At 38.6% G+C, this 288,358-nt stretch overlaps 1 protein-coding gene across 3 annotated transcripts; it reads right to left on the bottom strand.

Annotated features, from left to right (window-relative positions):
* Window positions 1-75,734: 75,734 nt before the first annotated feature.
* Window positions 75,735-270,863, bottom strand: CCDC192 (coiled-coil domain containing 192). 3 transcript variants are annotated; one of them, XM_032851965.1, is made up of 7 exons: window positions 270,383-270,863; window positions 264,967-265,018; window positions 238,593-238,700; window positions 215,959-216,090; window positions 215,058-215,114; window positions 136,471-136,603; window positions 75,735-76,600 (listed from the first exon to the last, which is right to left on the bottom strand). In XM_032851965.1, exons 1-7 carry the CDS (start codon window positions 270,442-270,444, stop codon window positions 76,314-76,316), a joined length of 831 nt encoding a protein of 276 aa, XP_032707856.1. In that variant the 5' UTR covers window positions 270,445-270,863; the 3' UTR covers window positions 75,735-76,313. The 3 variants fall into 3 exon arrangements, with proteins under 3 accessions (XP_032707856.1, XP_032707857.1, XP_032707858.1); XM_032851966.1 differs by having other exon boundaries at window positions 75,735-76,597; XM_032851967.1 differs by lacking the exon at window positions 270,383-270,863 and adding an exon at window positions 244,648-244,738.
* Window positions 270,864-288,358: the final 17,495 nt, after the last annotated feature.

The following is a 288,358-nucleotide window of genomic DNA, read 5'->3' as shown; positions in this document are numbered from 1 at the left end:
TATTTATTTATTTGACAGACAGAGATCACAAGTAGGCAGAGAAGCAGGCAGAGAGAGAGAGAGGAGGAAGCAGGCTCCCTGTTGAGCAGAGAGCCCAATGCAGGGCTCGATCCCAGGACCCTGGGATCATGAACTGAGCCAAAGGCAGAGGCTTTAACCCACTGAGCCACCCAGGAGCCCCTTGTACGACTCTATTAATCAGACCAATGAGACTGCAGCCTTGATCAGCTTCGTGTTTCCTTGTTATTAGCATATTCTCCACAGAACTGCTAGTTCAGTCATGACAGCAAGGGCCAAGATTCTGAGGTTGTGTCCAGGAGCAGTGGAAAAGCATGTCAACATTGATTAATAATGTCTGCCCAGGGATGGGGAGAGGGCAATGGTACCTTTTATTTGCTATCTCCATACTAGGTCATTGCTTCATTAGTGGTAAACTTACCGCTTTATGACTATAGACCACTATTCATGCATGTTAGAAGCAACAGCTCCTCCAACATTTTAGGGACTGAAAATGTTTCCTACTGGTAGAATGCATACTAAATCCTAAGTACCCTGAGCATATTATTTTGTTATTTTAACTATTAAAAAAACCCCAAAACTCTAGGCTTATCTAGTAAGACCCACCCTGCTTCCTCTATGACTCCTTTGCTGATTTTGCCTTATCTTTTTCTCTAATTGCTGCTTGGAAGGGTCAGGTTCCTCTGTGTGTACCGGTGGGAGGGGGAAGAAATCGGGTGGTGTGGGTAATGCTAGGAATGGCCTACAAATAGCAACTTCCAGTTCTCAAGAAGGGAAGTAATGCTGGGCTGAGGGAATGAACTCTTCTGCTTCTATGGGAAGGGTTTTGCTCACTTACCAGGGATCTGGTAGAGTCAATCGTCGGTCTTCCGAATTTCTCTTTCTGCCCCTTGCTACTCATACTTGAAGGTCCCCTGCTCTCTGATGCTTCACTGATGACTTCTCCCCATCCCCACTCCAGACAGAATTAGCCACTCCTTTCTCTGTTTTCTCATATTACTTGGTACACACACCCTCTGTCGTAGCAAATATCAAATGATTTTTTTTTAAAGTAGGCTCCACGCCAAAGTGGGGCTGGCACTCGTGACTCTAAGATCAAGACCTGAACTGAGATCAAGAGTTGGGTGCTTAACTGACTGAGCTACCCAGGTGCCCCTCAAATTACGTTTCAATTGTTTATGTGTGTGTCATGTTTTCAAGTTGAGCTTTTGAAAAACTACTACCCAATGAACATTTTACATACGTTATTTCATTTGGTTCTTAAAATAAGCCTAAGAGGAAATAGGCAAAGAGCAGCTAAATATCATGCTGCATTGTAAGGTAAATGCTTGACAGAAACAGGGATGAAAGTAGGTCATGTTTTATGTGTATAAGTAGCCCAGTGCTTGGCATCGGCCATGGGAGTGGAGGGTATGCCAATAAATGGTCATCAAATGCATAAGTAATTAAGTGAATAAGCTATATCCTACAAGCTACAAGGAAACCTTTTGATTTCTAGCTGTAAACATGTCCTTTCAGTTACTCTCACAGCTCTGAGCATGCTGCAGACTTTAATTCAAACCAGACCTAAATACCTAGGAAGAGGAGGATATATCACAGAACAAAATTATTGGAAACAATGCAGCTAACCACCTCACTTTAGGTCATCTAGTGAGCCTGGCATTCCCAATAATGTTCTTCTCATCATAATGATTATTTAAAGATTTGATTTAAAATGTTAATACTGCAGTGTCAGAAAGGTACAAACATGAAGAGAAGATGGAATAAAAGAAGGCTTTGTTTCATCACATGAATTAAGCTTTGTCACGCACTGTGCTCAGACGAGAGGTTTTCTTTTGCTAAAATAGACTGACCTAAGGAACTTTGATGGAAAACTGATTTCCCTATGTTTGTACAGTCTTCATCGATGACTAGCTTTTGGTACCATTATCTTCCACTGCCCCAAAGGAGTATGTTGCTCTGATTTTAACGAACAAATGTATTTTACAACTAGGGTAGCTTTGATTTAACGATCCATTGTCCGCTGTGTCATTAATAAATGGAAGTCAGGTGTCTGAGTTAGTTTTTGGCTTGGCTTTGCTGCCATGTGGGTTTTTCCATCACTAGGTCTTCTTTCACAGTTATCATTTGGGGGTTAAGCGGGGTGGGGGGTAGAGTTTGGGAGTGGTCCTGTGCTTCCAGGGTGCTGCACCAGGAATGCTGGACTCCCCAGGGTCCATGAGCTCACCCTGTTTCCATGTGTCACCACACATGTGTTGGATCCTGGTGGAAAAAATAGTTGGGTTTGAGTGGAAATAGCAGGGAGTGGGACAGCTGCATTTCAAAGCTTTTCATTTCCTTTTCCTCTGCATCTAGCATATGGCTCAAACAGCATTGCTGACTATATGGTTCTTTGTAGCTTCCCCCTTCACTTCATTTTCTCTTTCACCCCTGTGCTGACACAGTCCCTAATCTTAAAAGCCAAATAACATTTCCATTGTCTCTTAGGAATATGAGTTTTATTTGGATTCACACAATTTAAGAAATTCAGGCTTTTAGGAATTCTGATGTAACCTAGGAGTATTTTTCAAATGATCATCCACTATAAAATTTTTTGTCTTTACCTTTTTTTGGGGGTAGAGTGGACAGAGGTTTGGGAAGAGGCATTTTGACATGTGATGGTCCTGTGGTAGTAGAAATGGAGATTTGTTTTCTGGTCCTAACTCTGCCTCTGATGAAATGACTATTTCAGACACGTCATTTAAACTTCTGTGTCTGTAGAACAAGTTGAAGGCTAATTAGATGACTTCTAAAATCCTTTACAGATTTAAAAGAAAAAAGATTCTGGGATTTTATTTATTTAGTTTGAGATTTTTGTTTGTTTCCTAGGATTTGAGTGAAAAAGAATTTGGAGGAGATACAAAGTGTGAATAGGACGGTATTTATACAATATGGATTATCTACCATAACCATACTCTCAATTGATTTGTTGTTCTATACATTTTCTGTGAATCAGATTCTTTAAAATTATCTGTAGTTCATAATGTGTTTAGATCTGTTGGAATATAATTAGATCCACTTGAATGACTTTCAGATTGACCATTAAATCATCTCTGAAACTATATTAGTTTAAAGAAAATAGAACCTTAGTGTCTTCTTAAGAAGAAACAGAATCATTTGTGTTAGGAAGAAACTTGCTAGAATAGATCAGTCCGGGAATTTGTGCTCAGGATTCTAGCCTTTATTATATCTTCCCTTCCTTAATTTTATACTTGATTTGCTACTTTAGCCTTCAACAATCACTTTGTCTCTCTAGGCCACACACAGATTGCCCAGCTAATAAATAGTGGCATTAATTCAAAATTGTGTAGAACTTAAGGGTTACAGAATAAATTTCTGTAACATGTTTTGAGATATTCCAAGAAAAAATGATAAGGACAATGTCTTTAGTTTCATTTTCCTCTTCATGCTATTAAAAACGTTCAACATGAGAAATGCGATTTCTGCCTTCCAAGCCGAACTTTTGAGGATGTTTATGATATTAGCAACACTTTTTAAAAGAAAAATCCATCAGGTATTTATTAAGTATAAGCATTCACATTATTTATTAAGCTTCATATCATTAGTATTAAGTTCCCCCCTGTTTTCCTGGGAACTGTCCAATTTCTTTGTATATCTTGGTGATTAAAGGTATCCTATACCCACTAACAAGAGAGTGACTTCACTTTGTGCCAAATAGAAACTCTAATTCTCCTTAGAGAGTTTAAATTATTATATTTTGTGTAGACTGGATCAGAAGGATGTCTTTCTTAGTTCTATGAAGGCCACTTTTATCCAAGGACTTTTATTCCCTGGCTGAATTTAGCCATAAGTGTCCTTTAAAGATGAATAGTACTGATGATTGATAAATAAAATCAGCATAGCAATCCAGAGACTCTGTTCTTTATCTTTGCCAGGGGATTTTCAAATCCACATATCTTTGCAGATTATATACTTATCTCCAGGGATGAATAATTTAAAACATCAAAAACTCACTTTGCTTTGAAGTGGCTGCATGTGAACTAACTACATGATTGCCATCCAGATCCTTTATTATTTTATTTTTTCATGGTTTTCAAATGTTACAACAATTGAAGGCCTGCTGGGTCAGGAAGATGGGCATTTTATCTGCTGATATGTATCCAGGTTTGAGCAGGGACTATCTCAGTCTGTTGAGACCTCTATAACAGAATACCATCGACTGAGTGGCTTATTAGCAACAGAAATTTATATCTCACAGTTTCAGAGGCTGGGAAGTTCAAGATTGAGGCACCTGCCATAGGCCTTCTTTCCGGTTCATAGATGGCTATGTTGTCATTACGTCCTCACATGATGGACAGGGCAAGGGAGCTCTCTGGGGTCTCTTTTATAAGGGCACTAATCCCATTCATGACGGCTCCACACTCAAGACCTAATCACCTCCCAAAGGCCCTTTCTCCCAACTGGAAATTAGGATCTCAACATACTAATTTGGTGGGAGACATGTTCAGTCTATAACAGGGACATAATTGCAGGACTCTTTAAGAAAAAACAGGAAGTACATATGAAAATGAATATATATTTAGAAAAAAGAAATCATATACATGTAAAATGTAAGAGCTGACAAGTGCCTCAAATTAAATCAAGTACTGGAAATTAAATTGCCCTTTCCCCAGTATTTTTGGGTGTATGCTCTTCGATTACCTCTTCTCATATCAACAAATTTAAAATTTTTGTATCATTTTTTGTAGAGAAAATAGGATAAAATAATCTTTGTTAATCACTAGAATGGTCGATTGAAATTTGTTTTTTTTTTTTTATCATTGTGTGTTTACAGATGTTTATTTCCACAAACCAGTTTTAGTCGCGAAAGTTACAGGTTGTTGTCAAATTTAGGAAAACTCTAAAAGTTTCATTATCATAGGCACTCTCTGCAGCATTCCTCCAAACGCAGAAATTTCAATAAACTTTATTTCATGAAGTTGCCTTTGAAAGGAAAAAAATATATAGTGTGTTTATAATTGTATATGCTGCCTTACTGAGTATATGCTTGACAGAAAGAAAACTTCTACTTTCATTAGTCACTTATGGGAACTTCAACTTCCACCCCCAATTTTACAAGTCTGATGACTGGGATGTTTTTCCACAGAGATTTCCTTCTTCACCCACGTCCTTCTGTTGAGGGGTGCTAGAGGACACATTATGTCATTATATAACCTCTAGCTCTGTACATATGTGTTGTGATGCCAGTGAGCACAGGAAACATTAGCAATATTCCCGAAAGCGATTTCTTACCTGGGGATGGCTTGCAGTCATATTTATACACAGAAGTGATTGTGAACCCATGAACATATCTCACTGAAGCCAGAGTAATTGTATTTATACTCTATTCAATTTCTCCTTAATTGGAGAGTAAACATGCCTACAGGAAAGTTACCACCACCAAAATGAAATGTTTAAGTGACTGGTGGGACAAAGAAGTGGAAACAGACAATGGTCTTAATTAACCACTGTTAGAAGATGTCATGTTTTTATATTTTACAGAAATATAAAATCCTCTGAGCAAATTGCTGGCATCCCTCCCAGAGCCTTGGAAGGTACCTATGGAAGTGAGGGTTATGAACTGTATATGCTATTAACTTCAAAAGAAAACCTGAGTCTGGCCAAGTGCCTGGGCTTTTTGCTTTTGGAAATACTCTTCTTTATATCTCTGGTCCAGGTGTAAATAACCCCTAGAGGCACCAGAGCATAGTGTGGATGGCAGGATCTGCAATCATGGTAGCAGGAGTAAACATCTCTTTCCCCCTCCTTTTGTTTCTGGTATTCCCAGAGCCTAGCATTATACTTCCTACACATCATGTGGAGAAGCAGGGAGATGGGCCCATTTTCAGGGTTCAAATCCCACTTTCGTGATCTGGCTTTTGGAAAATTCATTTACGTTTCTGAGTTGCACTTGTAAATTAGAATTAATAATCCATACCTTTAAAGGTTTCTGTAAGGGATGCCTGGGTGGCTCAGTTGATTAATCATCTGCCTTCAGCTCCGGTCATGATCCCAGGCTCCTGGGATTGAGTCCCGCGTGGGGCTCTTTGCTCAGCCAGGAGCCTGCTTCTCCCTGCCTGCTCTGTGTACAGCTCTCCCTGCTTGTGCTCTCTCTCATCCTCTCTCTGAAAAATAAATAAATAGATAAAATCTTAAAAAAAATAAAGGTTTCTGTGAGAATCCAAGGTAATGCAAGTCATTAATTTTTGTGAGCCTTGGTTTACTCTTTTATAAAATGAAATTAATAACAGAGATCTTGAAAGGTCATTTTGAGGATCTGACAAAATAACATATAAATTAACCTGCACAGGGCTTGGACTATAGATAGGATTGGTCAGTAAATCATCTCTTCTTGTGGGACATGCTCATGAAATATTTTTCAGTTCTTTTATACTTCCTAGCCTACCTTGCGGGATGGTTGGCATCATGTGACGATATCTGACTAATGAAATGTGAGGGTAGAAGTGACATTTATGGGCCAAGACAGTTAAAAGCCAATACATTTTCTGTATTCTGCCCTTGATGATGGTGTAGCTAAATACTCAAGGAGCCTGAATCCCTGCATCACTATCAAAGCAGAACTTCACAGAACTTCTGGACTGTATTGGATTTTGTGTGAACATGAAATAAAATTGTGTTAAGGCATTGTGACTTGGTTTTTTTTTTTTTATTTCTGTAGCTTAGCCTAGCATTATATGTCATTATTACTGTTGTTCTTTTTTTCATTAGTGTTACTTTTGAATTGAGCAGAACAATTCACAAACATTGGCACTTTTAGTGGTACACAGAGCCGGAGTATTGGCTCCTATACTCGGCAATGGGGACATAAAAATGTTATTGTTGCACATAAAACACCTGGTTCTTCACAAACATAGATTCCAAGGAGGTCAAACTAAAATAAAATAAGAAGGAGGAAAAAGTGCATTAAATTTTCCATTTGGCTCACCAGCTAATCCTCTTTATCCAGGCTACCTTATTTCCTTGAATCCCTGACTCCAAGAGTCAATGCATATTTTCATGACTTATTAAAAAATGACGTCCCTTTCTACCAAAGTTTTGGAAGTGGTGTTTCCTCCCTTCTAAATTTCATTGGCTCAGCAATGCTCCATGCCTTAATAAAAGGTCTAATTAGAGTGTTGTGTGTACCACCTTTGCCATTAAGAATAAACCCCATAGTCAAAAATCCTTAGATGGGCAGCTGGGCATTCAGAGTTTAGCCAGCAGCAGGCACTAGCATAGAGTCAATATCTGTGTTTTTATTTTTGGAGGGGCCATCACTTAAACTGCATTGAAAACCTCCATTTAACTACTTTTTTAAATGGTGTGACTAAAACCTGATGCCAGATGCCTGTTCTGTTGGGAAGACTGGTAGAAATGCTAGCTTTTCTTGAGACTGGTAGAAATGCTGGGCTGTTTCTTAGATCCTTTGCAGTTGTTACCAAGAGCTCCCAGAAATAGGCATAATGCAAGGGACCCGTGCAAATTATGGCAGGATGTTAGGAGTACCTGAAGGAGTTTAGGACATGCTACCCCCAAATATGCCATTTTGGAATCTGGATTGTTTTGAGCTGGAGGCACCTGAAAGCAGCAGATGCAGGAAGAGCTCTCTGACTTAGCCTTTTCTTATTTCTTTTATTTTTAAGATTAAAAAAAAAATCTATTGAGAGGGAATAAGAGAGTGCATGAGCTATGGGGGAGAGGCAGAGGGAGAGGGAGAAGCAAACTCCTGGCTGAGCTGAAAGCCCAACATAGGACTCGATCCCAGAATGTTGGGATCATAATCCGAGACAAGGGCAGACTCTTAACTGACCAAGCCACCTAAAAACAGGCCATGAGAAAGATACCTTCCCTGTAGCAGGAAGAGACAAACCATCTCTTAGGGACAGAGGCTGGAAATTAACACTGAAATGGAGCTGTGCAAACAAACGGACTCAGATAAGCTCATCTTATCTGAGATGATAAGAGATGATAAGAGAGAGACCTCTCCCTGTCTCTCCCTGTACTTCCACAACCTACTGCCTCTAGCTCAGACCACATTGTCTTATTATTTTCCACAACTTACCATTTCTTTGTCCAAAAGGTATAAATGCTTTCTGCTCCAGTCACTTCTTCAGCTTCTTATTGTCTCGTGAAGTCCACTCTCCCACCCTGCATGCATTTGTCAGTTTCTAATAAAATTTACATGCTTTTCTCTGGTCAATCTGCCTTGTATCTATTTAATTCTTAAGCCCAGCCAGAGATCCTAAAGGGGTAGAGGAGAATTTTTCCTCCCTTACATTACCACGGTAATGTCAGTTTGGAAATTCATGTCAGGATCCAGAGAAGAGGCAGTCGCACAGGTCAGGACGTTAGGAAGTGAGGCGGGACATAAATGCTTTGGGAAATAGGCCCTGAACCAAGGAAGAGAGGGGAATCTTGTTCTTTCTGAAAGCTGCCTGCCGGTGGCAGGCTGGCAGCAGGGGTGAGGGGCAGGCTGCCGGCATAACGATATAGAATTAAGTTAGACTCTCAGTCCAGTTTGAGAAAAGGGAGAATGCTTTTGACACATAGGAAAAGTTTTTTGTTTTTTGTTTTTTTAAAGATTTTATTTATTTATTTGACAGAGAGAGATCACAAGTAGGTAGAGAGGCAGGCGGAGAGAGAGGGGGAAGCAGGCTCCCTGCTGAGCAGAGAAACCGATATGGGGCTCGATCCCAGGATCCTGGGATCATGACCAGAGCCGAAGGCAGAGGCTTTAACCAACTGAGCCACCCAGGCACCCCGACACATAGGAAAAGTTTTAATGTTCACTCAAGATGTTATAAAAGAAATACAGCTGCATGGACTTAAAAAATATTATCACTTGACAGCATTTGAGGTTAAGGGTTTTTTTGTAAGCCTAAATATAGACAGAGGGCTTTATTATCAGCTTAATATGGTCTTTGGTTCCAGACATTCCATGATGGAAAAAAAGAGCAAAGACAGAAACAAACAAACAAAAGCACACAAACCAAGCAAAAAGTTCCCATACATCTAATGAGACTCCTTAAATCTCCAAATGAGCCGCTGTGATGTAGAAATTCTTGGATCGTCGTAACAAGTGGGTCTAACTCAAAAAGTCTTTTGGACAGTCATGAGCTATGAATGTACATTCAGAAGGATTTGAAGAAATCTACACAATAAATTGCAGATACATTTCTAATAGGGAGAAATGCAGAGGGACAGAAGAGGCAGGTATTCTGAAATTAGGAAGAGTCTCTGTGCCTGTGTTATGGGCAAAATCACCATCCAGAACTCTGACAGCTTTGCTTTACTCATAGATGCAGAAGACACCTAGTTCCCCTGAAGCAAGTAAGAACTCCTCCAGGAAAAGGAGAAGAAAATACATGCCCACAGGCTGTAGTGTGTTTCCCTCTTTCTTGAGCAGCTGCCTCCTGCAAGAGACCTGCCCACGGTCCTCCCTCCGGTCAGTTCAGTTTGGTTAATCACCTGCAGGCAACTACCTGGGCTCCAATTCTTTCCTAAAGTGGGGGTTTGCAAAATGTAGCATTGGAATCACCTGTCCACTTTATCACAGCACAGATTGCTAGCCCCACTCCCAGAGTTTCTGAGGTAGTTGTTCTGGTTGGAACTCCGGAATTGGCCTCTCCAGCTGGTCTCCTGGACATGCCCTTGCTGCTGGTCAGGCAGTCACCCTTGAAGAAATGCTGCGGTGATATATACAGTAGAGGTATTTTTATAGCAAATTATATTTATTAACAAAGTGAATCCTTTTCTGTGATCTCAGAGCATGCCTGCCAATCACTTTCTCTTGCTAGATGCTGAGCCCTTAAAATGTGTCTGAAGATGTGTGAATTATGAAATGACTGAATCTTTCAAGTGTTGGACAAACCATACAGGGCCAGATTTTCTAATTTTGTCCTTTATTGCCTTTCTATTGGACTTTAAACAGTTTCACCATTTGTGTTCCAATGCCATATCCCTGGACTTGGTGGAAAAGACTCTCATCCCCTCCAGTCAAGTAGCTGTTTATCAGGGACAGGCTCTTTCTTCCTTGTTTTTCCTCTTCACAAGTAAGGATGATAGCCTAAGGAATACAGTAACTTTAGTAAACCCATCATACATAGACAGGATATTATAACCTGTTCTATTTATCTTCTCTCCATATCAGAAACAGCACTACTCAGTCCTGGGTGTTCTTCTCTTCTGTTATTTGATCGTCTATTATTTTTTCCTCAATGGAAAACATGATATCATCCTCACAAATGAGAATCTAGTTGAATTCCTTTTATTCTGAAAATTCTTTTTTCGTTTCTCTAGGTTCATGACAAGGTAGCATCAGTCATTTTGTGTCACATGGTGTCTCGTGCTTGCTTTTTGCATTTGCTTGTTTTCATTGTATATATATATATATATTTTACTGTGGAAATATGTGCATAGCAAAGTTTACCCTTGTAACCAATTTCAAGGGTATAATTAGGTGGCATTAAGTACATTTAAGTGTTGTGCTACCTTCATCAATACCCATTTCCCAAACTTTTTCATCATTCCAAAGAAACCCTGTGCCCATTAAACACTTCATTCTCCTCTCCCACCAGTCCCCAATGACACCTCTTTTACTTTCTGTCTCAATGAATGACCATTTCTAGGTGCCTGTAGATATTCAGTGGAATCCTACAATATTCCCCCTATTGTGTCTGGCTCGTTTCACTTATAAGAACCTTGTCTTGTTTTCAAGGTTAGTCTCTGCTCTTGTCCTCTGTTTTTCTTCTTAGATCTCTCTGATGGTGTTTGTATTTTCTGTCGTGTTCTTTCTCATAAGAAAGCTGTTGTTATTTTATGACCTACCTTCCTTCCTACTCTCATGCCACCCCTCTTTTTTTTTTTTTTTTTAAGAAAACTGGGTGTCCCTATACTGAAGGTGAGGATATTCTGGAATCGTTAATTTTGTTTGTCTTTTACTAGCAGGTGAAGAGAGTTTTGTGTGCTGATTATTCATTCTGTGACTCAGGAGCAGGCCTTCTCTGAAATCTCTGCTCTCATCTTGATGCATAACCAGCCACCATAAGCAGAGTTGTCCGAGAACATTTTAGGTGTCTCTGGGAATTTTCCAAGAGCTTTCTAGACCCTTTTAGAATAATCTCTAAAGCTGAGGACTTCAGAAATAGGATAAAAAAGAAAAAAGTAGGGGGTGCCTGGGTGACTCCGTTGGTTGAGTGTCCAAATCTTGGTTTCAGCTCAGGTCATGATCTCATGGATCATGGGGTGGAGGCTCACATATGGGCGCCAGGCTCAGCAGGAAGTCTGCGTGGAGATTCTCTCCCTCTGCCCCTCCCCCCACTCACAGTCTCTCTGTTTCTCTGTAAAATAAATAACTCTTAAAAAAAAAAAAAAGAAAAAGTACCTGTTAAAAGTCATATTGCATGGGCTCATCTGTAACTCAGCACCTCTTTACACTTTAAAGTGGCTATTTTTTTTTTTCCCTCAAATGATGAGTGAAGGAAGTTAGGTACTAAGGAGGTGAAGAAGTTTGAAAGATGGGAGAGACCTGCATTTTGCCTCAGATAGTCTGTCCCTCCCATGTGACAGGGCAGCAGCACGTGAACCTCTGTCAAAGGGGAGAAAACCAACAATCTCCTAGATGCAGTTAGAACTGGAGGTTACCACTGCTTTTGATTACATAAGAGTTCAGGCTGTGTATCCATTTGTTAAAGCTGCCTCCAAGGAAAGTAACTAGCACAGCTAAAAGCACTAGATCCAAAGAAATCAAGTTTTCACCAATATGTTTTCACCAATAGCAGTGGGTTCATTTTACATTCTTTAAAAGTCACACTAACTTAAAAATTGCTTGAAAATTAGGCTGTGCTCAATGATTGCCCCACTATCAGAGGATATCTAGTATCCAGTCAAAGACTATTCTGTTCATAATTATTTCATATATATATATACATATGTATATATATATATATATATATAGAACTCTGCACACATAATTTGAAAAAGTCTAGGTAGCTACTAGTTTTTTCTTTTTCAAAATTGCATTTTGGTACTAATGAGTGAGTGAAATTATAGCAAATAGGACTCTCCCTTTTTTTTTTGTATATGACAAACTCCATGCACCCAGAAACTATAGAGACTATGCATGTTTTAACTGGATTTGTAATTCAGTAGGCAAGCTTGGCTTCTTTCCTAAATTCAAAGTTACTTCAGCAAAGTGGGAAACACAAATAAAACTATATATGCTTTTTTTATAAGCAGATAAAACAGAAAGCACTTACCTGGAAATATCAGCTTGCACATTCATTTTGCCTCAAACCTTGATATTACATTAACCCAGTCATCATCATGCATCTAGAAAATTATGTTTGAAAAATGGCTCACACTACAGAACAAGGAATGAGGAGGAGATTGCAAAGTTAGAAGTTTTATTCCTCTGCCTATCTTGAAACTCCGCTTCCAGTAAGAACTTGAAGCATTTAATCTGCGTTGCTGCTCTATTTTCCAGCAGGGAGCTTCTTAACAGTTATTATAAAGAAAGTTTTCTATTTTGAGTTCTTCATTCAGTCTCTAATACCTTGAGCACTAAGATAATTTAACTCAATTCAGCCAAACAAATATTTGAAAGAAACTTTGTTAAGCCCTGCTTCCTATTTGAAGATTAGTGAGCAAAATTCTTCCTGGTAAAATGTTCACAACTTGGCAAGGTTAAGGGGGAAAACAAGGTGAGCACACGCATTTAGTTAATACAATGCAAGAAGGTAAATGCCAAGGGAGAGTGCAAAGTGCTCTCAGGGTTTGAATGGCAGGAGAGGTCAGGCTCCCTGGGAGGGATAAGAAAAAACTTAGTGATAGCATTTGATATACATCTGGATTCTCTAAATTGACTGTGCTTCAGGATTATCTGAGGATGTGTTAAAATACAAATTGCTAGGCACCATACTCAACATTTTCCATTCAGGATGTCTGAGGTGGAGCCTGAAAATTTTTATTTCTAATAAGTTTCCAGGTGATTCTCATAGTGCTTTTTCAGAGACAGTGCTTGGAGAACGATTACCCTACAAAGTCTGAAGAAGAATGGAGAAGCTTTCTCCCAGAGAAAGAGATGAGCATATTGGAGAGGCAAGAACTGAAGGGCACTTTAAATAGTAATAAAGATGCCTAATGTTTTGAGCTTGCCTTTTTTTTTTTTTTTTTTTAAGATTTTACTTATTTATTTGGCAGAGAGAGACCACAGTAGGCAGAGATGTAGGCAAAGGAGAGGGAGGAAGCAGGTTCCCTGCTGAGTAGAGTCTGAGGTAGGGCTCAATCCCAGGATCCTGAGATCATGACCTGAGTCAAAGGCAGAGGCTTAACCCACTGAGCCACCCAGGTGCCCTATTTTGAGCTTTCTTAATTTTGCCAAGGAGGAGATGAGGTTCAAAGAGGTTAAAGGGCTTGCTTGCCATCATAGCCAATAAACAGCTGAGTCAGGATTTGAACTCATGGAGTCCACAACCCAGAAGATGATGTCTAACCGCTATGATGAATAGTAGCAATCAGTACAGCTTCACTGACACATTTTGTGGGAGTCCCACAGTAATGGGAGTTCAGGCTTAGCATACAGGTTGCAGATAGGTTTCAGAGGGCTTAAATGCCAGGGCAAGGAATTTCATACTCAGGATGTTTAATAGAGATGTGTTGAAAATTTTTTATCAAGATTGACTAGAAGAGGCAAAAGGATGGAAGCCTAGTAAGAAGTCTTCCATGACAGTCAAGTAAAAGGAAAGGAAGTCAACTAGGGTAATTGCAATTGAACTTGTGATAGACACGAGCTATTTTGTGGGTCAGCAATAGTGGTGATTCCCAGTCTCTACTGTGATTCCATAATTCCAAAGATTTTGTTAATGAAGCAAACTGGATTTAACCAAGCAAAGAAAAATGAAAAAGGTTCCATCAGAGGTTATTATTTTTCCCATTATAATGCATTCAGATTATAACAAACAGTTGATAATCATCTAGGGCTCAAAGTCACATTATTGTCCCGGTTGTGATAAGAAGCAGCAAATGAGCAGATCTATAAAATTTTACTGCTTTCAGTTGGAGATCTTTGTTACTACACCCACATGCAAGGTCAGTTATGTGATGGACATTTTAAATTTAAGTCTGATCTACAATTCATGTTCAGGAATTTTTTCTGATGCCATCAAGAGCCAGTGGAATGTTTTAATAATCCTGGGATAATAAGTTACTTTGCTGATGTAAAATAATTCCAGCTCAGAAAAATCCCTGTCGTTTTGTGGGTAAATATGTAATTTACACTAGGTATTTAACTGAATATATCTTTACTGTCTTACAGTTAAAAAAATACAGCATTTTGCTACCTGATAAGGTGTGGGTGTGTGTGTGGGGAGTGTGGGCCTGTGAATAGGAGCGGCGGAAGACTCTCTAAATTCAGGCCAGGGGAGTATTAAAACAAGACAGGAAGTTGGGAGAAGAGTCCCATTGGGAAGAATTTGGTGCTGAAGGAGAAGTAGATTAGGACACGTTTGTTGGGATGTCTCTTGAACTCAGGACTCCAAGGCAGGGTATTGTTACCTATCAGCCTTTATGAAAACAAGAAATATTGAGACTTTTTAGAGTCAAGAAAACCACATTGTTATTTCTCTGCCATGTGAAATATTTTAACTTTTATAATGCAGCTTTTAAATAAAATAAAACTTTTCTAATGTGGATCAGAACGTTCCACTTGTACTCTCTGTCACTGCCCATACCCCTAAGCCCATGGAAAGAAAGGGAGAAAAAAAAAAGATGGAGGTTTCTTTTCCACCTAACTATGGTGGCCTACATGTATGTGGTCATGAAATAGTTAAGCAACAGGCCGCTGGTAGTTGTAGCTACAGAAAGCTCCCAGTGAGGTGAGCCATTTTTGCACAACAGGATCCAGTTTCTCTCCATAGTACAGTCCATAGTACTACTCCCCATAGTACTGCCCCAAAGGCAGTCATTCTCCCATTGTCAAAAGCCAGGGCACCTGAAGGCAGTCATTCACAGAGGGCTTGGAGAGTCTTTCTCTATAAGTCTCAGTATGTCTTCCCTAGCAAATTAGGAAGAACAATGGCAAGAACTATAAATACAATTTGTTATGTGTATTTGGAAATTGACTTCTGAGTAGTTACCATCAAAGATACTGACTATGCACTGGGAATGAGCACGTCAACCTTGCTAAAGGAACTAATAGCCTTGACACATACTAGGGTAGAAAATGGAACAGCCCCAGTGTAGAGGACTCCAGCAGATAACATGTGACTAAGATGATGAGAAAAAAAGAGGGCACAAGTAGACCTTAGCGGGTGTACGATTCTCAGTAGCTAAATGCAGCAGATGCATTATTCTTAGCCACACATGGCTACACGAGTCACCATTCTCTAAAGAGGAAGAATCCGAAAGAATGCTAGAGGGGAGAGTAACCCCAAACTCGATATTACTGACAATGAATATATGTAGGTATGCATGTATTTGCTTAAATGAGCTGTTAGGGAAGCTCTGTTTATTATTCCTCAGTGGGGGCTGAGTCATCAACAATTAAATTTCTACTGGCTTCCTGGAGTCCACAAGTAACCGAATGTGGTGTGTTGATAAGCAGAACCCAGTGGATCCAAGCAGCATTTGCAGCCCAGGCTGTGGTACCCAGCAGAGGGATGAGGGAGCATCCTCATGTGTCTGAAGCTCCGGGAGCCTACAGCCAGAGTCCCTGTAGCCCTGGCATCTTGACGGAGCACACCTGGGGACAAATGAAAGTTTTAAGGATGAACCTTTAGTTCAAGGTTAACTAGAGAGCCTGAAGCAGGGTGATGAAAGCTGTTACATCTTGTAATTAAAAGGGTTTGCTGTGTGGTTGGCTGACATAGTTACTAAACGGCCTGCGTGAAATGACATGCAGCACTCTGCAGTTACTGTGAATTATCTTATATCATCATCATGCCTTGGAAAGACAAAGGAAATGCAGGGAGAAGCTTTTAGCAGCAATTTGTAGCAAAGATGTTTGGAATAAGAACACATTGCTTGTTACCACTGGCTCTTATGTTGATCACCTAATTGCAAATTGGCTTTCATTAATGTCTGGATACCCCTGAGATAATCTTCTATATTTTCTAGTCTGATATCCTATTTATATGTATATTGAACATACCTGTACATACAGAGTTGTTTTTTTTTTCTTTCTTTTCATAGGCATTAAATGGCACCATTTTTTCCTTTTTACTTGGAGGCAGGAAAATAAGACTCATGAGCCATGGGGCTGTATTTTGAACTCTAGCTCATAGATAGAATATAATATAAAAATGAAAGTGTTCTAAAAGGCAATACATAGATCTTTATGCACAGAAAAGCCTACCATCAAGTCCAAAATTCTGGGGAAGATATTTGCTGCTTTTAAATATTGCTCTTCTCTTATCATGGTCCATCCTGGCATTGTGACCTTCTGTCCTTAAAGGTAGTCAGGCTTGAAGCCACACTTCGCTTGCTGCGTTCTAAAGGGGACTGTCATCTTCTGTTCATGAAAAAGGACAATACTCAGCTGTTGCTCGTCAGTGTACAAAAACTAGAGAACAGTCTGCCTGGTTAACCTGGCTCCTAGGTGTGTACCATTCTCCCTAATCCCATGGAGCATGCAGGATTGACACCTGAGTACATCGAGCTTAAGCGGACCAGTTTCCAGTTGGCTAGTTAGCGCAGTGTTCTACCAAAGTAAAGTCACAAATGTACACGTGGGCTTGGGCAGATGTTTTCCTAGTCCTTCTCCTCCTTCTCTTTAAGCTTTTCTCTAATGTAAAATAGGTTTTCTATAGAAAATCACATAGTAAGAAAAAAAAGTATAAAGAAAACAATTACCCTTCCTCTAGTCTGAAATAACCGATGTTTTACAACCTTTTAATCCATTTTTTTCCCAGATTTATTTCTATTTTCTGATACTTCCAGATATATTTATTAATTCATTATCTAAAATGAACATGTATGTTTACCAGTCGGGAAATGTTCTGAGCCTATAAGGACTGATTAAAAAAAAAATCTTTTAGGTCAAGATAGCATATAAATTACAAATTCCTTTTATGAATTCACTTGTTAGGGCAAATTGAGTGGGCAAAGTGGGCAAAGAAAATGCACAATTGTCAATCTATTATTCTATTTGTTGCTTAATACAGTGTCAATGTGTATCTCTGGTTTTATGGGTTTTGTTTTTGTGTTTTTTTTGTTTTTTTCCTTGTTTTTGTTTCTATTTTGTTTTGTTTTGTCTACTTAAAATACCACAATCACCTTGATTTTGAATCTACTATTCCCATAATTTTCTCTCTCATAGCTTTGGGTTATATATTTTAACTGTCTTAATCAATTTATCTTATCTTGAAGTATATTTAATTCAACATGTATCTTTTATGAAAAACAAATATGTCTTATAAAATGTAATCTTAGGGAAATAAAAAGAATACACTCAAGTAATAAGGAAGCAGGGTAAAAGAAAAGCCATGAATATAGCTTGAATTTTCAGTCTTACCTGTTTCATTAAAACCCTCTTTAATCTCAGGGGTGCCTGGGTGGCTCAGTTGGTTAAGCATCTGCCTTTGGCTTGGGTCATGATCTTAGGGTCCTGGGATGGAGACCCATGTTGGGCTTTCTGCTCAGTGGCGAGTCTGCTTCTCTTTCTCTCTCTCTTTCTCAAATAAATAAATAAATAAATAAAATCTTTTAAAAAAATCCTCTTTAATCTCTGAATCACAGAAAAGAAACATATGTTGTTGTTTTAAAATCACGGCTAAACATTAACTTAGTAGTTTCATTCCTGGCAGCTAAAAAACCCTGTTTCTCTAAAACAAAGGTTCTCCTCTTTATAATGGGCCAAACTTGTCATTATATTTTTCAGAGGCTTTCTAAAAATTAGTCTGCTGAATAAGGTGATAAAACCCTTTATTTCTGATTCAAAAACTTAATGACAGAAATGAAAATGTAGAAGGAAGGAAATAGGTTTTTGTCAATAAGTTTAAGTGGGATTAATGAATGAATCCAGTTTTTGGTCCATAAGCTTTTGCCAGTTGGGGTTTTCCAGTGACTTTCTGGAGGTTTTCTGGTGACTTCTGAGGTTTTCTGGTGACTTTCTCAAATAACTGTTATTATGGAAGCACATGGGTTAACCTGGGCTGCAAACTAGTTTTCTTAGGATACCCTTAAATCAGGAGTTTTAGCTGAAGCCTAAACTAAGCTCACCCAGGATTCAGGCCTACGTGAATAGGTATGAAAAATTTGCAAAAAGGGGGTAGGGGATACGCTGTGTTTATGAGTATCCTGAGCAAAATTTCATTTGCAGAAAGAATAGGTAAGCAGTCCTAGAGAAGAGGGGTGATGCTGTGGCTCCCCCTGAAATTAGTCCCTAACACTCAGACTCATCCCTGGTTCCTGTGTAATAGCTGCAGCAGCTTTGCCAGACAGGGGCCTAGCAGCTTCAGGAGATAGCATTCTCGGCTCAGGGTTGTACAGCCTCAGTATGGGACCTTGGGTCTTCAGCGGTCATCAGCGTTGGCCAACAATTTGAATCTAGGACAGGAGAAGAGAAGGACCAGCAGAAGAGAGGTTTCTTGTGGAACACAGAAAAAACAGTTTTTGAGAATTTTCATACTTCTTGGGAGTAACAGACGCTGATTGGGGCAGAGTCAAGAAGTGCTATTTTGTGATCATTTTTTTCACAACATACTTATTTTTCTGGGTGCAGTGACATAGGAAGCATGAGTTTTCCTCTCACTTAGACTTTGTGCAAGAATAAAGATGAGCCAAGGAGGGTAGACAAATCACCTTAGGAATGTAATGCATTTGAGATGCTCTTAGACAATTTTTATGTAAGTGAATTGCTTGTATTTTACCGATCTGCATGGCCCAAGTCCAGTTGGATATTGGGTAGGATAAGTCATATCTCACATCAGAATGTCTATCAACTAGTAAAATATGATTTATTAAGACTTCATGTGAAGTGTGAGGAATATATACATTAACAGTATGCAAGCAAAGTACGTGTGTCAAATGTCTACCTCCAGTGAATGTGCCCATAACTGTGTGTTAGGCAGTTGTCAATTATGGGCAAAATGGCTACCAGTAACTGTTAAGAGTTGTTACAGATGCTACTTCCTACAGAAGAAATGTGTCTTTCAGGTTCCCATTGAAAGGCTGTCAAGTCCTGGGCTCCCATAAGCAAGAGCTTTGATGGGGATACAGGGCCCAGGTAGCTGGTAGAAAAGATCAGAGGGATAGCTCTGTAGTCAGGGAGATAGAGCTTATCAGGAGAGTATGCTAGGTGTAAGCTCCTGAGGCTGGGGGCCTTATTAGTTTTGTTCACTGCTAGAGCCCCAGCGCCTAGAGTAGTGACACTCACTAAGTTATTGTTGAATGAATAAATGGACATGGAATGGAAACAGTGCAGGCAGCACAGGAACTGGCTTAAAGCAACCTAGATGAGTACAGCTCAGTTTCAACTGAAATTAGAAGTAGTCAAACTAGGAAAGGACCATACAGTCTTCCCCAGGAGGCAAGGAAGATGGTTTTGATTCTGGGGTAGCTGGACAGAAATATTTAAATCGAGTGCCACTGAAAATCCATTTGGACTCTTCATTAGCTACCTATGTCCCCAGTTGCCTCTTTCATGCCTATAGTCAGGAGAGTTTCGTAGAATATCTATTGTGAGAAGGAGTATAGGCTCTGTAGTTATATTAGTTATCTGTTGCTGAGTAACAAAGTTACCCTGAAATGTGGCAACTTATTGTGGAATCCAGGTGTAATTTAACTGGGTGGTTTTGGCTTAAAGTCTTTCATGATAATGCTGCCAAGCAGTTGGCTGGGACTGCCGTCATGTCACGGCTCGACTGGGGTTAATGAGTCTGCTTCCAAGCTCATGCACACAGTGGTTAGTGGATCTCAATTCCTCACTGGCTGCTGGTAGGTCAGCAAGTTCTGATCATGTTAACCTCTTCCTAAGGCTGCTTAGACACAGCACACGGCTTTCTCTGAGCGAGTGATAAGGCAGAGGCTGGAAGGTGGGGAAAAGCCCAAGGGAAGTCACAGTCTCTTATAAACTGATTTCAGAAATGGCATCCCATGATTTGTGCCATATTTTGTTGTTGGAACTTTGGAATAAAGTGTCAGAGAACTGTTCTAGTGTGTGTGAATCCTGGGAGGCAGAGATCATCAGAAGCCATCTTCGAGCCTGGCTACAGTATCAGCTATGAACATTGTTTCAAGAGAGCGTGTGACCCCCCAGGACCCCCCTCTCATCTCACCCCTCAAAATAAAATCCAAAGATCCCTCCCACACATTTCTGCTACAGTATCTGAAATGGAATGCTTCTGAAGCCATGTAATTTTGGCCCCAAGGTCAGAAATTTATTTCTAGTCAGCATCTCTGGATCCCTCTTGTCTGTTCAGACTGTCAGAAGGAGCAGAAAGGAGTGACCTTTTCAATTCAGTTTTTATTAGTTCATTTTCTGGGCAGGAGAGTATGGGTAAATAATTTTGATCATGCCAAACTCTCATTTTCTGGCGTGCACCACCTCTCTCTGACGTTGGGATTATCGTCACTGTAGGGGCTCCCTCGAACCTCTAGCACAGCCTTGAGGAAAAGCTCTATCTCTACCTGGAGAGTTTTAGGGCCACGACAGTTGCACAGATCCTGCAAATAATTCAGAAGCCATCTGACAAGTAAAGACTTGCGCCTATATCCTGGTGCAGCTGGAGAGACTTCTGAGATCCACTAGGCGGGCTTTTTCCACGGGCTGAACTTAGTAGGCTGTCCCCTGTTTGGAGTGTTTGTGTCTTCTCAGGACTTGGTGAGGTGTTGATCCTGCGACTGTGTTTCCACAGGTGGGAAAGTTTTGCAGAGTAAGTCCCAGCGTATCCTGTTCAAGATTCACGTTTGAGCACAGATGCAGCCTGAGTCCAGCATTCTGCCTGGGTCGTGTTTTCTCCCTCCCACCGCCAACCCGTCCCTGCTATCCAGATGGGCAGCACCCCAACGCTCCCCACTGCAGACCTGGCTACACCACAAGGAGTTAAAGCTGTCCCTCTGTGCTCTGCTAAGCCACACCAGAGCAAGGGAGGCTCTAATTGCTTCTCTAGAACCGGCAGGGGGATCAGTAGATGGAGTGATCTAATAGTTTTTTTCCACAGCTATTGTTCTGATCACATGAGAGCTATTGGTTGTCCTGATAATCCAAATTTTCCAAACCCTGGTAATTGTCATGGTTTGAGTTTGAATTAACCTTTAAGCCATTTTGTTCCTTAGATCCTTAAAGCTGTTTTACAGTAAAAGTACAAATTGCTAAACTTCAGCTGTTTCGTAAAACCACATCTAGATAATTACAATGGTCTTTTCCATTGCTTAGATAAGCTCTGCTCATATGGACTAATAAACTTTATCTCAGCCTTCTGATGAGGAAGTGTTTTTATTAAACCACTGAGTTTGAGTCTAGCAGTAGAATTCTTTACAGTAACATTAATGTAGGAAAATCTGATTCTAGTTTAAAGGGATGGTCAGGTCACTTATCAAAGTTTACTCTGGTCTAAATTCCAATTAACTTAATACTTTTTTCTTCAGTAAATCTTATTATAAGGACATTGCCCAAATTGTAGACTAGTTATAGAAGTCATTTCTGCCAAGAGCTAAGAAAGTCACAATTTAAAGGATTTTTTTTATGTAGGTCTCTGATGAGAGAAAATAGTGCCTTCATTTAACAAAAGGGAAAGAAAACGAATGAATATATATATATATATATATATATATATTTTAAAGATTTTATTTATTTATTTGACAGAGAGAGATCACAATTAGACGGAGAGGCAGGCAGAGAGAGAGAGAGAGAGAGGGAAGCAGGCTCCCTGCCGAGCAGAGAGCCCGACGTGGGACTCGATCCCAGGACCCTGAGATCATGACCTGAGCTGAAGGCAGCGGCTTAACCCACTGAGCCACCCAGGCGGCCCACGAATGAATATTTTTGATGACCATATTCTCTTTCTCTGCTCTTCTTTGTCTCTAAGAGCTTATTTCTTGATTTTACCTATTGACATGAGGTAGGACTGCTTGTCAAAAGACTGTGTTTAGTACTTTCCAGTTTCCACTGAAATACACACAGAGATTGTTCTACTTTTAACAAAAATTAATTAGCTTTTGCACATAATGCTGTAAGAACTCTGGTGGGAACATGACAAAAAGTAGGGTTCACATGGGACTATGGCTGCAAAATACGCCCAAGGTTATCTTATTTCCTGGACAGGTACCTCCAGGACACCCACAATGACTTCAAAAAAATGACCTTTACAAAGATCACTTGATTCATGTCTGCTAAGAGTTAATGAACACTTGCTGAATTTTACTTCATGTCCGGCAGGGATGTGGGCGCCCTTAACAATAGATATATAGCATAGTTATTAAGAGCTTGAATTTTGGATGCTAATTGCATGAGTTAGGTTTTTATTTTTGACATGCTAATTGCGTAGCCTCAGGCAAGTTATTCAACTTCTCTCTGCCTTGGTTTCTTCAGCTGTAAACTGGGGATAATAACAGTATCTATTTCATAGAGTTGACATGAGGATTTAATGGGTTAACATTTAGAACAGTGCCTGTCATCTTGTACCACTGTAGGTTTTAGTTATTACTGATACTATAAATATTGCTTAAATGTAATCTTAATTGGCTATTTTCATCTAAATCTCTCCCCATCCACACTTCTCATAGCATTTCTTATAGTTTTTTTTTTTTTTTAAGTATGTTCAAAACAAATTTTCACGAGGGCTTCAAGAATTACAGTACTTTGCAATGTGAGATCCTTATTCTGTAGATGCAAACCAGCCCTGGAGAGGCTATATGAATGGCTCAAAGTAAAAAACTTACTGGTTGCATTGCCAGGATTAACATCCTATTTATGCCTCTAATACCTTAATTGTGGCTTAAAGGTCAAGATGGCATAGTTCTGGGGGCCTGAGCTCAGACCTAAGCCAGAGATCTTCAGGCCCACTGCCCTGTCCACAAATCAACATGCATCCCTTCTCCACCAAAGCCAGACACTGTGGCTTTGAATGTCCCTTAGAAAAGATTCCTGACCACTTTTCACAGCCCTATGCATTCCTATAGCTAGCGTTTAATCCAAGCACAAAGAAAACGTGAGTTTCTTTGCCTTTTTCTATGGGTCAGCCATTGCCCTGATGACAGAAACCAGAGCAAATTAGCTTACACAAAAAAGATGTATAAGAACTGAAAGATGTACCTTGAGAGATCTCCAGAAGACTAGAAGTAGTTCCCATTCCATCACGAGTCTCCTTGTCTCTCAGGTCTGCTAGACAAGCAGTGAATTGGTTTAATTGTGTAACCCGCCATTCTCTGCATGTTAGGGACATGGCTACCACAGCTCCAGATGGAGGTTCCTACAGCTTTCTGATTATGTGACCTAATAGGGCTGCTTCCACTGTGTGCCCCTCACTGTCAAGGAGAGGAGGGAGGTATTACAAGCACCCAGTGTGGGGTAGTAGAGCAAAGGGGAAGATGGAATTACCAACCATCATCCTTTTCTATAACAAAACTTTCTCTGACATTTAAAAGCCCAATACACTCTTCTGGATGGAAAACCTAGCAACTTGCCTACTGTTTATCATCCCTTAAAATTTTGTAAGAGCGTATACTTGGCAGTACATGGCTTGTTTACAAGTCAATTTTACAAATTAGAAAACCAAGGCTCTAGCTTGCTGATGGTTACATATTTAACAACTAATCCAATGTAAAGTACAACTGGGTCATTTTGTCATGCCTAAGATTGTTTCCACCTATTTTACTGACAAGCAAGGGTATTTATTGTTCAGTTTATAGGGGAAAAAAGAAAGCATTAAATATAGTGTGCTAGGAACCTGGTTCAGCGTACGAATCAACACATATTGGTTGAATGAATGAATGTCTTGCCTATGTCAGAGAGCAAAGCCTTAACAAGGTGAGAAATACAAATGAGGGTCTATGCAATAATGAAGCCCACCAGCTTCTTTTGAAATGCGTCCGCCAGCACTGGTGCTCTTGTTGAACGAGTACTGGCTGAGGGAAGTTTTTCTTTGTTTTCTTTCCTGATTCAGATTGACAGATCCTTGAGTTTGACTTTAAATTGATTATGACAGCATATCCTGTTTACTTGGATTAGTTCACAATTATTCTTTTTGTCTTCTGTTCTATAACACAGGGTTACTTTTTTATACCTGCCGGATGCTTAACATGTCCTTTATGTGTTTGACTTTGTTTAGTTCTCGCAAATATGTTTCGTAACTGTGTTTAATACCCAATCAGTGCATAGGATTGGGGGGTGGTGGTAAGGAGAATGAAATGCTACAAGCTCTTTTGCTTGGCTATTAATGAAATGATTCATTTCGTATTAAGTGTTACTCAAAACAGTTCTTAAAGGGATCCAATTTACTAATTAGATCCATCGTGAGGTCCTCACTGAGAGTTTTGATTTCCAAAATCAGAACTTGATGTAGTGAATAGGGACTGGAGAATATAGTTTTGCAAAGAACCTACTTTTGTTTCAAACCTGGGAAACCACTGACCAAATCTCGGAGAAGTTAGAACGTAAACCCTATGCTTCATAATTATCAGTGAAACCAGTTTTTTAAAATGACACCTCACCACCAAATAGCCAACAATGGAAGTATTTCATAATTGGCAGCAGCCAACCCTTTTCAACTTTCATCAAGATGAGAGCTGAGATTCAATCTGTAGTTTTCCCTTTGAAGCTCTAAGCTCTTTGTAAAGAAATGAATTTACCTTTCATGGAAGTGAGGACTTGGCCTAGACTGTACGCTGTGGAAAATTTCCATGTGCCATCTTGTGGAGCTGTTCAGTTAGTGATCAGAGAAGTCAGTATACATTCGGACCAGATCCATGACTTGGTGTGCCACCTCCCATTTTACATAATTATGAATGCAAACACTGGGGTATATAAATACTGGCTTTGGGGGAACCTGGATGGCTCAGTCAGTTGAGCGTCTGACTCTTGATTTCAGTTCTGGTCATGGTCCCAGGGTCATGGGATGGAGCCCCATATCAGTCTCTGCACTCAGCATGGAGTCTGCTTAAGATTCTCTCCTTCTTCCCCTCCTCCACTCTCCCTCTAAAATAAATAAATAAGTAGATATTTACTTTATTTTTATTTTTATTTTTTTATGTTCAGTTAGCCACTGTATAGTACATTACTAGTATTTGATGTAGTGTTCAATGATTCATTAGTTAAGTATAACATCCAGTGCTCATCACAACATGTGCCTTCCTTAATACCCATCACCCTGTTATACCCTCCCCCCATCCGCCTCCCCTTTGAAACCCCCAGATTGTTTCTCAAGGTCCATGGTCTCTCATGGTTCTTCTCCCTCTCTGATTTCTCCCCCTTTGGATTTCCATCCCTTCCCCTGTGGTCCTTGATGCTATTGCTTATCTTCCACATATGAGTGAAACCATAAGATAATTGTCTTTCTCTGCTTGACTTAACATAATCCCCTCCAGTTTCATCCATGTTGATGTGAATGGTAGGTATTCATAATTTCTGATGGCTGAATAATATTCCATTGTATATATGTAGCACATCTTCTTTATCCATTTATCTGTTGAAGGACATCTTGGCTCCTTCCACCATTTGGCTGTTGTGGACATTGCTGTCATGAACATAGGGGTGCATATGCCCCTTCTTTACACTACGTCTATGTCTTTGGGGTAAATACCTAGTAGTGCAATTGCTGGGTTGTAGGGTAGCTCTATTTTTAACTTTTTGAGGAACCTCCATATTATTTTCCTGAGTGGCTGTACCAGCTTGCATCCCCACCAACAGTGTAAGAGAGTTCCCTTTTCTCCACATCCTCACCAACATTTGTTGTTCATTTGTATTTTAAAAAAATAAATAAATACTGGCCTTGTACCTAAAAGGAAACAATTTGCTCTATATTTAGGATCATATTTCTAGATTCTCACTCATTGTTTTTTTTCCAGACTAAATACATTCACTAATCTAGATTAGCTTTATCTATTGAGGAATTTCCCCTTAAACCAGCATAATATTAGTAGTTTTCTTAAGGCATGTACCATGTTTCGGGTACCTTGTTTGTTCTATCTTCCTTGTTCTCCTTTATAAATTTTACCTTGCATGTCTTTCTTCATTCTCTTTTTTCTTTCTTTGTTGTTATCAATCTTTTTTGAATGTATTTTTTCTTTTTTTTTTAAGATTTTAGTTTTATGTAATCTCTATACCCAATGTGGGACTTGAACTCACAACCCTAAGGTCAAGAATAGCAGGCTCTACAGACTGAGCCAGCCAGATACCCCACACATATCTTTTCTATAAATTTTCTAGTATGCTCTTGGTTTCTATCCATTCTTTATCCTTTTTTTCATTGGATTTCCTGGTGTTTCTTAAGAGATCTCCTTGGAATGATAAGTATTTAAAAAAAGAAGCACTGAGGTCCAGTAGCACTGTTAAGTTTGACTTTTGGTCTTCAAAGTATTAAGTTTTCTGCCAGTCATTCTAATAATACCTCCGAGTGAGAAAACTTCTCAGTTTCAGATGGTTCTACCAACAATTCTAAGTTCTATAAATCATGTCATTGTCCTCATACTTCTAAGAATTAATATTTTTCCATCATCCTAGATTTCTTTCTAGAAAAGACAAAACTGCCCTCTGGTCTTTATTATCAAGCCTAGAACTAACTTATAGTGAATTATTTAGAAGTAGAAGATCCTAGTCATTGCCTGGCCTTGGGGCCTTGATAGATCATGTGTCTATTTCACTGCAAGCCATTATGGGACTTGAACAACTCCAGGCATAGACATTCTGTTTTTGCTCAGGACCTCTTCTCAAAATACTACTTAAAATTATTGGCTATCATTTAGGCCCTATTCTTTTTGTCCATCCTGGGTGAATTCCTCTGCATACTGGGTATTAAATGAAAGCTATCTTTCTTTTATTCTTTTCAAATAATCTCTTGATACCTTTGTGCTTTGTTCACCTCTTCTGTGTCTCCAAGAACACTAGGAGCCAGGGAGAAGTAAGAACCTGGCTTTCCTATCCCAGTAAGGAAAGAAAATGAGTCTGATCAGCTCCCATTGCCTCTTACCTTCACATGTCATTGTTGAATACTGCTCTCAGGAGACATGGTGCTTGTTTTACCTAGGTTGGCTGTATGGTTCTAGACTGATCTAGACCTTGCCTAGGACTCTGAATCCTTAGAGGGAGTCCAGCATCTCTCTGAACACTAAGTTTGCGCCCACACAGGTACCTCTCAGGGTGTTAGTAGGCATCAGGTTGCTGGGTTGATGTCTTGCCATTTATAGGCCCACAACTATAGGCCCACAAGATTGGGAGAGGCTCCCTACTCTCCTTTGGAATCATTGAAAGAGTTTGATTTCCTCATACTGAGGACAATTGTTCAACCTCTCTTCTGAGGATACCTTAATAACTCAAAGATGTTTTATCCTTCAAGAAGTTTTCAGAATGATCCCAGGAAAGCACACAGAGGATCATTTTCCCCAGGGCATAATCTCCAGTGATATAAAGTTGATTTTATGGCAGTTTTCTAGATGACTATATAGTTTGTTTAATTTGCTTCCTGAACTGTGACATTTCTGAAGGGGTACTATTAATAGTTGGGTCAGGACTCTAGGACTAGGCAAACTGGGATGTTTGTCCACTATAAACTTCTTTCACTAGAGAGAAAGGAAAGAAAATTAATCTATGGTGGGCATTCTACTACTATGGACAAGAGTGTACTAACTTTTAAACATTGACAGAAAAATGAAAGTTTGTCTTCAAACAGAAGTGGATATTATATTACCCAAACAAAATCCTGCAACTAAGTCTTCTTTATATACGTAATCAACATTTATTGAGCAACAACTACATGCCAGGTGATACTAGCCTGGGGGGATACATGTATGAATAGATATAGTTCCTGCCTGCTTTTTTGAATAAAAAAATCATGTTAGCTTCCACATCTGGTGTTTGTCCTGTGAAATTGCTGGTGTTCCTTAAGTTATATGAAAACTAGAATTATGTTTGATGACTTAGTGAATTTTTTCTTACTATTTTATTTATTTTTTAAAAGATTTTATTTATTTATCAGAGCGTGTGCACCCAGGCATGTGCGCATGCACAAGCAGGAGGAGGGGCAGAGGGAGAGAGAGAAACAGGCTCCCTGCTGAGGAAGGAGCCAGATGCGGAACTTGATCCCAGGACCCAGGGATCATGACTGGAGCTGAAGGCAGATGGCTTACTGAATGAGCCACCCAGGTGCCCCTTTTCTTACTATTTTAAATTTTCTCTCATATAAATAGCTTTGAAGGAATGGTTTGATTTGGGGATATGCCAATATTTTATTTACCTTCAAATTGAAGAATGTGATGATTCAGAAAACATGCATCCTAGCTAGCTAGCATCAGTCATTCGTTTTCCTGGCTGCATTCAGTGTAAATCTTGCCTAACCTTCCAACTTAGAAGACAAAGGGCTTCCAGTTTTATGTGATAGGACCTGGAGTCTTCAGTTGTACCTCAGGCTGCTTCCAAGTAACTTGTGAGCAGATATCCTGTCCACGTGGCATAATTAGATTCAACTGAATATAAAAATGTTGGGATTTATAATAACTCTTGCAAACATTGATCAACAGTGGAGGCCATTTTGTTTGCATTCCACAAAGGATGATCTTTTGTAAAGCTTGCTATGCAGGAGAGATTTGGGGCTGTATTCCAAGATGACTCAGCTCTTGTCTGAGTAGTTCTATGAATCAGTTACCTGGAAAATAATGTAAATTACATTTACAATGGTAAGTTACAAGTAGGGACAACTAGCAAACAGGTCATTAGCATGCAGAAAAAGCCCTACCTATTAGGGTAGGCATTTAGGTCAATTTGTCCTGCTGTAGAGGCAGATTTATGGAATTGTGTTAACAGGCATGTGTGTGAGAGTGTCATGTTGGATACACATTGCGATGTTTTGAGCATAGGCACTGACCACAACCCTTGCTCTGCCCCCTCTGGAGAGGGTGCAACAAGAGCAGTATAAATTGATTATCACTCCTAAAAAATAACTCAAAGCTCTCCAAATTCTAAAATAACCCTTGTGGTTGAAGAGCTAATATATTACATGCTGCCTCCTGTGTTTTCCTTAATATTGTTTTACCTGTGACAATCTTAGGTTTCTAGAGAGGTAGTTAGAAGATATCATCATCCCAAGCAAAACTTGGAAGTGTAGGGATCTGATATTGCAGTCCTTTCACCTCCTCTCTCTGGGAATCCTCTGCTACCTCCTGAAGCCCTCAGACTTGCTATTACTGGTTGTGTCCTCTTTCCTCTAGTAGGATGCAATGCTCTAGGCCTAGCCAGTATGACCTTTACAATTAGGCAAATCTGGTTAAAATGTTAGATCAGTACCCACTGTGTGACCTCTGGCAAGTTCCTTATCTCCTGGTTTCCTCATCTATATAAGACTAAAATTATAGGGTGGTTGTGAGGATTAAGCCAAGTGAGGTATTGAATGCCTTACGCAAAGCCTAGCATGAGTTACAGCATAATAGATGCTACCCTTTTTTGCTTCTCTGTCCTCATGTCTTTCAGTCCTGTTGTACCAACACAATACACTATCCTCACTGGCATTTTCATTTGGCCAGCTCTCATAAATTACATCTAATAAACAAAAAAATGATGTCTTCCTGGAGATGAAAAGGCTTTAGACTACAGTTTTCAAGGTGTGTTCTACAGGGCCTCAGGTACCCTGGGAGCAGCCCACAGGGGCACCCAGGAAGTAGAGGGGATGGGGCTCTGCCCCTTGCCTTTCTTTGACTACAGAAATACTGCATTTATCAGTTTTAAATAGGGAGATTTTCATAAGATGGCATTTTGAAGATTTACAAGTGTTCGAGAAAGAGAAAAAGGAGTTTGTAAGGCTGCTTTGACCAGTACTTGATTTGCTAGGTAAAGAAAAGGAGACCTAGAGAGGCTAGAGATCCCTGCTGTGCTCCATCCACCTTGCCAAGTCATTGTACTCTTCCTCTGGAGCTCCTCCTTTGGGCTACTTTCATGCCGCTTGACCAGACTCTGTGTGGAGCTGTAGTCATGTGATCCTTGTTCAGTCAAGATTTGTTAAATTCAAATTCCCTCAAAAGTTTCCTAACTGTCTAGCATTAAAGTCCCTAGAAAATTATTTACATAATTCTTATTAAGGCATTAATGATTACTGAGACTCTTAAGTTTCATTCAAAAACTGAACAAATCTTTAACAATATATTTGTGTTTTTTCTATGTCCTGTTTTTATTTTTTATTATGTTCAGTTAGCCAACATATAGTACATCATTAGTTTTTGATGTAGTGTTCAATTATTCATTATTTGCATATAATACTCAGTGCTCATCACAACACATGCCCTCCTTAATAAAAATATTTTAAGAGAATTACTCAAGTAATACATAGGTATAGGCTATGAAACATTCAAACAATGTATGGAGTTAGGGAAAGTGTTTCTGTACCCATCATATTGCCCATGACCAAGCCCAACAAACTCCCTATTTCACTGTTGACCCATTGTTACGTGTTTAACATAGAGCTTACCAGATAGTATTGTAGTATCTGTATATGTTCATATACAGTTTTAGTCTATTCCCTATAAATAAAACCAGCTTCCTCAGATTATTTTATGATTTGATTTTCCCCCTCCTAACAATGTCTTAGAGATATGTCCAAGAAAGTACATATATCAAAGTTACTCTTTATTTATATGCTCCCAGTATTTCCATTATATTGTATGATATGTCACTAAAAATGGGCAAGTAGATGGTTTCCTTCTTTTCCCCATTATAAATATTCTCGCAAAGTATGCTTTATATACCTCTATGTATACACTTGAAGGGGTAGTTTTAGGAATTTTCCAGATACTTATTCAATTTTGTTAATTAAAAATTTTATAGATGTGGATATGTTGCCCTTAAAATTTCCCTATTTATTTATATTCCCATTAGGAGAGTATGAGAGTATGTATTCCCTAATAACCTCAATTATTAAAGAATATTTAAATTTGTATTTTTTAAATTTTCAATTTCACAACTTTGTTTTTTTTCTAATCAGAAAAACTGAAGTGATATTTTAAGTCTTTATTGAGGAGGTTGAATGATTTTGCTTGTTATTTCCCCTTGTAATTTTTCTATAAATTATCTATAATGTAGCATACTTTTCTTTTGAATACTTTGTCTTTTATTGATTTGTAGTTTCTTTATGTATTTTGGATATTAATCTTTTTATACATCCAAAATACATCTTATCTTAGTCCTTTGTTATATATGTTACACATATTTTCTCTTAATTTGTCATTTAACTTTTGACTTTGTTGATGGCCCTTTTGATAAACTAGATTTACTTTCTCATACAGCCATATCCATTGATCTTTTCCAGGTCCTGTTGACTCTTCCTCTCAAATCCAAACCCTTCTCTTCCTTTCTTTCGCCTGTTCTTGCTTAAGACACTATCGCCTCTTGCCAAGACCAATGCAATCGTCCTGAGTAGCCATCTTTCACTCTTGCTTCTGCACAGCTGACTCTCCACACCTATTCCATTTAAAAATGTGTATTAGATATTACTCCTCTTCTTAAAATTATTTAATTCACATCACATTTAGAATGAAATTCATACTTCTTAATCTTGCTTGCAAAGCCCTGAGTGGTCTGGCATACCTCCTAGACTTCATTTATATGGGTATGGCCCTTTATCTACATAGGCATTAAGTTACTGAAGCAAGCTAAGTTTAGTTTTAGCTTATGGCCTTTGCACTAACTCTTGTGCCTGAACTGAAAGCATCCCTTCCAACTCTTTGAATGACCTGCTTCTTCACATTCAAATCACAGCTTCAATTTAATCTCTTGCAGATAGATTTTTCTCCTCAAAGATCCAAGGTAACTTGATCCTCACACCCATCTTTAATTCTCACCACAACCTACACATCACTATTTGATCTCTTGTTATTTGTTGGTTGTTGAATTTACTTATTATCTATATAACTACTCAACTCCCTGCCCATCCATCCATTTACTTATCTGTCCACCTACCAATGTACTTATCCACTGATCCATCCCTTCCATCTATCCATCCATCCCTCCATTTATCCTTCCATCCATCCACTTATCCATCCTTCTCTTCTCTTAGACGATGTGACTAAACTATTTAAAAAATGTATTTACTGCCATTTAAGTGGGGTTTGGGGAGGGAGTAAAGCTAAGTGTTAATTTTAGATTGCCATATAGTTCATCATTCAAACTAGGACACTGAAAATAAAAGGAATTATAATTATACTGGGACAAGAAAGGTAACCTGGGATTGTCTTGGTCATATGCTTATCCAATTAACTATCAGAAGTCATTTTATTTAAATTATTGAGACTTCATTTTTCTATGTGGTATGCTTTTATTTCCTTTATTCTTTATTTAATAAGGCTATTGTCTAATCTAAGGCTTTCATTCTTCCTGATGAACTTCTCATTAATATTACTGAATTCACATAACTCTATGTTGAGCTTTTTCTTAGAATTAAATTATATTTACAGCAGAAAAAATATTGTTGAGGAAGATATATTGAGCTTGGTCATAAATGACACTATGAAGAAATATGATGTATCTCTCTTCATTTATTTTAGTTTTTAAGTATATTTCAGAATATTTAACATTTTCTTCATATGAGCACCATATAATTTTTTGTTAACATTTTTCTAAATTCTTTTATATTTTGTTGTGCTGATACAAATTCAACATTTTTCTACTTTATTCCCTTATCTATTGTTGATATGTAGGAAAGCTTTTAATATTTGCTTATTTATTTTGTAATCATTTAAAGCCCAATTTCAGATATACTTCTCTTTCATCCCATGTTATATGTGTAAGAAGTATATTTGTGCTATTAGGGAAGACTGTATTTTTCAAAGATGGCTACAGTAGCACCCTGATCCCATGTGCTCCTCTGAATGTGACCCTGCCACTCCACTGAGAGTCCCCTTCTACTGAATCTGGGCTTGGTGACTCATGTCACTAAAGAAAACATTGTGTAGTATTGAACCATTTAGCTTTTGCTTAACTCTCTTGACATACTCTTCCTCTGGATGTCCCTTGTTGGGTTGCTCCTCCATAGATAGACACTGTACTGTGAGGAATCTAAGCCACATGGAGAGGCCATGGTATGTAGCTATTGTGATTTACAGCCTCAGATGAGTGTTGTCGTTATGCTTGCCTGGGCATTAGCCATGTGAGTAAAGAAGTTTCCAAATGATTCCAACCCCAGTTATTTTAGTTACTCCCAGCCATTCTGCCTAGTTGGGGTCCCAGACATTGAGGAACAGGCACAGGTCATTCCCCCTGTACCCTATCCAAATTCCTGATCCTCTGAATCTGTGAGCATCAAGTTTGAGGTTCTTTGTTTTGTAGCAATAGGCGAACAAAACACTCCTGAATCAGTGCATAGAATAAGAAGTAATAATGCCTCTACCGTTTGTTAGCATTAAGACCTTCATCATGTCAGTTAAGCTTTCTTGGACTCAAATGTCCTTATCTGTAAAGTGGGGACAGTGTTATCTGCCTTTCCAAAAACATTGAGGACTGGTGAGAGTCAAGTGAAAAAAGACATAAAAGCACTTTATAAAAATGGATGTGATATTGTAAAGCACGCTCCATAAATATGAAGACATGCATAAACATAAATAGAGAAACTAACTTTTGAATCAGATATATATATCTTTTCTCAAAGCTCAAGTAGGCTTAATGATTTCCCTGAACAGAGCTGGCCTAACACTACGGGATGGGAGAACTTGATCCCATGCGGCTGCATTCTCTAGCTCCAAAACATGAAGAGGGCTCTGGAGTTGATTGATAAATGACTGAAATTGCTTCCAATAAAGTTAAGATGTTGTGGGTCTCTTCAGGATTTAAGAAATCCGGACATCTCAGACATGACCTGAGCTAAAGCTAAAACTGCCAGAGAGAATCCCACCTTTGTTGAGGTTTTTCTTTATACCTAATGTCATTAAAAGCAGTGACAACTGCTTATGTGAGAACTTCTTCCCATTGCTTCTCTGATGCCCCCCCAAGGCTGGTCACAGTGGCTTATGTCTTCAGCTCTAAGTGCCAGAGCCAGAATGACTGATCCACGGTCCCAAGGAAACAGAGTTAGCTAAAGAAAGTATTTGACTTTTAGAAGAGCAGTGAGAGAGGTCTCTCACTCTAGTGTCCACTCTGTTTTCTTGTGAACCTCAGAAAGGAAAGTATACAAAGTATGAAGACTTGAGCTTCCTGATTTTTTTTTAAAGATTTTATTTATTTATTTGATAGATCACAAGCAGGCAGAGAGAGAGGAGGAAGCAGGCTCCCCGCCGAGCAGAGAGCCCGATGTGGGGCTCGATCCCAGGACTCCGAGACCATGACCTGAGCCGAAGGCAGCGGCCTAACCCACTGAGCCACCCAGGTGCCCCGAGCTTCCTGATTTTTATGCCCGAGTTGTTTTCAGGTCCAAATGCTACTAACCCTTTCTTTGATGCTATTCATTGTGCTGTATCTAAAACCAAAGGAGCATCCTTGCTGGTTGCTGGTTTGTTTTAGGAATTTTAAAGCCATGAATAGGAAAATGAATAGGATTTGAGGCTTAAAGGTGATGTGATATACTGCAAAGGACGTTCACTTTTTAGCAAGACCTTAGTTCAAATCATATAACACACATAATTGCGTTAACTTCAGTATCTACCTAAACTCTCTGAAGCTCAGAAATGGGATAAAGGGGATAACATTTACCTCCTTGTCCTACTGTGACAATTAAATGACCTCTTACGTTTGGGGGAAACAAAGCCATGTTAATAATTTTACCCTAACTTCCCTGGATCAGATCCTCTACAAACATTGGTGCTCAGTATATCAGTCATCTCCTTCCTTTTTCTCACTTTGCTCCAGGTATTTCTGGAACTTCCTAGGTGTTTCTACAAATGTTCATGGGTAGGTCTCAGACCTCATGAAGTTGAAAATATAACAGCCCCTCAGCTTCAGCCTCTCCCCCAGTAGGCTTCAGGCTGGAGATTAGACATACTATCCTCTCCATAATCCTATTTTCCTTCTCCTTCCCCATCTACCTTCTTGTTCAAGTTCATAACTACCTCTTGTAGGCACAAGTAAGACTTCCCAGTTCCTAAGCACAACCAGACCCTGAATCCTGATTTGGGCTTCCTGGGAAACCTGGCACATAGATTCTGCCACAAACCTTGTCTGATTCCACCCCAAGAAAGGCTAAATGACCCATTTGAGATCACAGTATGAACTTAGTCTTGGGTCTTAGTTCACCACAGAGCCTCTTCTATATGTAAGGCTGGAGTTAGGCTCTGGAGCTAGATTGGCCACCTCAAATCTGGTGTTAGCCCATTTTTCATCTGTGACTTTGGAAGAGTTTACTCTAGGACATAGACTTACAATCTATTTTGAGGCTTAGCCTGGTAGCTGCCCTCCATGATATTGATCTCTAAAGGTCACCCTGAAAAACCTGTGACGCCTTTCTTACTCAGTAGGAAAAAAAATCACATCTTTATTTTTCTTCCTCGGCAAATATGTGAGTGTACTTTTCCTGGGTAAATAATCATTCTTTGTGTTTGATTTCTATTGTGTGTTCACAGTTTCCGTTTATGGGCAGAGTCATGGCTTAAATTAAGCCGACCTCCTAGGATTTCATGTCCAATACTTTCCCTTTCCTGTTACATGTTATTAAAGTGCTGGGATTTTTTGGGGGGGGAGGTGGGACACTGGCAGAGAAGCTGGGAAGTGCTGTCACACACATCCATATAGAACAATCCAGTGATTTTTGATCGCCCCTCAAAGGAGCAGACCACCTGGCTTCCAGATTCAGGTGCACAGGACATGGAGTTAATGCTCCTGGGAGTTAGCTAAGAAGCCAGCTGACTCCCATGAACAGCCCCCTGTAACTCAGAAAACCAATAGGTAGAAAATCAATACAGCCTTGATTTCCAGTCAAGAAACTAATAACTGTCAAATTATCAAAAGAGATGCATAGTCAACTAAAATAATCCTTCCAAGTCTCTTTTATGAGGAAAGTATGCAGGCTTCCCCGAGTCTGAGACAAATATTTTCTGCCTCTGGAGGATCTGGGCTATAGACATCAGAAAAGTACTTGAAGCTCTTGGCTCAATCCTGGGGACTCCTGAGAAGGTAGGAAAATCATAGTTGCATTACTTTGTGTAAGAAGAGAGAAGATTCCTGTGAGTGGAAATACCATATCACTATTAAGTTCTAACCAGGATGTTTATTTATTATTAGGTATATTCGGTAGAAAATGCCTTCTGAAGAATTTATGTCCTTCCCTCATCATTTGTATTCAGATTTTACTTCATCTCTGAGTTTCTTTAGAAATTTTGGGCAGGCATTTAAACCAAACTGCAACTTCTATCAAAAACCATAACCAACAACAAACTTACTAACCCTGAACCAAAGATAGATTGGTCAATCAATATTGGCTTAAGATAGAGGCTAGTTCTATTTTCAACATTTTGAGGAACCTCCATGCTGTTTTCCAGAGTGGTTGCACCGGCTTGCATTCCCACCAACAGTGTAGGAGGGTTCCCCTTTCTCCGCATCCTCGCCAGCATCTGTCATTTCCTGACTTGTTAATTTTAGCCATTCTGACTGGTGTGAGGTGTAATCTCATTGTGGTTTTGATTTTTATTTCCCTGATGCCAAGTGATATGGAGCACTTTTTCATGTGTCTGTTGGCCATCTGGATGTCTTCTTTGCAGAAATGTCTGTTCATGTCTTCTGCCCATTTCTTGATTGGATTATTTGTTCTTTGGGTGTTGAGTTTGCTAAGTTCTTTATAGATTTTGGACACTAGCCCTTTATCTGATATGTCATTTGCAAATATCTTCTCCCATTCTGTCAGTTGTCTTTTGGTTTTGTTAACTGTTTCCTTTGCTGTGCAAAAGCTTTTGATCTTGATAAAATCCCAATAGTTCATTTTTGCCCTTGCTTCCCTTGCCTTTGGCGATGTTCCTAGGAAGATGTTGCTGCAGCTGAGGTCGAAGAGGTTGCTGCCTGTGTTCTCCTCAAGGATGTTGATGGATTCCTTTCTCACATTGAGGTCCTTCATCCATTTTGAGTCTATTTTCGTGTGTGGTGTAAGGAAATGATCCAATTTCATTTTTCTGCATGTGGCTGTCCAATTTTCCCAACACCATTTATTGAAGAGGCTATCTTTTTTCCATTGGACATTCTTTCCTGCTTTGTTGAAGATTAGTTGACCATAGAGTTGAGGGTCTATTTCTGGTCTCTCTATTCTGTTCCATTGATCTATGTGTCTGTTTTTGTGCCAGTACCATGCTGTCTTGATGATGACAGCTTTGTAATAGAGCTTGAAGTCCGGAATTGTGATGCCACCAACTTTGGCTTTCTTTTTCAATATTCCTTTGGCTATTCAAGGTATTTTCTAGTTCCATATAAATTTTAGGATTATTTGTTCCATTTCTTTGAAAAAAATGAATGGTACTTTGATAGGAATTGCATTAAATGTGTAGATTGCTTTAGGTAGCATAGACATTTTCACAATATTTATTCTTCCAATCCAGGAGCATGGAACATTTTTCCATTTCTTTGTGTCTTCCTCAATTTCTTTCATGAGTACTTTATAGTTTTCTGTGTATAGATTCTTAGCCTCTTTGGTTAGGTTTATTCCTAGGTATCTTATGACCCAGCAATTGCACTGCTGGGTATTTACCCTAAAGATACAAACCTAGTGATCCGAAGGGGCACGTACACCCGAATGTTTATAGCAGCAATGTCTACAATAGCCAAACTATGGAAAGAACCTAGATGTCCATCAACAGACGAATGGATAAAGAAGATGTGGTATATATACACAATGGAATACTATGCAGCCATCAAAAGAAATGAAATCTTGCCATTTGCGACGACGTGGATGGAACTAGAGGGTATCATGCTTAGCAAAATAAGTCAATCGGAGAAAGACAACTATCATATGATCTCCCTGATATGAGGGAGAGGAGATGCAACATGGGGGTTAAGGAGGTAGGAGAAGAGTAAATGAAACAAGAGGGGATTGGGAGGGAGACAAACCATAAGTGACTCTTAATCTCACAAAACAAACTGAGGGTTGATGGGGGGAGGGGGTTTGGGGGGGTGGGGTTATGGACATTGGGGAGGGTATGTGCTATGGTGAGTGCTGTGAAGTGTGTAAACCTGGCGATTCACAGACCTGTACCCCTGGGGATAAAAATATATGTTTATAAAAAATAAAATTAAAAAAAAAAGATAGAGGCTAAATGAAATGGTTTGTTTTTATTTTTTCTTTTTTGAAATTCCAACAAATAGGTCTGAAATGAAACAAACACATTTTTGGTGGGATCAAGAACATCAAAATAGTCTCAGAAATAAACTGAACAAAAGATAGGGATTTTTTTTTTTTTAAAGATTTTATTTATTTATTTGACAGAGAGAGATCACAAGTAGACAGAGAGGCAGGCAGAGAGAGAGGAGGAAGCAGGCTCCCTGCTGAGCAGAGAGCCCGATGCGGGACTCGATCCCAGGACCCTGAGATCATGACCTGAGCCGAAGGCAGCAGCTTAACCCACTGAGCCACCCAGGCGCCCAAAGATAGGGATTTTTAATTCCAAGGTCTGCAATCAGAGGGAGAGATTGGGATCACTGCTTAGGCTTTCAGAAAGAAACATCATATTACTTGAGATGTAGGGAAGATTAATAAGCTTTTTGTTGCCATGGCTCATTTCTTGCCAGTTCCTCTACTTGACTTCAGGAAGTTGATTATCTGAAACTTGGATGGCCTCCTACACTTTCCTAGTACTGTCTTGACTAGAGAGTCCTTGGAATGGCTAGGAAACTGTTAACCAATGAAATCACTGTTCAGTGGACTCCTCTTAGCTCCTGAAGTTTATAAAGGAGATTAGGTGCAGCTCTAGCTTTCTGAAAAATAGAGGGGGGAAAAAGTCTAATTTCAAAAGGTATTATAGAAAAGCTCTCCCTCTTATGCTTGCATTATTTAAAATAATTGCTATAACACCTGCACTTAGCTTTCTCTAAGGAGACCTCAATTTTTTGTACTAGACAAAAATAAACCCCAGGTCCACTTTGTATGCTGAAATTTGCAGGGAAACAAGACTCTCAATTCAGCCTGCCATTTCCATTAGTGTTCAAATGAGTGATAGTCAAGCAGCTCACATTAGAAGCCCTCCAGTCTCAACTAAACGTGATAGGAAATTACTCCCGGTACTTCTGGGGACAATTGTTCTCTACCCTCTACCCCATCTCTATATACTGCAAGTCCCATTGTTGTCACCTATGTTGATTTTGGTTCAGTTTGTGCCAGAGATAAGAATTTCCACTTTAAAATAACAAGAATGACTGACATCAATTGAGTGCTTTCTCTATGACTGGTACCATCACAGGCACTGTATACATTGACTTACGTAATCTTTAACCGAACCTTGTCAGGGAGATGAAGTTGCTCCCATTTCATACAGGGAGAAAGTAGAGGGCTATTTTACATTTCTTGAGTGTGTAGGCTCTGTGAGAGCCTGACTGGTTTCGTTCCCTGCTGTTTTGGTTTTCTTTCCCCCCAACATCTAGAAAAATGCCTGGATCATAGTAGATGTTTAATAAATATTATAGAATAAATAGATGAACAAATGAATGCACAAACACCCCCAAGGTCACATGGCCAGCAGTTCCCACACTTACCCCAAGGTCATGAGGCTAACTAGGACCCTGATGCAGCTTTCTGACCCAACACCAGTGCCCCTTGCAGTCTCAGCATACGGTTTCAGGCAGGGTGGCTGTCCTGTGACCTTGCTCAGTTCAGAAGAAAATGTGGCTACTTCCTCATTGACATAGGAGTTTGGTCCAGCCAAAGCAGGATGAGATTTAGGTCCTTAGGGCTGTCATTGCTACTTCCTTGAGTTTAATATAAATAGTCTGGTAATCTGAAGAGGTAACACAACGCAATGTGGTGGGATGAGGTAGAACTCAACATCTCAATGTTGTGGTTCCATCATCTGTAAAGGAAATAAGTATAGTTTCCTCATATACATATTGCTAGGATTACTTGGGGAAAATGTAGACAAAATATCTAGTACCAGTGTCATGCACATAGCAGGCATTCAGGAATAGCTGACTTTTTTCTACTCCCGTCGAATATGAGACTGTGTCATCCATTTTTTTTGAGTGGGGAACATTCTCATTCTCCCTCTCTCTCTCTCTTTTTTTTTTTTTTTTTTTCTCTCAAGGAAAATGTGGAAGGGAAAGCCCGAACAAGGACAATCACCTTAGGGTATAGAGGAGCAAATGTACTCAGTTTGTACTGACTGTTCTCCTGCAGGTATAAATGTTCCCTTCCAGATATTTCAGCACGTGTGTAAAATACTCTGAGATAATTCTGGCATTCGTCTGTGTAGAAAAAAGAGAAAGGCCAAGCTGACTGAGGGGTTGTGGAGGCTGGATTAGGGCCTAATTAAATAGGTTATGAAACTCTGTAGGTTATGTGCTAAGGCCCTCACTGGTTTGGAGATTAAAGGAGGCAGCCTTTTCAGAAGTTTTATGAAGAGAAGGAGGGGTTCTAATTAAACACACAAATTTAAATTCAAATGTGATTCCAATCACAAAGGATTTGAATTTTAAGAACCTGCATTTTAGAAAATGTATTGATGGAGCTAACACTACTAATGTGAAAATATACCCACCAAAAAACAAAAACAAAAACCCACAACCAACCAAAACAAACAAAAACCAACCAACCAACCAACCAACCAACCAAAGGAGTGGCTTCCTAAATTTAATGGCAATGAGTCTGAACTTTTTCCTTGACTACAACATGGCATCCTGTGTGGAAAAGAGCAAAGTGGGGAGTTCCTGGAAGTGTAGGGTCCCTTGTGTTGCCTCACCCTGGGCCTGTTACCTGAGCTGAGCCCTGCTGCAGGAGCTAGTTTGGGAAATGATTTTGAAGGCACTACTTGAGAAGAAGAGAGGAAAAAGGATGCCAGTTGAATTGCGCAGGGGTCCTGAAAGCCCTGCTCAAGAACTGCTCCTGTGGCTCACAGTGTGTTGCTCTGAGCTTGAATTTCAGAAGAGAATGTTACTACCCAGAACAGGACCTTCAGCTAGAACCAAAGCACAGCTCCCCAGACTGGGAAACAGTCTCTCCCCTCTTTTCCTGTTTCCTCAGTCGTGATCACCCAAAGGCTGAGCTCCATTGCTGGGTCTCAGGAACTAGGCTTGGAGATTGCAACGGCTGCAGGAAGGCCTGTAGTGGAATATTCTCCCCTCAAGATGAGGGGTAATAAAGCCAGATTTAGGAACGGGATTTAGGAATAGGAAAGATCAAGTAAACACGAAGTCCCATTTGTCTCTTGTCTCCTGTCTCCTGCGGGGCTACGTCCTGTAGCCCTGTGAGGAGGGTTGTGTTTGTATCTCATTGCCATGGCTACTTCATGTGTCTTCCTTTGGCCTGCCATCTTCTTTTATTCATGTCTTTATTTATTTCCACCCCTCCCCAAGCGGGTTTAAATTTCCAGCAGTTTAAATTTCCAGTCTTCTGTTTTCTTTCTAACACATTCATGCAAGCCTTTGCAAGCTTGATAGGTTTAGTGATTGAGATCCTCTTTTCACCTCTCTAAAAGGGTTAAATGCAAGGGATTTGCTGGAGCTAATTGAAAAGAATACTTCTCTAAAAACGTGTTTTGTTGTTTGTTTTTTAAATGGAATCCCTTTTGAGATAATTTGATACAGATTGGGGTGTAGCAAAAGGAGGACCTCTGCATACCAACACTGGAGATCTTTGTAGATCCCAAGCAACGTTAAGTGGGTTTGTCTTCAGTCAGTACCCTGATAGCCCTAGATAATATTGAAGTATAATTTATATGTGTCTGAACATGTTTTCTGTGAGGACAATAGTTCAGTAAATTAGCAACTCTGTACCTTCATAATAGGATTATCAAGTTTATTTTTTCTGATTATCAAGTTTAATAAGAATTTAAAAGATCTTATTCATGTCTCAGCCCTGAGTGCCTAAATCAAACTTTAAATTATTCATGCATAGTTAAAACAAAGCATCTGGCATTCTCTTATTACAGAACCCTCTTCTTCTAAAACATTTTTAGGCAGGTGACAGTGTTGCAAAATCCTTAATATGATTGACATAATACAACTGCATGTCTAATATTAATTATTTTATTGACAGATATCTGAGTATCTGTCTTTGGGGATTATGCCTTTTTCTCTTTCTCAATAACCCTGTTCACTTCTTTTTTCTACCCATCTGGCTTGTTCATTTATTACACAGATGCTGAATGCTTGCAAGCACATAGAGCTCTGGCCTGAGAATCAGTAATGCAGTGGTGAGCAAGCAGACGTGGCTAACATTGATGTTTTTGCCTTACGTGCTTTGCTTCTTACCAGCCTCTCCCTGACTTCAAAGAAAAAAAAAGCTCTCACTCTTTGAGGTAGATAGATATATATATATATATACACACACACACACACACACACACATAGATACATACTGCATCTTTTTTAGTTCTATATATATATATATATATATATATATATAATCTCAATGGAATACCACTCAATCATCAAAAAATGAAATCTTGTTATTTGCAATGATGTGGATGGAACTAAAGAGTATTAGGTTAAGTGAAATAATTCAATCAGATTCAATCAGAGAAAGACAATTATGATCTCACTCATATATGGAATTTAATAAACAAAACAGAGGATCATAGGGGAAGGGAGAGAAAAATAAAACAAGACAAAATGAGAGAGGGAGACAAATATAAGAGACAAACCATAGGAAACAGAGGGTTGCTGGAGGGGAGAGGGGTGAGGGGATGGGGTAACTGGGTGATGGACACTAGGGAGGGCATGTGATGTAATGAGCACTAGGTGTTATATAAGACTAATGAATCACTGAATTCTGTCTCTGAAACTATTAATATACTATATATTAATTAATTGAATTTAAATAAAATATACAAAAAAAAAACCCCTTTCAAACAAAGGCATGGTAGTCTTCCAAATTTCATGAATTTTATTTGGAGTTTGGCTTATAAGAATGTTATTTGAAATCAATAATTTACAAGCTTTGTAAAGCACCAACAAAAAGGGTGTGAATCACTGATTATGATAAGATATATTGCAAATAAAACCCAGATGCAATATTTGAGGAATGTATGGCATATACATGTATATATTTTTACCTTTTTCTACTTTTGAGTTTGTTTTTAAAGTTTTTTGTTAAATAGATGTAATTTACATACAATAAAATGGACAGATTTTAGGTTTTCAGTGGAATAAATTCTTATGGTTATACAATACCTACCTCTATTAAGATATGAAATACTCTTGTCATTCTAGAAAGTTACTTTCCCTTGCCTAGTCAATCCCCTGCCTTTCTCCAATCCCAGAAACCACTTCTCTTCCAAATTCTCTCATCAAAGATTAAGTTTGTCTGTTCCTCAACTTGATATAAATAGAATCAAATAATATGTACTTTTTGGTTTCTGAGTTTTTTCCCTTACATCCTAAGTGTTTGAGATTTAACCATATTATTGAGTATATCAATACTTAGTTTCTTTTTAATTCTGAGTAGCATTCCATTGTTTGGATATACCACAATTTGTTTATCAATTCAGTTATTGATGGACATTTTTATTGTTTTTAGGTATTATAGTAATGCTTCTTACTACACAAGTCTCTGGGGACTTTTTTTCCCCCCCATTTCTCTTGGGTAAAGATGTAGAATGGGACATCTAGGTTATGGAATAGGGTTGTTGGGTTTTTTTTTTTTTTAAAGATTTCATTTATTTATTTTACAGAGGGAGAGAGATCACAAGCAGACAGAGAGGCAGGCAGAGAGAGAGTGGGAAGCAGGCTCCCTTGCCGAGCAGGAGCCTGATGCGGGGCTTGATCCCAGGACCCCGAGATCATGACCTGAGCCAAAGGCAGAGAGGCTTAACACACTGAGCCACCCAGGTGCCCCTAGGTTACAGTATAGGTTTATGTTTAACTTCATAAGAAACTGCCAAACAGTTTTTTCAAAATACTTACAGTATTTCATATTACTATTAACAATGTATGAGAATTCTCGTTGCTCTACATCTTCACCAATAATTTGTATGTCATTCTTTTTGTGGTTGATTTTTATGAATACTTATATATTATGACATAGGTCCTAAGTTAGAAATATTTATGTGAATATTTTGTCCTAGTCTGTGGCTTTTTCTCATCCGTGTTCTCCAAAATCTGTTGCTATGTGCTATCTATTTCTATGTTTCATCCTCAATTAGTTTAGACTTTTGAAATAGAAAACTTAAGAATTCGCATTCCTGGATGGCTCGGTTGGTTGAGGATCTGCCTTCAGCTGAGGTCATGATCCCAGGGTCCTAGAACTGAGCCCCGCATCGGGCTCCTTGCTCAGCAGGGAGCCCTTCTTCTCCCTCTGCCTCTGCCTGCTGTTACCCCCTGCTTGTGTTCTCTCTCTCTCACTATCTCTCTCTCTGTGTCAAATGAATAAATCAAATATTTTTTTTAAAAAGTTAAGAATTCAAAAAACTTTTTAAAAGATTCTTATAACATCTGTCCTCTGAAGAAATAAACGTAAGATGCCTTTGCCAATTAAATGGAAGATAGGCCAGTGAGTATAAAGCAATTAGGAGTTCAAATTTCAAATATTCTCTTATAACACAGGATTGGAAAGTATTTTTTTATAAGAGAATGGAAAGATCTCTACTGAGTTGTAGGCAGAGAACAAGAAAAGAGTGATGAGAAAGACATGAGAGAGGTGTAAGAGGGGAATAACTGATGGAGCCAGGTGGATAAAGAAGTGGGAGGAGATAATCTAGGAGGCAGAGATGGGGTTCACTTAGGAAAGATACCTGGCACTTTACCAGAGAGAGAGGTGGGGAAGAGAAAGGTGAACATATGAAAATATATTGAGAGAGAAAAGGGAATTTGTAGTCTGTCCTGTCAAATGGCTTTGATCTGAATAAAGTGTAGGATAAGTCTTTCTAGAGACTGAGAAAAGCATAGTTTTCTGGGAGCTTGAAGATGAGGTGTTGCTTTGGGAAGTCTGAAAGAGATGAAGGAGAGGACTGTCAATCAGAAATTAAGGGCTGTGATATAAAAGGTGACCCTTGGGAGACCTGAGTGGCTTAGTTGGTTGAGCATCTGCCTTTGGCACAGGTCATGATCTCTGGTACCTAGGATGATGCAGCCCCCAGCTCCTTGCTTAGCAGGGAGCCTGCTTCTTCCTCTGCCTGATGCTCCCCCTGCCTATGTTCTCTCTCTGATGAATAAATAAATAAAATCTTAAAAAAAAAAATGAAGTTGACCCCTTGGTTCACTGGCCAGAATATCTGCAATAGCTATTTTCAGATAAGGAAGGGAAAATGGGTTAGTGTAGACATGGGCATTTAAAAAGGTAGACAAATTAGTAGGACAGGATGGTGAGGAATATCAGATTTAGAAAAAACCATCAATGAAATGGCAGACAGAAAGTCTGCCTCTATCCTGAGGAAGGAAATTTTAAGACCAGAGGAAGGCACCAAAGAATACAGAGCTCCTAACAGCAAATGTATTAAATGATGTTCGAATTAGTTGGATTGTGGGTAGCCATATGTCTTGAAGCCCTATTTCTTCTTTTATGGGAATTTTCATGAAGATATGACTGACTCAGCCTTTATTATGGCATTGTAGAATTCTATTCTTCATGAAAGGTATTGAAAACCTATCCAGAAAAGGATAAAAAGAATTGTACACCATGACCAAATGGTACTTATTTCAGGTATGCAGGTCTGGTTCAACTTTCAAAAATAAATTAGTGTGATCTATCACATTAACACACTAAAAAAGAAAAATCACATAATCATATTAATTGATGCAGAAAAAACATTTGACAAATCCAACACTCATCATGATAAAAAGCTCTCAGTAAACTAGGAATAGAGGACAATTTTCTCAACCTGATGAACACTATCTACAAAAAACCTATAGCTAACATCACAGTTAGCGGCAAGAAACTCACAGTTTGCCAGTAAGATCAGGTACAAGGCAAGTATGCTTCCTATCATCCCTCCTTTTCAACTTGTGCTAGAAGTTATAGCTAATGCAGTAAGGCAAGAAAAAGAAATGAAAAGTATACAGATTGGGAAGGAAGACAAAAAACTATCTTTGTAGCTGACATGATTGTCTATGTAGGAAATCAAAAAGAAATGACCAAAAAATTTTCCTAGAACTCATAAATGATTATAGTGAGGTTTTAGGATATAAGGTTACTATAAGAAGTCAATTGCAAATCCTATATACCAGCAACAGAAGAGTGGAATATGAAATTAAAAACACAATACTGTTTATATTAGCAAACCAAAATACGAAATACTTGGATATAAATCTAATAAAACATGTACAAAATATATATTAGGAGGACTATAAAACTCTCTTGTATGAAATCAAAGAAGAACTAAGTAAATGGAGAGATATTCCATGTTTATAGATAGGAAGATTTAATATTGTCAAGATATCAGTTCTTTTCAACTTGATCTATAGATTCAAAGCAATCTTAATCCAAATTGTAGCAATTATTTTTACAGATAATGGCAAACTGATTCTAAAGTTTATGCAGAGAGATGAGCTGGGTGGCTCAATTGGTTAAGAATCCAACTCTTGATTTCAGCTCAGGTCATGATCTCAGGGTGGTAGGATCGAGTCCACATTGGGCTCTACACTCCGTATGGAGTCTGCTTATCCCTCTCCCTCTGTTCCTCCCCCCATTCTCTCTCTTTCTCCTCCCCTCCCTCTCTAAAATAAATAAATAAATAAAATCTTTTGGGGAAAAAATAACAGACTTAATATAAAGCTATAGTAACCAAGCCAGTGTGGCATTGGTAAAAGAATAGACAGTGGAATATAATGAAGAAGCCAGAAATAGACTCCTATAATATAATCAGCTGATCTTTGACAACAGAGCAAAGGCAGTAAAATGGAGCAAAGATAATTTCTTCAAATGGTGGTGGAACAACTGGACATGCACATGAAAAGAAATGAATCTAGACACAGACCTTACACATTTCAAAAAAATTAACTCAAAATGGATCATAGACCTAAATGTAAGACATAAAACTATAAAACTCTTGGAAGATAATATAGGCAAAAACCTAGATGATCTGGGGTCTGGTAATGTCTTTTTAGATGCAATGCCAAAAGCACTACCCATGAAAGAAATAACTTATAATCTAGACTTCATTAAATTAATTTTTTTTGCTCTGCAAAAAACAGTATCAAGAGACCTAGAAGACAAGCCATACATTGGTAGCACATATTTGTAAAAGATACATCTGGTAAGTGACTGTTGTCCAGAGTATAAAAAGAACTCTTAAAACACAACAATCAGAGAACAAACAACCTGATTAAGCGCCAAAGACCTTAATAGATACCTCACCAAAAAAGATATACAATGGCAAACAAACACGAAAAAATGCTCCATATGACATATCATCAGGGAAATACAAATCAAAACAGCAATGAGATGCAACTACATACCTACTAAATAGCCAAAATCTAGAATACTGACAAAACCAAATGCTGGTGAGAATGTGGGGCACAGGAACTCTTACACATTGCTGGTGGGAATGCAAAATGGTACAACCACTTTGAAAGACAGTTTGATGGTTTCTTTGAAACCAAACTTACTATTAACCATACTACCCAGCAATCATGCTCTTTGGAATTTACTTAAAGAAGTTGAAAACATATGTTCACATATAACCTGCATGTGGCTGTTTATAGCAGTTTTATTTATAATTGCCAAAACTTGGAAGCAACCAAGATGTCATTTAGTTGGCAAGTATGTAAGTAAACTGTGGTATATCCAGAGAACAGTATTTTTGGCTTTACAAGGAGATGATCTATCAAGCCATGAAAAGACATGAAGGAAAGTTAAATGTATATTACTAAGTGAAAGAAGCTAATCTGAAGAGGCTACATACTATGATTCCAAGTATATGATATGCTGGTAAAGAAGAAGCTACCCAGACAGTAAAAGGTCAATGACTGCTGCTGTGGAGAGGGGGCAGAGAGGGATGAATAAGTGAAACACAGAGGGTTTTTAGGGCAGCAAAAGATGGTAGACACATGTCATTATACATATGTCCAAGCCCAGAGAATGTACAACACCTAGAGTGGACCTTAAAGTAAACGATGGACCTCCGGTGATTGTAATGTGTCAGTGTAGGTTTATCCTTGGTTAAAAATTAAGTATCATTCTGGTGAATGATAATGTTGATAATGGGAAAGGCTATGGGGGCAGAAGGTATAGGAAATTTCTCAACATTTTACCAATTTCATTGTGAATCTATAACTGCTATAGAAAAATCAAGTCTTTAAAAAAGTTCTGTCAAGCATGGCTTCTCGAAAGTGATTCTTTCTTGCTGGTCATTTAGTTCCTTTCCTTTTCAACAATTCTTTCTCAACTGGTAATTCTGTTTTACATTTGGTGCTACTGAGCTTGCATATTAAGTTTATTTTTGCTTTGCAGCACAGCTCCATATGTCTTGTAGAAAATGAGATACTAAAAATAAAGGGAGAATAAGAGAGAAAGAAGGCAAGACATATGGGATCTTTATGGTGTTCTAGGTGAAGCAATGTACCTCATAATGAACTCCTCTCAGAGGTTTGAGAAGGTTCATTTATAAAATTTCTCTTTATAAAATGTTCTTCGTGTCTTAAGTAAAAATTTCTAACAGTCATTGAACAAATTCCATTATCTGCTTGCAGCTTCTAATTTTCTCTCAGTCTTGCAATAAATACACTCAATTATTCTGCCAAAACACAGTCAGTCTCTTGTGAAGATAAATTTAAGAGTAAAAATGAAGGCAGGAAATTGAACTTACTTTAGCTCTGGCTTGGTTTGCAAGAGAGCTCTCAATCTGACTTTCCTCTAGTACTAGTTGACTATTCTTATTCACTACAAAAAATTAATAATACCTCCGAATCAGTTTTTGACATAATAACAACCTAATAGATGCCTTGACTAAATATTTCCATTCCTCAGTCGATGGTTATTGTCATATAAACCCAGATTTTCCATCCTATTTTCTGTTTGGCCTAGGAGAAGTGGCTTGTCAGTTGTATCTAATTTTAGAATTTTGGTATTTGGTCTGGTATTATTATTTATCTTCTATCTATTATTACCCTCCTGGAGTCTATTATTATCCCTCCAGCTTTCATTATTCTTCCTTTAAATTGTTTCAGGCCAGTGGGCAAGTCTCCTCATCTCAAGGGAAGGACGTGGTCTTGTGACATAATCCAGGAACTCAATAAATTGCACTGTTTCAATTTAACAGTAGTGAGGAGAAATGCAAGGTATAAAGGTCCCAGTCCTCAAAGATACAAGCATCTAGCTAAAGAGGCAAGATCCATGTGTGAAAAAACAGCTAACATATAAGTTTATTAAGTACCTAATGCTGGCTTAATAAATATGTACTGTAGATGGGGTGCATGGGTGGCTCAGTGGGTTAAGCCTCTGCCTTCGGCTCAGGTCTTGATCTCAGGGTCCTGGGATCGAGCCCCACATTGGGCTCTCTGCTCAGCAAGGCACCTATTTCCCCCTCCCTCTCTGCCTGCTGCTCCACCTACTTGTTCTCTCTTATCTCTCTGTCAGATAAATTTAAAAAAATTAAATATGTGCTGTAGAAATTTAGAAGCAAGAGAAATCACTAAGGGGCTGGAGAACTCAGGAAAGATGTTGTGAAAAGATGGACACTGGAGGATAAATGGGACTCTGAGTAAAAGATGGAGGTGGGTAGGCAGTCCAGGTGAAAGGCTTTGTACAAGTGAGGGACAGAAAAGGAAAGATTTATGAGTACATGGGAAATGATTAGGACAAATTAGCCAGAAGGGATGCCTGAGTGGCTCAGTTGGTTAAGCATCTGCATTCGGCTCAAGTCATGATCTGAGGTTCCTGGATTGAGCCCTGCATTGAGCTCCCTGCTTAGTGGGCAGTTTGCTTCTCCCTCTGCCCTTGCTTGTGTTGCTCTCTCTCAAATAAATAACTAAAATCTTAACAGACTAGCTAGAGAGCAATATTTGAGCTCAGAAATTGAAGATGAGATGAGAAATCTAAAGTGGAATGAGCATTGGTAGATCTTGAATACTACCAGTCCAGGGACTTTGGAGTATGTTGTGTGGGATGTAGGAGGCTATTTTTAAAAGCAGGAGAGAAATGAAAAACTTAAACCCACTTTCTTGATCATTCTCAGTGGACAAAAAATTACTGTTAGCTTTTGTCTTCTATGTACTAAAATTTTAATTTCCTGTAACCTAATTATTAAATTATGTTTATCTCTTCCTGGAATTAGATGCATCTCTGAATCCATCCCCCATTCTTTTAAGGGTACATTTCACCACAATTGAGAGCCTTAACAAGACATTATAGTTTTTGTTTTGCTGCTGGAGATGTTCGTGTAAGAACATCTGACTCAACTGTCCATTATTAGGCTGACTCAGTAAGTCAATGGCTGTGCAGCATGAACTGTAGGGTCCTGATGCCTGGTATTTAGTTTTACTTTAATATTATTTTTTTTCTATAGAAAGGTGTTTTTTGTTTGTTTGTTTGTTTGTTTAAGATTTGTTGAACAGAAAGGAAGAGGTCAGTTTTCTTTTGGTGCTGTGAAATCCTCCCAGATGGATGATGCTAGTGAAACTCAGAGGGCCCAAGTGGGAACTGCTTGTGTCTCAGAAGAGAATTGTCTGACAGTGGCTGTTCATGGGTGGAGTGGAGGGGGGGCAGGGAAACAACCGCATACACTCTTCTGGACCTGCCATCTTTCTGAGTGACTCAGTACTGGCAGTTGCAGAGATTTCGCTAGAGGAAACTTCCCTTTTATTTGACCCTCCCTGTACTAACCAGGTCATAGCATCCAAAGCCCTGCTTTCATTTTCATTGGAGGCTGATCCTATTCGGACCTTTGCTGTTGATGGCCACTGAATCAAAGGACAGAAATCTGATGTTGGTGGGGCCAGGACTGTGAAGTAAGAGTCTCTTCATTTCAAAATGCAGTTTCCTGGCCCAAGCATTGCCCCTTGCTTCTGCATCTCTTAGTATCTCCTAAGCATTAGATTCTGGAAAAGTGTTAACCCTGCTCTGTTAGATAGTGAAGTTGTAACTTATCTATATAACCTTGTTGAATTGCATCTTCGTGATGTAAAATGTGTTTTATAACAGAGGCAGTATATGAATAGATTGTCCTTTTGGTTCAGGGAAGACTGTCATCATGCAAGCAGCTACCATTTTGTATATATAATTTACCTGTCTTTAGAATTTTAGACCTAACGGATTTTATAGATCAATCATTCTAGCCATCACATTTTATAAAGGAAGAAATTAAGGTTCAGAGATGGCAGCTAATATGGTGACCAACCCAACCATCATGATTTGCCCTGAGTTGCAATGCTTTCAGTGCTGAGACACATGGGTTGGGTTGGTTATCCCAACAACCAATTAACTAACTCAAAATCTTGTAGCAGTTATTGATATACTGCAGAGTAAAATCCATTATTTCTGACCTCTGGTATAGGGTTTACCCCATGACAGGATAATGTGATAAAAATACTTCCCCATTCATGAGAAACATATTAAGATTCTAGAATACTGTAATGATCAGTTTGACTTTGTGTTCTAGGATAGGTATGAAAGTTTTCTCTCACTTCTGATTCGGACTATCTCATCCCTAAGAACTCAATATTAGCACATCAATTTTTAATCTAATCTAAATTTAATAAGGATAGTAGGCTATTTCTGTCTTTAGTGGATGGTCAAAAAAAAAAAGAAGAAGAAAGAAGAAAGAAAAAAATCAATGAAGTATTTTGAAGATAGCAAAGAAAGTATTCATTCTGGAAATTCATTTAGAGCTATAATTATGGGACCTAAAATATACAAGGCTTGGATAAAAAGCATAAGGCTGTGGGTAGGAATTCTTTATTAATAAAAATGAGGACAGTTAACCCTAGCATGGTTACCGGTTACTAACAACTCTTCCAGCTCAAGCTCTTGTGGATGTAGCCATAAAGCAGTGAAGTCAATTGATAAATGCAGCTTTCAAGTCACCTCATTAATTTATAGGCCCAAATTCCTACAACTCCTTTGGCCCCTTGTAATAAGGGTGAAATACTTAAAAACCCATTGATAACATGGTTGATAAAAGTTGCTAACCTATGCGAAGGCCTTCTTCTATCACTCCTTAACTATTGATGATCTGTTAGGTTGCTCTTAACCTTCTCATGAGACATGTTGTCTGGAGGCCAGCTCATCTTCACCCGTGATTTCAACTACTACTTACAATAGGGTAAGTGGATGTACTATGTTCCTGCCACCACACATTTTTCCTGTGCCCGTGGCACACATGGCTGATTTCTCCTGGTGCTCATTCCTGCTTAACCTTGACTTGGCCTTACAGTCCTTTCAAACATATGTCTTCAGTCTAACCCTACAGATAGATTGCTCAGATTTGTCACCAGATCTATTCTTGGACCTATAATTAGTTAACTTTGGACCCAGTTAAATCAAACTTGTTTATCTAATTGAGACCTCCTTCAAGCTGTGGATCTGAATGTTTGACAGCCCATCTCTGCCTGGATGACCTCAATTTCAACATGTCCAAACATGAAATCCTCATTTTTTTACCTGCAAACTGGTTTCTCCTGTCTCCCTTTTACTTACCATCTACTTAGTCATCAAAACCTGTATTTTATTCATTCTTGAATCTTTTTTGACTCCTTCTGCTACTTTCTATCCCTACTGTCACTGTTTTACTCAGGTTCCTGCAAAACCCCCTTGCTAGTATCTCTGACTTCATTTTTCCTGTCTTCTTTCTACATTACTGTAAGAGGAATTTCTTTCAAAACTGCAAATCTGACCATGTCATTCCTCTCCTTAGGAATCCCTATAATTACTCTCTCCTGGCCTTCAAAATACATTTCAAGCCTCTTATCTCAGTTTATAAGATCTTTGTCATTCATCTGTGACTCTTTCCAGAGGTGTTGACATCTTACCCATTTTTATATTTGCTGAAGTTTTCACTAATTTGCTTTTCAAAAAGACAATAGTTTGTTTCACTAATCAAGTCTTTATTTCCTAACTTTTAGCATTCTGTTTATTTGTATTCCTAATTTATTTGTATTTTTCCTCTAATAAGTTTCTTAATATGATGCTTAGATTATTTTCAATTTTTATGTTGTCATAAATCATTTTATGGCTCTGGATTTCTCATGTATATTGCTTTGGCCACATCTTGTAGGTCATGTTCTCCTTGTCACTCAGCTCTCACTTGTTTATACTTTTGATTTTTACCTGGGATTTACTAAAGATTTATTATAGAAAGATACTTAATTTTTTTGTCTTCTTTCATTATTCATTTACTGTGCATCAGGGTTAGAAAAATGTAGCTGAAATAACTCCTCCATTTTGAAATGTACAGAGTGTTTGTATATACGTGTGTATCTAAACTCAATACATGACCAATTTTGGGAAAATATTCATGGAACTTAAAAATAATGTATATTCTCTTATTGCTAATGATATACTGTTCTCTCTACATGTATTAAATGAAACTTATTCATTGTGATATTCATATATTCCTTCAGAACAGGTTTTTTCAATAGTACCTTTTCTGAGTAAGGATAGTACATGCTTTCCAAATATTTACCTTGTTCTTATCTTTTTGTGAGAGCTGAGCTAGGTATGGAATTCTAGGTTCAGTTGGCTTTCAAAATTGTGATGATATAGTTCCTTTGTTTTCCAGGAACCCTATTTTCAGATAAATTCAGTGTTAATCTGATTCTGTTTTCTTATTGGTATACTCTTTGTCTCTCTGAGGTGTTCACAGATAGTCTCTTTATTGTCTGGGTTCTGAAATTTGACCAGGTTTAGCCGTGTATGTTTTATTGTTGGTGTTTTAATTTGCGGCTTTTCTTCTAAAGATCTGATAAGTGTGTTTTATTATTTTCATTGTTTCTTCCCCTCCATTGTCGCACTTCTGGGTTGGTTGGTTTTAGGATTCCTACTAACTGGATGGTTCTTTTTCCAGATCTCTTCTTCCTAATGTTTCTTAGGTTTCCCCACACACTGTCCACCTCTAGATCTTTCCACACTACATGGCCTGAGGAATTGTCTCTATCTTCCGCTGATTTTTGACTCTCCAACTATGCTATTTGGGCCATCATATTTTGATCATATTTTCAGAGATCTCCCTTGTTGTTTTTGCATTGGAATCTATTCTTTCCTTTTGAACACAATATCCCTTCCAACCAACTTGAAGGAATTAACTATGTTTATTTGGCAGTTTAATTTCCTATGTTTATCTAATTTTATAGTTGAATTTGCTGTGATTCCATCATTTCCCCAGGGCCTCTTTCTTCTACTTGCTGAGTTTAGAACTTTGTGATTATTATTATTAAAAAAAATTGTATATGATGTCTTTTCTGTTGGTCTTCCTCAAATATGTAGACATTCAGGTTGTCTGTCCCCAGCCATGGATGTGAGTCCTTGCCAGAATTAAAATCACTGCTCATGTAAGATTGAAACAGGTTCTGATTACAGGAGCCTGGCTCCAGCAGTTTATGTGGGGAGGCGGGGAGTATGTGTGGGACCGTAGTGCCAGGAGTCTTGGTCCCTCTGGTAACCACAGGCTGCCTGTAGTATTGCTCTGTTTCTCTAGCCTCTGCTACTTTGGAATTTCCTATCCTTCAACTTGAGTCTGCAGACCAATCAAGAGTAGCTCTTGAAGTAACCACTCCCTTCATGACTGCAGGGACGTGGGTGGATACTGATGTAAATGTTTTGTCATTCTTAATTAGTCACTTCACCAACTGCCTTCATCCTGCTCTTTCCCCTAGTTCCCACTGTTGCTGCTCTTTGGATTATTCTGGGCACAGTTGGGAAAACACACAGTGTTTGACCTTCTCTTCTACATGAGATTGTGACTTCCGTAGTTTTCAGGTTTTACTTTCAATCTGGTCTGAATTGCTAAGTATCTTATGGAGATACAGTTGATGGTATGTATCTCTTTCAAATTTGCCACTCTAGTATGTAGATATAAAACATATAAACTCCCTTATTTTATATGTATATATAAAAGTCTGTCATTTTAATGGGATTTTCTTTAAAAAAATGGGAGTAAATCTAGTATTTAGTTAGCCAACTTAAACTGGAAAGCCAACTCTTTGTTTAGGCCTTCAATATGTAAGCATTTTCCATTTTATTGTTCCCCCTGTTGAAGAATTTAGAACAATATCTCAAGGTCAAGTCAGAATTATTTTGGGCTTTGCTTCTTAGGCTCTTACCTGGTTATGATCAATCAGAGTCGCTTGCTGAGCCACATCTTAGATGTCTCTTTCTCAGACTGAGAATCTGGAGACCCACCATATACCACTATTTAGGGAAAATGTCTTTCAAAATTGACTTCACATTTATCTCAGGAAGTTTCAAGACCTTTATACCACAAGGACTCCTGGTTGTTTATACTTTCATTCCAGAGTTTCTGGGGAGGTTATACAGATTAAGTCCCCTTGAATTAACTTCTGTTTGTGGAACATTTTGCACTTTGCCTAGACTTTCACACTGATATTTCATTTGAGTGTCTTGACATATTTTCTCCATAGATATGAAATATTGTCCTCATTTAGCACATAGGAAAATGGATTCAGACAGGTTATTTGCTGAATTAGACAAAAAATGGGGGAGCCAGTCCTCCAATGCTGTAATTCTTTGTCTGTGTAGACTTCATGTGGACTTCTTTAATGACCAAGATGAAACCCATGTCCTTAGACAAAAGCTGGTTTCAAGTCTAGATGAATATCCTTCAGGCTAGACAGGACTCAAACAAGACTGTAGGGCTGAATTCTATGTTTATTGAGAAAAATGTGCCTGATTATGACAGATTAGGATTTTTTTTATTCTAAAAAGTCACAGAATCAATTATTTCTTTAAAAAGCTCCCCTGAGGAGTGCCTGGGTAGCTCAGGCAGTTAAGCACCCATCTCCTGATTTTGGCACAGGTCATGACCTTGGGGTTGTGTAATTGAGCCCCATGTCCAACTCCACAATCAGTGGGCACTCTGCTTGAGATTCTCCCTCCCCCCCAATATAAATAAATAAATCTCTTTATATATATATTTTTAAAAGCTTCCCTGAGAAAAACAGTTCTGAGCATGATTATAGGAATTACTGTTTAGAATGCTTGATCATTTGCATTAAGTCCATATTTCTGTTCAGGTTCCCTCTGTTGAGTGTATCAGTTACTTATTGTTTTTAAAACTCCCTGCCCTGAAGCTTTTGGCTTAAAACCATCACCATTTATTTTTGCTCCAAAGCTTTCTGGTCAGCTGGGAAGTTCTGCTGACCTGTCTAAGCTTGGCTGATCTCAGCTGGGCTCACTCATGTGTCTGTTTTCAGCCTGAGTGTTGGTAGTGAGCTGGTTGCTCCGCTCACATGTCTTGTGATTGGCTGGCAGGCCTTTGGTTGGAGCAATGTCTTTTATCATTTAGCAGACCATCAGGGGCTTGTTCATGGGGTAGCATCAGAATTCTAAGAGAGTTTGTGAAGGCTTACCAGGCTTCTTCAGCCCTAGGATTAGAACCAGCACAGTGTCACTTCCAATATATATTGTTGGTCAAAATAAATCATAAAGCCAGTTCAGATAAAAAGGGTAGGAAGCTGAAAAGTCATATTGAAAGGAACATGAACACAAAGGAAGATGATTTTTTGCAAGCAAAAAACTAATTTTTGCAAACAACCTACCATACCTGGCTATTATACTCATGCCTCAGTTGCTAAAGGCTCACAGATGCCTTCCCTTTCCTGCGAAGTGCCCTCAGCTGAAGGGGGCTGCCTTCTACAGATTATGCCCCATTTTCCTGTGAGGAGAAGGCGATGTGGTGCTCTGCAAATGACTGATGGATATTGGAACACGAAAGGCCAGCCCCTTTGCCCAAAGGGGCAACTATTCTGTGGTGTGATTTCAAGACTAGACTGGACCTGAGACCATATCCTTGCTTTGCTTTTACCCCTTCCCCATCTTACTTTCCTTGTCCCTTTACATGTTTCTCCCTGGTCATTCACAGACTCCCAATTCCCTGACTCGAGCCCTATATCTAGGCATGCCTTCCAAGACAGATGTTTTACGATGATATGATGATAAAAGAGCGCAGACCCTTGTCATCAATACATATTTATAAGCAAAGTTGCATATTTTAGTTTAGTGGCAGTCTCTTTGAGATTTCAAAGTGACTTTTTGCACTTTGGTAAAATGACAGTGGGTAATATTTGCTGAGTACTTACTATATACTGGGCTTTATGCTCAGTATGTAATATGTATGATGTCATTTAAAACCTCACTATGAAAGAGCTACTGTTATCAGTTTTTATACTTGTAGTGTTTTCTAAGTCATTTTGTATCTGGGTTTTGTTGTATTGTTCTTTAGGAACAAAAGCCTTCTGAGTCTGCATAAAAATACCCTTTGACACATGACATAAGGCAATACCTGGTTAAGTGTCACAAACCAGAAAGACAACTTGACCTTCCTTCAACTTGGAGTATCAAACCTCTCTGGGTTCATATTGAATAGTACTGATAGGGAAATGCAATGGGCAAGGGAACATCTCAGCTCAAAACACTAAATCTTTTCATTAAAGTCGTTCGGTCATTTTGATGAGCAATTTCGGCATTGCAAACTATTTTGCAAAGTCATGCATTTGTGGGTCCAGGCATGTCCAGCTTCATTTTAAAAATCTTGTATGCGGGGCACCTGGGTGGCTCAGTGGGTTAAGCCTCTGCCTTCAGCTCAGGTCATGATCTCAGGATCCTAGGATCAAGCCCCACATCGGGCTCTCTGCTCAGCGGGGAGCCTGCTTCCCACTCCCCCTCTGCCTGCCTCTCTGCCTACTTGTGATCTCTCTCTCTCTCTCCCTGTCACATAAGTAAGTAAATAAAATCTTTAAAAATAAATAAATAAAAAAATTAAAATCTTGTAGGCTGTCAGGTCTCTACTAAGTAAATTTCATTTATTCACAGAGCAAGCATTAAGTTTTCATCATGACATATTAACTGTTTTCTCTCTATATCCATCTGTGGACATCTATATAGATAGATATAAAGATAGACACACTTATGTATATATAAATATACATAACATTAAATAAAAATATAAAAATGTATAGATATATAAAATAAGTGTTGTGGATGTCACAGGGAGATGAGAAATGAGTCAATAGTAACTGTTCATGTGAGTGGACCCTTAATTTCAGCAGCTGCAGCAGGAAATAGGAAATCTTATAAAGGTAGGGTCAAGGAACAGGCATTAATTCTTTGTGAGTTGTGTGGCAATGCTTTGTCTTTCTCAGTTTAGCTGGAAATGGCCTCTGACTCCAAGGGAAAACCCAGAAAGGAAGACCCGATAAGACTGTTTGGCATGGCACTAAGCCAGAAACCAAGGGTGGGAGAGGTAAAAAGAACCATCCCCAAAGTGACACAGGTAGCAAGTGGTACAATTGAAATTTGCACCTGGCTGCTCCTCAGCCTGCTGAAGTGTCAGGCAATGAAAGAGTGGACAACGTGCTGACAGGTGGAGGGTGCCTCTGGAGAGCAGCTCACGCAGTGCAGTTTCTTCTGTAGTAACAGTGGGGAAGACTGCAACAGGCAACTTCCCACTTAACAGCCATGATCCCACCTACCTGAGCTAAACTCCCATGAGTTTTATTTTGGGGAGATTTTAGCAGGATTTAAAAGTGAACTCTATTAGTTACTCAGAAGCAGAACAGGTATTCTGAGAGAGAGAGAGAATGAGAGAGAGAGAGAGAGCTTGAGAGACAGAACTGAACGATCAGTGTGTTTCTGAGTCTGGCTTACATGAAACCTCTGTGAAAACTGACAAGAAACTAAAAAAAAAAAAAAAAAAAAAAAGAAAGAAGAAGAAAAACTGACAAGAAACTACCAAGAGGCTTAAACTTTAGAACTTCTGCGAGGAAAATTCCTCTGGAAAGTGATGAAGACAAAACTTCTTCAGTGAAAACACCAGAACCCAATTAAGCAGGATCTTGAGTACCTCCTTATGTATGTAAGGGGTCGGAGCTGATAAATTGTTGCTGGGGTCTCTGTGGCATTGGGCCCATGAGAGACCCACCACCTTGCACACCACCCAGGAAGGATCCCCAGGAAGAACTCAAGCTCCCAAAGACTAGTTGTTTCATCTAAGAGAAACACAATCAGCCCAGAGCCCCATGAATGAACTATCTACTTTCACCTTGCAGTGGATTTTTTGTGTGTTCCTCTACCTTGAGGACAAAGACAACACTTATTTTTAAATCTGTCCAAGTGGTATCTTTCCATTCTCTGAGCAGGAAGCCAGGGAACCCAAGTCACTTCTATTACCTAACATGCAGGAGGAACCTTAAGGAGGAAAGTGAGAAAAGAAGTGAGAGCATAAGGCAAAAGGATTGGAGAAGATCAAAAAAGAACAATAGGGTCCTGGTGAGCAATCCTTGGCAGAGTGCCCAGAGAAGCTTCAGGAGAGGGACAGAGTCAGAAAGAACATTTCCTGCTCTGGGTTAAAAAAATAAACCCAACCAGTCTCTATGAGGTGGTCTAGCCATCCTATGCAGCATTGGGTCATTAGTTCAAAAACTACAGATAGTAATAAAAACAGCAGTCACTTTCTTCATGCCTAGGTGAATGGGGCTCTCCCTGCATTGCCCGCTACACACCTGGGTTACATTAATATTATCTTGTGTGTGGGTGGTTTCTCCCAGTTTCAGTCTTGGCAACATCTTTAACGGCCTCTCGTGCTTCTAAAACTTCTCCTACGTTTCCTCTCTCCTATTTTTCTCAGCCTACACTTATTCTTGATAGAGAAGAAGGGTAATCACTACATCAGCAAGGAAGCAGCAACTGTTCATGACCATAATTATTGCTGGAATTAGTAAAATCCCAAGTTGGCTTCTGTCATAGAATGCAAAAATGACTTCATGTTTTCCCTACTCTTTAAAGTTCATCAGCTCCTTTCATTACCAGTACTTTGAAAGTTTCCAAAACACTTCACGCTGTCTGTCTAGATGGCTTTCCCTCAAGGAGCTGCTAAGACTGGCTTTCTCTTTTCTGTTTGTCAGACCAAGAAACCTTGGACTTGGGGGAGGATTTGCCTTAGACCTCCACGTTTGTTACTATGAACCATTTTCCATGTAAAATTTTCCTGATGCTTATACAACCTATAATAAGACCACAGCCCTTTGAACTCTGAGCAGGTGTAGGGTTTTACAGTGCAGTATTTTAAGATAGAATTTGTTTTAATCTTCCAGTTAAGCCTCTTTATACAAACAGAGCTGCCAAGAGAACAAATACAATTCCCTTACAAGTTGTTTGTCTAGTTAACAGTAAGTACGCAAATCAGTTTCCTGTTCACACAAAGGATTTTCTTGTGTTTGAAATCTCTTACCAAAGGGACATTGGCTTGGATTTTTATAGGGAATTCGCAATGGTAACGATCTATAGTGCTCTGTGGACCAGGATGTGAGGTGACTTAGCAAGCAGCTGGTTAGCTTCTGAAAAGGACCTTTGTGTGCCCGTGCAAAGGCATTACAAAGGGTCTACATGGAAACAGAAGTTCAATGGGCAGTGAAAGATACCAGGAAGTTGGAGGACAGCACAGAGGAAAGGAAAAGGAAAGCCTTATTGTCAAGATAAAATTAGGACAAGGGTTTGCAAATGGCCTGTTTCCCTCAGGTTTTGTGTTCAAGGTTTCCCCTTTTTTTTTTCAAAAAAAAAAAAAAAAAAAGAAAGAAAGAAAACATTCACATTAATATGTATTCCCAAAGAGCCTCTTCAGTCTTGAGGTCCCTGGGAGGGTTAGATTATTTTTGAAAGACAAGTCGTAGGCAGCATTGATAGCTGAAGCCCTGTGTGCTCTTGGAGGGACGGTGTCGTGGGAGCATTGCTGATTTGTACCCTTGATCCAATACAGAGGTGTTTTATTGGTATAACCCCCACCCACCAAGGAATTAATTGGTGTACTTTGCCCTTTTTTGCTAGGTTCTTTCAATTTCTTCACTCGTTTACCCAAATATATTTTCCTTCAGCCTAGATAAGTTAAATAGAAGTTGCCTACTGCCCTGGGGAGACGAAGATGTTACAGAAGCTGAATAACAAGTAGCATGTTTTTATTTTTTACATTCGACACTGCTGGTTTTGATGGCAAATGGAAACATTCACAATCATCCACATGGAACTGGTTTCTCTTGAGACCAGGTCCAAGTAAGTGCAGACATGAAGGAACCCCTTGTAAGTGTGCAGTTTGGAAAATACCAAGAACCAGGATTTGGATGAGGAAACAGCAATTCTCAGGGCAATGTCCCCTCCCCCTAACTATGACATTTTGATTTGACAGCTGTCAAGTATTGATAAGAACTGGTGGTACAGGGGATCTAGGCAGGAGTGAGAGTGGAGACAGTTTCCTCGGCTCTATGTACAATTGAAGGCACTCGAATTCTCCCTAGTCTCTAGAGTGGGTCACTGACATAAGTGGAGGGGAGCTTCTGGCCTCTGTGGGTATTGTGGCTGGAATGAGGGGTTATGTCACTGCCAGGAGATTGAGGTCACATGTTAGCAGAGAGATACCAGGATGCTATGTGGGGGCCAGGTCAATATCTGTGGCCCTTCCAAGCACCATTAATGAAATAGGATGAGCCACACGTGGAGCAGGAGGCCAGTCTGGATGGGCCTGACACGGAAGTAGAAGCCTATTGCCTGCTTCCGCAGGGGTGCCATCTGTTTACGTCCTCTCAGAGCTTATTAGTATCTATACCTGGAGAAGGATAATGAGGAAACCATCCAGAACAGAGTGAAGTTTCTTCCTATTAAATTTTTAATTTGAGATCATTGAAGATTCACATGCTGTCAGAAGAAATGATACATAGAGATCTTGTATCTCCTTTACCCAAACTCTCCTATGGTGACAGCTTGCAAAATCAGTGTAATGTCACAACCAGGACATTGACCTTGATACAGCCAAGATGCAGACCATTTCCATCACCTTCAAGGTCTTCATGTTGCCCTATTATAATTGTACCTACTTTCTTCCCCAGTCTTTAACATCTGGCCACTACAAATCTGTTCTTCACTTCTATAATTTTGCTATTTGAAGGAAGCCTGTGTTTCTCTGTCACCTTGAAGAATAATGTTGCTGATATAAAATGCTAGGTTGGTGACTTTTTTCTTTCAACAGTTTAAATATTTTACTCCACTTGGGGCGCCTGGGTGGCTCAGTGGGTTAAGCCTCTGCCTTCAGCTCAGGTCATGATTTCAGGATCTGGGGATTGAGCCCCAAATTGGGCTCTCTACTCAGTGGGGAGACTGCTTCCTCCCACTCTCTCTGCCTGCTTCTCTGCCTACTTGTGATCTCTGTCAAATAAATAAATAAAATCTTTAAAAAAAATTGCACTCTACTCACTTCTTGTTTGTGTGGTTTCTGATGAGGAGCCCAGTGTAATTCTTATTCTTGTACCTCTCTAGATAAGGTGTTTTTTTTTTTCATCTAGGTGCATTCAAGATTTTCTTTGTCTGCTTTTTGCTGTTCGAATATGATATGCATAAGCGTGTGTGTGTGTGTGTGTGTGTGTGTGTTACATTCATTACATTTATCTTGCTTGGCATACTCTGGCCTTCCTGGACTTGTGATATGGTGTCTTTCATTAATTTCAGAAAGTTCTTGGCCATTGTTACTTGAAGTATTTTCAAATTATTGAGCAATTCCAGTTACTTTCCCTTTACATATTTTAGAACAATCTTTTCTATGTATCCAAAAAGTCCTCCTGAGATTTGATCAAAATTGCAGTAAACCTATATCATTTTGGGGACATTTGATGTCTTTACTATTTTGAATCTTCCAATCCATAAACACAAGTTGTCTCTCCATTTAAGTCTTCTTTAATTCCTTTTATTAGTATTTAGTTTTCAGTATATATGTCTTATATGTGTTTTTCTTAGCTTCACATATAGAAATTTTAAAAAATTTTAAGTGGATTTTTTTTTTTTTTTGGTATTTTTTTCCTTATATCCTGGGACCTTGCTGAACTCACATATTAGTCCTAGGACTTCTCCATACATCTGTACTAGTGACAGTTTTACTTATTTATTTCCAGTCTACATGCCTTCTATTTCTCTTTCTTGCCTTGTTGAACTGACTATAACTTCCAGCACTGTGTTGAATAGTAGTGGTGAGACCAGACATCCTTGCCTTGTTCCCATTCTTAGGGGAAAAATGCTTAATCTCCCATTATTAAGTATAATGTTATCTGTAGGTTTTTTTTGTAGATGTTCTTAATCAAGAGAATAAGTTCTTCATAAGAGAACAAGTTGAAAATTTCCCACCTCTATCACTATATCTCTGAGTTTTTAATCATGAGTACATATTAAATTTTATCAAATGTTTTCTTCTACATTGATTAACATGGTCATGTGATTTTTCTTCTTTAGCTTATTAATGTGGTAGATTATACTGATTGAGTTTTGATTATTATACCAGTCTTGAATCCCTGGAATAAATCTCACTAGGTCACGACGTGTCATTATTCCTCATTATTGCCAAATACTATATTGCTAATATATAGTATTCCTTCCTTGTGATGGTTAATTTCCTGTGTCAGCTTGGCTAGTACACAGCACCCAGATATTTGGTCAAATATTATTCTAGATGTTTCAGTGGGAGTATTTTTTAAAATGAAATTAACATTTAAATCACAGGACTTTGAGTAAAGCAGATTACCCTCCATAATATGGGTGGCCCTCATTCAAGAAGTTAAATACCTTAATGGAAGAATATGACCTTCCTTAATGGCTGGAGAATTTTGTCAGTACACTGCCTTTGGACTTAAACTGCAACATTAACTCCTCCTGGGTCTTCTGACAGCCAACACATCTTATAGATTTTGGACTTGACAGCCTCTGCAATCACATAACCCACTTTCTTAGAATTAATCCCTCCCCATTTCCACACACACACATACATATTCACAGACGCATGGACACACACACACACACACACACACACACACACACACCCTGTGGGTTCTATTTCTCTGGAGAATTCTAATACACTCCAATATATTTTGGACAAGATATCATAGAAATGGTGTTAATATTTCTTTAAATATTTGATAGAACTTGCTGGTGAACCCATTGAGCCTAAAGATTTCTTTTTTTTGAATTTCAAAATTATTAATGCAGTTTCTTACTAATAAGAGCTATCCTTATTATCTATTTCAATCTGGCAGAGTTGTAGTGGTTTGTATTTTTCAAGAAATTCGTCCATCATCTACATTGTCAAATTAAGGTGGGCAGAGTTGTAAGCAATATTCTTACATTGTCCTTCAATGTCCATATGAATTTCCCCAGTTTTGCTCCTGATATAACATGCTGTGTCTTCTTTACTTTTTCTTTTTGCTATATTGTTCTGTTAAAAAAAAGAAAGAAAGAAAGAAAGAAAGAAAGAAAGAAAGAAAGACCCAGCTCCTTTTTCATTGATCATCTCTATTCTTTTTCTGTTTTTAATTTCATTGATTTTTTTCCAGTTATGGTATGATTTTCTTTTTCTGCTTGCTTTGGTTTATTTTGCTCCTCTCTTTCTAGGCTCCTCCTATGAGAACTTAGTTTTTTTTTTATTTGGGACTTACCCTTTTTATAATGTATGTACTTGAAATTGAAGATTTCTCTCCCAGCACTGCTTTAGCAATGTCCCACAAATTTTGATGTGTTGTATTTTCATTTTCATCCATTTCAGGGCATTTTTCAATTTCTTTTGGAACTGCTTTATCTCATGGATTGTTTAGAAGTGTATTATTTAGCTTTTAAGTTGGAGATTTTCCTATTGTAATCTTGTTACTGATTTTCAGTTTGATTTCATAGTGGTCAGAGAATATTCTTCATGTGATTTCATTTCTTTTACATGTGTTGAGATTTGTTTCATGGTCCACAATATGGTCTGTCTTGGTATATGTTCCACAGGCACTTGAGAATAATGTTTGTTCTCTTGTTTGAGGGAGTGTTCTATGAAGTGTTGATTAGATCCCGATGGTTATTGTTGTTGCTGAGTCCTTCTGTATCTTTGCTGATTTTTTGCCTACTTGCTCTACCGGTTGTTGAAAGAGGGTTATTGAAATCTTCAACTAAATCATGATTTTATTTCTCTTTTTAGTTCTAGAAGGTTTTGTTTCTCATATTTTGCAGCTCTTTTGTTTGGCCTATATAGATTTAGCACTGATATATTCACTTGGCAGATCAACTCATCACCCTATAATGCCCCTCTCCAACTCTGTAATTTTCCCTGCTCTGAAGTCTACTTTATCTGATATTAATATAGCAACTACTGCTTTCATTTGATTAGTGTTTATGTATCTTTTTACATTTTTAAGTTTCCATTTATCTATAGCGTTACATTGGAATGAGTCTCTTAGAGGCAACAGATAGTTTAGACACGGTTTTAAATCCACATTGCCTTTCTCTGTTTTAACTGGTGTGTTTAGACCACTTCCATTTATATTTAACTGTTGCTATATTAGCTTTTGTTTTGCTATTTTATTTTTTAATTTTCTGTTTGTTCTCCTTGGTTTTTTGTTTGTTTGCTTGCTTCTCTGGGTTTTGTTTGTTTTAGGTTTATTTATTTAAATAATCTCTACACTGAATGTGGGGCTTAAACTCATGACCCTGTGCTCTTCCAAAAGAGCCAGCCAAGTGCCCTTCTATTTTCTTTTTCTTATTTTCCTTTGCATTATTTGAGCATCTTTTAGAATTCCATTTTGATTCATCTATGCCGATTTTGAATGTATCTTTTTGTACAGCTTTTTTCATGCTTACTCTAGATATTACCATATACATCTATATATATATTACCAAATTCTGTTGTTGGAGATGAGAAAATATTGTACATTATTGAATTCATTTTAAATGATAGTTCTTTTAATCATGTGTGGATAATTTTCAAGGTGAGAAGTATGATAGTGCCATTTCATTACCTAGCCCCCTGTGATTCTTTAAAATTCTTTCAAAGAAATTTTATCCACTGTGATTCTATAAAATTATTTCAAAGAAATATAACACAATGAACACTCTCATAAGGTATTGTCCAACTGGAAGGAAAGTTAAGTTGCTTATTTTGTAAAGCTTCCATAATACTCCCTTTAGTTCAGTACAGCTAAGGTCACCAGGAAGAATGAAAAAGCATCTATGAATATCTAATATACATAAGGCATGTGTTTTCTCAAGTTGTCTCACTTTATGGCAAATTCTAATTAACTTTACTCTGGGGAAAAATTCTACCAAATTCATCTTAGAACAAACCTCACTATTACAAGTGCTGGCTGGAAATGACAGAAAATATTTAACTCTCTTTCCCATTACCTGGAGAAGAGCTAAGAAGTTCAGATTGGCAGTTCTCTGTCCAGTCTTTAGCTGTCATAGTTAATTATGCTTGCTTAAAACACATCTGAAAGAACCATAATCTAATCATCCATATAGAAGGGTAACTATGGTAGTGCCATGGGCAGGGGTGAAGGGAAACTTGTATCTCTAGTTCCCCTTTAGTAACACAGAATTTCTCATTTCATCTAAGGACTCCTTACTCCTGTAGAACATTCATTAAAGCAATAGAACATTGGTATGTTGGGACTTAAAACTCTTACAGATTTGCCACACATTTTCCTGGGGGGAAAATATCATAAATATTGCAACCCATTAAAGGTTAACACTAGTAGTAGAGAGAACAGATGGGGTTTATCCTCCAAAAGCGTTTTCCATCTTTGGTTTGTAATTTAAGTATTTTATTTTCTGATTTTAGTTACTAAAGAAATTTCAGTATAGACACAGGCTCACTTTTTAAATCTAATTCTGTTTTCTTAGTATGCATTGTGTTCTCCAGTTCTTACTGAAAACGTAACAGATGGGAATTTGTTCCCTGAAGTTATACATCACTCTAGAGGCCTATTCAGTTTCAATATTTGATGAGGTCTCAGGGATCTGTCAGTATGGTCTGGTGCTTGCAACATCTCCCACTGTTATGGATACCCTCTTCCACAGCCTGAGCTCCTGATTCTAACATTTTAGGAGATAAGAACCATGTTTCAAAATTGGGAAGGGAATAACAAGATGGAAATTTTTTTTTCCTCTGTTTTAGGATGTCCAGTTGTTCAAGTTCTTAGCAAAAAGCAATCTAGAAAAACAACTGCATGGAATGAGTCTAAGTTTCTATGGTAAAATACTAGGATTGAATAACTCCCAGAGGATAATCAGATTAATTTAAATTCTTGGCATCTTTGTGAGGCTGGAGGTAAAGTGAACAAAGGGAACCACAGCCCTTCTGCATCGGAGACTTTCCTGCAGGCTTCTGAGTCTGTAATTTGCAGCAGTTTGCACATGGCCTGCCTCTCTGAAGGCCATTCGCCTCTGCAAAGTAGCATTCATCCTCAAGAAAGTCCGTGGAGGCTTTCAAAAAAAATCCCTCTCACCAATTTCAAATGTATTTATAAAAGGAAATGTGGCATAGAAAAACTCCCCTTCTCCTGATTTCTTTTTTACCAGCCATTTCTTGAACTCATTATTTAATAAACTTAAAAGGTGAAGTAAACAACTTCGAGGCTGTAATAAACTATTAGTCTCTTTATAAATTTGGGATAAATCTACACATCTGACATGATTGATAGAGCATATGATAAGTACAAGTTCCTAATAAGTACTCAGTAAATATTTGTTGAGTGAGGGGAAAATATACTCTGGGTATTAATGAGTCCCCCAAAGTGGGAAATTTTACCAAAAGTGACAGTGTGTTGAGGAGGTTTTGACTTAAATTTATAGTGCTCTGTATAGTCTTTGAAATAGGAGAGGATGATAGGACAGAGAAAGAGACTTTATTTTACTACAAAAACTGCCATATATGTTATCAGCAACTCTATTTCTAGAGTTATAGTTTTAAATCATCTTTGGAGAAGCCTTCCTTTGTATTAGAAGACTCACAAAAATGGTCATTTAATTGCCAGGATGTAAAGCAAATACCCACTTCTCTTTTTTAGGGTAAAGTCAACATATATATGAATATAGATGTGCAAGCTAAGAAATTTATTCTGTATTATATTGAGTATATATATATATATATATAGAGAGAGAGAGAGAGAGTATTCTGGAATATATTGAGAATATATTGAGACTATTTCTTCAATATATTGAGGGATGTATTGGGAATATTTCCTCCTAAGTATAGATATCTGTAAGAGGGTCAGTATCCCACAGAGAGTGTTATTTAAGTGTGAATAACTTAGGTTCTAGGACATATGCTTAGAGTCCATGAAGTCAGACCACAACTTGTGGGTGGGTTGGAGTTATCTCCAGAAGAATATTGTTATCATTAATCATCCTGGGATTCAAAGTGAACAGCTTCAGTTGGGTGAACTGTTGACGTGCTCCTCTCTCTGAGAAAGGAACAGAGCATCTGTAGTGAAATGCCAGCAGTGGTAGGTAAGCTGATGTCTGCCACATGGAAAGAACAAAGCAAGAATTTGAGATCTTAAGTTCAGGCCTATGAGTCACTTGAACTAACTGTGTGGTATTTTACACCATATTTTGGGTGTTCCCAAGCATTTAATAAAGTTTTGTTAAATACCACAGTCTGAGGTGTCTGTGTTTTGGGGAACTGAGGGAGATGCTTCTGTTTGTGGCCTGAGCCCATCCCAGTACCACAGTAGAGGCATGGGGGCAGGGGGTGCGGAGGCAGTCATAATGTGGCAAGAGGTGACAGTCATTCTCTGAAGCTGCAGACAATCAGAGTGAGGATGCTGGGCTGAGGTGTTGAGTCACCAACAACAGTGGGATCTTCATAAATTTTTAGGGGAGAAGAACTCAATGGGATGTTGGACCCAGTAAGAATTTCTGGATAGAGGTATGGAGACTTTGTGCATTGCATTTTTAATGTGGACACTTAATAGCTTGGCTCATGTGAATCTCAATCTGGAAACTCATGTCCACACTAATTCCTTTTCTTTATTTTCTATAAATTAACTGAATATTGACTGTAAGCCCTTATCTCACGAGGGAGGCAGGAAGTTCACCTTCAGTCATTCTGAGTCTTCCATTTCCCTGGCTTTATGCCAGAATTCTTGATTCTGAGATCTTTCTTTGTCACCTGATGATGCTGAGTTCCCTGTCTTTCCAGTCAGCTTGGTCTCCTCAGGTCTTCTGCTTGCTTACATCCAAGGTGCATGTGGGTATGGGGCTCTTCATGGGGCCTAACATCCTGGGCCTCCAGAATCCACCCTGCCTGGTGTTCCATATAGCTTATCCTTCTGAGATTGTGCTACATCCCTGAAGTAATGTCAGAGAGCAGGGACAGGCTCCAGCTGCTGGTGAGACACACATGCCTCTCTTGTTGTCCTTTCAGTAGTGGTGGGAATCCTTCCCTGACTCCCATGTTCCTATCAGAGGCACTTTTTCATCTCCTCTCTCTTCAGTGAGCTTAGACTTTGGAAAGAAAAATCTAGAAAGGAAGTTATCTCATGGTCAGCTTCTCCTTATACTCTGTCCTTTTACACAGAGCTTCTGGGTCTTAGGCACAATCACACAGAGCAAGCCACCTTTCTATTGTGGGAATAAAACAGATCAATACATGGAGAAAAATGTATTAATAATTTGAAAAAGCATTCTGCTACAGGATGACAAAAGACATATGAGCCTATTTTTTCAGCCATAGTCTAGAGGAATTTGAGGAGCCCTGGTTGATATATATTTTTAGGATGCCAAGTTGAGAATGAATCTGTGTTGAGAAGTGTTAGTTCCTTGATCCCAAGGAGTACTCTAACTGGAGTAAGAACATCAGACACAAGCCCAGTTCTGAAACTTACTAGCTCTATGACTTCGAGTAGTTCACTTAACTTTTGTCATAGAGGCTCAGCTATTTAGGCTTGCTGGTCATAGGTCTCTGTCACAACTACTCAATTCTGCCATTATAGCAAGAACAGAGCCCAGACAACACCTAAATGAATGAACATGATTGCTTTCCAGTAAAACTTAATTTATGGACAGCAAAATTTGAATATCATATAATTTTTGTTCCATTAGTTATTCTTTGATTTTTGTTGTTGTTGTTCGGTTATTGAAAAATACAAGAACTCTTCTGGGCTCACTGGCTATGCTGAAACAGGATTTGGCCTGTGGCTATAGTTTGTGGACTCCTGTTGTGGACTCTGAGATTATAGCTCTAATGTCTAGGGCTCAGTTTCCCCATATGCAAATGAGAAAGCTGTAACTCACAGGGTCATTGGGATAAATAGAGGCATAATTTTTTACTTTGCTTGATAAATTTTAAGGCATATTTGCATAATATGCTGTATGCACTGAGGAGACACAATGCCTGCATTTAAGATCAAGCAGATAGAGCTGCAATGGATAATCTTTGCAGATGCCCCGTAACTGATTGTCTTTGTTTCTCCACCTGTGTAGCATAGAATCCATGTCACTGACTTGAAGGGAGAATTTTGTAGTCTTTAAAAGTAGACTATGTGTGGGATTCCTTCCTTTAGAAAATGCCATTTCTGGTAGTCATCCTTTCCTTGCTTACTTGTGTTGATGACCTAGATAAGATGACTTTTTGCTATCAGAATTCCCATCTTCTACACAGCACATCAAAACAGAAAGATTCAGAAACTGTCTTGACCTGATGAGGATTCTTGATTAGTTACTTTCTTTAGGTCTTGGTTGTGTTGTCTCTGTTATGCTTATGAGAATATGCATGAACATTGAATGTAGGCTGTAATACACTAATTTTGAGTGTATCTATTACATTCTAAATCAAAAGATCAAGGTGGTGAAATTTTTTGGTGACAACCACAACATATCAAAATTATCTGTGAATATTTCCAGCAGGAATTCTAAATCCATTTACGTACAGAGCCAGCCAGATAAGATAAATGTCTTAAGGAGCCTTAGGGTGTGAGACAATTGAAAATGGTAGGTCTAGTGAGAATTGTACTGTGCTGCCCAAGACTCTTAAAAACATTTACTTAAAAATCAGTTTAAAAAGCGTGGGGGACCTGCGTGGCTCCGTTGGTTAAGTGCCTGCCTTTGGCTCAGGTCATGATCTCTAGTACCTAGGATGATGCAGCTCCCAGCTCCTTGCTCAGCAGGGAGCCTGCTTCTCCCTCCAGCCTGCCGCTCCCCCTGCTCGTGTTCTCATTCTCTCTCTCTCTCTCTCTCTCTGTCTTTCTCTCTCTGACAAATAAATAAATAAATCTTTAAAAAAATAAATAAAAATAAAAAGCAAAACCCATAATGAGCAAACAGACCCTAAAACACTATTCTGGCTAAACCCAATAAATTGGTCACTTGAATGTCTTTGTTTCTGTAACCACACAGAGACGGTAAGTGTTGCAAAAGTTATGCAGTCCTGGGGGCCACAAGTCTTGGTTCTAACATTTCCTAGTTGTCAACTTTGGGATTAGATATTTGGTAAAAACATACCTGATGAGGATTAAATAAAATCATCAATTTGAAAATACTTTGGTTAACTATAAATTGCAATGAAAATGTTAGCTGTGTGCCTATATACATAACTGATGGCTGGTAAATGCAGGTCGCCAACAAGGGCTTCCACTATTTGTGGTTTCTTTCATACTGATTTGATTTAATTAGCAGCTAGGCGAGAAGGCACACCTTTTTATTATAAGAACTGTGATTATATTACCAACCTTTTTTCTTTTAACTAGAACTTACTGTTACTGTTGTTTAGACCCCATGTGACAAAGAGCTGGTGCTGGGATAATTCTTTCTCTCCTATTCTCCTATAATCCTTTGTGTTGTCATCCTGTGAAAAAGGTGATATCAGATAATAAACTCTTGGTGAGACTTATTTGTGATATTTGGGAAAATGAATTCAGGAGTTATTAGATAATATGTCATGGGATTTTCCCACCCAGGAACAAAGATTTGGGTAGTTTGGATTTGAGTACTAAGGGTCCTCCTTTGTTAAACAAAAGTAAATAAGTAAATGTAAATCTTATAGTTGGACGTGGTCAGACAGTTAAAATGTTATCTTACCACAGGTTTGTGTTATTGAGAATGTATTAAGTATCTGACTCCAGATACTCAATTTCTTTGAAGCCGGGAATATGAACTGTTTTTGGTTTTGTTTTGTTTTGCCGTAAAAGTTCTCATTTCATTAGGTATGGGAAATCTCATGGCCCTGTCTCTTACTGTGGACTTTGTCCCCGTGTACTAGTACTTTTATTTTAAAAAGGTTATTTCCTACTTGAACTTGATTCTCCTCTGTTTAGCAAAAAAGCTCTCTTGTGTCTGGGAAATCTTAATAAAAGATGTTGTTGTAAGAGCAGGGGAAAATTATCATACTGATTTACTCTTTACAATTTCCTTTTTTCTTTTTTTTCCCTCTAATTTTTTTTTTTTTTAATTACTGGAGTCAGACTTTTTGAATCTCAGGCATTTGATTAATCAAGTCTTTTAAAAATGTTTCATCTTTTGGAATAGTGTTTTCTCTGCAGTCCCTCTACTTGATAATTGCCAAATAAATATTATTTTGGCTTAGGCCTGCAACATTCATCAACACTTCTCCATTTGTTGCATTAAACCCAAAATTCTTTACTTCAGTGTAATGTGGAAGGGAATGATTGGATTTGGGGATAAGCAGGGAGGAGTATAGGAGATAATTAAAATTTGATTCAATTCATTCTTTCCCTGAAATGCATTTAGGCAGAAAACATCATAGTTTCTTTGCTTTTGCTGAACTTCAAGGAATCCTAGGACACCCCTTTCACATTTCCGAGCTGGTTTCTCCAATGACATGGCTTCCTGATAGTCTTTAACAAGTCGTTTGCTGTGATTTCAGCTTGCCATGAAAATATGTGGAAGAATACCAACATAATAATAAAACTAAATTGTTAAATTCAGCATTTATTTAAATTAGATATTACACATTCAATTAAACTTTCTTGCTGAGAAAATTTATGACTTGTGAAAAAATGGATTGAAACTATACATGTATTTCTGTGAATGTTTGGAATGTTAGAGAACTTCTTGACTTACTTGTTAAGTGTTTTAATTTTCTGAATTTCTGGTTGTCAACCAGACATGTTACCTGAAGATTTGCTAAATTTTCGTTAAGAAGTAGGGTCCTCAGTTTGCTAATTGTCTTGTAATATTTACACCAGATATTTGAAAGATTATTAGGCTGCTTCAGCAACCTAACTGGCTTGTAAGAAAATAGACTTTGCGACATTATGGAGCAAAATCTGATTTTTAGTTCATTTGAACCAGGTGTTGGTGGTATAGCTCAATGGTAGAGCATTTGACTGCATTTGAACCAGGTTTTGAGCACAACTGAAGATTACTATTCACTCCTTTAGAGGAAGAGCGAAAATGGAAATGAACTTTGGGGGTCTACAGTGGTGTAAATATCCAGCTGGGAATGTGAATTTTCCATTTAGAAAAGCCTCAGAGGACAGTAACACCTCTTTCCACTACCACTCCTCCTCCCCCAACTATTCCCATCTCACCCCATAAAACCTGGATATTTAAAGAATGCGTGTTACTAAGATTCACTACCAGAGATTAGTCTTTTCATCTTTAGGTGGAACCTTCTTCCCACTTCTCTTTTGGAGATCACCTGGACCTGAGTCTAGTAACCCAGAGGACCTTCTTGTAAGGATGGTTTTGCCAGGTAATGAGAGCCTTGATGTTGGCTTCTTCACTGGCTCATCTTGGATATTTAGAGGTGACAGGCTCAATTAATTATTAACTTCATTTCTAGCTCTGCCTGTTATTTTATCTCCACTGTCAGTCTGCTTTCCTACTGAGGGCTCATCAGGGCATTTGGAAGGGGAAATTGACCTAGAAGTTAACATCCCCCTATCTGGGATATGATGGGATTTTCTTTTCTCTCTTTCCCTACTTTCCATCTTTCTTACTTCCCACCCCACCCCATATCCCTTGGGATTAAGACAATCTCTGGTGAAATAAAGAGCTGGAAACTTGATGATCATAACAGCTCAAAATTCTGGAGATGGTCCTTTGTCTTGGAGATAGTCCACTCTTCAGAAATAGAGATTTAAAGCTTTCTCACAGAAATACACAATGAGAGCCATGTTGTTCGAAACAATGGGCAAAACTTCAAGGTTGGAACAGTGACCTAGTCGGTCCTAGAGAGATAGAAAGACCCAGGACATCATGGGGTTTGAGGAGGTGGGGAGGAGAAGGGACCAGAGAGAATGGATTTCTGAAGTGGATTCTATAAGGGCTGAAGCACACTCCATGGAAGAGGTTCTTTTTGGAACCATGGAAAAGTACCTTGAGTCATTTTCTGGTGTAGGTGTGTGCTCATGATCAGGGAGTTGTAAATTGGTTTCATTTCAGATCATGGACTGCACCTGTACATACTTGCTGACATTACATGTGAAACTCTGAGATTATATACAAATATAGGAAGATTCTAGCTTTGTATGAAACAGTACTTACTGGCAGAATCTGTGTGTTTTGTTTTGGAATGAACACCTGAGTCAGTGTTGTAAAGCTATTAGGAGCCAGAAATTCAATCACTCCCCTCTCCCTGCCTTTTTTTAGTCAGATTTGGAATCTTTGTTTTATAGATAGTCAGGATCCATAACCAGATTATGTACAAGTTACATTTTGTAGAAGACACTTCCCACTGATTTGCAAGAAGCAATTTTCCTTTTGGGAAAAGTCTTTTTTCTGGGAATGAAAGTGTGACAGCTCTGCTTGAATTCTGCCCCACACCAATGTATCTTAAATTGTAGGAACTGAAATAACATTCAGCAGGAATACCGCCTGTGTTAAAATGCATGTTCCTGGGGCCTAAAACCAAAGACCAGAAATTTGAATTCTTGCTGTTTACTCATGCTCAGTAAATTTGAGCCTTTGTTAAGGAGCATTAACCAGGTTTACTCTGTGTTAAATTCTCTCTTCCATTTCTTATCTCCCTTCCATTTGAGGAGATTCATGTGTGTCTATGAACTCTTGCATTATAAAAGTAGTGGTGATTCTCATGTTTGCTGTGATATTTCTGACTTTTATTGTTGTCTCTGGTAGACAGAAGAGTTTCAGGGAGTATTTGTTGAACTGGTCTAATTAAATCAAGAAGTAGTGATGTAGTCAGACTTACGGGAGAGCTAGAGCTGTTTGCCTGAGTCATTCTGTACTAGCCCAGTAAGAATTAAGTCCCAAAGTCTTCCCCAAAGTTAGTGCCTAACTGCTCCCTTTTTGTGGGAAATAGTTTACTTGAAGGGGATGCGTGAAAGAGGAATGGGATACAATTCCTTCTAGCCCATTAAGTACAGGGTAGCTTTCCTTTGCCCATCCTTTATTTTTCCCGACATAATTTTGTGCTGTCCGCACCTCCTTGATACAACAATAACAAAAAAGAGTATATTTTGTTTTGGTCTGAGTTTTGGTCCATCAGGAAAAATCAGTGTTGTCTGTTTTCCCAAGGAGATGTTGTCCCAGGACACTTTTCCCAAAGGACCACAGTGCTGATTCACCCATTCTTTATTTATTTTTATTGCTTTAATTTTATTTCACTTCTCTGCTCGCTAAATGCTAATAAGAGACATGCCATAAAGAAATATAGTCTAGAGGACATGAAAAAACAGACCTCATGGCTGTTTACTCTGCTGGCAATGATTCTACTCTTCCGTACCCCCATTTTCCCCAGTTTGAAGCTTGCCTTCCATGACAGTTTTCTGTCCACAGGTGAGCTGCTTATGGATACAGGTATGGTGCCACCTTGCAATGTGACAAACCTCTGATAAGACAATGATACTATGTTCTTTGACCGTCAGTCTAGCTGCGTGTTTTTCTTTGTCCCATGGTTATCTGGGATATCTAAAAACAGTATTCTGCAAGTGTATAGGTTACCTGATGGCTGATGTCTGAAGGGGAAGTATTCAGGAATTACTCCTAAAGAATCCCCTTTGTTTTGTTTCCTTCCAATACAAAAGTTATGGGATCTATTCAAATCCATCATCTTGAACTTGAGTTTGCTACTGGGGAGACTAGCTGGGTTCTGGACTTTGCGCTGGCGACACTTAATAAACATTTATTTTTTCTTACTAGGAATCCTTACATATCTTCATCAGAGACCACGGGGGTGACACTATTATTAAAGAAAATTGGGGCTTCTTGTAAACATTCTGGAGTGTCCTCAACTTCTTGGAAGGGCTGGGATCCCCGCTCAGCTTCCAGCTGCTGAATTTTCCTTTCCTTTTCCTCTAAAACATCTTCCAGCTGGGTGATCTTCTCAGTCTGAAGGGAAACCTGTGTCGACAACTCCATAATCAGGTTAATTTTTCGATCACCTTCTTCCACAGGCGGGAGACCACCACAGGACTCTTCCCGAGCATTGTCTTCTAGAGCAAAGAAGAAAAAGAAAGTTTGAGCAGTTTTAATTGGATTTCCCAGAACTCAAAAGAGAGGGAAGATGAAAAAGCTTTATTTCTCACGTTCTTAAAAGGGAACACAGATGTTGCGTCATCTGGTCAGATAGACAGAGAATGGAATCTAGATCCGGTAAGGGGAAAGTTTCTGGGTGCTCATGAAAAAAGAACTTGGAAGCCTCCAGAGAGGGAGGAGAATCAGTTTTTGCCAACTCTTTTTTGTACACATTGAACTTTTAATTAACCATGGGAATGAGCACTCCTTGAAAATCCAATCTATAAACAACAGCCATCCCAAGTTTCACAGTATCCTTTTGCCTAAGAATCTTTCACAAGAGTGACTATCAAGTAGAGATATACTTTAAAATTGAATTTTCACTCAACTCGGAAAACAAAAAAAAGTTCTTATTGCCCCTTCTGGAGGTTGTAATGAGAAAAGACTAGTTCCTTAACCCAAGTCAGCTTTACAGTTGGCAGGGTGTAATTTGAGGTGATCCAGGAAAAGCTATTAGCATAGTATGTGCCATTGAGATTCTTTTTTTAAGGTCTGAAGCTTTTTCAGCATCTCTTAATAAAAATTACCAGTATCTCCTAGAGGGAAAAGCTTATCCTTTATAACTTCTGACCCCTCAGATAAGGATAAAAGCCCGAGGAAAGAGGGAGAAGGAGGCTTCAATAAGGAGATAAAATTTTGGTGGCTGACAGTAGGGAAACCTAAAAAAAAAAAAAAAAGAAGAAGTCCCAGTAGACCATCAAAAAATGTAGCTGCTAAAAGCAAACCTCATCCTACTGGGGTTTAGTACGATCACCCTCCTTTACCACTCTCATCCTGGAATTTCCACCATTAAAATCATGTCTCTATGTTACATAAAGTGCAGACATTAGTTGTAAGTAAGGGTTGTCAATTGCTTGGGTGTCATTGTAGGAATAATGGAGCTAATAGCATATGAATGAATGGTATTGACAACCGATTACTGTGGTTAAAGGTCCAACATTTACTCAGTCCTCAGTGAACACAAACCCCACAGCTGCACCCTAGGGAAATCTAACTGCAGGTCCAGGAGACAGATGCCTGCTACTATTGTGTGAAGATGGGGCAGCTTTGCTGTGATGGCCCATGCAGGCAGGGAATCACCCACTTCTCAGCAAATAAAACTCATTTTTGTTTGTTTGTTTTCTAATTTCCCCCGAGGGATCCTGGGATGAAAGCTTGAACACTGACGTGCACAGTGGCCAGGATGCTTTGGGCCTCCCAGAAGTGATGAGAAGGAAGATCAGGATGTTCTTTGCTCTTAGCAATTGTGCTTAGTGATGTCCTACATTTCGAGAATCCGGGGGGGGAAGTTTTTGTTCTGAAGATGGGAAATTTTAACACTAATACTGAAGGAGATGGTAGTTTGCCTGCCTTTCTTTACAAGCTATGAAAAAAATCTCCATATCTCAAAGGAGCATGTAGTTTGTTGTCTGAAATGAGATGTACTGTGAATATAAAATACACATTTGATTTTGAAGGCTTAGTGTGAAAGAAATGTGAACTATCTCATTAGATTTTAAAAATTGGCTATGTGTGAAAACAATATTTTGGATCTGTTGTGTAACATAAGATACATTTTAGGACAATATTCACTCATTCGTTTTTCTTGTTTTAAAAATGTGGCTCCTAGAAAATGGAAAATTTTGTATGTGGCCTGCATTGGTGGCTCTCACTTTTCTGATGGCTGGTCTTGGGCTTGAGTTTCCTTTTGGAGAAGCACTTTCTGAAATCCAGGAAGATGGGTTCCTCATAGGTGGCTCTAGCTAACATGTATGGTTGTTATTTGGGAGGGAGGATTGTTGACTCTCAACCGTTAGCACACAATTCATTTTTCTGTTACTTCCAAATGTGGAGGTATGGAAATCTGGCTTGGGAGAGTGGGTTCTTGTGGGTTGAAGTGAGTTTCCATGGGAGCAGAGAGAAAAGACAGAAAGTGGCAACAAGAGGCAGTGAGAAGATAGAAAGGAAAGGAACAGTGGGCAGGATAGGGAAGGCAGGGCCTTTGTGAGGCTCCGGGATGGAGAAGGGCCTCGGAAGCCTCCCTCCTTGTTGGGCCGGTTTGTCCTCTTTCTCCTTGACCTCTTCTTCCGTTTTTTCTTTCTCCAGTTTTTCCTCTCTTTTCAGGAGGAGTTGTTTCCTACCAATTTACACGACTAAAAAAAGGTGTTTAGTGTCATTACAGAAGGCAAACTGGTCAAAAGTGTTTGTTTTTAAAAGAATGCAATATAGGTGGAATACTTTGTTCATCTCATTCTAGTGATAAAGGGGTAAAAATGCAGCAGGATGGCATTACCTGGGAATTGCTGTTACTAGGTCTACATCTTCTGTCTCTGCCCTCCCAGAGAGAGTAATCGAGAGAGAAGGTAGAGAGAGAATGAGGAAGAGAGACTGGGTGTCTTGGTTAGCTCAGGCTGCCATAACACAATACCAAACTATTGCCAGGGGGCTTGAACAACAGAGATTTATTTTCTCACAATTGTGGAGGCTGATAGTTTGAGATCCAGGTGCAAGCATAGATGGGTTCTGGTGAGAACTCCGCCTAGTTTGCGGAGAGCAACCTTCCCACTGGGTACTCCCATGGCACAGAGAGAGACCACAAGCTCTCTGATGTTTTCTTCTAAGGTCACTCAACTCATGACCCTACCCTTATGGCCTCACTGAAACTTAATCACTCCCAAAGGCACCATCTCCAAATGCTGTTGCATTGGGGTTAGGGATTCAACATATTAATTTCACTGGGGACACAATTCAGACAATAGCACAAGTAAAAGACAATTGGAAAAGGAGAGTTAGCACAAGGGCCTTGATTCTCACTGTATTGTTTTCATGTATTAAATGAAAATGCTGATAGGAAGATAAGTTAAAGTGCATCTACATACCAGCTTTTTTAGATTCCCCATTTAAGTGATACCTTATAGTATTTGTCTTTCTCTGTCTGACATATTTTACCAAGCATAATGTACTTAAAACCTGACCTGATCGAAAAAGAGTGGAGTAGGATTTACTAAGAGATGGGGGATGGGAGAAGGAGGAATTGGAGAGGTATTGGTCAAAGTGTACAAATTTCTAGTTATAAATTCTGAGTAATGTGTAACATAATGATGATAATTAAAAATACTGTACTGCAAATTTGTAAGTTGCTGGGAGAATAGATCTTAAGTGTTTGCTTCACAAAATAGAAATGGTAATTCTGTGATGGGATGGTATTCTTAGCTAACTTTGTGGTGGGATTGTTTTGCAAAATACACGTGCATCTCGTGAATACATGGTACACTTTAAACTTACACCAGATTTTAGGCCAACTATAATCTCAATAAAACTGGGGAGAAAAAAAGATAAAAAGAAGTACATATACCAAGAAGGAAATTTCTCATACAGATATATTTTACTATTTAATGACCTCTTCACACCTACAATGAAAATATTTTTGTTCTGTTTCTAAACATATTACAAATCACAGAAACATTTTAAACTCTTCAATGAAGTGGGGAACTCCAGAATAGGGACTCATATCCTATCTGTAGTGGAAATAGCCAAAGCCACCCCAGTGATTTGTCCAGACTCCACCACTAATCTCTGCCTGATCTGCTGTGCCCCATTCTCCTGGAATCAAGGCTCCCTTACCCAGAAGCCCCTGACAGTTTTATTCATCCCCACATCTCAAACACTGGTGGTCCTTCCTAGATTTTCATTAGCAGCTCGTATAGTCTTGCCAAGGTCACATCTGCCTGAAGCATGGAGGATTCTGTCATCTGACCGGATAATCTCAGGAATGGTTAGCCCCATTCCCAGGGGCTCCAGGAGACACAGAGACAAGAGAAATTCTCCTGTCACAGGGAAGGAGAAAACCTGATTAGCCATAGTCAGGGTATGACATCACAATTGCTACCATTGCAGAGGTTTTTACAAGTACATGCTGTTTTTCATGATTTCCCCTCCTTCTGCTTCAATTTAAAATAGGCGTGAAGCAAGAATGAGAATGATGGCTTAGGGTCATGGTGACAAGGAAATGGGAGGTGGCAGTTGTGCAAGGTTAAAAAGGTTTAGAAAGAAGACAGACAACAGGGGCATTCTTTTGCTCACAGCTGGGGCAGGCTGGGCTCACTTTTTGATGTAGCCTTGAAAGACAAAAGGCCCAGAAAAAATTGTGCCATTTGCCTTAGACCATTTCCAGCTTCTTATTCTTAATAGCATTAAACCCTTCATGCTCTTAGCAAAGTGCTGTATGTTATATCAAAAATACCAGTAACTAAAGAGATAATAGCAGAGGTCATTATAGTTTGAGTAGCTTAGAGACTTAGACTCGGCTTGGAATTTGTATTTGGGACCATCTGATCTCACCTGCACATTACACCTGAACATCCCTATTAATTAGGGAATTCCATCTCCAACATCCCTAACTGATGCTTTTTTAAGTGGCTCTCAGGCATGAGTGTCTTCTCCTGCTCTTCATAGATCAACTGCCAGTAGTAATCAATGAGTAAAATTTGCCTTTTATCGTCAGTGTGGCTTCACGTTGTTAGAGAGATACCCGGTGGGTAGGAAGCTGTGACAGGCAGACTGAAGGAGAGCAGGATACGGCTTGTTGCTAATCAGAGAAAGGACATATGGTGTAATACTAGGTTCAAAGACCTAAATCACGTGGAGACATTGCTTTGTGCATCCGGGAAGTTAGTAATTTTGTGTCCACAGTGATACATTGCTGAAGGGTGACCCAGTGAATGTCTGGGAGGCTTTTTTTAGATTTTCTAAACACTTGTTTCTAAAAAATGGGTGTTTCCCCTTTGGAGCCCTTCACTCATGCCACCAGTGTAAAAATGTTGAATGAACACAGAAATGCTAAGAACCACTGATCTAGTTTCTGCTTCCCATGCCTTTCATGATGGGAAACACACATCTCCCCATGCAGGTCTCCACAGTCATTTTAAAAATTAATTCATTAGTAATTAGTCACTGGGACCCTGCATATAGAGAACGAATGAGATGCGCACTTGGCTCCCACATTCACAGTTCCACGCTTGGGCAGGGGAGAGGCGGTGCGGAGTTGGGCCCCAAAGGACATTCAGGATTTAGCCTAAACAAACATCTGTTCTGCATACTACCTCATCAGTGTTTACTTTTCTCTCTGCTTTTCAAGCTAATGACCAAGACTGCCAAGTGTTTACTCAATAAAAAAGACTCTTCCCGGTGAGGTGATTAAATACCTTATTTCATCAGAGCCACCCAGGATTACTCTTTGGCCTAAAAGACTATGTCAGCTTCCTCCTCTATACAAATGCCCATCACTCTGACTCACCTTCATGTGGTTTTGGAAGCTGTATATATTTCTCAGTAACCACAAGGGAGTCCAGTTTCATCTACTGCCATACTTGGACTTGAAAATTGGCTCATCCTTGTAAATAGCACTCTCTCACTACTTGAACAATAAACAAAACTTCAACAATAACCTTCCTAGTTTTCTGTCCTTCTCTAGACTTTCACAGTTACCCTCCAAGGGTAGTACTTTTCTGCAATAAATGATTTGCTTATTTTGGGGGTTCCTATAGCACAAGTATTTTACTTCTTGAAAGTCAGATTAGGGGACACCTGGGTGGCTCAGTTGGTTGAGCTGCTGCCTTCAGCTCGGTTCATGATCCCAGGGTGCTGGGTTCGAGTCCCACATCGGGCTCCTTGCTCAGCGGGAAGCCTGCTTCTCTCTCTGCCTCTGCTCTGCCTGCTTGTGTTCTCTCTGTCTCTCTGACAAATAAATAAGTAAATAAAATCTTAAAAAAAAAAGAAAGATTACTACTTGAAGTTTTCTCTCTTTGCTCCGTTCAGTGTTTTTATTAATATGGAGACCAGGGTCTCTAGTGACAAACGACTAACTTTGAAGAGTTTTCAGTTACTTTCTATTAATGCTGTGAATGCTTAGAATACATTTGAAGTTGGCACATGTTTGTTGATTTGGAAATGAGAACAGCACTAAAAAAAAAAAAAACAGAGTTAATTGGGGTACCCGTGTGGCTTAGTTGGTTGGGGATCTGGCTCCTGGTTTCAGCTCAGGTCATAATCCTGGGGTTCTGGGATCGAGTGTCGCCTTGGGCTCCAAGCTCAGCAGGAAGTCTGCTTGGTGATTCTCTCTCTCTCCCTCTCCCTCTGTCCCTCACTCCCCTGTGCTCTCTCTCCCTCTCAAATAAATACATATTTTTAAAAGAAGAATAGATTTAACTGGCAAATAAGTTTGGTCAGTTAAAAGAACTGAAATGTCGTTTGATAGATGCTTATAAATTTTCAACATGTATCCAAAAACTTCCCATGTCTTAGTGATGACCACTGTTACGATAGGATTTTATATTAGCAGAAATATCTAAGATGCAGTGGTGGACTGGAGCAAATATATATTTTCACCTAGCTACAGTCCAAGAACCCCACACCTTAGATCCTGAACACATGTGTTTTAGTAAATGCTTTGGAAGGAACAAAATACTTAGTTTAAAACTACAATGGTAGGGATGCAAGACTGATGACATGGGAAGTGCTCTGGAGAGTGAGCAAAGAGCTTATAGAGCACTTAATGAAGAAAACACTCGGGAAAAACAAGGACTGAGAGAGTGTGTAGGAAGCATTTATTGCTTCAAGTTTTGGCGCCTCCCACAGATGTTGGGCCCATGCCAGTCCCCAGAACCAGCATGAGGGGTCTGGCTGATGTGGATGCTTTGAGGACTTGTACAGTGTTTGAGGACCAGGTAGGATGAAGAACACTCACCTCCAGCTGTCAGCATTGCTCTTGTGGCTGTAAGATGCTCTCACTGGGAGACATGTTGAAGAAGTAAATGGATTAAGGGAACTGCAAATCCCTACCCTCCTTCCTTTGTTGACTTAGAGGCATAAATGCACATGATGCCCATGTTTTGTGTTTATTGAAATGGTTAATTCTCTCTTGCCCAGCACAGGTACTGTAGTTGAAGGACTGCAATAGCTTCATGTCTGGTCCTATTGCTTCTGTGACCTGCCCTTTCAGTTTGGTTTCAGCTCTATACAAAGAGGTCTCATTCAATTTTACGTTGGTCTTGACAGTCTTTTGTCTAAAATCTTCTGATGATTTTTCATCTCATGTAGACTAAAAACTCACCTTCTAACATACTATGTGATCTGGCCCCCCTTTACCTCACAAACACATGTATTCTTTCTTTCCTTATTCCTAACAGGCTAGGCATGTTTCTACCTCAGGGCCTTTACATTTGCTACTTCTTCTGCCTGGATAATTGCAGCTTGGATGCATACATGGCTAGTTCCCTCAGTTCCTCAGGTCTCTCTTCTCCAAAGTCACCTTCACCCAGTGAAGTCTCCCTCAGATGTCTTGCCTACAATTTCAATGCAGTCCCCACTCCTGGACAAGTCAGATTCTTGTTCCCTGCTTTTTTTTTTTTTTTTTTTTTCCGAAATGTTATGTCTGACAATTCATTTTTGTCTTCTTGGTAGTCTCTTTCTACCCCCACTAGAATGAATACTCCTTGAGGGCAGAAATATTTGACTGTTTTGTTCACTACTATGTCTTCTCTATCTAAAGCAATGCCTGGCACATGTCTTAAGTCATTTGTTAAGTGACTAAATGGATGAAAGTTAAGTGCATATATGATCCAAAACCATGGTAGCAATGCACCAGTCTGAAGGTTTCCCTTGGTGCATAGTTCCCAGATTTCCTCCCCAGGCACATATTTTATTCACAGAAAGCTTTTCACTACTGCATCTCCACACCCTCACATCCCAGAAAATAAACTGTCATGATTGTAGAACATTGTACTTAACACTTGTGAATTTAAGTTTTGGTTAAATGGGAAAATGGAAAAGTTAGAATAACTCTCTTCCGGATCTGTGACTTAGATTCTATGAGCTATAAAAATGGTTCTCCACACTGGCACTTGGGGAGTTTCATCAGTATGGAGAATCCAAGGTGTCACTGCTGAAAGTCTGCTTGAGTGAATCTAGGAGGGTGTCTGGGAATCTATAGTTTTACAGAGTGCCCTAGGTGCTTCTGATGATTGGCCAAGTTTTGGCAGTTGAATTTCTGCTGACCTGTAATAAGCATGGGGAGCTAAATTTCTGGCTAAATCCTAAAAGGTAGGCCAGAAATCTTCCAGGCATGCCTCTTCTTGACAAGGCTGCAGTACGCATAGCAGACGAGAAATCACATCTATTATATTCTTAGTGCCTCTCCCTTGTTACCTGACATGGCTCTGCCTGTGAATATTACCACTGACTGAATGTATCCATGGTCTTACCCTCCCTCCCTCCACAATTAGCTTAAATCTCCGCAACAACTTGCCAGGTCTAACTTGGCTGAATCATCTCCAGAATCCCAAGAAAATGATGAGTTTGAAGGTTTGTTTTTGCTTTTGTTTCTGTTTCTCAGTTGGTGGATGGATCTATTTCTTCACAAGCTAGTCTGGAAAGGAAAAGAGGTGTCTTTCAAAAGAGAGATGATGCCTTGAGGGCAAGCACAGTGATTCCCTGGCTTCCATAACTGCCACCATCACATAGGGAGCAAGTGAATCCCCTTCAGCAGATCTGAATCCAGGATTTTCTCTCTGGAGCTTCCTGAAGCCAATTGATCTGTCCCCAAAAGACTGATATGAATATTATATTAGAAGATGTGTGAATACCTTGGTACTAGGTTGGGAGGTGGGAGAGATTTGTTTGTGTGGAGGAGCAAATGAGGACATCTCAAAGATGGTGCCACAAAATGAATATAGGCTGGTCCATGATGGGAGAGGGGGGAAAGCAACCAGTGGCCAGACACTAGGTGGGGGCCTAGTGCAGTGCTGCATCCCACCTTCTATCTTCACCAGGTGAGGGTAAAACAATGTAGGTTAACTTAGTCCTGCTCCCTTTCAGGGAAGGGTGTCTTCCTACCCTCTCAGGGTCTTAGATCTTATCAAATTGTTCTACAGAAAGAGGTCTTCAGCAAGATTGGGAAACAACACAAACACTGTTAGCATCACAATGCACATGAGTTATGCCTAGAGGAAATCATTCTAAGGGGAAGAAATGTTTTTTATTGTAATCTCTTCTACATTTCCCAGTGAGCAGGACCTGAAGTCCCCTCCTATAATTCTGGTTCCATTGAAGAGAAGAGTGGTTCAAGCACAATGACTGATGCCTGGTCAGAGGCCTAAAGGTGAAAATGGACTCTGGTAGGGAAAAAGGAAATTCATAGGAGGGAGATACATAGGAGACTGAGAAAAGAAGAAAAAGAAGAGATATTTCTATGCTTATTGGCGGTGGAATCAGTATGAACTCAAAGGCAATTGGAGAAATAAAAATAAAGATGATTTTATATTATTTGGACTGCATGTTGTACTAGAGTGTACAACTCTCCTGCTCTTCTTGATGCACAGGGGTTATATGAGGCCAAGTCTATAGAATGAAGAATACCAATTTGGTTGTTTGCATTAATTTTCAGTTATTTGTTACAATTTCTGATGTTGCATGGCTTTGAGAATTTATACGATGCTGTAGTAAGAACAGTATTGGCAGTGTTATTCTTTGACAGGGGCAATGAAAATTAATGTGTTTTTTTTTTAGTGGAGAAAGGTAAGATAAATAATTCTTCATCTTTGTGGATTAGGGATTTGCTTGTATCAGCTAGGCAGAAGAATGGGTTTTGTGGAGAAGAGTGCAAGTTATTTTGATTGAGTTGACTTGACAGTGCTATTAAATGTCCCTGACAACAGGACGCTTGGATGCGGTCATTTGGAGTGACATGGCAGCTATACCTCACCACATATGCGTTCTTCTCTTCCTTAAGTCTTATCCTATCCCTCAACTTCTTCCTTTTGCTTAGCTTAGTGATGGTATCACGGAATTTTACCAGCCTCCTGGATTCAGTGCTAGGTCTAGACTCAGCGCTTCTTGGATGAAGATAAGAAATATATGCAGAAGATATAATAAATTGCAAAAAAAAAAAAAAAAAAAAAAACCCACTATTGTGACAAAGACTCTTTTCCTAACCAAACTTTACTTAGGCTCCTCTGAACTCATCTTTCAACCTTGTCTCCAGGTGCCCACTTGCCGAGAGAAGTCTGTTCAATCACTTTTTGAGAGTCCCCACCCTTAGAATCTGATCATTCTCCAGATCTGATGAAATTCCTTGTCCTCTACCACACCCCAGGTGACATCTGGTCACGCTGGCTTGCCTCCCCACTTACTCATCCCCCACCAATAAACCGCACACACAGCCCCTACTATAAATCCCCACTTTTCCTTGTCATAATGTAGAGTGGAGCCACCCTCTCTTTCCTACTGTGTTAGTCTGGATACTAATTGCCATCAGTAGCCCTTAATAAAGTCTTCCTCACTGTTTGCCCGGGTGTTACTATTGTTGTTTTCTTAAAAATAGCAGCTGAAGGGTCATAGAGAATTTATTCGGATTGTTGATATATTTCACCCTGGAATCCTAAAAATGATAAAATCAACTGCACCTAGTACTGTCCAAGTTCAGTTTTCACATCATGCAGAACAGTTGTCCAGGTGGTGAACACTCCTTCTTTTGATAATGACATTGCTGAGATTAATTACTGAGATTTTTAATTATGTAAAACATTAAGCAGAGGATGCTCTTCTGGCTCCATCCATTATTTTCAACAAGCTTCTCAGAGTACTTTAGAAAGAGAGAGGTAGGGTAGGCAAAATAATGCCCTTCCCCAAAGATGTCCACAAAGTTATCCAGAATAATGGGCCCCCAAAGATGTCCCCAGACCTCTGAATATGTTTCTGAAGATCTTACACTGCTGCCTTTGAAGATGGAGAAAGGAACCACAAGGCAAGAAAAATATGTGGCCTGTAGAAGCTGGAAAAGTAAAGAAACAGATTCTACCCTAAAGCTGCCTTGTGGCAACAAGGAACATAGTCTGTTGATGCCTTGATTTTAACATGGTGACACCTGTTTTAGACTTTCGGTCTTCAGAACTTTAAGATAATAAATCTGTGCTGTTTTAAGCTGCTAAATTTGTGGTAATGTGTTATAGCAGTAATGGGAAGCAAATATAGAAGGGAAAACTAAGGAACATCTGAGTAATGAGGAAAATCTATAGGATTCCCAGAAAGCTCATTTATGTGCAAAGTCAGCAATGGACTTGGATTTCAGCTTAGGTTTCCAGACATCCAGAGAGGTCTGGATTCCAGAACCTCCTGCATCCTCCGAATCTCATGCCTTTGTTATTCTCCATTCCTTATAAGTATTAACCTTTCCCCTGACTCCAACTCATTAGCATGTAGTCCTCCGATGCCATCTTAAGAAGGAAATAAACCCTGGGGCATGTGAGAGGCTCAGTCCGTTAAGCATCTGCCTTTGGCTTAGGTCACGATCCCAGGGTCCAGGGATTGAGCCCCACCACGGCTCCATGCTCAGTGGGAAGACTGCTTCTCCCTCTCCCTCTGCCTGCTATTCTGCCTGCTTGTGCTTTCTCTCTCTCTCTCAAGTAAATAAATGAATAAATAAATCTTTTTTAAAAAAGGAAATAAAACCCTTTTACTACTTAATGCCACTTCAGCTTTTGCTCTGTAACTGTTCTCCCCTTTACTATCAGATCTCTTGGAAGAGTTGACTATACTCTGATTCTCTTTCTCCTTGTGAACGTAGCACACTCTAGCTTTTGTTTTCCATTACATTATTCAACTTCACCTTGCTGAACTTACTGATGTCACTAAATCCATTGGACTTAATGTTCATCCTGTAGGGCCTCTGAACATTTGCGGTTGTTGACAGCCTCCCATAAGACACTCTTTCCCTGACTTCTGTAATATGACACTGTTTTCCTACAAACTTTCTGACTACTCCTTTGGTCACATTTTGTGGGCTCCTGACCTCAGAGTAATTACTGCATGGAGATCCTTTAAACTCCTGGTCTTAAGCTTTCTCCTTTCTCTCTATAGGTCTTTCCTGTGGCCTTGGTTGCATTCTGTTTGTATGAATGATGCTCCAGTTTACAGCCTAGGTGAGACCTGAGCCCTGGACCTGGGACCCCCTCCTTTGAGATCTCTCACGAACGTCTAAGATACAATACATCCTAAACTGAACTCATTATCTAACCTCTAAAACTGAGTTCCTTTCAGTATTCCCTAGCTGAGTAAAGTGGCATCACCATGCCTCCCCTTGCTAAAGTCAGAAAGCTGAGCATTATTTTAGGTTTCTCCTTTACTTTCATGCTCTTCCATTTCTCTTGTCCCTAAGTGCTGTTGGTTCAAACATCTATATAACTCTTAACTTTGTCTAATTGTCTCCATACCTATTAGATCAGGCTATGTATTCCTGTAATATCTTTCAACTTGTAATGCTCATTCAAAAACTAAGTTCTTAATCTCCATGGGGTACTATTTTATCAAGGACTTTCCCAAACTCCATTATTTCTTCCTCAGTTTTAGTCACTTGATGGAACTATAATAGATGGCCATAAGGAACTAACGGTTGGTGGGACCTACTTTTCAGATGACACAAATGGGCTTTATAGTGACACACCTGAGGATTTAGACATTTATTGTTGGAATCTCCAAGATTTAGTTCAGAAGAGACCAAGAGAAATGTGTGTTTTAGAGAAGAAGCCCTGAAGTTCCTTTAAGTACATGAGAGGCAACAGCAGAGTTGAAGTGGGTAGGAGATATCAAATCGCACCCTTGAGAAGAATAGCTCACAGAAACAAGGATTGCTTCTTAGTGTCACCTCCTATACAAGTCTAACTTCATTTTTATTAGCTTTCTTTTAATGTTATGCAACTTGCTATTTGTTTACATTTCACGCTAAGAAGACAACAGTAAGAAATGGACTCGGGAAGGGTGAATGCCAGGGATGTCTGTGCTAACTGAAATCAGCAGCTTAAATATGTTCTGTTCTTGACAACAGCCTATGGAACATGGTTCTTTCAATTCGTCCTCCCAGTGGAATGACATTCCAGTTTTATCAGATTTATTTTATATTTTTGAAATTTCAAGATGTAATTTCATCTTAAAATTTCAAAAGATAATTCAGAAGTGATGGAGAAATTCCTCATGAGGGAATTCAAACAAGCTTTTCTTTATTTAGTAAATCTGATATTTGGTACAAATGTTAATTTTCATTGATGTTTTCCCCATTAATTAACCTCCTTTATCATGTAATTTATATGTCTTCAGAACATTATCAAAGCTAATGGCAAAGGAGTTATTTTCAGGGTGGGCTTAAATTGAAGGCACCATAGAGAAACACAAAAATGTATCTAGGAGACTACTGAAATTCTTAGAAATATGCTTCTCATACTGGAAAGCTTTGTGGTATACTTTGGATGCATTGTATATTTGTGTTTGAAAAATAATATTTATAAGTTTTAGAGCTATCAAAGAACTCCCACAACTATAATTTCACTTCTTCCTCTTTCTATGCAACTCCCCTCCATCCTTGTAAGATAGGAGGAAAGAGAGAGAAAGAGGAAGTGGGAAAAGAAATAAACATTTCCATGGCACCTACTGTGTTACTTTACTGAGAACTAGTTCAGTTTTTTCTGAGCTAAAAAAATGCTAACATAATAGGAATCTTAGGAACTGGCAGCTAGATTACCATTAAGACTTGTGGGCATTTGTTCTGACTACTTTCCAAGATGACCCTCCCAGTGTCTTTTGGTTTGAACCACCTGGATAAACAAGCTTAGAGACACTTTAATCTTCAGCAGGATAAGTTCTCATTTTGTTTCTGGCTTAAGGTACATCATTTAATTATTATTTAAATTAGTTAATTTTCATCTGCCTTATAAATTATTTGGTTACCTCTTTTCTTCACATTACTTAAACTGAACGTTTAAGTGATGATAATGATAAAGTATACCTAAAATTGTGAAAGTATCTGCTACATTTTTAAGACTCAGATTGGGTTTAATCAATTAAGATTATTTTTGCTTGGAGACAGCCTCAAAGAATTAATATTGTCTATGAATACAGGTGGTACTCAAGCTATGATGGCTCAACTTAATGATTTTTCAGTTTTATGATGGTGTAAAAGTGATATACATTCAGTAGAAACCATACTTCAGATTCTGAATTTTGATCTTTTTCAGGGCTAGTGATATAAGGTATGATACTCTTTCTTGATGTTCGGTAAGTAGCAATGAGTCCCAGTCCCAGTCAGCCACATGATCTTGAGAATAAGTAATTGATATACTTGCAAACCTTCTTTACCCATACAGCCATTCTGTTTTGTAGTTTCAGTACAGTGTTCAATATGTTCATGAGATAGTTCCATACTTTATTATAAAGTAGTCCTTGTGTTAGATGATATTTCTCAGTTGTAGGATAGTGTGTTCTGAGCACATTTATACTCATCTAGGCTAAACTACTATGGCTGTTCTGTAGGTTAGGTATATTAGATACATTCCTGATTAACAATTTTTTTAATTCACTATGGGTTTATCAGAACATAATCTCATTATAAGTCAAGGAAGGTCTGTACATTAGTCAGGATTATTTCAACTCCAAATAAGAGAACATGTGGCTATTGCCAGCCTAAACAATGGGAAGTTTAATATTGCACCTAAGGTAGAGTCTGGGGAATTCCAGGGACAGCTCATGTTGTGACTCAAGGAAGCCAGGTTGGATTCCCTTATTTCTCTCTCCTATTTGCAAGGTAGCTATATTCTTCACAGAATGTTATCTAAATGTTGGAAGAGAAAAGAAAGTCTTGTCTCCACCCAGCCTTTTTAAAGAAAGTTTTTTAATTAAAAAACATTTTTATTATATTTAGTTAACCACCATACAGTGCATCATTAGTTCTCAGTGTAGTGTTCAATGACTCAATAACTGCATATAACACCCAGTGCTCATCATAACACATGCCGTCTTTAATACCCATCACCCAGCTACCCCATCTCTCCACCCCACTCCCCTCTAAAATCTTCAGTTTGTTTCCCAGAGTCCATAGTCTCTCATGGGTTGTCTCCCTCTCTGATTCTCCTCCCTTCGGTTTTCCCTCCTTTCCCCTATGGTCTCTTGTGCTATTCATTATGTTCCATATATTAGTGAAACCATATGGTAATTGTATTTCTCTGCTTGACTTATTTCACTTAGCATAATCCCCTCCAGTTCCATCCATGTCTGTGCAAAGGGTGGGTATTCATCCTTTCTGATGGCTGAGTAATATTCCATTGTATATACATACCACATCTTCTTTATCCATTCGTTTGTTGAAGGGCATCTCAGCTCCTTCCACAGTTTGGCTGTGGTGGACATTGCTGCTATGAACATAGGGGTGCATGTGCCCCTTCTTTACACTATGTCTATATCTTTGGGGTAAATACCTAGTAGTGTAATTGCTGGGTCATAGGGTAGCTCTTTTTTTTAAGTTTTTGAGGAACCTCTATACTGTTTTCCAAACTGGCTGTACCAACTTTCATTCCCACCAACAGCATAAGAGGATTCCCCTTTCTCCACATCCTCACCAACATTTGTTGTTTCCTGCTTTGTTAATTTTTGCCATTCTAACTGGTGTAAGGTGGTTTCTCATTGTGGTTTTATTTGAATTTCCCTGATGGCTACTGATGTTGAACATTTTTTAATGTGTCTGTTAGCCATTTGTATGTCTTCTTTGGAGAAGTGTCTATTCATGTCTTCTGCCTATTTTTTTGGCTGGATTATTTGGTTTTTGGGTGTTGAGTTTGAGAAGTTCTTTATAGATCTTGGATATCAGCTCTTTATTTATACTTTAATTTGCAAATATCTTCTCCCATCCTATGGGTTGCCTCTTAGTTTTGTTGACTGTTTCTTTTGCTGTGCAGAGATTTTTATCTTGATGAAGTCCCAAAAGTTCATTTTTGTTTTTATTTCCCTTGCTTTTGAGATGTGTCTTGAAAGAAGATGCTATGGCCGATGTCGAAGAGGTTACTATCTATGTTCTCCTCTAGAATTTTGATGACTAGGATTTTGATGAATTCCTGTCTCACACTGAGGTCTTTCATCCATTTTGAGTTTATCTTTGTGTGTGGTGTAAGAGAAAGGCCCAGTTTCATTCTTGTGTATGTAGCTGTTCAATTTTCCCAGTACCATTTATTAAAGAGACTGTCTTTTTTCCATTGGATATTTTTCCCTAATTTATCAAAGATTAGTTGACCATGTAGTTGAGAGTCCATATCTGGAGCCCTATTCTGTTCCATTTATCTATGTGTCTGTTTTTGTGCCAATACCATGGTGTTTTAGTGGTTACAGCTTTATAATATAGCATGAAGTCAGGAAATATGATGCTTCTGGCATTGTTTTCCTTTTTCAACGTTCCTTTGGCAATTTGGGGTCGTTTCTGGTTCCATACAAATTTTAGGATTGTTCCAGCTCTTTGAAAAATGACAATGGCATTTTAATAGAGATGGCATTAAAGTGTACATTGCTCTAGGCAGTGTAGACATTTTTTTAAAGATTTTATTTATTTATTTATTTGACAGAAAGAGAGATCACAAGTAGGCAGAGAGGCAGGCAGAGGGGGATTGGGAAGCAGGCTCCCCGCTGAGCAGAGAGCCTCATGAGGGGTTCAATCCCAGAACCCTGAGATCATGACCTGAGCGGAAGGCAGAGGCTTAACTCACTGAGCCACCCAGGTGCCCCCAGTGTAGACATTTTAACAATGTTTATTCTTCCAGTCCATGAGCATGGAATGTTTTTCCATCTTTTAGGGTCTTCCTCAATTTCTTTTATAAGTGTTCTGTAGTTTCTAGAGTATAGATCCTTTACCTCTTTGGTTAGTCTTACTCCTACATATCTTATGGGTTTCGGGACTGTTGTAAATTGAATCAATTCCTTAATTTCTCTTTCTACAATTACATTGTTAGCATATAGAAAAGCAATGGATTTCTATGTCTGCCTTTTTTTTTTTTTTAAGATTTTTGGTTTATTTTTGAGAGACAGAGAGTGAGCACATGTGGGGGAGTGGCTGAGGGAAAGGGAGAAGCAGACTCCTCGCTGAGCAGGGAGCCCAACATGGGGTTCAATTCCAGGACCCTGTGACATGACCTGAGCTGAAGACAGATGCTTAAGTGACTAAGCCACCCAGGTGCCCCTTCCCTTTTTTAAGAGTTAAATCTTCCATGATGCACTCAGAATTTACCTTTTTTATTTTTGTCCATAGTTATATCATATTCCTAAAGAAGCCCTTGACAAAGAAACAGAATCACTATGATTGGTTAAGATTAATAAATATTAATGTTTTGGGGTGGGTTGGAGGGTCCCTGAAGCACATTATCTACCCAAATGATGAATAAAGTTGGAATTGTGTTAAGAAGGATGAAGAATAGTGTCTTTTATGTAGGTGACAAATAGCATCGGCTGCAGTGAATAAAATTTTTTTATTAAAAATGCCAGTAGGGGCGCCTGACTGGCTCAGTTGGTAGAGCATGCGACTGGTGATCTCAGAGTCATGAGTTCAAGCCCCACACTGGGTGTAGAGCTTACAAAAAAAAAAAAAAAAAAAAAAAAGCCCACAAAAAAACCCACAAAAAGCCAATAATAGTGTATCATTCAGTAATATTTGTGCTGCAATAAAGCTGAAAGCCCAACTCTAACTGGTTTAAGTAATAAAGAGAAAGTATTAACTCTAGAGGTAAAGGCTAGTTTCAGGCAAGAATTGAACTAGTAGTCCCAGTAACTGGGGATCCCAGTAACTGAAGATCGTTTGGTCTTTCTGTTCTTCACAAGGTGAGCTTCTTCCTAAGCCTAGCTCTATTCTGGTACCCAGGTCTTCCTGGGAAGACTCTCCTTTCTGTCTAGGGTTTCTACCTTATTTACTATGGAAAAACAGGAGACTTTTCTATCCCTAAATCTTCAACAAATATCCCTCATGTTCCATTGGCTTATATTAGGTTATAAGCTCATTCCTGAACCTGTGCAACTGATGTTTAAGCTTATAACACTGTAATATATTTAAAGCAATGCTATTTATAACAGTAATTTTCTGACAGAAGTGGAAAAAAAATCAGGAAGACAAAATGAATGAGTGAATAAATGACTGAATGATGAATAAAGACCTCTCTCAATTATTATGAGTAGCCATTTCCCTAGTAAGAGTCTCAATAAATTGAATAATTGTTGCTTGGAAGATAGCTTAAAACCAAGCAATTCATAAACATCAAATTTATAGGAAACATCTAGTGAAAGCCACATGAGCCTCAAAATCTTAGCAGAAAAAGAAGCTGGTCATTTTGGATGCAGGATGCAGGTGTTGGTTTTGAAAAAGATGAAGTTATTCATTTGACATTTTGATATTGAGGAAATTGAATTAATTATTTCTTGGCTAAAGAACACACACAGAATTCATTCGTTTAAGTTTAAATTTGCCTTTGATATTTGTTTATCATTTGAAGAGACTTTTTAAATCTAAATAAATGAGAAGTGTTTTTAGTAGCATGGATTATTTAGTGTACAAAGATGTTTAATGTCAGAAACGTCAACATTTCTAAAGTGACTATACACACCATGAAGTAAAATATATATATATATACACACTCTTACACATATATTACACATATATGTATACATATATACAGTATATATACACATATATACATAGGTATATAAATATATACATATAAATATACATATAAATATAAAAATATACATATACATATATAAATATATATAAACATATACATATTTATGCATTCTAAAATATACCCTTGGACAAATTAATAGTGTCTAAGAGCCAGAGAGTGAACTACATAGTTCAGTATAGGGAGAGAAAGTAGCTCTCAACAGATGCAAGGGGAGGGTTCACAGCCTACACTTATGGATTGCCACTGCAATAATTACTTCAACTCGTGGACAAATCAGCCCCTCTGTGCATGGGCCTCTTCATTTATAAAACAAAGATGTTAATTTTTTTTTTTTTTGACTGCAGAGTCCTACGATTGTAATAAAATTGTTGAAGTTCCAGGCATACATTCTAAACTATTTTCCATTAACACAATGTGGTTTATCTGTTGGCATTTAAGCTCCTTATGCTTGGTATAACAGCCCATGCTATGTACTTATTGCCTATAGTGGATACATGTTAAGTGCCAGATTCTTGTTGCATTAAAGGGGAAGCAATGAAGCAATGACAGTGATTATGACCTTGTCTTCTTTAATAGATGGAACAGTAGGAGTGAATAGCTTACTTAGAATTCCTCTAATGTCACTATGACCCCCCAAACTGCTTGTCAGTCTTTTCTTATAGAAAAACGACCAAAGGACCGAAGTTGGACAGAAATAATACTTCTTTAGCTTTTTCATCCCCTGGAAATTAGGACTCCTATTGATGATAAACCACAAAGTTATGTATTTGCCTAAGAGCATGAATCTCTCAAGTGTGGAAAATAAGAATGCTGCCAAGTAAGAATTTCAATTAAAATTTTAAAAAACATTTTTAAAATGTGTTCTATAGTATAACTACTATAATAAATGTTTGAAAAGCCAGTAGGGCACTTAAATCCTTAGATTAACATCTCTCTGCAAGGGTGACATAGAGATGCAGGTGTGTACATCTGTCTGTGTGTAAACAAGTGTCCGTGTGGTCGAAAAATATCCAGAGAGGAAGTAGATAATGTGACACAAGAAGTAAGAGAGGGTAAGTGGCTACCACCCAATGGGGAATCCTTAATCTGGACTTAACCCCCTTAATGTTGTACTCTTTATTGGAATAGCTGATCCTGCCCCTGTAGTATAAGATGGACAGAAGTACAGAGGGACAGAGAGAGAGAGAGAGAGCTAGAGAAAGAGACTGAAGGGAGAGAAGGAGAATGAGATCTAGCAAGGCTAGATCCCTCTAGTTGAGGGGAAAAGCTACAGGATTGAGCAGTCATTGAGTAAATTTTGCAGAGGATGCTTTGGAAAAGAATAATTCCTTTTTTTTTTTGAATTTTTTAAAATTTAATTTTGTGTGTGTGTGTTCCAAAATTTATTGTTTATGCACCACACCCAGTGCTCCATGTAATATGTGCCCTCCTTAATACCCACCACCAGGCTCATCTAATCCCCCAACTCCCTCCCCTCCAAAACCCTCAGTTCGTTTCTCAGAATGATTCTTTAAAGTCTCAGCACTGACTTAGGTAGTAACAAAGTAGAATTTGCTATAAAATCCCAGTGACAAAGACTCTGTCTCAAGGAAGAACTCTGTAAAACTGCAGATAGAGAGGCTAAGAATTCTATGCTTTGTGTACAATATGAGAAAGTGGCGCTACCATATACAGTCTGAAACTGGGACAGTGCAAGGGATAGGAAAGAAGAGTGGATCTTGCAGATCAATGGTAATGATGCAAAGTATGGACAGAAGCAGGAAGGAGTTCTTTCCTTATCCACAAATTCCTTAATGAATAGGTTTGGAAATTAACATAAGAACTACATACTTTGCTCAAGGTAACTTTAGAAAACTATGTAGAGTGTGTTCCATCGTATGGCTTTAGGCCTTCCCAACCTTTCATCTTTACAACATTCTGAGTCAAAGAACCCTTTAGATAGTATTAGAGATAGTCATGGGAACCAGGTGGAAGTATGTGACTATAGCAATCAAGCATCTGGAGTGGTAAGACTGGATAGGCAGCATCATTTTCCAAGTGCTGGTTGAATAAGTCCTGATCCTATCTGGATGTGTCACACATTCCATGTGCATATGTACATTATATATGTATATATGTATAAGCATGGCTAGGAGTTGGAAAAGAAGAGTATAATCATAGTCAACCAAATGCAAAGTTCTTAAACACCCTTCCATCAAGGCTATACTTTTATACAAAAACAGATTAACATGAAAGTTTGATTTCATACAAAACTCTAATGGATTAACATCAATTAAGAGAGAAGTCTAAACAAATGGAATACTATAAATGAGCATTTCTGAATGGGACTTATTTGTTTTGGAAATGTGGATACATTCATTCATCCCACAGTGCCCATTATACACATACTTCTTAGTTAGATCTTAAGAATAAAACAGTGACTAGAAACTAGTCTACCCTGAAAGGGAAAATATAAATGCTCAGTTCTTCTTCTGTTAGTCATAATAAGCGTGTTTGTGTCAGCATTCTGTTAATTGTCTCAGTTGCAAGACAAAGAATTGCGAATGTTCTCCAATACCAAACACATGCCGTGATGAAAGCAAGCATCCTAAGAAGTGTTGAAGTAACTGTACCTGTACTATATGTGCCTTAGTTTCCTATAGTCAAGAGGACTGTGAGTAGAATGATATATAAGAACTATTCTCTTTCTGTAGTACATAACACTAGAGTATTAAGATTCATGGAAAAGAGAAATCTGTGTTCGAATGAGGGCCCTTCCAATCACCTTGCTGTGTGAATATGACAGAATTACTAAAACTGTGCTTTAGTTTCTTCATCTGTAACTAGGTCTATCAATTTATCAATATTGTACCTCATAGAACTGTAAGAGACTTAGGTAGGTTAATTCATGTCAAGCTCTTTGGATAATGCCTGTCACATAATAATTGCTAAAGAAATGTTAACTGTATTATTGTTATTGTCTACCTACGATTTCTAAGCATATTCCCTGAATTAAAGTTTCCCATCTTCCTATAAATTGATAGATGAAAATAGATGTTTCCATCTAGTAGAATCCTCAGATAGAAGTTTCCGTTTGTATAGGTTCACAATCCCATAGCTCTATTTCCGAAATCCTAAAAGCTCTGGAAAAAGAAAGTTTTTCATAGCTCATCTGGTGGCAAAATCTGACCTGACCTGATCTGAATTCATTTGGCAGCAAAATCTGATTTGAGCTGATGGGAATCTATTTATAGCATTATATAACCCATTCAGTGTAAATATTATATGAATATATTTGATTATGGAATATTGTCCCTATAGGGAATACCTTTCAAATTTTGAAAAATTCAACCTTCTGAAGCATATTTGATAAGAGATTGTAGAGCTATACTAGTCAGGATAGACAGTATAGAAGAAATTTCCATCTGTGGTTCTGCGAGGCAAGATTTATTAAGCAAGGATATGAGTTTCTCCAATTATAAACATCCTGAACCAATCAGCTCTCTAGATCCAAAAAATGTGAAACTTGTTTCCTCCATGACATTCATTATCACTAAATCAGTCTTCCCTCCTACTTGTTCTTCCTGCTGTAATTTCCAAGGGGCAGTTGTTTTGGTTTGGGAATATATTAAATTATAATAATTCTACCCCCTCCACTTGTTGTATTCTCTTACCTTCTCCAATCTCTCTCCACATTCCTACAAACACATCATAAAGTACAGGTTAAAACAGATTGAAATTATTTTCCAATCACTATGTTGTACACCTGAAACTAATACAACATTTTATGTCAGCTGTACTTCAAGTAAAAAAAAAACCCTCAAGTGACATGTTGGTGGTAGGTATGTATTCCTTCAGCCCTATTCTTGATTGCTTTTTCCACCTTCCACAAGCTGGGATAAGTGAAGGATTTAAGAAGGATGGGTCTTACTAAGCATTGAACTCCATTTTGCCCTCCAGCAAATGTCCAATTACGCGTGAGCTATTGGTTAGAAGAACTGTCTAGTCTTCAGGCAATTCATCTGGTTTTATCTCAGGAAGTTGACAGTAGATCTCAATCTAAAAGGCCTATTCTTGTTAATGACTCCTAAGATCTTCAGAGATGTCTAGGAGAAAATTCTTCTACAGCTCCTTCCTCTGTGTCTCCAGGGGATCTAAAGTCGTATGTTTTACAACTCTCCAAAATAGACAATCTCCACATCAGATTAACTATAGTAACTACAGCTGGATTTCAAAATCTGATCTCACTCAAATTACTTAGAGAAAGCAGCAGCCTAGGTAGATGTGAACCTGAAAATCTTTTTTCCAGTGTGCTCAGGATGTTTTCTTTTTCTTCTGCAGTCAGGGAGGCCTCAAGATGTACAACTATGCAGTTACCAAGATGACCAACAGTTAAGAGGCAAATGTAGGGGGCGCTTGGGTGGCTCAGTGGGTTAAGCCTCTGCCTTCAGCTCAGATCATGATCTCAGTGTCCTGTGATCGAGCTCCACATTGGGCACTCTGCTCGGCAGGGAGCCTGCTTCCCCCCCACCTCTCTCTCTGCCTGCCTCTCTGCCCACTTGTTATCTCTGTTAAATTAAAAAAAAAATTTTTTAAAAAAGAGGTAAATGTAGGATTATTACAGATAGTCATCCAAATGAGTGGGGGCATTTCAAGCCCCAGTGAGGTGCAGACCTAACTTTAAAGGAAGTATATTAAAGTGATATCTGCATTTGAATTCTCCCTGGGCCATTTGCTCATTATGTATCCTGGAGTAAAGTACTTCTCTGGGCTTCATTTTCTTGGTCTGTGAAAGAGGCATCCTCATACTGCTTTTAGAGAATTGCTCCACAGTACAGCAGAAAATTACTCAGCTGGATTTCAAATTTAGATCTCTTTGACTACAAAACCACTGATCTTGTCATGCTACCTCTGGAAAATTCACACATAAAGCACAACATTTCTGCCTCTGTTGAACGCCGTGGGAACATATTGACAGACTGTGGAAGAGCTTTTGGATAGTGTAACCTTTGGTGAAAGGACATGGTGCTGATCCGGGCTACATGCAAAACATAGCTGTAGTCAATTTTAATTTATTTTTAGATTGCAACCAACGCCTTGTCCTAAGTAATGAGGTGACAGGAAAAGCAGTCAGGAGCTGGTCATGGATAGATGTAAACCCAGTAAGATGGTACCACATAGCAAACCTTAAGAAGTCTCATTGCGAGCATTGTGGAACTCACTGAGAGCTGAATGGAAGAGAAGGAACTGTAGCAGAAATGTCACCTGTTTATAAAAATCAAAACAGAGAGTCACAAGTCCCTCTTCCTGAACAATCCCAGGTGTCTCAGATATTAGAGCTCCACTGAACACCTTCTTATCACCCAAAAGAATTCAATCAAGATTAAGAGGGGGGCCAGTTTTCTCCCAAGCTTTCTGTAAAGGCAGAAGCCCTTGGCTACCTGGAATGCTTTAAATTCCACCATCTCTTTGGTATAACCTTTAAATATCATACTTAAAAGGAAAAAAAAAAAGTGTAAAGTATAACTTTTCTTCCCCCCTAACCCCATGAACTTGTTCTCATTGACGATAATAGGAAAACAACAATACATCTGTTGTTACTATGAGGATGCCGGTCTTCTGCTTTCCTGGAAGAGCAGTCAGAAGATACCATCATATGTGAGTAGCATTTCTTTGTTTGATGTTTCCTTGTTCCCTGACAAAACCTTTTATTGGCAGGAGATGGTGGGGGCTGGGGGATAAGTGGGTCTAGGGGTTAAAATAAATGGGTAAAAGGCTTAATATGAGGCAAAAATAGGGAATTGTGGTATTACTTCTTTCCCTCTCTCTCTCGCTTGTACTCTATGTGGTCATCCCCTCTGTGGCCCTAGAAGAAAAAAGTCTCTCTATGAGTATCTGTCAATCAGTACATACAAGTTATGGAGCACACCAACTTGTGCTGAGAGGAATACCATATATGTGTGCGCATTTAGCTTCCTGTGATCACTTTATGGGAGAGGGTATAGGATATGTCCATTTTGATGACAAATAAATTGCACCATCTCTGGAATCATGAGGACTTCCCAAGTTTAAATAATGGCAGCAGGTTTGTTGCCCAGTTTTCCTTCACGCATCAGAACATGGTGGATGATTATTAGTATTTGCGTATCTCCATCTGTGTTCCTCCTCTGGCTTGTAAACTCCTTGGGGACAGAGACAGGGTATCACCTGGCTTCTTACCTCCAGGGCTTGAACACCTACATGGCCCACAGTCATGTTCCGCAAATGTGGGTTGATGTCTTTGAAATATTTTGGGATGCACTGTTCGCCTCATGAAATTTAAGAAAGCAGTCTCCGTTCTAGGATTTGATGATGCGACTGGTTGTAAAGGGGCATTGTGGGGAGCTATTTTGTGTTCTTGTTGGATGATGTGCTATATATAGTTTGAAGGTCACATTTTACATTAAAGTAAATATCTCAGTGGGCTACTATAAGTCATTTAGAGCAAGTTTGTTTATGTCTAATAAAATTACACAATGCATGAAGCTACAGGAAACTCATATTCTATCTTCATTTTCCAGCTAAATTAGGCTCCAAGAAAGGAAATAGACTTCTCTCTCACAGCCTGCCACTTTTAAACAACCTCAAAGGCCTATTCCCCATGGATTATACTTTGGCAGAACACTGCTGTTAGCCTGCATATGGGGTCATGTGAAATACTGTGATCTAGATAGTCAGTGGTCCACTGTTTACTACTGGACACCACCTTTCCATGCTCCGGCATGGGAACAAAAATCCCCACGTTTGCTACAATGGCAAAACAATGGGAATGATTGGGGCAACTGTGCTATATACAACTATTTAAACTCCTGTATATTTATTCAGTTCTGAACAATCACTCGTTCAACTCTGGGAGCTTATTGTTGTCTGGAATTCCCTATTACATGCCCAACCCATTAGAAACACAGCTGGAAGTTTCCTTTGATACTGTTTCATTCTGCACCACTTACTTGCTAATGAAGATGGATACATTAACCAACAAATCTGAAAAAGGTACAGCATTGGTTCATTTGATCGTGAATTCTTCATAATTACTTAGGAAGCCAAAATCAAATGTTGCCCCTCATTCTTGTCTGTTGAGCTTTTGAATTTTCTCTTACATGAGGATGCCAAAGGCTTCTAGGGACCCACTTCATAGTGATGGGGTTTAAAGGTAGCTAGAGAATTTTACAGTATATCACCTTGAAAGCAAAATAGGCATATATCATTTTGCAGATGTACAAACAAGACAGGAAGGGTCTTGCCTCTAGCTTCAGGGAGAAGCTGGAGATCTGAAATCACCTTGAACCTGTGGAGACTCAGGAAGGTCAACTTTTCTTTGTAACACATTCCGATTATCTCCATCTTCTTAGACTCAGTCACTCCTCCTGTTTGTTCTGTTTGACATGTCTCTTTCACACAGGTGCTTGCCTTGGCAGACATAGCGGAAGAAAGGAAACTGTGCCAAATTAAAATGAGCACAGTCTGAAAATACTGAAATTTGAGCCTTATACTGATGCTTTTTCATAGGAGACATAGTAAAAAAACAGACCAGAATTGAGATTCTGGTCTTCTCTGAGAAGTGAAATAATATATATAAGCCATTTAATCAAATCTTGAATTTTTCTATTTGTCTATCTTGACCAGAAAAATTAAAAAAAAAAAGCCATTTATCATTAGCTCAGTGAACTTCAGTGTATCATCATCTTTGCACTTTATAACTAAAACTTAAAAAACAAACAAAACAAAACAAAACAAAACAACCAAACCCTCTGTTTATTAGAAAGCACTCTTGGTCTAGTGTCAAAAAAATGACAGTGCTGCTTATAGTTCTTTCACTATCCAGCCCTACAATGATGGACAAATTGTTTAGCTTTTAGCATTTATAGCTGTTGAGATTGGGACCATTGAATATGAAGAGCATAGAAGTCTACAAAGAAGGCAGCAAATTAAAAAATTGCAAATAGGATAAAAATAGGAAAAAAAAAGTTTCCTAAATGCAGCACATCTTGAAGAACATATTTATCCATGTCTGGCATGGTATGCTTCAAAATTTAATTGATGTCTTGTTTTTATTGATTTCCTATTCTCACTTGGGAGCCAGGGAAAAATAGTGAACCTCATCTTGCCCACTCAGAGTTGCTATTTCCTTGCAGTTGAGAATAGTCATCTCTCTGTCCCTGTAGGAGTGAGGTCAGTTCTGGGGTCTTCTCACTTTCTTCTTCCATACTTTGCCATCATGACTAACATACTGCTGTGGTTCGACAGAAAGCTGCCTGATACTTGTACAGTGTTGCAGTGATCACAGTTGTCCCAGTGCTCTCCTGAGTCCATAGCTGATTGGTGTCTGCTGAGATACAGCTGGTTTGCCCTGCTTTTCAGATGTTACAATGGAACTGGCCATTGGACTAGACCTATTCCCTGGTTTCTTCTCTAAATGTCAAAGCTATCTTCTTGCCCCAACCCTAGCCCTCTTTGAGTCTCCACTCTTTTGCCCCTGACTCCTCATCCCAGATGGGATGCAAAGGAACGCCTGTTATTTCCTTGGCTAATATCTAAGGCATAGGGGATCAGAAGTACTCCCACTCTGGCTTTTCAGCATGGGGTATCTTGGAGGGCACACTGCTCAGGCTACGTGGTAAAGCAGTGAACTTGCCCCAGTTTAACAGGGTGTTTATACTACTGCCTATTGCTTTCTCCTAGAGATTTGACCTTGTGTCTGTCTTCAGATTTTTTCTTTTTCTTCTCTCTTTGGCTCTTCCCCGCAAGGACAGTAAATTAAGAATTTTCTTTATGTCACCCCATTTAATATCCTTTCCTTTTCTAGGGTATTGTCTTGAGCCATCTCTCCAAGCTTGTGTTCTTAAAACATGTTGTAGGATATAGGATGAGTAATAATAGGTTTCCATTCTTATTGGTAAAAAATGTTTGAATATTATAAGTTTCATATGAATCAACCTATGAAAGAATATGATTTTGAGAATCTGAGATAATGACTCTTCCTTTTTGAACCCTGATTTTCAAAACTATTATCTTCTTATGGAGCTTTTAAAAAATCTCAGTTTGAATGCCAAAGTTAAACAATTATTCTTTGTACTATACAGTTGATACTCTGCCCTACCCTATTCTAAGGAATAAATCTTAGTCTCAAGGTCTACACTTAATGGCAAAAGGAAATTTGAGGAGAAATAAAAATAAAAACAAGTTACTAAGACTAGAAATTATATCAGGATATTTCAAAACACTTTACTACTGCTACAGAAATTCAAATAAAAAAAACCAGTAATAACAGTTCTAAGTTTTCCTTGAGCAAGTAATACAATAGAACTAATGTACTTAGATTTTTATTAGGGAGAAGTGTTGTTAAAATTTATTTCTTTTCTAATTTATTTGGAGTTTTTATTCTATTTTGGGAAGGTGAAAGATGAGACAAGAATGAATGATAATGTTAGCTCATAAGTAATCGTTCTTTATACTTCTGTAAAAATTCAGATGTAGAAAAACATCTTCATATAAACTTTATTTCATTTAGTTCTTAGTAGAAACCTTTAGACCTTTAAGTTCCTAAGGGAAAACCTGATCTGGCCCAAGTCAAAGAGCTCTCAAATTACATTACCAGGGGAAATTACTGATCTTAGAGTATTACTGCATTTTAAATATTTCCTTCTTTAAAAAACAAAAACAAAAACAAAAACATTGGTCCTGAGAAAGAACCATAAAGTTTGCTGTCCTAGAGATGAACAAGCTATGAGTATGTGTGGAAATGAGGCATCAGATGAGGCATCAGACTCTTCTGCAGAAGAACAAAGTGATGGCATTAAGCCACTCTGAATTGGGAACATATTCTTAGAAAGCACCAACCCTGAGTAGACAATAAGCACCTACATTCCTTCACAAATATACTTCCTATTTATTACAATCTAGCCGCCATATCTGCAGAGTTTATACACTGTTGCTATTGTGTCTAGAAGGGCAGAATGCTGTGGGCTACTGAACCAAGTATCTCACCTGTCATTTCATATTGACTCAGTTGATTACAAAGGGGATAAGGATTGTTATAGGTTTCCTTGGTTGCGCCATTTAGTGAAGAGTCATCACAATACCAAAGATTTTTGGTGACTTACTTTTTTTTCATGCTTTGCCTACAAGTTTTAACTGCTGCTAGTATACTTAATGGAAACTCGAAACCTCTTAAAGTAAAATTGAGGTTAAATATTTAATTATTTGAAATAGCTGATTAAGATAGAGCCAATTTAAAGTAAAAATTTGAAATAGGTGTTAGACTAACATCTAATTGTCTAATTCTTTCAAGAAAAATAATTGAAAGATTTTGCAATGTATCTAAAAATTCTGTGATATTAACACTGAATTACACTGACTAAAAAATTATAATGTGCAAAAAAAGTTTTTGATGTGAATGACTTGAGACATTTATAATCTAAATCTAAGGCGTTAAGATAAATGAAACGTTTCAGTTTGTTCTAAAAGAGAAAATTTGAAAAAATTTTGCCCCTATATAAATGAATTATTTACTTGTGTTGCTTTAAAAGGATTACAAAGCTAACTTGTGGGTTAGTTCGACATTGTTCATTGGTATGATTCCTCTTGTAAGCAGGAAGTCAGACGTTTTCAAATTCAGAAAACAAGTCACACACACACACACACACACACACACACACACACACAATAAGGTAACATTTCATACCCGTTAAGATGGCTACTATGAAACAAAAGAAAACGACCCCCACCCCCCAAATCCCAGAGAATACCAAATGTTGGCAAGGATATGGGGAAATCAACACTTGCACATTGTTGGTGGGAATGTAAGATGGTACAGCATCTGCGGAAAATGGTGTGGCAATTCCGCAACAAATGAAAAATAAAATTACCATATGATCCCAGCAACTGCCTTTTTACATGTATACCCACCCCAAAAAAATTAAAGAAAAAACTCAACAAATATTTATACACCAATGGTCACAGCAAAATGCTGCTAGCTATACTCATGATAGCCAAAACATGGAAACAAGCCTAAAGTCCATGGACAGATGAATGGCTGAATAAATGTGGTACATGCTTTCAATATATGATTACTTGGCCTTAAAAAGGAAGGAAATCCTGACACATATTTCAACACAGATGAACTCTGAAGATACTGTGCTTAGAGAAATAGACCAGTCGCAAAAGGACAAACAATGATTGAGTCCATTTAGAAGAGGTACCTAGAAGTGTCGCAGTTATAGGGACAGAAAACAGAATCTAGTTACTGAGGGCTGGGGGAGGGGAGGGAACAATTCGTGGGAACAGAGTTTCGGTTTGGGATGAGGGAAAAGTTCTGGAGATGGATGGCAGTAATGCTAGCTAGCTACATTATAATGCAAATAAGTAATGCCACCAAATTATACACATGAAAATGGTGGAAATGGTGAATTTTTATATTGCATGTATTTTACTACAATTGAAAAGATGTGAATTTTGGTTCTCTAAATCGAGAGTAGCCTTAACAATATAGCTACTTTCTGAGTTCTCTGTCCCTATTGGTTACTGGCATAAACTAATAAATCCTTGGCTTTGTCTTCTATCAAATGAGTGAGAGGAACTGGGTAATCTCTGGCTCTTCTTGAGCTGTTATTATCACTCTGGATGATTAAATGGAAAATATTAAGCCATTTGTCTATTTAAAATGGACTGATTTCGGGTTTACTTGTTTTGCATTCTGGTTGTCTTAGGAAAGCATTTCAGACTATGAGTTTACTTTTCCTTGTCAGTTATACTTTTTGATGGCCATAAGCATACAGTTCGGCTAAAATTCATTGGTATCTGGGCAGATGTCTTAAATGTAAAATATTGATAGAAAGCAGCAATTTTCATCCCACAAATATAAATCTCCATCATACAAACTTAACACTGAAAGTGTAGAATCTCCATTATCATTACCAGTCAATGACAGAAAAACAAGACTTGTTTCTTACTTAACAAAATACAAAATTCCTTTCTATTTTCTAAATTAAAATTTATTACTGTATGATGGGAACAACACAAATGAAAAGAATAGTCATTTATAGAATATTGACTATTTTCCCAAGTGCTGTATAAAATTACCTATCTCCCAGTTGTACATACAGAGAAATTGAATCATAAATGTTACAACTTAATAGGTTAATAAGAGGGAATTGCAAAGTAGTTTCCCTGTTGAGCTATATAGGTTGGTTCCTTTGTCTCCTGAGATAGCCTTATTCTGAGTAAGTTTACCAGTCAGGGTAGTCTTGATTAGTCTATAGGAACAAATAAACCTGAAAATGTCAGTAGCTTAAAATACAAAAATTTATTTTTCACTCATGCACAATGTGTTGCAAGCAGTTCTCCAGGCAGCTCCTTTTCAGCAGACTCTCAGGGATCCAGGCAGGATGTTTGTGTCTTAGGACGCTACCATTTCTTCAAGAGCCTTCCAGTTTTCCCAGGCAGAGAACTAAAGAGCTGGGCAGGGGAAGAGCATGGGCATTTCATTGTCTCAGCCTGAGATGCAATCTGTGTTACTTAAATTCAAAATCATATGACCCTACCCACCTGCACAGAGCTGGGAAAGGTGGGTGACACATGCATGTTCAATGAGCAAGAAATGCCTCTGCCCAAATGGGGTTCTTCAGTCTGAGCTATTCCAAGTGGTATGAACTGATCGCGTCCTAAGTGCCAGAGTAATTGTGAGAGTTTTTTGCTGCTGCCTAACAAAATGCCACAAACAGCAGCTTAAACAACATGAATTTACTCTTACCGTTCTGGAGGTCAGAAGACTAACATAGGTCCCTTGAGCTAAAATCACAGTGATGGGCAGTCTGTGTTCCTCCTTGGAAGCTACAGAAGAGAATCTGTTTCTCACATTTTCCATTTTCCAGAGGCTGTCCACATTCCTTGGCTCCTGATTCCCATTCTCTATCTTTAATGCCATTTATGTTACATCTCTCTGACCCTTCCTCCTGATCACATTTCCCTCTGACCACAGCCAGGCAAGGTACCATGTTTTTAAGGAGTCGTGTCCTGAGGCCCCACCTGGATCATCCAGGATAATCCCCACATTGCAGGGTCCTTAATATTAATTGCATATGCAGAGTCCCTTTTGCCCTGGAAAGTAACATATCCACAGGTTCCAGGGTTTAGGATTAGAGTATCATAGGCAGGTAGGTGTTGGGGGAGTAGCAAACCATTATCTGTCACAGCCCCTTTTTGTTATGATGAAATTTACTCATTTAAATTTAATGTTACTAACTGGTTGCCATCTTAGAGCAAAATCATTTTCGGTAGAAGTTTCCATTTCCCTGGATTTTATTTCTCTTAAAAACTATTGGTTTAAATATGGTACGGTAAGACAGGACTTGAGACCAAGTTTTTTATCATGTCTATTTGCAGTGTACAGCTATTTTTGTTTGTTCCTATTAGTGCTACTATAATTAGTAAAACCAACTTAACTTTGGGTGATTTCCTCTTATCTGCTCTCAGGCCATATAATTCGGGTGCAGATGACCTTGTTAAAGGCTCCATGGTGCCCATGTAGACCAAGCATACCCATCTAAAACTTCACATTATCCAATTGTAACGATGTACTTAAAAAATTTCCCTGAGAGAGTGAATTGCAGAACTTTGGTGAGAGGGCTCTAAGAAAGAAGTTCTTGTCTGATGGGGGGTGCTAAGCATATGCATTGCAAGTGGGAAGCTACTTGCTGGTGTCCACCTCAGTCCAGCAAGTGGGGAATGAACCCACTGTAGAGGGAGGCAGCGTGGAAAGACAGGGACAGAGTCCCAGATCCCACTGACATTATCCATGCATCTAGATCTAGCCATGCTTGAGATTTTTATTACAAAAGTCTACACTTGCTCTTTTTGGTTTAAACAAGTTTAATTTGGGTTCCTGATACTTGCAACCACATGCGTCTTGACCAATGAGCCAATAATCGGTACCAAGTACCCTGAGGCATTAGGGTACTTTATAGGCTCTGCCCACCCAGAACAACTGGTGTCATCATTTATACTTCTCTCTGCAATGCCACACAGACCCAGAAAATTGTCCACAGCCATGGCAGGCAGCAATCTTTGTGGGTATTTACTTCTCTCTTTATAGTCATGCAGAGTGTTGAATGCTGTCTTGACAACCAGTCCAACAATACTTTCATTGCCAAGTATGATGTTTGTTCCACAAACGCATAGACATAGGAGGCATTCGGAAATGGGGTAATGATCAAGTAAGCGGTACTTAGGACAGTCATTTGAAGAGCATTTACTAAACTATTTGAATGAGGGCAGGAAGTTGTTGTTTTTTTTTTTTTAAACAAATATGTGGTCAATGTTGGGACCCAGATTCAAGAATGGAAAATACTGTTTTATAGTTTCCTACTGTTGCTAGACTTTTTAGTTATGGTTAAAAGAAAGATTCATATCCCTCAGCAATTATTCTTTTGTATATATAACTTATTCACCAAATTGGGGATCCCCATAGTACTGAAGTTTGAAAGATCTTATTAAAGTAACAGAATACATAATACAGTACTTTAATTATAAAACTATGTATGAATATAAGTATATTTATTTAGAAAGAGCTAATATGAAGAAATAATATTTTGTTGGGACAATGAGATTATGAGTTACTTTCTTCTTAAAAATTTGGTTAACATTATTAATGAAATAGTTTTCAAGTACTATATTTTTAGTGGAGATAAGACTAATCAGCTTATATGTAAGAATGCTTATCTAAATATGCTCTGATTTTTTGGATGTATGTAACAGTTTCATGGGTCATTGATTTAAAGTGGACTACCATTAACTTTCAGGCAGTGTTGCCGTTCTCTCACTCCTATGACATTTTCCCCTGACCTCTGTTTCCTAAGGGTCAGAAAGAACATGGTCCTGGGAAACTGTCCTAAGCTTGCCTCTTAAAATCCCTCATGCCTTCTGAGCAGTTGTAGAAGTAACATAAAGACAGTTTGTATTGATCCCCTTGTTCTAGCCATGAAACAGGGATAAGGCACTGGGAATCAGTTCTGAGTTTCCTGACAGCAGTTTGGTGTAGAGAGAAGGGCCATAAGCTTTCCTCAAGTCCCAGGAGGATAAATGAAGCTGTCTGCCATATTAGAGTCCCTGGGTTTCTAATTTGGGATTTTGTTTTGTTTTGTTTTCTGAACTGAAGTAAACTAGGCAGAAGAGGTTTTCAGAAACATCTCTCAGATTTATCAGAGGCTGCTGGTCTTCCCTCATCACAAAACCCAGAAGGCTCTCAAGCATGGGTTGAAAATACAAATTCCTGTATGGGCTAGTGAGGTAAATGTGAGCGAGCGAACAGGGCCAGTGAGGGCTGTAGTGGACTCTGGAACACACGCAATCTCAAAAGGAGGCAACACATGGCTCTCGCCATTCATCCCGTGCATGGAAAAACACCAAATCTGAGAATTGCTTGAAAGCTTGTTAAACAAGTGGATTCCAGGCCCACCCCAGATATTCTAATTTAACTGGTCTGAGGTAGGCCCACGATTTTGCATTTGTGTCTCTCATCCAAAGTAATTTTTATGCCAAGGGTCCCGAATCCTTCTTTGAAAAATACTCTTGAAAGATGCAGACTGAAGAACAGAACTTTCCAGGTTTTAATGGGTGGCCAGTGAAGGAGATCAGAACATGCTACCCCAAAATATGCTGCTTTGGCATGTTGGTTATTTGGAGCTGAAGGAAGTTGAGAAACAGCAGAGACAGGAAGGACTTTGTCCCCTCCCCCTTTCTCCCTCAGAGCAGAGCAAAAATTTCCCACGAGAAAGGTGCCCTCCTTGTACCATCCTTATCACTAGAAATACAAAGTCGATGCTGAGCGGAATCTGTACAAACAAACCTTGCTAAATAACCCCAATCCTTCATTAATTTTCCCTATATGTTTACCTTTCCATAACTGACTCCTTCTAAAAGCCCAACCCTTTGTTCTTTGTCTCCAGCATATCACCCTTTGTTAAAATGGTGTCTGAGCTCTCAGGACTAACCATGCTTTGAGGTTTTCACTTCTTTCCTATGAAGCTCTGTGTCATATAAAAATATTAACATCAAATATATTTGTATGCTTTTCTCCTGCTAATCGTCTTGTTTCAGTTAAATTTACAGGCTCCAATAACAGAACCCAAGAGGGTAGAGAAATGGGTTTTCCTCCTTTATACGAAGTCTTGACTCAGTTGAAGGGTGAATTCTCTGCCAGCTCCTTTACCACCTTGCCTAAACCATTTAAGACCATTTACTATCTGTGATGGAGCCACAGGCCTCCATCTCCCTAAATAAGATGTGTGTGTGCAGGGAGGTCAGGAAAAACAGTTTTATTTATTTTCACTGGACCAAGGTTGGGGATGGTGCCTGGTTAGTGTTGCCCACTTTCAACTTTGGTCTTGGTGCAGAAATGTGCTCCAAGGACCTTTATAAAAAGAATACCTTGAAGAAAGCTCATATATTTCATCCAGCTTATTACCCTGATACTCCCATCTATACCTCATTCCACTTGGCACATTTCCATGTTGAGAAAACGAGGTTGCTCACTGCTCCTCTGACTCTCAGTGCTTGAACGACTACTGTAGGTAGACTCCTTACTTGTGTTACTGGGGTTGGTTTGATAAAGCTTACAAATAGGACAATTAGGTAATGATAGAGAATAGAGCATAATCACAGGTGAAAATAGGAAGCATTTGATTAGGACTACAGGTCAGGGAGGAACCAAGTTAAAATAGGACTGGAGGGGTGCCTGGGTGGCTCAGAGGGTTAAGCCTCTGCTTTCAGCTCAGGTCATGGTCTCAGGGTCCTGGGATTGAGCCCCACATCAGGCTCTCTGCTCAGATGGGAGCCTGCTTCCCCTTCTCTCTCTGCCTGCCTCTCTGCCTACTTGTGATCTCTGTCAAATAAATAAATAAAATCTTAAAAAAAAAATAGGACTGGAATGTTGCAATCACTACAGTGTGGTGGGGTTTGAGATGAACCATCAAAATTGTGTGTGTTGGGGATTGATAAAAGGTAAAAAAGCCCTGATTCAGAGCATGAGGAAGATTCTTGACTTCCCTTAGGCTTTCTTTAAAGCTAGTGTAGAAACAACCTCCTTCTTTTTTCTCAATCCTTCCATCATCATTGAATTATTTTTGGTTTTATTTTTAATTGTGTTTGCTTTTCATATCTAAACTAATGTCTCTGATTTATTTATTAATTTCCAGACTGTTTATATTTGTTTACCTTTCTAAGCAATCAAATTCAATAGGGATGTGAATATAGTTTTATAAGGTGTCTGGCACCTCATGTATATATTTTTCTCATCAGCAAAAACTTTTACTAATCATTCATAAAAATGCAAAAGAGACACAGGTCTGGCACCAAACTCCTAGGCCCTCCTCCTTTGCCTTAGGTCTATCTAAAAGAATTGTGGATTACTGATGATTGTTCATGCCATTTCAGTTTTTGAAATGATTGGTTTTTTGCCATTTGGAATGGAACTTTTTTGTTGTTGTTGTTTTAAGATTTTATTTATCTATCTGGGAGAGGGAAAGAGCAGGAGCAGTGGGGGGAGGAGCAGAGGTAGAAACAGTAGGGAGTGGGGAGCCCAATGTGGGACTCAATCCCAGGATCCTGGGATCATGACCTGAGTTCAAGGCAGACACTTAACCAACGGAGCCGCCCAGGCGCCCCTGGAATGGAGTGATTTTTCATGCCATTACCTAGCAATGCTATAATTTAACGAAACAGTTTAATTTCTTGAGGAGTAGTTCAGTAAAACAACATGGAATGAGTAGTACTACATAAGCTTCATGAAAGCAAGGAATCTGTGTTTTTTGTCTGCCCCAAGTATATGCTTAGTTTTATGTTGTGAAATAAAATTGATGATAATCCTGTCTAATTGTTTAGATTAATTCATATTTCTGCTTAAAAAATAGCCTAAATAAGACTCATATTTTTAACCAAACTGTACATTGTCTGGAGAAAAACATTTATCCTGAATCCGGAAGTTAAAGTGTTTTTCTCAAATCAGTCCTTTTGCAGAAGGGACACCAACTATTCAGTAAGACCTGAGCCACGCAGCAGTATCATCTTTTATGGCACATACTGCTTTAATAAAAAGTAATTTGAAAGGAAACCCAATTAAATAAAAGAGTTTGCTCTGCTTCTCTTACTTGGTAGCTAAGCCTGTAGGAGGCCGAGCAATTATGTCCGTGAGGCCCAGGCTCAGGATTCTTTGTACTCATCCACTCTAAGTATTTATCTGCCTGAAGAATAACTAGAATTTGTTACAAAGAAAATAGGAGCAGACTCTATTCTGCTTTGGATCTTCAAAATTGGGTTATACAGCCAGCCACGTGTGGATGACCATCTTTCCCAAATATGGCCATGGCAATATATCCCATCTCATGTACTCTTCTGGAATGCGAACTGGCTACCACTCCTATCAAGAGGTAAAATCTAATTTCCCTCCCCTTGAAACTGGACCAGCCTTAGGGACTCTCTTGTAACTAGTAGAATAAACATAACTCCATTTTACCTGTACATCTGAGTTTAGAATGAGCTGAAATAAGCCACATGGCTTTATGTGTGTAGCATCTCTAAGAAGAAGAGATGCCTCTGGGAAAAGGAAGTGGCGTGGAAGTTTCTATCTGTTTTTTCCAACAAACTCTTAACAATGTTATTCCAGTTTTAGAGCAATGAGGAAACTGGGGCACAGCCAAACTATTAGGATTAGCAGAGCTAGGATTCAGATCCCTGTTTTTCATTTTCTGTTCTCTCTCCTGAGAATGAGATATTCAAGACAAATGTTAAAATGTCTCTAACAGGGGTGCCTGGGTGGCTCAATGGGTTAAAGCCTCTGCCTTCAGCTCAGGTCACGATCTCAGGGTCCTGGGATCAAGCCCCACGTTGGGCTCTCTGCTCAGCAGGGAGCCTGCTTCCCCCTCTTTCTCTGCCTGCCTCTCTGCCTACCTGTGATCGCTCTCTCTGTCAAATAAATAAATAAAATCTTTTAAAAAAAATGTCTAACAAATAATGGATAAACTGCCACTGATGCAGGTGCTTTTTGGATCTGGCTGGACACCTTTCTCTGGGGATCTGAGACTACTACTTGAGCATCAACAGAAACATGAACTTGACTGAGGTTAACCACTAAGGACACCTATCATCCCACCTGGAATTTAGAGCCCATTCCTCCTTATTATGCTCATTGCATTTCTTATGGAAAGTTCACACATCCATGATATCTGGGCAAATATTCAAAGACAAATGTGCAAGTTCTTTTGAGAACTTACATTTGTGGAAACACTGCACACAGTGAGTCTGGTAATATAAGATTATGATCAGGCCCAAATCTTCAAGCTCACAGATGGGCTCTGAATCTGTAGGGTCTCTTGCTGGATGACTAGGTTTGAATGGACAGTAGCCGAGTTCTCCTTCATCTCATTGATCCTTTTTCTTTTTTATTTATTTATTTATTTATCTGTGGTGGGAGGGCATGTGTAGCCCACTTTCATATTTATGGGTGGCATTTGAGAAGCTGTATGTATGCCTTTAAATTCGGAAGCAGGCCTTCTGCTTGCTGACATTGGAGCTTTATAACTAAGTCAGCCCTGTTGTTCCAGAAACTGTCTCTCAACATTTCCTCTTCTGCAAACATTGTGTGAGCTGATGGAGGCTCATTCAGCAGCCTCAGAGCAGGGCCTGGGTCTCTGCTTCTGGGTGTCTTCATTTTTCCGCTGCTTGTGTTCTACATCTGTCCTCCTCAAGCAAATGTCAGTTTAAGATGGTTGTTTTTTAGCCCTCTTTTAACCCATCTTAAAGCACATCTTAAACCGTTTTATGGGAAAGAAGTCTCCCCTATCCTCCTACCCTTACCCTCTTAAAAAAAAAAAAAAAAGCAAAACAGAAAAATAAAAACATCATTCTAACTTTTAATCTGGAGCTTAAAACGACCAGCATTCTATAACATTGGAACTCCATTTCAAAACACATCCGTGACTCATGAGTCATTTACTAAATTTTTATTCTCTTCCTAAAAAGCTACTTGACTCTAAGAAACCCACTCTCTGGATGTTATCACTACCCTGGAATCCGGAGCAGGCACCACGAGAAGGCAAAACTGAGGTCAGGGACCCCTGCTCACAGAGCAAGTCTATCTTCCTCAGAAGTGACCCACGTGGCCCAGAGCCCCAAGTCTTGTTGAGAAACCATAGTTCTGTCCTAAGTACAGAATTGCTACAATTTACCCTAGAATCTTTTTGGCCCCAGCGGCCTCCATCGTTCTACCCTCTCCCTCTCTCCCACCCCAAGCCTGTCAGCTGGTAGGACAGTGCTGGGGATGTACATCTGGAAATGTGCCTCACTGTAAGTCTGGTCCTTCCATATCCTGGGTATTTCATGGGATCCAGCGACCTTTCTCACTTGCTGTGCTGTGTTAGTGCCCATCTTCCCCCACTCCAACCTTCCCGCAAAACAGGGCTACTTAATGTTGCCTAAAGTAGGGCATTTTTTTTTTTTTCTTTTCTTAAGTTACTGCACCTATAAACAAGCCCTCTAGTACATAGGGAACTCTGATTCTGGTAATTAACTCAGCTCTCCTACTCTACTAGCTAGTATTTGGACCACATTAAGAATTCTTTCAGACCCTTAAAATATTCTTTAGCCTGTTTTAAAGGTATCCATTTGCTAAGTTTCTATGTTAATGATAAAGCTGAAGTTAACTTTTTAAAAACTCTTTTAAAAACTGTTACTGTTGTACTACCCAATATCTTAAAGTTCTCCTTTGATATCAGAAGGGGCTAAATTACTGGATATAATCATGTCAGTTAATTACTTCTGAAGCATATTAACCTATGTCTCAGTATTATAAAAGTTACTTTTGAAGTAAAACACATTAAAAAGACTCTTAAATATTTTCACATCCTCAAGTAATTTTTTAAAAGGCTTTCCCAAAGTAAAACATCTATTTTAAAGCAAAATGTTGAAGGATAACAAAGGAATGAGAAAATCCTCTAAAGTTAATTCTTAGGTGAAAAACTAAGAAGAGAAACCATTATATATGCCCCTTTCTGAAAATCGTATTATTCCATATATGCATAAGGTTGGTTTCCATTAAATGATACTAAAAATCTTCCATGGCCTTACCTCTTTTTTTAAGAGTGGCCTGATTAGATAAGCCTGCTTTTACATCAAGAATTGCTTTATTGTTTGCACTTATAACCCGAGAACCTGAACTTACACATTCAAAACTAGACTACTGGGAATTCAGTTCTGCTTCTATGAAATTCCCCTTCTTTCTTGTTATCTTCTGTAATGTGGTATTACTTCTGCAGACTTTCAGTATCGATTAACTGAAGACAGATATTCCTTTTTTTGGCGACCTCTCCTCTCTAAGAAACTAATATTTTACCTCACTTTTTTTTTTTACCTTTTTTAGACTGAATATAGAATTTTTCTCTTTAAAACTACTTTGAGTAAGATAAGCTTAAGCGGATTCTGCTCTAATATAGCATATGAGATCTAGTTCAACTGGGTGGAATCAAATCATGGTCACATGGGAGGGAACTACTGTGTAACAATATTTATTTTGCTTTTTTGGTTTTATTAAAAATCTGTTTAACAGGCATAGGAGACAAAGTATAAAACCTGTAAAAGATACAAATTTTAGGGAAGAAACAAAACAAGTTGACTTCATGTTTCAAATCAAATTTTTAAAAATTCATGGTAGACTTGGTTCATAAAGGACTTTTTTTTTTTTTTCAGCTCGAGTTGAATTTTTTTCAATTCAAAGGAAGTTTTCTTTAGGAAGAGGAACTGAATCCATAGACATATAGAGTCCATGGAGTGGGTAGAAGATACTATAATTATTAACCTAGTCACTGGAAAAAACATTCCAATAGAGCAATTACGCTTAGTGAATTACATTCAGATCCCTCTACTCTGTCAGTTGTATCTTCTTTGGGTTTTTCTTTCATAAACCACAACACAGAGAACACAGAAGAAGAAGGAAGCTAATGCAGGGACCATAATAAACATCCATTCTCTGAGTGAAGAGGACAGAGCCCCATGCTTAAGGTCTGGAGCTTGAGATCAGAACTGAATATCTGAAAGTGACCTCTTACTGTGACAAGTAAGTATAATAAATCACCTGTGATACTCATCAAAAATGCAAATTCCTGCATTTCACCATAGCTTTAGTAAGTCAGGACCTCCTCAATAAAGGGCCTGGGAATTTAAATTCCACTAATTCTCCATGCGATTCTGAGTATGTACTAACATTTGAAACCCAAATAAAGGCAGTTTAGAAATTTTAAAAATATATATATAAATATATGAGCCAATTGTCTGAAAATAATTAGGCCTCCTTTTAAGAATATATTTGTAACCTAGGATTACAAATTTTATAGTATTTTGTCTGTGGTACCATTACTTTTTACCTAGATATTTTGTTCCTTATAGATATTGCTCTGGATTGTATTTTTGTGCTTACTTGATCTCTTCGGAAGTAGCCCACACTCTAATACTCATCAAAGACTTTCTAAAATGCGGGAAAAAAAAAAAAAAAAAAAAAACAGCTGTGTGGGAGAACTAGGTCCTAGAGCTAACATCAGTCTTTTGATCTCTCTGAGCTTTGGTTTTTATCTCCTCTCAGATATGGTTTGGACTCTATCAGGAGCTGTGAAGGTAAGGCCAGTGTGTAGAACTGACCTGAGTAAGCCCATCAGCAATGATGGGAGATGGGCCATTGGAGCACACTCACTGCATTTAAGAGGGCTACAACTGTTCAATTCTAACAAAAGGTTGGCAGGCAAGAATTCAAGACCCAGAATTACCATGGTGTCCTGATTTTCCAGGGAAGCTAGAAGTCCCGCTTATAATGGGAAATCTCCTAATTGTTAAAGGATTGAAACTAATACAAAATATCTATCATATAGCACAGGCCCATACTTCAAGGAGTAAATAAAGCACTTTGGTTAACAAGATTTAGCCTGTAGGCCACCTTACAATCCTTCCTAGTTAGGGAATCCTTTCTATCTCCTACCTTTCTCAGCCATCCAGATCTAAGTTACCATATTGGCAACTCTAAGCACATGAAGATTACCTAAACGGTAACTAGCAGAAACCAGTTAGAGGGTATTTTCCTAAAGACATAAACCTGTCTAATTAAAAAAAAAAAAAAATCACGTTCATTTTTAAAGGGCAAGTCTAAAGAGGGCATTCAACAGAGCAGATGCCTGATTGTAGAAACTTAAATTGTCCCTCCTCATTGAACATGTCATGGCCAATGACTGTGTCTATAAGGTAGGTTAGCATTAGATAGGACTGAAAGGTTTCAGCAGTCAGATTGCCTGTGATTCATTAAGTCTGTCATGTCAGTGGTAGGGCCTGTATTTCCACGTTACGTACACTGACAATGGAGATAGCTAATTAGCACAGATAAACATTTCAGCTGTGTCTCACTCTTTGATAAATCATTGTCTTCAGAAATCTTCCTTTACCTTCCTATAAATTCATTCAGTCTTTGAAGTTTTGAAGTTTTTTTTCTGTCTTAAAAGGTAGATATATCTAACACAATCTTGTTGAATTAAAAAAAAAAAAAGGCCATTGTGTACTTAGAAAGCCTAGGTTGGCATCCTGGGGCACCCGAGTAGCTCATTTGATTGAGCATCCCACTCTTGGTTTTGGCTCAGGTCATAATCTCAGGATCGTGGGATCGAGCCCCGAGTCAGGCTCACTCAGCATGGAGTGTGCTTGGGATTCCCACTCTCTCCATCTTCTTCTGCCCCTCCCCTGCTAAAATAAATAAATAAATCTTAAAAACAAAACAAACTGAGTTTTGGCATCCTATATGAAGCACTGACACCCCATCTCCACACACATTTATGTATGAAAGATTCAGTTCAGGAAGTTTCCCTCAGTAGTATTTAGAATGTTTGCACCAAGTTATTAGATTTCTGCCCCTTGTGTTCAAGTGTCCTTTACTCTGTTTAAGAACTGGAAAAATCTGGAAGTTCCATTTGGCATTTTATACAGTAGTGACTCATTAAATATTTCCAGGTTATTAAAAGCCCAAGTATTTATAGAATAGTGTATTACCCTTACCACACTCAATTTTTGGGGGGAGGAAGTGTGACTGGGGATCTCTGAGGGTATATTGAGGATACACTTGGATTGAAGAGGGCTTCCTTGTTCTGCCACTAATCCCAGGATTGGGGAGAATAAGACTTAGCATTTGTTGATTCTCTAGGTGCCAGATGCTTTGTGCACTTTATTTCTGACATCATAGACCCTCTCCAGAATAGTTACTCCCAAGTTGTAGCTGAGGAAATTAGAGTCAGAGATAATAAGGGGCTTGTCTGAGTAACTAAGCTGGGTTCAGACCAATTCTGTGTGGCTCTAAAGTCCATAGTCTGTGCATTACTTGGCTGGTGCCTCCCAACATTGCAGAGTGGAGAGAGGGTTTTCTAGGCCCATTCTTCTCATCTGCAAAACATGGGAGTTGGACAAGATGATCACTAAGTTCTGTTTCACTTCTAACATCCTATACTGATATTTTAGGGCTCCATGCTGCAGAGAATATGACTCATTCTTAGGCGAAACCCCCTTTGGATGTTTTCAGATACCTCTGATCCTGGCTAAGATTTTCAAACAGGATGTTGACAGATATACTTAGTATTAATCTTGTCTCCCATGGCATTTGGATGCCTGCCAATTCTTTGTCACTCTGAACAATGGAGAGCATTATTTTCTCTGTTCTTTTATTTTCACATAAACCTACTCTCTACTGTTTCTTTTCCTAACCCTGGCATGGGTTTATATTTAACCAGACTCTTGACTTTTTTTTTTTTTAAATCTTTATTTGCACATTTGACCAACTCTCATACACATTTCTAAAATTTTTTTTAAATCCATAAAAATCTAAGTTCTTTTAGAACATCATGTGAAACAATGCGGTACCTTCGTAAGACTGGACAATGATAATGTGATTTAGAGAACCACTGCAAGTTGCCAAGTGAACAGTTAGATAGATAGAGATTAATTTCTCTCTGTATCAGTGATGTATTAAAAATCTGTGTATGCACTTCGAAGTACTTCTCATTATACTAGGAATCTGTATTAAGCTCACATAGATTATTCTAAGGCATTTGGAAATCTAGGCTGCATCTCAACTAAGGTGAGAAACTTAGATACTAAACCAATTTTCATATAAGTTAGAAATGACTGCATCTGTACTTTACTGCTAGTTCCATCTAGGACTTGATCTTTCTGATGATTAGATTTACATGGTAACAAAACTAAACAATGACAGCAGCAAAACACGGGCCCTCAATTATCTCAGGATTGTCTGTCTACCTTTTCTCTTGAGGTAACAAGGTTCTGTGATGTTGAGTTTGTTAACTTGGGGGCTTTTAACACTGCTCCCAAACTGTAATGACAACTTAATTCTGATAAAAAGAACTTAAGCAAGGCACCTGGGTGGCTCAGTCAGTTGAAGCCTCTGCCTTTGGCTCAGGTCATGATCCCAGGGTCCTGGGATCCAGCCGGATGTGAGGCTCTCTGCTCAGCAGGGAGCCTGCTTCCCTTCCTCTTTCTGCCTGCCTCTCTGCCTACTTGTGATCTCTGTCTGTCAAATAAATAAAATCCTTAGGGGGAAAAAAAAAAAAAGAACTTAAGTTGGGGCTTAAGTGACTCAGTCCGTTAAGTGTCTGACTCTGGTTTCAGCTCAGGTCATGATCTTGGGGTCTTTGGGTGGGGCTCAGTGCTCAGCAATCAGCGAGGAGTCTGCCTGAGATTCTTTCTCGCTCTCTTTCCCTTTGCCCCTACCTCTCCCGCTTTGCATGCCCTGTCTCTCTCTCTAAAATAAATCAATTTTTGGAAAAAAGAACTTAAAAGTCTTCAAATAATAGTTTTTGAAATTCAAAAGTTGGATGCTTAACTAACTGAGCTGCCCAGGCACCTGGGCATAACATTTTTTGTTCCCATTCCTAATAACGATATTCTGCTAAAAACCAACACATGTTGACTATTTTCTTTATGCAAGGCAACAATACTTGGTACAGTGAGAGAATACAAATATGCTAACAATGTAATACAATTCCTTTAAAGGGCTTATGGTGTAGTAGGTAAGAAATGGACACAAATTGTTTATAAGCCAGAAGAGGGTAAAAGCCATTAAAAGAACATAAGTGCCTGAGGAGGCCTGAAGAGGTGGCATTTCACCTGGGACTTGAAGATCAGGACAATTTTGAACAGGGATGTGAAGAATTAGGGAGAGATATTCCAGGTAAAAGAAATAAGACAAAAATCATCATGACTTTTATCACTTGGTCCTTTTTTAATTTTCTTCTGTATCCAGCCACCTCCCATGCATCTTTCTCTATATGGTTAACTCACATTGATCATTTAAGACTCAGGGGAGGCCTCATCCCTCAGGAATCCTCCTTCATCCTCAAGTTTATGAATTCAGTTTGATTGGGATTAAGGAATGTCTTTCTAAGTGTTCCCCATTTCATTCAATTAATCTCCTGCAATTTATTTTCACAAGTTAGATTCCCAGGAATCATCTTTGCTAACTTCATATCCATCCTCACATCCAATTCAACACGTGTCTCACTAATTCTATTTCCAGAGTAAAGATCAAACCAATTTTAGATAAAATATGTGGCATATACATACAATGGACTATTACTCAGCCATGAAAAGGAATGCTGTTTTAACGTTTACTCTGACATGGATTACCTTGAAAACATTATGCTTAGTGAAATAAGCCAGAAACTGAGGTATAAATATTGTATAATCCCACTTATATGAAGTACCTATAATGGACAAAATCCTAGAAACAGAAAGTAGAGATTACCAGGGGCTGGAAGGAAGGGCGAGTTATTGTGTAAAAAGAAGAGAAATTTTTTTGGAGATAATGAAAAAGGTTTTAATATCTTTAGTAGTGATGGTTACACAACATTGTGAGTATATTAAATGCTCCTGAGTAGTGCACCTACCAAAAGTTAAGATGACAAATGTTTTATGTCTATTACACCACAATCAAAACAATTTTTTAAAAGTTAGCTGAAATCCATTCTCTTCAATTCTGCTTCTTCAGTCCCAGCCACCACTACCTCTCACCTGGACTACTGAAATACTCAGATTTGATCTAGTCTCTGCCTATCTTTACACACTCATCCTGTTATTTTCCCCCCATTTACTTCTCTCTGGGGATATTAGACTTGTTACTATTATGAAGAAACACAAAACTATTTTTCTGAAACAGTTTTAAGACTTGCTATTTCCATCAGAAAGGATGAGTACCCATCATTTGCATCGACACGGATGGAACTGGAGGGGATTATGCTGAACGAAATAAGTCAAGCAGAGAAAGACAATTATCATATGGTTTCACTCACACGTGGAACATAAGGAATAGTGCAGGGAACCACAGGAGAAGGGAGGGAAAACTGAATGGGAAGAAATCAGAGAAGGAGACAAACCATGAGAGACTCTGGACTCTGGGAACCAAACTGAGAGTTAGGGAAAGGATGGGGTGGGGGGATGGGGTAACTGGGTGATGGGTATTAAGCAGGGCACATGTGGTGGTGAGCACTGGGTGTTATACACAACTAATGAATCATTCAACATTACATCAAAAACCAATTTTTGGCTAATTGAACATAATTTTAAAAAGAGAAAAAAAAACTTGCTATTTCCTTTTGGAATGTGCTTTTCTTCTGCCTCTCTGCTTCACTGACTCTTTCTTATAATTCATGTTTCAGTTGAAATGGCCTCTCCCTCTTAAAGAGTTTTTTTTCCTGGCCCACCTCATCAGTGTGTTCTTCCCTTCTATTCCAACCTTTACTTTGTATCATAGAGCTCCAGTTATTTATTGCAGTGATCTCAATGTAGCTTTTCTTCTTACCAATGTATTTCGATTGAGCAATTGGGTAGGTGGCGATGCCATTGCCTAGGATGGGAGAAGATAGGAAAAGACCATGTTTGAAGCACAGTTAAGTTGGAAGGTTAGATAAACAAGAGGAAATATAAAGTTCATCTTCAAGTATATGAGTCTGGAGTCAAAGAGTGGAAGATGGACCCGAGATACAAATATAAGAATTATTAGACTATCAGTGATATTTGAGGCCACAAGAATGAACAAAATAATTCAGGGGAAAACTGAAGATTCAGAGGAAGAATGGGTCTTGAACTAGGTCTTAAAGATCTTTAGAGGTTCTATAAAGTAGATTTCAATAGATTAGACAAAGAAGTAACTAATAAGGAAGAAGAAAAACCAGGACTCTGTGGTTTGACATAGGCCAGGAATGGAAATCTGTCAAGAAGAAAGGGGTGGTCATTTGTGTTGTACAACACTATAAATTCAAGTAACAGGAGCATAGCAAGATTTATGCTGGCTCTGGCATCATGAAGGTTGTTGGGGGACCTTGATTAGAGCACTTTCAATGGAAGATGATCATCTAAATGGGGTGGAGGGACTAAGACTGGTGGATTAAATAGCAAATGGGACGGGCGTGAGCAACTGAAGACTCTAGAGTTGCTTATCTTAGAATAAGAGTGGGAAAAGTTACTGAATGATGAGAAATCAGAGCAAGCTTTTGCAGAGATGTGAGATACCAACATGTTCCTATGCAGATAAGAATGAGCTGGAAAAGAGAAATCTGTGATGTAAGTGCGAAGCAGGGTAAATTTTAAGGGACATACATAGGAAGGTGAGAAGCATGGGGTCCAGAGCACTAGTGGAGGATAGAACCTTGAATGTGAGGAGGAACACCTTTCCACTGATAAGAAAAAGCAATCAGGAAAACACATGTGACAATATGAAGCAAGAATTTAGTTTTGGCAGTGTAAAGATGAGAATCCCCTTTTGACGGCCTGTGTATTCACAGTAAATTATAGGTGAGGTCATCAGCTGGGTGTAAATGTGGGGGAGGGGAGCGAGGTTTGAGAAGAGATAAGAAGGTAGAGAATAGTTGTTTTAGAGAGTGAGAAAGCAGCTTCCTGGAAAAAAAAAATCTCAGCTGTTTGGCTAGGCAAAGTTAAATGCTCATCTGAGATCTGTAATCATGCAGAGTAAAACCAATCAGGCAGGTTTTGTTACTTTGTCAGCAGGAGTAGAGAACAGAGATAGAGGGCTTCCATCAGAGGTTTTGTCGGCAAAGGATGGAGAGAGGGAATATGAGTATGTAAAGGGAAGTTTTAAGAAATAAATCTAGAAAGATAAGGTGAGTCTACTTTATGGAGGGCTCTGAATGTGGGCTAAAAAAAATGAATTTTATTTCACTGGCAATGGGAAGCTGTTGAAGTATTTCTGACTGTGAAAAATGATATTACCCAAACTCTACTTCTGCATGATTTATCTTCCCTTAATGTAAAGTGCTGAAATGACTGAAGAAAAGAAACCAATGAGGCCATTTGTGAAGGACCAGGGATTAGATAATCATGATTTAAATGAAAGTAAGTAACAGTTGACTTGAGCCAGACCACTGAAGGTTAAATTTCTACGAGATCTTGGTATCTATGGGAACCAGACCAGCTTGATGGGAGCATCAGGCCACAGGGGAGAGAATCTTAATGTCTGGGCTAGGATTGGGCAGGATATTACCTAAATATCTGTCTGGAATCTGTCTGGATATTATCTAAATAAATGTCTGGAAGCAGATAAAATCAAGGGATATATTGGTCAGTCACTAAATGAGTGAGAATGCGAAATGTCACCTAGAGTATTAAAACCAAATAAATCATCATAAAATTGTTGACCAGTGATAAAGCTAGAAGATGTCAAGAAGAGTTCAGAAAGCAGGAGGCCTGATGAGCAGGATCAGGGTGGCTCAAGGCATAGGCTGTGGCCAACACAAGAATGCTGGGTACAAGTCCAAACAGCTGAGTAGGACAGGGAGACCAGACAGTTTTAAGAGTAGATATAAAGGATTTTGGAACTAGTGGTCAGTTCAGTTTTACAGGATTGGCCAATGTATTGACAAACCCCTGACTTGAACACGGGTGTCAGATTTTAAGCCATCTAAATATATGTACATGACATTGGTCACAGCTGAAATAATAAAGTAAAAAATCACAAAATAACACAGCTAGAGATAGGTCAGAAGCAACTTATTATGATACAGTGCAGCAGAATCAGCAATAGTTCAAATCACTCCCAGAATTTGATAATCTACTTCAACCTGGGAGCCAGTAGCTATGCTAACAACTCCGTGGGTATCTGAAAATACAATTTGTTCCCTGGGAAATCTGCCACATGGGCTGGTATTGAATTTTTAATTTAGTAGGCAAACTCATTCCATCACCTAGCAATTCATAAACATATTAAACAATAGAGCACCAGGACCCATTAAGTTTTGTTCAGTATCCATCCATCTAATATTTCATGACCTTGAAGCATCAGGCACTGTGCTAGTCTGTGGATACAAAGAAAAACAAGACACCATCTCTTGTTTCTTTTTAAGAAACCTTCAGTCTATTGGTAATAAAGAATAAGCAAAGAGATACTTGTAATAGATTTTATGACTTTGGTATACTCAAGATTTATTGGTTATGTAACTCATGGGAAGGCCAGGGGGTGGGTGGGGAGATGCTAGTGGTGGTGGAAATGGCTGCAAAAGAGATTCTGAAAAAGGATCAAAAGACAAAAGAGGGCAAGTGTGGGGGTTGAGAAGAAAGGTTATGACATCTTAGAGGAAGTGGCTAACACAAAGCCTTTAGGTAGCAAGCAGCATGGTACTTTGGGGGAAAATCCCTAGTCGTTGAATATGGCTGCCCTATTTCAATTAGGCTTGAATTTTGCTCATTTCATGTAGATTTTATTTCTCTCATATAATCTTTTTATTATATTTTCCCCTCCTGTGATTTGAAGTTCAATCAAGATTTTTTTTTTACCGTCGCTTCACTTTTATAAGCACCAAATAGTGTTTAATATAATGGATGCATGTAATAACTCCAGGAATAATATGATACTATTTCACCAAAATAGAAATACACATGTGAAACCAGTCATTAAGAATGGAGAAGAGTGTTTATTTATTACTTTAAATTAACCCAAAGGAAAGCTGATGTAATTGAGGCAATAAGACTGTAGGTCTATCACTTTTCTTTGGGAATGATTTCAAAGGACCAATGTCTTTTTATATAACACAAATAGGAGTGTTCATCAGCATGTGCTCATGGAGAAGGAAAGAAGAAAACCTCAACCCATTTTCCATTTCCTTAAGAATTTATTCGGAACTGAATTCTTAGCATCTTGGTACTGCTTTATTGACAAATAAATTAAGGTGCTTTATTTAATTGCCAATATTCCCTCATATACATTGTTGTTTAGAACTCACAGCTTCTGCTAAATAAATTACTTCCCTTTGGCTTTAGATCAAAAGCAACTTCAAAAGGACATCTTTTCTCAAATTCAATTACTGACTCTTGGGACTTATATGGAAAAGTTATGATTATGGAAAAGAAAAGATCGTCCACTTGCATCTGGAAATGTTTATAGCATTAATATAGATGGATTATATAAGGTCTGGTTCCAATATTTTCTTATAATTAATGAAAGATAAACCCTAAGTCTCGCTTTCAGAGTAGGCAGCTCTGTGTTTCATTCCATGTCCCCTGACATTCTGCTGGATCTGTGGTGTTAATTACATTCCACTAACTTTCTCTTCTAAGACCCCGGGACTCTTAGCTGCTAAGGTCCACAAGTAAAAGCAATTAGATAAATGTGGCATTTCCACTATCTCATATAATCCTTTTTAAACTCTTAGTGATAACTATATATGGGATTCTGTAGCACAGTCTTGGTTTCAAATAGTTGTGGGTTTTTTTTTTTTTTAAGATTTCACTTATTTATCTGAGAGAGAGAGAGAGAGAGCAAGCAAGCCCAGGAACATGAGTGGGAGAAGGCAGGGCAGAGGGAGAGGGAAAAGCAGACTCCCTACTTAGCAGGGAACCCAATGCGATGTGATACGGGGGTGATCCCAGAACCCCAGGATCATGACCTGAGCTGAAGGCAGATGCTTAATGGACTGAGCCACCCAGGTACTCCCTGGTTTCAAATAGTTTTGAGTATGAATATAAATTTATATGCTAGATCTTATGGCGGCCAGTATCTTGATTTTTAGTTCTAGTAATATGATTTCTGTAGATATGTGAGATATTAAAACTTTGAAATTAAAAGTATATATTCAAAGAGTTCTCCTTTTACAACTCCAGGTAATCTTTGAAAGTGAGCCAACAAAATTGATATATGGATTAACATTATATGTAATTTTAAATGAAAAATGAACAGCAATTGGTTGTGGCATACCTGGCCAAAAAATAAATAAATAAATAAAAGCATATTGAAAGTTAACTACCTTTTATTGAAAATTTACTTAGCAAGCTGGGATAAAACTGGACAATTTGGCACTCATCCAGAGTTGGAAAACCTGTTTACCCTAAAGTGCCACCCAAAGTGTTTCTCTGGTGAGCTAGGATGAAGCATCTGGAAGGGACTCTTTGTCAAATAGGTTGTTGACCTCTTGGAATCATCTCAGAAGATGAGACTTTTACCTTAAGTCAGAATCCTCTTGTATACATAGCTCAGTGTGGTAAAGGTTTTATTACCCATTACCTTATAAATTTAGGAATATAAGAGTGAAGGTAATATTAGGATTCTATAAAACTAAGAAGGTTTTATCCTATTGACCTGAGTTTTGTAAGTGCTTTTTTTGCCTTTGAGGCCTGATAATTTATAATCCTTGCTTTTGTCTATTCATGAAACATACATGTACCTCTCCACCATCTGTCTTGTATCCTTTATTTCTTTAGTCTCAGAAATTTCACCTTTTGGAATTATAATTGATAAGTTTATAAGAATTCAAGATCAGTTTGTGACTAAGGGCTCTTCCCACTTATGTTTGCCAAGTTTGAGTCAACATCCCTTGGAATGGGAACAGTGCTCTTTCCTTATTCACCAGGGTTAGCCAGTGAAAAAAACGGGCCCATGGACCATGCTTAGACCATCTTTGGGAAGCTGATGTTCTGCCAGTGGGCTTAGGTCTAGATGACAGCTTGGCATGGCAAGACTTCCAGCTCTTACTGGCATGGCAAGACTTCCAGCTCTTACTTACAGAGCGACATTCTCAGCTGTAATTTCTGGGATTAAGGAAAGCATCTATAGAAGAGCAAGAACGTTCTCAGATCTTACAGGCACCAATTATTATGCCAGCTTCTTCTGGATCTAACTGCATATTATACAAATCAGGAATAATGATGTTCCTCTTACATTCCCTCTTGATTTCTTCTTAGTTACATCTTTTTTGTCCAACTACAAATTCTGGCTTTATTTGCTAAGATAATCTGGTCCAAGGCAATGTATCTATTTTTTTCTTTTTTAAAAAAAAATTTATTTTTTTAATTTCTTTTCAGTGTTCCAGAATTCATTGTTTATGCACCATACCCAGTGCTCCATGCAATACATGCCCTCCATAATACCCACCACCAGGCTTACCCAACCTCCCACCCATCTCCCCTCCAAAACCCTCAGATTGTTTTCTCAGAGTCCACAGTCTCTCATGGTTCATCTCCCCCTCCAATTTCCCCCAACTCCCTTCTTCTCTCCAGCTCCCCATGTCTTCTGTGTTATTCCTTATGCTCCACAAATAAGTGAAACCATATGATAATTGACTCTCTCTGCTTATTTCACTCAGCATAATCTCTTCCAGTCCCATCCATGTTGATACAAAAGTTGGGTATTCATCCTTTCTGATGGAGGCATAACACTCCATAGTACATATGGACCACATCTTCCTTATCCATTTGTTGAAGGGCATCTTGGTTCTTTCCACAGTTTGGCAACTGAGGCCATTGCCGCTATGAACATTGGGGTAAAGATCGCCCTTCTTTTCACTACATGGCAGTGTATCTTTAAAAACAAATATTCTTATAGACCAACACAGTGCACATAAGTGTATGTATCTAATATGTGTACAAGAGTATATATATCTAACACTATCCTACTACCAGAAATAAATCCTGTGCCTTCAAACAAAAGACCCCCACTTGTCCAGTGGAATCTTGTTCTGTGCATCCTTTCTCAATTTGATGAGCTCAAGCCCCCCAAAAGTACCCATTCATTCCTCCAGACTTATTCATATGACCAATGTAGCTATTCTCTACTTCAGCCTCCTATCAGGAAATACTGTCATTAAATGAAATCATACTGAGGTTTCTGGGGAATGCAGGAGAGAACAGCATTCACTTTTTCTACTTGGGCACCAAGATGTTTGTACCCGGAAAAGCTACACTGACTGGTGTTCCAGCTGTCTGACAACTGTTTGCAACCCCACATTCTCCAGTTCATCTTACGTTGACAAACTTCTGTCCGTTGATGTTTGACAAAGGAGTGTCCCACTGTTTATCTGCAAATTGCCTGCCTTCTCAGCTCTAATCTGGGTTGTTTAACAACATTGCCAAACAGCACATGCTCTTCTGGTGATCACAATAGTCTCCATGGTTAAGTAGGAAACCTTTGAAATTGATCAAGGTCCAATTCCCATGTGACTGGTTTAACATCAGCTGGTGCGCCCTTTTATCCAACTTCTCTGGATCTAGAAGCCGGGAGACTTAAAAAAAAAAAAATTCCTAAGGGATGGACAGAAGGAAGGGACACCATTTCCTGATAATAGTATAATTCCAAAATTAGTCTTACAAACAAAGGAGGGAGGAGACCTTGAGATCATTGAATTCCCACAGCTGGTATAGCTAGCAAAGGTCCAAATTTTGGACCCCTACCAAAAATCTCAGAATGGATCTTCTTACCCTTTGTTAATTATAAAATGAATAGATTTCCAGGCTTTTTGCAAAGGAAGGGCCTAAATATGCAGTTTGAAATTGAAAGTAGATAAGTTTTGTACTTTCCTGACAAGATATGACTGATGCTTCAACTCGTGGGTATCTTCTCTAAGTTTATAAGGTAAACTAAAATAGATTAAAGAGGATAGTGAGAAGTATTTTTTGTCTTCTGTCCAGAAAGCTTTCCCATTTCCCTTTTTCTGATAACATTTCCTTGCCCTTGACCTCTGGCACATGACAAAGTTATGGTCAATAATAACATCCCATGGCCTTGGCCGCAGTGATTGATCCATGGGTTAGAATGTGATACAAATCGGTTCGATCAGATTCCTTCCGTGAAATACTGAATAAATACTGTGAGAAATAAGTTCTGTTCCCTGGAGTTTGGTATAAGTTAAAGTTCTTTAGTTGCCCAAGTATTATAAGCCAATGCTTATTAAAGCTACTTAAAAAAAGAAAGAGAGAGAAAGTTAATCAGAAAGAGGGTAAGATAGCTATTCACAAGGCTTCCCTTGGCTCAACGGGGAAGGGAAATTGTGATGAACCATCCCATTGGACTTCAGAGAATGGAAGAGGAACACAGGAAATCATGCTTCTGCTACGGAAGAAAGAGGAAAGTGGTTCTGAGCAAGCAGAAGCACATCTTCACTCTAGATGAGCTTAGCTGGGCCGTCTTTCCTGATATGTGCCTGAGGTCGTTCAACAGGGGCCAGTAGCAAAGAGGAGCCAAATGAGCCATCCAAGAGCCCTGTGTCTCTGCCTCCTTCCTTCTTTTCTGATTACACTTTCATTTCAGTTAAAGTTTCATTTTGGTTTTTGTCACTGGCAACCCACAAAGTCCTGAGCAATACCTAGTTCTCACATGAGTGATTTTTCAGGCCTAGAGGTTTCCAGCATGACCTTTTAAAAATTAGAATTGCCCTAACTTTGCGCATAGTGAATAAGTAACATATCTTGGGATCTTCATGAAATTTCTGCAGGGAGTCCTGGAGCAGTGGCTTATCCTTGAAGGAAACTTCTGAAATCAGACTTTGGCTGTGGGGTTCTATTTTAGGAAGCTGCTCTATTTCAGAAAGACTTCAGTGGACTAAAGAAGAGACAACTGACAGGAAATCTCTTAGTGAGACCTAGAGATTATAAAGATAAATATAAACTATTTCTATGAGGTAAATACTGAAACTCCTCAGGAACGTCTTATACTTAGCACATGTTGAAGTTACCACTCCTACGCTCTCTCATTGTCCCTGTTGTTAACTACCGACATTTATTGGTCTATAATGTAGAATATCCCACCTTGCGATAGCTTCTGTTTTTTGAGGATTAGGTAGAAGTGCTTAAAAGAAAACCCTTTTCTGAAGATGTTGGGATAATGTGTATGTCTGAAGGGGGAAATCTCCACTTTTTGTTTTCCTAAGTTCTTGTAACCTCTGTCCAAGATAGTCACACCCTTGACAGTGGTAGGAAGTATAGGCCATCTGTCTACGCTTCCACCAACCGTCAGATGAAAGCCCATGCAGCCTCAAGAAATGGGTGGTGAACGGTATGTTTTGACAAAGTCCCACCATTTGAAACAGTGAGATCCCAGGGCCTTCCTTGATACTTTCTTTGAAAACTGTGGTAAGATAAATATCTGTGTTCCATAATGAAAGGATGGTTGTATGTAGAACTATTGTTCAAGTAATTGGCTTTTAGTCTGTGGAAGAACATCTTTCAAAGAGCTAGGCTGATGGAAAATCAAGAGCACAGGATTGCATTGTTGAAAAAACCTAGACCCACATGGACAACTACACAAGATAAACAGGAATATGACCTCTCTCTGAATGCTCAGAACTCTACCAACTCAAGATTTTACTTGGTCCCAAGGCACTCTCATTAAAACACACTTAAAACTGACAGGGTGTTAGTCATTACATCCTAGTGAGGATCGTTTTCCCCCTGTTGAGATAAAATTCACATAACAAAATACACCATGTGTATAATTAAAGTGTATAATTCATTCATTTTCCTATATTAACAATACTGTGCAACCACTATCACTGATTAATTCCAGAATGCTCGTATCACCCTCAAATCCTAGGGTTTTTTGTTTGTTTGTTTTTTAATACCTCGTTACAATAGGAGCTTTGATCCGGAGGAAGTTTGTTGGAGGACAGAGAATAAGAAGCCTGAGTTCCCTGGGGTGGACATCCTGATAAAAGGTACTCTTGAAAATATTGATCACAGTTGGCTCTGGGATGTTGACAAAGAGATAAATCTCTTGATTTTTTTTTTTTTAACAATATAGAACAGCAATAATCTAATTCTTAAAATCAATAGTGTTTAAAAACCATCTCGGGCCCCTGAAAATCACTGTCATGTCGATCAATCGTTGTCCATGCCTCCCTGAAAAGACTCTGGCCAGACACTGAGTCCTGGGGAAGCTTGCTCTGGGATGTACCTGCTGACCGGGAGCATCTTCTTAACAGGAATAAAACCAAGAGATGACTTAGTGCTGATATGGCTGTTATCCGGGCAGTGAGAATTTGCATATTGGGGCTAGATACCTTACTTGGTATAACAGCTGTGCATATTAGGAGAAAAGAATTGAAAGGAAAAAAAAAAAAAATCCAGAACAGTGCATCATAAACTGGCTTGAGATCTATGAACCAGGTCCCTGATGTTTTGGTCAAAGATAGGAGCTTTCATCATAGCAAGTGACCTAAGGCTCATGTACCAGCAACACTTAGTCACGAATGACTTTTGCAAAGTAACTTTGCCCTCTTCAGACAAAAGAAACAAAGATACTTTTTGAAATTTAACCTTAGCTTCCTGCATACTAAGGTTTACTAAAAGGTGACCCTGAAGGGGTACAATAGACATTTCACTGAATTATGCTAGTAAATAAAGCCATAAGCACTTCAGGTACAGGCTGTGGAAACATAGGAAGGAATCTGCCTTGGGCTGTGATTATTTGCACAAAGCAAAATCAACAAACAACACTCAGGCTCTAAGTAAGTTTCCTGCTGTGCCACTTTTAAAATAAAGGTGTTTTTCATTTCAGTTGAACTTTCCATTGACTTAAATCATTTATTTCCTTGGAGGTAATTTAAGTACATAGCCAATGAAGAAGTTTACTGTGTTTATATAAAAAGTTTGGTAGCTCACTGCTTCATCAAAATGAGAATATGCTTAAAGGTATTCCTAATATTCTGGAACATTCCTCAGATTAGAAGAGCTGAACAGCAACCTAATATATATAGACTGACTTAGAAAATGAATCACGCAATGGGGGGAAATGCACATTTGGGTAAAAAATATTCTAATTTATTTGGCAATGTCTTAATCTGCTTGTTAGAATATAGGCATCAATCTGTAACTATAATAGAGAAATAGCTTTATGTTAATCCAGGTAACATGTCGTTTAGAATAAAAACTTTTTTCCCTCTTGCAATTTCAATTGTTAAAATAAAGCATGCCTTCAGAGTAGGCAACCATGATGGTGTCACTTGATGGAGGCTGGAAGGGGATTCCTTTCCCAAAGTGGTTCACTCTCCCTTTTTATGGGATCTGAAATTATATCATTGGACATTTATTACTTGGATCACAAAGGTCTTTTGTTCATCAAGAAGAATCTATTTAAAAAGTGCAAATACTCATGGATGGGTGACTCATTAAGCATTACATTATATTTTAACTTAACCACGAGTTGAGAGTGTTTAGGACATGTGGGTTTTATCCCTCACTCTTTCTTTCTAGTAATGGGTTATCTCTTCCTTTAAGTAAATGCTTCTCTCCAAATCCAGCCCTGTGCTTCTGGTGGGAGCTGCCAGTCAGAACATTCTCTTTTTCCACCCTGATTTTCCTCTGCTCCGCCACTCAGTAGCAGGTGCATGACTCAAGCTTGTCCAACCATAGTTCCCTACTCCTGGCCACAGACTGGTTCATGTCCCTACATGGGAACCCACGCAGGGACAGAGTGCTTTATTATACTTTTTCTATCTAGAATTGGTGGGAAAATGCTTTCTTTTTCTCTCTGGAGGAAAGATGAGAACAGCCCATAGTTGCTTATGGCCACATTTCCAGTCTCTTCTGACATCCCACTTGAGCGAATTAAGTTTCAGTGAAGAGAGAAGCAGCTATGAGAGACGCAGAATGTTTTGATGGTATCTGAGACCCTGCATCTATTGTACTATATATAGTTAACGGCATGCCCTTTCTTTGTTTGTTTACACTTATGACAATAAATTACCCTTTCTTCTTAAGCTGTAATGTATGACTGGAACATCTGTCATTTGCAAACAGAGGTCTGAGAACTGAAAACAAACATTTTATAAAAGGACACAAAATAACTAGGGGAGGGGTGTTGTTCTGGTCTAGGAATGTGTGTGGGAGGTGGGTCAATCCTCATTGTTGTATGGCTAAATGGAGGTCATTGTGTGTTAAAGTAACCAACATCTTTGCAGACTTTACTTTCAAGTATGTTGAGAGGTAGAACAAGGTGACCAAAGTCTCTGAGAATGAAAGCTAATAAGACTCTGGGGCCAAAAGGGCTTTGACATTCTCTTGGGCTATTGAATTCAGGTTGAGGGGCATGGGAGCAATGGGAGAGCAATAAAGTGCAAATATTTTATTTAAGTCAGTGCACTGACTCAGTTTTTCCACGAAATAAAAGAAGCAACATATGGTCCAAAAGGAATCACTGTTTTCATCCATAACTGACCTTGGAATACCTGTCTTTATTTAAATTTATATCTGTTCATAATACATTAGGGTTTTGTATTTTTTTTTTTTTCCTGTACTGGTGTTGTTTTTTTTTTAATTAGAAATATAGAGAGAAAATTGACAAAAGTGGGATTTCATGTTTCCTATCCTCTCTCAAACCATTAGTCCTTGTACCTCAGTGTTATTTTGATTTTGACCTACTAAAATATCAGAGGGACAAAATTGTTATTAGACAATAAATGGTATTTTTGTCAACAATGAGAATTATATACCTTGCAATAAGATCTTTTTTCACTAGATTCAAAATACAGTTGAGAAGTTGAAAGCTTCTCTCAGGTAAACTGGAGAACTTTCTCCAACGTGACGTACAATCATTATCAGCTTCTTGTGACTCAACTTGAAATCTGGCTATGATGCCCTAGAATAAAGACCTTTAAGTGGATAATATACTTGAATGGATTTTATTCTCTAAGTTTTCATGGTGGCAGAAGTAAATTCATAAGCTATCATTATGTTCTGTGGAAAGAGAAAAACAAATTGACCTTCAGCATGTATTTCAAGATGACTGTGTTGCATGCCATTTCAACCCCGGGAAAGTGCTATTCAGAAGAGAAAATTAAAACCAAACTCATTTTAAAGTTTTACCACGTGGCCAGGATGCGGACGTGTCTCCTTTTCTGAAGCCACCACATCGCCTACTTTCTCCTCCTCCATTTATTTCCACGGTCCTCCTCTTTTCCCAGAATTATTTATGAGTAATAAAGGAAGCCAGGGTAAGAATAATAGCATGTTTCTGGCTTTACAAGAGTGCCACACATGAAAGAAAGACATTTATCCGGGGGAACCACTGTTTTCCAAGAACTGGAAATGTCGCGGCTGTAGAACAGAGACGAGGATCCCTGTGCGTCGTGGGAAGGGCGCAGGCGCACTGGGGAGGGTAAGTGGCTGGCAGGAGGTTCGCTGCCTGGGTGTTGCTCACACTTGTTTAACCTGGGGCAAAGTAATCGACATCCCTAAGCCTCCGCTGATTCCTCAGGAATCCATAAATGAACTTACTTCAGAGGTTATTCTGAGAATTAAATACATGTGAAGTGCTTAGCCAAACGCCTGGCACATACTATTAAATGTTCACTAACATTCCTGGGGACAGCGATCGGAGGGGTTTTCCTCCCGCACTTAGAGAAGACTTGTTCAAAACTCCAAACCATAGTGGCCATTACAGGTTTTCGGAATCACCCAGATTTCATCCTCACCCAGCGTGCCCTGCTTGTTTCTGGCTCATTCATTCGCGGGTTGTTCCAACACTCACTTCTTAACTTCCGTGTGCCTGCCCCAGCGTACAAGCCTGTCTACACTTGAAGACAAGCTCCTCTCTTTGCCCCAGTCCAGAGCTTCATCACTTGGGTCTTCCTTAGGCGCTCGCTTTCCCTCGCTGCCCCCCCGGCTCATGCAAAGACCCTTCTCAGATCCATTTAGTGCAGCTCTTCAGCTTCAGACTTTTTCTCTAAGGAACCCCTTATTCATTCCCTACCTCACAGACAGTGAAGGCGAACCCAGCCTGGAGTCAGTAATTTGTGTCATGTCTGCTATTCGCAGGGAATAGAGGTGGGGTAGGCCAGGTGAGCGTGCTGCTGGGCCAGGATTCTGCCTGGCCCTGTGGCCGAGCTTTTTGCTCTGTGGCCAATAAAAGTATATACCTCACTCATGCCCTAGGGCCAATATAACTGTCACGTGGTAATACTGACCTCTAGGGGCTGGCTTCCCTTCACATAGAGTCCTTATCTTCTCATTGAGCTCCAGGATTGTGATGGCAGCCTCTTGCTTAGCTGTTGCCAAATCAGTTTGCAGCTTTTTCAGTTTCCTTTTGTGCTTTAGTTTCTTGAAAAAATAAGAGTTTCCGTCACTAGAGACAGACGCATCAAAGGAATAAAAAGAACTAATGAAGTCTGAACAAACATGGCCTTTGAAGCCCAGCTTCGGTGAACTGGTCCCTGTTTATCTAGCTTAAGTCCTTTCTGAGGTCTGTGAAACAAGTGCGTTGCTCCCGTCTGAGAGTTCCAGGCCCCAGCACCGAAAGAGTATTTTTTTACCCTCTTCAGGGTTTTAATCTGCAGCTGAACCTTGTATTTTGGTTGCTTATAATACAGGCAGTTAGAGAACAACTCTTGATGGTTGGCATTTGACCAATGAGGTGCCCATGCCTAAAAGTGCCTGTTTTTTTTTTTTTCCAGTCTGTAAGTAAACTCATGAGAAATAGTGAGCCTGTTTCAGAGAGCCTTGCTTCTGTGTCATTTTCTACCCTAATACCATAAAGGTTTGCCTTCCAATAAACTCTGAAGAGTGTGATGCTACCATGAAATGCTGATTTTTACAGATATTTACCAGGGTATCTCTGCAGGGAAAGTGGTCAAGGGTACAAATCATTAAGCAATAGAAGACAGGAATTGCTTTGCTGTAAAATAGTCTGGTTTATGACATCTAAGCCTTTGAAAGAACTACTTGAAGTTGTTACCTAACCAAAGGATTCACCTGGAGACTTTATGACTAGAAAGCTCTGTTTATGGATTCCAGAATGAAATTGCTGTGTCAGAATTAGATTTATCTGACACTGTGGAAAAACTGTCTGTTGTGCAAAGCGTTGTATTTATACTTATGTACTGCTGCCCTGCTGCCTTTCCACTGAAGAGCTCACTTTGCCAAGTCTTTGTGGACTGGTAATTAGGAAGCCCAGAATATAAATGACTAACATTTCTTATCAGACATAAATCTTGAGATAGGAAAACAAATGGTTTTTACACATCAGGGAAAACTTCAGGTAGCAGGGAATCACTTCCTTTTTTTTGAGAGTAAAGCCAGTAGAATCAGTTCATCAAAGATGGGATTCTGGGACACCTGGGTGGCTCAGTTGGTTGGACGACTGCCTTCGGCTCAGGTCATGATCCCGGAGTCCCGGGATCGAGTCCCACATCAGGCTCCCAGCTCCATGGGGAGTCTGCTTCTCTCTCTGACCTTCTCCTCACTCATGCTTTCTCTCACTGTCTCTCTCTCAAATAAATAAATAAATAAAAATAAAAATAAAATAAATAAAAAAAATAAAGATGGGATTCTATAGACATAGACCACCCATTTTAAAGAGAGGTTGTCTTTCAGACCAAAGCAGTATTAGGATTTCACAAAAACTGAATTAATGGCAGACAAATGGCTACAAGGGAATGTATTATTAAAATGGGAATGGTAGGGGCGCCTGGGTGGCTCAGTGGGTTAAGCCTCTGCCTTCGGCTCAGGTCATGATCTCAGGGTCTTGGGATCGAGCCCCACATGGGGCTCTCTGCTCGGCAGGGAGCCTGCTTCCCCCTCTCTCTGCCTCTCTGCCTCCTTGTGATCTCTCTCTCTCTCTCTCTCAAATAAATAAACAAAATCTTCCAAAAAAAAAAAAAAAATGGGAATGGTAGTCATGGAAATATTTTAGCGGGAGTTGGAGGGGTAGAATCTGGCATGGTTCACCAGCACAGTCCAGGAGGGAGGTCCCTCATGCACAACATGAGTTCCCGGTCTGTTCAGCAGTTCTCTTAGAGTGTAGTTAGTATGCATACTCGTTTCCTCTTTGTACTAATGACGGAGCACCCCTTCAGTGTCAGACGACTGTTGAAATATCAGCACTGATAAGGCTCCATGCCACTAAGACTTTCTTACTATTTCCTTTCCTCTGAGTCTCTCTGTTCACCAAAATCCTTCAAATTTGACCTATTCTGTAGATTAATTCAGAGAGGGAGACTGAGCTGATCAAGAAATATCTTGGCCTGGGTATTTGATAGCTAGCTGTGTTTCCCACAGGAAATTACTAGGTTGGCATGCTCGTTGATACCTCCCCCTTGTTGGTTTGTGCCAGTTCATTCATGAGGACCTTGTCCATCCCAGGCCCGAGATGATAATGCCTATGAGGTCCCTTGTGATCTTCAGCGTCCTTTCCTGATACTACTTCAAGACTGTCCTGTGATCAGATTTTTCACACTTTGTTTTTACCATTTAGAATCCTGGGGCTAGAGAATGGGAGGAATGATATAGAAACGAGGGAGAGAGTGGCAAAGCAATTCAGAAGAGAGTGCTAATTAAAAGTATCAGAAAAGAACCAATAACAGTGAGTGTGCAAACTGAAGCATGAGGGTTAAGCGTGTGGATGAACGCACCTTACATGGGCATGTGTAAAAAAGTAAGACGGAGTGATGGATGGAAAGAGATAACATAAACAGGTGATGAATGGAAGATAGCAAAATGGTACTTGTATCTAGTTATTAAGTATATGGGTGTTTACTATAAAATTCTTTCAACTTTTCTGTGTTTGAAATCTTTTATAATGAAATACTGAGAGGAGTAAGAAGGAAAGTTTGCATTTCCTTACATTGCTTTTCTCTTAATTCTTAATAGATAGTATTCACATTCTTCTCAGAATGTGTCATAATGACTCATATGCGGATCAGTACCTTCCTGGAAACTTTTCTCAAAGTAGGCATTGATAGCAAATAAAGCAAAAACTAAAAGCAACTTGGAGAGACTTGGTGAGGTGGCCACTGTCAGGGAGCTGGTGTGGTATTGCCAAGAAGAAGTCTTTCAGACTTGATTTCTGTTTTGACAGGATGACTTGATGGATGGAGTGATTTGATAGCTATGTCTTAGTGGAAAGACATGATGCTTCTCAATATCATTTAAACATTTCAGCTTTTTGGTTAAAAAAAAAACTTAAGTCCCTTAAAAAAAAATCCAATTTTCAGGGGCGCCTGGGTTAGCTCAGTCGGTTAAGCTTCTCTTGGTTTTAGCTCAGGTCATGAACCAGGGTTGTGGGAATCCCCACATTGAGCCCCTTGTCTGGCTCCAGACTCAGCAGGGAGTCTGGTTGGGATTCTCTCTCTCCCTCTCCTTTTGCCCCTCCCCCTGCTCATGCACATGCTCTCTCTCTTTCTCTCTTAAATAAATAAATAAATCTTTTTAAAAAATCCAATTTCGAGACCATCTTTTTGTCTTATGGTGATCATATGTTTTGCCTTTATTATTGTTATAATACTTGTATATTTGCCGTATGATCTGAGAAAGAAACTGAGGATATTTAGTTTGGAGAGGACGGTATACAGGGGAGTTACAACATCTGACTTCAGTAATCTAAGGTATTATTCAAGAGGAAAGGAAGTTGAGTTAAACAGTATTATTCTAGATATACCATGGGGAACAATGGGTAAAAAACTCAAGAGGAGGCAGATTTTGGCACAGCATGAGAAAGCACCCTCTAACAATCAGAGCTGTATTCATAACAAGATAGGATGGGTCCTGGCAAAGGCCTCCTGTTCTGGGAATGATCAAGCAGAGACTGGATGAACATCCTCAGGCAGGCCCATAGTAACCTCTGGGACCTGGGTCAAGGGGTAATTAAAGGTCTGGCTTACCCCTAGTTCTTTCCACCTCTGGCTTCCTCCAGCCCTGAGAGGCACAGCACATGCGTGAATGGACACCTCAGTCCTCAAAGTCTCTAAGGTGGGTACAGTTTTCAGGGATCCCTTAAAAATAATTCCAGAATTTGTGGGATGTTCCATCAGAGGGCCAAAGAGGCTTGTGGGGCCCTTAGAATTTAAGGATGACTGTGACTCAAAATGTGCAAACTTTATTATTAAGCTCCAAAGGAAAGGTGAAGGAACATTTAGATTTAAGTTAAAAATTGAATAAAGAACGTAAATTGATTTCTCTTGGGACCTTTCATTTATTCAGATAAATTTTAAGGGAGTTTAACATCTTTGTCCTTTTTTCCCCCCCCTTTCATCCAGACAGAACTGCTGTATGCCATTAATTCATAGCTCTAACCAAGCCCTTTGGGCATTTCTAAAAATTCAGTTTGCCAACATGTTTTTTATTAGTCATAGACATCAAATGATTTCAGCAATGCTAATATTTTCCTTTGCTTTTTTGGCGTTCTCTAGCCAGGCAACCCAAGTGTTGTACTTGAACCTAATGGAATCTGTTATTGTCTCCTTAGTAACTAGGAACTCCCCTCCATGATTACTGAAAGGAGAGGAAGGCTTTATAGCTTGGAGGTAAATTCCTATTACCTTGCTCTTTTCCTACTTCTCCTACAGGGTGGACAGAGAGAGGAAATCATGTATTTGTGCAATGTTTTGAAAAGGAAATATCTATCCATATCACATTGCCGAATAGCTCGCATTATACCAAGTCATCGGGAATTAGAAATCATCAGGGAACTATTTATAGAGAAGTTTCAACACAAAGTTGCCAGCATTGTTTAAAATTTCTTGGTCTTTCCACACACTTTGAACCGTGGCCTCAGGTTCTAAGGCTGGCCTTTGTCAACTATTGGCCCTGAAAAATTGGGCTGGACATATGTTATCTACAGGCTCTCCATCCCCTATAGGGGATATGGGGGATATCATATAGCTGGTGGGGAGTCAGTGACCTAACACATAAATGACAATACCCAGTGCTATGTTTGCTAAGTGGCAGGTAGGTCTTTCTTTTTTGTCATTATTTCTTGAAAGACATCAGAGGAGGTCTCAACCCTCCTAAAAAAACACAAGAGTATCTTTTCTAAAGATGTCTTTGTCACACTTTAGGAAATAAATTTGTATTTCATTGAAAACAAGATTTCTCTTTTTTTCAAGATTTGCCTTGTTTTCTTTCTTTCTCCTTCCCCATCTTCCACCACTTCCTCCTAAATTAAACTTTCTCTATCATTGCATTGCTCTCCTCCTCACTTCGTAGACAACACTTAATGTCCTGAAGACAGATATGCAAATACCCTCTATCTAATCTCCTGTCAGAGCGGGCTCAATGCTTGGCAAAGTAGATGGTTGCCTCCATGGAATGATGTGAGGAGCTTTCTAAAGCCCTACCTCTTGATGCCTGTGGCATCTGTGGCAGGCTTGCTGGAGCATAGCTTCTTCCCACCTGGTCTGAAATCCACCCCATTCAGCCCACCTTCTTTACTTAGCATATGAAACAAAGACTGGTTTTGTTTCCAGAGAGCCCCTGATAAAATGCTCCCTTCCAAGGACATATCCGAGAATTTGATTTGAATACAGGACCTATAAGCAGATTTCTCCTTTCATATCTTTTCTAATAATCGATTGTTAATAATAAAACTATTAAAAAGTGATAGTAGCTTTTGGCTACAACGTGGCTTAAAAAATCAATTTCATAACTCTTACTTTGTTTTGTATTAATGCTAACCTCAGGTAAATATTTTAGAAGCCCAGGAATGGCAAATACATGCCTCATAGTTTCCTTTCTACTCCAAAGGCAGGCCTTTGATTTGGGAATTCCTCCACCCTGGGTTTCCTGCTTGGCTTCACCATCCTTGATCCACAATCCCAGCAGCCACTGCTCATTGATGATATCTAATTGTTATGTATGATCCTGTCTCTATTTTGTAGGTGAGAGAGTTGAGGCCCTCAACTCTCAAGTTCACTAATCACCACGACTTCACCATTACTTTGTTAAGTTACTTAAAGCTAGCTTTTTCTAGCTAGAGCATGAATGGCTCTAATTAGTAGAAGTAGGCAATAAACAAGATTTAGTTATTAAAGAGTGACACTGAAGCATGATGGAGAGATACTGGAAGCATGGATCGCCATGATCTTGCCAGAGAGCCTAAGAAATAAAGGAAAGATCTGATGAACCCAGCTAAGGGCTATCTGTGCCCCGTGTGGCTTTGAGCCCTCTTAGTGTCTCTCATCAGAAGGTCTGGAATTGATCCTGGGGATTGTAGCCATTCTGTTCAGTCCTCTAAAGTCACAAAGAGTAGATTAGATGAAACTCTTAGTATAATGCCTTGAATGAAAGACCAAGCACAAAAGCAAAATGTAACTTAGTCTTCTTTCATTTAATAAGGTCATGGGGGGAATTGTTAATACATAAACCTTTAGCCGTCATCTCAAACTTGACCAAGAGTTGGACCCTACATGACCACTATTGACATTTCATGACCAATTATAAGACTTTGGAAATCATAGCTGATACTGTTCAGTTCTTTGCAGGTATCCCTTCGATTTGAGTAGCTTATTTTTGTTATCACATGCTATAGAAAGAAATTTTAATTCTGTTCCCTACACCCAGAGGGTTTGGAATTTCTAATAAAAAGAAAAGAAAAGAAAATCCCAGTAATTAGACAAACATCTTGACTCGCTACAAGGGAAGAGTTTACCTATAGCTGGAGCCAAGTCTCAGTTCTTTGCCTGTATGGGATAAGTAATTATTAGAGACAGAGGTGGAGTTTGCCAGTAGATGTCCTATTTTCCAGACATGTCTGTGTAAATGTTTATGTAAGACCAGTTACAAATTAATACAAGATAAAGAGATAACTTATACTTGGAGTGAATTCCAGTGATAAGATGGATGTTTCTAACAACACAACTGTCCAAAAGTCGGAATTTGTTACCCTAAAAGACCATAAGCTACCCTTCCTTCCATGTAGTATACAGGCTACTATTGGAAATGTTCCAGAGAGAAGCTGATACTTAACCACCTATAATATGTCAGGCATAGTTCTGAGAAGTTATTACATACTAGCTAATTTCATTTTTGTAGCAACCCAATGAAGTAGAACAATTATTAATTCCATTTTTAGATGCAAACACTGAAGTGCAGAGAGCTTTAAGTAACTTTCCCAAAGTCAAATTTTGACTCACAATTTAAATCTGAGTGATCCAGCTCTAGACTATCCCTTCCATCCCTTTGCCATGCATGCCTCAATGTCCTACTCAGGTTCTTACATTGTGAGCAGTTAAATAAGATGACATTTCCTATTTATAAATTCATTTCTTAAAGCAAGAAGTGTCCAATTTCTGATCATGAAGCTCTGAGACATAGGCTGACCCCCCTCAAGTATGATTTAGGAAAACAGAATCACTTAATCTTCAAGGGAACGGAATTGAGTATAATCTTTGAAATCAAATTGTCCTGCCCTAGAACTGTAGGGATGCTGAAGTGTAAGAAGAGAAAAATTACATGATTTGCCCAAAGTCACAGCTAATAAAACTGCAAGAAACAAGACTCAAGTTCAGATTTTCTGACTCCTCATTTCAATGTTGGTGGGTCCCCCCCCACCACCACCACCAACTGTATCATGTTGCTCCTTGGCCATACAAGCTGAAGGGCCAGGAAATGGGTCTATGATTGGAAACTGGCCAGTAACTAAAATCACTGGTGTATAAGATCCTAGTGTCAAAAATAGTTATTTAGGGAGGCTCCCTTCCCTTTAATCGCTCTTCACACAGAGAGCCAGGACGGACTGGTTTCAGGCCACTCTCTACATTTGATATAGAGAAGAGTTGTTAGGTAATTGAGATCCCACTCACTTCAAAGAAATTAACTGGACCAATTTTGACCAGTCAACGCGCCCTCAAGAGGCCTGGAACATCTGTACTCAAACCAACTCATTCCTAAGATTAAGGGGTATTGTCTACAAGCTCTTTTTTGTGTGAGTATAACCCTGCCTCATCATTCTTACCCAGTAAGCATTAATCAGGCTGACAACCAAGGTCTTTGAGAAAGAAAGAACCTACTGTGGCAACAATGCAATAAATAAGTTTTCATACTGGCTGAGCATAGCACAGAACAAAACCAAGTGTTCAGTAGGTCTGTCTCGAAAAAGAAAGTGTAGCCAGTGCTTGCTGAAGCCAAATCCAGTTTTTGGTCTCACAGTCTCAAATCACACCCTGAGAACAGAGAGAGGAGTGCACTGTCACACCTAACAGAGCCTACTGGGAAGGTGTTTTCCAGTCCAATATTCCCTGAGGACAGAGAGAACCCAAAGGGCCAAAGCTGTGTATGAAGCAATTTCAGCTTCTCAGCCCCACCTGTACAGGTGTTGGTGTCATTGGCAAATTGCTATAAAAAGTGATGTGGGTGGAAGAGAACAGAAACCAGAGGACAGAACATACAGGTGGGGAAAAAGAATTCCCATGTCTGCCTTTTGAAAGTACTGCTAAGCTCTCCTAACATGATTATAAAAATGATGCACAGTTATTCTCTGCAATGACTTTATAATTGGGCAAATACTTTTGTTTTGTTTTATTTTGTTATGTCTGTGCCCAGAATTCCTTTTGAACTTGACTAAGGCTGCCTTCTGGGAGGAAGTCAGCAGCTATTGGCCATCCGTGACTTACCTTGGATCATAAAGCAAAGGCATGTGTTTGGAGGCTGGAAAATTGAGATGCTGCAGCACCAAGGTGCTTAAATCACCTTGAAGGGTTTTCTGGTGTGATAAAGAAAACCTCATAAGTTAACCTTCTCAGTAAGTATTTCTCCCCTTCAGAAATCCCATTCTTCCCTAAAAGCAGAGAAATTACAAGGGATACAAGCTCAGTGAGTATAGAGCTGGCCTCCAGACAATTTCAAAAATGATAAGCAGCTCTAAATGGAGGGAAGGAAAATAATCATAAGAGGAAAAATGATTCTCATATAGCGTGAAAAAGCTTTGTATAGTGATAAGAGAAATTAGAGAAAGCAAACTGCCCACCTGGGAAGTTTTCCGCAGTATGTATGTTTTCCCAGGAAATACAATGTTTAAAAAACTGCAGCTTTCTGGGGCACCTGGGTGGTTCAATCAATTAAGCATCTGCTTTCAGCTCAGGTCATGATCTCAGGGTCCTGGGGTGGAGCCCCGCATTGAGACCCACATGGAACTCCCCCACTTTGAGCACCCCCAACCTCCAGTCCAGCTCCCTGCTCTGTGGGGAGTCTGCTTCTCCCTCTGTCCCACCCTCCCCCTGCCCAGCTTGTGTGCTCTCTCTCAAATAAATTAAAAATCTTAAAAAAAAAGTCTTCTGCTTTCTTAATGCAGACTTGAAACTATTTTACCACAGAAACTCCTTTTAAAAGATTTATTTATTTGGGGGGGGCAGGGAGGGGCAGAGGGGCAGGGAAAGAAGCAGACTCTGCACTGAAAGTGGAGCCCCACGTGGGGCTCTATCTCACAACCCTGAGATCATGACCTGAGTTGAAATCAAGAGTCAAATGCTTAACTGCCTGAGCCACCCAGGGACACCATAGTGCAGAATCTTCTAGGTTTAAAGTGAAATGGACCTAATTTCATGTGAAAAAAAAAAAGAAGTATTTAATATGTTGAAACTCTGAGAGTGAGTACATGGCTGAGTGTTTTGTACATTGTTGATGTTAGTTAATGTTAACACCATCACTATCTTAAAATCTTTACTCCTTAGAACTTCTGATATAGCTATTCCTAATAATGAATTATTGGGAATATATCTTTACGGTAATATCCATTGAATATTATATAGCTGGAATTAAATGAGTTATTTGTCTATTCTTTAATTTTCAATTGCTTTAATCTGGAAACAAAGGTTTCACAAGGGCTAAAAATCTCAAGTTTCCCAATAAGAAAATTTAAGTGTTAATCAGTTTCCTTGCAAGCAATGTTCGACAGTTAATTTGACTAGGGACATTTAAATCCATGTGGAGAAATCACCAGAAATTGAAGCATTGTACTTGATTCCTAGCTCAAGATGTGATATGCCTTTTAACTCTAATACTTTAAAAGAAAAAAAAAAAAAGGATTCGCTTGACTATTAGACTAATCGAGCAATATAAATTCAAGGGAATGGAATAAGTTGATGAAGCAGACAGTGGGAAGTCACAACCACCTAGTACTATTGAGCCATAGAACAGGAACCAATGATGTATAGTCTGTCTCTGTCTTCTCAGTCAGTCACTGTAATTAAGAGGAAGTATATTGTAAAAAAGACTCAGACAGTATAGCAAGGATCACTAAACCTGTGTCCTGGCTTTCAGTTAGAAAAACCAGGTTCCTCAAGATGTTTGAGATATGAAGCAAAGAACAACTGCTAATGAAATAAATTACAACCCTCAGGTCTTGAGGATACTTATAACCCAGTGATTAAAACTGAACTACCCTGAAGTTCATTTGCCCACGATCAGCAACTCAAGATCACCTTGGTGGTCTTCTTTGAGAAGAAAGAAAGCTTTTTTCTCAACTTATACTGAGAATGCATTTGTAGTAGATGACATTTTATCTAGCTATGGTGACATTGTGGTCTCTGTCTGTTTGATGATAAGAAAACCACATTTCCAAAACTGCAACAAAATCACTCTTTTCTGAGCTAAAACCTTATACTCAGACAATGTTTTCTTAGTCTCTTCCTTGGGGTTTCCCTGCAATTCCTGTTCTTCACCACCGGGGCAATCTATACCAAAAAACTTTAAAGATGAGGGAAGAAACAGCTGTGGTTTGCCACATCTGGAAACTTCCATACCAAATGGTGTCAGTCCTGCTCTGTGGTTGGGGCTTTGCATTTGGGGGAAATGGTCTCCACATTAAGCAGTATTTGCAACTGAAATCCAGTTTCTTCCTCATAAACATTGTTCCAGCTGTGACTTGAACATTTTTGTCTTGTCCTTCTCCACTATTTAGAGAAGCTGTCTTGTTCATGTCACGAAGCCACATTTCATAGGTAGAGAGATGAGGATATTTGGATTTATATATAGTTAGTTTCAATATTCCTTAGAACAAGAGATTAATTTCAGAATCTGGTGTTATGTGTGAATGGAGTTATATGCATGCAAGATGGGGCTATAAAAGCATAACCCAATAAAGAAAATATTTGATACTTGTGAAAAGTCTGCAGAGAGAGAGGAAAGGAAAGGTGTGGTGATGATGTGAACTTTGGCTATGTAGATATTAGCTAGTTTCAGATTGCATATTTTAACAAGTCTAGACAAATGTCCTTGCTATAAAACAAATCATTGAATACAGATCATTCCTTGGTTTTGTTCCACTCAAGAGTCTGTCTCTCTTATTTCACTCTTTAGCAAGGTATTTTCTCTAATTCCATAAAGCAAGCTAGAGTGAAAAGATAGCACATGAATCTGAACTCTCAAACAGAAGTCTAATTAGATTTCAGAGTACTATCTGGTAGACCTCTAAGCCTGTTCCCATCAACACACCCTCATCTCAGATATGCAAGGATAATGGGTAGGGAGGAGAACATGTGGACTGGGCTTAAAGCCACTTGCCTCATCTCTTGCTAGTGACTAGCAATGTCATAACTTCCCAGAGTCTGACATTGCAAGATTTAGGGATAATCAGATGAATTGTTCAACAGGAACAGGTTGAAGATGTCCCAAGTTAGACAAATGGTGAGTCGTTTATTGTGGTCCTGACCCAGAAAAGCCTTTAGGAGCCATATTTGATCAGCTCTGTTTTAGCTTAGAGCTTCCAGGTGATTGTTAGTAGTAATGGGAACAACACTGGCCTGACAGGAAACCACTCAGGTCTGGAAATGTAAGGACCCCAGGAATATATATTTGCTATACCCTGGACTGAATCCAATCCTCCTCAGATAAGAATGAGGCTCACCCAGAAGCCAGTCAAGGGTCTATAAACCTAACCCAGGAGATACACAAGAAATATATAGTTTTTGACTGTCTGGACAAATTAATAGATAAGTAATATGGTCCCTAATTTTGCTCATATATCATGTGTCAAGTCAAAATTGAATTCTGCTTGGCTTAATTTCAATTCTATAGTGCCTTATCTAAACTGGCAATGTCAATTACTGAGTCTTGGTTTTCAACTGAAGACGTTTCTTTTTTTTCCTTTTTAATTGTGGCAAAAAACACATGGTATGAAATTTACCATTATAACTATTTGTAAGTTTACTATTCAGTAGTGTTAACTGTATGCACATCATTGTGCAACCAACCTCCAGAACTTTTTTATCTTGAAAAACTGAGACCCCACACCTATTAAATAACACCTCACCATTTTCCCTCCTTTCAGGCCCTGGCATTCTACTTTCCGTTTCTGTGAACTTGACTACTCTCATACCTCATATAAGTGGAATCACATAGTATTTGTCTTTTGGTAACTGGCTTATTTCACTCAGTCTAGTGTCCTCAAAGTTAATCCATATTATAGGGTGTGATGGGATATCATTCCTTTTTCAAGTTGAATAAATTCCATTGTATGCATATATCGAGTTTTGCTTGTCCATTCATCTGTCAGTGGACACATGAGTTGCTTTCACTTTTTGGCTCTTGTGTGGAAGACATTTCTTGAAATTGTGATCATAGTAATACAATAATTACAATACTTGCCTTTCTTACATGAACTGAAACTTTTCATCTTTTGATTAAAAATTGCATTTTCCTTTCCTAAAAAATGTTGCCTTTTTGTTTTCATTGTTAACCAAGTACATTGGTCCTAAAGTGGGAAGACATTTAGGAGCCTCCCAGATCGTAAATGATTTTGGTAAGACAATTTCTATTACGAGAAATCTAATCCTTTCCAATCCTAAAATCACATGTTTTGTGTCTGATATAGGGCCTTCCTTTTCTATGGAGAAAAGGTGTATACTCCTATCATATGACTTAAAATTCTTTCATGAGGAAATGCAAAAGTCCACTTGCAAGCAAACAGGCCTGGAGTAATTAAGCAGATACAACTCAAGAATGCAATAACCTAAGAAGTGGGTGAAAATTGATAGATATCCTGTGGTTGTTGGAAAAGAAACACATAGGAGAAGATTATTATCAAGCAAGCTAACTCAGTGATGAGCCTGTCTTTCTCTTTCATTGACCTTGCAGAAGGGGGCTGTTAAGGCTTCCCCTCCTGTTCTGTACTTTGACATCTGCACATCAGATCCATCTGAGGAGCTTTTGAAACAATACATCAGCTCAAGCTTCTCTCCAGGCCTCCTCAATCAGAATTTGAGGGTTTGGATGTGGGATGGATAATCTAGTTTTCAAACTTTTTGGGTGGTTCTGATGTGCACATCTGTGAAGGCTAACTTGAGGAGTATCTATAAACAAGAGCCAGGTGCTGGCCACAAAGGAAATATGAGTGTCCTAAGGACATGTGTGTTCTTGTATGCGTGAGGGCACTGAGGCAGGCATGAGTGTGAGCTGGGAAGTAGGGACAGCAGCAACTCTGGAAGGTTGCAGATGGGGGACGTTTCTGTGCAGGCTTTGTCCATGTAACATGTCTGTCATTTTTTGGTAGATGGCCAATTTCAGCTATAGAAAGAAAGGAATTAATTGGAGCAAGGAATCTCAGGTTCTGGAAATGATACTATGTAATGGCAGTGCAGTGAGGGAACCTGTCGGGTATATCACCTTCCTTCCTTAGAGTAAATGTGAAGAGATAGTTATCACAGTACCCAACTGCAACCAAGCCACTCAAAGTTCCAGCACTACTTCCCTCTTTGGCTTGGAGGAAGAAAAAACCCTCCATCTCTTTGATTTCTTATTTCTCACTCACAGTTCCCTTGGAACTCTTTTCAGGTTACCAAAGCTAAGGAAATTCCCATCCCTACTTTCACACTCATTGCATTGTTCAAAGTTATTTCAATGACTTTCATAAGCTTCAAAGACGTCTAGCAGGAAAATTCTAAATCCTGTTCCTAATTCTGTCTACAACACAGTAATCTGAGGCAAGTGCCTGATGTTCACTTTCTCTAATGACAAATGGAATTTTTTAAACCACCTCAGGGTTTACATATGGATGAATTAACTCATCCTGATTAAATGTGTTAAGCTTCAAAGGTTCAAAATGAGGTGGGGAACAGAGACAATGAAAGGATATTTCAGGAAAATCTTTTTTTTAGCTTTAAAATTATATTTTATATTATATTTCATTTTTCTTGTATAAAAGTAATCGAAGATGTTTTTAAAAAGTAATTAATGGTTCCTGAATGCTTTAAATCCCATGAAAATCCCTGTATGCACTTAACACACACACACACACACACACACACACAGAGCTGAAAAGAAAAAAAAAATCATTTTTGTGGCATTAAATATCTCAAAGATATTTGAAGGCTAGCCTAATTTTCTCCACTATGGGGAAAAATCTTATAGGACCTCAAAATACTCCAAGATATTCCAATATATGAAAAGGAGGTATCTAAAGTAGTCTGAAAAAGTTTAACATGGAATAGTTACTAGCCAGTCTTTGCTCATTTGTATTGTGTCTGTTTAATTTTTTCCTATCCCAACCTGGATTCATACTGTGCCTAGTTTAAGGAGAGAATATACTATATCTAATTGTTTCTTTATTACATTTTTTTGTTACTTTATTACTTTTCTCTTTATTTTTCATTGGGACTGTTACTACTATTTTCTATGAGAGAGCAAATGAGGGGAAAAAACTATAAATTTGATAAGGAATTATACTAGAAGTGGTATTTCTGTAAACCTGACAGAGCCAAGACAGCATGTCCACAACAGTTGAACATTTCTACTGGATTGATCCCAATTTTCCAAGCACATAATCTACTAAAAAAAGTTTTAGATGAAGACTTTCGAGGATGTGTTTTTCTGACCAGGTTGAATACTTCAAAGCAGATAAAATTTTAAGAGAGAATCCAGTTCATTAGAAAGAGCTATTTTTCTGGGATTCTCAGTCATTTAGTTTAGTTCAACAAATGTGTTATGTGCTATCCTCTGAGGCAGATTTTGGGAATACAAAGATAAAACATAATCCCTTCTCTTTGGAAGCTCTTGTCTTGTGTGAGAGACATATATATTAATTTTCACTATAATGTTTTGTGGCAGAACACATATAGGGTTCTTTGGGTGCACAGATGAAGGATCCCTACCCCTGCCTGGAGGGTCAAAGACAGTTTCCTGGAGGAGATATTGTGTGATCTGAGTCTTGAAACAAGCATAGGATAGGTGAGAAAGAAAGAGGTGCAAGGACAAGATCATTCCAGTATACGCAAGACTAGAGTTCATAAACATTGTCTATATAGGTAATCTCATGAGGTCAAGTTCAAGATAATTGAGATAAAAAGCAGGAGAGATATAGACTAGATAATGGGTGATCTTTTATATTCTAGGAAGTTTGGGTTTTATCTTGTAGAAAGTAGAAGAATTTTAGGCTTGGACAAGTAGATGCTGTAGATAGACCACCCTGATGGTATGAGGTGGGTACAATTTTAAGAGAGAAAGTCCAAATGCAGAAATTTCAGTTATGAAATAATTTCAGTGGTTCAAGTGAATTGGGGTTAGGAAAGGCAAGAATATTTAGGAAGTAAATTGAATTTGAGTAACAGGCTATGTGTTTGTGGGGTGGTGAATGTGGAAGCGTGGTAGAAAGGAAAGTATTGAATTCCATAATGCAGTAATTTTCAAACTTCATGTGTGATTTCTAAACCCTAGTGTCTATAAGATTTACCTCGTGAGTTTGTTAAAAATGTCAGTCCAGACTGTTGATCGAGATGACAGATTGGATTGATTTGGGGAGACACCCTTCCCACACAAACCATATGGTAATACAGAAAAATACATTACCCATATAAAAACATACGTAAAAAGTCCCAACGGAGAAATGTGAACTATCTGGATTTTCAAAATGCAATTGAAACTCAAAACTAGTAATCTTGAATAAGAGTGGAGTTGAATTAGCTTTCAGGGGTATTGTGAGCAGACCTAAAGCTTAGGGGTAGGAATTATAATGGTCATTTAGAATTGGGAGTCAACCCTTGCAGTCCTTGTGCCTGAAAGGAGCTGGGATAGGGCTGCCCTCCTCTAGCATGTAAACTTGAGCTAGGAAGAGTCATTTGATTTGGGAAAATGGCTGAAATACATCCCTTGACAACTCAATGGTGTCTCAAGAATGAAGGAAAGATGTCCCGGAGAAATTTGAATCTCGATTCCATGTTATGTATTGTGTATGGTTCTGATTCATATTTATCTTACCATAGAGAGACCATGAGCCAAAAAGAAAATATAAAGAATTGGTTCAAGAATTAATGAAACATGAAGAGAAGCAAACTTGGAACTGAGTATTAGGCATTCTCATGGAAACAATCCCCACTGAAGATAAACTCACAGACTAAAATTCCAAAGTACAAAAGATGACTCACTGCAGTGAGAAAGAGAGGGAGTCTCAGCAAACACAAAAAAAGGGAAAAACCATACCCGGAAACTCTTTTCTTTCTTTCTTTCTTTCTTTTTTTTTTTTTTAAAGATTTATTTATTTATTTATTTGATAGCCAGAGATCACAAGTAGGCAGAGACATAGGCAGAGAGAGGAGGAAGCAAGCTCCCCACTGAGCAGAGAGCCTGATGTGGGGCTCGATCCCAGGACCCTGGGATCATGACCTGAGCCAAAGGCAGAGGCTTTAACCCACTGAGCCACCCAGGCACCCTGGAAACTCTTTTCTTGTTTAAGATTTATTTATTTATTTTAGAGAGAGAGCGAGAGCAGAGAGAGCAAGTAGAGGGAGAGGGAGAGAGAGAATCTCTAGCAGGGTCCCACTGAGTGGGGAGCCCAACACAGGGCTTGATCTCACCACCCTGAGATCATGACCTGAGCTGAAATCAAGAGTTGGACGTTTAACCAACTGAACCACCTGGGTACCCCCACCCAGGAACTCTTAATAATGGAAAAATCTGAAAGGGTTTTAGTGTCCAAAAATAATTTTGAAAATCATATGACAAGAATAAGGGATTATGGGGGTAAAAAGAAGGAGTATAAAAAAGAACCAAGTGAAAATTTGAAAATAAAAATCATTGAGGGGCACCTGGGTGACTCATTCAGTTAAGCATCTGCCTTCAGGTCAGGTCATGATCCCGAGTTCCTGGAATTGAGACCCACGTTGGGCTCCCCGTTCAAAAGGGAGTCTGCTTCCTCTCTCCTTCTGCCCTTTCCCACCACTCGTGCTCACATTCTCAAGTCCGCTCTCTGTGTGTGTCTCTCTCATATAAATAAATCTTTTTAAAAAATCTTTGAAAAATATATCTATTAAATTATAGAATAGATAAAGCAGATAAAAGACCTGGACATTTGTAGACAATTAAGTGAAATCATGAGAACCTACAGAAGTGAAGAAATAGAAAATAAGGAAGAATATTTAAGAGCTACAGAGTAGGGAGAAGAATCTCTAATTTAAGATGCTTTCCAGAAAGAAGGAAAAGGGGATGAGGTAAATTTTATATTTGAGGTAATTTTTAAGGAAATATATGAGGTATTTAAGGTAAAATGTGGAGATATTTGAGGTATAAAATATGGAGAAAATTCCAGAAATGAAGGAAGACATAATTACCCAGACTTATTACACTGAGTTCTGGCAGCCAATGTTTATTTTTTATTTTTATTTATTTATTTTTTTAAGATTTTATTTATTCCTTTGACAGAGATCACAAGTAGGCAGAGAGAGGCAGGCAGAGAGAGAGAGGAGGAAGCAAAGCAGGCTCCCCACGGAGCAGAGAGCCCGATGTGGGGCTCGATCCCAGGACACTGGAATCATGACCTGAGCCGAAGGCAGAGGCTTTAACCCACTGAGCCACCCAGGCGCCCCTGGCAGCCAATGTTTAAAATAGGCATTTTGGGTCCTACTCCTAGAGATTCTAATTTACCACATATTTATTTTCCTTTCATATCTCCTGGCACATCTAGAACCCATTCTTGGAACACACAGTACTCTGACACTCCACTTGGTAAACTGTGAAATAGAGCAATACCTCAGTCATGTGGGCTCAAGACAAACCATTTTATTTCGCTTGGAGCTATGTGGTCATATTCAAACATTGACAGGAAGGATCTAGTTGAGATGAGTGGCTTAAATATACCAGAAAACAATAAATAGTTGATATTCTAAGATTCCTAAAATGGTGGGACAGGATTGGATCCCACACCAGCTGAGCGTTGGCCCAGAAGTAGGTGCACCTATGAATGTCCTGGTAGGAAGGTGGAGTCTTGTCTGGTAACATTTCTAGGATAATTTTTAGCTCTATGCAGTGCTCTACCAGCCTCAAAACTCTCCCTATCCTAATCTCTGCTCAACAATTTTATTTAAACCATTGAGACCAATTTAAATACAGAAAAAGCTTACTGCTGAGAAACTTGGAGAATCAGACTGCAAAACAAGCTGGACACAAAAAAGACTTCACAGCAACCAGCGCAACCACCAAACTCACTGGCAGGACTGGGCTAGAGTCATAGGCAGCCCTGCTTGCAAAGCCTTCACTCTGGCACTGGGTGATGGATGCTTCTCCCATCTCCTTTTAGTCCTCCCTCTGCTGCTTTGGAAACTAGAATTTGCTGTTGCTCAGAGGAATTCTCTCTGCCCTTTCCTGTGCATCTCCAACCCCCAGTTCATAGTCCAGGGAATGTGCAAGTCACTGACCACATTCCTTCGCCCTGGCTACAAGAGGACCTAGAAGGTTATCCAGCCTGCTACACCCGGTGTGCTGTGTTTCGTCAAAGGTCTATATAACGGAGAATTTCCCCATTGTGGGTAAGGGGATCAGAATTCTGAGAGCTCAAAATGTCCACCAAGATCACTGCTGCATCCCAAGGAGTACCTTCATGGCAGTTAGTAAAAGATGCCCACGGAGGTCGACACATCTTTGTGCATCAGCCGGTGGAGTATCTTTGAAAGAATTTTTTTAAAGGACACTTTAGATAAGCAAAATAAAACTGGAAGTGAGTCCCCTCTTGCCCTTCAGCTGGGCGTCCTCTTCACAGCATAACCTACCCAACTGTATGTGTGTTCTTGATGGCTCCATGCTCACCAAAGACCAAGAGATTAAATGTGATCAAGAAACCTCATGCACAGAAGTGTCAGGTTTAGGTGGCACCCCTGATCCCAAACTGTATAATCAGTATTTATTTTACAACCATCCTTAAAGCCACAAACCATTGCTCACAGTCATTTGGCAGATGTTATCAGGAAAGGCAGATGAACTCCCTTTTTTCCTTTGGTTGTTGCTGTCCTGATCTGACCTGGCCAGGCATGATAAGTTCAAGTCTTGTGCTCACTCAAGATTTGAAACGTCTTATTTGAATTTTCTGAGTCTGTGTCGAGAGAATCTTCTTCTTCTTCCTCTTCTTCTTCTTCTTCTTCTTCTTAATTATATTCAATTAGCCAACATACATTACATCATTAGTTTTTGATGTAGTGTTTAACAGTTCATTAGAGAGAGTCTTGTTCACAGGAGTTTCTTTAGCTTAGGAAACCCTGAGCTGTAGACACCTGGGTGGCTTAGTCGGTTAAACATCTATCTTTGGCTCAGGTCATTATCTCAGGGTCCTGGGATGGAGCCCTGCATCCAGCTCCCTGCTAAGCCTGGATCCTGCTTCTCCCGCTGCCTGCTGCTTCCCCTGCTTGTGCACTCACTCTCTCCCTCCCTCCCATTCTCGCTCTCTGTCAAATATTTTATTTATTTATTTGACAGAGAGAGAGGGAGCACAAGCAGGGAGAGCTACCAGCAGAGGAAGAGGGAGAAACAAGGCTCCCTGCCCAACACTGGGCTTGATCCCAGCACCCTCGGATCATGACATGAGCCAAAGCCAGATACTTAACTGACTGAACCACCCAGGCACCCCAAGAAATAAAATTGAAAAAAAAAAAAAAGGAAACCCTGAGCTGTTAGTCAGTTCAGTCCTGAAAACAGGACTGGCTTTGGGAATATGTACGCTGAGAAGCTGAAGATTAGTTTCCACTCCCTCCACCTTCTATCTCTCCCTACCTCTCATGGGTCTTATGTGTCTCCAAACCCAGCTGGAGATAAATTACTTGTATACCAGGGGCTGGCTGGACCTTTTGTGACTGCCCTAGATCAGAGTATCCAGGATCAGTCAGTATCCAGCCCCTGTAGGCTGTGGCTGGGCTGGGAGTACACAGACATAAAACTGTAGCTGGAAATTCTGGCTAAAGAACTAGGGCCCAACAGGGTAATCTATGTTCACTCATTTCAACTCAATTCAACATAAGGTGTAAAGAAGGATTTCTAATGTTTGTACAGAAACCTTTATCTCAGGGTAGGTGATCAATTACTCCTATTGTATACATTATATTCCATGCGACATTCACAAAATTGGGGTTATTCCAATTTAAACTATGGATACTGCCTTTCCTTCCAGGATGAACTAAGTGTCTCTCAAGTAATAATGAGAATTGCCATATATTCAGTGTTTTCCCTGTAGGTTCATATAATAACTTGTGAGAATTATAAGAGGCCACATTGGGCTCTCCTCTTAGAGGCAAGTCTGCTTCTCCCTCTTCCTCTGTGATCTCTCTTGCTTTCACTCTCTCTCAAGTAAATAAATAAAATCTTAACAACAACAACAAAAAAAGGCAAGTCCAAAAATGGAAACACCCTGTGGAAACTAGAGGATTCAAAGTTCGCTGTCAAGTTGGGTAATGACTGAATTCCTCTACAGCCCACCTGTTGTGAAGGTATATGATGACCTTCAAAATACAAAAACTGGGAATGTGGGGCCATGTCAAGGGTTTACTGCAGGTCAGTTCTAGAGGGCCTACACATGCTTCCTCAACAGTAATCACAAGAAAGAACCAAGTCTGTGTTAAGGAGCAGCAAAGAGGAGAAAACAATATCACTCAACAGCTTAGCCATCAAATATAGAAAAGGAAAAAAGCTACTTAAACTAGAAAAGAATAAAAGAAATTTGTTTTATTTTACAGTGGTATTATTAAAGGAAAACCAATTATGGCGGATCTATGTTTTCCTCTTAAGTGAAAACCCTTACGTTCTGTTCAAGTCAGGTTAAAAATAAAACACAACCAAAAAGGTCAGACGTCCCTCCATCACTTCTTGTTACTTCCTATGATTTAATTCTCTGGTAGTGATGGTAGACATGTCAAACTCAGGTCCTGATGAACCTCAGTAGTGGCTCCAGAATTTCTAGACCAGGGGCTTTGGAGACAGTAATCCAGATGATGTATTTGGCCAGAGCACTGGCCTAGGCCTGTTTGCATAGAAAGCACACTCTCGTAAGATAGCTCATGGTTTCATCTTGGGGTGCTTGGGGGATGAAGGAATTAACCCCCAAGCCACCCTTGGCTGCTACCCCTGACTACACACCATGGAAGAAGGAATATCTTTAGTTTCCCATCCATTTCCTCCAAATCTTCACAAATACGGTCAGCACCTATGTATGAATGCAGGTTGCCTGAAAACATATCCTGTTTCATGTTCCCTGACCCCAGCCACTACAAATCTTCTGGCTGTGGAGAATTTATTCACTAGAACCCTTCATGGGCCTTCTTCCTTTTTTTTTTTTGAAACACAAACTGCATTATCTAGAAGAAACTAATACATGGCATACAACCATAGTGAATTATTTACTGAAGCACCTACCAATTCACATTAAGACCACATTCCTGTCTGAATCTCAACTTCTTTTTTTTTTTTAAACATTTATTTATTTATTGAGAGAGAGAGTGAGGGGGAGGGACAAAGGGAGAAGGAGAGAGAGACTCCCCAAGCAAACTCCATGCTGAACACAGAGTCTGACGTGGTGCTCCCTCCCAGAACCCTGAGATCATGAACTGAGCCAATAACAAGAACCAGTGGTTCAATAGGTTGAGCCACCCAGGTGCCCCTGAATCTCAGTTCTAATGAGGAAAACACTGGAGCAACTGAGGAGTTAGACACATAACGGGGCTGACGCAAGGAATAATTTTGTAAACACAGCTGGTATCTGCATTGAAACATTTTAAAGATGTTAATTTTCCTTTCACAAGGGATATACTAACATTCTCGCAAGCTATTTAAAAGTGCCTCTCTCTTGCTTATCTTTTTCTTTTTAAGTATTTATTTATTCATTTAAGTAAGCTCTTCGTGGGGCTCAAACTCATGACCCTGAGATCAAGATCTCATGCACTTGAGACTGATCTAGCCAGATACCTCTGTCCTGTTTTTTAAATCAAACTTTTGTATTTTGCCAACTAGAAATACAAGGAGTTATTCTGGCTTACTTAAATCTAATTATAAAGTCAAATATACTATATGTTTATTTTTTATGGCCATATAATTTAATAATAATTAATAAATTTCATTCTGGGTTTAAATATTAACTTAAATTTGCTATTTTATCTTAACCTTATATCACTAACATTGTTACATATCTTTTAAAATAGGGGTTTTTAATTTTTGAGAAATACTGTCAGTGGCAAAAAAAGTAATTAGTCACTGTATGAATTTCAAACAATGAAGCTTATTGGAAGATGAATTAATAATGGTAGGAAAGGTGAAGAGTAATTATAACTTTACCATATGGGCTAAAAGGCAAAGAACTCTAAGCAGAGGAAGCAGTACCAGAAAAGTCATAAAATTATGAAAATATGGGCCAGTCCTGAATGGCAAAAGTGCAAAATGGAAAGAGACAAAGCCCAAAGTGTAACAAGGGATTAGAGTCTGCAAACTCTTAAAGGCCATGCTAAGGAAATTTATTCCGTAGAAAATAATGGGTCATATTTTTAGCCAGTGAATGGATATTTGGAAATAACACTGGACCAGTGGGGAAAATTTGGGTCAGTGACCCTAAATATAGGACAAGTACAATAATCAGGTTGAGAAATGATGAAGGCCTGCACCGACCAGGACTGTGGGAATGTTCAAAGGGAAAAGTATTGATCAAGCTTTTTCCAAGATATCGGTGAAGGATGTAGGAAACAGATAGTCCTAGAAATGAGGGATAGTGGGGCGGGGGGAGGGAATTCATTGGTCTTCCCCTGTTTTTTTGCTTTGTTGACTATGTGGATGGAAACACCTTTAATTGAAATAAGCTAAACAGAGAAAGATCAGATTCTTTTGTGAGGGTGGAAGTACTGGAGGGTGAGAATGGGTACAAAGTGAGTCCCATTTTGATTTTAGGAGGTCAAGGGGAAGAGCCAGCCCTATTTAATGTAGTCATTCATTCAACAAATACTGAATGTCGATTCATCCAGGTCCTGTTCTAGTCTCTGGGATGCTGTTGTAGAAAAGATGAAGTCCTGGCCTTTATAGAGGTTATAACCCAGTGAAAGTAGCCAGAGTATTAATTTCAGATGCACAAGGAATAAGTTTACTCCCTATGTACACTGAGGTACATGGAAGCTTTTTGTATAGGTAATATGCATCGCACATATATGTTCCTCTTGACTTAGCATGATTTTTAAGTTTTGTTTTATTTATTTGAGAGAGAGAAATCGCTAGGGGAGGGGCAGTGGGAGAGGGAAAGAGAATCTCAAGCAGACTCTGCACTGAGCACAGAGTCCTATGTAGGGCTGGATCTCATGACCCTGAGATCATGACCTAAGATGAAATCAAGAGTCGGACACTTATCTACCTGAGCCACTCAGGTGCCCCTGAAGCCACAGTTTTACTCAGCAATGAAATCCTCATTTATTACAAAGTTCACTGGGGAATATATTATAAAGATTTGTTTGATGACAGTCTTAGAAAATTAGAGGTTAAACTAACCTCCCTCAGCCTCAGTTTCCTTATTTGTTAAATAAAGAGGTTGCACAGCTGATCTGCCGCCTCCCTGAGCTCTGCTGAGTCCCTCCGTTGCGCTTCCATGTCCTGTCCCTTTAGCTCTCTTCTTAATATCGTCCACAGCTTTCCTCCATCATCCTCCTGTGCACGCCACCCCCGCACCCGCCATGCTTCACTTGGTCCTAGTCTTTCTGGGACCGACATCACTGCTACTGCATTCTGTGGGAGAAGAACCTCACAACCTTGCATTTTAATGACGCTCTGCAGTCTTGGTTTCTAATATCAGTGAATTCCCAAAATAACCCAGCAATTCTTTTGACTCTCTGCTGCTGCTTGCTCTCCTTTCCAGCAGTGGCCAGCTTAGGCTCTCGTTACTATTCACAAATCTTCTAAACAAATTCTCCACAGATGACTTTGCTCATACAGAGAAAACAAAAACAAAAACAAAAACAAAAACAAAAACTCACTCAGGGAAACAATTCAGACAGGAGCTCCCTCAAATTCAGGCCCCAAAGTCCGTGGTTACTTGCTTTGGTGTCTGTCCTTCTCTCCTCACCTTGCAGTCCCAGTAGAGGAAGTGCCCTCCATCTCCATGTGGCTCATGCCTCCCATTGCCCTTATATGCTCTGGGTCCCATCTCTTCCTACCTTCATGGGGACTTTTTTCTTCTCTCATATCCCTTTTCCCACATCTTCAGACTATCCCTCTCTGGGGTCATTCTTTTTTTTTTTTTGTAATTTTTTTTTTTTTTACTTTAAATTCAATTAATTTACCTATTATGTATTATTAAAAGTAGAGATCAGTGACTTATCACTCATATATAATACCCAATGCTCCTTACATCACATGCCCTTCTTAATGTCCATCACCCAGTTACCCCATCCTCCCACCCACTTCCCCTTCAGCAACCCTCAGTTTGTTTCCTATCATTAAAAGAGCCTCTTATGAGTTGTTTCCCTCTCTGGTTTTGTCTTGTTTTATTCTTCCCTCTCTTCCCCTATGATCATCTGTTTTGTTTCTTTCTTTTCTTAAAATTTTATTTATTTGACAGAGAGAGAGATCACAAGTAGGCAGAGAGGCAGGCAGTGAGAGCAGGGGAAGCAGGCTCCCCACAGAGCAGAGAGCCGGATGCAGGACTTGATCCCAGGACTGTGAGATCATGACCTGAGCCGAAGGCAGAGGCTTAACCCACTGAGCCACCCAGGGGCCCCCTCTGTTTTGTTTCTTAGATTCCACATATCAGTGAGATCATATAATTGTCTTTCCCTGATTGAGTTATCTCACTTAGCATCATATCTAGGGTCGTTCTTTTTTTTTTTTTTTTTCATTAACATATAATGTATTATTAGCCCCAGGGGTACAGGTCTATGAATCGCCAGGTTTACACACTTTACAACACTCACCATAGCACATACCTTCCCCAATGTACCTAGGGTCATTCTTAACAGGTATAAATATATATAATGTTTTCCTTTCTTAAAAACAAATTAACAAATGAACCTCCTTATTCATCCCACATCTCCCTCCAGCTGTTACCATCTCTTTTCTACCACAACCAAATTTCTAGAAAGGCCCACGCTTACTATTTCCACTTGTCATCTACCACTCATTCCTCAACCCTCTCTAGAATGGTTCCCATATCCATAACTGATCCACAGGTGTTGAGTAAATGAAAATATGTTTGATCGATTGAATGAAATTAAACACCCCTGGTTACTTCCAGATTTTTAAAAATTTATGAGATTCTAAGTAAGGAAAGGTGTACCAGAACATCTTTCTTCCTTTGAGACAATTTACACTGGATAAGTCATCCTAAATACTCAATTCCGTTCTTTTGATCTAAAGCATTTCTTCTCTCTGAACTGGTCATTTAAGGGGGAAAAAAAAGACTATCCTTTGATATACCAGGTTTTGACTGAAAAAGGACTCCATTCCACAGACCCAGTATTTTGAAGTAAATATGGAGATGGAGTTACACTGTGAATGGCTAAAACTGCTTTCAACACGAAACTATCACCTCTCCAGTAGAAGTCATTGCCTGTCACAGATATGCCTGCGGGATACTCTTGTTTTGGACTACAGTGTTTCTTCACTAATAGAACAAGGCTGAAACATATAGGTAAATAGGAAAGGTTTGCTGGTCTTATACACAATGACTTACGTCTCTTTACTGCAGCTGGATCCCGAATGCAATCTTTCTTATGATCTGTGCACACACACCATGCATCTCTGAGGAGTAACACACTTGATACACCAAGAAGTCCTATGCATGTCACATAGTTTCTTTGGATGATAGCAGATCTTCCTTAAAGTGAAAATTTCTTCTCTGCTCTGCTTGGGTGCTGGCATTCACTTGTTTCATTCCAAATGTGATCTTTTCAAGTCAGTCCAGCTCCCTCACATATTCTTGGGGTTATTTACCTTCCACACATAACCCTTCTTCAGAACAGAGAAAAGCAGTGGAATCTTGCTGTCTTCAAAGAACCACAAAGAAAAGGGTGGCACCCTTTGGTTTAAAAATAATAAACAAATAACAAAAGCCAGTGCCCTGTGAAATAATGGCACAAGGCCCTCTGTGACCACAAACATTACTTCCTCCTGCCTTCCCAGGGCTACTTGGTATTTTAGGGGCACCTGCTGACGGTATCTGCTGGCAGAATATTGCTGGCACTGCATGGTACCCAACAACAAAGGAGCAAACATAGGGCACTGTTGGCCTGGCGGCCCAGCAGGCTGCCACCATGAATACACAAAGAGCAGCCACGCCATCCACATCCTGCTGTGTCCCCAGAACATCTCACTTGTCTGCCACACAGCCTTTCCCCCACCAAGTTTGTCTCTGCAAGAAGGAAATCCGGTCTAGCACTGGGCATCAAAAATCCAGAATGACTTGAGGAAGAACAGACACCCTTACAGGGTAGGGTACACATTCCAAAACAGAGCAAAACAAGAAACACCCTTAAATTGAATCCAACCCCTAATGTGGCTTAGACTAGGTCTCTGTTATATTTAAGGCACAGGTTACTTGTTTTTGACACTTTACTTGGTGGTCCTTTCTTACCCATACAACCCATACAATCTTTCAACTAAGTTGTCTGTAAAACCCACTACTCCATTAAGAAGTTTAATCTGTTTTGAAAATCAGACTTTGAGGCATACAAGGGTGGCATGATCATACCAGCAGCCTCAGATGTACCATTTTACCATCAGAAATACAACCATTCCGTGTTTCAGGATCTGTCCCAATACCTACTCAATTATGAACTGTCCACCAGAGTTCTCATAGGTCCTAGAATTCCACAGAACAGATTAGGAAGAAAGGTACGGAAATGGGGGCATGAAATCAAAGAAATGGAAACTGGGGAACTCTTGAAAAGACGTTATGGTGTTTATTTCACATTCTTAAAAAATAGGTCGAGGTCCAACCTACAATTAAAATTTCTAAAGAGAGCCAATCACTATACTATCCGGCAACCCAGGAGGGCATTCTTTTCCAATGTACTGACTGATGATAAAGGAGATTAAAAGTCATGCTAGAAAATGATTATACATTTGAGAGTGCTATTTTCCCTGCCTCTTACATCATGTAGATTGTTACCAAAGCTGGTGACATGAAACAAGGAGGAAAACAAGAAATTGCCCACATAAAAGCCTGCAGCCCTTGGGTAGGATCTCTTAGGGTACCTCCTGCAGTAGGTTGGATCTTAGAAGTATGGACTCCTGGCTCAATCAAGAGATATTCCTTGGATAATTACTATATAAATCACAATAGAATTAATAATGGCTTACAATCACTAGGAAAAAGTAGAAGTCACCCAAAGAGGAAGCAAACTTTCTTGGCAGATCCACCATCCAAGAAATTCAAGTCCTGATTTAAAAAGTACACACTGCCACAGATGCCAGAAAACTCGTACTCCTCAAGGATGGTAAGAAGTATGTCCAGGAAAAGCTGCTCCCAACAGGTCCAGGATAGTGGGTGTTCTCTACGACAGCCTGTGTTTCTATTTTCAGTCCTTGTGACTGTTCCCTCATCCGGAGGATAAGGGGATTGGCCAGGTTGCTTGGAGATCTCACAGCTCCAAGTGCTAATAAGATTCAAAGATAATCCCTGAGATGACACTCTATAGGGTTAAAGTCTGCTGCCCACTCCTAGACCCGTTAGCGTGCAAATGCTTTGCCTTCACCACATTTAAAAATTTGAATTGCCAGTATTTAAAAACTGGAATATGTTATAGAAAACCATGGATGCACAGCTTTTCTTGAAGACAGGACTGGCTACATCATTTGAGGAGCCCAGTGTGAAAGGAAAAATGCAGGCATGCTTGTTCAAAAATTATTAAGAAATTCATGACAGGGACAGCAGAGTGTTAAAGCAAGTATGGGCCCTTCTGAGTAAAGGCATGGTGTGACTGTACAGGTTGTGTGCCCAGCCACACAACCAGCACCTGTTGAGAATTCAGAGGAACTGAAAACAGGCTCACATTCCTCACATGGCAGTCAGTAGTAGGAGCCAAGGCATGGCTGCCCCTTTAAAATGGAGCCTACCTTCTTCCAACCACCACAGCCTCCTTCAGTGTCTTTATCTCCTCCAGTGATGCCAAGTGTTGGTCAGCATTTGTCATTGCACTTGCCTGACTGATTTTTTTCACCATGGCTTCACTGAGCTCATTTAAACAACCTGCCTAGGCACTGTAGAAATAATGAGTTTGTGCCCTGTGGTCCAAACTGCCCATATGAGGTCATGCTTACAGAACACCTAGTGGTGGCAGTGACCCACTACAAGGCTTTTATTGCTAATTCAAAGAGGGAGTCACCCACACACAGGTTGGACAACTCTTTGGGTTCTAAGACAGTGAGGTCAAGGGAGGAGGGTGAACATATGGTAAGAAGCAGGTCAGCATGACCCACAGGGGTCTCCCTCCTCCATGACCTCAACATGCTTTTCCTCCTCCAGGGGAATAACAGGGAATAATTTAAGACTATAAGATGGATGAAGCCCCTTTTGCTCTAGGATTTGCAAAAGTCTATCATTTTATGAAAACCTCCAAGATTCTGTTCTCAAAATTAAAACGAAAAAGAAAAAAAAAAGGCAAGCACAAATACTGATTTTAAAAATCACTCTTTTGAAATCAATACCCATGCAAAGTATTGAACGGCAGTCATTCCACTGACCCCATCTGTTGTACTTTGGTGAATCTTTCTCCTTCCAAAAAGAAGAAATTATGCTCCTTGGGAACTTGGAAGACAGATCTAAAGGGCTTAGCTCTTCCTGAATGGTAATATATCCCCAAATGTCCTTTGTTCACTGGAGCCTCAAAACTTCCCCAAAGCTTGAATTTTATTATGGACCCCAGTATGGCTGCTGGCTGCACTCTAAAACTGATGGGCTTGCGAGGAGCACATGAAAACTGAATGAATATCTTTCTATCAACAGTTCCTTTTTCCCTTTGTTTGACCTCTGTGTGATTCCTGGCACCATAGTGTATTTCATTTTTCTGGGCCATTTCCAGGCCAGGCCTTGCTTCTATGCAAAACCTGAAAAGGTTCAGTGGTCAGGGTTCTGGTTGACTCATTCTGCCAGATTTCTCCCACTTGGTCAACATTCTTTATTTCCTAGCAGTAGGTTTTGGCAGCGCTTTTGCACTCGTCTAACTTAGGCACCCACATGGTAAATATTTGGTAAGTACTTTATATGTGAGTAAATAAAAACAAATAGATCCATCCTTTCAATGACCAATATGATGAAAAATATTTTGTAATGTTTTTAATAACTTTCTTATTACTGTTGCTCATAAGCCAAGATTATTATGAATACATTGTATTCAGTCACTATAGTCTTTTAAAGAAATGCTTGAAGAAAAGCATTAGTTTCCTAGAACCTTGGTGTAGCTCAGGAAATGTGTGACGATTTACTAAAAACATATTTTTAGCTTATCTCCATTTTTCACTTATCTTTATTCAGCACTACTGCAATATATGCATTTAGGCATATAAATTGCAAGAATTCCTGTATGCATATTTCTATTTATAATTTTATTCATTCATTTGCTTGTTTGCTTGTTTTTTAAAGGTTTTATTTATTTGACACACAGAGAGAGTGAGTACACAAGTAAGGGAGTGCGAGAGGGAGAAGCAGGCTCCCCACTAAGTAGGGAGCCCAATGCAGGGCTCAATCCCAGGATCCTGGGATCATGACCTGAGCCGAAGGCAGTTGCTTAACAAACTGAGCCACCCAGGCACCCCTGTATATTTTCATTTTGCTCACTTGTTTGTATTTAGGAAAAGACACCATGAATGTGCTTTTAACTTGTGGCTTCCTCTCCACTACACCCATGCCACTGCAAGGCTCTCTATAAAATAGATAAGTGAGATAAATGAGATAATTTGATGACTGCAATACTTAAAGCCACTCAACCTCAACTTGTCTTCCTCTTCCTCTTTTTTTCTCTTCAAACCTCAACTCCTCTTACACAGTTATTTGGGAATTTCAAGTTTTAGGACGCTCCGTAATATTGCTTTCTAAAACAATGGCTCTATTTTCTGTTGGTAGCTTTCACATCTAAGCAAGCAAAGGTAGGGCATGCGGACTTCCAGTCTTCATAGCTAGAGTCATTCTTCCCTAATGCTCAGCCAGCTTCACCCTTTCCTCCATGTTAGTCTACTTGCCATCCTGAGACCTCTCAAACTAGAATCTCTGCCTTCACTCTTGGGGTTTGTCTTGTCATAGTCCCACCTTAAGTGAATGTGCCATAAGGGCTCACATTTTTTAAGCATTTATTAAGTGTCTGACTTTTCTAAGAACTTTATGTATATAATGTTATTCAGTCCTCACAAAAGCGTATGGAGTAGGTACAAATATTACTGTATTGCATCAGTGCTCCGACACATTTATTTCACTTTTCTTAAATAGGAGTGTGGCTTAAAATGGAGTATTGGCAGCATTTTAGAAACTTATTGGCACATAAAGTGGTGGTGTATGTATCTTACAATCCATGGAATCTTCAGTTTGATGAAATATATAGTATCCTCATTCAATTGACCAGAAAACACAAGCTCAGGGAAGTTAATCTAAGGCCATGAGGCCATAGGTCTTATTCCAGAGTCCCGTGTCTTGACTACTTCTCTGCAACTAGGGCAGTGATCTTTGGTATTTTTCTCCCTCATTTCCTTTTCATGATCAGATTTAAATGTATAATTTTTTAAAAAACAGTGATTATTTTCATTTTGTGATTTTAAAACTACTATACATTCATTGTAAAACATTTAAAATGCGGGGCACCTGGGTGGCTCAGTGGGTTAAAGCCTCTGCCTTCAGCTCAGGTCATGATCTCAGGGTCTTGGGATTGAGCCCCACGTCTGGGCTCCCTGCTTAGCAGGGAGCCTGCTTCCCTTCTTCTCTCTCTGCCTGCCTCTCTGCCTACTTGTGATCTCTGTCTGTCAAATGAATAAATAAAATCTTTTAAAAAAATTTAATGCAGAAATTTAAGGAAGAAATATAAATTATCTTGAATCCTAGTAACATATTGCTATTGCCAATTCTGATATAGATTTCCCTGGCCTTTTTTTTAATAGCATTGGTAACAGCATGATGCGGTTTTGCATCCTTCTCTTTTCATTTAGCATTATATGGTGAGCATTTCCCCATATGCTTACATGTCCTATGAACACAAGACTGAATGGCCATCTAACTTACCACTATAAGGTCATCCTATAACTGAACACTTAAATGGTTGCCAAGTTTCACTGTAAGTACATGTGGTGGGCAGCCTTATTATCACCTTAGGGTTTCAAGAACTGTTCACACTTCCTTTTCAGTTATCATAATATCCTTAGCTTATCAGTGGAATTAAGAGTATGTGCCATTCATACAGAAGAAGAGATGTGAGCCTCAAGTGTCTGAAAAAGCCAGAGCTCAGTGGCCTACATTTCCCTAAAGAGAACACTAGTGGCTTCTGTGGAGTTACTACTTGGCATCATCTAGCCTCTTCAGGAGGGGATTTCATCCTCCCTAGAAAATGTCCAGGTGGCCAAATGTGGTTGAGGTTGAGTTACCATAGCAAAAGAGTCTTTGCTCCATCCAAGTCCTCGTCATATCATTGACATGGAGGCTATGAACTGGACACTGCTTTCAGTGTTGGGTTCTAGAAACTGGATGTGGGAACTAAAGACCAGGCAATCTATACATAACTTTTTTAGTGCTCTTCATTTTTTGGCCTCATTTTCTTTTCCCCTCTTTTTAATACTGACCAGAAGGAAAATCAGCAAGTAATCATCATAGCCGAGCTCAGTCTTGAGAAATGTCACAGTGAACTGAACAAAGGGAGGTTTAAGAAAGCCCATGGGAAGACTGCACCCTTCTGACAGCCTATCCACTAATCCCCAGAAAGACATTCTGTACATAGTCCCACCTTCAGAGAATAACCGCTGTCAACTGTGGCTTTTATTTCCTGGGTGCATTCAAGTTTACTATTGTTATTACAGTATATCTTAAAAAGTTAATGTCCCTTGAAGACTCTGGTATTTTCTCAGTATCCCCAGTGGAAAGTCTTCTATAATAAATTTTAATTTTCAGCAGAACAATCTAGAACTCAGTAAGTAACCTTAACTTCCTCTACGTGAAGATAAAGCACTGTACTTTCTCTAACTGTTCTATCCTCAACACTTGCTTCATGTCAGCTCTATGTGTGAAACTGTGCTTGATGCTCTACAGACTACCAAGTACAGATATTACTTTGCCAGAGGCTATCATCTGAGGCAAAGTTTAAGACTGTATTTGGTATCAGGGGGGATGAAACAGAAGAGTGAACAAAGTTGCTTACCTATGGGGTGGGGGGACACTCAGGTAACATGTATAACTAATGCTTTCTAGAGTTCATGTTTCATAACCCTCAATATAGATTCTGGCCTAATGCTTATTCTTCAGTATCAAATAATGAATTTGTTTTGAGACTAGTGGATGCCATTTTCCAAGGTGACTCTTACACATAATCAAAGTGTAATCCCTATACACAAGGTATTTATATTCTAATAAGGGGAGAGGGATTTCTCCAGAAACACCATGACCCAAGGCGTCATCTGAAAAGGGCCATCAGAGAGATCCAGCATCCAAAGGAAGAAAAAACTGTTTGGTGAAGGGCTCCCTAGGGACCTGACTGTACCAGTTGATTAGGAATTTAGCCATAGAAATTGAGCAAAAGGAACCCAATGAGAAAAGACTCCAGAGGGGAAAATAACAGAGTAAATTTGGGAAATTTTGCAGATTCTGGGTTGACTGCTCAACAGTATGGGCTATTTCCTCATGTGTGAGACCAATTTCTCTTTAATATTTTAGTTTCAGTAAATGTCCTACCTATTTGGGAATCTCTCTGAATTTCTTGTGGAATGAGATAGGAAGGATATATACCTGATACATACCAGAGAGCCAAATAAAAAGAACTAAACTTAAAAAATTTTTTTTTGTCATGCCTGTTAGCTTAAAGAGGAATTAAAGGCATGATCATTATTTTTAATCTCTTCTCTCAAGTTGCAGATGCTTGTTGAGACAGTTGGTAGGCTTTGGCTGGAGAGAGAAAATTTTTTGGAATTATGCAGTTTTTATTTTTTATAACAAGTTTACCAATTATTTAAAATCTACTTTTCTCTGTGTTGTGAAAGAAAAATGGACTCAGGGCCCTTTAGGCTATTGGGACTCCGAACAACACGTTTATCTGTATTTTATTACTGTGCAATCACATTTTCCTCACTCATTAGTTGATAATGTTTTTATAGGTCTAAGACACTCACAGCTGTCTTACCTTCACTTGAGACTCAGGCAATTAGCAGCTGACCCTAAGGGAAGGGATTGTTTGATTCTACCCAGGAGAGGCAGTTGTTTGCACAAGAACAGTTGATCTCTTGCAGTGATGATTTTATACTATTTTTCAACCTGAAATCCTTGCCTGCAAAGTTGCTATGATTATGACAAGTTACAGCATAGAATACACTCGTATGATTTGTAAAGTTTGAGCACTGTGATAATTCACTGATGAGAAAGTTTCATTTTTTTGTTATTGTGATTTCCATTTTCTTGATTTCTAATTACTTTTCTCTTTATCCTGAATGCTTAGTAAAATATGTTTAAGTTTTCGGTATGTGACAAAAGAGACATTTTCAAGGTCTCAGTCTTGGTTGGAAATTAAGAAATTTCCTGAGAGACAAAGAATTCAATTTGTTTTTACATGGCTTTATTCTAACACTATTATAACTAAGTGCAGTGATTTGATCTTATATAACTAGAAAATCAGCTCATTTTTATTAATAGGTTTCTTAATTCTAAGAGTATACACAGCAATCATCTGCAAAAAAAAAAAAAAAATACTGGTTTTGAGCCCTGGAACTCTCTGAAGGTCTATAGATACATAATGTTGCTTTGGTAAGGGAAAAAAGAAAAAAATATTCTGCCTAACCAGTCATTTAAGCAGTATGAGATAACTGCTGTATGTAGCAGAGTACGCAGAAGATAATATCCCTCAATTAGTTTACTATTTATATTTATAATATAGCATAAACAGAGACCAGAAGAAATAAATCAAAGAATCTCACATCATTATGTATTTATTGAGCACCTAATGTATCTAATATTGGATACTAGGATGGTGAATTAGAAACTTAAATCATTTTGAAAGTGATGACCACTTAAAATAATTCTAACAAAATAATGAAATAATTCAAATAAAATTCCTAGAATAGAGGGATAAATTATATGCTGTAGGAGAATTAATTAGCTGAGTATCTGCTATCATTTTATCAGTGAAAGGGAATAAGGCAGGACTGTGAGATGAGAAAGAAGAGGCAGATGCGAATGTTGCCACTTGAATTTTGCTCCAAGCTGCATTTGCTGAGTAAGGAGTACATGGAGTGGCGGGGGTTGGGGGGTGGGGTGGTGGGGGTGAAGCAACCAAAGAATAAGACTATGCCTTAAGGAAAGGGGAAGCCTTTTTAGTGACGCCGTAATTAAATATTTCCCTCAATTTCTATCGGAATAACCCCTTTTTCTGTCTGAGTTGAAAATAAATGCTTTAAAAGCCTAGCTATTTGGCTACCATTTCAACAATCGGGAGGTTCAAGCCCCAAGAGGGTCCCCAGTAGTTTAGGGCTTGGACAGGACCTGCTGGCACATTTCAGATAACACATGTGGCCTCCAAGATAATTCACAGATGCCTAGGCTCTCAGGTACTCTGGCTTGGCTGGGTTTGCTTTGGTTTGGTTTTTCACCTAGATGTGAACAGGATATAAATATGTCGCTTGGCTTTTGGTGATTTGGTTTAGATGTTATATAAATTAGCATCAAGATAGCATTTATAAATATTACCAACAGATTTAAAATCCACTTTGTTCAGCCCCCACTGCTACTTTCCAAATTTCTTTTCTCCCCAGAAGCAGCTACTACTTTGAATTCCTTAGTTATTCTTTCAGATTAAGATTTTTATAGTCTATGTTGTTCTATTGATTCTTTTACATGTACTTTCACTATAGGCATTTTTATGCCTTCATTGTTTAACGTGTTTTTTAAAAATTCCACATTAGCGATATTATACGATTTATAATAGCATGTGTGTGTATTTCTCTCTTTGTGATTCTCCTATAGCTTCATTGATTTTCCCGGTGCAAGAGCGTCTCTAAGAAATATACCCGGAAGTGGAATGGTAGGGATTTGGATGTGCACATTTTCATGTGTCTAGCTATTGCCTGATACTTCTAGAGTGAATGTATCAATATAAACCCTTGCTAGCATTTTGTGAAACTTCCTGTTTCTCACATCCTTTCCAATATTTGATACTTTTCCTAATTTATCTATTTTATCATATGAAATTGCATGTTATTGTATTAATTTCTATTTTCCTAATTACAAGTGAGGTTACAAATATTTTCACATATTTATTGTCCATTCAGTTTTAGTTGTCAGTTTTGACAAGTAAATCACTTTCGCTGATTTTTTTTCATTTTCTTTTTCCTTTAAAAAAAACTGACATGAGGAGTTTATTTTTTTCCTATTTTTTATTTCATTCATTCTATTTGAATTTATAGTTTTATTCTTTAGCATTTTCAGATTAACAGATAAATGAAATTATTTTCAGTTTTTAAGAAACAAATACAGTTAAAGTTATGATTTTCCTTCTAAATATCACTGTAAGTTATATTCATAGGATTTTTTAATATGCTATTCTTACTGTAATATTTTTCTAAGTATTTCATAATGTTCCTTGGTGGTTTATTTTAAACTCATAGGTTAATTAAGAGTGAGTGTGTGATATGTATGTGCATGTGTGTACATAGTTTTCAAATGTATTCTTAACTATCTTTTCATTAATAAATTTCATTAAAATTTCATTTCAGTGAGAGATCATGGCCTACATGATAACTGAGTCATTGGAGAAGTAGCCAGTTTTTGAAAATGTTTTATGTGTGCTTGAAAATGATATACTTTTGCTCATTTATGAATTCAGGGTTCTACATATAAGAAAAAGTTTGTCCATCATGTTTTTTTAAATTAACATATAATGTATTTTTAGCCCCAGGGGCACAGGTCTGTGAATCGCCAGGTTTATACACTTCACAGCACTCACCATAGCACATACCTTCCCCAATGTCCATAACCCAACCACCACTCTCCTTACCCCCCTCCTCCCGGCAACCCTTAGTTTGTTTTGTGAGATTAAGAGTCTGTTATGGTTTGTCTCCCTTCTAATCCTGTCTTGTTTCATTTATTCCTTTCCTACCCCCCAAACCCCCCACATTGCCTCTCAACTTCCTCATATCAGGGAGATCATATGACAGTTGTCTTTCTCTGATTGACTTATTTCGCTAAGCATAATACCCTCTAGTTCCAGCCACATCATCGCAAATGGCAAGATTTCATTTCTTTTGATGGCTGCATAGTATTCCATTGTGTATATATATCTTCCTTATCCATTCACCTGTTGATGGACATCTAGGTTCTTTCCATAGTTTGGCTATTGTTGTCCATCATGTTTTTAAATGTTTGGTACCCTATCATTTTTTCTTACTTACCCATTGTTTCTGAAAAAAAGTATATTGAAATATTCAGCTGTGCTAGTGCATTAATCTCTTTTTCCTTTTAATTCTATCAGTACACACACACACACATAAACACACACTTTTCTTGGTCACACTGAAAGACTGTTCATGTTCATTGAGTCAATGTCTTCTTGGTAAATTGTTTATCATTATGCAGTGTCTTTTCCTATCACTATCAAACCTTTTTGCTTAAGATTCCATTTTGTTTCTTCTCAGTATGATTGTTATTCCGGTTATGGTTATTATGTGGTTTTATCTTTGCCTAGTATTTATATATATACCTCTGTATTTATATGTATTTATCTATATACCTCTGTATTTATATATATATATATACCTATGTATTTATATATATATATATTTCTGTATTTTTACTAATTCTATGCTATTTTGCCTTAAGAGTATATCAAGTGAGCTGCTCAAGAGTTGGATTTTATAATGTTAATCCAGTCTGTTCATCTGTGACATTTAGTGCTGATGTTAATATGTTTGCCACTTATTGTGATTCATGTTTGGACTTGTTTCTGTCATCTCATTTGATATTTTCTACTACTTTATCTTTGTTTCTCTTTTTTTTCTTGTTGTCCTTTCAGGCCTTATGCCGGACTGATCAAGTTTATTTATTTTTCTCTCATTTTCTTTTTTTTTTTTGCTTTCAGAATTCTCTCATTTTGTCTCATTTTTTTCTCTCATTACTAGTTTGATAGTTAAATACTCTAGATCCTCTATTTTCCTTTTAACTTTTATTTTTTAAACACATTTACCTGAACTAACAAAGTCTAAGATTACTTGGTTTCTTTATGTTGTATTCCAAAAGTGATGAGGACATTAGGATTCTTTAGCCCAGATCTCACCCTGGCACCTAAAACCTTCCATGTACAGATTGTTATTAAAATGATAGTACATTGGTTCACTGTACCACCAACTTTTTATTTCGATCAATGTCAAACCTACAGAAAAGTTTAAAGAAGAGTATAAGCAGCACGATGTTCTCTTCATTTAGATCCACAAATTAACATTTTGCCACCTTTGCTTTCAAGATCTCTCTCCATCACGTATGTTGTTCACATCATGCAACACTACTCCCTCATGGTTCAGGAAGGATCCCCTCAGAAAACGCCCCACCCCTGTATGACCACAAAGCTGCTCTCACATCCAGGAAATTCATAGCAATGTAGGAAAATCATCCAATATCCAGTCCTTATTCTAACTTCTTCCATGACTCTGAAAATAGCCCTTATAATATTTTATTTTCTAAATCCAACATCATTTCAAGGATCATGCACTGGATTTTATTGTCCTATTTCTTCAGTTTGCTTTAATCTGGAGCAGTCCCTGCCCTTTAGTTTCTTGCATAATCTGACATTTTTTGAAGAGTTCAAGACAGTTTTCCCATAGAATGTCAGATAACCAGGATTGATTTATTTTTCCTTATGATTAGGTTAAGCATTTTGGACCAGAAATCTGTATAGACAACATTGTATGTTTTCTATCAGGAGGGACACAATAACATATTGTGTTCTTGTGGTGTTTTCCAGACAGCATTATTGTAAATGTCTTTTTTCCACATTGGCAATAAGTAAGTAATCTTTTTTTTAAAGATTTTATTTATTTATTTGACAGACAGACATCACAAGTAGGCAGAGAGGCAGGCAGAGAGAGAGGGGGAAGCAGGCTCCCTGCTCAGCAGAGAGCCTGATATGGGGTTCGATCTCAGGACCCTGGGATCGTGACCTGAGCCCAAGGCAGAGGCTTAACCCACTGAGCCACCCAGGTGCCTAATAAGTAAGTAAGCTTTAAGACCTCCTATGCCTTAAGTTTTTTTTTTTTTAATTGTTGAATACTGTGTGAAGAAAAGTATGTATATTTTTAGTGTGTTCCTTAGTAAAGTTTCACAAACTGAACATAATCATTTAAGTGACTGGACTGCAGCCTGAGATCTAGAATATCTCAATTATTCTTGAAGCTCCACTCACACCCTCTTTCAGGTACTTCTTCTTTCAGGGGTAACTACCATCAGAACTTCTAACATCATGAATTGATTTTGCCTGATTTTACACTTTGACTAAATGTAATCACACAGCCTGTACCTTCTTGTGCCTGGATTCTTTCACTCACTGTTATGTTGGTGAGGTTCTTGTGTATTGTTTCATGGTGGCTATTTTTTTTTAATTTTTATTGCTGTTTAATATTCCAGTGTGTGGGATAAAGAAATTATTTGTCCATTTTCCTCTGATGGGTTTTGGGATCATTTCCAGTGGGGATATTATAAATAGAGCTTCTGAGAGGATTCTAGAACATTTCTTCTGGTTCAATATGTACACCTTTCTGTTTTGATATATTCTAGCCTAATGGATTTGCTGGGTCACAAGGTACGCCTAAGCTCAGTTTCAAAGTGATTATATTAATTTACCTGCCTACAGGAGTGTTTAAGAGTTCTGGTTATTATTTATTCCTTGTCAACACTTGATATTATTGATCTCTTTCATGTTAGCCATTCTGGTGTGTGTGTGTGGAGGGGAGGTTATAGTGGAGTGCTACCTCATTGTTAAAGCTCTATAACTTAGTCTACTGGAAAACATTTTTAAACAGTCAATACTAAATTATATATGCCAAAATCTTTTACCCGTTTCTGTGCTTACCATTTATTTTTACATCTAGCTACTGCTTTCTTGGTTCAGTTTCCTTCCTGATATAGAACTTGAGAAGTCCTTTCCATGGGAGAATAGTATAATCTTTCTAATTCCATTTATCTTTATTTCACTTTCACTTAAGTGAGAATGTAGTTGGAATTTGGGGATGACAACTATCTTCTCTCAGCCCTTTAAGGATTTTTTTCCCATTCTTTTTTTATGAACATTGTTGATGCATAGTCTGATATCAGTTTAATTGTTTCTTTGCAGACAATATATCTTTTATTCCTGGTGACCTTTAAGATTTTCTCTTTTTGACATTGATATGTCAAAAGATCACATCATTACCTTTTGCCATCCCACTATAACATACCTCTATGCAAACTTCCATTTTTTTTATGGCTGAAAACTTGATGAAATCCTTCAACTTGGAGATGTATGGGTTTCTATTATATGCTAAAAGATATTTATTATTGCTTTAAATATTACTTCTTTATTCTCTTTAAAAACTCTGAGCTCTTTTCATTCTTTTTGCCTTATATCTTGAATTCTCTTTAATATTATTTATTTATTTTGCATGATTCTCTTGGATTTCTCTTCCTAATTCACTTAGTCTCTCTAATTATATTACTCTACTGTTAAATTTGCCCTTTTGGACTTTAGAAATTATAACTATATATTTTTATTTATAGCATTTCTGTTATGTTTTAAATCTTACTTTTCTTTTTCATACTGCCCTGTTTTTGTCTTATAGCTTTCTTTCTGAGCATTGTAAATAATTGGAAGTCCCTTTAAAGTTATTCCATTTTCTCCATTCCTAGTGTATTTACAAATCTGCCATTTGTTTGTCAACTCACTCTTATGTGGTTAATTTATTCAGAGAGGTTGTCATTCTTTTAAAATGATTAACTCTACTTCCATGGGGTTCCATCCCTGTAGCAGTCCTATTTGCCCTATCTTTGGTAGATTTTTTTATATTAATTTCTCATATGGAGGATATAGTACCTTGTGTATCACATAAATTCAGACCTTTATCCTTGAATGGGGCAGGCTTAGGTTTTCAATTTCTTGTGATTGATTATATTTCAACACATAGCAGTGGGTAAATAGCAAACTTCCTTCTAGTTATTCCAGGAAATTCTTGTTTCCATTTCATTTATGAAACAGTCTTACTTCACCCTTGGGTTTATGCATGAAGCTTGGTTCCAGCTCCCTGCTCCCACGATTCTGTCTAACGTCCCTTCCCCATGTAATCTAAGTCCCAGCCATTAATTGATAACTTGTTCCTGATTTCCCTTAAGCCTCTTGGCACTGAGTACAATTTAACATGCTCACTTTGAAGTACTAATCATGTCTGGTATCTGAGAATTTCCTTCTTTGGGTTTCAGTCTGGACTATGTATTTAAGGTCTTTTATGGGGTGGGGTGATTGTTAAATATTGCCCAACATTTCAACATCTATGCAGCAGGTTGGGAGATTTCCTTATCCAGTATGTCTTCTACAAATGCTGAAAGTCCTAGGTCATTGTTGTTGACAGGCTACTCCTTTGCCTTGGAGTCTACTAAGGGAGTTACTACTAAGATAAATGGAAGAGGCATCTACTTCTTTGATAATGCCCATCCTTACTAATTCAGTATCCTTTTGTAATGAAGGGAAATCGTCAGAGAAATAAGAAACTTGAAGTTTCACAGGTATCACTGACAGAGGAAGGACACCAAGGTTAATTTTTACCACTATGCCATGATACTTCACATTCTACAATTAGGAAGCACTTTTAGGTAGTTATTTTTTCATTTCTAAGACTCTTAAAAACAAGTATGTCAAAATCAGTGATTAATACTCACTAAATTCTTTATTAGCATTATCTGATTATTTTCTAGTAACTGTTTTAAAAACATACATACAATATAGGAATATTGTTTTCGATGGGAAGAAAACTATATAAGGAAGCTCATACTAAAAAAATGCCTCGCATGGAACATGGTTCGTTCATTTAGTGACTGAAGACATACACACTCACACACACACAATCTTTCTTATATTTGAAAACATAATTTCTTATCTAATTAGAGATTGATTTTAAATTTATTTAATCTTTTACTACAGTTAGTGCTAAATGCTTATGAACTTTAAAAGATGTAACATTTCTTAATTTTTGACAGCACAAGAAATGCAAAAACTTTGGGACATAAGAAATAATTGAAGTTTTAGGGAAAAAACATTTATTTTGTTGTTAGGACTTACCTTCCAAACTGTCAATTCGATTTAGAAAGTCTCTAGTGCTTCTACAAAAAACACAAGCTACAGTTTGTACAAATTTAGAAGTGACATCCCTCAGAATTAACTATAAACAACTTACCAGCCCTGGAGGTTTTGCCTCTTTGCCAAGCTTGCTAGGTGAGTTTGCTAAACACAGTGCATTAACAAATACTCAATTATGATTGCTGTGGGTTGCCAAACTGTGTCCTTAAGCTATCATTTAACATTCTGTATTTAGATAAAGTTTTACTTTTCCATAAAAAAGAATCTTTTTAGTTCATTTTTTGATTATAAAGTCACAGAAACAAGAGAAAACAGTGTTCAATTCTTCTTGCCTCCAAAACCATTAGAGTTGTTCTTACTTTCCTGCCTATGAATTTGAGGCAAGCAAGGTATTATGGGCTCAACTGGGTCTTCTCAAAATTCTTAGATTGAAGTCCTAATCTTTTTAATATCTCAGAATGTAACTGGATTGTCTCTTGAAATGAGGTCTTCAAAGAGGCAATTGAGATCTCTAAAGATCCTAAGGACCCTAAGGAAGATCCCCACCTAGTCTGCCTGGTGTCCTTATAAGAAGAACATGCATGTATAAAAAAGACAGACCATGTGAGGACATAGTAAGAAGGTGGCCAATGCAAGCCAAAGAGAGAGACCTCAGGGGAAATGAACTCTATGACATCTTGATCTTGGACATTTAACCTCCAGAACTATGAGAAAATAAACTTTTTTTGTCTAAGCCATGCAGTCTGTGGCACTTTGTTATGGCAGCCCCACAAAGTAATACACAGAATAATCACCGCTTCGGTTCAGTCTCTGCAGTAATAAATGAAAACCCCTGCCAGAGCTCACTTTCTCCTAAAGGCCTGGATAAGACAAGAATGTATCTACTGAAGTCTTGACAAAAACAAAACAAAACAAACAAACAAACAAACAAAACACACTAGAGGAATCCTTTTTTTTCTTAAGAATGCAGAAGGCACCTGTGTATTTTTTGTATGTGAGCATTTTGTTGGTTTTTGTTTCTTTGTTGTATAGCATATATAATTGATCCAATAATGTCACCTGCTTTAAAAACCACTCAAGTCTTAGAAATAATTTTGGAATGAATCAAAGGTAGATGAGAAATATGAATTCATATTTTTCATCCTACTTCAAAATGCAAATTTTCAACTTTTTAGGAAAATGGATAATGTACTGAGAAAAAAAGTACTTTTTTTCATGACCCTTCTCAAGATACCAATAGGTTATTCTCAATTGCCAAAGGTCCCTGTCTGTGTCTAGATTATCATTAGTAAATAGTTGTGAGGATTACAGAAAGGATGATATTGCTGTATTGAAGTATATTTAATGGCTTCCATAGAAATCAAGAAAGACACAAAACACTGAATCTGAAAATTATTATTATTTTTCAAAGATTTTATTTATTCATTTGACAGACAGAGATCACAAGTAGGCAGAGAGGCAGGCAGAGAGAGAGGAAGGGAAGCAGGCTCCTCACTGAGCAGAGAGCCTGATGTGGGGCTCGATCCCAGGACCCTGAGATCATGACCTGAGCTGAAGGCAGAGGCTTTAACCTCCTGAGCCACCCAGGTGCCCCATGATTCTGAAAATTATTAATCTGAGAAGTAGAGTAGACTTTAAAAAACTAAAGAATAGGGGCACCTGGGTGGCTCAGTGGGTTAAAGCCTCTGCCTTCAGCTCGGGTCATGATCCTAGGGTCCTGGGATCGAGCCCCACATTGGGCTCTCTGCCACGGGGAGCCTGCTTCCTCCTCTCTCTCTTTCTGCCTGCCTCTCTGCCTACTTGAGATCTCTGTCAAATAAATAAAATAAAAAATCTTCAAAAAAAAACCTAGAGAATAAAAACCCAGTAAAATATTGTACTTGCTTCATGCATCTAATTTTTATTGCAAATATTTTATGAAATAGGAAATACTTTATTTTCTGTATTTTAAAAATACATCTCACAGGGTGGCTGTTCCTCACATAGCTCTTCCTGTAGCAGTTTATTTTGTTCCCTATTGTTTTTTCTCTCTGGTTATCAGCAATAATGTTAAAAATAAACAAGCTCAGGGCACCTGGGTGGCTCAGTGGGTTAAAGCCTCTGCCTTCGGCTCAGGTCATGGTCTCGGGGTCCTGAGATCGAGCCCCGCATCGGGTTCTCTCTGCTCAGCGGGGAGCCTGCTTCCCCCTCTCTCTCTGCCTGCCTCTCTACTTGTGATCTCTCTCTGTCAAATAAATAAATAAAATCTTTAAAAAAAATAAAAATAAAAAAAATAAACAAGCTCATTAAAACTTATAGTGCTGTCACAGATATTTGAAGAACAAAGGTGGGAGATGGTGTTCTCTTCTTTGGAGATTCCAGAAGAAGTTTACAAAGTTAACTAAGTTAACTACCATAAAACATTTCTAAAAATATATATAAAAGAGGATCTAAATTTCCCATTTTGTTACTTGACTTGTTAAAACTGTTTCCAAGCCCGTTCTCATTTTTCACTTTAGATCTGCTTTTTCAACTTACTCCTGACCATGTGCATTTTACATATCCCCCAGGCAAATCAAAGCCAGTGTGTTTAAAATCAAATTAATTATCTTGCCCCCAACCTGTTAATCAACATCTTCTTTCCTCAGTGAGTGGTACCACCTTCTAGTTCCTTGCCCAAGCTCTCACTTCCTATCAGTTTCTCCTCTCCTATGACCCTTCCACACATTTCTAGTCTCTCATGGTCCCAATTATGTTGCCTACATTTTTCAGTCCCCCTGGCGTCTGTCCAAGGAAAGCCATCACCTCCTACCTGGTTACTGAAGTAAGTGCCTTTGGGCCATCTTCTCCAGTTGATTTTCCTCATTGCCCTCAGTTTGACATTTCTAAAATACCAGTCTGTTTATATCCAAAACCGTTCACTGGCTACCAACTACTCTTGACAGTTGGTCTTATTTCTGGACACCTTCCTATTCCAGAAAATTCCCGTAGTCCTTTTCTTTTAAGATTTTGTTTATTCATGAAAGACAGAGAGAGAGGCAGAGGGAGAGGGATGGGTAGGCTCCCTGTGGAGCAGGGTGTCCAATGTGGGACTCAATCCCAGGACCCAAGGATCATGACCTGAGCCAAAGGCTGTCACTTAACCAACTGAGCCACTCAGGTGCCCCATAAGTCCTTTCTGAAGAAATGAACATGAAAGTCTCTCTCACCTGTATTCCTGTGTGCACTTTGGATCTCAGGTTCTATGTGATTTCTTCTGGGAAACCTCCCAACTACCCTGAGTCTCAATTAAGGGCTCTTCTTAGGTGTTGTCACAAAGACATATGTCTTATTCATGCATATTTACCCTATTTTAGCACTTTTCATACTACATTGCAAATGGCTTAACTTGGTTGTGTCATTTACCAATTTGAAGGTGCCAGAAGACCAAGGCAGTTTTTATGTTGTTCATTGTTGTATGTACACACAGCCTGGCATATAATAGGTAATTAATAGGTATTTATTAAATGAAAAGATAAAAAGTAATCAGTAAACAGAGATTACACTATTTCTGATGGACCTTTTATTCTGACTTCTTGTTTGAATATTTTAATAAAATAAGTGATTGCTCAAATGTAGTTGAAAAATCCAGAAGTAACTTTAGGTGAATTCCTCATACAATTCTCAAGGACAGTATAATGATAGGGAAGGAGAGTTAAACGGTACAGATTCCAAATGGATCAGAACGTTGACTCATTAGGCCATTTCTGTTACTTAATAATAGAGCAAGTAAATAAGTGCTCACCGTTCTTCTCAAGTGTAATATATTTTTCCCAGTGGTTTCTAATTACTAAAGAGAAGTCAAGCCTTTTTCCCAGACTGTATGTATAGAAAGTGAAGGATAATTTAAATGTCTTGAAAAAATGGGAAAGAGATTTTAAAATGAATTGGTGATAAGGATATATATACCTCTTGGTTTTTCTGTCCAAGAACAGTTGGGACTACTCCAAAGGAGTAAGAGGTTACTATCTGAGGGAAAGATCAAGCTGGAGGCAAGAGTTCCTTTATCCTTTATTGCTTTGACATTTATATGTTGGTCCAGTATTTTAGGACAGTCTTTGTACGTTGCACAGCTGTGTCTAGCACAGGGGAGACTTGCCAGCATTAATGACCATCAGCAGCACAAGGCGTTCTGCTGACCGCACCTAATTCTTTTACACTGATTAAATATTTAAGAACAGAAACGTTCTGCATTTAAAAACACAGTAAACCATGCCAGTCCAAATCAAAAATTTTTAAATTGTCATATATCTCCAAGACTTTACACTCATCATTCACCATTAGAATGATAAAATTTTCCTAAACTGAAGTGAGTTTTTAGATGCTGCCATTAAGAATGTCTAAAGTGGAAAGAACTTCAGGCCAACCTTTCCTTCTTTCAGCCTTTATTCCCAAAGGATGCAATGAATATTGTGTGAGGCGTCAAAAACTAAAAGTAGTAAAAACTACGCTTTGAAGTTTACTACCAGGATCCAGTGTCTCAACAGACCAAATGGGTGTGTACCTGCAGAGAAACCTGTACTCCTTTAACTCTTCCTAGAAGAAATTAAGGTACAGATGGACTTCTCTGGAAAAGGCTCTGTGCCTTGATAATTTTTTTTTAAAGATTTTTATTTATTTATTTGACAGACAGATCACAAATAGGCAGAGAGGCAGGCAGAGAGAGAGGAGGAAGCAGGCTCCCCACTGAGCAGAGAGCCCGATGCGGGGCTCGATCCCAGGATCCTGGGATCATGACCTGAGCCGAAGTGTGCCTTGGTAATTTTTATGCCTACTTTGTGGAGCCTACCCAGCCCTACCCATATATCTTGCTTCTACCACTGCCAATGTCTTGGAACACAAACTGTGAAGAAACTGCATAGGTGACTTTGTTCATCTACTTTCCTAATAATTATTTATTCAGCCTTTCTATTTTATCTTGATTTATCCTATCTTAAAAATTAGTATAACTATTTTAATATTTGATTTTTAATTATCTTTATAAGAGTACACTGAGAAAAACATTGTTCTTTTAAAAAAAATTATTTCATTAAAGTTATCACCAAGATGTCATCAGGACATTAAAAGGTAGAAAAACTTGAGAAGCAGTCTTTATTCTTGTTATTTAGTAAAAGGAACTTATTTCTAATGTCTGTCATTACAAAATTCAGTTCATGATTACTATGGACCAACTTCTATTCAGCATACTATTGGAAGTCCTATCCACAGCAATCAGACAAGAAAAAGAAATTAGAAGCATACATATTGGTAAGGAAGAAGTTCAACTGTCACTATCTGCAAATGACATGATACTATACATAGAAAACTCTAAAGACTCCACCAAAAAACTTTCTGCAGTAATAAATGCATTCAGTAAAATAGTAGGATACAAAATTATTACCCCACAGTTGATATTTACATATACCAGTAACAAAGTAGTAGAAAAAGAAATTAATGATTCTATTTACAGTTACACCAAAAATAATTAAATACCTAGGAATAAACTTAACCAAAAATGTGAAAGACCTGTACTCTGAAAACTGTAAAACACTGAGAAAAAAAATTAAACACACAAACAAATGGAAAGATATTCCATGTTCGTATATTAGAAGACTTAATATTACTAAAATGTCCATATTACCCAAAGCAGTCCACAGGTTCAATATTATTTTATTTATTTAATTTTTTTAATTTTAAATTTTTAAATTTAAATTTAATTTAATTTAATTAATTTTTAATTAAGTCCTTACCAAAATACCAACAGCATCTTTCACAAACCAGAACAAATAATGCTAAAATTTGTATGGAACCACAAAAGACCCCAAATAGCCAAAGTAATCTTGAGAAAGAAAAACAAATCTGGAGGTACTGCAGTGCCTATAGTAAAGCAGTATGGCACTGGTATAAAAAGAGACACATAGATCAATGGAACAGAATAGAGAGCTCAGAAAAAAACACTCAATTAAATGTATCAATTCATCTATGACAAAGGAGACAAGATATATACTGGGGAAAAGACAGTCTCTTCAATCAACTGTTCTGGGAAAGCTGGACAGTTACATGCAAAAGAATAAAACCAGACCACTTTCTAACATCATACACAAAAATAAACTTAAAAATGGATTAAAGACCTACATGTGAGACCTGGAATCCATAAAAATCCTAGAAGAGAACACAGGCAGTAAATTCTCTGACAATCGCTATAGCAACATTTTTCTAGATATATCTCCTAAGATAAGGGAAACTAAAGCAAAAAAAAAAAAAAAAAAACCTATTGGAACAACATAAAAATAAACACTTTGTACAGCACAGGAAACCAAGAGTAAAACAGAAAGGAAACATACTGGATGTACAGGGTTATTTGCAAATGATATATCCTATAAGATGTTAATATCCAAAATCTATAAAGAATTTCTAGATGTCAACACCCAATCAATCAGCCAATCAATAAACATACACATACACACCCCTTGATTAAAAAATGGGCAGAGGTTTTTAAACAGGCATTTTCCCAAAGAAGATACATAGATGGCCAGCAGACACATGAAAAGATGCTCAATGTCAGTAATCATCAGGGAAACAGAAATCAAAACCACAATGAGATGTGACCTTATACCTGTCAGAATAGCTAAAATCAAAAAGAAAAGAAATAGCAAACATTGGGGAGAGTGTGGAGGAAAAGGAATGCTTGTACACTGTTGGTGAGAATGTAAATTGGTACAGCCACTGTGGAAAACAGTATGGAGGTTTCTAAAAAAATTAAAAATAGAAATATCGTGTGATTCAATACTTCTACTGGGTATTTGCCAAAAGAAAGTGAAAACGCTAACTTGAAAGGATATATGCACACCTTTGTTTATGGCAGCATTATATACAATAGTCAAGACACAGAAGCATCCTAATACATCATCAGTAGATGAATGGAGAAGGAAGATGTACACACACACACACACACAGTGAAATCTTATACTGCCATAAGAAAAAGACAAGATCTTGCCATTTGCAACAGCATGGAGGACCTGGAAGGTATTGTGCTAAGTGAACTAAGTCAGAGTGAAAGAGACATATACCATATGATTTTACCCATATGTGGAATTTATTAAAAAAAAAAAAAACTGACGTGAATAAACAAACAGAAAGTGGAATCAGTCCTGTAAACTCAGGGAACAAACCGATGGTTGCCAGAGGTGATAGTGGTGGGGATGGACTAAAGTGGTAAAGGGGAGCAGGGGGTACAGCTTCCTGGTTATGAAATGAGTAAGTCATGGGAATAAAAGGCACAGCACAGAGAATACAGTCACTGATATTGTAATACCGATGGATGGTGACATATGGGAGCTACACTTATGGTGACCATAAGTATAATGTTTAAACTTGTTGAGCCAGTATATTTGTACACCTGAAACTAATGTAACATAGGTTGCCATCTACACTCCAAAAAAAAAACAAACAAAAAAAGATAACTGTGGCCAAAACTCCCTGAGGAGAATGACCTTGAGAGGACACACAGATTGGGCACAGGACAATCAAAAGAAGAGAAGAATTTTGTCATTCATTTAGTCTCACCTACACTAACAGGGTTTCTTTGGCAATCTGACTACATCCTTAGTAAAAAGCAAAAAGGCTCATGTTTAAATGTCTCTGACTTTAATACATTTTAGGGTGTTCTGTGGTTCAAAGAATTGATTTTTCTACTTTTTTTAAAAATTTATTTGAGAGAGAGAGAGAGCAAGCACCTGAGCAGGGGGAGGGGCAGATGTAGAGGAGGAGAGGAAATCTTAAGCAAACTCCCCCAGTGAATGCAGAGCCTGATGTGGGACTTGATCCCAGGACCCTGAGATCATGACTTGAGCTAAAATCAAGAGTCAGATGCTCAACCAACTGGGCCACCCCAGTGCCTGAAACATTTTATTTGTTTAATCATGGCCCACTTTAGTGATGGAGGATAGTGGGAACTAAAAGTTCTAGTCCATCTACACAATTCATTCCTCCTTTTAGACTAAATAACGCGGGTGCCTGGGTGGCTTAGTGGGTTAAGCCTCTGCCTTCAGCTCAGGTCATGGTCTCAGGGTCCTGGGATCGAGGCCCGCATTGGGCTCTCTGCTCAGCGGGGAGCCTGCTTCCTCCTCTCTCTCTGCCTACTTGTGATCTCTCTCTCTCTGTCAAATAAATAAATAAAATCTTAAAAAAAATAGACTAAATAACGCATGGATAACAAAGGAAAAAATCAATATTCAGTGTGAGCTTATACACGTGTACTATTAAATACCCTCTAAGCAAAAAAAAAATTATATATATATACATATATATATATATATATATATATATATCACACTTATTTTGATAGTATGTTGACACTCACTCATCCGTACAAATTCAATTAGTACATCTACCAAAAATGTGCATGTTATTAGCCATAGATGAATGTAGGTTGAGGCAGTAGTATGTGGGTTATACACATCTTCTCTAGCATTATAATATGGATGATTCTTATTTAAACCTTAATATATACATATTTTAACAATTGGCTATTTTAAATATAAGCCAAAATTACCATTAATGCAAATATTCATTAACAAATGATAACCAAATTATCTTCAACGACATGATCCTCGATAACCAAAAAAGTTTAGTAATTAAGTTGAGAACAATAAAGCTAAACCAACAGTAATTTATAAGTATGAAGTGAAAAAAAGCAAGAGTTAAAAATAAAAAATAAACCACAAGATTAACGAAGTTCTGAGAACAAAGCATCCTGATTGTTTTCATGCCTATTACTAGCTTTCCAGTATTTTGAGCACTGAAGCAACTGACTACTTATAAAGTACCACATTTCTTAAATTCTATGATGTGCTGAGTTGTTTATGATCTTCAAATATTAGTAATCCATAATAACTCACTTATTATTCAACTCGTGGAAAATCTTAGTTCTATGTAAAGGTGAATATATACGGGATTGTACTTTTTTTGGTAATAAATGAAGGAAAGGATTTGCATTTGGGGATCATTTGGAAGCCCACCAGAAGTCCTTTCCAGAAGCAGCTAGAGTTGTGGGCCATTAATTCTTTGGGAAACAACTATTACCTCCTGTGGTGTGAGTTGAAAGGCTGATGAACTGCTGAGCCCCAGAGTCAGGCCTATTGAAGGATGTCTTCCTTCAAGGACTGGGATGCTGCTGAGAGATTCCAGTCTTTCATGGACTTTGAGCCAGATGGCCTCCAAGTCTCCCACTGACCCTGGATGTCCCCATTTATGACTGACGAGGAGATGTTGACACGTGTTTCTGCTAAGAATTTCAGCTACACATGTTGTTTCAAAGACAATACTCTTTATGTTCTAGAGAGAGATAGCACTAATATGATTTGCTGGTTTCTGGGCTTTATCTCCAAACTGATACTCCGATGCCAATGAGAGTTTTTATATTCATTGTAAATTGGGAATGAGTTTTAGTGGATAAAACAGAAGTAAGGGCTGTTAGCAATCCCTTTCCAAGTAAACTAATAGTTTTTAGTCAATCCTCCTCCACAAGGCTTTTCAAACTAATAGTTAATAAAGGTGCTTTAATTTTTAGTTTGATGACCATATCAAAATCTGGTCAAAGAGCTGGATGGCTCTGTTGTGTTCCTGTCAAGATATTCAGATTATCTTTTTTTTTTTTTTCCGGAGAATGCACACGGAGGTGGGGGGAGAGGCAGAGGGAGAAAGAGAATCTTAAGCAGGCTCTGCGCTTGGAGCTTGATCTCATGATCCTGAGGGCATGACCTGAGCCAAAATCAAGAGTTGGACGCTTATCTGACTGAGCCACTTAGGCGCCCCAAATTATCCAGATTATCTTAAAGAGCACCTCATGTGCTTGAAAAACTACCAAACTTGCCCTTTCCATATTAAAACCTTTTCATGAGAACTTTCATTGTTTCTCTTGAAATGAGGAGGTTTGGCTTCAAAGATTTGGCATTAACGCAACTTCATTTATCTTAACATGAGTGGTGAAAAAAATAGGCTATTTTGTAAGGACCTCTGTGACTTCCTGAACATTCTCTTTTCCAGGAGGACATGACCCTGAGTGGAGGACAGTGTCTCCCATGAGGCAGGAGGAAAGAAGGCAGGTGAGTGATATGGTTAAAACTAATTCTACAGAGCACAAAAGGCTTCTGACTCCATGGGTCACAATAGATTTTTTAACACAGACTTTGATTTCATCTCGATCTGTCTAGGACAATGTTGAAATTAAATGGTATCCAAAGTTCTAGGCAACAGTATCTTTCTCCTTGGGTCTGTGAAATTCCACAAGAAAAGTGCTCAGAAAGAGTTGCAAGAAGTGAAGGATTTAGGGAGTTTAGGAATTATTCAAACAAAACCAGTTAAATTTATAGGAATCCCCAATGAGGAAAGCATTAAAAATGGGAGTTTTGAAATGAAAATTTTCCACATTATTTCAGAGGTCCTGCTTCCTGACTGAATGTTGCTTGTGTTTGCTTTTATAAATAATATTTCCTCCAACTGGCACCCTTAAACAGGATCCATTCAGACAAATTTCATGGGGCATTGAGCAATTCCGGTACCTTTCTCAATCAAAATTAAAGGTTATGTTATTCTCCTTCTCCTTTCCTTTTGAGTGGCTACAAAAGGAAGTTGTTGATATTATTGTTAATGTTTCAAAGAAAACTAGAGCTGTGAGTTATTTTCTTATGTGAAGCAGGGCTCCAGCCTTGGAAATGTCCTTGAAGAAAGGCTTTTTTAGGTGTCACTACTCTTTCTCACAGGGCAAAGGGTGGTAATAGCAGTCTTTAGTTTTCCACTAGTTTGCTGTCCTTTCTTTGCTAAGTGTGCTGCTCATAGTTAGGAATCTCATTCTTGGGTGGAGGTACACACAGCTAGTGTGACAATTTGGTTGGCCTGGTGTGCTGGGAGGCACAAGGAGGAAGCATTCGGGAAATGCCCATGATTTCCATCAACAAAGAAACAATTGGCTAGTTGGCAACTGAGGGTCAAATCAATAATGATTCTTTTGTGTGGGCACAGTTGGAACAAAATGCCTTTCACCAATTTTAATAAAACCTCTGAAACATGATTGTAAAGGGGCATTGGGGAAAATCTTGTGACCTCTTTGGAACAAATAAGAAGGACTCTCAAGATGACCTTAGAGTTCAGAGATGGAATGGAGCTCTGGGGATGGCTCTTTGCAATGAGAGCAAACCTATATGTTCATTGACTGTTTTAGAAGGAAGGAAGAGACTTCAAGAGAAAAAAAAAATAGAGGGCACCTGGGTGGCTCAGTCCTTAACTGTCTGCCTTTGGCCCGGGTCAGGATTCCAGGGTCCTGGGATAGAGCCCCATATCGGGCTCCCTGCTCAGCAGGGAGCCTGCTTCTCCCTCTCCAGCTCCCCTGTGCTTTTGTTCCCGCTCTTGCTTTCTTTCTTTGTCATAAATAAATAAAATCTTAAAAACAAAAGAAAAAAGTAAAATTTATTGGGTAGCATGGGAGAAAGAGTTGGACTCATATAACCCTGTGCCCTTTAACCCATGGGGTGGAAAGAGGCTAGTGTACTAGTAAATCTTCAGTGTGGGATTGAGAAATTGGGGAAATAAGTACAGAGAGGAGAAGACTATGTTAGGGAATACTAAAATGTGAATTTCACTGCTAAGGTGGCATAATGGAGACTTCTGGATTATCCCAAGAGGATATCCCAAGGGCATACTGGCGCTCAGTAATAAAAAAACAAAGGGACTCTTTCTGCCCAAAGACCTGGACAGATGGTAGGGGAAAGAGGTGTGGTTGCAAACAGCCCAAGGCTTTTCAGTATCAACTGTACCCACAGGCTTGAAAAGACTGACCTTACCCATACAAAATGTGGGAGAGACACCTGTATGATCAGATTACCATCTGTACTATTGCTGTTAATAACTACTCAGAGGATGAGTACAAACCAACCAAACGCCATAATAGCCACCTTTAGGGGAGGGCAGGCATGCCTGGATTTTTCTATGGCCATGCAGAGCTGATAGGCAAGGGATTTTGCTGCTTTGGGGAACTTCTTGAGAAGCATGGAGGGGCAATGGTTCCTATGCTGGAAATTTTGCCTTCAGGCCTAGCACCAAAGAAAGCCTGTAGCCTATAGCACAGACATAGTCTAAACCTGGAGCTGTCATTCACTGTGCCTCAGGGGCCTGAAGGAATTGGAACAGCCTCTGACTGTCCGCAGCAGCTCTTCATACTTGAGGGCCATTCCATCTGTCATACGTCAAAACTTTTCATCTGCAGAGGTCTGTGTTCTGAAGCCAAGCATGTGGCCTTTGCATTTGCACTTTCTGGGGCTTCAGGTGGAGTGTTCTTCCGCAAACGATCCCAGAACTCACCTGCTGCTGTCTCTGCTCTGATGATATCTCACCAAAAGCAGCCTTTTCTTGTAATTCTATATAAAATAAATCCTCTCAGGGCACCTGGGTGGCTCAGTTGGTAAGCATCTACCTTCAGCTCAGGCCCTGATCTCAGGGTCCTGGGATCAAGCCCCACCTTGGGCTCTCTGCTAGGCAGGAGCCTGCTTCTCCCTCTCCCACTCCCCCTGCTTGTGCTCCCTCTCTTGCTGTCTCTCTCTGTCAAATAAATAAACAAAATCTTAAAGAAATAAATAATAAATAAAAAAATAAACCCTCTCTCTTAGGATCCCTATCCCCTTTCCATAAATTTGTTTTTCTCCTTGGCCTTTGCACCATCTGTTACTTTATATATTTACTAGTTTATTTGCTTGGCCTATTTCTTGCGCCACTAGAATATAAGTTCCATGAGGGGAGGGATTTTGTCTGTTTTGTTTACTGTAATATCCCGCCACAGGCGTCTTGTGACTATTTGGAAAATGAATGCATGGGGCCATAAGTAAAACCTTAATTCTTTCTGATCTGTCTCAATTGACTCAGATCTGTGGGCTGCTTGGACCCCAAGGGGGAACAACAGATGTAAAGGGCCTTTTTTTTTTTTTTTTGGCAAAAGGTATAACCTAAACTAATCTATAGACCTAAGCAGCAAAGTGAAAGCTCTTTGCTCTGAGAAAGACAAACTGTTGTCAGGGTTTCCTGCTTATCCTTCCAAGGCAGGGTCCTACCACGTCCAGAATGTTGTTCTTGGAGTGACCGTGACAAATTTCTGGTCCTTAGTGAAAAAGAAACAGGACAACTGGGTCACACATGCCCCTGGCTCATGCCAACATCCAGTCATGATTGACTTGTCTCTGGATTTTAAGGTCTTTAAATCTTTCTTTTACTGTCCCTTGATTTAAGTTTTTGAAACCAAGGCAGCCAATAGAGCTTAGGAAATATTTATAGTTATCTTAAAATTAAGTTTATAGGAAGATGCATAAATGACTGTTAGCCCTTTTGTTCCATGGTTTCTGAGTATCATCTTGTATTCCAAGGGCTTTGATGGCAGTTATGCTCATGCTTCCATGGAGGAAAGTCATCACCCATTAGAAAAGATTCTCCAAACATCACTGGGCTTAAGGTCCACCCAAAGTAGTACTTGAACTCTCTTGTTCTCTTCTTTGTAACTCTGAACTCCAAATGTCAGAGACAATAGATTTGAGCTGGGTTTGATGACTTACTGCAGGATTCCTGAACAAGCTTAGCTTCAACAATGGAGATCAATCAATTAATACAATGGAGATCAATCCATCAAGTCTGTGAAAACCTGGTTGCCCATCTCCACATTAGAGATCTGGTGGGAATTTAGAAGAGATTCATGGGATCCTTAGAAAGATGAGCTCTCTGGTCTCTTGTCAACTTTGGATCAAGAAAAGGAGCTAAGAAAACTTTTCAGATTTCTTAAAATAGGCTGGTCTTGGGACACCTGGGTAGCTGAGTTGGTTAGGAGTCTGCCTTCAGCTCAGGTCATGATCTTGCGGTCCTGGCATCGAGCCCTATGTCAGGCTCTGCACTCATTGGGGAGTCTGCTTGTTCCTCTCCCTCACCCTCCCACCCCTGCTTATGCTTTCTTTGTCTTTCAAATAATTTCTTTTTTTTTTTAACAAAAAGAGGCTGGTCTTTAAATGGTGTCTCCACCAGCACCAGGATGCCCTATACAAGTCACAGCACCCTCTACCATCAGCAAGCACATCATAGCCTCGGTCAATGAACATTCTGGAGGCAGCTCATATAGGTGTGTGAGAGCACGTTGTTAACATTTTGGGAAAATTGGGAACTGGTTGATCTAACATCACTAGCTTAGAAAGGGCCCTGGTGGGAGGGAGAAAGCCACTGAAATAGGCCTTCTCCAGCACTCCACAGAGCTGGTTCTTAAACATTCACCAGCACTCCACTAGCCTGCAACATTCCTCAACATTACAATAAGCTCTTTGCCTTCCTGGGTTGTGTGTGTCTGTGTGTGTGTATGCGGACATGCTTTAAAATATTTTGTAAAAACAAAAAAGGATAAAAGTATCCCAGAAAATGGAGATGAAAGTCACTTGACCAAGTTCAAGCATCTTACAGACAATGAACTATTCATTCATGCTGAGGAGCTGGAGTCTAACCTTCCTTCTACATATTCCAAATATGACACCAGCAACTTTCCAGTCTTAGACCAGCTGTTGAATCTCCCCATAAATTGTGGGGATCCAAGCAGAGAATTAACTCCTTTATGAAAGCATATCAGCAGCCATGAGGCCATATACAATATATGTTTTATGAACACATCTAAAAAAGAAACAGCCATCAGAAGATCTGGCTCCTGTACTAACTTTCCCTGTAGTGTTAAATGTTTGCCAAGATGTTAAGTTTCCTCCTCTTCAGATTTTAAAAATCTCATTATAGTAGTGACACCCAGCTTTACTAAAAGAGAATGTATATGATCATATCAATGGCTCCACCACATGAGATAAAGACAATCTCCCTAGAACTTCAAATATTCTTGTGGAAATAACACATGAATTGTTTATCCTACCTGAGAACCACCTCTATTTGAATAGCAGCCTAGAAAGATAGTAAGAGTACAGGGCTGGGCCCCTGAAGCAGGGTCTGTTGACATAATTAGGTGTTAACTCCCCAACTCCCAAAGTTCTTTTAGCCGTGAGAAGGAAAGAGACACCTCTTGCTCTATAAGGAAATCCTTTTCAGTCTGTTGCCTAGTGATTGCCTAGTTTATGCCTTCCTGCTCTTCAGGGGGTACTTAATTTAAGGACACTAGAAGATCTTCACCTGGCACCAGGGGCTCAAACGCTTCTGGAAAAGCAGCTTTGCAATCGAGATGAGTAGATATGCATTAATCATTTTATTTATTTTTTATTACAGATTTATTTATTTATTTATTTATTTGAGATAGAACAAGAGAGAGAGAGAGAGAACAAGGAGGGGGAGCAGCAGGCAGAGGGAGAAGCAGACTCCCTGCTGAGCAGGGTGCCCGATGGCAGGACTCAGTCCCAGGATTCTGTGATCATGACCTGAGCCGAAGGCAGACACTTAACTGAGTCACCCAGGTGCCCTCTTTAACCAGTTTAGAAAACAAATCACTCCAGGATTCATGGCAACAGCTATTCACTTCACTGGGAAAGTCCAGCACTGCTAGATTTTCTTCCTCTATGGTCAGTCTGTAATCCAGAGTACTACTAGGATATTTCTACCTTTCCTCAAATGCAGGAAAATAGGAAGATGCCATGACCTGAAAATCTCAGCACTGACAACTCCGGCTGGTTTCTGAGGAAACCTCCAATGGCTGAAACCAGCTACAATATGCATAACATGTCTGTTGTACTTTTGGACTTAGTCCTTTCCTCAAGGTAACATTTGGGTTCTTTCCTCTCCTTGGCTCTGCACAGGCTGCTACCTCTGCTTAGATCTCATCTCCTGCTCACCTCCATCTTCACTTGGCCAGTTGCTCCCCATATTATAGTACTCAGCTCATTTGTAACCCCATGTCTGAAGGCTCCCCTGGGCAATCCTCATCTCCAGCCTGGGACTGGGAAGGTTCCTCTGAGTTTTTATAGCAATTTTTTATTGCCATCACACCATAGGCCATAACATGCAATATAACCTCTGTATGATTAATCTCTTTCTTATAGCAGTGGTTCTAAATTTTGATTGCGTGTTAGGATGATCTCAGTACATAACTCTATATGCTATGCTATGTTCACCACTACTGTTTCTCACCGTACAACACTATTACCATATCATTGACTATATTCCTTATGTTGTGCCTTTTATTCCCAGGATATTCATTCTATAACTGGAAGCCTGTATCTCCCACTCTCCTTCAGTCCTTTTGCCCATCCCCCTACTCCTCTCCCCTCTGGCAACTGTCAGTTTGTTTTCTGTTTATGGGTCTGATTCTGCTTCTGGTTTGTTTATTCATTTGTTCTTTTTTTTAGATTCCACATATATGTAGAATTACATGGTACTGTCTCTATTACTCTGACTTATTTCACTTAGCATAATACCTATCCAGCCATGTTGTCTCAAATGGCATGATCTCATCCTTTCTTAAGGCTGTATAGTATTCCATTGTGTGTGTGTGTGTGTGTGTGTGTGTGTGTGTGTGTGTGTATGTGTGTGTGTATATGACACATGTATATCAGTGGACACTTATATTGCTTCTGTATCTTAGCTATTGTAAATAAGGCTACAATAAACAATGACATGTATATATCTTTTTGAATTACTGTTTTTGTTTCCTTTGAGTAAATACCTAGTAGTAGAATTACTGCATCATATCATATTCTTACTTTTATTATTTTTTAGAAATCTCCATACTGTTTTCCACAGTGGCTGTGCCAATTTACATTCTCACCAACAGTGTACAAGCATTCCTTTTCCTCCACATTCCCCCAGTGCTTGAAATTTCTTTTCTTTTTGATTTTAGCCATTCTGACAGGTGTAAGGTCACATCTCATTGTGGTTTTGATTTCTGTTTCCCTGATGATTACTGATATTGAGCATCTTTTCATGTGTCTGCTGACCATCTATATATCCTCTTTGAGAAAATGCCTATTCAGGACCTCTGCCCCTATTTTAATCAAGGTATTTATTTTATTTTATTATTATTTTTTTTTTTTTTTGGTGTTGACTTGTATAAATTCTTCACAGATTTTGGATATTAACCCCTGATAGGATATGTCATTTGCAAATACCTTGTCCAGTCAGTAGGTTGCCTTTTTGTTTTATTCATGGTTTCCTGAGCTGTACAAAAAGTGTTTATTTTGATGTAGTTCCAACAGTTTATTTTTGCATTAGTTTCCCTTACCTTAAGAAACATATCTAGAAAAATGTTGCTTATAGCAAATGTCAGAATATTACTGCCTGTATTCTCTTCTAGGATTTTTATGGATTCCAGGTCTCACATGTAGGTCTTTAATCCATTTTAAGTTTATTTTTGTGTATGATGTTAGAAAGCAGTCTAGTTTTATTCTTTACATGTAGCTGTCCAGCATGGTTTATTGAAGAGACTGTCTTTCCCTCAGGGTATATTCTTGGCTCCTTTGTCATAGAGCACAGTGTTTTCAAAGCTCTTCCATCTTGTAGCATGGATCAGTACCTCATCTCTTCCAAACTGGCAACTGCTAAGTTAGTATAAATAAGTGACAAGATCACATTGTTGTCTTTGTTTGACAAATTAATAAGCGTAGCGAAGGATAAGATTTAAAGAAACAAATAGCAAGGAGTAAAGCATCACTATTTTCCCAGGCTATAGCTGAATATGCCTCAATTTCTTTTTGTCTCAGAACCAAGAAGTTACCTGGCGAGGGCTGCCAAGGAACCAGATTCTTAGTTTGCCAGGTGTAGTGAAAATATGCCCTTCTTTTTGCCTTCCAGTCATTTTGAATGCTTTTCCTAAGAGTAGAGGTTTCCCAGTGTTACCAGTTCTCACCTCAAGGTAGACATCTAAACTTTGCTATCTCCCTTGTGTCCTCAGGTCAGGCTTGGGACCTCCTCTACCAGCCAGAAGCATCCATGCTCAAATTCCTGTCTGAACTGTTTCGGATGCACTCCACTCACTGCAGAAATACCCTGTGCAGGGAGAGATTCTAGGGGAAGCTTCCAGAGCTGGCATTGGAGGTAGTAGTTGGGGTGATGCAGTGGTGGGCTGTTCCCCTGGGGCAGTTTTGTCATCCAACTGGGGCATCACCCCCAATTTCAGCTTCCAAGTTTGGTCCTCTGGAGAGGCCCCCCTTGGAGGGTCTGGGAGTTAATCATGATCTCCAGTTAATTCTTTTTCTGCTTAAATTGGTTAGAATGTTTTCTGTCAAACAGAAGAGGATTGCTTTCATGGACTCTACCTTAGAAACCCTGAACTGGTGCTGAACTGTAAGGAGACACTTGCCCCAAATTCACTAATTAGCTTTAGGGCCATACCAATCTCTTTTGCAGATAAGCCCCTGCTTGCATGGCTCAATTTGACAAATTCTCTTTGTCACTCAGAGTATAAAAAGTTTCACAGGTGCAGTCTGAATGATTGTGATTGTGACATTTGACACTAATAAAATAATAATCCCCACAACAGTATTTTGTTGTCCCTGCAGAACACTCATTCTGAATCCTGATCTTTTTACCAAGTCCACTGTGCATGTAAGTTCAGATGACCTTATTTCTTTACCACCCTTCCTGCCCCACTATTTTTCTCAAACACAGGGGCTTTAAAATATGTTGTCTAATAGCTTTATCTGAGTATCAGTGATGGATAGAAAATTTTGAGACACACAAAAAAACCATAAATCTGCGATTTTTGACCTTGGTATGGACATGTTGTATAATTAATAACATCTGATAAGAATGTATTCAACTGCTGATTTTGATAATATTCCTTCTTACACTTTTCTGTATAAAAACACTCCCAGATTCCAGTGGGCAATCTAGAAGGCCTGCAAGAACATTGTTTTTGTAATGCTAAAGGTACTTCCATGCAAGAATCTGTCAGAACATGGAAATTATGTCAAAACTCCTTCTCTCTCAACCCCACTTCATTTCAAATGAACTACTACACAGATCCATCTTTAAGATACCATGTTTTGAGTTTCTGAGAGCACTCTGGATTGAAATCCAGGAGGAGAGAGGTAGCACTTCAATTGATATTCTGACATTTCTCCTCCATCTACCTGAGATTTACTTTATTTTGGCATATGGGAATCTACAGAAAATATCACAAATATCAATGGACCTTTCCTAAAATATACGGAAGCTGATGATACAGTAGCTCCCAAGACACATGGTGTATGCATACACCGTATGGACCTAAGAATATACCTGTGACCATACCATTCTAGATTGAGAAACACTAGCCTGAAGTCTTAGTACCATGCATTTTTAAGGTGACATGTGGCCATTACAAAAAGAGAAAGACCTTGCTGTCATAATATTTATTCATAAGGGTTGTGGAGAATTATATTTTTAGGCTAAAATTTTTCCCAGAACATATGGTCTCATATGTAAAAATAAAACAAATAAAAACCCATCCATGAAAATGAATCAAAATTTAAGTATCCTAAGAACAAGAATTTTCCATACTTAAAGAAAATTTTTGAATACAGCTCTTTGTCCTTAATACTGTTTAAGATAATACAGATATGTAAGACATGAATGGGAGACCAATGAGAGCCAAGTAGCATATAATTTCATTGGTATGAGTTCCCAAAGGGGTAAGACTTGAAACTGACCAGCAAGAGATCAATTTGTTAAGAACTCATTCTGAAATCTTAAGTTCTTATGGTAAAATCCATGGCCAAATGGTAAATTAATACTCTAGGCAACACACTTTTGGAGAAATCAAAAACCATCTTCTGAGTCTCTCTCCAACTCAACTTTTTTCCAAACTGTACATCTATGAGCATTTAACATGCTAGTTGTACAGGCTAAAATCCACCTCAATCCTGGGTTTCCATCCAATGTAACTTTTATCTACAATAATGACTAGCTGAGCACTATAGCCTTTTAAAGGGTTACTGTGATAGAACTCTTTAATTACTCTGGTTACCTCATGAGCTCTGTCTCTGGGGATGAGTGTGTTTCAGGCGTGGAATAGTGTTGAGGGGGAAACATTCCCATGAGCTCAAACTGGACATAACTTGTTTTTAATGCTTAATGTAAACATCTAGCTATATTCTCATTAGCAATTCCACAAAGCAGCATAATGCCTCCTATTCTCATTTCCACCTATTCCCTCCTCTGAGCTTCCAGTTTGACTGACTGTGTTGTTCCAACTCCCACTCACAGCCTGGTGCACTATGCAGTTTCCCCTACACCGGCAGTAGCCTCCCTGTTTGACCACCTTGCCTCCTCCTCCTGCTCCTTCGAATCCTTCCCATTAACCATTTCTTGCAGGAGGACAGACAGTAACATTTCACAACCATGGCTCCCAGCACCTATTAAACTGAAGGATAAGAGACTGGCTTGCTAGTATCAGCAGAAAGAGTTGAAGAATGATCACTTAATAACTATTTCTTTGGTTTTGTAATCCATAACCTCTTCCTGGAATCTTGTCATTTACTTGTGTCTTCTCTATGAGAAGCCCAAATCTTCCATATTTCCTGCAACATCATATTGCCATAACTTATTAATGGAAAAAGTTTAAAAGGTGTGGAGTTATTATTTTTGGTTTTATTTTTGAAATGACTCATACCTAAACCATTTGTCAACTCTGTGACCTGATTTGTCCCTCTCTGAGAAATCACTCCCATTTAGATGAGTCTGTCTAAATCATTTATTTGTATGGTTGCTGACTATTGTTACAGGTTCTAATTTCTCATTTATAAAAGCTCAAGAGATCTCTCCCAGACCCTTCTTCCTCCCTGCAGCCTCCTGGTGGGGCTTATGTCAGCTCTCAGTAAGTGACACTTACAACCAAGGGAAACGATTGGGCATAAGGTAGAATTATTTATATTTGAAACACTACAGATGATAAACATCGACACATAAGCAGCTACTTAAGTTACCATTTAAAATTAGAAACAACTTCCTTTTTTATTTTTCAAAACAGGAGATTGACATCATCAGTAATATCTAGGAAACTGTATTAAAATTTTAAAAAGTAAATCCTTGACAGTTCTGAAGTTTCTCTTTCAACTCAGTTGAGGGTGCTTCTGTCCTAGAGGAATTCCTCACAGTTTTTGAAAAAGGGAAGGCTAAACAGAATAAGGACAAAATAAAACACGGCCAATTTAAGTCATATTTTAGGCACTGAAATTAGGAAAGTGAAGAACAACATCAGAAAGGTCTCACAGAAAGTTGTGTGCCCACTGACCCACCTTTGCCCTCCACTGGCTCTCCCACTAAAGACACATTTATCTCCAGAAATGTGCATCCAAAAATGAATGTCAAATAACACTTTGGCTAAACCAGCTGCATTTCATTTAGCACTACACAGGGGCAATATGCGTCATCAAAACTCCCAGTTGGGATCTTTTCTTTAAGGGGTCAAGCAAGAATTGGACAGAATCAGGTAGGATGACATTCCCCAGAGGACTGAGAAAATAAAGGCTGGGAAAGCAAAGGTAGAGGGGCAGGAGTATGGTCAGAATTGCCTCTGAGCATCAGAGATGATCTATTCCAGTTGCAAAACTTTTCAGCAGTAGTTTTCCATTCCCTGTGGCAATTACATCTGTCTAACACAATCACTATGTTCTTGCTCAAGCAAAGGTGAGCAAAAACACCCTATTAGCTCCTCTGGGCTTCCTTTGGCAGGTGCAGATGGTCTCCGACATACCCTTTTCAGACACAGAAAGAATAAGTCCTTATAAGAATAGTCCTTATTAAGAATAAATTCTTATAAGCATTAACACTTCTTTGGGTTCAATAGGGATATGTACTTATTGTGACTACAATGAAGTACTTGAGAGTTAAACTCAATAAAATGGATTCTGATACTGAAAAAATATATTTTTCGACTATTAGATAAACATCAAAGAATATTTAGCAAATGAAGATCAGGGTAAAGCAAAAGAATGGCAATTCTTCATTGGGCTATTTCCTAGTCACAGTTTGAAGCCCTTTACCTTTATCAACTCATTTCGTCCTTTCAGTAACCCTATTAAGATGGGTTCTATGATGATACCATTTTATAGATAGTCAGGATGCCGAATTTTCTCATCAAGAATGCTGTTAAAACTCAAGAAAAAGCCATAGGAATGTTTGCTGTTTTGTTTTGTTTTGTTTTGGTGGTGGTGTTATTTTTGTTGTGTTGTCTTAGCAAGCACTTGTATAAAATTTACAGCACGGCAGGTACTGATCTAAGAATTTTCTAAGTATGACACTAATTAACTCATTTATTCTTGATGATGACCCCATGAACTAGATCCATTTATTAGAACCATTTTGAAACTGTGGGCTTTGAGCCTCAGAGAGGTCAAGCAACCTACCCAGAGTCATATGACTGGTAAGCTAGAAGAGTGGTGCCTTGACCCAGGTAGTCTCTTTTGAATGTGCAGTGGGAAAAAGATCTCATGCAAGCAGGTAATGCTTAAACATTTCTTGAATATTTAGCTAATATGCTCAGTTTTTTGGGGGTATGTGTGTGGAAGGTGTGGGTCATGGGAAGGAGAGGTTGAGGAGGGAAAGGTAGGTGCTTATCCTCTCTCTCTATCTCTCTCTCTTCCTAGACATTGCCAAAGACTCTGTTATACCTCATGACTAGTGTGAGAGCTCATGTTTTCTCTTATGGATGTTACTGCCTAATATACCTAGTAAGGATGATAGACGAATCCCTGGGGATTGGAAACTGAGATATGAATGAAAAGTCAAAGTCAATTTCAAAGCTAATAGCTAAAGTTAACAGTTCAGATTTTAGTTTAATCAGTAATCATCATACTTCTTCACATTGAGCCACAAAACCAACTAAAAATACACTACATTTCTACTCGACTATCTAAGCATACATTTCCACATAGCTCTTTAGACAGTCTAAGTTTCACATAAATCCAACCTGGAAACAACAATCTCATAAAGAGGAATTGCCCCTAGGCCAACACCAACACCACCCTTGATTCCCATGCAAGGAAGGGAAATTAACATTCCTTGATGAAGTTTTGAGCATCTGAAAAGCCTTTGGCTGAGAGGCTTGGTCTCATTAATAAAAGAACCTAAAAATATCTCAAGTAGAAGAGAAGTGGAATCTGGTGCTTTGAGAAAGAAAAGAAAGTAAACAAATCTGAGAGGAGGAAGTTGATTCATCCAAAGAGAGAGGGTGAGATATTGGGGTTTCTTCAGATGGCAGGGAGCATACTCCACTTCTTCCTAATTCCTTTGGGCAACAAGACTGCAAATAGGCAGGTGTGCTTGGCTCTGACTGCTATATATAGGCCAGGAGTTCCCACAAATCTTCTATTAAAACTTAGTGCTCCACCGAAAGAGCCACAGGTCTTCGTATGGACCCATACGCATGGGCACAGAACAGAAAAATGGCAGCCGTAAAGAACATAGTGCCCCCCAACTTCTGGCTTGTAAAATCCCTGGGGTACCTGGGCAAACCTCAGAGAGGAGAGGGAACCATTGTTCCTACCAATAACTGAGACCGAATTTCTGGCTAACAGTGACAGTAGGGGCCTGAGTCAGATTTGATTTTATTTAAGGAAAAAATACTATATTTTATATATTCTCATGAAGTTAGACATGGAGGTAAATTGTACATTCTCTCTCATACCTTTTGATTGTCTGGTATTTACCTGTTTTAGTAATAGTTTTACCTGGTTTAGTAATAATAGTAGTAGTAATAATAATAAACCAATTTCTCATGTCCTTTACTCTGGGGTGAAGTTGTAAATACTTATAGATCCAGGATAAGTAAAATGACTTAAACTCTGGTGTGGTCAAATCTGATACTTGCTCACCAAAATCCATGCTTCCCTCTTCTTCCTGGGTATACAGACAGAATACCCTTCCCAGCATTCCCTATAATTACTGTGGCCTCACAACTAAGTTTTAGTCAATGAATGTAAGAAGAAGTTAGGTGCATCATTTGCAGATAGGTAGCCCCCCTTATCAGTGGTTTTGCTTTCCACGGTTTTAATCACCCAAGGTCAGCCATGGTCTAAAAGCAGCTGGTCTTCCTTCTGGTATGCTGTCAGAAGGCCAAAAGTAGCCTCATGTTACATCACAATGCCTATGTCAGTCACCTCACTTCATCTCATCACAGAAGCATTTTGTCAGCTCTCATCATCACAAGAAGGAGGAATATAGTACAATAAGATATCTTCGGAAGGAGAGAGAGAGAGACCATATTTACATAACTTTTATTACAGTATATTGTTGTGGTGGCGCCTGGGTGGCTCAGTGGGTTAAAGCCTCTGCTTTCGGCTCAGGTCATGATCCCAGGGTCCTGGGATCGAGCCCCACATCAGGCTCTCTGCTCAGCAGGGAGCCTGCTTCCTCCTCTCTCTGACTGTTTCTCTGCCTACTTGTAATCTCTGTCTGTCAAATAAATAAATAAAATCTTAAAAAAAAATAATAAAATAAAAAAAAATACAGTATATTGTTGTGCATGTTCTTGTTATTAGTTATTGTTATCTCTTACTCTACTTAATTTTTAAAATAAACTACATCATAGGTATATATGTGTAAAAAAAATGTGGTATATATAGAGTTCAGTACTATCTGTGGTTTCAGGCATCCACCACAAGGTCTTTAAATATATCCCCCATGGGATGAGGTCGAGCATGGAGACTACTCTTTAGGTCATTATAAGCTTCCCAAGCACATACCTCCATGATCTTCTCTAGTCTGACCATCTAGAAAAGGGATGATCCCAAATCATCATAGTGGGAATCTACCCTTCAAAGATATCGGAGGCTTTGTTAGTCTTTATCACTAAATGACCTTGAGTGACAAAGAATGAGCAGAATCTCTGCACCAACAAGAGCACTCACAATCCTTGAATAGGCAAGAAATTTCTATTGTGCTAAGCCACTGAAATTTTGGGGTCTATTTGTTACAACAGCTAGCCTTATTCTAACTAAAAAAATTAGGGTGGCTGGAATAGCAGCTATAAAAGCAAACTAATTCCTTCTCACCTACATTCATGACACAATCATGTCCTCTGTAAAGAACATCTCTCAAAATTGTAGAAAAGATATAAGAAAATGGTAGCTTAAAATCCATCCTAAAGTTCATATTTAGGTTACCTATAAATGTGTTTTGTTTGCTACACAGAGCATTCTATTTTTTTAAATTAGTTGCCAACATTTATAATTGGGGAAATTTCACACAAAAATCTGGATTTTCATCTTCTGAAAAACTTGATAATCTAGCCAAGTTGGGCTTTAGTCTCCCTTTTATGGAAGCTATGCCCCCTCCAGACCCATATGATTTATTCTGGCCATCTTCCCTCTTATGCATTACTTACTTGGGCTTTGAATGCAATTCAATGTTCCTGTTGAATTATCATAAAGAGCTGGGGATTTAAAAAAATATGCAATACCAACTAGACTATACTTAGAGTGAGTGACGATTATTTTAACTATTTACATGCTACATCCTTGGCTTCTTTTGATGGAGCTTATAGAACTAGTCATATAAAATCTATAACTGCATTTGTTGACCTGATATTACTGACAGTTTTTGCCCTCTGATTGTATCTCTTAATATTCCCAATATAAAGTCCAACATGAAGTCTCATTCAGAATTAACTCACTAGAAAATAATTAATAACATCCTTCCATAGTACGATAAGAACTACTCATCTATCATTTTCTCCATTTTGCCTTTGGCTGTTAAGAACATCATAGCTATATTTCTGTTTCAAGTATACTGTATGGGAAGTTATGATTTAAACATGTATATTCAATTTTTCTCCTTTTATTGCTATTTTGTTTTAATATATATTCTCATTTATAGTTATTTATGTACTTAAAAAATTCATCTATTTCATGCGTACATTTCTTGTAGGCTATCTCAAATTCTTTGTGAAGTTAAATAGAGTATAAATAAATAACTATGGTTAAATTAAACATTATAGTTAATGTTTAATAACAGTATAAAATTATATCAGGAGAACATAAAGTTTAATATTCATAAACTACAGGCCATATCCATTTGAGATATAACATTTTTTTTGCTTTTGTTTCTTCACTAGGGAATTATTAATAAGTAATTTCTTAGTATCTTTTCTAGGTGATTTACTATCAACTAGAGGGGCACACTTAATTTGCTTTTTAAAATTCACATTAAATAGCAACTATCACATACAGATAGATTCTTATATTTATTTGGTCATTCATTCAACAAGGTATTTATTGAACTTACTTTACACCAAGAATTATATGAGATTAAAGCAAAGTCTCAGAACTGGGGAATTCAACTAACGGAGTAGAAGTGAGCCTAAAGGAAAGATCCATAGAATATGCACTAGAGGGAATGATAGTTACAGCCTGAGGAGTCCAGAGAGGCATGTCAGTTGGGGGAGATGTACTCCTGGTTTTGAAAGGCAAGAAGTGGGTGAAGAAGCAGAAGGAAGGGTTCACCTTGGGAAGGGTTGGAGGCCAGAACCTAGGGGAATATTTAGTGAGTCCTAGATCCTCAAATCAGTGTCGTAGTTGAGTGTCAATTGTCAGTAGAAGGCAGGGGACAAGGTCAGGAGTTCAAACTGTCAAAGGAAAAGTAGTAAGGATCTGGTCAAGGTCCTTACCCGACCTTTACTCTCTTACTGTTGATGAGCAGCCACTGAGAGATTTAAGTAAGAGACCTGTATCTTTGAATCTGTAGTCAACGGAACCAACTCTGGAATTAGTCTGATTACTTCCTTTATATTTCACTGATTTCATTTGGTAATTATGCATTTCAGAAAAAAATTAGTATAGCTTGAAAAAGTAGGTATATTAAGTTAGAGGCCACTGAAATAAACTTGAAAGATACGTAAAAGGAATGTAAAGGCAGGAAAATAAGATGGAGCAAGTTCAGAAGTTTGGTTCACACAGTTCATGTCCTGACATCCTACCTAAACACTTGTTAGAGGTGAGGCACAAAGAACTTGACTCTCAACCTTCTGGTGGTCAAAATAACCATTTATAGAGACAGAATCCATGGAGTAAAAGTAAGCCCAGTGGTTAATGAAGGTACCAATATTTGTGAGGCAGATGGCATACTCTCTAATATAATAATAAATTTCCTCAATAATAATCTGACAGTAAACAATAATGACCTTTATAGGACAGTTTTTTTTTCCTTTTTTTTTTTTTCCCTTTAAAGATTTTAGTTATTTGAGAGAGAAGGAGCACTAACAGGGGGAGGGAACAGAGGGACAAGCAGACTCTCCACTGAGGGCAGAGCCCAATACAGGCCCTATCTCAGGACTCCAAGATCACGACTGGAGCTGAAGCCAGGAGCCTAACTGACTGAGCCACCCAGGTGCCCTTAAGAGAGCTTTCTTATAAAGTCTTCCCAAACTAAGTTATTAGCATCATGCCATATGTCTCCTCCCACATACAGTGAAAACATTTCTCAGGCAACTTGATACAGTCTAGGAATTGGCTGTCTGCTGACCTCACTTAACTGAGGAAGGATTTTAGGGTGTCTCTCTAAAAGAAAACATGGACTTTATTTCAGGCGCTCCTCTGTGATATACTTTCTCTCATCCAAGCTTTTTAAAGCTAAGTATTGAGTGACACTACTGGTTAGACCCTAGAGTACAGTGAAGCCCAGAGCTCTCTTGTAGAAATGGCCAATTATGCTGGGGATATAGCTGATATTCTTTCTTGGAAATTGTGGGGCCTGAAATGATACTTCTTGAATTCAACTTCCATTCATCCACTCACCCACTGTCTGACTGACTGAGTCATTTGACCCCTACTTATTGAGAACCAACTGAGGAGCAGACATCAGGAATTAGATGCAGGCTCTACTCTTAGGAAACTTATAATGCAGAGAAACAGAAAAATTACAAGGAGATAGTTCTACCAAAGGCTTAAAAAGATATTCACCAGGGAAAGAAATGAGCTGAGAAAGTGCTGACAGAACACAACCAGATTCTCTTCAGAAAGTAATTTTGTCTTTAACTTCCTAGTACCCCCTATAAAATAAACTGGCAGCTAAAATAAGGTACTTTATTCTATAAGGCTGTTAACCACAGTCCCATAAAAATGGTGAAACAGTTCATTTTGGAATAACTGTTAGTAGATTTTTTGAACCTTCGTATTTGTTGGGCACTCTGCTAACTGTTTCATACATGTCACCCTACTTCACTTCTAAAACACCCTGTGAGGCCAAGTAATGTTATTAGCTTCTTTCCACAGATAAGAGGAACAGAACTTTAGGAACCTTTGCCAGGTCCTTCAAGTCCAGGGACTGGCTCTCGGTTACTACCCTCTCTCTGGCAAGAATCAGATAGTGGGGCCTTTTAAAGAGCCCTCATGAACTATATCAGTACCTTATGTTTCTTTGTAATGGAAAAGTATCATTCTCACTCATCTTAAAGTGATTTGAATTCTTAAGAAAAAATAATGAAAATATGATGTATACTAGATTCTGTTAACAATAGTATAGTTTGAGTTCTGTGTGAGCATTAATGGCTAGATTAATGCAGCTCAGAATCAAAAGTGAGAAAATGCTTTGTATAATCATACATTATTCCCATCTGGTTTTTTGACAAGTAGATGGAGATTATAACAATGACCTATATTGGAATGTTTGGACCTCTAAAATTTGTGTATTCCTTTGATAAAATGTTGGTGTGAGAAGTACATGCTTATCATGTAAGGCACAAAAATAAGTGTTTGAAGAAATGCATAGGTAGCTAATAGGTATTTACAAAAAAAAAAAAAAAAAGTGAAAGCATTATACTCTGTGTCCAACTCAGTGGCAAGACCAAGATCCAGCACAAGTGATGGTTCTAAAAAGGTGGGGTGGCAGGAATTGTCTTTGGGTGCTTATTCAGCTTAAACTTAATTATCATCTATGGAACATGAAGAATAGCACTCAGATCTGGTTGAGGGGAAAATGAGCCTCTTGGACATTAGCCAGAATCTAGGCTTGCAAGATGTGACCAGACTCATTCCTTAGGTCACTATACCTCCAACTGCCCTCATTAGGAGATCCAGCAGCTAAGATTAGTGATTCCCACAGTAATTTATTGTGCCTTGGATTTCTAGACAAAAGAAACAGAAAGATAAGTTGAATAAGTTCCTGATGGAGTTCCAAAGTTTTATTTTGAATATCACCTCATCAGTATTTAGAATTTAGCTACTTAGTCACATCTTACTGGGCCAGGTCTGTTTGATGGCTCAAATTTCAGAGAGCACTGATTCTAAATTACAAGCATCCTGCTGGTGTGAAGTGAGAATTCAGACCCTTTCCCCTTCCAAGCCCACAGAGAAGTTTGGTAGTAACATTCATCCATGGTATTTGAAAGCCTCTGTTACTCTTCTCTGATTTTTAACCTCTCTAGCTCAAGCATGTGGGAGATGAACCATGGAATAACCAGGTATGGGATTCAGATGAGGGACCACATAGTCATCCAGTCCAGACAAACTAACCAAAGAAGGTGGGATGCAGAGAGGGATGACTATAATATAATCAACTAATGTGATAAAAATATTTCTGAGATTTATACCACATGCAACCATGTTGTGTTCATAAATAATCATAGTGGAATTTTCCATTTTGATTAACATGTCTGGCTCTGAAAAAATGGTCCATAGGTCAGGAATTTCCCCATTGCTCATTGGCTTCAGGAAGGTAGGGCACCATGCGCTTGTACCACCAAACCCTCTCAGGGTAATTAACAGCCAGGAGGTCTATAGAATACAATACAGCTAAAAAATCATAAAAATGAATTTATTGACACACTGGCTTATGCATGTAGGCATATATCTTCAGCAAAAATTCTGAATTAAGTGTGAAATTTTAAAATGTGAAACCAAACTTATGCATCAGGGATCCTGAAGTAAATATACCTACGTTCAAGTCTTTACTTTGCCACCTACTAATAGTTTGCTGTGAGCAGGCTTCTTACTATCTCTGACTCTGACTTTCTTCATCTGATAGAGGAGTAGTAATACCTGCCTCACAGGATTGTTGTGGGAAATGAATGACATAATGTGGGTAGGAGCATTTAGAAAACGGTAAATCATTAGAGAACTCTAAGGTGCATTCATTACTGTCACTTTATCTTAGAATTAGTCATGACAAGCTTTGGAAATGAAGTGATACTTTGAGTACATAGAAGTATGGGATTTGGATGGGAAGAGAAGGGAGATTGTCCCCATTTGGCTCATCAGTTGAACAAACATGTTCTATGTGCCACAGTCCCAGCTTGCTGTATTAAGAATCAGGCCTAGAGATGTTTCACAGAGGTAGGAGCATGAAGACAGAGAGGTTGGCCCCCAACAGCAAGATGCTGCTCAAGGATTCTGATTCTTATAAAAATAAAGGGTCCAGGTTGAAAGTGGTGGGCTTTTATTGGACAGTCCAGCACTTCTCAGACATTAGCCATCATCACAATCACCTGGAGGATTTTAAAAGCACTATCACTGGGTCTGCCTCCAGGTGTTTCAGATTTGGGAGGTATGAGATGAGGCCTCAAGATCTGTACTTCAAACAAGTCCCAGTGACTCTGATGCTTCTAGTCCAGGGGCCACTCTTTGAGAATTACTTGGACAGCATAAGAATCACAACTTCTCACGTCTAAAAACCTAGTGTGATTCTGACTAGTTTAAAGAAAAAGGGAATTTCTTCAAACTGTGAGGATTGTTGGATGGTTCCTAAAATGCACAGGAATCAGATTCAGAAATAGACAGGAACTAGAGTAGTTCTGGTGCCAGCAGCACAAACCCCTTTGTCATGCTTCCTGGACAGGAGCATCACAGAAATATCACTTCTAGGTGTTCTTCCTCTCTTGCTTCACCTGAATTAATATTCAGAATCTAATTGGCTTAGAGATGATGCCCACTCCTCAGCTACTGTGTGATAGGGAATTTTGAATTACAGACCCTCCAAGACAGTGCACGATGAAAGAGATGTAACTGAAAAGGATATCAGGGTCCGATTGCCAGATATGTTAATGGACGCTTTTGTAGCCAAGAAACACAATAACAACAAAAACAGTCCATGTCTTCTATCATACTAGGAAAATACCAATTAACAGAGGGCCTGGAATCCTAGGGGAGAGGAGTTTGCTCTTGATCTAAACTGAGGGCTCCTATAGATTCTTAGAAGGCAGCTGATAGCTTCTTTGGAGGAGGAAAGGAAGAAGTGAAATCAACTCTTCAGGAAAACTCTGTCTTGGGTACCCATGGTGGGCCCTCCCATGCCTTGTTTTCTTGGTTCCAAGCTTCAAGACTATTTCTTCCAGGTTTAACTATGTCCTAAGGAACTCTAATTCAGGAACTTCTGATTTCAAAGAAATACTCATCTGTTCTACAGCTTGAAGCATGCTATACAATTCATTGGAATGGTTTCTTCTTCTGGATATTCTTAACTTTTTTACTTTATTAGAAATATTTCAAGCATACAAGACAGTGCAGAGAATACATAGCACTTGAGTATTATCTCCTAGTTACCAGATTTCTCTTTTTGAAATAATCCCATCGACTATTATGGAACTTTTGACCATGGTCAGGTCTTGGGGGATAGCTAGATGAAGAGATGGGTTGGCCATTGAGATGGAAGTGAAGCAGGGAGGCAGAACTCGGGGTTACTGCAAGTAATCAGATCATCAACAACAGAGTAGATAGACACGGCTAAGGACTTATACCCCCAAATACTAAAAACAGTGAAGCAATGGATTCAACAATTTGGAAGGCACTAATTTTAAAGGATATTTTTCCTTAACGTACCTAGTCCTGACTCAAATTGCCCTGACGTGAACAATTACCTTTGAGCGATTATAAACATTTGCTTCAAATATTTGTTTAATCTTGTGTAGATCTCTAAGTAGATAAGTAATCATGTGGGAAGGGTTGATAAAAATGCCTCGGGCAGATTAGCCCTCTGGGTGGCTTGGAGTGGGTATCCATGAGTGCACTTATGACCCTTTGTAATCTTTGAAAAGTGTAAGCTGTAACTACATAAAGTTAATGAGATGAGATTTTAAGCTTCCAAATAATAGTAGTGACAACTCATACTGAAATTTTTAGGCTTCTGTCTTCTCTACATTTTATAGCTATCAATTTAATTATACAAAAATATAATTCACCTTTTGGGTTATAGGAAAGCAAACTCTGAATAAAAGAAAGCCACAGGTTGTTAATTTTCATGTTAAGACCATAATTTCCTTTGGATGTTCTTCTTCTTTTGAAATAGGGGTTTTGCAGAACTGTACTCCTTTTGCTACTACTTTTTCCTTCTATTTCCATTCTAAGAGATCATTACTTTTTGTCCTTTCCATGTTATACCTTGAAAGTATCATATTCAGATTATGATAGCACCTTATGTAACTGTATTTTTAGGAAATAAAATTTAAAGTAGATTGCTATAAATACCAGAATAACTTTGTTTTTAATTTAGCCATTTTAGTAATTCATTTGAACGAAACCTGAACAAGGTATTGAGCTACACCCTGTGAGAGGCATAAAGATAGAGACTTGCTCTCTCTTCCCCATGAGCTCACAGTCTTGGGGAAAAGCTAGTTCACATCACATAATTCTCGTATGGGTCATAGTGACAAAAGACAGGTATAGAGATGTGCTATGAAAGTACTAAAGAAAGAGATTACTTCTGGTTGGATGGTCAGGAGAAACTTCCTGGAAGGAACAATTCTGATGAAGAATGGGAAAAAACTGGCATTCTTCATCAGAATTGTTGGTGGGAACTGATATTCCAGGTTGAAAGAAACCACGAGAATAACCCCTAGGGCAGGAATGCATGGCATTCCTGGGAGTCACAGATGTGTGATACAGAGAAGTCGGGGAAAGGGGTCAGAGCCTCATTTTCAGTGTGATGAATGCCATGGTCAGGAGGTTGGACTTTATTCTGGAGTAATGGGCAACCATTGTCTTACCCTAGGCTTTGAAACGGGGGAAATGACATGAGCAGAGTAAAATTCATTTCAGTTTAGAAAATGTATTGAGTGGCTGTAATGTGTCTAGCCCTGTACTTGGAGTGATAGTTACAGAGACAAGTTCTTGATGTTGCCCTCAATGACCTTTAAGTCTAGTAGGGGACAGATATATGAATAGATAATATCAACAAAAAGTAGTATTTTGAACTAAAAATAGATGTAGGTACAGGAGGTTATGGGAGTCCAGAGAAAGTAATCTGGGGGCTAAGGAAGAGGTTGATACAAGTCTTGCAATAAGAGTAAGAATTATTTGGATAAAGAGCAAAGGTAGAAATAGTCCAGACCAAGAGAACAAGAGAGTAAACTCACAGGGCATCAGCTGGCATGGGATGTATAAAGAAAAGACAGAAGTGCCATTTTATTAGCTTATTCAGTGGGGGGCAGTGTGGGGGTAGGGTAAGAGTGGGGAGCTTGGGGTAGGAATGGTCCTTTGGAAACCTCTTACAGGGCAGAGGCAGGGAAGCCAAAAGACTACTACAGGGTCACATCCTACAGTAGTGTGACATTGAGCAGGCACAGCCCAAAAAGGAATTCCAAGCTTTGCACATGACTCCTAAACATTTAGGGGGATTCAAGTATACACCGCTTGACAATTCCTATTAATATTCTGTTCTTTCTTTTTTTTTTTAAGTTTTTTTTTTTCCTTAACATTTTAACATTTTTCTTAATCATTTTTTTTTATTAACATAGAATGTATTATTTGTTTCAGGGGTACAGATCTGTGATTGCTCAGTCTATACAGTTCACAGAGCTCATCACAAACATATACCCTCCCCAGTATCCATCACCCAGCCACTCCATCCCTCCCACCCTCCTCCACTCCAGCAACCCTCAGTTTGTTTCCTGAGATTAACAGTTATTTCTTAATATTAAGCATCCCTAGAACTCCCAGGAGCCTACGAGTGTCCTATCCCAGAAGGACCCTCACCCCATCTACAGAGTTCTTTTCCGACCACCTTGGTCCTTCAATCCCTGTTCTCTTTTCTGCTGCCCCAGTAGGTTTCATCCTCCCTTTGAACATTACTCTTTGTCTCTGTTTAGTTTTCTGCCTCCACCCCGCATCTTCACACATGAGTTTTACCCTTTCTGTGCTCTGCAAACAGGACTTGATGGTGTGAGAGCAAGAGGATTACATTGTGATTTGGGTTGGGGGGACAGACAGCGGGAGCTTCTGAACCTGAATATGTTAATATTTGGGGGCCAGTAGCAATAAGATGAAAGATGGTGAGAAAGAGTTAGGGATATGACAGTATGATGGAATAGAAGACACAGAAGTGAGATAACTTGCAGAAACATATCCATAGCCTGACAACTAACTAAATGTGGGATGGAGGCAGAGAGAGGTAGGATTTTAATACTGGTTGGTAGTTTGGATGTAGAATAAACAACAGCAGTGTGATATTATTCACTATTGTGGGAATCCAAAAAGAGGGACATATTTAAGACATAGGATTAGAAGATGATAAATTTGACCTTGTGTATGCTGAGCCTAAGGAATCAGCAAGATATTCAAGTCATATGTAGCAAACATACTGCTTTAATTTGATGCAATATGCTAGCAGTCTCTAAACCTTTGTGCACTCATGGTCAAACACCCTTGGAAAAAAACATACTATGATCCTCTCTTGGAGATTGATTATACACTGATAAATCCTGCAGTAACTAAACCCATCTAACTTAAGTTCATTTCCAGTGCCCCTCCCAATTTTTTTTTTTTTCCCAGAATACCTATTAACATCATTTGGAAGATTATTTTCAAGGAACCATGTCTTAAGAAATTATTACAGTCCTAAGGAGCTGTAATTAGGGGATGATTAGGATCGAAAGAATTTGATGGGGGTGGCGGGGGTTGTTTATTTGCATGGAAGTGAGAGTTGTGGCATTATGTACTGATGAATCATTCAGAGTGAATAGAGAGACAAGCTTGCAGAAAGAACTTCTATAAACACCATTTGATACCTGAAATGGCATGTAGAGAATACAGTTTGGAGAGGCAGCAAATTGTGCTTGCAAAAGCATGGGTAGAATTGACATGTGTGACAACTGAGCTAATCTCTAATATTGTTTTCCTACCTGAAAAATAATGCCTACCTTGTTGGGTTGTATTGAGACTTAAAATAGAAAATATATGAAGCACCTATCACATAATAGACACAAAATCTACTCTCAATAAACGCTGTTACTAATATTTTCATTTAAATCTTCTTGATGGGTTGAAGCAAAGCTTTCGCAACCACCCTGCTCTATTAAAACCTAACTTTGGGCAGTTACATAGCAGAAATCTCCATTGTGGGTATCCATACCTAATACAAGAAAGTAATCCCAGTTCAGACAAGCCCAGGCCAGGACCAGCATGGTGCAGGAATAGACTCCCCACAAGCTAGGCAATGGAAGAAGACACGACAGGAATGTCCTAAAGGCATCTGTGACTATGGTTTTGTTTTGTTTTGTTTTGTTTTTTAAATCCACTTTGCATGAAGAGACGCTGGAAGCTAATATCAGAACCTTAGTGAACAATCTGCTCTCCTTGACAAATTTCTGAGCTAAACCCACCCTGGGCAAATGGCCTACAGCCAGTACCAGTCTGGCATGAGAAGACTTGCTCTGACAATAGTCATTATCTGGCACCCTCAGGGGCAGACTGGGGTCGGACCAGAGGGTGGCATCTGCATCAGAAAACTGAGCTAATGAGATATACTGCTGTCTAAATATGTCACCATGTCACACATGCAGGCCTTAATCATTTTCACACTTGGTCAGTTGAGCATACAAGGCCAAAAGAGTTCTGAAGTCAAAGCTAAAAGCTCTGCTAACCTCCACAGCACATTAGCTTTTCTTTCTCCGTACCCAGCCCCCAGTCAATTACCATGATTTATCCAGATTAGCTTATTTCAAATATCAAAGGGATGGTGATGAGAATTAGTTATTTTGCAGTTATTTCGGTAGGACTTCTGGAAAGCAGTGCCTCAGGTCTCAGATAGTATGAGACCTTGTTGTTATTCAGATTAACGGTTTAACATGACCAGCTAATATACTTAATCAGAAAGTCCTTCCCTAGTGCCCAACGTATGGATAGAAGAAATCATTGAAAAGAGGGTGAGCAAGTCTTCAGGGAAACTTGTAAGATATCAGAATTGTTCAGATCCTTGGGAAGGGACAGAGGCAGGGTGGCAACTGGTTTATGTGTGTGAAACATGCAAGGATCTTGTGGCAGGAGATGCTCATTCGATCTCTGAGTGAAGATAGGCCAAAGTGTCAATGAAATACACCCTAGAGGGGCGCCTGGGTGGCTCAGTGGGTTAAGGTCTCTGCCTTCGGCTCAGGTCATGATCCTAGGGTCCTGGGATGCAGCCCCGCATTGGGCTCTCTGCTCAGCAGGGAGCCTGCTTCCCCCTCTCTCTCTCTGCCTGCCTCTCTGCCTACTTGTGATCTCTGCCTGTCAAATAAATAAAATCTTAAAAAAAAAAAAAAAAAGAAAGAAAAAGAAATACACCCTAGAATTTCATATGGTCTCTCTCAGGGGAGTACTTGCAGGGAAAATGAACAGTTCTGCAGCTCTTATGGTCACTTGTCCAAGAATTACTAGACTGGGCAGAATGAATGCACACAATACAGTGCTATTTGAAATGTGGCCCAAAATTGGCAGCATCAGCATCACCTGAATCTAGCATCATCTGGAAGCACAAATTCTCAGGTCCTACCCAAGGCATGCAGAAATCAGAATCTCCAGGCAGTTTGTTTCTAAAAGTTTCCCAAGTAATTCTCGAAACACTGAAGTTTAAGCAACACTGTTCTAATAAGCCTGTATTCAATGTGCCAATCATTTCCACTTTCATTCACTCACTAAACCTGCCTGGTTTCCTCATCTTTCTACCCTTAGTTTCTTATTCTCTTATCCTGGTGGTCCCTGATTAGACCGTGTGGTTATAGATAACACATCAATTTTATTATCTTTACCATCAGCAGAAATCAGCATTCTATTTACGGGAAGCAACTTCGTAGAGGCAGTAAAAATACTGATTCTTAGACTTGTGATTTGGTATGCAGCAGAAAGACAATAGTTAGAACTTCCGAAAAATGACTGTTCATTCCCAGGATAACCATGATGTAAGTTAAGGGATTGAAAAAGGAGAAAACCACTTACATGGGCTGTAAGTTGCTCTTGGGAAGCTTTCACTTCAGCTTGTAATTTCTCAATGCACTGAAAAGGAGAAAAGTTTAGAAACAAAGAGTATAACTCTTCCTTTTACATATTCAAAAGATTCCAGATAGAAATAGATACTAGTTCTCAAATCCTGTGAATGGCAGCACTAATTTGCCTACATACTTTGCAAATCATCATTGAGAAATCCTTGCTCCTATCCCTACCTTTTGTCCAATCTATTGAAGAGCCCAACAACAAAGAACACAAATATGCTAAGATTTAGGAAATGAGTGAGAAAATAATGTTTGCTTGATGTATTGAAGGTATTGCTGACCTACTTTATATTATATATACATATGTATAGGATCAAATGGGTTTATACTTACCTTTGGAACATATGGATATGTTTTTGTGTGAAAAAATATATATATGCCAAAGGCAGATACAAACCCATTTGAGTTGAACAAGAAAAAACAAATTTATATAAATGCCCAGAGATTCCAAGATTATTAACTTCTTATCATTGATTTAAGTGCATGATAAACTTTCAGATCTATTTATTTTACTACACAGAAGCTATTCATTGATTAAGTTCAACCTGAAAAACAAGGAAACATTTGTGTAGTTCATGCCACTTACAAATACGTAGAATATTCAGCTAATATGGTCCAAGAGGCTCCATATCAAACAAACTTTTAAACTATCACTAACAAAATTAATTTTTATATGTGAATATTAATCAGGAAATACAATTACATTTACCAAATACAAATATTTTTATGTGCCATCTTGAATTTAAATACGAACTTCCAGCCTATCCAGATAGGACTGCAGAATTGTCAATTCATATAAGTTCAGGTAGCTTTTTAAGAGAAAGGTTATTTTTTCTTCTACAACATACCTGGTCTTTTGCAAGAACCATTTTTTCAAATGGTTCCCCACTGTCTTCCTTATGGGTCAGAGTCTCTAGTTTTTCCTCTAGCCAGGAAACTTGCTCAAGTAGTTTTGCTTTTGTTCCTTCAGAGGCTGCAAGCTAAAGACACTTCTTGTAAGTAAGGGCGTGCAAATACAGTGATTTTTTTTTAAAAGCTCCTTTTAAAAGTCTAATTATAAATATTTTGCATACCACTTATATCTATTAAATATGATAATGCCTTCTGGAATATTCCTCATAGCTGACAAAGATTAGTATAGAGAGATAAGGAAATAATGTTGATTTTATTTTTATTAATAGAGATCTTTCGGTGTAAGAGATGAGACTACATGGTTACAACAGGCAGAGCAATTTCTAGAGCAACAAGCTCAACACTCATCTTGCTTATGTTTTAAGATTGTACTTTATTTGTACAGCTGAAATCTGAATTGTGGCTTGTATGTTTTTCTTGGAACTTAACTCTTGGGGGACTATAGCTCTTTCGAAAGAGTAGGGATTCTGACTGCCGTGAATATTCACCATATAAGCAGCTGAAGGGAAATGCAGGAATTTCAAGTTAAAGTCTGATTGAAGGCAGATCTATGCTAAAACATAACCAGAAAATGTCTGCTGGTGACGGTCTTCGTTTTACTGTTTGCGGATGCCTCTTGAGGAAAGGGTAGTTTGATAGTGCCTCATTCCTTAATTCCCTTGGAGAGCCCCTGGACTAGCATTTCCTTTCATTCAGACGGCTTATTGTGCATTTTCTCTATAGCTCAGCAACAATTCTGAAAGAGCCTCTGGAAAGGGACACACACCTTGTATTCATTCCAGTTCCCAGTGTGTCCTTGGAGGCATGAATTATCTTTAAGTATCTCTTTCATATGACTCCAAGGGTCGCTGTGAAGCCTACTGTCTCATCTTGAAAAGTGCAGCAAGTTTTTAAAGACAGTTTACCAAATGGGGAAGCAGAAGCACGAAGAGGTTGGTCTCCATGGAAATGAGGTGGGCACATCACATATAGGCTGGCATTGATCCAAATCCACTCATCCTTGCAATCATTCACTTTACAGTTATTTGTTTAGTTGGCACTCTCCACAGCCATTGTGTTATGCACTGGAGATTCCAAAGGACAATGTGGAGGGCCAGAGGGGCACATACGTGATCAACGGCTGGCTACACCTTTCAGCTCTCAGTGACATGAGAGACCCGTAGTGCTCCTCACAGACAGTGATGCATTTAACTCTAAAGTACATGATAGTTTAGAGATGAAGCCTGGTTTTTCTAGGCACCCTTCTATTTATTCCACAGTACAGTTAATGGCTAAACACACAGACTCTTGAGTCAGACCCTTGGGGTAAACATCTCACTTTCTTATTTACTGTCTGTGGGATTTAAGCAAGTTTCTCAGTCTCTCTGGGCTTGATTTTCCAATCTGTAAATGGGAATGGAGATGAAAAGAATAGTGCTTGCCTCACAGCTTTGTTTTGAGGATTATATGGGTTTATGCAAGAGAGATACTTAGAATAATGCTCGAAACATATCCATACTCAGTACCTATCATTGTTATACTCTCTTCTACCTCCTCTAGATTACAGTAAGTATTGATAGGGATTTTATTCACACATTTATTATTTATCAAATTATAAAACAACGTATCTGAAGACATCACTGCATTTTTGAGCCAGTTGTCCTAAACTCGAGTTGTATTCAGTTCACTTACTTCCTGCAACCACTCTAGTGTGCCAGGAAAAGACCTCACTAAATCTGGCAATTTTTTCTCTCAAATATAGTTTTTCTCAGGCTGGCCTATTTTGTTCTCTTTATCCTCCCTGACCTTTCATTGACCAGTCACCATTTGGTTGTCTTTCTTTTAAATCTACCTTCTATTGTTTTCAGGCTTTTATTTGTTCACTCAAGAGATATTCATTTATTCACTCATTTGTTAAAGAAATATGTTGAGCACTTATTATATGTAAAACTTTAGAGGTAACACATGAGAGTGATATTGCTTCTATGCTCAAAAAATTCACACTTTACCCAAAAAGGCAGACCATTTTAGAACTATTATATAATATGAAAATACATAGGTGAATAATAATGACGTTAATAATTTACTGGGTGCTAACTACTTATCAAGCCCTCTGCAGAACCTTTCGTTTTCACTTTTATTTATCTCAATTCTGCTTCCTACCCATTTTGCAGGTAAGGGAATTCAATAAGTTCAGTAAAGTTGTGTAAGGTTGTCCTTTGCCCAAGGACAAAGCAAATAAGTGTCAGAACCCAAGCTTTCAACAGCAGACATTGGATCTGATTCCCTAAACCCAAATTTGACCCCAGCTCCTAAAGCAGGGCCTGAGAATCATGAAAACCCCATTCCCTTTGCTGCTGATTGGTTTAGGAATCAAGGCCTAAACCAATTAGAGTCTGGCTTTTCTTTGGCCACAGTTAACTATATGAAGAGAAGTGAACTAATTTGGACCCCTCACACTGCACAGGAGGAAATTTGACGATTTGGAGAAGGATTTTCTCTTACCTACCAGATATGAATGCTACTGTCATCCTCCTATAAACATCAAGGAAACCAGTATATGGTGAAGCAACACTGAAGAGTGGACAACATTATTGAAATGTTTTCTCAAATAATCTTGAAGCACGTCCTACCTTGGACTCACTGAGTGTGAGCTAGTAAGTTTCCTTATTGTTTAGAAATTGAATTTTTTGTTACTTGTTACCATAAGCATTTTTTGGTACACTAACTGATTCCAAAGTTCCAAGCTCTTGGCCAAATAAGTCAAATCTATGGAACAGCAGCTGTAATTAGTATTTATTTAGTAGCTATACCTTACCATGAATTCTGCGGGGTGCTTCTTGACATAAGTTACCTTAGTCCATTGTTCAAAACTCTATAAGGAGTTTTGTTTTTATTTTTTGTTAATTATCACCATTTTAAAGAATGAGGAACTAGATACTTTTTGGAGTGAATTAGCTTGCCCACAGCTAATAAAAAGAGGTTGGATTTGGGTCTACATTGGTCTGCCTCCAACTCTGGGTTCTATATTATATCCAAACCCCCTAATGCTAAGGCTGCCTGCACAGATGAGGCCTATGATCTGAGCGCCACCCCGTTCTATCCTCCCCTAACTACATGACCCTCAGCATTCTTTCTCAGCATGTTTACCTATTTACCTGAGAGAAATTTATTTTCTTTTATTCTAAGACCTGAGAACTCTGTCCTAACATCTTGCTTCTTTTTTTTATAGACATCAATACCATCTTTTTTCTTTTCCTCTGTCTGAATACCCCTTTGACTCAGGTATATTTACCTCAGGCTTAGCTTTCCTCTAAGGAACTTCGACTTGTAGTCAAGAGATCTATGTTTTAGTCTCAATCCTACAACTCACTAACACTAGGACCTTGGTAACCATAATAGAATTTTACATGCTACTTTGCTCTATTTTTATAGGGTATTTCTCCAGTCATATGTGTTCAAACTAGATTATAATTCCCCAGAAGGATGAATGGAGAATTCTGTCAAAACTTATAAAACGTAGTCAAATTGGCTGGGAAAAATCTTTGCTAAGATCATTCCATTTATTAACTTTGTAAACTTAATTCTTGTATGTATGTACCATCACCTTACAACAGCAGGATAAAGGAATCTTATTTTTTCTTCCACATATGGATACATTGGAGGCAAGAATTAATAATTTCCTGTTGCGTTCCATTTTATAGTGGTGAAAATGTTTATCGGCTTAAGACAATATTTCTGAGCTCTCTTTGAAAATAGCCTGTCAAATAAGACTGATAATCCAAAAGGATAGAAGAGAAAAGAGATGGGAGGTAAAATGAAATAAAATAAATGTTAGACATCAGAGGTGTTTGTTTTTTTTTTTTCTCTTAATTTAAGCACTGCCTGAAAGATTGTGCTCTATTGCTGAGTCACAACATGTTAGTTGCCATTTTGAATTTATGCCCTTGTTTAGATGGGGGTTTTAGGACTTTTCAAAGTCTGATTTTCAGGAAGCCTTTAGGAATGCTGCCTAAATTCAAATTCAAATTATGACACAGAAAAAAAAAAAAAGCACCAAAGTAAGTAAGAGGAAACCCAAAGTTACCCTGCAAGATATCATAATTGAATTTTAAAACTCTGGGGACTTTGGGCATTGCTTCTTTTTTGTTGTTTTCTTTTCTTTTTTCATAAGAACCACTTGGTTTTACAGAGTAATTGTTCTGGGGAGCATGGAGACAGTTTAGTCCAATTAGTGTCAGTATCTGCTTATATAAAGAGAGTAGAAATATATATCTTCTTTAAATGACCAATTTTCATATATCCTAATTATCCACTTTGCTGAAATAGGTTCACATGGTGTTGGAATGCTAATGTTCAATTTCTGACTCTTTTTGACAAACAGGTACCTTTCCCTTCTGCCTGTGGATTTAACAAGTTTGGAGGCAATAGATGACTTTAAAAGTATGAATAATATTTGTCTTAATAATTATAGAAAACAGAGAGGCAACATCCATATTATACCTTTGAGGCTATGTAAATACACTAAAAATAATCAACTTCCAATATTTATCCCAATGTTCCATAAAAGAACATTAAAGAAGTATTATAATATAGCTAAAAGTGAAAGAAGGTAAATTTTATCCATTGTGCAGTTGATTGACAGGGTCAAAGGGTACTGATATATTTTAGAATTGTATTCAAGATAGTGGTTAAAGCAAAACAACTTGGACTTCACCAAAGATGGCAGAGTAGGAAGCTCCAGGAATAGGTCCTTCCACTTATATAACTATTGAGCTGGCAAGACCTGGTAGAACCAACCATTTCAAACCCTGGAGTCTAGTAGAACACCTGCAGCATCCCAGTAAATAATGGATGAAGAAAGAGACTGGCATTCAAGGAAATCTCTGTCAGGTCACCTTGCTAACTATAGAGATAATGGAACAGGAGACTTCGATGATCATACATGAGAAGAAATATAGTCCTGGAAAATTAATTTGGAAAAGTAACCAAACAAATATACAACTACAGTCCTTAACAAGCAACAGCAGCAATTCTTGGTTTAAGACCAGGAAAGAATCTGATTTCCAGAGTTATCACAATGCAGTATTCAAAATGTCTAGTTCTCAACAAAAAATTACAAAGCTTACAAAGTAAAGTATGGTGCATTTACCAAAAACAAAATAAAACAAAACAAATCCCCACAACACACACACACACACACAAACCACCTTGATGAAAACTGTATTGGAAGAAACTCAGACATTGGACTATTGGACTTACTAGACAATACTTTAAATGAAGTATGTTAAATATGCTCAAAGAGGTGAAAGAAACCGTGGAGAGGGAGAAAGTAAAGGAAATCAGAATAATGACTTATGAGCAGATAGGAGATAGGAATAAAATAATAGAAATTATAAGAAAAAAACAAGTAAAAATTCTGAAGTTGAAAAGCGAAGTAGTTAAAATGAAAAATTCTCTAGAAGAGTTGAAGAGCAGATATAAGCAGGCAAACAAAAGAATCGCAAACTTGAAGGCAGAGCAACTGGAATTGCCTGGTCTGAGGAGCAGAAAGAAAAGAATGACGAGAAAGGAATGGACTTAAGGGACCTCTGGGACACTAAACAAGGCATACTGGCACACACATTATAGAAGCAAATAACTAAAAAAGATGCAAAAAAACAAAAGTGAATCAAAATGGTATACTAGGAAAAATTAAACACAAAAGAAGGCAGCGTTGGAGGACTTGAGGAACAAAAAGATGTAAGATTTATAGAAAACAAATAGTAAAGTAGCAGAAGTACGTACTTAATTATCAGGAGTACTTGAAAAGTAAACGGTTGAGGGGGTGGCTGAGTTGGTTGAGTATCCTCCTCTTGATTTTGGCTCAGGTCATGTTCTTGGGGGTCCTGAGATTGAGCTCCACCCAAGTCAGGCTCTGTGCTCAGTGTGGAGTCTGCTTGTCCCTCTCCCTCTACTCTTCACCGTGCTCTCCCTCTTTCTCACTCTCTCAAATAAATAAATCACATCTCTAAAAAATAAATAGAAGTGAATGGTTTAGACTCACCAATTAAATGACAGAGACTTGTGGGATGGATGAAAAATATTACCCAACTATATGCTGCTTACAACAGACTAACTTCAGACTATTTGAAGAAACAAATAGGTGGAAAGTAAAAAAAAAAAAAAAAAAAAAGAAAGAAAGAAAAAATATATTCCATGCAAATAGTAGCCAAAAGAGAGCTAGGGTGACAGATAAAATAGATGCTAAGTCAAAATTAGCATCAATTACAAAGAAGGGTATTATATACTGAGAGAAGTGTCAGTTCATCAAAAGTATAAACATACATGCATCAAACAATAGAACCACCCCAAATATATGAGAAAAAAAAAATTGACAAAATTCAAGGGAGGGATACTGGCAGTAAACAGTAATAGAATAGGAATAGAATAGAATAGAACTGTAATAAAATAGTAGAATAGAATAGAATAGACTTTAATACCACACTCTTAATAATGGATAGATCATCTAAGGAAATGGATTTAAACAACATTTAAAACTAACTAGACTTAGGGGCGCCTGGGTGGCTCAGTGGGTTAAGCCTCTGCCTTCGGCTCAGGTCATGATCTCAGGGCCTTGGGATCGAGCCCCGCATGGGGCTCTCTGCTCATCAGGGAGCCTGCTTCCCCCCTTTCTCTCTGTCTGCCTCTCTGACTACTTGTGATCTCTCTCTCTCTCTCTCTCTGGCAAATAAATAAATTAAATATTTAAAAAAAAAAAAAAAACTAACTAGACTTAACAGACATATATAAAGACAAATCAGGAACATCAGCAGAATACACATTCTTCCCAAGTGCATTTAGAACATTCTCCAGAATAGCCCATATGTTAGACATAGTGTTAAAAGGATTGAAATGATACAAAGTACTTTCTCCAACCAGAATAGAATGAAGCTAGAAATCAGTAACAAAAGGAAAACTGGAAACTTTGAAAATGAATGGAAATAAACAACACATTCTTAAAGAATAAGTGAGTCAAAGAACAAATCACAAGAGAAATCAGAAAGTACTTAGACACAAAAGAAAAGAAAAATGCAATCTCCAGGGACTCGATCCCAGGACTCCAGAATCATGTCTTGAGTCAGAGGCAGATGCTTAACCAACTGAGCCACCCAAGTGCCCAAAAAAATGTTGAATTTGAGAGAAGTGGTGGTTGCACAACCCTCTGCAATCCATTCAATGCCCCTGAACTGTGTCCTTCAAGATGGTTAACTGTGTGCTATATGAATTTCACCTCTATAAAAATACAATGGCTTTCTAGTCAGCTCTCAGTGGTCATGAAAATTATTAGCATCACACCATTTCATGGAATGCTATTAGGGAAAAAAAATGACAAAATTGGATTGACTGCTTTCAGTTTAACTTAATGAACACAGATCTCAGGGTTGAGTACCGCTGCCCTGAAATCAAACCGTCATTCTATTTTTCTCTTAGTAAAGTGCCTTTCCTCTTCTCTGAGATACTATTATGCTCTATTCTTTCCTCAAATATCATTTCTTATGTTCTCTTTCCTCAGAATTCCACTCTCACCCCTCAGCCCCAAATGACCACCTCATCAATAATTTACTGAAGAACAGAAGCTGCCAGATGGCTACTCCCTCCCCTTCCCACCAGCCAGTATATGAACCGTACTGCAGCAGACACTGCTTGTTCATTTCCCAACAGCTTGCCTATTTATCCCTTGCTACCAGGCTACCAATTTGGATTTGCTAGCAGCCATGTGTTTAGGGGAGCATGGCCTTGTCCAGTCCCAGGGAATGAATCACAATTAAACTAAGCCAGCTATGTTGGTCTCATTCCCAGGTATAAAAGATTATTTGAGGCCTGGGCCTGCACCCAGGAGAGGCCTCTGGAGCCCCAGGAAAAGGATTTTACCAGATTTTTTTTTTTTTTTTTTAAGACACACAGGAGGAAGTACATCTCTTTTTCTTGGTATCTTTTGACTGCATTTCATTCTTGAAATTGCAGCACATCTCCTACAAATATGGCACAGGGGATAGTGGAGTGAGAATGGGTAACACCTGTGTTCTTGGTGACATTCTAGAGCCACTGAATTAACCAATGTTGGAACTGCTTCACCTTAAAACGTATTCTTCCATGCTGGCCTTATTACATTACTTTAATTGGATTTCTGTTTCTAAGAGGGGAAAGCATCCTTTATTACACAAATGGAGAATATATTCTTCTAACAAAGCCCAGCACTTTCAATATTCTTTGAATCCCATCTCCTTGATCACAAAGCCTTCAGCCCTGTCATTTCTGCCACCCCCCCACACACACACACCCCTCCATTTCTGCATTATCTATCTCACCCCTTCTGGTTGGTTTTGGTTAGCATGTAAACATGTTAATAGTAATTCTCATGAACAAAAGATGTCCATTGACAGCCTAAAATAATGGCTTTTCTTAAAATAATTGCCTACCTACACTGTTGTCACTTTCTTAGAATATTCCCACTCTTCTGTTTAAAAGAAAAAAAATATTGGCTTATATAATTGGGGAGCCAGAAGTAGATTTTTGTTTCACTCCCAGCTAGATGTACAGACTCAGAAGAAGCCATGATAGTCTGTCTATTTTACCTCTGTATCTGGGTGCTGCTTCTATGAATTGGCCTTATTATTTCCCAGTGCAGACAAGCTTTCTTCACACAGTGAGGAAAAAAAAAAATGTTACCCATAGCTTTCCAGGTTCGTGACCTCAATGTGTTTATTCTACCCTGAGTCAATGGTAAGACAGTTTGTCCTCCAGTAACACACTGAACAAGGACTCTTTCTGGCCCATCTTAGTTAATATGACTTCCCCAGGATTAGTCCTTATGATCAGGGAAATTATATATCATAAATGGCTAGAAAAAAAACAATGGACTAGACTAGAATCTAGGTCATATGCTCAATGATCATTTCTTTGACTATAAGTGACAGCCACAGAATTATTATAAGATTGGAGCCAGGAAAGACATTTCTCCAGAAAAGTTAGACACAAAAACAGAGGCCAATTAAATTACAGTCAAGCCTCTGGATATTAAGCACAGTTATACTGTGGTCATAAGAATATGCATTTCCCACAGTACCAGCACAGTATGATGTGTCTATTCTCCATGAGTCCAAAAAGGCACTCACCCCTCCCCTAAGAGGAGATAACCAGGAGTTATATCAAGTTACTGCATCTAGCTCCACATGTAGATCTCCAAATTATGAGTATTCTACCCTGAGTCACATGTAGATGACACTCATCATGACATAATGCCTAAGGATTTAATAAAAAATATACCCTCCCTAAAAAGAGCACAGTCATAATTTAATTCCCCTTTTAAAGAAATGGAAAAGGGGAAACAACATAAAGTTGTCACTGGCCATTGCAAACACCACATAGTACTGGCCAGCGATAACAAGGCCAGTCCTGACTGTGCAGTGAGTGATGTTTCTGATGGGTTTGAGTCAGCTTCTAACCTCTGGGAACCTTCTTTGTCCTTTTCTTCCATGGCCATTGTCAAGAAAAAGGCTAGAGGGTGTTCCTTTGGGTGGGGGTGTGTGTGTACTGAATTCGAGTTTCAGGTATGTCACCAATTCCTCTTTTTGTCAGAACCATTTTGGTGATGTTACAGATGCAAACTAGCTTAAAGAGAGCGTAAGCTGGTTTCTTAACTAGGAAGTAGAGACACCTCTATGTCCTGAGTCTTAAATCAGATTCTCAGAAATCTCTCACTTCACCATCCTTGGTGTGCCCTCTCTTTCTCTCTCAAACTATAAGAAAAAACTTCCCAGGCACTGGGGAAAGAACTGCCCTGAATTATATTTCTCTTCTAATCTCTCTTCAGTTGCCTTCTGCCCTCCACTAATCTACTGACACTGGTCTTACCAACATTACTTATGATCCTCATTTTACCAAACATAATGGACAAGTTTCTAGTCATCTTATTCAACCTCCCAGTAAAATGTTATAAATCTGAGTCCTCTGTGCCTCTTAAAACACTCTTACGGTTCTCTGGATTTCTTCTTGATTCTCAGTTTCCTTGGTTACATTTTTTTTTTTTCTTTCACTTCTCTAAATATTGAAACCTAAGAGTTGGGTCTTGGGCTCAACTGTCTCCCTTATCTATGCTCGTTCTCTAGCTGATTTCATTCAGTGCCATAATTTAAACATGTTGGTTACTCCCATATTTTAAATGTATAACCACTTAGCTTCAGCATATATATATATATATATATATATATATATACCCAAAAACCTACTTAATAGTGCCACCTGAATGTATATGAGGCCTCTGAAAAGTAATGTATTAAAAATGGACTCCTCATATTTTATACATTCCCCAGACTTCCTTCTCATAATAAATGGAATGACCTATCCAGTATGTGTAAGCCACAAATACGGTTAAAACTTCTCTTTCTCTCATCATCCACCCACTCCATCATAGAGTGTGGTTATGAAAACCATCCCATTAATTAATGTGAATTTTCACATTTATCTCCTCTCATTGTCTTTTCTCCTAGAACTCCTACACAACCCATACACATATGTATAGCAAATAATATTTCAAGAAAGTTTTCCAGTGTCACTAAACAACAAACTGAGTCTTGACAAACCTTGTAAAACTTATACTACAGAGAAAGGAGTGATTTCATTCAAAAACAAAAGTTTTCCTTGTCAAAAATGCTCTGAAAGCTGATCTGGACTAGTACTAAAAACTGTGAAATATTTTGGCAATAAATAATGGAGGCAAGCACTTTAAAAATTACCTATTCCACCTGTGGAATGGACAGGCACCCCTCTGTCTGAGGATACATTTAGTTCACAGAACTGGGTTTGTCTTGTTTCACTTTTACAGTTGAAAGCAAACAACACATTCCTCATCCTACCTCCATCCTAGACAAAACAGACTTTTACATTTATTAATATTTCTGCCTTTACAAAGTTATTTCTAGCCATTTCTAGGTTCATGCACATCTTAAAATAGACTTCCGAAGGCCTATAATTTGGAAGTGTAGTTAACTCCGTATTAGTTTGCTAAGGTTGCTATAAAACTGGGGGCATCTGGGTGGCTCAGTAGGTTAAGAAGCTGCCTTTGGCTCAGGTCATGATCCCAGAGTCCTGGGATCTAGCCCCACATTGGGCTCCTTGCTGAGCAGGGAGTCTCCTCCCTCTGCCTGCTGCTCTGCCAACTTGTGTGAGCTCTCTCAGTCTCCCTCAAATAAATAAATAAATAAATAAACTATGTGGCTTAAACATCATAAATTTATGTCTCACATTTCTGGAAGCTAGAAGTCCAGGATCAAAAAGTTAGTGGGGTTGATTGCTTCTAAGAAGTATGAAGAATCTCTTCTATACCTCTCCTCTGGATTCTGGTGATTTGCTGGCAATCTTTGACATTCCCTCTATTGTAGAAGCATCACCCTGGTCTCTGCCTTTGTCTTCATGTGACTTTCTCCCTGTATGTCTGTGTTTAGGTATCTACTTTTTGTAAGGACACCAGCCATGTTGGATTGGGGCCCATCTTACTCCATTATGTCCTCATCTTAACAAATTGCATCTGCAACAATCCTGTTTCCAAAAAAAAACCCCCCAAAAAACCCCCAAAAAATCCTATTCTGATCCTGGGAGTTAGAACTTCAACATTTGAATTTGGAGGGGGTACAGTTCAACCCATAACACCCCCAAGTTGTTTGGGGAAAGAAACTCTGAGTAAAAAAGGAATATTTAAGCTCTAAGTGAAAACAGAGAGAAATATTTACCAAAAGATCAATCGATAATTGAAATATAAAGTCCTAGGCATAGAAATTCCCAAGATTTCTTTAATCTCCAAAAAACTCTCTGTGTCTTATCAACAGATAAGAATATCAGAGAGAAATGAGACATGGGGAAAGTGAGGCAATTTATCATTGACTTGGATATAAAGGTCAAATGCTTGGAAGTAAACATCAAAAAGCAATAATACCAGGTTCAGAGAAATTAACTGTTCGTGGCCTAGGACTCATTCCTAGGATACACCCAGTCGGTCCAAGTTCCAGCACATTCTCAGAGCACTTTCACACAACAGGACACAGACTCCCCCTGCTGGTCGAACTCAGCTTTGACTCTGCTCTCTGGCTTGGGGGAAGTCGTTCTGCCATTCTAGAGTTTCTTCTCCTCAAACCTCTTCAACGTCTAGCTTCATACAGCACAGCTGGATTCTGATACCTGCTCTATGTTCAATCTTTGGTGTAACATCTTGGAAACCTCTGCTTGTTAAAGAATGATAGTAGAAAAGGCCAATAACATGTTAGTAGTATTATGCAAATAGTTTTGACTTTGAATATCTCCTAAAGAGTATCAAAGACTGACCTGCCACTGTGCATCCATTCAGTCATGGCAAGAGACTTGCATTTATACAACTCCAAGTTTAAACATTAAATGGTTCCTGAGGTTAATAAATGAGATCTTCATACAAAACACACGGTCATCCAAAATTTTCTTCAGGAAGACTCTCCTTGAAAAATGGGGAGGAGAAAAACCTATTGCTAAAATGTGGATTAAGGCTCTGATATAATATCAAAGGACTACAACATTCAGAAGATCTAACTGAGGAAATCTAAATTACAAGGCTTTGAGAAGAATTCAGACCATACATGGCGTAAATTGAGCCTACACAGAGCCTTTCAGAGGAAATGAATCACCTTTAATATTTATTGATTCAAATATAAGATATTTGGGTTAACCACTGATCACCCAGTCACCTAAAACTTGGGATCTGTCTTGACTATTACTTTTCCATTAATTAAACACTAAGTCTAACTGTTAAATATTTCTTGTCTCTATCTTCTCCTCAGAACTAATAGGCAGTTATCATTTCCAAACTGGATTTTTGAAAGAGCCTACATACCAATGTGCCTGACTCTGGTCACTTCACAGATATGTCCATCTAAGCCTCCTCATCGTTTTCTAAGTGCAAATATGAATATGCTCCTATTTAATGGCTCCCCCATTGTCCATAGGTTGACTCAAATTGCTATTTTGGAAGGGCTATGAACCTTGACACCAGAGAGATAAGTGGTTGGATTTGAACTTGATTTGAGACTCAGAGAAGTCACTGTCTAAACTTCTTCCATGAGGCATACTGTATAGCAGGATAATTACAATTGATGTGGAAATGGGAGATGGATTATGAGTACCTAGGAAGCCTATCTGACCCCAAACTGAAGGAAGAAGAAAAGCATTTTTGAGGAAGCAGCATCTAATTGAAGATCTGAAAACAGGAGTTGGTTGGGATTTTGTGGATAATGGGAAAGAGGATAAGAGGAAGTAGTGGGAGAAATTCTAGGCAGAAGCAGAATGAAAAGGATATATGAAATACAACTTGACTGTGAGGAACAAAGCCTTTTGTTTTTTCTTAAATGAGAAAAAGGTAAGAGAGAATATCGTACATGCAAGGAATCAAAAGTGGTATAATGCAGATAAGCAGTGAGTGGTATAAGAGGAAACTGAAGGAACAAGTAGGGACTCTGATCACCAGTGATTGTAGGATCAGTTAAGGAATATAGATTTGATCCTGATGCTAAAAGGCAACTAATTTAGGAGTTAAGCCAAGGAGAAATATGTTGTGGAATCTTCCCTCTGGCTGTAGAGTTGAAGAGTCATTAAACAAGGACCATAATGAAAGTTTCTGCTGTTGGTGGCCTGAACAAGGGCAATGATGGTAGGGACAAAGAAGAGAAGATGGATTCAAGAACTCCTTGAGAGGCATCATTCATAGTACTTAGCAATTGACTGGATGTGTGGGGTGAGGAAAAGGCAAGAATCAAAGCAGCAGAGATTTCTGATATGAGTCACAGGGTGGCTGGGGACCCCCATCCCAGTCTTAGGGGATGTGGGAGAAGAAACAGGTTTGAAGCAGGAAGCTAATGAACAGGTAGAGCTTGAGTTGAATGAGAACTTTGGTGGTACTATTCAGTAGGTAGTTGGATATTCCATTCTGGCGTAATGAGGAAGATCAGGATTTATGATGAAGAGGTGATTCTTGGCAGATTTTGTGCCCTTAGGGCTGGTCACCAAGGAAGAATGTCTAGGAAGATAAGAGGGCTGCAACCTGTGAAACAGTTTCGTCATTTGCAAAATGGGGATAAGATTTCCCAGGGCCTTCGGAAGAAATGCATGAGCCAACATACCCAGAAGTACCTAGCAAAATGCCTGGGTCACAGTACAGGTTTAATAAATATTTACTGAATGAATAAATAAATAATTGATATAATGCATATACCTAATTTACGAATTTCCTTGCAGAGATTAAAGAACGTGAGAGTTAGTTTGCCATCTCTGAGAAAGCTTGTAAAGAAAATGTCCATGCAAAAAGACACCTGCTTTTATCACCAGAGCCATGACTCATAAGGGACAAGGCATTTTGGCTTTTTCTTAGACAAGAAAGTCACATTTATTAGCGCCCAGTCAGCTATTTAAAACTGACCTCTGTTTGATCTTGACATTTACAAGCAAAAGGAAGTCTTTAGTTATGTAACAGGCCAGCAGTCCATGCATCCCGCCTGTAACAACAATAGCAACAGAAGCCCATTTGTCATTGTGCCTGACTCTATTCAAAACAACACATCTCTTTACTAGCTTGTCTTTTTTCCCTTGCATTCCCTTAAGCTCTCAATTAATGCCCAGCAATCCAGTAGGGGGTAAAAATTGGCACCTGCTTAGATAAGAGGGTGTGTGTGTGTGTGTGTGTGTGTGTGTGTGTGTGTAAAAGAGGGAATTCTGCCATAAACTCAATGAGAACAAAAGTGTTAAATGAAGTTCCCAGTAACTAGGTTTCATGGTGATAAGGAAACCCATTCCAGGTCAAACAGACTGCTTGTGATTTTATGGCGTTAAAGTAGACTTCCAAAGAGACTGGAAAACAAAAACTCATTCACAAAAACTCATGATTTCAGATTGGCATGTCAAGCATAATTTCTGAGCCTTTGCAGAAATGAATACTCCTACCAAGGGCACATTACTTATTTCAAATAAACTTGACATCAAGGGATCTACTGTTGCATTTAAACAAAGAAAAAAGAACCAGAACATTTTTGGGGGGCAATCTCAGTATGTATCAAGTCACTTTTTGCCATTCATACACATACTTAGCATCTAAAAATTTGCTGAAGATCTTTATTTTTTTCTATTCCCATACTTAAGGGAAATATTGATTGACTACTAAGAAGCAAATAATGGGAGTTTATTTTAGAGCCTTAGGTAAAAATTGATAAATAATGTTGGATTATTAGAGTCAAACGTAGTCTTTTGTCTTTGTGCTTGTTTGCTTACTTGCCATACTAAATGCTTAAGGTAGACAATCAGTTAGAAGAGTCATTCAGTTTCCAGCTATTGTATAAGTAAGAGAGGTCCCCTGTGCATCTCACAGTAAAAAAGGATTAGTAAAGGACCCAGAAGACCAAATCTAAATTCCCTCTCAAAAATTTATATGGGATTTCCAACCAAAAGTATCTGTTAAAAGTCACGGAGTTATAGAGCAGTGGAATGGAATTGAGAGTCTACAGAATCATGCATCTGTAAACAATTGATTTTTGATAAGGCCGTCAAGACCATTCAGTGGTGAAAGAGCCACCTCTTCAACAAATGGTACTGGGAAAACTGGATATCCCATGTAGGAGAATATCGAAGTTACCTGGACAAAGCACCAAGTGCAAAGGTATGGTCAAGGGGTTGGATGAACTAGGCAGAGATCACTATTTGCCAACCTAGTATCTATTTTCCCCTCCTTAGAAGAATCCCCATACTCTTTGGGTGGAAATGCACCCAGCTAAATATTTGTATTTCTTAGCCTCCACATAAATAGCAGTGGTCAGTTTCTTTGAGAAAAGTTCTTAAAAGTTCTTGAAAGGGGCTGCATAGCTGGCAGTTGTCCTTCCCTATTTTGCATCTGCTATTTGCTTCTTCATGCTGCCTGACATGTGAATAGAATGGCTGCAGCAGGGCACCTTGGTGGCTCGGTCGGTTAATCATTTGCCTTGGGCTTAGGTCATGATCCCAGGGTTGCAGGATTGAGTCCTGCATCAGGCTCCCTGCTCTGCAGGGAGTCTGCTTCTCTCTCTGCCCCTTCTCTCAATCTCTCTCCTCTCAAATGGGCTGCAGCAGGTACATGTTGGATGCTGAGAGCAGAAGCCGTGTTCGTGAATGCATGGATAGACATAGCCCAGGCTTTTGAGTGTAGTGAAGCAACTACCACGCCTGTCCTGGGCTGCCTGCATCCTGACTTACATTATATGAATGAAAAATAAACATCTACTTGTTCTGGCCACTCTTTTGGGGGGTTGTTTGTTTTATGTTCCCAAGACTAGTCCTAACTGATTCAATCAGTTCTGTGCCACTGAGACAAAAGACAAGGTTGAAGAGGACCCCTCACCCACAGATTAGGTTAGGACTAGAACTTCACTTCAACTTAGAGTGGGAACTTGTGAAAAATGCAAATTGTTGGCCCCTACCCCAGATCTAATGAAATAGAAACTCTGAGGGTAGGGCCCAACAATCAATGAACTCTCCAGGTTCTAGTCTGGAGATAAATTTTTGTTCAGTGCTGCTTGAGCGGGAAACTTCTTTTAAGTGGCGTTGGCTTATGACCGTGTATTCTTAACAATAGGAACTGTGACTTTAAAAGCACTTAGGTTCTAATGTCAGCTCCACCATTATTAATTGTATGATCTTGGGCAAATGACTTAATGTCTTCGAGTCTCATGTTCCTCCTGGGGCTCATCATAATTGTGGCCCTCCTAGCATTCTTGTGTTGGTTAAATGAAGCATCTGTACATCTAAACCCACTACCCAGAACACTGTAGGTGCTTAATAAATGTTAGATCCTCTACTCAGTGACTACCATTTACAGTGCATTACAGGGGTCAGGCACAAGGTATGCATTCCTGTGGGATTGCTTAGACACCCTACCCCACATCCATCATCCCCCTTTCACACTTTATCTCCGTTATTGCTTCTGTTATTTTTTAAGATGGATGTTAATGTTAGGGAGATACCAGGGAGCGAAAGTAAGGGAAAGCAGTCTTTTTTGAATGTAACATAACTGATCAAGTTTGCTACAGTCAGGATACAAGAAGGCCCTGTTACCAGTTTTATTTGGGGCCTTTAGAAATGTCCTTCTTATCAGGTAAGGGAAAAATTATGCATAGCTGGCACATGAGCTATTACCAAGAAGGAAAAAAAAGGCGGGGGGGGGGGTCGGCTCACACAAGCTATTTCCAAAAACTGAGAAATACTACCATGTTCTTCTCCATTGAAAAGTCTCTGTATCCTGAGTATCACCAATAATTCTCTCTTTATGGAAACAAAAAAGGCAAAGTTAACTCTATGCTGCAAAACACCATAACGGGGCTCCTTGTTGTGGCTTGTCTATGTCTAATTCCTACCTGGGAAAAACAATGCTTTGAAAAAAAAAAGTCAAGTTTCCCACCAAGCTTCCCACCTCATAGCTCTTGCATCAAATTACGCCTCTTTCCCAACTAGTGTGTAATAATATTTTGTAACTAATGTAACTAATATTTTGCTAGGTACTATATCCATAAGACACCTGAAGCTAAATCTGACTATGTAGTTGTTACTGGTTTCACCTCCTTGGTGAAGGAATTATTACAAATCTTCCCTGCTCCCCAGTTTCCCCCCTAAAACCCTAAAATGACCACATCCCAGCGCTGCCCATTCAGCTCCCATGCGGAGCAAAATCAGAGAGCGGGAAGAAACAGAAGACCCAAGAGATGAAGTAGAAAGGATGAACAAGGTGAAAGTATTCGGGTCCCTTTACCACATGAATAGCTTCGAAAGAGTAAAAGAGTATGCTGGACCCTCAAATAGCCAAGCTAGGACAAGGTGCATGGAGTGGGAGGGGAGCTCTCCTGCAGGAAAGATTCTAAGGTTGTGAATGCTGAAGTAGTGCTGTGTTACAACTTAAGTGTCTTGCAAACACTTTGAGAGACACCAGCAACAATGAGAAAGTCCTTACACACACACACACACACACACACATTAGCCCATGATACATGACACAGAGGATGATACATATTTTTGTTACAACTCCTGAAAGTAGAGATGAATGAAACTGTTGAAAAACTACTAAAAGTCAGATATCCCTCTCATTTAAACTTCACAACTGCCTTTGAAACAAGTATGTTTACCCCCCTTTTAGTATTTTTTAGATTTATTTATTTATTTGAGGGCTTTGGGGCAGAGGGAAAGAGAGCATCTCAAGCAGATTCCCCGCTGTGCGCAGAGCCGAAAGTCGCAGGGCTCCATCTCACGACCCTGAGATCAGGACCTGAGCTGAAATCAAGAGTCAGACACTTAACTGACTGAGCCACTCAGGTGCCCCCACCCCACTTCCAGATATGACCGCTGCCTGAGACTTGGAGAGATTATGTGAATTGCTCACCTTCGTTAAACAAGCAAGGAGTGGAGCCTGAGCTCTCCTGGGTCTGCTGCTAGGAGCTGGGAACCAGAAGCTGCTAATGAATGAGAGAGACATGGCCCAAAATTGTGGCCAAAGGAAGTGTCTCGGGAACTTCCCTGCTGAGTCCGTCTGCACTGGGGGAACCTCTGGATCTGTGCTCCATTGTCAAACTCTGGGCTTTCCTGAGACTCTCTTAGCATGAAAAGCATTGGGATCCCAGCACAGAAGCAGTTGGGTCTATTTGTTCGGTCATAAACTACAGCCCACCGAAGCCCGTTTCTTCATCTTCTCATCTGTACTAGTGCTAGAAGCCAGCACACATGGAAGAACTGCATTTTATGGTTTTCTCCAGAGACCTTTTTATTCTTCCTTCTCTCTACTCCTCTAACACTTTCCTTTGTTTCTACCTGCCCCTCCTGGTCCTTTATCTACTACCAAAATTTCCAGACATTTCCTCCCACTGATCTCAACCTGCTAGAAATATAATCAAGTATTTTCTTTCGCAAAACTTGCTAATGATGAGTTCTTTATTGTATTACCTAGGATAGGCGTTTGATTCTCATGGCCCTTTCTCACTCTGGCCCCCTGGGTTGTTGCAAAATTTTTACAGCTATAAATAGCTCAGACTATAAATCTTAATTGCAAGTTGTACTGATCTCATATTGTGTTTATTTTGACAACAGAGACATTACAGCAGAGAAATAAAGAAAAATTTGTTAGCTAGAGGGACACCAACAAAGAATTCTGTTTAGTGTATGATGTCGCAGAGGAAGTGGGCACAATCTTCTTATTTCCTCACTATTTGTAGGTTTCTTCTTCATAGTGAACCAGCAGAGAACTTGCTGGACCTTGCTGACCTTAGAAAAGTAAACTGAGGCACAGGACCAATAGATGCTTAGTGCAGATGAAACCTTGGGCACCTATACTTTCCAGTCTAAGTTAATTTTATGTTCTAGTCTAAGGCAAAGCCAGAAGGTAACAATTTGGCTAACAGTGAAATTTACTCTTTACCCAAAGGCGGGATCAACTATTGATAATACCATGTTCCACTCCTTGGTTCCAGCACAAATCTCTGTCCTCACCATCTCCTCTGCTTCCCCTACCTGTTTCTAGCCCACCAGGCCAAACTGCCTGGCTAATATTCAGCCATAGGGCTGACAAAATGATTTGGATTACCAGTGAACGCCAGCAAGCATTTCCCACCATCCTTATAACAAGTCCTAAATTAATAATATTTAAAAGAAGATTTAACACGTATACATGGATACTGGCAGAAATATTCTTACGTAGACACACACACACACACACACACACGCACACACACATCATTGTCTTGAATATTAGTGACAGCTTCTCTTTTTGCAATCACTTAGTGGCACAGCCTGCTAAGGAAGACAGTGGCACCCAGTGGACAAATATTTGATTGTTTGACACAGGTGTTCCATTTTGAAATATTCTCATATCTTAGCCTTAAGAAAGGTCAGTTGCCCCTCTTGCCTTTTCCTGTTCTTCTGCCATCACATTTTAAAAATATCTCCTGAATTTAAAAATAGAGGGGCAGGAGAATGTTCTTAAACTTTTTATCTTTTCAAGAATAAGACTAAGCTACAATACTGAAGAAAGCAAAAATTTCAGGATTAACTCCTCTGAGAATAGTGTCTTTATTTGATTAACCTTTTCAACTATAATAGAGACAGCCAAATCTAATAAAGTACTCAATTTAATTAAAAATGTAACATTCAAAAAAAAAAGTAACATTCAAAATGCCTATAATGTGCTTTTTTTTTTTTTTAACATATCATACCTTCCTTTTCTACAAACCATTACCAACTTCCAATTAAAATCACTTTGGTTAGGCAAATTTGGCAACTCCAAAAGCAATACTTCAGGAAAATAACATATACAGACCCTGCAATTTAGTGCTATTGTGCAATCTATCTAAAGCCATACAGATGGCTGTTTTCACTCACTAACTCTTCCAATGATTCTTTTGGTTGTGAGTTACTTGGGTAAAGAAGCCCTCCTTTTATGTCTTTCTTCTCCAAACACCTAACTAGCATCTTACTCATAATAGGTACAAAAAAGTTGAGTAAAATCCAGTTTCCATTTTACATATTTAATCTGCTAAATAATAAAAAAAAAGGGAGTTATTGTTTGATATTACAGATGACATCATCAAGCTAAGAATCTTCAGTATTAGGGGCTAACTGTATTGGATAAAAATATTTCAGGGGTGCCTGGGTTCGACATCTGCCTTTGGCTCATGTCATGATCTCAGGGTAGGATCAAGTCCCACATCGGACTCCTTGTTCAGCGGGGAGTCTGCTTCTCCCTCTCCCTCTGCATCCCCAACCCCACTTCTGTTCTTCTCTCTCAAACAACTAAAATCTGTAAAAATACATACTTTATAAAAAACAAAAGAGATGAGTGGTGAATGGGTGAATCAAATTTTACTGGTTTAAATGAGAAATCATGAAAAGACGTTCGATTGCAAAATCTTTTCAGTGCAACTAATAGGGACGGGGGTGCCCTGTTTCTGTTGGCCATTCAAGCTTTCTCCCAGGTTTGCAAGTTCTGGTTCATCAGCATAATCTTTATAATTCATAATTTTGCTATAGTTTGAGACTTGTTTTTGTTTGTTTTAGAAGAAAGACCCGTTGGTAAGCCAGGGTTAGGGCATGTGGCTAACAAAGAAATTTTTCCAAGTGGGTCTGGGCCTAGGGCAACACCCTTTGTTTCATTGACGTAAGTTTTTCATCAATCATACTTGGTCAGTAAACAATAAACATATCCCAAAGTAAAAGATGCACTTTTTTAGTAAATTGGAAAAAGAAATGGAGGCCATTTGCATGTGTCACCGCATTACATGTTAATTATATTTCTTTTTCTTGTAACAGGCACATCTCTCCTACTTTCCCCCCAAAAATTCTTATAAAACTCTTATGCAATCAGATTTTGCTAGACAGACCTTGTTATGAAAAGAAAACTTAAAATTGTTTTTCATAAATTTCTAATAATATACAACAAAAATATACCAATTCATGATAAATCAATAAACATTTGTAACATTTCTGTCCTTTTTCCTCCACGGTGATCACCAGAAGTGGATCACGAGACTCCAGGCAATTTTGCCCCCTGGGGCCAAGCCTCCCTGCTCTGGCAGAAGAGCAAGAGTGACATTCAGATTTGCGGTATGCACTGTGCTATTTGCAAAGCACAATACTGGGAAAACAGTCCAGACCCTGGTCTGAGCTTTGCTGATACCCATAGTCAGTGTCTCTGGGAGCAGAGCTCTGCTGTGGACGCAGGTCTCCACTAGAGTGTCCAACACTGCCCACTTTCAGGTTGGCCTCCACAGCTCCTGTAGGTTTTAAAAACCCAAGAGGGAAGCCAGTATTTGAAAAAACTTTATTTCCTCAAATAATTTGAGAAAATTTCTCTGGTGTGGTTACTGTAGGTTTTCTTACCTTTGGGCTTATCAGTGTATAATGCAAATACACTTCACTGATTCAGGAGAGCCACTGGCTTAAAGATGGCTTCCCTACCTCATGGGCTAGACTGAATGGAAATCAAAATAGAAATGTAAAAGGAATTTTAAAAGCTGGGAAGGTCCATAAAGATTAAAGTATTGTTATATCTAAAATGAAGGAAGTCCTGTGTGTGTGTGTGTGTGTGTGTGTGTGTGTGTGTATCAATAGGTGGAGAGGTCAAAACACAGATTGATTGATTGATTGATTTACCTTGAGTATAGTTGACACAAAATGTTACATTATTTTCAGATGTACAACATAGTGATTCACCATCTCTACAGGTTGTGCTATGCTCACTGCAAGGGTGGCTACCATCTGTCATCATACTGTACTATTACAGTATCACTGACTTTATTACCTATGCTGTGTTTTTTATTCCCATGACCTATTTGTTCCATAAATAGAAGCCTGTAGCTCCCCCTCCCCTTCACCCATTTTGCCCATCCCCTGACTCCCTTTTCTTCTGGGAACTGTCAGTTTGCTCTCTGTATTTATAGATCTGTTTCTGGTTTTTGTAAAACATGTATTTAGACTCACACTTGTTCTACGGAATGCTTGACGAATATATATTTCTAGTCTGAATGACAGGTATTACCTGTTCAGATAAGGATTTAGCCTTTTCTTCTGCTTCCTTCAGGCAAATCTCCAAGGCCTCAAGTTGAGCCAAAGTAAATGCCATCTGTCCAGTTTCCAGGGACTCTTTCTTTAAAACAATAATCAAGTATTACTTTTTGATATGGATAGCTTCCTGAATGTATCTTAAGCAACTTTATGGATTAAGGACAGTGTTAATAAACTCATACAAATCATCTTTTCTTCAACAGAGTAATAAAACAGTGAAATGTTATAAAAAACAATAGTCTTACTTAACAGTTTAATGTATAATGGGAGGGTAAAAAATGCATATTAAACTATGACAACGAATGACTTTGGAAAGTGAGACTAAAATTACCCACACTGGAATTTGGTTCATCTGCAGCTTTTTGTTCTTGATACAAACAGAACCTCGCTTCAAGAGGCCAAAACCAGAATTTCACATTCCTAGTGAGAGCTATCACCTAGAATGCCTTTATTTTTTAGCATTCACCTATCCTGAGGAACAGAACCATGTGAACATAGAGAAGCTGGTTTCCTCTGATCATCACTTCCTTATCACAAGTGTCATTAAAGCAAAGAAACCACAGGGCTTAGAATCAGATGATTCTGACCCGGAATATAGCTATGATGACTGGAATCAGCAAATGTAGAGAGACTTTGCCTCTCCAAGTTTTTCTGCAGTTGATCTTTCTCATTGCCAAGCAGAAGAGTATACATTGGTATGGAAGTATCAGTTACATGCCCTGCTGAGACTGGAGTACTTCCTGACGACTCCGGCTATCTTGACAATTAATTAGTAATTACACAGCAATGTGAAAACTTGAAAAGGGAGACCTCATAGTGCTAAGATTATGACCTTCCTCCAACCTTCTTGGGTGTGTCCTGTACTCTTGTGAATGCTCGGGCTCCTATAGTTGCTTCCAATTAACCCCATAAATGAAAGAACTGTGTTCATTCTTTTCTTTTCCTTTTTTCTTTTCTCTCCTTTTCTTTTCTTTTTTTTTTTCTTTTTCTTTCCTTTTTTGTTTTTGTTTTTGTTTTTTGTTTTTGGACTGCTGCTTTGTTTTCTTCCTTTGGTTTAGGAGCCCACCAATTTAAAATGCATTTTTACACATTTCCTAGTGGTATAGTAGAGCCATCTGGTGGTAAATGGAACCAGCCACAAAGATAAAGCATTCATTCAGGTCCTGTAGTTGTTTGTACAGTACTCGGAACCCTAGGGCCCTGCCATGGGCCTCTGAGAAATTCCATAGGATACAGAGCAAAGAAATGGTGCTACGTTCCAAAACAGCCTGGATCCTAAATCAAACAAGGCTGAATAATCCTCCCAACCCCGTCCCCCACACGGAGCAGACTTTGGGGGATGAACATCTTGGGCTACAACAATATTTGGAATAAATCAATGATCCTCAGCATACCATAATGATTCCAATACATTTCAAATTCAGTCCAGAAAAAATAAATCTCAAAAAATGAGCCTCAACACAAAACTCTTGTGTATTTACACCTATAGATAATTCATGCTACAAAACATTTTATGTAGAAAGGGGAAATGTCAAGAGGCCAAACTGTTCCAAAAAGGTTGGGAATTCTGGATCTAGTTGCTATTTCCAGGGAGAAAACTTATTGTCTAATGTTTGCTCTCAAGAGGAAGTTTCTTAAATCTTTTGTGAGTAGATCAAGCAAAATCAACTAGTCTGTTTCTCCAGACCGTTGTCTCCAAACATCCCAAATTTTGCTAGCCAAGAAGGACAATCATTTTCAGTAAGAGAGAAGCATTGTAAGCCAAACAGACTTGCCTGAAGAGTGCTAGTAAATACCGTAAGATTTTTTATACACGTGGTTTTAAGAAATTACCCTGCATTGTGGAATGGGAGAATCTGAGCAAACTGAAGAATGGGGTCTATCTTGGACACCTGTGCTCCAGCTATAAGCTATCACTCTCTACTCTCTGACTGGCCTTCCTATTCTCGCACTCTCTTAAGGGAAAGAGCCATAAAAAGCCATATATCTACACAGATATAATAGGCAAGCACTCTTTTTTTTTTTAAAGATATTTATTTATTTATTTGACAGACAAAGATCACAAGTAGGCAGAGAGGCAGGCAGAGAGAGAGCGGAGGAAGCAGGCTCCCTGCTGAGCAGAGAGCCTGATGCAGGGCTCTATCCCAGGACCCGGGATCATGACCTGAGCTGAAGGCAGAGGTTTAACCCACTGAGCCACCCAGGTGCCCCAGGCAAGCACTCTTTAATAGGAGGCAGCTCCCATTTACCAAACAAAGGAATAAAAATGAAACCAAGAATAGTTTCAGAAATAAGGCATACATGGGGTTCGAAGTTTAAGAGGTAGGTGTGTTGTTTCAAGGACCCTAAAGAAGTTAGGTGTAGTTAGTCACTGTCCTAGTTTTGCAGGATGGAAAGCCAGAAGAGCAGAAAATGGGACTTCTACCATCAAGTTCCTTCTGCCTCAAGTACATATGGACAGACCCCCACATAAAGCCACTTATGTTTATTATGAATATAAAACTGTTTTGGTAGTTAAAGTAACTGATGAGTGAATTATACTAATCAAAAGTCTTTTAAATGCTATCACATGTTGAAAATATATGATACACACAAGTGTTTGGGTTTTGATCCTGTCTGGATTTTTAGGTGGTAAATTCTAGCAATTCAATGGGAATTCCTGTTTTTAACTAATACTTTTTGTCTTAAAAACTTCTACCTAAATATCAAGCCAATCATCTAAGTACAGATAACTAAGATAACCAAGATGAGTGAACTCAAAGAATGCTACAAATTAAGAATTCAAATTAAACTCTTTGCCTCCAATGACAACATGAGAGTCTTATGCATATGTGTTAAAGTTCCTCATTTGAGGATCTGGAGAAAAATTTATTCTTTTTTTTCTGATTTTCATTGTCTTATGATGACCTTGCCCTTCTTCCTCAGCCATACACACTCTTTGTACTCTTAGGGACTGGTTCAAGGTCTCTGAACCAGATCCTCCCCTACCTCTCAATCCACGTGCAACACGGGTAGAAAAGGTCCTGCCTGCAGAAGCCAGACTGCACAGCACTGAGCATTAGTAGGATCCCAGTAAGTAGCTGTTGATGGATTGAAGGCTCAGCCATCAAAGACGGTGGTTGCACCAGGGGAGCACTCCGTCCTGCTGAGAGGCTTCTTTGAGCAATCCTTTCCATGTATCCAGCCTAGGATGCTGGCATGGGTAAGAGCCCTAGGGAAATTCTGCTCACCAAAGACCAGGTACAAGCTTAAGTAGCAGAAAGCCAGGAGGTGGCCATGAGTTGGGTGATAATGGCAGGGTTGTTCTGAAGACTGAGTAAGCTAAAGCAGGTAACTACTTAGAAATGCTCAGTTCATGGTATTACTAGTAATTCCATTCCCCCAACACCTATAAAGAGAATCATTTGATATGAAAACTTCCTAGCTTATTTTTAAACCCTAGTAAAAGAATGTCCCTATAGAGGCCCTTGTGTTACAGCAAGTGATCAAACAGCAGCAATGGGGAATTCAAGCATGCAATTAGAACAAAGTTAATGTGTTAAATATATGTGTGTGCATTTGTTTAAAAATACGATTGCTAAATAAAGGTGTGCTTATTGCCAAGAAAGTCTTCACAGAAGAGAATCTTGACATGGGTCAGTTGAAGACAATTGAATGTTTCCAGCAACCTGGAACTTCAAATGCGGAGGGATCCCCAGCAGCCCCACTCAGTGTTGCAGTCACTTCATGCCAGATAAAACATGCTTTCAACACATTTTGCAATGGTCGAGATTCACGCTTGATGTCTCTTCTATGCTTTCCCCCTGCTTGACTGGCACTGAAGGCTATAAACTTATTTACCTTACTATGACTCGCTCATATCTCTCATGCTGATGGAAGTTTTTCCCTAGCCTCCCCCCTCATCCCCTTACTCTGGACAGTTAATGTTATCCCTACCCACCCTGTTTGGTGATCAGAATTCATTTTACAGTGGAAATTTCATCACTGTCATGTCCTTTTATGCTTAACTTTTGCAACAGTATCTTGGGCTAAATTGCCTGTTTCTCTTTAGGAAACCATTTAAAAACTCAATTTTTTCCTGATTTCAATCCATTCTAATGGAAACAGTATTCCTCTTTGTTGGAATTGCCTAAATAGTCTGCTAATATGATATTTTTTATTCAAAATTGAACACATTACGACTCTTGTCAAAGTCCAGGGGAAAGAAGATTCTAGAAAGTGCCTATCAACATGCCTGTAGAGGAGATCAACGTTGGGAGGATGACAGATGAGCATTGACTAAGCATAATACTGCTTGTAATCTGGTAGGCCTTATTCTGAACTGGACTGCATCCCTTGGGCTGTGTGACTTCTGGGTTTCACTTCTTGGGGCCTCAGTTTTTCATCTTTAAATGAGGCATGTATGGGGCACATCTCAGCAGGAAACAGTCACTCCAGTGGAGTGGTTGAGGGGAGTTTAATGAAGGGACTGTATGCAAACCTGTGCGCACAGTTAAGGGCAGGAATGAAAGATGGCGGGGCACTCCCAAGAAGTGAAGGTAATCTTCGCTTCACCTTGAATTGGAGAGGTAGGGGAAGAGATAATGGCAGAGTATTAATACGGAATCTAGAAAGAGAGCTTGAGGAGAAGGCCATGTCTGTGAGTTGATACCCTGGATAGAGAAATAGAACCACTATGCACCTGTGCTCAGACCTAATGGTGGACAGACCAGTGGAATAAACAGCCTGATCTCCTTTTCTCTTACCATGTGTTCTTTTGTATCTCCCTTGTGCTGAGCCCAAAAAAGCCAGAAGGTGAGAGACCCTGAATGACAAGTCTAGAGAGACCAGCTAGCCTGGAAAGGAGCAGAGTAAGGAAAGGGTACAGAATGGACCTGGAAAGGGAAACAAAACCTCTGGCCAAAAGGGTTTAGTAATATGAGTGGTTCCCAAATGCTAGCCCATAGATCCATATTGGTTTGTGATAACATCTCCAAGCACAGCAAGGAAAAGACAGAAGTAAAAATTTTTAAAAAATATTATGAATTTTTCATGAAACCAAATTTATCCCATTTAGAGAACTGTCCTTTATTCTGAGATTATGATCATTCTATATATTTTGGTGTTAAGAGGATGTTTCTTTAACAAATGATGGTGATAATATATGGAAATTATTCTTTTAGTGAATTTTGTTCAAAAAAAAAAAAAGAAAAGTTGGCAGTGCTATGAGATCTAATCCCAATTATTGTGGAGGTGGAAATTCTTGTGGGTTTATGAAATCTAAAAGTATAGAGACCCTCTAAGTCATCTCTGGTAAATTATGAATTGAATGTTCTATCAGGCAGTCTTTCCAGAAATATGGTCTCTGAATTCCCCTGGACCAAGCCCAACATGGACCTGTATTCAATATCAAGTTTCTGTAGAAATGTCCAGGATACTACTTTTCTAGAAAAAAAAAAAAAAAAAAAAGAGCATTTCTAAAGGTCAACCTTCCATCCTGTGAAAGATTTAACTACTTTTTCATTTCTATAGCATCACTGATATAAAAAAGAATAAAAGAAGAGGGATTCAAAAGGAATTGTTGACTCAGTTATTCACTTATTAAAAGATTGTTGCCATGGAAGTTAAATGACCATATGACATTTGATAGCTTTGTAAATAACTTTAAATAATGGCTTACCGGAAACTCTTAACAAGCTAATTCTTGTTTTAATTTAGTTCAAAGCATTTCAACTCATTAAGTTAAAAAAGTATTTATTAAAGACTCACTCTTTGCCAGATATGATGCTAAACAATGGGGAAATGAGCAGTAAGAAGACTGACAGTATTAATACCCTCACCAGAATTCTTAGCTTAGAATTTCTCTCCAATACAAAAATCCTAGGATTTTAGTTTTAATGTAAAAATCAAAAGAATGTCAGAAGTTTGGTGATTAATTTTATCTTTTTATGCTCATTCATAATATACAGTTCTTGGCTTTGGGGGCTTGTTTTTTTCTCTTTGATGAGTAATCTGGTAGATGTTAGAAGGAGGTGAGAGGCAGTCCTAACCTGTTTTCAAGTATTCCAGATCTTTCTCAAATATATCACTTTATGGCTTCTTGGAGACTAGGTATGTATAGTATCAGAGGAGAAGAGGGACCTAGGAAATAATATGTATCTTCTGTTGTTCAAGGTCAAATTAACAGCAAAACAGGGACTGGTTTTCAGGTGTTCGGGTAAGAGGACTCCTGGATTTGGGTTCATATTATGTTACAGAATTTGTTCTGTGACCCAAAATAACCCTCCATCATTTTCATTTTATGAGACAATTTCTTAGAACTGTGAGCATCACAAACTCTTTTAGAACCTGATTATATCCATGAATTCTCTTATTAGAAAAAAAATGCATATACATATGTTGCTTGCACACGCACACATGCCCACACATGCACACACACACATGACCACAATTTTGCACATAATTTTAGACTGTTGAAGCATCTTCTTCAATGACATCTATGTGGCCCAAATTATGGATTCCTTGTTAAGGAATTCATTTTTATTCCAGCTACCTTTAATTTTTATTCTGAGGTAAAATATCAAATTTTAATGAATGAGAGTAACACTGCATTTTGGCTGCCTCTACTCTTAGTGATGCAAATGAATAAAAAAACTAATCTTTTCTTCCTAGGGAAATGACCCAAACTCAAAACAAACAATACAGTTTCTCTTTCTGGTGGGGAAAGCAAGTAGCATGTCTTCCTAGGGGAACCTGATTCCAGTCACTGAAACCTCACAGCAACCAGTGATAACACATCCTATTGACCAAGAAGTGAACATTTTAATGATGACTCTATATTTCCTTCATAATAAAAAGGACACAACAAGAGAATTTTCTATTAAAAACAAATTTTGATTTCTTTAAGAAATGAATGAATGAGAGGAAAAAATAGGGACTTAATGGATACAGAGTTTCAGCTTTGAAAAATGAAAAAGTTCTGGAGATTGGTTGCACAAAAATGTAAACATGCTTTACACTACTCAACGGCACGTTTTAAAAATCATTAAAATATGATATGGATTTTACGATTATTTTAAAAAATAACAGTATAAAGCAAGTTATAAAGCAGATAAATTATGGAGTGAAGGAATTAGCTGACGTTAAAATTAATTCAACTACTCTTTACCTACTTCACAGGATTGTTGTAAGAACAAAATGAAAAAATCTTGGATTTTGGTTTAATTAAAAAAGCCCAAAAATGCTATTTGTTTTTAAGTCAAACTTTTGTTCAGTGGGACATAAAATAATACAAATACTTTTCCCGTTAGTAAAGACAGTATTTTGAATAGTTGAGTCTTTTTGTGACAGGAATATTTCTTTTTTCCACACATCATACTTAAGTTTAGATTTTGAGTCCTTTGGCATATTAACCAACAATGTTTTTAGGTTCCTACTGTATCCCAGTCTTTTAGGAAATGCACTTGCCTCTCGGAAGAAGGATTTTCAGCATGGTTTATGGGGGAGGTGATGGCTTTTTATTGACAAGATTGATTGTGGCTTTTCAAACAGTTTTGAAAATAAATTATTTCTATACTGTGTATAATCAACAACAGTTTTGTGATTGTTCGGTATATAGGTACTTTTTTTCCACCAGTGAATTTTAGGCTCCAAATAAGTAAACTTAAAAAAAAAAAAAGCCAAAAAATTTAACTTTAATGGTAAGAACTTCTGTACTCTAATGATACTGTTCCAGAACCTAGCTAGAAAATCCTCAGTTGAACTTGATGTTCCATGAGAAACCTTTTCCATGAAAAGCCTTCCCCCACCCCAGCCCAGACTGGCATTTGCACAGACTCCTTTCCTTACCAGGATCTAAAGGAGAAATGTGTTATGAATCCTTTCAGATCAGATAAAAGTTCAGCAAGAGTTTCCATAGTACATTCCAACATGATAAGGTAAGCAGAGGACAGATGGGAGAGCTCTCTTTTGCTGTGAATTTCCACTTCTTTTAAGGTCCTCAGTCAAAATATGACTAAGAAACATGGCCAGCATATCAAAGAAGAGGACACAGCATGCCCAACATTAGCTACTTAGTAGGCTTCGCTTTCTCATCTCTGAAAGGAGACCATTGTACCCAATTCATCTTTTACCCTGAGATAGCCATTTGTCATGCTGTTTTGATGGCCTAGTGTCTTTCCCTGTTTGAATAATTTCCCATCTTATGAATCCCATCTCTCCAAAGTGGAAAAGTCAGGAACTCCCTCTCAAGCATCCTTTGCATCCAAAGTGTAGGCCTGTGACTCAGGCTCCATCAACCAGTTGCACCACCTTGAGACTTCAAGGTGGACGAGAGTGTTATGAAAAAGGTAACAAATAGAATGGAATGGGGCCAGGTAGACAGGGTCATCATCCTGTTTGCAGAGGCTGCAGTGACAGAAGACTCAGAAGTAAGCCTCAAATTCAGGGGAAGTGACAAGTGATGTGGGGCCTATACCCAGTGGCACCCATTAGTAGGTACCTCCCCGGAATCTAAGGTGGCTAATTGGCCGTGATCTCCCAGCGTGGTTCTCCAACTCTCCTAGAGAACCCATTGAAATACCTAATATCTTTTAGTAACTCATTTTTCCCTTCATACAAACTGGAATGAATTTTGTTCATTAAACCTCCATTTCCTCACCTGTAAAGATGGAGAAAATGTTAAGTCTGTGGGGGCTGCTGTAATAATTAAAGGCAGGAATACTGAAAAATACTTAGTCTAGCCCCTGAGCCATAGAAGAAAGTTTTTTCAAAGATCATCATCTTTTTAACCTCTAGGTTTTCAGGTTTCTAATGGGTAGCTTCTGGGAACTCACAGCCTAGGAAAGAGCTTAAGGGTTGATTACAAACGCCAGCAACTCTTACAAACTCTATTGGTCTTGGCATCATGTGACTATACCTAGACTGGTTACTCTTTCTTGGAAAAAGTAAATCATTATGCATAATGTAAGAGCAAGAATTTGAAGCATAGTACAAGAGGTTACTGCCTGTACCCTCTTCTGCCTGGTCAAGAAAGTTTTTACTATATCAGCTCAATTTCTTCCCTTCCTTAACTTTCTTGCTAGCCTGTTGTTTTGGGCTTTTGAAATGAAAAGAGGGAGGTAGAAGGGGAGAAAGAGGAAGCAATGTAATCTCTACAACCAACGTGGAGCATGAAATCACAACCCAGACACCAAGAGTCATGTGCTCTTCCACTGAGCCAGCCAGGCACCACCCCCAAGGAATTTTGGAGGCAAAAACTTGGGACAAGCTGTCTTGTAAGATAGAAGCACATAGAGAAAGAAAAAAGGAGATATATAGATATAGATATAGATATAGATAAAGATATATCCTTCCTTTTACATATATATCATATATATATCTTTTATATATATCTTTCTTATATATATATCTGAAATTTCCCCCCTATACTGTTTAATTCATGCAATTTCACCTTCAGTATACCATCAGAGTTCATTGGACACAAATATAGTACTAACTTTCTTTTTTTGAGCTATTCTATTCTTAAAAAATCTGTATTTCATGTCTTTTATCCTTTCTTAGAGATTCTTACAAAGCACAAAGAGAATATATATTAATTTTTTAGAAGCATAATAAAACTCATTCTGTCTTGTAATTTTCAACCCACCCATTGGAGCCTTTTATGAAGCTAAGATATGTTGTGGGATCTTAGTGATCTTCTTTTTCCTATATTTCAAACATATTGCCACTGAATCTTTGTAGGAATTATTTTTTATCATCATTGATCAATTGTTTCCAAATATGACTTTTAAAAAAAAAGAGTAAAAAGGCTAATACTTGTGGAATTGACTAGAAATACAATACAATAGCAAAATTAATAATCTTCCTTCATTCTCCTATTATGTTGCCAAAGGTATTGAATCATTTTTCAAGGTTTAAAAGGGGAGACAGTATTTTTTATATTTTTGGCTTTCACTAAACATGGTTGAGAATACTGCATTTTTCATCTTCCATTCATAATGCCCAAAGAAAAGAAAATTGACAAAGGAATACATTGCCCAGTTCGTAGACAAATCAGAAGGTGAAGATGAAGAGCCCTACTCTTGAATGGTACTGTGCCCTGCACTAGCCATTAACCATATGTGGTTTTTGAGTGCTTGAGATGTGGTTTGAACTGAGTTTGTATTGAACTGAGATGTAGTGTAAGTGCAAAACACACAAGATTTTGAAGACTTAGCACAATATATGACAATATAAGATATTTCAGGACACTTTTAAATTGGGTCCATGTTAAAATGACAGTATTTTGGATACATTAGGTTAAATGAAATATATTGTTAAAATTTGCTTTAACCAGGGCGCCTGGGTGGCTTAGTGGGTTAAAGCCTCTGCCTTTGGCTCAGGTCATGATCTCAGGTCCTGGGATTGAGCCCCACATCAGGCTCTCTGCTCAGCAGGGAGCCTGCTTCCTCCTCTCCCTCTCTCTCTGCCTGCCTCTCTGCCTACTTGTGATCTCTGTCTGTCAAATAAATAAATAAAATCTTAAAAAAAAATTTGCTTTAACCTATTTAAGTGTTTAATGTAGCTATTAGAAAATTTTAAATGACAGATATGGCTTACAGTTTACTTATTTTGGACAGTGTAACTCTAGACATTAATGTTGATAATAGAATTAATCATGCAAGTGAAATACCCTATACATTTTCACCTCGTGACTTCCTAGAGACTTAGATGAATATCCTCAAACTCACAAATCAATGAATGAAAAACACATCTCTAAGGACTAAATAGGAAATAGGGTATTTTCTTAAAAGACAGAATCTAACATAATATTTTTTGACAAGAACTTGTACTTTCCTTTTTTACTAAGAGAACGGATAACTATAATTTCCCATCTTTTATGAGTTTATGTGCCACAGTTTTTACTAAATAACAAAGATATTCTCTATGTTTAAAATTTTATCAAATGTTTATTGAGTTTTTTTTAAACTATGCCTTTATTCTTCTGTAACTTATTTAAAAAGGGCTTTAAAAAACTTAGTTGGGTTTATTTGATCCAGATGGTAAATGATGATGATTTTTTTCCCTGTACACTAAGGGTTAGGAACTTGAGGAATTTAAAAGGTACCTTAGGGGTACCAGACTGTTTCTTTCTTCTTTCTTTTTTTTTTTTCCTATTTTCTTAATTTATTTGGGAGAGAGAGAGAGAAAGAGAGAGAGCATGAGTGGGGAATGGGGCAGAGGGAGACCTCTGGACCCTGGGATCATGACCTGAGCCGAAGGCAGCTGCTTAAACAACTGAGCCACCCAGGAGCCCTGTTGACTGTTTCTTTTAAACCACAACTCAGTTTTTTGAGATTGGACCATTTCGATCTCAGCATTACATGTTAGGCAGCCATAAAGGAAGTTATGGGAGACTTTTTTCTAGATTTTCAGGGACATGATCATCAAAAAAGAATGTCAGAACACATCTGAAGGCAAGAAGCCCAAATGCTGCTTTATTCAGAGGGAGAAAAATTAATAGGATTCAAAATATAGTCACCATGGACATAGATAATTCTATTTTAAGGAAGATTCCGAGTAGAAAGAGCCCCTAGGGAAAGCAGGCTGTTCTAGAATTTATAGCATTTTCCTTAGGCAATTGAGGGAAGCAAAACAGGGCTTGCTCCTTTCCAAAGAATGTTCTGAACCACATTTAATTTAAAAATATCTTACAATTTAATTTTCCTTTGCATTAAATGTATGATTCAGGAACATTTTCTTCCCTAAGTGAAAAACACAATATGTCCAGTTATTCAAAAACAAACACATGAGAATCATTCACGTATTTATTGAGCTCTTTTTATGTAGGACCTGGAGCTAAACCCCAGGGGAATAAAGATGAATTAATCAAATCTGTTACTCTGCAAGAGCTCATAATGTGATATATAGGTTGAGAAAAGGAGGAAAGATAAAGTAGACTTCAATTTTATAAGGATAGGAAAGGAGAAAGGGAAAAAGACAGGTATTGACATCATCTCTGTGCCACGGATTTTCTGTATATTATGTCCCAAAACTTCAGACATGATGAAAGGTATAAAAATAAAGTGAAAATCCTCCAGATTCCTACCACCCAGAGACTGCTGCATGCCGTGGACCGAATGTGTCCCCTGCCCACTGGAACTCATAAGTGGCAGTCCTGACTTCCAGTGTTACAGTATTAGGAGGTGTGGTGTCTGAGAAGCCACAGAGTTTCCATGTACTCATCCGGGTGGGGTCCTCATGATAGGATTAGTGTCCTTAAAAGAATAAAGCAGAGTAATCTGTCCCTCTGGTACCTTTTCTCTCTCTCCCTCTCTTTTCCTTCCTCCCTTTCTTTCCCCCGGCCCCTGCCTTCTCCCCAAGACAACAATATGAGAATACAATAAGCAGACAACCATCTTCAAGCCAGGACTTAGCCATGCTGACACCTTGATCTCTGACTTCTCAGCCACCAGAACTGTGAGAAATAAATGGCTATTGTTGAAGTCACCCAATCTGCGGTATTTCATTATGGCAGCCCAAGCAGACCAAGACCACAGTTGGTGCATTACTTTCTATTTTGGGTGTGTGTGTGTATGTGCATTACTTTCTAGACTTGTATATGTCTACTCGAGAGATGCATAATGTGTAAAACATCACAGTATACATGATTATATATGGCTAAATTGGAATAATTTGCGATTAGCAATGTGTCATAAGTATAACCTATATTTGAATGATAATTGATGTTTTATACTGTAATTTTTTAAAGTAAGCTCTACACTCAGCATGCAGCTTTAACTCATGACCCTGAGATCAAGAGTAACACGCTCTAATGACTAAGCCGGTGAAGCGCCCCCATATTCTATAATTTCTAGTTTAAAAATTACCATCTATTTAAAGGTCACAATAAATAAATACTACTTTGTGTATATAATTTTCTCTACTGTTGGAGAACCCTGTAATAAGCATACTTATACATCCTTGTGGACTTATTTTTTTATTTTCTTAATACAAATGTGAAAGTGGGAAATGGACTCTGAAAAACAATCTGAAGGGTTTGAAGAGGTGAGGGGTGGGTGGGAGGTTGGGGGAACCAGGTGGTGGGTATTAGAGAGGGCACGGATTGCATGGAGCATTGGGTGTGGTACAAAAAACAATGAATACTGTTATGCTGAAAATAAATTTTAAAAATGATTTAATAAAAAACACAAATAAAACTATTAGGTTAGGAGTGCCTAAAAAAAAAAAATGTGAAAGTGGTTACTGGATTTTGAAGAGTATATACTCTTTAAAGAGTATACACTTGGGCGCCTGGGTGGCTCAGTGGGTTAAAGCCTCTGCCTTCAGCTCAGGTCATGGTCCCAGGGTCCTGGGATCGAGGCCCGCATCGGGCTCTCTGCTCAGCGGGGAGCCTGCTTCCTCCTCTCTCTCTGCCTGCCTCTCTGCCTACTTGAGATCTCTCTGTCAAATAAATAATAAAAAAAAAAATCTTTAAAAAAAAAAAAAAAAAAAGAGTATACACTCGATACATACTTCTGATAACATCCCCCAAATTAACTACAGGAATCATAGTTTCATACAACTTTGCCAGTAATGACATTTTCAATACTTTTTTTTGAGGTATAATTGACATACAATATTATGTTAGTTTCAGGTGTACAGTAAAGTGATTTGACATTTATGTACCTTGTGCAATGGCCACCACAATAAATCTAGTTACTGTCACCTTAAAAAGTTAATACAATATTATTGACTATATTCCCCATGCTGTACATTACATCCCTATAACTATTTTTTTAATAACTAGAAGGTTGTACTATTAATCTTATTCACCCATTTTGCTGACTCCCAGCTCTCATCCCCTGTGGCAAACAACAATCTGTTCTCTGTATCTACAAGTTTGGGTCCAGCTCTCATCCCCTGTGGCAAACAACAATCTGTTCTCTGTATCTACAAGTTTGGGTCCTGTTCTGTTTTGTTTCTTTGTTTTTTAGATCTCATGTATAAATGAAATCAAATGGTATTTGTCTTTCTCTGTCTGACTTAACTTCACTTGGAATAATAGCCTCAAGGTCCATCCATGTTGCTCAAATGGCAAGATTTCATTTCCATTTTTTATGGCTGAGTAATATGTAATATATATGTAATGTAATATGTTTTTTTTATATATATATATCTCACATATCACATATATATACATATATATCACATATGGATATATACACATATATATATCACATATGGATAAAGAAAATGGGAGATATCTATCTATTTAGATATCAATCTATATAGATATCTATTCAAAGAACATGAAAACACTAAACAACCTAAGCACCCATCAAAGGATGAATGGATAAAGAAAATGGGAGCTATCTAGATAGATAGATAGATATCTAGATAGATAGATAGATATCTAGATAGATAGATATCTAGATAGATAGATAGATAGATAGATATCTAGATAGATAGATATCTAGATAGATATCTAGATAGATAGATAGATAGATATCTAGATAGATATCTAGATAGATATCTAGATAGATAGATAGATAGATATCTAGATAGATATCTAGATAGATAGATAGATATCTAGATAGATAGATATCTAGATAGATATCTAAATAGATAGATATCTAGATAGATAGATAAATAGATAGATATCTAGATAGATAGATAAATAGATAGATATCTAGATAGATAGATATATAGATAGATATCTAGATAGATAGATATCTAGATAGATAGATAGATAGATAGATAGATATCTAGATAGATATCTATCTATCTATCTAGATAGCTCCCATTTTCTTTATCCATTCATCCTTTGATGGGTGCTTAGGTTGTTTCCATATGTTGGCTATTATCAATAATGCTGCATTGGACACGTGGGTGGCATATATCTTTTTGATTTAATGTTTTCATTTTCTTTGAATACATACCCAGCAGTGGAGTTGCTGGGTCGTGTGGCATTGCCATTTGTAATTTTTTGAAGACCCTCCATACTGCTTTCCATGGTGGCTACACCAATTTACATTCCCATCCACAGATCATGAGAGTTCCCTCTTCTTCACATCCTCACCAACACTTGTTATTTCTTGTCTTTTTTATAATAGCCATTCTAACAAGTATTAGATGATATCACAATGTGGTTTTGATTTGCATTTCCCTGATGATTAGTGATGTTGAGCATCTTTTTTATGTGCCTATGACATCTGTATTCTTCTTTGGAGAAATATCTATTCAGACGCTTTGCCCATTTTTTAATCAGATACTTTGTTATTGAGTTTTAGGAGTTACTTATACATTTTGGTTATTAACCCCTTATCAAGTACATAATTCACAAATATTTTTTTCATATTCAATAGATTGCCTTTTTATTTTGTGGATGTTTTCCTTTCCTATGTAGATTTTGGGTTTGATGTAGTCCCATTTATTTATTTTTCCTTTTATTTCCTTTGCCTTTGGAGTCAGATCCTCAAAAATGACTATGACTGATATCAAGAATATCAAGGAGCTTTACCCACTTTGTTTCTCCTAGAAGTTTTAAGATTTCAGTTTGAACATTCTAATCTTTAATCAACTTTAAGTTGATTTTTGTATATTGTGTAAGATTGTATTCCAGTTTCATTCTTTTGCATTTAGCTGTTATATATTGAAGAGGCTGTTTTTTCCCCATTGTATATTCTTGCCTTCCTTGTTATACATAAGTTGACCATATATATGTGGATTATTTCAGGACTCTTTCTTGTTGGAAAACTCATCTCTTCTTCAGATATGAATGATAACCTTGCTGGGTAGAATATTTTTAGTGAGAAGTTTTTTGGTTTGGGGGTGTTTGTTTTCTTTCTTTTTTTTTTTTTTTTTTTTCACTTTGTATACGTCATAAGCCATTCTTTTCTGCCTTGCAAAGTTTCTGGTGAAAAAAGTGTTGATAGCCTTATGGGCTTTTCCTTGTACATAACAATCTGTCTTTCTCTTGCTGCTTCTAAGATTCTGTCTTCAACTGTTGACATTTTTATTTCAGTATGCTTTGGTGCGGCTCATTTGGTGTGGTTCATTTCATTTGAAACTCTCTAGAATACCTGAATCTGGATGTCTGTTTCCTTCCCTAGGTTAGGGAAGATTTCATCTATCATTTATTTCTACAAATAAACTCTCTACCCCATTCTCTCTTTTTATAGGACCTCTATAGTGGGAATGCTATTCTGCTTTATGTTGTTGTAAAGGTCCCTTAAGTTATTTCTTTTTCTAAAAATTCTTTTTTTTTCCTGCTTTGTGAGGTGAGTTCCACAGCCCTGTCTTTGAGTTCACTAATCCATTCTTCTACTTCTTCCAGTCTGCTATTGAATCCTCTAGCATGTTGTTCCCTTCGGTTATTGTCTTCCTCAGCTCCATGATTTCTATTTGGTACTTTAGTTTTTCTCTTTCTTTGTTGAAGTTCTCACTTCATTCAGCCATTCTTTTCCTAAGTTCAGTGAGCATCTTTATGACCATTGTTTTGAATTCTTTCTCGGGAGGGTTACTTATCTTCATATCACTAAGATCTTTTTCTTTTGTTTGGAATATATTTCCCTATTCCCTCATTTTGCTTGGCAGTTTGTGTTTGTTGCTATGTATTAGCAGAACAGCTATATTTCTCTGTCTTGAAAGAGTGACCTTGTGTGAAGGTAATAATCCTTCTCTTTCAACCTTGCCCAGCTCTCAGTTGTCTCTTGAACTTCTGTAATTGTTTTAACTGCCTGACTTATTCTTGATATGCCCCCATGATTAGGTATGTGTGTGTGAAGACTTATCAGTCATCCAAGGGAAGGAATCTTATTTAGCACCTAGTTTCAGGTTAATTGGAAGTCAGACTCCAGCATCAGCTTTTAAAGTGTGCCAATATACACAGTTCTGTGGGACTACAGTTGTTAACTCTGCTGACTTCCAGACCAGGATATCTAACGGTGTTCCCTGGATAAGGGTTGCAAAAATCAGGGCTCCAGACAAGTGTGTAAGTCCCTTTCTGAGAAGTGTTATGAGTCTTACTGAGGCCAAGTGGTACACAAGGATTGTGTCTCCTTACTTGCATTCCCGGATTCACTTCCTTAGCCCTAGGTGTGTGGCCAACCTGAAGCCTCTTTGTCAGACCGAAGCTCCAGACTAAGAAAATAGGCATTTTTCGAGAAAGACTTGGGGTGTGTTTCAACCCACTGTCTATACGGTGCCCTCAGAGTGGTGCCTGATAAGAACTGTCTTTCTGGTTGCTGTGGTCCTGTGAAACTCTGGAGCATCCATCCTCAAGACCACCAGGTCATCAAGGGGTTTCCCCTGTGTGAACTGCATGCACACTCTGGCTTTAGTAAGCCTGATAGAGAGTGTGGCAGAAAGGACTTCAGAAGGGTGGTGGGAAAATGGTTTGATTGCATGCAGTAGGCTTCAGCAGTGCAGCAAAGGAGTGCCTTGTCTGTGAGAGCATGGTGGTTTTAGGCTAGGCGTAGGAGAATGACACAACTGTTTGCATTTATCTGGCTGGGGCCAGAGATCTAGGGAGCCTGCAACCAACTGTGCTCTCCTGCCTCAACAAATGTCCCAACTATTCACCCTTGGCTGTACCACCAAGGCATAGGAGGGTACAGGATTTGAGTTCATCCACTTGCCCTAGCAGGCTATGTGGAAAGTGCAACAATGGTGTTCCCTAATGTCTCCATCTCTGAGTAGTGTCTCAGACATCCCCTACCCTTCCCCACCCCAAAGCCAATGCCTCAAGATCATCAAATGAATCTCCTTCACATATACTCTAGGTACTTTTCAAGCTATGTTTTCATTAGGTCTTGGATGAAACTACATGTGAGCCCCTCAAAAGGGGAAATTTTAGTTTCCTCTGGCACTTTGGGATTCTTGGACATCTACCCTATTGATTTTCCAAGCCGGGTATATTGGCAGCCCATCTTTCCAGTGCAGATACCAGGAGCTGGGGTGCCCAGTGCAGAGTACCAGTACCTTGCTCCTCTAGGAGACATACCTGTCTGATGAGATTCTTCCCTATTGTGTTTGTGGTAACTGGTGAAAGGCTTATGAGACTATGTTTCTGCCTCTCCTACCCATACCTTTTGGTCCTTGGATACTTTGCTTTAAAAAGTAGTTCATCTAGTGTTCAGATCTTTTCAGAGGGAAATGATCCATATGTAGCTATAGATTGGGTGTGTCTGTGGGAAGAGTTGAGTTCAGAGTATTACTATATTGCCATTACTATATTGCCCCTCCTTCTGAATGCTTTTTATATCTGTCACAATTACAAGTAAATATGATAAATAAATTTTAAAAATTTTAGTGTCTTTACCTTCTATTATTTGGATGTATTATATGATATTTGCAAATTTGGACATCTTATTAGATACCTGTATGTCCCAAGACTTCTGTAAATTGTGATTTGTGTCCTTTGTCCATTTTCTTTTTTAAGGACTGATTTTTTTTTTCCTCACTGGTTTATATGAGACCATAACACATTAGGGATATTATTTGTAATAGATAGTACAAATATTTTCTATTACTTATTTTGAATGTATATAAATGCCTCATAAATGGGTTGAAATAGTCAGAGACTAAATTAGCTTCTCATCCTTGTGTATTAATGCATAAATCTGTCCAAGGAGAGAATCAACTTTGTGAAGAAGTAAACTCTAATCAAAACTTGGAGAAACATTAGATTTCTCTGAACCTCATTGAGTACAGATTATTAGCCATATTTTGAAATAACTAATTGACTGTGATACTTGATCTAACACAAACAGCTCAGCTATTGACACAACGACCTGGGCTATTATTCCCAGCAGCAAATTTCAGTTTGACAAAACTATCAAAACAAATTAAGCCGATGTTATTCTATCTGCCTAATGAGACAGAGGGCAGCCAGAGGCCAAGCTTAATCCCTGAGAGCCTACATCCTTGTGCTTCTCCCTCAGGGGTCACTCTTCCAGTCTCAAGGAGACATAGTCCTTTGGGAAAGGCTCCATTGAATAAATGTCCTAGCCCTTTGGGAGGATATTCTTTTTCAGGGAAATTTTGAAGTTTTTTTTATTTTTCTTCAGACCACAGCAATTGAAGTGTGCTCTCAAAGTCAGACTGATTGATTAGATGGTCTGAAAACACACTTCCCCCTTGCCATATCTTCCTCTGGTCTAAACCTTCGGGTTTGAGACACTGAGCAAATTTTACATGAAAGTTGGGTTTATTCGGAATACTAATTCAGAGTAGCCCTGGAAGTAAATTAAATATGTACTTAAATTTTATCTATTTAAATATGTATACATTTAACTTCTGCCCCATTTTTGTATTTCACAACTTCCTTTCTTCTACACATACAGACTTCTCAACATTTCCGCCCTCACAGAAAATAAAATGTGTCAGCACTACACAGCACAAATTGGCATGCTTTCCCCAAATAGTGCCCGTTGTTTGAAACTCTTTGCCATTTGAAAGAGCCAAATGGAGAAAAAAATGTCATGGGCATTTGATGAAACAAATTTGCAGACACTCAAATGCTTCAGCCACTGATGCCTCTTGGGGAAATTCTGAAAAACATCCTATCTGTAAACAATCTGTTTCAGTGCCACATGTTTTTTAAATTTCTTTGCCTGTTGACATTTAAAAAAAAAATAATAAAGGAAAATATTTGCATGTGAAAACAGGACCGTTTGTTTCTTATACATGTACTGTATCATAGAATTAAAACGAAATAGGTCATCTGGCCCAATTGCTTGTGAAGGATCATTTTCTAAAGAACTCTTCCCAGTGCTTTGGCCAAACTCATCTTGAACTGCTAAGATCTTTATTATGGCCTATGTTCTCAAGTTAAAAGAACTTATTATTAAAATGAGAAATTCTAGAACTACTGTTTTCTCTTGTATCTATAGCATTTCTTTTTCTTTTCCTTAGATTGGATTCTTTTTTTTTTTTTTTCTTAAAGTAGTTTTATATTGCTGTAATTTTTGTCCACCAACATATTTCTGAAAATTCTCCTAGGCTCATGATATGATTTCACCTCCCCAGCTTCTGAAGCTGTTTTAAGCCACATGACTTCTTTGACTAATAAAATAGGAGAAGTGGTGCATTTAACTTCCAGTTTATGCCTCTTTCATTTGCTACCTGCGAGGACTGCAGAAGTGCATTCCTAGGTGATGTTTCCATTCAGAGGGTCTCTTAGTAACTATGATGAATAGAGTCCCTCCCCATCACACCTTGGATGGATGTTGTGAAGAAGAAATAAATTCTTCAGCTAAGTGAAATATTAAGCCATTTGCCACCTGTAACTGATAGCCTGCAAAAATTTTAATGACAAGCAAATTAAATTGAAATGAACGAAAGTTTTGGTCTTTCTTGATAATGACCAAAGGAATAAATATCTTTCTCACTGACTGCAAGTCTAGCATCACTGCCACCACATGACACACTACTTGATCTGAAATCTCTGTTGAAGTTGCTTATGTATAGCATTTAAGCTATGTAGTTTAAGTTAGATGAGCTTCAGATGATTGTACAGGGACAGAGTGGGGATGGGGACAGGAGAGGGTGATATGAATCAGGCCTTCAATTATTACAAAATCTCAACATGAAAGAAACTGTATGAGAGTTTGAATGATGGGTAAAAACTGCACTGGATATGTTATGTCACATCCCAGCCTCTAGGGAGATAATATTACTCTTCCAGAGAGAGTAATATTAGATACTCTCTAGATAACTAGCAGTTATCCCCAGAAATAAAGACCCAATTTCTATACTATTTGTATCCTTTTATGGGGAGAAAATCCATTTTTTATATCAAATAAATGGACATTATCATGCTATTAAATATTCTGCTTCCTTAAATTCTGCAAATGTATATTCATTAAATCTTTTCTATGAAGGAATATTTCTCTGAAGGACTATCAAAATGACAGTGACAGTATTGATTCATCTTTTGTCTTGCCCTAAGTGACAGCACAGTGGCTGTTTTGCACTTCCTATGAATTTCCATTTGCAAAACCTTATGCATTAGGTTAGACCTATTTTGATTTTGTGATTCTATTAGGTTAGGTTCCCTTGGGGAGCAGATTATTGGAGGTGGCTCTTGGGAGTGACACCTGTAAAGGAAGGGGAAGCAGAAATGCAAGAGCAGCCTTAGCAATTCTGTGGGGGTTGTGAAGCAGGTCTGCCTTTCAGAATTGCCCTCTAAGGAAAGAGACCTGGTCTTGTCTTCAGTCTAAGGAAAGAGACTGGCCAACCAGTCATTGGATACAAGATGATCCCATGAAGAGGGATGACCCTGGAGCATCAGAGCTCTTTCAGCTGAGGGAAATTCCTAGAGAGAGACTCAGCTTTGAGTCATCATCAAGCACAATGAACTCAAAATCAATCAATCGATCTAAATGTAAAACCTAAAACTAGAAGACTTCTGGAGGAAAACAAGAGAAAATACTCGTGACCTTGGGCAAAGATTTCTTAGATCAGATACCAAATGCCTGATAAACGAAAGTACAAAGTGATAAATTAGACTTCATAAAAATTAATAACTTCTGCCCTTCTAAAGACACTGTTAAGAGAATGAGAAGAGTAACCAGAGACTAGAGGAAGTAACTGCAAAACACATAATCTGAAAAATTACTTGTGTCTAGAATACATAAAGAACTTTAATCCAATAATAAGAGACAAGAAAGGGACAAAAGGTTTCAATATATACTTCACCAAATAAGACATAAGGATGGCAAAGAAATGCAAGAAAAAGCGCTCAACACCATTAGCTATTAAGGAGATGCCAATGCAAGCCACCCTGAGATAGGGCTACATCTATCAGAATGGCTGAAACTTAAAAGGCTGACCCTAACCAGGCTTGGAGAGAATGTGGATAAACTGAAACTCTTGACATGCTGGTGGAAATCTAAAATGATACCACCACTTTGAAAAACAGTTTGATGGTTTTCAAGAAAATTAAAAGTATATCTACCATATGATTCAAGCACTTCACTCTTAGGTATTCACCCAAGAGAAAAGAAAGCATATGTCCACACAAATACTTGTATAGGAATGTTTATAGCAACTTTATTTGTAAGAGTCAAACACTGGAAATAACCTAAATGTCAGCCAACAGGTGAAGGAATAAACAAACATACATTCAATACAGTGGGATACTATTCAATAAAAATGAATTATTGATACACACTACAACATAGATGAAGTTCAAAATAGTTTGGCCAAGTGGAAGAAGCCAGTAAAGGGGGTATGTACTGTGTGCCTACACTTATGTAAAGCTCAAGGAAACATAAAATAATATACAGTGACACAAAGCAAACTAATGCTTCTTTGAGAATGGTCTATAGGCAGGTAGGGAGAAGTGGGTGAGAGAGATGAGTATGAGAAACTTCTGAGGGTGATGGATAGTTTCCTTCTCTCTCTCTCTCTTTTTTTTTCCTAAAGATTTTATTTATTTCACAGAGAGAGAGATCACAAGTAGGCAGAGAAGCAGGCAGAGAGGAGGAAGCAGGCAGACAAAGGGGGAAGCAGGCTCCCTGCTGAGCAGAGAGCCAGACGTGGGGCTCGACCCCAGGACCCTGAGATCATGACCTGAGCTGAAGGCAGAGGCTTAAACCACTGAGCCACCCAGGCGCCCCGATAGTTTCCTTCTCTTGACTGGTTTGTACATATGTCAAAAGTCAAGTTTACCTCAGTAAAAGAGAGACAGAAGGAAGGGAGGAAGGGAGGGAGGGAATGAGGGAGGGAGGAAAAGAGAAAGAGTAAGGAAGGAAGGACAGGAAGAAAGAAGGGAGGACAGGAAGCAAAGAAAGAGAGAAAAAAAGAGAAGGAGAAAGAACAGAGGAAAGAAAGAAATCCAAAACAGAAAATTCTGTGACATCATTTCTCATGAATTAAAGTGAAAAAAAATATATATATATATATATATATCTCCAATTTTCTAAAATAGACACAAATCTTTGTTTAAATATATATAGAAATAGAGTTCTATATTGATCTCATTCTAAGAATAAATAGGAATATTTCCTTTAAATCATTTGAAATGGTCCTTTAAAACACAAGTAATATATTAACAAATGATTTGAAAGTTTGGTCCTTAATGGGAAGAATTTTCTGAAAGCCATTTTAGAACATTAAAATTTAGAAATACGAGAATGCGACGAAATACCTGCTTCCTACAAACATAATGCTATATCATACCAAGTATTAAAAGAACAGATTTTATACAATTTGACACAATTTAAGGTATTGCTTGCCTTGCCCAGTTTATCAAATGCAAAAACCTTTCAGCTACTCCAAAAGGTCATTTTGGAGAGCTGTCTTTCTATGTTGTGTGCTATGAATTTGACCTCACAAAAATTTTTTAAAAGGTGCTTTCATTTTTTTGGCACCCAAGATGATTCTTTAATGAAGTCATCACTAAATTGCAACTTGGAAGCTAAAGGGTTTGTGAGGTTTTATAATAAGCTTAGTTTTGCACAATGGGCGAACTACTTCATACATATTCTAGCATTGATGAATTCAGGCCCACATCCTCACTTTTGGAGGATGTCACATAACCAGTGACATCATGTGTTTTACATAATTCATCTCCGTGTGTCACAGTTGGCAGGAATAGTTCAGAGGGAGAAATCCTGAGCCAGGTATCCGGTTCAGGTCAAGCCTCCTTGCAATAGAATTTTTATTTCCTAAACAGCTTTGAATGAGATGATTTATATGCACTAGCTGTTCTCTGTCAGAAGATATTAAAATGCAGCAAAGGCAACAGTTTAAATAACATTCGCATCCTCCAACAGGCCCAGAAGAATAGGGTGCAGATAAACAGGGACAACCTGGCCCCTGAGTTGTGGATCTAAAAAAAAAACTAACACCTCCTTATGCTGGGATGTTCCTCCTATCGGGTACACACATATTCCTTGGTCACTCAACAGCTGAAATCATTCGCCTCCTCCCCGAAATCTCAATTTCTTAATGTCTAATGTGGTAATAATGAGAAGGAAAGTGTCAGTAAGAGAGTGATGATTCTGAAACCCACCGCCCTCTGCTGCTGTAGGGAATCAGCGGGACGGCCTTTGTTGATCACCTAGGACTATACCTAGTGCTTGGTCCATTTGTTCTGTTTTCAGACAATGATGACTGAGTGCTGTTTTGCTCTCACAGACTCTGTCCCGTGGACATAGAGATGAACAAAGAAAGGCCAGTTCTCCCTCTAAGAATGTAGTTTACCAGGAGAGTCCAAAAATTAAAGTAGTATTCAAAGAAGAGTATAGTAAAGACAAAATAGGGAACCACCACGTCCAGATATCCAGATGGGAGGAGCTTGTTTCTATATGTGGGCAGCGGAGACGTCCTCACAGAATTCAACAGATTTCATCCTTCAGTGTCAGTGTCTTGGGCGCAAGCAAACTGCCACTGTTTAAAAGAGGCATTTGGGATCCACCTGCAAGCTAGTGTGTACTGCCTGGTACACAGCAGAATGGGGCTCTGCTGAGTGACCATTCTAAGAGTTGCAAGACCTGAAAGGCATTGTGTGATGAGCAGACAGCACTAACTGTGGATGTCTTATGGCCTTGAGATCTCTAATTCTAACCTCCTCCAGCTAAATGTATGCTTTTGGAAATGTAAAAACACTGTAGAACCAGCTACGTGCAGCCCCAGGGCTCCCAACTGTATTAAATGTAAATTGAAAGCATTAGATTCTGAACTCCAGGAAGCTAATTGGGAGCCCTGGGCAGAAATCTTACATGTGGTAATTGGCACCTTGTCCTTTGCATATACGCAGCCAACCAGAGGGTTATCTCTAGGGTGCTAATTGATTAGCATTGTTAGAGGGAAAGGCAGTAAATGGAATTGGTGAGCTGAAGTCTCTCATTTCCAAAACTGCAATTTAACTGCTAATCCAAGGGTTCCGAGAGGAGAAACAAAATGTTTTCATATGGTACTGGTGAGTAATACTTTCTCTGTGAACAACAGAATTATAAACAGCTCCAACATATGTATTAAAAATCTTCATTATTGGGCTTTTCTTTTTTTGCCAGCTGAAAAAAAAAGGCAATGTAGGATTAAAGGATCACTACAGTTAGCAAGTAGATTTTTAATATAATTCATGTTCTACTAGTCTAAGCTGGCTTCCCTTGACATCCATTTCTTTAACAAAACCCTCCTCCTGAAGATAATTATGGATTTCAGAGATACAACCGGTCTGTCTGGGGTCAGGTTAAGTGAACATAACTCAGAAAAGAGATGTTAATGTTTTTGAAAAAATAAGGACAGGAATGGGCTTCTGGAGATGCACTTCACTAGATCAATGGTTCTTAGCTGGTGATGCTGAGATGGGATGGGAGTGGTAGAGCAGAGCTGCTGAATCCAGAAAGAAATCAAGAAATCCAAGAGCAAAGTCTCCTGGCCCACAGGGGAGCCCATTGGAATGCTATTGATTCTAAATAACTATACTTCAGTGCACCAGTAGGGACACCAACCATTTCCACAATCCAAACATCATATTCAAAGTAGAAGTTCATCATCCTGATATTATGGATGACATACAAGACCCTGATAGCTTAAATGACTCGGTTATGGTCACATAGATTGGAGGTGAGACACTTGGGCCTGATTCCTAGTCCTGTGATCTTTGTTCCATACCACACTGCTACAGGGTACATTAGAGTTAAAAGGGTTGTTCCAGAAATGTCTATAGTGGAGTCTAGGGGATCCTTACTAAAACTGAATCAGGGGTGTAAAGATAGCTTATTTTTTCTTTAAGAGAAATTCTCAAATTCTCTCATAAAAGTGGAGGACTAGTGTAATGAGCTCCCATGTCCCCATCACCCAGCCGCAACATTTCTCAACAGCCTTCACACTTGCTATCTGAGGCCGAGATAGGTACAAGATGAGGCTCAGGTAAAAAGAACCTTGCTGTCTGAGGGCATAAGAGAGCTCACAGAAGAGACAAGATCTCAAGGGTCAGAACTAAGTATGCCATCATCCCACTTGAAAGAGCATGAACTAGAAATATCTAGAATAGACTGTGATTTCACCCTTAGCCTAAATAAACCACATAATGTGATTTACCCAGTCTGTACCTTGTTTGAATTCCAGAATTTCCTCACATACAAGCAAAGACTCTGGAGTAACCAGAATGTCTGTGATACTGTAGGGCCACACCACACCACCCCTAACTTCCCTACTGCCCAGTAATATTGCTTAGTTGGCAATCTACCCACTTGGCCGCATTCTACTAGACAAAAAGATATTCCATGCTTTATTTTTACAATCCTTACTAATAAAATGAGAAAGCAAACTATATCAGGAAAGTCTCAGCATTAATTAAAGAAGTTTCAGTTTTATTGAATGTAATGCTTTAAAAAAAAAAAAGAATTCAGGCAAACTTCATCTCTTACCGGTTTTTTGTTCCTTTGTTGTATATTTGACTCTGAACTTGTAGACGTGGTGCTGAAATAAAGTAAGAGTTTAGAATTCCAAAATTTTATTTCAGGTGTGCACATACTTGTATACACACACACACACCCCACATCAAATAGATCTTTACACTGTGTCATTGAAGGTAATTGTTGTAAAGTTATTTCCTCCAAATGTCGATTTCTGAACTTTTCTAAAGGAAATCAAAACTATGGAATGTAAACTTCACTCAAAGAAGATAAAATAGCCTTTAAAGGTTCTCTTGAGAATAAGCAGTCTGAACAGTACAGTCTGTTCTGAAAACCTGCAAAATCTCTTATTTCAACTAAAAAAAGAAAAAGGAAAATGTGGAAGAAAGCCTATCATCCTGCAAAACAGCAGACTTGGGGAATTCTTTGTCTCCTACACTGTTGGTCACTCAATCTCTCTTTCTAGGATCATTTCCAGTAGTTTACAAACATGCTGTTATTTATTGCATCTTGAGCCCTCTTAACCCTTTACTTTCTGCTTGATTACCCTGAGCCCCTTTATAACGAGGATATATTCTCACTGTCTCTCCTGTTTTTTGTTAAGGCAGCTCTCCGTCCAGACTCTCACAAGCACTATTCCACAGAAACTGCATTTAATTCATCAGCGATCTCCACATCACTGTTGTAGTGATCATTTGTCACATCTCACTTTACTTGACAGCTTTTGACATGATTCATTGCTTCCTCCTTGACAGGCTCTCTGAACTTGGCTTCCAGGATGTCCTAAGGTCCCAGGTTTTCTTTCTGCCCTCCCCCTGCTGCTCCCTCTCAGTGTCCTTTGATGGTTCTTTCTCTCTCCCTGCACTCTCAGCTTTGACATGCTCCAAGGCCTCCTCTCTCCTCTAGTCACATCCTCTCCACTGGTGATGTCATCCAACCTCATGGCTTTAAATTCATCAAGATGGGAGCGCCTGAGTGGCTCAGATGGGTAAGCATCTGCCTTTGGCTCAGGTCATGATCTTGGAGTCCTGGGATCAAGCCCTGCACCAGGTTCCCTGCTTAGCAGGGAGCCTCCTTCTCCCTTTCCCTCTACTATTCCCACTGCTTGTGCCCTCTCGCTCTTTCTGGCAAATAAATAAATAAAATCTTTTTTAAAAATTAAAAAAAATAAATAAATTCATCTGTATGCTGATCACTGCCAAATATGCATTTCTAGACTTCTCCCTTGAATTCCAGATTCATTCATGCAATTGTCTTCTTGACATCTCCACTGGGATGTCTAATCGAGATCTCAGTTTCATCATTCCCAAACCTAACTCCTAATTTCTACCTCCAGTCTTCTGCTTGCAGTCTTCCCCATCTCAGCTGATGATGATGGAGTCCTTCCACTCACTCAGGCTGACACCTTGACTCCTCTTTTTGTCTCAGAATCCATATCCAATCCAACAGGAAACTCTTGGCTCTATAGTCACAATATATCCAGTATCTGGCCAACTCACCATCTTCACTGCTAACTCCCTGGTCCAACCCTCACACTACCATCAGCTCTTGCCTGGGTTATTGCATTAATCTCCTAAATGGTGCTCTCTGCTTCCAACTTCACCTACTACATTCTATTTTAAGTACATTGACTATAATAAAAATTATTTCACTCCTCTGCTCAAAACCCTCCAGTTAGAGATCTCATTTCACTCAGAATAAAAGCTCAAACCCTTATAATGGCATATGAGGTCCTAAAGATGTCTCACCCATTTACCCTTTGATCCATTGTAAGGCTCCATCCCACTCCTTCCTTCCCCCTCCCATACAACTCCACCTTTGCCTCTCTGAATTCATCTGATATTCTCCTCAATAAGTCCTGCTGGTTTCCTCACTCTTCTTCAACCTCCTCATATAGACTCTCATTGCAAGTCCTAATGCCAGGAGCATGTACTCCATAGCTGTCTGCTTGACTCTATTCCACTCCCTTTTTGTCTTTGTTCAAATATCTTTTCTCAGTGAGGCCTACCATATGCACCCTTCTTAAAAATCGATCTTTCAGGGCACCTGGGTGGCTCAGTGGGTTAATCATCCAACTCTTGATTTCAACTCAGGACATGATCTCAAGGTCATGAGATTGAGCCCCAAGTCCAGCTCCATGCTCAGTGAGGGAGTCTGCTTGAGATTCTCCCTCTCCCCTTCCCTCAGCCCTACCCCTGACTTGAGCGCTCTCTCTCTTTCAAATAAATAAATCTTTAAAAAAAATAAAATAAAATTGACCTCTCCACCATCTATCCATCCTCATGACCTTGCTTAATTTTTCTTTGCTGTACTTACCACCTTCTAGCATACTGTAGAATTTGCTTATTAATTATATGTATTATGTCTCCTTCCAACTGAAAATGCAAACTCCTTGAAGATAGGGAATTTTTTCTATTGTTATTTTGTTACTCTTTCCTTCACATCTTGAACAGGGCTAGGATGGTCAATAAATATTTTTTAACGAATGAATTAATAGATGGGTGATTTAGTAAACCCCCAATCTCAAAGTCTTGTTCTTCTGCTGCCAACCAATAAGCCTAACTTTAAAATCCCAGAGTACTTTTATCATTTTCCATCCTACTCTCTCCATAACAAACATATTATTTTATTTCCATGTTACTGTGCAAGTCTTTCACTCTTCAAAAACCTTAAAACCTTTTAAAATGTTCACAAAGTAATCAGTGACTATTGAACAAAATTAATTAGATTCCCACTCAGTGGAAGGACATGCTGGGGTTCTAATGTAATTGCTCTTGTCTCATCCTACCAAATCAGTAAAAACCAGTATTTTGGTGTTTCTACTTGACAGTACCTCTTTATCACAAAATGGAAAACAAATTTTGCCATCACGTTGCTGGACAAAACAACAAATCGTTTTGAAGGACCTTAATAAGGGGCCCCCTCTTCCCATCTAACTCATTTTATCTTCTATCAGTGCCTCTCACAAACATGATATTCTCACGAAACTGTACTACTCAGTGGCCCCAGGCTATGTGTTTGTCCTTTTCTTTGGTTGTTTCCTCTGACAAGACTGCTCTTGCTCTCTTCTCTGTTTGTAAAACTCCTAACTATTCTTCACACCATGACTCAAATTCTACCTCTTCCTGAAGCTTCTTTGATCCTACAAATCGTTTCTTGCCTCTGTGTCCACAAGTAGTGTGTGGATATCTGTCTCTTATTATAGCCCTGATCACATTTCATCATATAAATAATTGTCAACCTATGTTTTTGCAACTCTTCAGTGATACTTCCTAGCAGACAAGGAATATCTTCGTTTGTTTTTTATTCATCCAATGGCATACCATCCAAGAAATTAATATATAGTTACTGAATGAAGCAAAAAAAAAAAATACAAAATGTTGTGGGTACAAGTACCCTTATGTACATATTCAGATGTGCCACAAGTGTACAAGAGAAAGAACTATTCGAAACCACCTTCTTTTAATAATGCCTGAAACAAAACTACTGGTTTAAAAGTGAGGGAGCTTTGGCTGCCTGACAATAATATTTAAAGGTCATGAGTCATGGCCTCAGAGTAACCAAGGCTACTCAGCATACACACAGTACGAGTCGTGTTTGTAGCATAATTCAGGAGAAAAAAGCTTCAGAAAGCCTATTAACCTTGAGAGAAAACAAATGAGAATTAACAAACATATTTGTGAAGCTTGTTTTTATAGCAATGGTTTTGTTTTACTTCAGGGTTCATGGAAAAACTGAGAAAATCCTTTAAATTTCTATCGGCAGGGAGTATTAATAGGACATTTCAGCTTTACAGTCATTTTTTCTCTGTAAGTGACAAGAACATAAATATTTCCTTCCTCTCAGTGAAATATCTGTTTTCCAGACTTTTTACCCTTTTTTTTTTTTTTTTTTTACAGGAGTAGTAATCAGTTACCACTTAGTCCATGTGAATAAAAGATTTTAATAAAACTGGTTTGGAAATATAGCTAGTGAGCAGTGAGCACCCAATTCTTATGGGAAAGAATTTCCTGGGAAAATGCCTTCTTTATTCCCTAGGTTAATTGCATCCAAGGCCTAACCCTCTTTTCTTGGACTAACATAGGAGCAAATTCCCAATTGGTTTCTATAAACTGTAGAGAAGTTCTGTCTCAAGGGCCTGAGAAGAGAAGAAGGACGGAAAGAAAAGTAGGACAGACCACCGGGCACATGGGACCAGTTTGCTCCTGCTTAGAACTGAAGGAGCTGACCTGAACCCATCTAAGGGTTAGCCAAGGTAGTACTCAGCTGTGTCCAAGCTCAAAACCCGGCTCTCCACTTGCATAAATGCTCAGTTCCATATGATTCCATATGGAGACCAAAACACCAGTGATAATTTGCAGTGAGAGCACAGTCCTGCTCCTCACTTGGCTTCCCCGCTGGCTGTACACGGGGCTATTTATTTCAAAGTTGTTAATCGCAGGGCATTTTCTCTTCATTCGGTAACATTATGTTCACCTCTGGGATTGTCAGCACATTGACATATTATCTCTTTAGGTGCTGTGTTCAGGGAAATTAAAAGAAAATGAGCATTTGCTAAATTTCATTTTCTTTAACAGACAAAAGACTCCCTCCTTCCCAAAGACTATTAATCTTTTGAAGGTCACAGACCTTTTGCACATAGAAACAACATCTCACACAAAGTTTTGGGGGATTTGTGAATTTCCCACAGCATCTATGGACCATAGACCCCAGGTGAAAAGCCAATAAAAACAAGGCCCACACATTTCATGTAATGAAAATAACTTTTAAAGCCTAACTAAGCAGAGCTGTAGTGTACATATCACAGGATACCACCTGTCACAATCTAGCTCTTTCAACGAAGGAGATATGGCTGTCTCCTATTCCAGGCTTAAAAGAAAATGCTAAGTCGCAGGTATTTCTACATTTGAAGGGGAAATGTGTATTGTGCCTACTTGTGAATTTCCCCATGATTAACTGTAGATCAGTTAATTACAGGGGTGAGTTTTATGTCCATGTCTGTAGCCAGAGATGATCTGGGATTTTATTTGAGGAGAGTTGCAATGACCTAGCTTCTGTTGTGGATATCTCCTGGCAAGGGAGTGGTGAAGGTGGCATTTCATTACAGTGGTTCCAGTAAACGGCTGGCTCGGCCTTCCCTCCCCATGCCAATAAAAATGGTTGGGGTAAGTGTGTGATTTTGAGAAGAGCAAGTAAGGGACATTTTATTCATTCAACAAATATTTATTGAATACTTGTTGTGTATCAGACCCTGCCCTATGAAAGCATCATTCAAAGAAAGGGGTCATTTTCCAGGATCAGGTGAAAAGTCTGTCTGATGTTTTCCCCCAGACTTTAAAGAAAGGTTTTCTTTGAAGCACTGAGTAAGATCTCCTTTATCTAGAAATTCCCATGAGTTCTTTTGCGACAGAAGGAACTGGGAACTCACCTGATTCTCTCCAGGGTTTCAGACCCTGGGGCCACAGATTTCTTGCTATAACATTCTCCCATCTCAAGTCAGGCCCACTGATGTACCCCGTCCATGGGACAGACATCAACTATCCCCATTCCTTAGCTTCAGAATCCCTGTGACTGGTCTGCTGTTCCCTGTTGCTAGGTAACAACAATGGTTGTGGGAAGAACAGTTACTTCCCAAGGGGAAGAAAAAAAAATCTCAATTACAAAGCCACAGTAACCCTTCAAAACATCTCACAAATCAGATCCAATCATGAGTATTCATGTAGAACCACCACAGATTCATCATTTCTAGAAAACACATTCAAAGCAGGCCAGAAGCAGTGGTTTTATGCTCAAGCCATGGCCTGCTTGCTTCTGGAACCAGTGCTGACAGTCATGCTGCTGGTCGAAGAGGGTTGCATCCACAGAAATGGGTCGGTTTGCAGGCTGGCAGTAGTTTCTGCCCCAGGCTCCACCACTCCACCACCCCCACCCCCCCGCCCGATGATCTTCTTTCCCTGGGATCCAGAGACTGCAAGGTTCCACCTGGCCACATCCTGATGAAGGCTTCTTTCCTGATGCAGGATTGCAGGGGTGGTAAATCGTGGCTGATGAGCTGGCATTCTTTTCACTGTCAAAAATTACCTGCACTGCTGCTTCTTCTTCCCTTCGCTTGTCCAGAGACACTAGCCACTTTCTTCCAACAGGTTGCTGTATCTCTCCCTGGATGTGTTCATGGTCCAAGGTCAGCCTGTCTGCACCACACTTCCTGCCCCAGCAGGAAGTGAATGTAGGACTTCTACAGTCTACAGTTGGGAATCACTTCTGGGTTTGGATTCTTTCTATCCTAGACTCACCCAAACCAGATCACATAGCCCATCCCAAAATAACTTAGGTTGAAATGACAGCAATTTTTCTTATCACAGAATTGGTTTCTAGGGATACAGCATATTAGATCAAATGAGTGTAAAAGTAGTGGGCATAGTTGGAACTTATCAGTTAAAGGGTGTAATTAACACTTACTTCTAAGATAGGATTTTAAGTCACCCCGATCCTTGGTTTAAACAAAACAAAACCTATGAATAAGTTATGAACTGTGGGGGCACCTGGGTGGCTCAGTGGGTTAAGCCTCTGCCTTCGGCTCAGGTCATGATCCCAGGGTCCTGGGATCAAGCCCCATATCAGGCTCTCTGCTCGGCAGGGAGCCTGCTTCTCCCTCTCTCTCTGCCTGCCTCTCTGCCTACTTGTGATCTCTGTCTGTCAAATAAATAAATAAAATCTTTAAAAAAAAAAAAAGTTATGAACTGTGGAGCGGTTGGTATTCTGAGTGAAAAAGTCCTCACTAACTAGGTAGGTTGGAAATACAAAGACTGGGTATTGGCTTCTATCTAGAAGCCAATCTGGAATTCAGAAAATCATCTCACCTCTCTATGCCTTAGCTCTTTTATTTATAAAAGACTTACTTGAGTTGTTTCTGTCCACCCTTCCAACTCTTAACATTCTGTTCTGTTTCCTTACCCCTTCTTGTTAAAAAAAAAAAAAAAACCACACACACACACACACAAAAAAAACAAGGAAAAAAAAAACACAGGGTAGATTATGCTTTAGTGGATTTTAGAGGAATGTGCAGATGTTTGACGTGTAGCTGGTTCATAACAACTTATGAAAAAAAGGTCATCCCAATAATGGCTGGTGAAAGGCAGTGTAAGCACTAATTATTTATAATGGTTATTAATCTTATCTTACATCTCACTGATCAAAAAGAGAGGTGGGGAGATACGGCTGGTCTAAAAACAGACTTTCAAAAAGTCCTTGAAAAACAAAGTGACTTTTCCACTGCTAAACCTCCTTAAATGAGTATTACTGAAGGATTTCAGAAGGAGGTGGTGAAGAAATTAGCAGGTTTATTGAAGATATGTTGGTCTGCAGAACTCTTGGCTGACCAGGCTAAATAATGAAATAAATGATACTTAAGGAAAAGTCCTTCTGTACAAATATTGAAATTGTCTTGTTTTTTAAAGCTGGACTGAATTAAAAAAAAAAAAAAACTACAATTTTTTCCTCTAGTTTAAAGGACGAAGGGGTTGTTTCAACAAAACTTCTAGAAATATATATAAATCATTGGTACCTCCACCATTAACAATATTTTAAACTAAAAAAACTGTAAGCTTATCAGGGCTCTTGTATACTACATACAATTTGCAAAGTCACCTTGTGATCTGTCAAAAATGCATCTTTCCTGAGAATCACAAATCGCATATATGCATACAACAAGGAGGAATCTTAATGAGTATACATACTTGATGTGCTCTTGTGCTAATGCTTATCAGGAAGGCTTATCAAACTTTGATGAGTAAGTATCAGTAAGACCAGAAAGGAGGGGAGAAGAGGAAGCAAAGCAATGAGGAAAGAGTAAGAACAGACAGTAGATTTACAATGAGGTAGTGCAGCTGAAGAGAGCAGAGGAAGCCATAGTGGAGGTCTTTACAAGCCCTTTCACCTTCATCTATTCACTCACTTTTAATCATTTATTTAATTATTCACCAAATATGTTTTTGAAAACCCACTGTGAACGAGGCATAGCACTAGGCATGAATGAAATTGATACTGTCCTTCTCATGGAGCTGATCATTCTCTCAGGGTTATCATTCTAGCAAGCATGAATATTCTATTGGGAAAAGAGTCAATGAAGCAGATCTTGTATTTCCAAAGGGCTCTTCTAACTTAACAGATCCCAAGCATCAAAAATAATAAATAAATAAAAGCAAACAGAAATACCTCGTAGGTATTCCTTCTGCAGTGATACAATCCTGTGGAGATAAATGGCTGCTTTCACAGAGCTGACCTAGGGAAGTTCACTAAGCTTTCACTGGGATGGACCCAAGGTGACTGTGCCCATGTCTCAGAGTCTGGGTATGTCTATGCTAGGGGAAGAGAAGAGGGGAAGAAGGTGAGATAGACACCAAAGGAACATGGCACAAACAAGTACACATCAGCCCATGAACCACAATAACCAAAACATCTTTCTACTGATTGCAAAGGCTTTCCTTCTGTTTCTCTCAAGAGTTAGCCAGCTCTCTTGTCATTGTTTTTTTGTGAGTTCTCCACTGTCTGCTGATTGCTTGACACAGTGGGTCTAATTATCTCTAGGCTTCCAACCTATTTTAACGGAGGGGGATGTTTATTTGTGTGAGCAGAAAGACTTGCCCACCACTTGATCCGAAAGTTTTTCCTCAGGAAACGTAGGAATAAAATTGAAGTCTGTTAACTGATAAGTAGGAATGTTAACTTTTCATTTATGGATATTTTTATGGCAGGAAGTAAACATTCCTTTTTCCTCCTTACAGTTCTGTACTGCAGTAAGCATTTGCTATTTGGGGACACCAAATAGCCCCAGATTTCCCTGTGAGAATTGCCTTTCTCCTCTCATATTCTCTTCTGAAAGGACAATAAATTCAGGTACTCACTCCCCAGCATATAACCCTAGATGGGGCAGACACTGTCTAGACAAAGGGTTTGAACTTGGCTATTCAGCAACTAGATCCTGGGTTTAAGAATGAAAGAGGGGTGCCTGGGTGACTCAGTGGGTTAAAGCCTCTGCCTTTGGCTTGGGTCATGATCTCAGGGTCCTGGGATCGAACCCCACATCAAGCTCTCTGCTCAGTGGGGAGCCTGCTTCCTCCTCTCTCTCTGCCTGCCTCTCTGCCTACTTGTGATCTCTCTCTGTCAAATAAATAAGTAAAATTAAAAAAAAAAAAAAAAAGAATGAAAGAAACCAAGGGTACCTGGCTTGTTCAGTTGGTGGAGCATTTGACTCTTGAGCCCCAGACTGGGTGTAGAGATTACATAAAAAGCAAAATCTTTAAAAAAAAAAAAAAAAAAAAAAAAGGAAGAAAGGAAGAAAGAAAGAAAGAAAGAAAGAAAGAAAGAAAGAAAGAAAGAAAGAAAGAAAGAAACAATTGAAGGTCTAGTTATCCATTGGCTTATTTACCCCACAAATATTTACTGAGACTCTGCTATGTGACAGATATTTTTCTAGATGTGGGTGTTACAGTGACAAGCCCGAGAGATTTGCTGCTCTTACCCATTTCGTATGTTAGCAGGCGAAGGTAACCAAACACATACAGAAGATATTTCAGACAGGGACAAATGGTGTAGAGAAAATAAAACAAGAATATATGACCAGGAGTAGGAGGTAATGTAGGATTGAGGAGGTAACGAAGGAGAAGGAACCAGCCTGGGGACACTTCCAGTCAATGATTAGTACCATCATCATAGAAATAGACTAAGTAGTAATATTAAGAGACAAGCAAACTTCTCTTGATCTCATGTCCTTCTATGTTCCCTTTTAAGGAAAAATTCATCAAGACAGTTGCTTATTTTTCCATCTCTCTTCAACTTCCTCCAACCACACATTCATAGTCTCCAGTGAAATGACTTTCCCTCAGGTTACCACCAACATTGTCACCTCTCTCTTAAAGAGCTGCACCAACCTTTTCCCTGTTATGAGGCCTTCTTCTTAGTCTCTAGAATGGCCTCTTTTTTCTGTCTATTCCTCACCCTAACTGTAGCCTCTGTTGATTTCCTGAGCCCCAGTAATACCACCAGTTAATTCTCTTTCTTTTTCACAGCCGGAATTGGCTTCTGTTTCCAACCAATAAAAACCTAATGTTTGCACTTCCATTTTTCATATGTTTTTGGAGTTTTATGCAGGAAACCCAAAATTGTTTCATTTGCAGCTCAATCTTCAATTATTTTTTTGCTTACCTTCATTGCTTTCCTTAAACTTCTCCCTGTTTTTTCTACTGCTTTGCTACTCTAGGCTCTATAGAATCTATGCCCTTTGTGTCACTATTAAATTTCTTAGAGATTTATTAGCTATAAAATTAAATATAATTTTTCCAAATATTATATTTTCATTTCCTTAGTAATTTTCTTATCCTTCCAATTAAAAAAAAAAATCTCATTGCAAGTCAGTAAAACTGAGGTGACAGTAGGGAATCATAAGAAGCCATGTCTCAGAAAAGCCATCTTTGCCCAGATTTTCTCACATCTCACAGCCAATGGATGACCATGTTTTGATGGATGTTGTACAGTGAAAGATACTTTCAGTTACAAGTAACAGGAAAGGCAATTCATAGCAGTTAACTCATAAGGGAATTCGCTGGCTCATGTGTCTAGAAAGTGCAGAGGTTAAAAGTTCTTCAAGGTTAATCAGTGATATTATCACCATGTAATAATCTCACCAGTCTTTCCATCTCACCAGTCTTCTGTCAACAGGGTTGGCCTCTTCTGAAGGCTTGTTTTCTCCATGGGTAGAGGATGGTTGCCAATAATAACTGGGACTACAGGTGACTTTGTTTATGACAGAAGATAGAGAATGATACTTGATTTCCATAACCTTAGAATAGAAGTCCTATGTTTTGTTTTAATTGGGAAATCCTAAATATCTGATCACTATGGTTGGGGACATGCTGATTGACTTAAATCTGAACTGTATGTTCTCTCCCAAATGAAGCACTGTGGGAAAGGCAAAGAACCCATCAGGACTCATCCTTAGAATTTATAGTAGGATCAATTCCTTTTCAAATCCCATGAATACTACATTGTGGGGAAGGACGGAATATTTTTGAGAGCCTCTAAAACTCTCCTATGTAGGTGTATACTTGCTATACTTGCATATAATTGGTATATATTCACATATGTATTCAATATTCGATATTTTATTATACAGAAATAATAATAACCACATCTTTACTAATATAGGATATTTCCATATAAGTACTTTTTATATATTTTCTCATATTATCTAGACTAGGAGAATGTTCAGTAAGATTAATGTACCATTTCAACCCTTACTGAGCTGTATACCACCAAGGGAAACAAAAAGTTAAAGAAAAGGTGAGAATGCTTAAAACTCTGCCATGAAATATAATTTGAGACTCACTGTCTTAAAACTATGAAGTTAATGAACAGTAACTATCTACTGGTTTATAGATAATTTATTTTTAGATTATAATATTTCTATTTAGAATACTTTGTACTCACTAATCTAATTACATTCATAGAGTTGCCAATCACCTTGTAGCTATAGCTTAGAAATTATTTTGAAATTTTTATTTTAATGTATTTAACTTAGAGAGACATCCATTTTATTATTTTTTAAAGATTTTATTTATTTATTTGTCAGAGAGAGAGAGAAAGAGAGCAAGCACAGGCAAACAGAGTGGCAGGCAGAGGCAGAGGGAGAAGCAGGCTCCCTGCCGAGCAAGGAGCCCAATGTGCAACTCGATCCCAGGATGATGGGATCATGACCTGAGCCAAAGGCAGCTGCTTAACCAACTGAGCCACCCAGGCGTCCCAAGACATCTGCTTTAATCTCTCTATCCCAAAGAGTAATGAAACATCATCCAGACCTTCATAAGCCAGTAACAAGTGAAAACATCTTGATCAGCCTGAAAATTCACTGAAATCTTCCTTCATATCCTTTTGTATTTCACTGTAGTTCACTTCATTAGTTATTCCTTTATCTTTTCAATTATTCACTGAATTCGTTCACTTCATTGAATACTTACTTCTTCTGTGCCAGGCACCCTACTTGGCACTAAATGTATTTGTGTATGTGTGTGTGTCTGTTGCTTGCACAAATGGACAAGGATTTTGAGAGGTTTCTATACCCTTCCTGAAGTACAAAGAACATTGAAGGTGATGTCAGAAGATTCAGAATTGGGAAAAAGACGGGAGAGAACAGAGATGTGATAAAAGTACACATATTTCCTTTAGCAAAGTGCTAATTCAAAGCCACTGAATAAGAGGAAAGAGTTCTCAACTCCAAATACCAGAGTCTGAATATGACAGACAAGCCACATCTTTAACCTGTAGGTCACATCTTCATCATTATCCTTCGCCAAGAAGACAGCACTTTGGAACTTGATGTGAATGTGAGTTGAAAGCAAATGACGAGTAGGAAAGAAAGTCTGCACCATCAGTACTTATTCAATGCAGAGAACGTTTCCCCCATTCTAGAAGCAGTCATCAGCATGAGCCAGCAATGCGGTGGAGAAATGATTCCTCTCAGAACTGCCCATTTCAGCACAGGGCAATATTTGACTCACAGACAACTTAGGACAATTATCCAAAGATCAGCTAATCCTCAATAACTAAAAAGTCTTGAGAAATGTATTTGTAGTTTCAATTTCGAGGACAAAAATAATTATTAACTGCCATCTAAGCCAAAAAGAGAAGAAATCTGAAACTGAAGATGGTGAATGCATGACAGGTCAGAAGCAAGAAAAAAATTTTTTCAATAGTCAGTTTGAAAAGTAACGCAGGTTTGTCAGTGTTCTTAATATCAAATAGCAACATACTCAACCTATACCACACGGGGAAAAGAATGCTCATGATCTACCAGACACATCTCAACCAGTGAATTATTGCTTGTCCTTGTAAGACATTAATGATTATTTTATTATATATATTTTTATTTATTATTTTATTATTTTTATTTTTAACTTTATTATTATGAGAAGGTTCATGGGATACTTGCTAAATCTAAAAACAATTTAGCATGAGTGTGAACTCCCAAAAACTGGTTAGATAGAGCTACCAACCTACTTTCAATATATCATACTCGTTATTTATCATTTATGACAGGTCATTTGATCCATTCTGTCTTGCATTAGCAAAAGAAGTTACATGAACAGTAAATCTCAAGATTAGGTGGAAATTATATGTAAGAGGAAGAAAATAATCAAAAGAATGGAAGATGGAAAACATGATTAAGTATAGTAATAGATACCATTATTAATTTTTACCTACAATTAATATTATTTGCTTTCATCTAAATGGGAAATTTAAATGGGAAAAAAGAACAGTAACTTCAGAATTGATTTCCAAATTTTAGGTCACTAAATAAATTTTGCCAGACTATGCTGCAAGTATAAAGAATACAAATAAAAAATGTTAAGAAATAACTGTTACATTGCCCAGCCTCCTTCTTCAGAAGCATATTGCTTACAAATAAAAATGCCATATACATTATTATAAGGATTTACTATTTAAAATTTATCAGATGACTGTGCCCAGCCTTCTAGGAACCATTTTGCCGTCTGTGCTGCTAGAAACAGACAATAATCAAAAATTTTTTTTTAATTTAAACTTTATTTTTTCAATGATCAAAGATTCATTGTTTATGCATCACACTCCGTGCTCCATGCAATAAGTGCCCTCCTTAATACCCACCACCAGGCTCACCCAAATAGCTAACAAAAGAAGTATCTTCCTTACAATAAGAAAACCATTAACGGTAGTAAGACAACTTTGTCAAGAGAAGACCCTTCTCCATGTAGCAGACATCGGCTGTCCCTTTCATCAAGACACAGTCTGATAAAGGGGAGGCTTTCTGAGATTGCTCCAAGACCAAAAGTATCCTCATGATAGGACGGTTCCGAAAATAAGCTGCCATGTTTGGCTTGTCTCTGTGGGTATATTGAATTTCTTGAATGATCTTGCTGTCATTTCACACATGGCAGGTGCAAAATATCAGCAACCAAACAAAATGCCTGCCCATGGAGGTTGTTTCTCCCTGCTAATACGGAACTGCAAAAAAATTAAAAACACCATAAATATCATATGGACTATGGATGTAGCTTATGAAAAAAAAATGAAGCAAACAATCAGACTTCGTTAGTTGACCTAAAGCAGATCAAAACCACAAATGCGAAAATAACCTAAGTTATCCTAGGGTGACAACGTCTCCTTAAGTTACTTCCCTGATTAAGATTTCATAAATGAAAATTCACAAGTCGCCGAATAGCTAAACTGTATCTCCTTGGGATTTTTTTTTTATCTCTCAAAACATACTTTTGAACATATATTAAAAGGTTATCATTGTGATTTGTTTTTATTAGTAGGAATATCCCATTTTGCTGGCAGGCAAGTCTTCAGAGTCTACTACCTCTTTGTTATTTTAAAATATTGAGATAGTATATTACATCAACTTTAATGGGGTATTGAGGCCAGGGGTGAAGCCAAGAATTTAGTGATAAACTTGTCACATTACTCATTGATTTTCAGATTCAAATATTCGATTACTCCCAGTAGATACTGATATGCTATGAGAGTAAGTACTTTATAGAAATTTCTGAAAAATACTTACTGGAAATACAAAGTTTAAAGAAAAAAACTCTTCTGGGAGAAAAAAGATCACTGTGTTTGCTGGTTCTTTAGTACAGGAAAAGCATTAAAGGAAAAGTATTAATCAGCTGGTGTGATTCAATAGTAGCCCCTGACAGTAATACTGAAAGTTTATCAGGGAGTGCTCACTGGATAAAAATCTTCTAGAGACAGCATGCATAATAAGCGTGGGTTAAAAATAATTTTATCTAGCAAACACTGTGGCATTTTACTATGTTTCAGACACATTAAACACCGGTAATCTATATAAGGTACTTCACTAAAACTCAGTACATGAAAATTTGTGTTTATACAACAGATAAATTAAGGGTTGGTTTATTTGCAATATTGAATGTTTATTCATTTCAAAAAAAATCTCAGCTTTGCTAGAAGAGGTCCGTGTACCCCTTTAATGACACACAAAGTTTTGTCCATGTAAGGACTTGTGTATTGAGCCAGAAAGAGGACACACAGCTGTCATGAGGTTTTCAAAAGACTGTATGTTTCAATAGTTAAAAAAAATCTTTTTTTTTTTAGTGTAATGCCCACCCCCTCATTATCTGATTGATTTATTTTGTTTTACAAAAGGGAATATACCCACATAAGAGAAAAATGTTGCTATGAGAAGTACACATGTGTGTTAATTATGAAAATGAATGGAAATCAGAATATCATTAGAATAACTTCCACCGTCTCTATTTTTAAACACTTAAAGGGTGCATCAAAACTAATAAAAGCAGAGTCACCATTTATTGAGATCTTACAATGTGTCTGACTTAGTTCTATTTATATTATTTCATTTTAAGTCTTAAAACTGTGGTTGGCAATCATTATGGTGATTGTCCCTTCCCACATGTAGAAATCAAGACTTGCACCAATTATGTACCCAAGATCTCACAGCTAGTAACTAAAAGGCCTGAAATTCAAATACATATCTTTTTAGAACTAAAATCCATGCTCTTCACTGCCAAGCTATAGTGCATTTCTTCAGCCTACCACTGCTCAAAATATTGTAGGTCATGAAGTACAGTACTCAGATTCACACACTGAAAGTTTATCAGAAGGCCTAACAATCACAGTATATACTTTGGGAAACTGGTAAGATTCCCCTTCCCTCCCAACTCCCTGCCTCAAGTCTTTTCAAGGACAAATATTAGTTAGTACAAACTCAAACTTAACTTTTTTTAGGTCACTTTCTGGTGAATGCAAAAAAAAAAAAAAATGTGGTGAGGTTGGTCAAGGGTTGGTTTCTTAAACTCAAGGCATCAGAAAGGGTTGTCATTTATGTAAACAACCAGCCAGGCTTATTTTAGTTGTGTGTGTGGTAACTGTACAAACTTTGCAGGGCTCTTCTGTGCCAGGTATATCTTTAGATGTATCCTCCGGGAATGGAATGAAGATTCAAATCCTTCTTGCTGCCTGTGAGTGGCAGTTACATTTCTGTCACAGCATCTGTGTTTGGACAACTAAGTCAGACTGCTTCTCTTAAAATGCTGTGGAATTTATACACACATGTAGCAATAAAAATCATGAGTGTAATGTGGAGAACAAGATATTTCACACTTTTTAGCCTCAGTAGATTTCAAAACAACATGGCGACATAGTGGTGAGAAAACTGAGGTGTCAAGAGATGTAATGACGTGTTCATATGGGTGGAAGTACAGGGTGAAATCACTGTGTTCTGATTCCAAATTATTTCTGTCTCCATCATCCTTCGTGGCATATCTGTTCGTTCTGGAAGTCCTTCAGTGAAGAAAGGAGAGGGGAAAACTTGTCCCTTCTTAGATATTAATCACTCATCAGGGAAAAAACCTGAAGGCATTTCTCTTCTTAAACTATTCTATAAATGAGGACTGGAGCTACTCGTAGTGGATTAATCCCCATCTTCCTACTGAGATGTATGTTCTGTTGAGCTTTCCTGTGACAACAGTCTTTCCCCTTGATTTTATGGCTCATATCTGGAAGTACAATAATCTCTCCACTCTTTGTTGGATGCTCAAAAGTTTTATTTCTTTAGACGTGCCAAGGCTAAGAACTCTCTTAGCCTTTAACACAGACTTTTGGACTTCTCTCTCTTTTTTTTTTTTTTTTAAGATTTTGCTTATTTATTTGACAGACTGAGATCACAATTATGCAGAGAGGCAGGCAGAGAGAAAGAGGAGGAAGCAGGCTCCCTGCTGAGCAGAGAGCCCGATGCAGGGCTCGATCTCAGGACCCTGGGACCAAGCAGAGGCTTTAACCCACTGAGCCACCCAGGCACCCCTTGGACTTCTCTTAATAAAATAAGATGTTAAACCAAAATAAGATAGTAAACTTGGTAATAAGAAGGAATCTGACTTTGGGTAGGAGGGAAGCAACCACACTGTTTTGTTTAAAACAGAATGTGTAGTGGTCACTCAGACATGGCTTTACCAGGGCTAAAATTATCAGTGAGATGATATGTTCCTCCTTCATCCCTCTCCCTTCTGAGCTCTTCTTGCCCACATCAATCCACCTGTGGCTCTCACCTTTCAGATTCTTGTGTTGTCACCTTCCTTTGTATGAGGAAAAAAAATAGTTGGTGGATAAAAACTTAACACTTGTTTTGTTCACTGCTGAGTTCACCATTTTGTGAAAAGTTGGTGAATTTCATTTGGTGGATGTGTGAAGATAGTCCCTATAAGGCATTATTAAATTTTTCTTCTAACTTTCCTCTTCTTCCTTAAATGAGTGGAAGAAAATTGTTGCCCTCCCCCGTCCCAAAGCATCTCTTGAAGCAGCATTTAACGTGGTGAAGGCAAAAATCAAGGAGTCAAGGAATGGAAGCAATGTGGAAAGGGAAGAGAGTTTTTCTCTTTTCCCACTAAGTTATAATTTCTCTACCCCTGACCATGCCTCCTAGGCAGAGAATCAAAGGAGAAGTCATGGATAAATCCCTTACATTAATAAAACTCTTCAAGTTTTTAAATACTTTCACCCACATTAACATAGAAATACTGAGGAACAAGTATTATTATTCTGGAGAAGGAGGCAGAAGTACCCTCAAATCCTCTGGAGGCAGAATGAGAGAATGGGTGTGCCTTTATACAACCCAGCTCCCCTGCCAAGAAACATTTCCCAGGGGAATTAGGCACCCCAGGATCAAGAAGTAAGAGATTTATCTTTTTTACCTTTCACAAAATCTAGACAAGTCTGGACACAGATAAGTACATGCTGAAATCTATATAACTACAAGTACATGCAAATAAATTGGTATAGAATTTCCAATCTTTATTGTGAAATCAAAGCAGAAGAGAGTCATTAAGAATCCTCATTCTAGGGGTGCTTGGGTGGCTTAGCCGTTAGGCGTCTGCCTTCAGCTCAGGGTCCTGGGATTGAGCCCCGAATCAGGCTGCAGGGAGCCTGCTTCTCCCTCTCCCACTCCTTCTGCTGTGTTCCCTCTCTTGCTGTGTCTCTCTCTGTCAAATAAATAAATAAAATCTTAAAAAAAAAAAAAAAGAATCCCCGTTCAAGCTGAAAAGTAAAATATTGAGAGGGTATCCAGTAAGTCCTATAACAAAAATAACAAGCATAAACATAAGAGTTGCCTTTAGCTTTTTTGTCAAGAATAAATAAATCTCAGGCCCAATTTCCTTTTGGCTATTCTAAAATGCCCATAATGCTATACAGTCTATGATAACTTGGTTATATAGGAATTTCAAAATAAGTATTTGAGATTTATACCACAAGACAATATGTTCAAGTCACATTTCCATACACTGGAAAGTACACATTTGTAAACTTTGAAGATAAAATGTGAACAGGGGGAATCTCATCGTGAGACTGTACAGGACCATGGGATGGAGATAGCTGTGGCTATAATAAAGCAGGCACACATCTGAAGACAGAGCCAGGAAAAGAACCACTCTCAAGCTTACATGGCTGTTGGTAGGATTCACTTCCTCCAGGGCTGCTGGAATGAGAGGGTCAGTCTCTTGCTGGCTCTTGGCCAAAGGCTCCTGCAGGTTCCTTGTTACATGGGCCTCTCCAACAGGCAGCTTGCTTCAGCAAAGCATGCGGCCAAGAAGCCATAAGGGAGAAGCTGCTCACAGATGGAAGTCATGATGTCTCATAACCTAATCACAGAAGTGACATCCCCTCCCCTTTGCCACGTTGTATTGGCAGGGCAAAGGAGGGAATCACAAGGCCAGCTCACCCACAAGGGGTGGGGGTTCCAGAAGGTTGTAAATACCAGGTGGCTGGGATCATTGGGGGCCATCCGGTAGGCTGCCTACCATATGAATGCATTTTGGAAATTTATTTAGACAATGACTTAATGACTTAATGACTTAAATATTTAGAAGAGATCAAAAATACACTTTCTAGCAAAAGAATAAGAAAATGACGTCTAAGAGCCATCTTTTAAAAAATTTTTAAACTGGGAAAAAAAGATGTTTTTTCCATCTTTATTGGCAAATGAAAGCAACATATCTTATGTGTCAAATTGGAAAAGATTAAATATTTAATTGTTAATACCCATTGTCAGTAGAGGATAAACAGGTACTTCATAATCTGTTTGTGGGGTTAAACACTTCTTTTTTTTTTTTTTTTTTTTTTTTTTTTTAAGATTTTTTTTATCTATTTGAGAGAGGGATGCCTGGGTGGCTTAGCCGTTAGGTGTCTGCCTTCAGCTCAGTCGTGATCCCAGACGGAGCCCCAGTCAGGCTCCCTGTTCTGCAGGGAGTCTGCTTCTCCCTCTCCCATTGCTTGTCTTCCCTCTCTCTCTCTGTCTCTCTCTGACAAAAAAAAAAAAAAAAAAAAAAAAATTCTTATTTGAGAGAGAGAGAATGAGTGACTGAGCATGAGAGGGGGAAGGTCAGAGGGAGAAGCAGACTACCAACCCCCCCCCCCCACCCAACACCCACGGAGCAAGAAGCCCCATGGGGGACTTGATCCTGGGATTTTGCCTGAAGTGAAGATTACGAATCCATTGATCTTAAGCTAGAGAAGTGGTCTGGGTGGTGTAACCTAATCACATTAACCCTTTAAAAGCAGGGTGTTTTCTCTAGATGTAACAAAAGAGAAAGCCAGAGAGCCTGAGCTGAAGGCAGTGGCTCAAACTGAGCCACCCAGGTGCCCTGTTTGTGGGGTTAAACATTTCTGAGGGCAATCTGGAAAGAACAAGATTTGCTCACCTTTTCACTTCTCACTAGTACTTAGACATACTTAGCTTACAGAAATAAGTAAGCCAGAGTACAAAGATTTATGTACCAGGGGGTTATTACAGTGAAATGTATACTCAAAAAAATTGTAGATGATTTAAAACTGAAGATGATTTATTTAGTCAGCCCTTCAGGAAAGGCTGACTAAATAAAATTTGTTATTACAACCACATAAAAAGCTATATTACAGCTATTAAATTGAATGGTTCATAAGTACGTTTATGATCCTAGAACTCTGTCTATGGTATACTTTTAAACAAAAGAGGCAGAGTATAATTATATTATAATATATGTAAAATTATCTATGTAAAATTATACATGTATGTGCTGGATTGTTGTTACCTGTGATTGCAGAGAAAAAAATCTGAAAGGATATATATCAAAATATTAATATTGATTATCTTTGAGTTGTGGGATTATGGATTATTTTTTCTTTTTCGTACTCGTGTGTATTTTTCTTTTTTTTAACCTTAAGCATATTCACATTTTATAATAACAAATAACAATAAAAGTATTTCCAAAATAATCTTTTTTTTCCAAAATAATCTTTAATATCATTTCTTCCTATACCCTTATATGGAAATGTTTTTTCATCATAATACATGTTGACTGAAACATACATCATAAGATTCTTTCAATCTTAATGTATTAGCTGTTCTTATTGATCAATGAATGTATTTCAAGTCTTCTTAGCAAATTATACTTGCTTAAAAAAAAAGAACTCTGGAATTTTATATACACATAAGTATCATCAATCAAAAGGGAACTGAATATTAACTGTCAGCTTTCCCCTTAACCAGACTGTTCTGGAAAAACAACTCACTGAGGGAGCAGCACTGAAGACTTATATTAGTTAAACAAGAAAATAAATCTTTGGTTGTCAAAGTCAATCATTCACTTATTGTTTATCCTTCATACCCTCAACATTTCTGATTACTATGTGTCAGGCGTTAAGCTGAGTGCTGGGAATGCAGCAGTAAATCAGAAACACACTGTGCCTGTTTTCACAGCCCAATAAAGACAAATCAAAGAATTTCACTGCTGTAGATGTTTCAAATATTATAGTCCAGAATTTCCCAACCCCGAATTCATGAATTTGGGAAGCACATTCATCCTTTCTTTACCCATTGTTTGATAGCCACTCCAACACATTTCTCTCTTCCATCCTGTGGCAGGCAGAATTCCAAGATGGCCCCAGCAGTCACTCCCCCAAGTATTATTCCCATGATTGTGTTATGGCAAAAGGGATTTTGCCTGTAGTGAAGATTAAATACGAATCAATTGATCTTAAGCTAGAGAAGTGGTCTGATCACATGAACCCTTTAAAACCAGGGTATTTTCTCTAGATATAACAAAAGACAAAGCCAGGGAGATTGAAAATGGGAGAGAAGTCCATGTGAGGAAGGCTCTCCATTGCTGAGATGGAGGGGACTAAAGGACAGGGCTCTGAGAACATTCGCTAGGAGCTGAGAGCAGTACCCAACAAGAAAGTGGCAGCTTCAATCCTACAGCTTCAATCCTACAATCCTTCAATCCAATCCTCAAGGAACTGAATTCTGCCAATAAAAGGGGTGAGCTTGGAAGAGGACAGCCCAAGAGGATACATTGAGAATGTGGTGAGCTGCCATCTGGATTTCAGCCTTCATCAGAGAACCCAGCCATGCCATTCCTGGCTTCTGGACTGTGGAACTATGCGATAATGAATATTTTAAATTACCACAAACTACCGAGTTTGTGGTAATTTGTTACACAACAATAGAAAACTAGTACATACTCTTTTTCATCTTTCCCGGGGACCAGGTAGCACACTAGAGTATAACTGTAGCTGAGTGTGATTCCTGGGTTCAACTACTCTCCCTGTTATCCAGGTGGTGAAATTGAGGGCCAAGATTTCAAGCTATTGGCCCTTACACTTTTTAATTAAGTGATTTATTTTTTATTTTGCAAAAATCTCAAAACTTGTAGAAAAGTTGAAAGTATACAGCACAGAATTTTTTCCCTTTAATTGTTTGGGTGCATAGATTGCTGATGGGGTGCTCCATTACCCACCCCCCACCAAAACCTTTAGTGCATTTCTTATAAACAAGGGCATTTCCCTCCATACTTGCAATACAACTATCAAAATCGGGAACTTCATGTCAATTCATCTCTCAGATCCCATTCAGTTTTTTATATGGTATTTGGGAAATGTCCTAGCCAAAGGTCCAGTTTGAAAGTTACATATTGTGTTTAGTTATCACCTCTCTTGGGTCTCCTTCAACTTGGAACAATTTCTCATTCTTTCTTTGGCTTTCATCATCTTGAAATTTGAAGACTACAGGCCAATTATTTGGGAAACTGTCCCTCTGTTTGGATTGGTCTGGCTTGTCTTCATGATGGTTGTGCATTTTGGCAAGAACCAGAAATTATATTGTGTTCTTCTGAGTGATTGCTATAAAATAGCAGACAATTTCAATTTTTATGGTGACTAATGATGTTAACTTTGATCCCTAAAGGTGGTATCTGCCAAGGTTCTCCATTAATTTTTGTTTCCTTTTTTTAATTAAGAAATATTTTGTAGGGAGGTAATTTGAGAATATGTAAATATTTCATTCTTCACCACACTTTGAATGTTTATTCATATATAATAATTACATCTACTAGGGACTCGTTTCCTATTTTATTCCATTTTTTATTCAAACTTTTATAATGTGCTATTTTCACTATATATTTTGATACTCAAATTGCCAGAAATTTGGTCAAATTAATTAAAGCTGCCTTTGCTTCAGTGTCATTTTGACAACTCCTCTCTATTCTTTGAGGCCTTTCTTACATGTCTCATCTTATACTTGTCCTTCTCCAGTCCTGGGATTGTCCATTTTTCCAGGGAGTCCTCATTTTATTAGTAAAAGATGACATTTAGAAAACAGGATCCACACCATCTTTAGAGTTCTTGCTGCTTCCAACCACTTTGGGCTTTCTTTAACTTTTCCAAAACATTGTGCTCTCTCCTGCCCAAAGCTTTTGTACATGTTATTCCCTCTACCTGGGATACTCCTCCTTCCTCTTCACACAGTGAACTCTTCCTACTCATCTTTTAATCTTGTCCTCAAGGACACCTTCTGTTAGCACCTGGACTAGTTGATGTCTCCTGATAAGCATTATGTTCCTTTGGAGATGTTTATAGTATGTTGTGATTTGATAACATAGGTTTCCTCCTCACTGGCCAAGTAAGCTTTGGAGGACAAAGGCTGTTTAGTTTTGATCAACATGGCATCACTAGAGCCTGGCACAGTGCACAGCACATAGTAGTTATTAACATATATTTGTGGAAAGAATGAATGAATCTGTTGGTGAATGAATGAGTGAGTGAGTGAATGAATGAACAAATTAATTACTAAAGCGAGAACTAGGTCCCAGTGCTTTCCCAGTTATTCCACAGTGGAGCTAAAACTTTTAAAGGTAAAAAACTCACTGAAACAGTACTCAGAAAACCCTCAGACATAAAGGCACAATTTGATTCTTTCTGACAAAACCCTGAATTTTGGACACTGAATCAAATAATTTTCCACACTGTTTCTGAAGTTAGTTCTTGGAATGAATTCAGACAAAATGGAAAACCAAGTACGCTCTGA

This window comes from Lontra canadensis, unplaced genomic scaffold (assembly GCF_010015895.1).
Source record: "Lontra canadensis isolate GAN:19392208 unplaced genomic scaffold, GSC_riverotter_1.0 scaffold5, whole genome shotgun sequence".
Lineage (NCBI taxonomy): Eukaryota > Metazoa > Chordata > Mammalia > Carnivora > Mustelidae > Lontra > Lontra canadensis.
Note: the sequence above shows the minus strand (reverse complement) of the source record. Positions and strands in the feature narration are given on the sequence as shown.

Coding starts and splice junctions, on each gene's coding strand:
- CCDC192 (XM_032851965.1), bottom strand. CDS start 270,444: ATGGGAGAATGTTATAGCAAGAAATCTGTGGCCCCAGGGTCTGAAACC. Junction 215,115..215,958: donor TGGTTCTTGCAAAAGACCAG/GTATGTTGTAGA, acceptor TCTCCTTTTCAG/TGCATTGAGAAATTACAAGC. Junction 76,601..136,470: donor AGGGAAGCCAGCCCCTAGAG/GTCAGTATTACC, acceptor TCTTTGCTCTAG/AAGACAATGCTCGGGAAGAG.